The 288,358-nt window shown below is 45.5% G+C and overlaps 4 protein-coding genes, 1 long non-coding RNA gene and 1 pseudogene across 5 annotated transcripts; 1 reads left to right on the forward strand and 5 right to left on the reverse strand.

The window, feature by feature from the left end:
* Positions 1 to 5,703: 5,703 nt before the first annotated feature.
* Positions 5,704 to 24,480, reverse strand: LOC141073902 (uncharacterized). The gene is made up of 7 exons (XM_073561442.1): positions 24,419 to 24,480; positions 17,981 to 18,130; positions 17,672 to 17,851; positions 17,466 to 17,589; positions 17,285 to 17,382; positions 16,996 to 17,086; positions 5,704 to 7,426 (listed from the first exon to the last, which is right to left on the reverse strand). Exons 2-7 carry the CDS (start codon positions 18,056 to 18,058, stop codon positions 5,901 to 5,903), a joined length of 2,097 nt encoding a protein of 698 aa, XP_073417543.1. The 5' UTR covers positions 18,059 to 18,130; positions 24,419 to 24,480; the 3' UTR covers positions 5,704 to 5,900.
* A 14,645-nt stretch (positions 24,481 to 39,125) lies between these two features.
* Positions 39,126 to 92,434, reverse strand: LOC141073928 (uncharacterized). Its single transcript, XM_073561461.1, has 3 exons — positions 91,890 to 92,434; positions 87,314 to 88,653; positions 39,126 to 39,868 (listed from the first exon to the last, which is right to left on the reverse strand). Exons 2-3 carry the CDS (start codon positions 88,502 to 88,504, stop codon positions 39,179 to 39,181), a joined length of 1,881 nt encoding a protein of 626 aa, XP_073417562.1. The 5' UTR covers positions 88,505 to 88,653; positions 91,890 to 92,434; the 3' UTR covers positions 39,126 to 39,178.
* On the reverse strand, positions 45,569 to 61,148 carry LOC141073927 (uncharacterized). The gene is made up of 5 exons (XM_073561460.1): positions 60,955 to 61,148; positions 46,310 to 46,459; positions 46,001 to 46,180; positions 45,795 to 45,918; positions 45,569 to 45,711 (listed from the first exon to the last, which is right to left on the reverse strand). The coding sequence occupies exons 1-5, from the start codon at positions 61,003 to 61,005 to the stop codon at positions 45,569 to 45,571; spliced, it is 648 nt and encodes a 215-aa protein (XP_073417561.1). The 5' UTR covers positions 61,006 to 61,148.
* Positions 92,435 to 122,626: 30,192 nt separating the features above from the next.
* On the forward strand, positions 122,627 to 184,043 carry LOC141073903 (uncharacterized; annotated as a pseudogene).
* Positions 184,044 to 206,853: 22,810 nt separating this feature from the next.
* On the reverse strand, positions 206,854 to 275,780 carry LOC141073904 (uncharacterized). The gene is made up of 6 exons (XM_073561443.1): positions 275,559 to 275,780; positions 275,352 to 275,475; positions 275,171 to 275,268; positions 274,882 to 274,972; positions 262,520 to 263,787; positions 206,854 to 211,326 (listed from the first exon to the last, which is right to left on the reverse strand). Exons 1-6 carry the CDS (start codon positions 275,778 to 275,780, stop codon positions 210,289 to 210,291), a joined length of 2,841 nt encoding a protein of 946 aa, XP_073417544.1. The 3' UTR covers positions 206,854 to 210,288.
* On the reverse strand, positions 213,769 to 214,442 carry LOC141073929 (uncharacterized). The gene is made up of 3 exons (XR_012227098.1): positions 214,345 to 214,442; positions 214,198 to 214,258; positions 213,769 to 213,836 (listed from the first exon to the last, which is right to left on the reverse strand). It is a non-coding gene; the product is annotated as an uncharacterized lncRNA (long non-coding RNA).
* Positions 275,781 to 288,358: the final 12,578 nt, after the last annotated feature.

Raw genomic sequence — 288,358 nt, forward strand, 5'->3', positions numbered from 1 at the left:
AAAGTTAAAAAAAATTAAAAAAAATGTAAAAATAAATTAAAAAAATTCGCCAAATAAATTAGAAAAAAAAAAAAAAATATTCCCTCAATAAATCCATTTTTTGGAAATAAAAAAAAAACAATAAAAGTATACATATTAGGTATCGCCGCGTCCGTAATGACCCGCCCTATAAAACTGTCCCATTAGTTAACCCTTTTAGCGAACCCCTTAAAAAATAAAAATAAAAAACGAAGCAAAAAATAATGATTTATTATCATACCACCAAACAAAAAGTGTAATAACGCGCGATCAAAAAGACGCATATAAATATCCATGGTACCGCTGAAAACGTCATCTTGTCCCGCAAAAAACGAGCCACCACACAGCATCATCAGCGAAAAAATAAAAAAGTTATAGCTCGCAGAATAAAGCGATGCAAAAATAATTATTTTTTATATAAAATAGTTTTCATTGCATAAAACCGACAAAAACATAAAAAAACGACCTAAATGAGGTATCGCTGTAACCGTACTGACCCGAAGAATAAAACCGCTTTATCAATTTTACCGCACGCGGAACGGTGTAAACGCACCCCCCCAAAAGAAATTCATGAAACGCTGGTTTTTCTTCATTCTGCGTCCCAAAAATCGGAATAAAAAGCGATCAAAAATTTTCACGTGCCCGAAAATGGTACCAATAAAAACGTCAACTCGTCCCGCAAAAAATAAGACCTCACATGACTCAGTGGGTCAAAAGACGGAAAAATTATAGCTCTCAAAATGTGGTGATGCAAAAACTATTTTACAATAAAAAGCGTCTTTTAGCGTGTGACAGCCGCCAAACATAAAAACCGCCATAAATAGTAAATCAAACCCCCGTTATCACCCCCTTAGTTAGGGAAAAATAATAAGGGTAAGGCTGTGTGCACACGCTGCGGATTAGGTGCGGATTCATCCGCGCGGATTTTGTAAAATCCGCAGGTGAAACCGCAGGTCAAAAGACCTGCGGTTTTACCTGCGGATTGCTCTGCGGTTTTGTCCTGCGGTTTTTCATCTCCTCAATAGAGGAGATGGCAAACCGCAGGAGAATCCGCAGAAAGAATTGACATGTCAATTCTTTCTGCGGATTGAAAACCGCGGAAAATTCCGCACCGTCTGCACTGCGGTTTTTGATTCCCATTGATTCCCATTCCCAAAACCGCTGCGGAACCGCAGCAAAATCCGCGTGTGCACACAGCCTTAGGGTTAGGGCTAGGGTTAGGGCTAGGGTTAGGGCTAGGGCTAGGGTTAGGGCTAGGGTTAGGGCTAGGGTTAGGGCTAGGGTTAGGGCTAGGGTTAGGGTTAGGGCTAGGGTTAGGGCTTAGATTAGGGTTAGGGGTGTGTTGGGGTTAGGGTTGGAGTTATAATTGGGGGTTTCCACTGTTTGGGCACATCAGGGGCTCTCCAAATGCAACATGGCGTCTGATCTCAATTCCAGCCAATTCTGAGTTGAAAAAGTCAAATGGTGCTCCTTCCCTTCCAAGCTCTGCCATGCGCCCAAACAGTGTTTTACCCCCACATGTAGGGTATCAGCCTACTCAGGACAAATTGCAAAACAATTTTTGGGGTCCAATTTCTCCTGTTACCCTTAGGAAAATAAAAAATTGGGGGCAAAAATATCATTTTTGTGGAAAAAAATGATTTTTTTATTTTCACGTCCGAGTGTTATAAACTTCTGTGAAGCACTTGGGGGTTCAAAGTGCTCACCACACATCTAGATAAGTTCCGTGGGGGGTCTAGTGTCCAAAATGGGGTCACTTGTGGGGAGTTTCAATAGTTTAGGTATATCAGGGGATCTCCAAATGCACATGACACCCGCAGACCATTCCATCAAAGTCTACATTCCAAAACGTCACTGCTTCCCTTCCGAGCCCCGACGTGTGTCCATACAGTAGTTTTCTCCCACATATGGGGTGTCAGCGTACTCGGGCCAAATTGGACAACAACTTTTGGGGGGCCAATTTCTCCTGTTACCCTTGGGAAAATGAAAAAATTGGGGACTAATTGATCATGTTTCTGGAAAAAATACGATTTTTTTATTTTCATGCCCTGGCATTAAAAAACTTCAGTGAAGCCCTTGGGGGTTCAAAGTGCTCACCTCACATCTAGATAAGTTCCTTAGTGGGTCTAGTTTTCAAAATGGGGTCATTTGTGGGGGGTTTCCACTGTTTAGGTACATTAGGGGCTCTCCAAAGGCAACATGACACCCGCAGACCATTCCATCAAAGTCTGCATTCCAAAACGTCACTTCCCTTCCGAGCCCCGACGTGTGCCCATACAGTAGTTTTCTCCCACATATGGGGTATCAGCATACTCAGGACAAATTGGACAACAACTTTTGGGGTCCAATTTCTCCTGGTACCCTTGGGAAAATAAAAAAATGGTGACTAAAAGATCATGCTTGTGGAAAAAATACGAATTTTTTATTTTCACGCCCGGGCATTATAAACTTCTGTGAAGCACTGGGGGGTTCTGAGTGCTCACCACACATCTAGATAAGTTCCTTGGGGGGTCTAGTTTACAAAATGGTGTCATTTGTGGGGGGTTTCCACTGTTTAGGTACATTAGGGGCTCTCAAAAGGCAACATGACACCCGCAGACCATTCCATCAAAGTCTGCATTCCAAAACGTCACTACTTCCCTTCCGAGCCCCGACGTGTGCCCATACAGTAGTTTTCTCCCACATATGGGGTATCAGCATACTCAGGACAAATTGGACAACAACTTTTGGGGTCCAATTTCTCCTGGTACCCTTGGGAAAATAAAAAAATGGTGACTAAAAGATCATGTTTGTGGAAAAAATACGAATTATTTATTTTCACGCCCGGGCATTATAAACTTCTGTGAAGCACTGGGGGGGTCAAAGTGCTCACCACACATCTAGATAAGTTCCTTAGGGGGTCTAGTTTCCAAAATGGTGTCATTTGTGGGGGGTTTCCACTGTTTTGGTACATCAGGAGTTTTCCAAACGCGACATGGTGTCCGATCTCAATTCCAGCCAAAAACGTCAAATGGCGCTGCTTCCCTTCCGAGCTCTGCCATGCGCCCAAATAGTGGTTTACCCCCACATGTGGGGTATCAGCGTACTCAGGACAAATTGCACAATAACTTTTATGGTCCTATTACCCTTGGAAAAATAAGAATTGAGGGTGAAAAGATCATTTTTGTGGAAAAAATATGATTTTTTAATTGTATGGCTTTATGTTATAAACTTCTGTGAAGCCCATGGGGGTTCAAAGTTCTCACCACACATCTAGATAAGTTCCTTAGGGGGTCTAGTTTCCAAAATGGTGTCATTTGTGGGGGATTTCCACTGTTTTGGTACATCAGGGGTTTTCCAAACGCGACATGGTGTCCGATCTCAATTCCAGCCAAAAACGTCAAATGGCGCTGCTTCCCTTCCGAGCTCTGCCATGCGCCCAAATAGTGGTTTACCCCCACATGTGGGGTATCAGCGTACTCAGGACAAATTGCACAATAACTTTTAGGGTCCTGTTACCCTTGGGAAAATAAAAATTGGGGTGAAAAGATCATTTTTGTGGAAAAAATATGATTTTTTAATTGTACCGCTGCACGTTATAAACTTCTGTAAAGCCCTTGTGGGTTCAAAGTTCTCACCACATATCTAGATAAGTTCCTTGGGGGGTCTAGTTTCCAAAATGGGGTCACTTGTAGGGGGTTTCCACTGTTTAGGTACATCAGGGACTCTCCAAACGTGACATGGCGTCCGATCTGAATTCCAGCCAATTTTGCATTGAAAAAGTCAAACAGCGCTCCTTCCATTCTGAGCTCTGCCATGCGCCGAAACAGTCGTTCCCCCCCACAAATCAGGTATCAGCGTACTCAGGACAAATTGCACAATAACTTTTGCAGTCCAATTTCTCCTGTTACCCTTGGTAAAATAAAAAAAATTGAACCTGAAGTATTTTTTTTGTGAAAAAAAGTTAGATGTTCATTTCTTTTTAAATATTCAAAAAAATTCCTGTGACGCACCTAATGGGTTAATAAACTTCTTGAATGTGGTTTTGAGCACCTTAAGGGGTTCAGTTTTTAGAATGGTGTCACTTTTGGGTATTTTCTATCATATAGACCCCTCAAAGTGGCTTCAAATGTGATGTGGTCCTAAAAATAAAATGGTGTTGTAAAAATGAGAAATCGCTGGTCAACTTTTAACCCTTATAACTTCCTAACAAAAAAAAATTTTTTTCCAAAATTGTGCTGATGTAAAGTAAACATGTGGGAAATGTTACTTATCAAGTTTTTTGTGTGCCGTATCTCTGTGATTTAAGGGCATAAAAATTCAAAGTTGGAAAATTGCGAAATTTTCAAAATTTTTGCCAAATTTCCATTTTTTTCACAAATAAACGCAAGTTATTTGAATGAAATTTTACCACTAACATGAAGTAAAATATGTCACGAGAAAACAATGTCAGAATCACCGGGATCCATGGAAGCGTTCCAGAGTTATGACCTCATAAAGGTACAGTGGTCAGAATTGTAAAAATTGGCCCGGTCATGAACGTGCAAACCACCCTTGGGGGTGAAGGGGTTAAACTACTTGCATAGTTTTTCCCTCTCTGCTTTAGAAGTCAACAAACTGGCTCCATAACCCAATGCATAATTAACATATCGGCAAAGATCACTAGTGATCAAGGATAAGCGCACAAAAAAGTCAATATTCCAGGCTTACACAAGCAAAAGTGTTTTCTTGACCAACCAGAAATCAATATTTAAATTTAAAGCCAACATACAGATAACATTCTATTATTCTTTGTTTGCTAAAAAAATAGTCATCTGGTTAATTAAGATACAATGCTGTATGTCTTCACAATGCCAAAAGTAGAAAAAAAAATGTTTTTAAAAATATTTTAAAAAATATGAAATTTCAAATTACCCCCCCTTTTGCCAATTTCAAAATAAAGCAATAAAAAAAATCACACATACACACATTTGTTGTAGCCGCGTTCAGAATCGCCTGATCTATCACTATAAAAAAAGAATTAACCCGATCGCTAAATGGTGTAACGAGAAAAATGTCAAAATGCCAGGATTACTTTTTTTGGTTGCCGCAACATTGCATTAAAATGCAAAAAATGACGACCAAAAGATCGTATCTGCACCAAAATGGTATCCATTAATAACGTCAGCTCGGCACACAAAAAATAGACTTTCACCCAACCCGAGATCATGAAAAATGGAGACGCGACGGGTATCGGAAAATGGTGCAATTCTTTTATACTTTACCTAATAAAGAGGAGTTATTTTTACTGATACAGTGGGTATGGAAAGTATTCAGACCCCTTTAAATGTTTAAATTGTTTCATTGCAGCCATTTGGTAAATTCAAATTCATACTATCTATTCCTGACACTGGAGTGGATTATAAACTTCCGAAGTATATAGTTTGAGGTCTGGGATCTGCCAATATGTGGCTAGTGTTCTGACTGTTTCGAATAACATGATACATGATTTAAGTTTTTTTCGTTTAGTCTCGCTTGAATATAGGTCAATATTAAATAGTCTCTTGATGAGTCGTCTTTGGCGAGGACGATGAAACCCGTAGAAATGAGAGGCTTGGAGAGTGAGTGTGTAAACGTCACCTCACCCTATATACTGAGATGTGGAATATATGTTTTTTATATCAGTCACTTTCCGACGAATCTTCAGGGGGTGAATTATGGGTATAGTTTTAAATTTGGAATTAATAAGGTTGAGTTTTATTCTTTTGTCAGCAAACATTAGGAATGACAAGAGACAAACCATTTAAGAAGATTCAATTTTGGTTAAAACTATTCCAACATTATGAACATGAAAAAGTCGTCTTCCCATTGTGACGTCTCTGATGTTTTTTAACAGTTGATTTCCAAGTAAAATATTTCCCACATTAAGAAAATGAAAATGGCCTCTCCTCTGCGGAACTGCTCTGATGGCGATCAAGAAGCACTTTCTGGTTAAAATATTTCCCACATTCTGAAGAGGAAGAAGGCTTCTCCCCTGTGTGACTTCTCTGGTGCTTATCACAATCTGATTTATTGCTTAAACATTTTCCACATTCTGAACATGAAAAAGGTTTCTCCCTTGTGTGAGTTCTCTGGTGGGAAACAAAATTTGATTTCTGCGCAAAACATTTCCCACATTCTAAACATGAAAAAGGCTTCTCTCCTGTGTGGATTCTCTGGTGCTGAACACAATATGATTTATTATTAAAACATTTCCCACATTCTGAACAGGAAAAAGGCTTCTCCCCTGTGTGAGTTCTCTGGTGGGTAACAAAATTTGATTTCTGTGCAAAACATTTCCCACATTCTAAACATGAAAAAGGCTTCTCTCCTGTGTGGATTCTCTGGTGCTTAACAAAATCTGATTTCTTGTTAAAACATTTCCCACATTCTGAACAGGAAAAAGGCTTCTCCCCTGTGTGAGTTCGCTGGTGGATAACAAAACTTGATTTCTGCGCAAAAAATTTCCCACATTCTAAACAAGAAAAAGCCTTCTCTCCTGTGTGAGTTCTCTGGTGCTGAACACAATATGATTTATTATTAAAACATTTCCCACATTCTGAACAGGAAAAAGGCTTCTCCCCGGTGTGAGTTCTCTGGTGGGTAACAAGCTGTAATTTCTGTGCAAAACATTTCCCACATTCTGAACAGGAAAAAGGCTTCTCCCCTGTGTGAGTTCTCTGGTGGGTAACAAACTGTGATTTCTGTGCAAAATATTTCCCACATTCTAAACAGGAAAAGAGTTTCTCCCCTGTGTGAGTTCTTTGGTGGGTAACAAAATATGATTTATGTGCAAAACATCTCCCACATTCTGAACATGAAAAAGGTTTCTCCCCAGTGTGAGTTCTCTGGTGCATAACACAATCTGATTTATTCCTAAAACATTTCCCACATTCTGAACAGGAAAAAGGCTTCTCCCCTGTGTGAGCTCTCTGGTGTCTAACAAAATTTGATTTACGTTCAAAACATTTCCCACATTCTGAACAGGAAAAAGGCTTCTCCCCTGTGTGAGTTCTCTGGTGTCTAACAAAATATGATTTCTGTGCAAAATTTTTGCCACATTCTGAACATGAAAAAGGCTTCTCCCCTGTGTGAATTCTCAGGTGAGTAACAAAACGTGATTTCCATGTAAAATATTTCCCACATTCTGAACATGAAAATGACTTCTTTGCTTTAGGAGCAGTTTGTTTTTTAATGTCTCTTTTGTGACTTTGATTTTCTTTAGTAGTCGGTATTGAATCAGAAGATGTGACCTGTTTCATAGGATCAGATAACAGATCTTTGCTGTGAATGGATGATGATATATCTGGAGTAACAGCAATCAATTCAGTTGTATCTTGTAGGATCTCAAGATCATCAGATTTAAAAGTTGAAGATGTCAGCTGTCCCTCTGATCTCCTGGTACAGTCATCTGCTAAGATAAAAAACAATTATTATTTATTAATAAAATATCCTTGAGTTTTATAATTTTGAACATTTATACTTAGCTTGCCATTTTTATGGACAGTTTATGTAAAAGCTTTAATTATTTACCAAGACAATGACAGTTCACAGTCTAATAGAAAACCTTGTTGGATGAACCAGTAGTGTGTGGTGTTCAACTGTTTGTTTATTCCACCTCCCAAATATCAAATAAAAAAAAAAAAATCAATGTTATGTAGGTGAAAATAATACCAATTCTCATCTCACAAAAACAAGTCCCCACTCAGGTCCATCATCTGTCAATGGAAAAACAGAGGTTCCCACACTATTAGTGGCTCAAAGGCTGTTGAAAAGCAACAAGGTTTCTATAAACCAATCCAGCAAAATCCGCTCTCACTTCGGAGTCTTGCAGTGTGTGCAAACAACATTTAGTATCCCTGTATAGCAATACTATAGTGAGAAGAACCCACTTAATTTGCGGTGTCTCCTGGAGAACAATCTGGGCACTATGTGCTGGGTAAGAAAATGACAAATGTGTAATTTTCACTCTCCAACATCCACTGCGTGTTAATTTCTGATAAGTGGCTGTGGAGTCAAAATATTCACTCCTCCTAAGGATTATAACCCTCAGTGAATTAATTTATAAAATGGAATCACTTTATGGGGATTTCTACTATTCTGGTTTTCTGTCATTTAGTTACATTAGGGTTTCTGCATATGGTGTGTCCAATCTCATCTGGGATCTGTTCCTGCTGTCCAGCTGGAGTAATCTGCTCCCTACTTCAGCCAATTGGAAAGTACCACACCCTACTAAAGCGCAAAGCACATGGCCGGAATCCGCCAGATACAGCGCTGTTCTCCTCTGGTTCAGTCCTCTGTGCTCAGCTTGCGGCTTGTGTATTTGTTTCCTGCTGTGACCGTGGCCCGTTTACTGACTACTCTTGTGTCTTCTGATTCTGTATTCTGTCCTTCTGGTTCTGACCCAGCTACCTGACTATTCTTCTCGCCATCTAACACCACAGAATAGCAGGTGACACCATGGTCCAAGCCTTGGGGTCCCAGTGTATGTCCAGATTCCATGTAAGGGTGTTATAGGGCGGTGAGCAAGGCAATCCTTGGGATATGGAAAGCAGAGAAGATAGCGCCAAGCATGTTCATGGTGGACATCTTTTGAGCTGCCAGGTGACCATGAACAGTGCTCCCAATACATTGTGTCTGCAAACTATTCCAGCAAGATCTGCATTCAAATAGCTAAATGGCGCTCCTTCCCTTCTGAACACTGCCATGTGCCCAGACAGTAGTGTACAACCGTATGTAGGGTATAGTGCGAAGCTGGAAAATAATTTCTAAGATCCATTTGTTTTCTATTATCCTTTGTGAAGAATTCCAAATTTACCACCACATAAAGTGACACACGTCAGATATTAATAATGGGGCCTGATTAGGAACTACTGAGATGATCAAACTCCACAGTCTCCATCAGTAATAAATGAGTAACTAGTGGTGAAACCTCTCTGGTGTAATTAGAGTATGGGTCTCGGAGACTTCACAATCTATACTATCCTAAGCTCCAATAATATTTTCTGTCAGATGAGTTTCAAGAAGAAATATTAGGCATTTAAAGAGAACTGTGTATAAGGCCGGTTTCACACGTCCTGATATTTCCGGTACCGGAGATGTCCATGTGTGTAATACTTGTGGCACATGTGTGACAACCGTGTGCCACCCGTGTACAGCATCAGTACCACATGGATGGCCGGCAGGGAAGAAGCGGTACAGTAAGTGCTGTTCCCCGGTGGCGGGTGCTGAAGACGCTCTCATCATTCTCCTCTGCTCTGCCGGCGGGTAGAATGATGAGAGTTATATTAAAGTGAGAATGATGACAGCAGGTGGGGGCTTTTGGGACTATTACGCCCATCAACCTACACCTGCTGCTAAGTACAGTGACATCAGGAGTGGATGACTGGAGTATTCCTCACCCACCGCCTGCGCTATAACTAAATAAATGAATGAAAATACCGGCGTGGGTTCCCCTGTATTTTCTATAACCTGTCTGGCAAAACTCACAACTGGGGGCTGCAATCCTCAGCTGTCAACTTCAGCAAGGCTGGTTATCAAGAATAGAGGGGTCCCCACACTGTTTTTTTTAATTATTTAAATAAATTATTTAAAAAACGGTGTGGCGTTCCCCTCCATTTTTGACAACCAGCCTTGCTAAAGCTGACAACTGGGAGGCTGGTATTCTCAGGCTTGTAAGGGGCCATGGATATTGACCCCCCCAGCCTAAAAATAACAGCCCGCAGCTGCCCAGAAAAGGCATCTATTAGATGCGCCAATTCTGGCGCTTTGCCCGACTCTTCCCACTTAGGTGTTGGTGAGTATAACTGTGTTTGTTATTTTTGAAAAAGGAAAACTGTTTTGTTTTATTTCTAATAAAAGACTTTATTCTGGCTGTGTCTTTATTTACCATGTAACTTTGGGGTTCGTAATGGATAGACACCTTTCCATAACCAAGCCGTGGGCTTGATGTCACCTGACAACAAAAGGGTGACATCAACTCCACAAATATACAAATATGAACCCCACTTGCCACCGCTACAGGACAAGTGGGAAGACCCAGGAGAAGCGTCGGAATTGGCGCATCTAATAGACGTGTCTTTTCTGGGCAGCTGCAGGCAGGTTACTGTTGAATCTATATTTGTAGTTTTCAGTTAATGAGATTCTCGTGCATCAGGGTGGGGTTGTGGGAGTGGCTGTGGGTTGGGCTGTGGGCGGGGCTTTATGTGGTGCTCTGTGTACATATTCATCTGTATTGGCTTATGACACTAATTCCTTCAGTGACCTGCCCCCTATTTTACATAAAAAATTACATCCAGAAAAATGGCGCCTGCACAGTACCATCTATAAGTAAGAGATAGATGCTACTGGACAGGTGCCGCCAGTGTCATTTGTAAATTTTTATTTTCTAAGCCTCACAATAGCCACAATATTATAGGCATTGTCAAGAATAATATCAACATTATTATATGCATTATGTAATAATGGGGGCAGGTCAGTGAGGGGTCAGTAACCTGTCATAAGCCAATACAGATGCATATGTAATCAGCACACCTCATAAAGCCCCGCCCACAGCCCCACCCACAGCCCCACCCCAGAACACGAGAATTTCATTAACTGAAAACTACTAATACAGATTAAACAACAACCACAAGATGGATTTCATCACCAGGTATCATTGTAATCGGTATAACGGCGCTGACCTGACAGTGTCTGGAGGTTACTGAGCACAATCCTGCTGACAGGTTCCCTTTAAATTTAGATCTTAGACATTTGGAAGAGGCAATGGAGAGATTTTTTTCAAGACTATCAGGGAGTTACAGACTCACATTAGGCAGGAAGGCCAATCCCACCACAATCAAACTATCATACAGAATGAACAGGTTAAAAAAAGACGTAGAATAAAAAATTATGTTATATCCCCAACAGCAACGTATGTACGAGGGGAGAACACTAAACCGGAGCTGCCCTCATTTATGGTGGACCATTGGAGCCACTATGAGTCCTGACCGGAAGAGTAGAGAAAGTATTAGCGCCCCCATTTCAGGAGAGATTGTGCAGTAATCTGAATTCCTTAGGATGGAAAACATAATGGAATTCATGACGTTTAGTAAATCTATGACACCAGGGCTGGAGCCAACACATCTCCTGCAGGCGGGAATAAATGTATATTACAGCCCTCAGCCACGCACAGCTTAGAGATCCATCATAGCACAGGTGGAATGTTTGTCCTGTAGTTTATCACAATCCTCCTTGAAGTTAGTTGCTTTTAAAAGAAATTGAAATTTCAGGCTAAAGGGAAACTCTGTTATTGTACAGAAAATTCACACTTGCCATATTTTTTGGACCATAAGACGCACCTAGGTTTTAGAGGAGAAAATTAGGAAAAACAAATTGAAGCAAAAAATGTGGTCAATTCTGTACTTAATATCCCCTATCCTGGTATATATGGTCCCCTCATAACCATTCTGATACACATGGCCCCCTCATCCCTACCCTGGTATGCAAGGCCACCTCATCCCTATCCTGGCATGCATGGATCCCTCATCGCTATCCTGGTATGACTGGCCCCATCCCCATCCTGGTATGCATGTATCCCTCATCCCTATCCTGGTATGCATGGTCCTATCCCCATCCTGGTATGCAGGGCCCCCCATCTAATCCTAGTATGCATGCCACCTCATCTCTATCCTGGTATGCATGGCCCCATCATCCCTATCCTGGTATGCAGGGCCCCCATCTCATCCTGGTATGCAGGGCCCCCATCTTGTCCTAGTATACATGGTCCCATCCCTATCCTGGTATGCAGGGTCCCCTATCTCGTCCTGGTATGCATGGTCCCATCAGCCCTATCCTGGTATGCATGGCCCCATCCTTATCCTGGTATGCATGGTCCCATCAGCCCTATCCTGGTATGCATGGCCCTGTAGGAGGAAGGACCAGAACAATAAAGGCAACAGTGTCTGTGGGCCGTAACCATTGGGACTGCCACTAGGGTGGCAGGGGGATAGAGAACCTGACCGGGACAGACCTGTGACCTCTGCTGCAAAGGGCGGGTCTGATATAAAAAGGGGGGTGCACCGGAACCTGGGGTTTCTGGCGGAAAGACAGGAGGTGCAGCAGAGGAAAGTTTGCTCCCTCCCAGTGGTTAACACTACTGACGACAGACTGCGCTAGAGTGCGCACCCCCCAACATCCAGCAACAGCACCAGTGACCGCTTCCCGCTGCCGGACGCCGACCCTACGTGACCGCAGGCAGGAAGCGCTGACCGTACTGTGCAACGCTTGACAGCAGACAGTGTAGAGCTCACGGCTCCCGTCGGAGACTTTGACTTTACATCCGCGGCTGCGGCCTTGATACCAGAACCCTCCGCCTCATCCGCCGAAACAACAGCCACCGGTACCTGGACACACAGCAGCCCACCAAAAGGTCCCGGACTCTTCTTCACCGCTAAGAGAGAGTGCCTCCGGTTCATCCAGGACCGCTTCCTCAATGTGACGCGCCGTCTGCGGCGCCATCGTGGAATCTTTCAACCACCTCCCTTCGGACGACAGAGTCTGATAAGTTGAACCCTACCGTTTTTTCCTCTCCTGTCGTTAGCAATTCTTTTTTCGTTGTTACCATTGTTGACAGGTGAAGTCAAGCTGTCACTGCATAATACTGAACTTCCACATATTTGTCCGCACAATACTTCTGTGCATCTTGTATATATTAACTCCCTGCGTGGAGAAAGCGTTGTTATCTTTTTCTCTGGTTATAAAAAGACACCCGTTAACACTTGCTCTGCCCCCTGCTCGTCACAGCATCCAACACACCTGCTGGTAACCTACAGCCCCATCTCGTCCTGGTATGCAGGGTCCCATACTTATAAGTGGCCCCCACCCCCATTCCTATCCTGGTATGCATGGCCCTATCAGAAAACATTAAAAAAACAAACCATTACACTTACCTACCCGGTGCTCCCTTGCAGCCTCTTGCTACGGTGCCAGCAACTGCTTTATGCTTGTAAGCAGCGCTGGGAACAGTGCGTATTCATGAATATTCATTTCTCTTAAGTAGCGGCACATGTGACCACCGGTAGCAGCAGGAAGCTAGTTGCTGACACTGCGCGCTACTGAAGAGCAATGAATATACACTGCCCTTTGAGTGCACAGTCCTGGCAGCTGTGCTCTGCTTGTGAGCAGCGCATGATGTCTCTGCCAAGTGCTGCTTACAAGCATATAGCAGTTGCTATCATCGAAGCAGGACGCTGTGAGGAAGCGCGGGGTAGGTAAGTGTAATGGTTTGCATTTTTAATGTTTTCTAATGGGGCCATGTGTTATGATTAGGTAACTGAGCAGGATAGCTGGGGAATAGGCTAGGCAACCAGATAACCAGAAAGGTTGGTAACTAAGCAGATTGCAGACCCCTAAACTGACAACACAACTAGAATTAGCCATGGGATGTACCTACGATGCCTCGGCACAGTCAAAGAATTAACTAAGCCTAAAGCAAGAAAGGGGAAAGCTAAACTGCCCCAGAGTATTACCCCAAAGGAATAGATAGCCCCTGAACATATATTGCAGATGAGACAAGATGAGGCACAAAACACAGGTAGAAAATAGAGTAAGCAAATGATGGGGCCCAAACTGTCTAGATAGAACAGGACAGGAAAGATACTGTCTGCAATCATGCAAAAACCCTAAGAAAAATCCAACACGTATGATATGCAAAAATACTGAGGCCACACGACTTGTCCCCCACTAGATCAGAATTCTGGTGTGAACTGGAAGCAAAACAAAAGATACTGACATAGCAGGGGATTAGCAATACTGAACACACTGATATGAGCTGTGGCATATGGAACAGGGTCCTGTTATGAATGGGTCACCGAGGAGGAAAACTAAACAAGCTAAGTCACAGAAAGCCAGAGAGGTTGGTAACAATGCAGATTGCAGACCCCTGATCCTAACCACACAACTAGCAGCAGCCGTGGAGTGTTCCTACGATGAATCTAGATGCCTCGTCACAGCCGGAGGACTAAATAAGCCTAAAGCAAGAAAAGGGGAAAACTAACTGACCCAGAGCAGACCCCAAAGGAATAGACAGCCCCCATGTCATGGTCACGTGTCTCTGGGCACACAGCGGTTACCGCAAGGTGAACCCATAACACACGTGACCCTGGATACACCGCCTCCAGTGGGGCGCATTTAAATAATAAAACGTGCAGGTGGATACGCCGCCTCCACCTGGCGAATTTAGGTATTACACGTTATACAATAATCAAATAATAAAGGGGGAACCTGGGTAACTTTAACAATGGTGGGCCCTGCGATAGGGAATGGGGGACGTGGAGACCTCCTAAGCTCCCCTGAGCCAGTGTCCCTGCACTCCTTACGTTCCCTATACAGGCTCCGCACCTGTCGCCGTACGCGAACCTTAACCCCTTGCTCGCCCTCAACCTAAACCCTCACTAGGGAATAGGTCGGTGCGGAGACTAATCCCACCACTGCACTAATAACACACATGAGGAAAGAGACAATACAGGGGAAACACCACTTAGCTTTGCTCTGTTGCGTACGCTCCTAGCAACAAAGCCCACCACCTGTGTGCATCTTCTCCTCCACCTGGATCCATAACCATAACAGGATCCTTCACCTTAGTGCAGCCTTGGTGCAGAGTCCACCACCAGTTGCTGCTGCTTAGTAACAGAGTCCCAAAGATGAGTTCAGCTTCTGACACGAAGTCAAGCATGCTTGAGTCCAGCTCAGCAGCCAAGTCCCACATGGTGAGTGCCACTCTCCATAGTCGCCACTCCACCAGTCCATGCAGACACTTCCCGCTGACACCATCACTGCGACCCCACCACGCCATGCCAGCCCTTCGTCCAGACACCATAGCTGACACGCTTCCCCCCTGGCTAAGCTGCACAGGACTCCTCCTCAGCTCCATCCTTCCACCAGGCTCTCACCAACTCAGAATCCATGAATGAATATCACCAGCAGTGATTGCACACCCTGAGACTCATTTATAGAGCCCCACACCTGAACCATAATTATGTGCACATTAAACCCAAAGTGCAATACCACTAACCACCACCGGGGACAGTCAAGTCACTTGGCACTTGCCAAAGTAAAAAAAGTTCACCCTGTGCAATTTAAAACTGTCAGATCAAATTCAGATCATGACACCCCACACATGTATTGACAGTGAAACAAGATGAAAACACAAACACAGGCAGGAAAATAGGCTGAGCAAACGATGGGGCCCAAACTAACTAGAAAGGACAGGAAAGGAAAGACACTGTCTGCAATCTGCCCAAAAAACCCTACAAAAATAATGTCCAACACTTCTGATAACAAAATTAACCATGAAGTCACTAGACTTCTCCCACTATATCAGCACTCTGAAATATTCTGAGACAGAGCAAAAAAGAGGCCAATCTAATAAGGGACAAAAAGCAAATTGGCAAACACAGATAAATAAGAGTGGAAATTCAGCACAGCCCCAGCTGGGGCTGGCTGACCACACAAGAAACTGAATAGACCAACAAAATCAAGTGTGAACATTAGCAGAAACACTTAGCTTGAGATGACTGGAACAGAGCTGAAAACCAAGACCTGAAAAGCCAGAAGGAATCACCAGCACCAGAATAGGGCGTCGGCTGTCTTAAATCCAGTCTGAGATTCCAGAGATCCAATCGTTATCCTCATCATCAGGTGGCAGATCTCTACTAATTAAATCAACCTCACTATCTCCTGTTACCACCAGAGGGAGCCCGGAAGGAGAACTCACAACTGGTAGACCAGAAAATGAGTTCACAACAGGGTCCAGCACAGGTCCCCGCAGGGAACAAGGCTGAACTAACACCCGCAAAGCAGAAATCAGAGAAAGGCAAAAACTGGATCAAATGCAAAAAGATTCCAGCAAACAAATGACTTATCTGAACGATGCAGGACCAAGCAGGGGGCAGGCAGACTTCCAAATGCACAGGAAGAAGCCAAATCACCAGCAACAATTGAGGGAAGGTTGCTCACTTAAATCTTCCCAGTCTGTAACACCTGACCTCCAATCATCATCTTCAGGTGATTGACTTTTGTCAACCCGACCAGCTCCATTACCTGCAGCAACCACCAGAGGGAGCCCAAACTCAGAAGCCAGGTCACAAGTGTTCACAACAGCCATGCATACCAGGATGGGGATGGGGGTGTGGGCCAATTATAAGGATGGGGCCATGCATACGACCGGGTTTGGGGGGGGTAATCAGATCAAGACACTATTAGTAAAGAGAAATGAATATTCATTGTCCTCCAAGCCCATGGACGTGGAATGCAGTGAATATTAATTTCTCTTTAGCAGCGGGAACACGAGTTAGCCGCAGCCATCGGCTCCAGCCTCCTGTGACCATCTGCCGTTCAACCACCTTCCCACCACATCCAGAGCCGGTACATCAGACTATAAGACGCACCCCCCCATTTTCCTCAAGCGTCTTATAGTCCTAAAACTACGGTAGTTTTAACACAAATTGAAAAGTGGGGATAAAGTGAAATTAGTTATTGTACAAAAATTCACACTTGGCCTCACTGCACATCATAAAAGCAAAGTTTGACCAGAAAGACTGGACCTGATCATGAGACATTCAGCAGCACAGAAGGGAGAGAAAATTCATCCAATAAGATCTCAGGGATCTAGGAAGCCAACAGCATCATTACCCTCTGCTTTCTCTTTCAGGCCCAGCATAATATTTTTCTTCAAGTGATTTTCTAACCTTTCAGCGCATTCTGCATAGGCTGTCATTTGACTTCCAGGGGGTAGGTGGAATCTCCAGGTTGTAAGTTCTATAGAAAAGGGCTTTCAATGCCCAAAGTCATTTGAACAGTTTTGGGTGGAGGAAAATGTTGTGGTCTAGAGGCAAAATGGTGATCATGGTAATACGGCCGGACTACACCACCGATAAAGCAGCCACAGCCGGTGACTGAGAGGAATCTGTGACTTCTCTGCATTCAGTGGTTACTACTCACCTGGGTAGTCATATGTGGGAATCTCCTCTTTACACCACTCATCATCCCTCACATATGTCTCTGTAGTATTAATATGGGTCAGATCTTCACCCTGAAACAAATATTGTAAAAGTCACAGACAGATGGAGAAGTCCCATCTATGATCAGCTCTAATCCTGCCATCTCCACCGTTCTCATTACACAAGTATAAAACATATAATACTGGGGGATAAAACAAGACTGAGCACAAGACCTTCACAGCCGTCTACACATCATAGGGGAGATCTCCTGACACCTTCTCTCCATCTACCTGATGATCCTGAGGAGCACTGGGATCTTCTTGGTTACAGTCCTGTGGAAGAAGAGGACGGGGACATCTCTCTGGTGTTGTCCTCTTACTGGATAGATCTGGAGGAAACACATACAGGGACTGAATTCATTCTCTACATACAGATAATTATAGGCCGTGTGTATTTAGTCCTGTCTATTACCTGGAGATGTGAGGGGCTGGGGAACCTCCATTATGACGTTCTTGTACAGATCTCTGTGTCCTTCTAAATACTCCCACTCCTCCATGGAGAAATAGACAGCGACATCCTGACACCTTATAGGAACCTGACACATACAATGATACCGTCATCCCCCGATCCCTTCATAGTGTTACTGTATAATGTCCCAGCATTCCCAGCAGTGTCACCTCTCCAGTCAGCAGCTCAATCATCTTGTAGGTGAGTTCTAGGATCTTCTGGTCATTGATGTCCTCATGGATCAGGGGGTGAGGTGGAGGCCCCGTGATTGGGCTCAGGGGTCTTCCCCATCCCTCAGACACAGGGTCCTGACAGCGATCACTAGAGGTCTTCTTCACCACTGTGTAATCCTGGTTATGGAGAGACACATTAATAAATCTCACTACAGACATTTCCAGAGTCCTCACCTCTCCAGTTCTGTCCATCTGTTATTCCCATAGATAAGAATGATGTAATGTGACGTCATCAGAATCTCTCACCTCTCCAGTGAGACGGAAGAGGATCTCTAGGGTGAGGTGTAATATCCTCTCCGCCATCTTGTCTCTGTCCATATCCATCCTTGATGGGTAAAGCAGGAAAATTCTCTTTTGTAGAAGATCTTCACTGAGAGGATCCGATATTGTAGAGACCTGAATGAGAAGAAGATGATCCGATGTAACACCATAAGAATTCTGTGTAATAATACAATTACTGGAGATAATAAGGGAAACATATGAGGAGATTTATTATCTTACAGGGTTTAGTTTTCTCCCCTGACATCTACTAATAAAACCTATATATTTAGGCCACAGACAACAAGCAGTTTCCTCCTCGGAGTCGGCAGCTGAACACGTTCCTCATAGACTCATCTTCCATAACGCTAATTCTCGTCTCATTACCGACACTGGAATCGGCATTAGCAATACTGCAGGAGAGATTCATTACACGCGACATGAGAAATAACTCCTTCATGATGAGGACGACATCTTCATCTTCTACTGCGGCTCTAGAGACAGGTTTGGCCAGAGTCGGTCACTGCCTCCATCCCCACCGGCCGTCTATATGAAGGTTTCCCGTCTTCCCCGCACTGGAATCTTCTATCACGTTAGATCTCAGCTCTGAGTCACACACAGAAGTTTGAGGCTTTTAGAAAAGATTTTTTGTTTCCACAATCACAATGGACAGAAATGATCTGACCCCAAAGTCTCCATGTACAGTGATTTATGGGGATTATTTCTGGCCTTAGACTTTCCCATATTACAAGATGGATGTGAAGACTTTTCTGCCCAATGATGATATAACTATTCTAGGAGTGACGCCTTTATAACCAGATAATAGTATGTTTGCAGCTTGCAGAGCACAGCGGCTCCTTCTTCAGGCGGCTCCAACAATCCAGTCTCTCTCAGCACTGACAGCTTCTATGGCTGCTCTGGGGAGAAAACTGCCTTTTGTGGTAAAATGTAATTATTTTTTCCTCATCGCCCAATGGTGTAAAATTCTGGGAGAAAGATGAGTAATTGAGAGGTGGCGGGTGTAACATGGCGCCTCTTATTGGGGGCTCTAATAATGTGACATGGCCCCTAACACCATAAGAGCAGACTCTGCCCGGTCAGACGGCGCTCCTTCCCTCCTGAGGAGTGTCCGGCCCCTTATGGGGTATCGGCACTCAGGGGAAATTGTGGAACAAGTGGTTTCTGTTTTCTCCTCTTCTCCCGTGTGATAATTACAGACTTGGGGACGGAGCGACATTTTAGTGGGAACATTTCATTCCTCCGCTCAACGTTACATAATTCTGTCACCCCCTGAGGGTTAATAATCCTCCCTGCCCCCTAGAGGAGCCCCCAGAGGTGGAGGGGGTAACATGGGGCCACTTGTGGGGTCTCTGCTGTTCTGGTGTCAGAGCTCTTCACACGTCACACGGCGTCCGCCGTCTATCCCAGCCACAATGGCGCCCCTTCCCTCCCGAGCCTGTGGGGTATCGGCACTCAGGAGACACGGCGCACTGTGCGGCCTCAGCGCTCCTGTCACCTTTAGGACAATGATACATTTGGGGGAAAGTCACATTTCTGTGAGGAAAACAGGAAAATTGTCATTTCTTCCTTCCACATTGCTGAAATTCCTGTCACACTGTCCGAATTCAGATATTGTCCTGTCAGAAAGGAGAAGACAGGGAGCGAAAGGGTTAATAGGACTCACAGGAGGAACCAGCCCAGAAAGCAGAAGGTCCAGGAGTGTCCGCCACATATATGACTGCTCTGTGCACAGGACCTGTGATGAGGTCACAGGAGGGGAGGAGTCAGGGGTCACATGATCAGGGGCCTCAGTGTGTGCAGGACTCTGCTGTGCTGGTTGTCATGGTGCTGGATGAGGGGAAGTTTATGTGTGGGGTCAGGAGGGGTTTACAGGGTGGATGTAGCAGAGCCGTGTGTGTGCGAGGTGTACGGAGCGGAGCCTCGTGTGTACGAAGCGGAGCCGCGTGTGTACGAGGTGTACGGAGCGGAGCCGCGTGTGTACGAGGTGTACGGAGCGGAGCCGCGTGTGTACGAGGTGTACGGAGCGGAGCCGCGTGTGTACGAGGTGTACGGAGCGGAGCCTCGTGTGTACGAAGCGGAGCCGCGTGTGTACGAGGTGTACGGAGCGGAGCCGCGTGTGTACGAGGTGTACGGAGCGGAGCCGCGTGTGTACGAGGTGTACTGAGCGGAGCCGCGTGTGTACAAGGTGTACGGAGCGGAGCCGCGTGTGTACGAGGTGTACGGAGCGGAGCCGCGTGTGTACGAGGTGTACGGAGCAGAGCCGCGTGTGTACGAGGTGTACGGAGCGGAGCCGTGTGTGCGAGGTGTACGGAGCGGAGCCGCGTGTGTACGAGGTGTACGGAGCGGAGCCGCGTGTGTACGAGGTGTACGGAGCGGAGCCGCGTGTGTACGAGGTGTACGGAGCGGAGCCGCGTGTGTACGAGGTGTACGGAGCGGAGCCTCGTGTGTACGAGGTGTACGGAGCGGAGCCGCGTGTGTACGAGGTGTACGGAGCGGAGCCGCGTGTGTACGAGGTGTACGGAGCGGAGCCGCGTGTGTACGAGGTGTACGGAGCGGAGCCGCGTGTGTACGAGGTGTACGGAGCGGAGCCTCGTGTGTACGAAGCGGAGCCGCGTGTGTACGAGGTGTACGGAGCGGAGCCGCGTGTGTACGAGGTGTACGGAGCGGAGCCGCGTGTGTACGAGGTGTACGGAGCGGAGCCGCGTGTGTACGAGGTGTACGGAGCGGAGCCGCGTGTGTACGAGGTGTACGGAGCGGAGCCGCGTGTGTACGAGGTGTACGGAGCGGAGCCGCGTGTGTACGAGGTGTACGGAGCAGAGCCGCGTGTGTACGAGGTGTACGGAGCGGAGCCGTGTGTGCGAGGTGTACGGAGCGGAGCCGCGTGTGTACGAGGTGTACGGAGCGGAGCCGCGTGTGTACGAGGTGTACGGAGCGGAGCCGCGTGTGTACGAGGTGTACGGAGCGGAGCCGCGTGTGTACGAGGTGTACGGAGCGGAGCCGCGTGTGTACGAGGTGTACGGAGCGGAGCCGCGTGTGTACGAGGTGTACGGAGCGGAGCCGCGTGTGTACGAGGTGTACGGAGCGGAGCCGCGTGTGTACGAGGTGTACGGAGCGGAGCCGCGTGTGTACGAGGTGTACGGAGCGGAGCCGCGTGTGTACGAGGTGTACGGAGCGGAGCCGCGTGTGTACGAGGTGTACGGAGCGGAGCCGCGTGTGTACGAGGTGTACGGAGCGGAGCCGCGTGTGTACGAGGTGTACGGAGCGGAGCCGCGTGTGTACGAGGTGTACGGAGCGGAGCTGTGTGTGTAGGTAAGCCTGGCTGATGGTGCAGTGGGTCCATATCCACCAATGTTACACCAAGTAACTGTACACACCTCACAACTTTTGAAGCACAGATAGAGGCACAGAGCATGCGGCACGCATAGCAGCAAATTTTGGCCTCACCCTAATCCGCGGCCATTTACCACTGCTTTCTCCCCCAGCAGGAGGAGTTGTCAGAGGGGCGCTGGTAGTGAGGGAAATTCAGCAGACGCCTGAGACTGCAGGGCGTAGACCCAAATCCGGGACACACTAGCGTTTATGAGCGCAGCGACGGCCTGCGCACGGCCGCCGCTAAGCCCCGCCCCTGCCGTGCCCCCGCCGGTAGCTCCGCCCACCGGCGCTGCACGCGCCCTGCGTCCCCCATCTTTATCACAGGGGGCGCAGGCCGTGCGCAGTATGCGTTTGGCGGCGCGTGCGTCCTTTTGACGGTGCGCCAACCTGCGCCAAATGCAACCTGCTGCAGTTTGCTTGCGTCGGCGCACCGTCAAAAAGGCGCATGCGCCGCCAAACGCATACTGTGCACGGCCTGCACCCCCTGTGATAAAGATAGGGGACGCAGGGCGCATGCAGCGTCATGCGCCGGTGGGCGGAGCTACCGGCGGGCGTGTCAGGGGCGGGGCTTAGCGGCGGCCGTGCGCAAGCCGTCGCTGCGCTCATAAACGCTAGTGTGAAACTAGCCTAAGGCCGTGTTCACACATTGTAGAAATACGGTGTTTGTTTTCTGCAGGATCCGCACCATCTCCAATAACGATCTTCTCCCCCTTATTTGATGCGTTCTTGGTGCAGAGGTGAAGCCGCGTTTTTATTGCGCTTTTTAGAGGACAGAAAAGCTTTGATTCTGCACTTAATAAAGTTTCTGCAGTTTTTTTACCTGCGATTTTATTAGAGAGAAAAAAGCCCCAAATCGGCACAGATCAGCCGCGTGCCTTGGGCGCACAGCGGGCGCCTTTTATGGGAAAGTAGCTTTTATTAAGGATTTATTTACATAAATGGGGTAAAGAAAAAGGGGAGAGACAGATTATAAATACCCAGTAATACAGACAAGAACCAAACAACAGCAAAAAAGAGAAATGTAAAGTCATGAAAGAGAGAGGCAGAATAAAGGGGAGAAAGGGTTAAGGAGGAGACTGGGGAAGGAAAAATAGGGTTTGTTAACCCCTTAGAGACCTTGCCCTCTTTCGTTTTTGCGTTTCTGTTTTTCGCTCCCCTTCTTCCCACAGCCATAACTTTTTATGTTTCCGTCAGTATGGCCATGTGAGGGCTTGTTTTTTGCGGGACAAGTTGTGCTTTGGAACGACATCATTGGTTTTACCATATCGTGTACTCAAAAATGGGAAAAAATTCCAAGTGCGGTGAAATTGCAAAAAAAAGTGTAACGCAACAACTTTTTTTGGATTTTCTTTTTACCATTTTCACCAAATGGTAAGACTGCCCTGCCATTATGATTCTCCAGGTCATTACAAGGTCATAGACACCAAACATGTCTCAGTTCTTTTGTATTTAAGTGGTGAAAAAAAAATCCAAAATTTGTTGGGAAAAAACATTGCTCCATTTTCATGATCTCGTGTTGGGTGAGGGCTTATTATTGCCGAGCTGATGTTTTTATTGATCCCATTTTGGTGCAGATACGATCTTTTCATCATCCGTTATTGCATTTTAATTCAATGTCGTGGTGACCAAAAAACCTTAATTCTGGCATTTTGCCTTTTTTTCTCACTACACCGTCTAGTGATCGGGTTGTTCCTTTTTTTATTGATAGATCGGGCGATTCTGAACTCAGCAATACCAAATTTAAGTATGTTTGATTTTTCTATTTTGAATAGGGCGAAAGGGGGGGGGGGATTTGAACTTTTTAAAAACTTTTTTTACTTTTGGCCTGCTTCAATAGTTTCCATGGGAGACTAGAAGCGGCCATAACTCGGTCGGCACTGCTACATGCAGGCGATGATCAGATCTCCTGTATGTAGCAGAATACCTCACTTGAGTTGACGTGTGCTGGGAAAGATGCAAATTAAAATTACACACAAGGGGGCACCACTGACATATAAAAGGGGATCCAACCAGACCTATACAAGATTGATGCCAATTTACAAAGAAGAGAGAAGATATAGGCCACACACTGGGGATCACCCAACATAGGATTTAGCAAAAATTTTAACAATCTTTATTTAGACACACAAACCAAAACACCCAATCATTAAAAACATTAAAATTGGTCACACATGTGACATGAAAATCTAGGCTCAAAATAGAGCCAAACCCTCATGGCTCCACATTCAGTAACTCAATAGAGAACCAAGTGTGTATATAGACAGCAGACCACAATATAAAGGCTATGTACAAAGACTAGTTCATAAGAATGAATGAAGCACATACCATAAATACAAATGGTCACAAAGGAGTTAAACAGCATGTATTGTGCGTACAGATAAAGATGATTTAAACCTTGTAGCAGAGAATATAGATATATGAAATAACTCAATAGAGAACCAAGTGTGTATATAGACAGCAGACCACAATATAAAGGCTATGTACAAAGACTAGTTCATAAGAACGAATGAAGCACATACCATAAATACAAGTGGTCACAAAGGAGTTAAACAGCATGTATTGTGCGTACAGATAAAGATGATTTAAACCTTGTAGCAGAGAATATAGATATATGAAATAACTCAATAGAGAACCAAGTGTGTATATAGACAGCAGACCACAATATAAAGGCTATGTACAAAGACTAGTTCATAAGAATGAATGAAGCACACACCATAAATACAAATGGTCATAAAGGAGTTAAACAGCAGTAAGACAGCATGTATTGTGCATACAAATAATTGATTTGAACCATGTAGCAGAGAATATAATACGCCTGTAAAAAACGTGCTAACAAGCCCAAAAACACTATCCGGCTTTAGTAGCCCCCTAATACAATGATATTAGCAACATCCTAAGAGGTATGCATACTTCCCTAAGATAACTCAAATTGTCACGATTCATCAGGCATGCTGAAATTAGATAGCACAGGCTAACAATAGCCGCCTGCAAACAATACTGAGCTCAGCTTTAAATTAGTCATATAAAAATTACGAGTCAGAGGTGGCGTGGAGCCTGAGCGTCCTGAGCCCCGCCGCGTGTCGCCACCAGTTGTGGCTTCATCAGGGGTACTGACTGTTAGTTGTGTCTTTTATACATCAATTAGATTATTAATCGAGCGCAGCTGCGCTAACACCTACCAAAGAGGCTGTAGGACACATAGGCGGCCAATGATTGCATTGTATAACCCCTGTCCGGGCTGAATTCCATCCAGAGCGCAGGTGCCAGCGTACGTACCCCGAAAGTGACTGGCACGGTATAAGATCTAAGACTGTCTGACTGATTGCGCTTACGCAGGATAACCGCTATTCACAGCTCATTCCAGAGACTTAGAGATCTCTCTGCTGCGTCTGCATTTACAACACAGCTACACATCTAATGACCACAAAGAAAAAAAAAGGTGTCAATATACCGGTGTTGAAATAGTGGAACGATAAGGCCGGGGTCACATTGGCGAGGAATACGGCCGAGTGAGAGGCGCTAAAAGCACGCATTACACACGGACCAATAATTCTCTATGGGGTCCCTCGCACCAGCCGTATATTTCTCATCCATATTCTACGCTCCGTGCCACTCGCAGCATGCTGGGACTGTCAGCGTACTACGGCCGTAATACGCCAATGCAAGTCTATGGGTGCGCAAAAAATACGGATTACACACGGACCACACATGTGACTTGCGAGAAATACGCACCCAGTGTCTTGAAGAAAAGCCGGCAATTCAGTGCGCTATACAGTAAACTCACACTGACAGGTTTAATAAAGAAACGAAAGAATAGATATAAACACATAGAATACATTATATATATATATATATATACACACATGTCATTGTGACACATATACATACCGTATTTTCCGCTTTGTAAGACGCACTTTTTTCCCCAAAATTTTGGGGGAAAACAGGGGTGCGTCTTACAAAGCGGACATGCCTTACCTAGGCTGTGATCGGGGGCGTCCGGCGGTTGCTGGCCGCTGCTGCAGGTGTGTCCGGTGCCGCGTTGTGTGCCCGTTGATGCCCAGGGCTCTGCCAACATTGTGCGACAGGCCAGAGCCCCGGCATTTCCTCGGTTCCCTGTGTGCCGGTAAAAAGATGGCCGCCGGCGCGTGCGCAGATGGGATCTCGGGACCCAGTTCTAGAGAGATGAGATTTGAAATCTCATCTCTCGAGAGCTGGGTCCCGAGATCCCATCTGCGCACGCGCCAGTGGCCATTTTCCCTGGGTTCCCTGTGTGCGCGCGGTGGTGCCTGCAAAAAAATGGCCGCCGCGCGCGCGCAGATGGGATCTCGGGACCCAGTTCTCGAGAGATGAGATTTGAAATCTCATCTCTCGAGAGCTGGGTCCCGAGATCCCATCTGCGCACGCGCCAGTGGCCATTTTCCCTGGGTTCCCTGTGTGCGCGCGGTGGTGCCTGCAAAAAAATGGCCGCCGCGCGCGCGCAGATGGGATCTCGGGACCCAGCTCTCGAGAGATGAGATTTCAGATCTCATCTCTCGAGAACTGGGTCCCGAGATCCCATCTGCGCACGCGCCGGCGGCCATTTTTTTTTTTACCGGCACTTCAGCGCACGTATATAGGGAACCGAGGAAATGCTGGGGCTCTGGTCTGTCGAACAATGTCGGCAGAGCCCCGGGCATCGATGGGCACACAACGCTGCACCGGCCTCCAACCGCCGGACAAGTGGAGAAACCTGACACCAGCACAAGACTCTGAAGCAGCAACGGCACACATCGGAGCCCCCCTCATCTCTGTATGCGGCCTGCAGCATCACTCCACGCCTGCCTCCTCCAGCAGCGAGCCTGGGACCCCGCTACACCGCAGCCACCAACCCCGGTAAGCAATAAGATGCAAGGATTATAAGAGGCACCACCATTTTATTAAAAAATATTTTTTTCTTATTTTTCTCCTCAAAAATTGTGGTGCGTCTTATAATCCGGAGCGTCTTATAAAGCGAAAAATATGGTATATGCATTCTATGTGTCTATATTTATTCTTTGGTTTCTGTTAGAAACCCTGTCATAGGGCTCCATTATATGTCCATTTTGCAAGCCTGCGAGAAAATCTCGCCATACGGATGCCATACGGATTACATATGGATGCTGACATGCGCAAAATACGCAACCACACCTTGATTACGGATGACATACAGAGCACTATTTAGGGGCCATTCATCCGTATTACGCATGTAAAATACTGACCGTATTTTGCGTCGGTAGTGTGACCCCGGCCTAACACACAAAACCCAGATGTCATAAAAAGGTTAAACATTGCATAGCCAATGTCAATAAAATTGTACCGATGTTTTGGTCCAATGTGAACAGGCACCCATGAACCCAGATTTTATATATCTAATCCACAAGATTTCAAATTATACCGATATTTTGGTCCAATGTGAACAGGCACTGGTATACACAGATTTTATATATAGTCAAAAAATAAAAACCTAAGGACCCTATTACACCGATATTTTGGTCCGATGTAAACAGGCGCTAGTATACACAGGTTTTATATACCGTCAAAAGGTCAAAACCTATATTCCCTATTAAACCAGTATTCTGGACCAATGTGAACAGGCGCAGGTATACACAGGTGTTATATCTAATCAACGGTCAAAACCTATGGACCCTATTATATCGGTATTATGGACCAATGTGAACAGGCACTAATATGCACAGGTTTTGTATATAGTTGAAAGGTCAAAACCTATAGACCCTATTATACCAATATGAGCAAGCACTAGTATACATAGATTTTATATATAGTCAAAAGATTAGTCCCTGTTTCATCGGTACTTTGGTCCAATGTGAACAGACACTGGTATACACAGATTTTAATAGTCAGAAAGTCAAAACCTGGGAAAGATGCGGGCTCACCACTTGAGCCGACATCAAAGGGAGAGAAGTTACCTGCACCGTACTAGTCGTGAAGGGGTTAAGTAAAATGGGGAAAAGGGAAAAATTAAAGGGATAGAAAGAAAATGAAAAAGATTGGTCTGCACCGGATAGGCCGGGAAAGGGGTTACGGGACACATGTAATACCTTATATATAAAACATTTAAGAGGCAGGAGGGGAAGAGAAGGAATGGGAAAGACGAGGATAGAAAAGGGGAGAAAGGAAGAACAGCTGTAACCAGGCGGAGAGACGAGAATCTAGAGGAATCCTGACTGTTACACCATGGAGGATACTGACTGTTGGAGTCTGATAGCGCCGCAGTTCTCATGAAATCTGCGCTCTCTGTGGTCTGAAGACCCTGCCGACCTCCGGGGCTTTGATGCATTTTCCCTTTATAGGCTTCTTCTGAAAAAAACGTATTAAGAAAAAAAATGTATGAAGAGAAAACCTCCGTCACATTTATAAGCGCAGAATCAAAGCTTTTCTGTACTAATAAACAAGTGTTAAACGCGGCTTCATATCTGCCAAAAACATCAGATATGGGGGAAAATGCAAAAAAGAAGAAGCGCAGCAAACGCGCAATAATCAGGGAAGATTGTCACTACGTCATCTGGGTCAGACATTTACAGAAGAAAGAACGCAGCATTTACGCTACGTGTGAACACGTCCTCCGCATTACAACTTTATTACATTATTTTATGGGTTTTATAGAGAAAAATATCAATTACGCCATTTTGTTTCTCCTGTAATTTACCGATTCCTGTAAATAATCTGATCGCTGTGTTCTGCGGGTCATTACAGTTATATTGGCACAACTATGTCCGGGTTATTTACTGATTTGTGATGCTTCTTATTTTTAAAAAAACGCATTAAAAATGACATTTTTTTCATTATCAAGTGTTTTTCATTATTATTAGTAATTTTATAGGATGAAAAAAATCTCTTATTCTCCTCTAGAATACAGAAATATCCATTGTACACAGCAGTGTATTTCTATCTGAATACTCTGCCTGTAGTCAGAGCCTGGAATATGAATCAAGTGCACACAATCCTGCAGTCACTTCACCGGAGCTTATGGCTCAGCAGCTTACAGTGCCTGTCAGTAATGTTGAGGCTGTGGGTTCAGGATCTGGGAGTCTAACATTAAAAAATACATTTTTGTAATTGCTTATTATTTTAAATACTTTTATAAGAACAAAAATATATATTTTTCTTCCCCTCAGTATACAGGCACCATAAAAAGCATTCTTATACACAATGTATTGCTATGGATATGTATACTCTGCTTCTGAGTTCATTGCCGGCAATATAGCGGTCAATATGACCAAATTCTCCCATCTCCAGCATTGTGAGCTGTGGCTCACTGGTAAAGCAGCAGCCTGTGGAGACTGAGATGGAAGCTGATACTCCTGGGGAGACCAATCACTGAAGGGAGAGGAAGTGAATCTATAATCTAATGTATGCACTTAGCAGAGAGAAGTGGCCAATCCCTCCGAGCAGGAGGAGCTACAGGAGCAATGAAAATGTCAGAGAGAGGAATATAGAGGTTGGGAGAACAGCTGAGGTGTGACATGACAGTCCAGCTGAATCTGGGATGGTTGGGAGCTATGCAATTGAGATGCTGTTGTGTCATTACCCTATAAAGGCGGTCCATGCTCAGAAATTCTACTAAGATGAGTAGTCAAAATTCCTCCAGAAACTCACTGCCAGTTATTGCAAGCGCTTGATTGCAGTTGTTGCTGCTAAGAGTGGCCCAACCAGTTATAAGGTTTAGGGGCAATCACTTTTTCACACAGGGCCCTGGAGGTTTGGATTTCTTTTTCCCTATATAATAAAGATCTTCGTTAAAAAACTGCATTTTGTGTTATCTTTGGCTAATATTTACATTTGTTTGGTGATCTGATACATGTGTGACAAACATGACAAAGAATAGGAAATGTGTATGCATATGTCTATGTATACATATATACAGTGTGTGTGTATATATATATGGTGATGGTGAGGAGGCAGGGAGGAGTTTGTGTGGAAAATGGAGAAGGCGTGCTAAGTGCTGGCTCACAGGCCACTGCAACGCATAATGGAGCTTGTAGTATTAGAGCGCAGTACGCCGGGGGACAAGAAGTGATTGATAAACATTAGAGCTGCATCTGGCAGGCACCAAGTGATGCTATCTGCCTCATAAAGGTATATATTCCTATAAGAGTATGGATCCATTACTGGCACATAATAGTAAGACTAATGAATACAAAATGAAATTAGGGTAGTGAATAACTGTTTTAATATTTGGTACAGAAACCTTTGTTTGTAATTACAGAGGTCAGACGTTTCCTGTAGTTCTTGACCAAGTTTGCACACACTGCAGCAGGGATTTTGGCCCATACTTCCATACAGATCTTCTCCTAATCCTTCAGGTTTCAGGGCTGTCGCTGGGCAACATTGATTTTAAGCTCCCTCCAAAGATTTTCTGTTGGGTTCAGGATTTGAGACTGGCTAGGCCACTCCAGGACCTTGAAATGCTTCTTAGTTCCTCTTGTGTGTTTTGGGTGATTGCCATGCTGGAAGACCCAGCCACGACCCATTTTCAATGTTCCAACTGAGGGAAGGAGGTGTTTGGCTAAAATCTCTCGATCCTTGACCCATCCATCCTCCCTTAAATACGGTGAAGTCATCTTGTCTGTTTTGCAGAAAGACACCCCTAAAGTATGATGTTCCCCCCCCCACCGTGCTTCATGGTTGGAACGGTGTTCTTGGATTTGCACTCATCCTTCTTCTTCCTCCAAACATGGCGGGTGGTGATGATAGCAAAAAGTTCTATTTTGGTCTTATCTGACCAAGTGACATTCTCCCTTGCCTCCTCTGGATCATCCAGATGGCCATTGGCAAACTTCTAATGGGCCTTGACATATGCTGGTGTGAGTAGCAGGACCTTGCGTGCCCGGAAAGATTTTAATCCATGATGGCATAGTGTGCCTGTAGCTCTATTACTGGCACCCCTGCATGGTGGGATGCCAGCTTACTCACTGCCTCAGACCCTCGGCACAATCCTCAGCGTTCTCCTGCTTCCTGGCTGTGTGAGCGCCGCAGCTCCAAGCGATGCACCTAGTACACACATGCGCGCACTCCCCCATTCTTAAAGGGGCAGAACAAGTATATACTAAATACTCTTAGCTTTTTGCTCAGAGATGTTTAGTATAATTACTACACCTGGAAGATGGCTTCCAGCTAATTGCTGGGAGTCATCCTATATAAAAGACTCCCTCTCCCTTAGGGATTCACCATGCAACATGTAGAATCATTAGTCAGTAAGGTGTACTACTAGTGAGTTATGAGGTCCCCTGGTCCTGGTTTGGCTAGTGTCCTAAACCTGTATTCCTTGCCTCAGTGTGGCCAGTCCTGAATCCGTCATCCCCTGGTCCCAGAGCAGCCAGTGTCTGAAACTCATTCCAGTGTAGCAAGTCCTGTATCCATAGTCCCCTGGATCCAGAAAGGCCATGGCCTGAATCTCATTCCCGGAGCGGCCAGTGCTTGAAGCTTGTCCATGAGTGGCCAGTGCCTGAACATTGTCATCTGGTCTGTGTTCAGCCAAACCCTATTCCAGTATCATAGACCAGAGTGTCTTAACCTTGCCCTAATCAGTGTCAGTAACCGTTCTGTAGAGGTACCAGAACTTACTAGTCTGAAAAGAGACCTATCCCTATTCAGTGTCAGCGAACCTGACCCCTGGGGTCTGCAGCTGCAATATTGGGTTCTGCCCCGGAGGGGTACCTGGCTGCTACCTGCAGGTCAGTCTGTATCCACCAGTGAACACTAGGTAGCTATGCACACTTCCTGAGCAGGCCCGGTCCTGTGATCCCAGCTCTCGTCAGGTCATTGACCCAGTCTTACCATGTAGTTCTGGGCTTTCTGACCTTTCTCAGAATCTTCCTTACTCCACGACACGAGATCTTGCATGTAACCCCAGACCGAAGAAGACTGACAGTCAACTTGTGTTTCTTCCATTTTCCAATAATTTTGTCAACAATTGTTGCCTTTTCACCAAGCTGCTTGCCTATTGTGCTGCAGCCCACCCCAGCCTTGTGCAGGTCTGCAATTTTGTCCCTGGTGTCCTTAGACAGCTCTTTGGTCTTGGCCATGGTGGACAGATTGGCGTGTGACTGATTATCTGGAAAGGTGTCTTTTATGCAGATAACAAGTTCAAACTGGTTGCAATTAATACAGGTGAGAGCAGAGTAGAAGGGCTTTTTAAAGAAAAACTAACAGGGCTGTGAGAGTCTGAATTCTTGGTGGTTGGTCGGTGATCATATACTTATTTCATGCAATAACATGCAATTTCATTATTTTAAAATCATACAATGTGATTTTCTGTTTTTATTTTTAGATTTTCTGTCACCGTTGAAGTGTACCTGTGATAAATATTACAGACTTCTCCATTCTTTGTAGGACGGAAAACTTGCAAAATCGGCAGCGTATCAAATACTTATTTTCCGCACTGTGTCAGGATCTTGGCTGTACATGTCCTTAAAGATTCATTTTTTACATTCGCATCAAGACATTTTTCAACCAAACTGTGAAGTCGTGAGCGATGAGCACGGTGAGAGATTTCACCAAGATATTGCATCTATGGAAACAAGAGATCAAGGAAAATGGAATCCATCAATGCTTGTAGATAACGTTGGACCATTGTAGGAGATGACCCGGTGCAGGAGTACAAGAGACAAGAAAAAGAGCTGTCACTGAATGAGGGCCACAGCTTATAATGCAATTTCTGTGACTGTAATCCGTAATAGTGTTTAGATATGTCTTAGATATTGGAATTGCTGCTAAGCTTCCTCTAAGTATCAGACAATTGGCCTAACAAAATATCACGCATCTTTATATTTGCAAAAATAATGTTTCCGAGTCCTGAAACTTTTATGTATCAATAACATGTAGCGGTAAAAGGAAAACTTGTAGATATCGTAGAAACAAGGGACAAGTAAAATTGTCATTGTCAGACCTGAATTCAGAAGGGGAGAATCAGGAGGACATGGCTCGTTTCATAACTCAACCAGACAGCTTTTATTGTAACCAATGAATTTTTATTAAATGTTAAACAGCTACAAGTCCTACAGTCAGCGCAGAGACCATAGAGTCGGTGATAGGGGCATCACATATGACTTGGCTTCTAGAGAAAAGGAAAAACCAAGGAAAACTGAAGCACAAAAATAGGGATCATACGAACTAAGGGGGGGTAAGAGGGAAAGGTAGACATTGCTCCATGAAACTTTAAGCTGATTTTCATCATGCCGTAATTATTTAGTTTCCAATGCAGCGTAACACAATAAATAAGAGGGGTGGTATTGTGTTTAACCCCTTTCTGACATCAGACGTACTATTCCGTCCATGTGCCCTGGGCCAATTTGACCATTGACGGAATAGTATGTATCGGCGATCGGCCGCGCACACGGGTGGTGTGCGGCCGATCGCGGCCAGGTGTCAGCTGATTCTCACAGCTGACACCCAGCACTACGTGCCAGGAGCAGTCACAGACCGCTCCCGCCATTTTAACCCCCGAAATACTGCAATCGAACACGATCACAGCATTCCAGGAGCAGGCAGAGGACTGACAGTCACTCTGCCTTTGGATCGGAGACCCCACAACGTGACGCGAGGTCGCGATCACTGCCATGGTAACCTGATGTTGCCATGAACAGAGCTAAGAAACTTCCTGGTCATGCGCAGTGCAAGTCAGGCAGTCTCTCAGTGTCAGGGCACTGAGTGCAGCGCTGACAGCTTCTATAGCAGGGGTGGGGAACCTCAGGCCCCAGGGCCATTTACGGCCCTCGATGACCTTTTATCAGGCCCCCGAGCAGATTCTCAGGGACTGCATTCTTGGGCATGGAGTTGTATTTTGATTGCCAGAAGCTCATTAATTTCTTCTTGCTCTGTTAGCACACACACGCAGTGCTCACTACTGAACATTGAAGGGCATGCAATGAAAGATTAAGTCATGAAACCAGTGCCAGAGTCAGGATGTACTTTGTGGGCGGAGCTTGTACAGCCCCCGAAGGATGGTATAAATATCCAAATTGCCATAGGAAGAAAGAAGATTCCCCACCCCTGTTCTATAGCATGGGGATGCTGCTTCATCTGCCTGGCATAGAAGCGATCAGCCTGCAAAAAATGACTGTCCCATAGTGGGACAAAGTGTAAAAGATAGAATGAAATACAAAAACATGTAACTAATTGTAAAAATATAAGAAAAATAATAAAAAAGTCAATATTTATTCTAACATTAAATAAATATTTGAATTAAAAAAAATCTAAACAGTAAAAGTACACATATTAGGTATTGCCACGTTCATAACGACCCAACCTATAAAACTGTTCCACTAGGTAACCCCGTGTAAGGAGGCACCCTGGATACCTCCTGCGGGCACTAAGCGCAGAATCTGTTTGCAGAGCCTGCACTCCTAGCGCTGTTAACCCATTCCTGTATTCCTGCTTTATCCAGTCACATTAATCTAACTCCAACCAGATAGACTCGTGCTCCAGCCTATATATAATACCAGCAGCATAGACTTTGCTACCACCTAAGGATATCTATTACCCTATCTGTATCTTTTGCAGTTTTCTACCAAAAGAAACCTTTGTGATGAAGGTCCGTTGTTGGACCGAAAACGTTCATACGATATGAGTCTATGAAAAAGTCAAACGGCGCTCCTTCCCTTCCGAGCTCTACCATGCGCCCAAACAGTGGTTCCCCCCACATATCAGGTATCAGCGTACTCAGGACAAATTGCACAATAACTTTTGCAGTCCAAATTCTCCTGTTACCCTTGGGGAAAAAAATAATTGGATCTGAAGTAATGTTTTTATGAAAAAAAGTTAAATGTTCATTTTTTTTAAAACATTCCAAAAATTACTGTGAAGCACCAGAAGGTTTAATAAACTTCTGACATGTGGTTTTGAGCACCTTGAGGGGTGCAGTTTTCAAAATGGTATCACTTTTGGGTATTTTCTATCATATAGATCCCTCAAAGTGACTTCAAATTTGATGTGGTCCCTAAAAAAAAATGGTGTTGTAGAAATGAGAAATCGCTGGTCAACTTCTAACTCTTATAACTTCCTAACAAAAAAATTTTGGTTCCAAAATTGTGTTGATGTAAAGTAGACATGTGGGAAATGTTATTAAGTCTTTTGTGTAACATATCTGTGTGCTTAAAGGGCATGAAAATTCAAAATTGGAAAATTGCAAAATTTTCCACCAAATTTCCATTTTTTTCACAAATAAACGCAAGTCATGTCAAAGAAATTTTACCACTAACATGAAGTACAATATGTCATGAGCAAACAATGTCAGAATCACCGGGATCCATGGAAATGTTCCAGAGTTATTACCTCATAAAGGGACAGTGGTCAGAATTGTAAAAATTGGCCCGGGCATTAACGTGCAAACCACCCTTGGGGGTAAAGGGGTTAATGGCTCACTGAAAAGATGGTAACACATTGCAAGCTTTCCAGACTACTCAGGTCTCTTCAGGCATAGAATAATACAAAATCTGAAGAATCACATAGCACAGACATAATGCAATAGGTAAGACAAATGAAGTGAAGTAGAACTATCATTATGGGAGAGGGATAAACAGTGGTGGCCATAAATATTGGTACAGTTCATAGGAGTGTGAAAGTTTTATTGTCCCCTGATAGGGGTCTCGTTCTGTGTTGTGATGCCCCCACAAGGTCTGAGGAGAAAATTCCTTAATTGATATAAAAAGACATGAATCCATGCGACACATTCATTCCTGCATTGAGAGTGTCAAAGGCTGTCATGAGTTTATACTCCCAGATACTTCTGTTTCTCTGAGATTTGAAGTTACCTATTTAATACAAGTAATTTCATGTCCATGGTGCTGTGATCAGGGCTACAAAAATGTTTTGCCACAGGTAGATCTATTCTTTTTTCTCTTATTGTGTAGTTGTGAGAATTCATCCTTGTTCTAAGTTTTTGCCCTATCTCTCCCACATACAGACCCCCAGTTGGACAGTTGGTACAAATAATTAAGTCCACTCTTAAATATTTGTGGAGCTACATTTGCCTGCATTTTTATATCTACACATGGTTTACTATTTTCTTGTCTTAACTCTATACTATTTACCATTAGAAGCTGTGTATTTTTGTAATTATCTGTATGTATACATGATTGATTACCACTTCTGTCTCTGTAAAAACAATCCCCTTTAATCCCTTTCCGACATTGGGCATAAATGTACACCAACGTCGGACTCCCTTCCTTTGATGTGGGCTCCCTCGCTGAGCCCACATCTTTTCCGGCACATGTCAGCTGTCAACTACTCCACCTGTGGCACGTGCACAGAGATGGGGTAACAAGTGTAGGAAGATGACAGTCCATTGAGTCCATACAAGGTGCAAGGCCAGTTGATCCGAGGATCCCAACCTTGCTTCTCCAAACGTATCCATGGTTTAGCGATGGTCAATGGAGCAGATCTGCATTCTTCCAACCGAGGCTGAAAACCCCTAGGTTATTTCCTATAGAATGATAGATCCGTGTCCCTCGTAATGGAGTCATGATGTAAATGGCTGCGGCCCTGTCTCTGGTCCTTTTGGGATGTATGGATGTCTTGGCAGAATCTCTCTGGCTGTTTCTCTCTGTCTCTTTATACAGAGGCCTGTAACCTATTTGTACACTTAAGAAGTGTCCCTCATTCAGTATTTACATATAGGGTAAGAATGGAGATGAGAACAAGTAGCATTACTTGATTATTTAAACTATTTGCATAGTTTTTCCCTCTCTGCTTTAGAAGTCAACAAACTGACTCCATAACACAATGTATAATTAGCATATCAGCAAACATCACTAGTGATCAAGGATAAGCGCACAATAAAAGTCAATAGTACCGGCTTACACAAACAAGTCTGTTTTCTTGACCAACTAGAAATTAAACACTTAAATTTAAAGCCAACATACAGATAACATTCTATTATTCTTCGTTTGCTAAATAAAGTCGTCTGGTTAATTAAGGAACAATGCTGTATGTCTTCACAATGGCAAAAGTAAAAAAAAAAATGTTTTTAAAAATATTAAAAAAGTAAAAAAAAAATATGAAAGCTCAAATTCCCCCTTTTGCCCCATTTAAAATAAAACAATAAAAAATATACATATTTGGTATTGCTGCATTCAGAATCACCCGATCTATCAACATAAAAAAAGAATTAACCCGATCACTAAACGGCGTAATGAGAAAAAGCGTAAAAAAAGCCAGAATTAAGTTTTTTTTGGTCGCCACACTATTGCATTAAAATACAATAACAGGCGATCAGAAGATCGTATCTGCACCAAAATGGTATCATTAAAAACGTCAGCTCGGCCCACAAAAAATAATCCTTCACCCAACCCAAGATCAAGAAAAATGGAGATGCGACAGGTATCGGAAAATGGCGCAATTCTTTTACACTTTACCTAATAAAGAGGAGTTATTTTTACTGATAAATATTTGTTTTGGGTCACTTATTTTCTGTTGGTATTTGGTTTATTCTGTAAAACTTCCATATAATAATCTCACCTTGAATTTATCCTATAAAACTCCCATATAATATTCTCACCTTGAATTTATCTTATAAAACTCCCATATAATATTCTCTTGAATTTATCTTATAAAACTCCCATATAATATTCTCACCTTGAATTTATCCTATAAAACTCCCATATAATATTCTCACCTTGAATTTATTCTATAAAACTCCCATATAATATTCCATCCTTGAACGCACGCCACGTGCATCAAGTTTTCGTACAATTTCTGAATAATATATATAGGTTCTCCTCGTCTGAGTTATTTTTGAAGGTCAACAAAATACGATTTTCCTGTCATTCATTTCTCCACTCTAGGTATAATAATGACTTTTCGCTGTGTGGGATTTTTGATGGTTAACAAGGTTGCCATCTAGTTGGACAACCCCTTCTCATTCCTCATGTTTGATCCTGTTAAAATAAAAACTGTTATGAATGAGTCACCGTAGGAGGCAAAAACAGAAATGCTAGCCAAGTCCAGAAAACCAGAGAAGTTGGCAGCTATCGGATTGCAGACCCCTGAACCTATCAACACAACTAGCAGTAGCCGTGGGGGGTTCCTACGATGCCCTAGACCCCTCGATCACAGCCGGAGAACTATATAGCCTAAAGACAGAAAGGGAAATCTAAACTGCCCCAGAGCAGACCCCAAAGCAAAAGGCAGCCCCCAACATATAATGACGGTGAAGCAAGAAGAAAGAACACTAACACAGACAGAAAGATAGATTGAGCAAAGATGGGGCCCAAGCTAGCTTAGATAGGAAAGGACAGGAAGGCTGCTGTCTGCAATCCGTGAAAAACCCTATGAAAATAAGAGCCAACAAACTGAGTGAAAAAGACCCTGAAGACGCTAGGCTTCAAAAAGGCTATGTCAGTACTCAGGAATATTCTGAAGACTGAGCAACAGGCAAAAGGAGATTCAACTCACCCCAGCAGGGAATGGCAGAATCCAGAAAAGCAAGGCAAACAAAAACAAAACACAAATGCTAACAGGCAAAGCAGAAAACTTAGCTTTAGAGGAGCAGGAATCAGACTGGTCTCCTAGGAGTCCACTGAGAAATCACCCGCAGGGCAGAAGGGCGTCGGCAGCCTTATATCCAGTCCGTGACTCCACTCAGCCAGTCATCATCATTAGGCTCAGGTGCCTGATAATCAGGCTCATTACCTTCCTTTACCAGAATAGGGAGTTCACCAGACCTCAGTGACGAAGGGGAAAATGAACTCACAACAAAAAACACTTACAAAAACCTCCCATGCTGGCTCCGTTTCAGCGGTGTCGGCACTTGCGTTCTTGGCACTTTTGAGGGTTTTACGTCATGTGAGCCCTGTGCCCAATCAGCGCTGACTTCACTGTCCCCACCTTCAGACAAATCAAGCATCATGAGGCCGTCAGAGAGCAGCCGCAGCCCTGGCTTCCTGTTCATGTTCAATATGTCCGAAGGAAGGAGCAGTGAAGCTGCCGCTGATTGGGTGCAGGGCTCGAGTGATGTGAGAACCTCACATAAGCCCCGGGACAGTGAGTCTCAACACCGCTGAAGTGGAGCCGGCACGCCATCAGAGTATGAGTGTTTTTATTTTAATGAGGCCAGACATAAGGAATGAGTTCACTGAGAAAAAAAAAAATATATAGCGTATTTTTTGGACTATAAGACACACCTAGGTGTAGAGGAAATTAGGAAAAAAAATTGAAGCAAAAAATGTGGTCAATTCTGTACTTAATATCCCCTATCCTGGTATATATGGTCCCCTCATCCCTACCCTGGTATACATAGATCCCTCATCCTTATCCTAGTATGCAGGGTCCCATCCTATTGTGGCATGATTGGCCCCATTCCGCTCCTGGTATGCAGTGCCCCATCTCATCGTAGTATGCATGGCCCCCATCCTTATCCTGGTATGCAGGGCCCTCATCTCTTCCTAGTATATGCAGGGCACCATCACTATTCGGGTATGACTGGCCCCCCATTCCAGTCCTGGTATGCATAGCCCAATCATTTTAATTGGCCCCCATCCTGGTATCCATGGCCCCATCACAAAACATTAAGAAAAAAGCATTACACTTACCTACCCGGCACTCCCTTGCTGAATCCTGCTCTGATACCAGCAACTGCTTTATGCTTGTAAGCAGCACATGGCAGGGACATAATGCGTTGCTCACAAGCAGAGCACAGCTGCAGGAGTACTCGCCGTTAAAACTATTTCAACATTATGAACATAAAAAAGGCTTCTCTCCTATGTGACGTCTCTGATGTTTATTAACAGTTGATTTCCAAGTATAATATTTCCCACATTAAGAAAATGAAAAAGGCTTCTCCTCTGTGTGACTGCTCTGATGTCTAACAAGAAGCGCTTTCCGGTTAAAATATTTCCCACAATCTGAACAGAAAAAAGGCTTCTCCCCTGTGTGAGTTCTATGGTGATTAACCAAATCTGATTTCTGGTTAAAACATTTCCCACATTCTGAACAGGAAAAAGGCTTCTCCCCTGTGTGAGTTCTATGGTGAGTAACAAAATGTGATTTACGTGCAAAACATTTCCCACATTCTGAACAGGAAAAAGGCTTCTCCCCTGTGTGAGTTCTATGGTGAGTAACAAAATGTGATTTACGTGCAAAACATTTCCCACATTCTGAACAGGAAAAAGGCTTCTCCCCTGTGTGGCTTCTTTGATGGCGATCAAGACTTGTTTTCCATTTAAAACATTTCCCACATACTGAACATGAATATGGCTTCTCTGCTGTGTGAATTCTATGGTGTTCATTAAGATTCCCTTTCTGGTTAAAACATTTCCCACATTCTGAACATGGAAAAGGCTTCTCTCCTGTGTGAGTTCTTTGGTGTTCATTAAGATTCCCTTTGTGGTTAAAACATTTCCCACATTCTGAACAGGAAAAAGGTTTCTCCCCTGTGTGAGTTCTATGGTGCTTAACCAAATCTGATTTCCATGTAAAACATTTCCCACATTCTGAACATGAGAATAACTTCTTTGCCTTAGGAGTAGTTTGTTTTTTATTGCCTCTTTTGTGACTTTGATTTTTCTTAGTAGTCAGGAATGAATCAGAAGATGGGACCTGTTTCATAGGATCAGATGACAGATCTTTGCTGTGAATGGATGATGATATATCTGGAGTAATAGCAATCACTTCAGTTGTATCTTGTAGGATCTCAAGATCATCAGATTTAAAAGTTGAAGATGTCAGCTGTCCCTCTGATCTCCTGGTACAGTCATCTGCCAAGATAAAAAAAACAATTATTTTTAATAAAATATCCTTGAGTTTTTTATCTTTGAATGTTTCTACTTAAACCATCCATAAAAATGGCAAGCTATGTAAAAAACTTTAATTATTTACCAAGACAATGACAGTTCACAGTCTAATAGAAAACCTTGTTGGATGAACCAGTAGTGTGTGGTGTTCAACTGTTTGTTCATTCTGCTTCCCAAATATCAAATATAAAGAAACCAATCAATGTTATGTAGGCGAAAATAATACCAATTCTCATCTCACAAAAACAAGACCCCACTCAGGTCCATCATCTGTCAATGGAAAAACAGAGGTTCCCACACTATTAGTGGCTCAAAGGCTGTTGAAAAGCAACAAGGTTTCTATAAACCGATCCAGCAAAATCCGCTCTCACTTCGGAGTCTTGCAGTGTGCGCAAACAACATTTAGGATCCCTGTATTTAGCAATATTATAGTGAGAAGAACCCACTTAATTTGTGGTGTGTGTCTCCTGGAGCACAATCTGGGCACTATGTGCTGGGGAATAAAATGGCAAATGTGTAATTTTCACTCTCCAACATCCACTGTGTGTTAATTTCCAGAAAGTTGCTGTGGAGTCAAAATATTCACTCCTCCTACACACGTGGTCAATGTTGTTGTTACCCCTCGTTTAATGACAGAAAAACCCACAATGGTCACAGAAATAACTTGAATCTGACAAAAGCAATAATAAATCAAAAGTCTATGAAAATGAGCAAATGGAAGTCAGACATTGCTTTTCAACCAGGCTTCCACAGAATTTAAAAAAAAAAGTAAAACTCATGAAATAGGTCTGGACAGAAATTATGGAACTCTTAACTTAACCGCTTCGTGACCACCAATGATAGATAAACATCGGCACTAGCAGGGCTTTGTGCAGCGTGGACGTTTGTTTACTGTAGGCAGTTTTGTGCTCATCGGGACCCCACATACCTTATAACTAGGGGATTCCACCGCAAAATGCTTCCTGTGACCCCTGACCTCATTGAGACCTGATCGGTACAGGTCTTTATGACGTCAGCATCACACCAGCCAATGAATCAAATCACTAGGAGCGTTTGTTGCAGCAATCAACTTTCCCGGGTGATCTGCCCCATAAAAACGCTGTTTCTCCTCAGATCTCCTGTCAGTGAGAGACTAGAGGAGAAACAGAGTTACAAGAGCTGCTGCCAACAGCTGTGTCAGTTAGCGATTGTGCCATAAAGTAAAAAAATACAGATAAGGCAGGTTAGGGTTAGTGCTATAGTTAGGGTTAGTGTTGGGACTAAAGCTAATTTGGTCACGTCGTAGTTTTCAATTTCCGGTAAAAAAATAAAAATGAATAAAATGGCCGGTCAGTATTATAGTGCAGAGGAGGCTTATGCACTTTTATGCTCTGACAGTGAAGAAAGTGCAGTGTCAGATGGCGATGTGGATTTCGATGGCTTTAGTAGCAGTGACAGTGATAGCTCAGAAATGAGCAGTGATTCTGGTCCATCCTCACACACAAGGACCAGTACAACAAGAAGGACAAATAGCGCTTCTGGAGAAATGTCTCCAACTCAGGGAACAATGCCCAGTACTAGCGCTGTCCCTAGTGCTCGGGAATTGGCGCACACCAATGTCCAAGGGGCTTTGCCTCTTGCTGTAGCATTTCCCAGATGGGAGGCTTCGGATTCGGCTACTCCATTCATCCCTAATTTTAATGCCATTCCTGGTATAAATGTGGAGGTGGAAAATTTGGGACCAATTATTTTTTTTAATTTGTCTCTGACAGATAGCTTGCTAGAGCATATTGTCCTACAAATTCATATGTGTCCCAATTCATCAGCCAGAATCCACGATCCGATTATGCTAGGTCAAATTTATGGAACCAACTAATGTCCTAGAAATTAAAACATTTTTAGGACTTACATTCGCTATGGGGCTTGTTAAAAAAACGAGCATTCGGTCCTATTGGTCCAACCGCCCTGTTCAAGCCACCCCTGTTTCCTGCCGTTCTTCCTAGGACCCGTTATCAAATGCTTATGAGATTTTGGCATTTTAATGACAATAGTCAATGCCTGCCCAGAAATGCCCCAGAACATGACAGACTATTCAAAATCAGACCCATCATCGAAGACTTGACAGAAATGTTCTTAAAGCTCTACACCCCAACAGAAAACATTTCCATTGATGAGTCCCTTGTAAAATTCAAGGGAAGACTGCACCTCAAGCAATTTATTCCTTCTAAGAGGGCAAGGTTCGGAATAAAGCTCTATAAAATGTGCGAGAGTTCAACCGGATACACATCAGCTTTTCACATGTATGAGGGGAAAGATAGCCAAGTAAACCCGCCAGGACGCCCTACTTATCTGGGGACATCTGGAAAAATGGTTTGGGAGCTGATAACTCCAATTTTACAAAAAGGCTACAATCTGTATGTTGACAACTACTACACCAGCATACCTCTATTTAAAAGTCTGGTTGTACATAACATAGGGGCTTGTGGGACCATTCGCAAAAACCGTCTGGAGTTTCCACAATCAGTGGTCAGCAAAAAGTTCTGAAAGGGGCAGTCAGGGGCTTTACACAATGGAGAGCTGCTTGTCCTTAAGTATAAGGATAAAAAAGATATGTTTATCCTGCGCTCGATCCACACAGATGCCACAAGGGCCACTGCAGACCAACAGGGATCCACTACTCCAAAACCTGTGTCTGTCATTGACTACAACAAATATATGGGGTGTGGACCTTGCAGATCAGGTTCTACAGCCATACCAGGTATCAAGAGAATCATATATCTGGTATAACAAGTTAGTCATGTATTTGTTTCAGGTGGCCACATAGAATTCTTTTGTGTTATACAAAAAACCAGAAATGCAGATACTTTCCTTGATTATCAGGAAAAGGTCACTGAAAATCTTGTTTTTGACAATGTTGTCCCCACCAATCCTCTAGAATGTGAAGATGTGAGAAGACTCACTGAGCGACATTTTATTGCACTCATCCCAGTAACTGAAACAAGAAAGAACCCCCAGAGAAGATGTCGTGTATGTTCCTAGAGAGGAATGAGGCATGATCCCCGCTATTATTACCCACAATGCTCATCACTGCCAGCCTTATGCCTCCATGACGGCTTTACAATCTTCCACACAGAACCACGTTTTTGAACTGTTTTGACATTCAAGCATTTGGATTATTTAGTGACAGACACATTTGAGTAGAGCTGACTTAACAATTTCCGGGGGTAGGTGGGGGAGGTCTCCAGAGACACAAGCTGGGCACAATATATTGGGCACTACAATGACATTTTTGCAATTTTTGCTCTGAAACTTCCACTACGTGTTTCTGGAAATCATCCATGTAGTGAAAATGGTCACTATATCCCTAGATGAATTCCCAGAGGGGTGTCATTTCCAACATGGGGTCACTTCAGGAGGGAATTCATCTATGGGTGTAGTGACCATTTACCTATCTACTTCTTTTCAATGTAAAATCTGGGGTTAAAACAACATTTTAGTGGTAAAAATGTAATTATTTCTTCTTCACTGCCCAATGGTATAATTTCCTATGGAACAGCTGTGGTGTCAGTATGCTCACTGCACCACTAGAAGAATTCATTCAGGGAAGTATTTGGTAAAATGCAGTCACTTTTGGGGCTTATGCTGTTCTGGCACCTCAGGGGCTCTGACAATGTGACATGTCACCCACAAACAATTCCAGCAAAATCTGCTCTCCAATAGGGCGCTCCTTCCCTTCCAAGCTCTGCCATGCGCCCAAACAGTAGTATTCTCCCACATATGGGGTATCGGCGAGCTCAGGAGAAATTGCACTACAAACTTTATGGAGCAATTTCTCCTGTTACCCTTATGAAAATGCAAAATATGGAGCTAAAAAGATTTGTGAAAAATTGTATTTTTTTTTTATTTCCACGGCTCTACATTATAAACTTCTGTGAAGCACCTGTGGGTTCAAGGTGCTCAATACACATCTGGATAAGTTCCCTAAGGGGTCTAGATTCCAAAATGGTGTCACTTGTTGGTGGTTTACACTGTTTAGGCACATGAGGGTCTCTTGAAACGTGACATGGCAACCGCTAATTATTCCAGCATATTTTACATTCAAAAAATCAAATGGCGCTCCTTCCCTTCCGAGCCCTGCCGTGCACCCAAACAGTAGATTTCCCCCACATATGGGGTATCGGCATGCTCAGGAGAAATTGCAAAACAAAATGTATCGTCCATTTTCTCCTGTTACCCTTGTGAAACTAAAAAATAATTAGGTGTAAATGAAAATTTTTGTGAAAGAAAAGTAAATGTTTATTTTTTCCTTCCACATTCCATTCATTCCTGTGAAGCACCTGAAGGGTTAATAAACTTCTTGAATGTGGTTTTGAGCACCTTGAGGGGTGCACTCTTTAGAATGGTGTCACTTTTGGGTATTTTCTGTCATATTGACCCCCCAAACTCACTTCAAATGTGAGGTGGTCCCTAAAAAATGGTTTTGTAAATTTTGTTGTAAAAATCAGAAATCGCTGGTCAACCTTTAACCCTTATAACTTCCTAACCAAAAAAATTGCTATAGTTGATATAGAGGCTACTGTGCAGGCGCCGCCATCATCGGTGACATTGTGCTGGATGTAATTTTTTTCTAAGCCTCACAATAGTCACAATATTATAGGCATTATCACCAATAATATCAATGCTATTATATGCATTATGTAATAATGGGGGCAGGTCAGTGAGGGGTCAGCGACCTGTCATAAGCCAATACAGATGAATATGTAATCAGCGCACCACATAAAGCCCCGCCCACAGCCCCGCCCTAGAGCACGAGAATCTCATTGACTGAAAACTACAAATACAGATTACACAACAGTAAACCAGAGTTACCCTCATTTATGGTGGACCATTGGAGCTACTATGGATCCTGAGCAGAAGATTAGAGAAAACAATATTGCTCCCCATTTCAGGAGAGATTGTGCAGTAATCTGAATTCCTTAGGATCAGAAACAATGTAATTGGTTTTAAGTTCTATAGAAAAGGGCTTTCACTGCCCAACGTCATTTGAACAGTTTTGGGTGGAGGAGAATGTTGTGGTCTAGAGGCAAAATGGTGATCATGGTAATGCGGCCGGACTACACCACCGATAAAGCAGCCACAGCCGGTGACTGAGAGGAATCTGTGACTTCTCTGCATTCAGTGGTTACTACTCACCTGGGTAGTCATATGTGGGAATCTCCTCTTTACACCGCTCATCATCTCTCACATCTGTCTCTGTAGTATTAATATGGGTCAGATCTTCACCCTGAAACAAATATTGTAAAAGTCACAGACAGATGGAGAAGTCCCATCTATGATCAGCTCTAATCCTGCCATCTCCACCGTTCTCATTACACAAGTATAAAACAGATAATACTGGGGGATAAAACAAGACTGAGCACAAGACCTTCACAGCCGTCTACACATCATAGGGGAGATCTCCTGACACCTTCTCTCCATCTACCTGATGATCCTGAGGAGCACTGGGATCTTCTTGGTTACAGTCCTGTGGAGGAAGAGGACGGGGACATCTCTCTGGTGTTGTCCTCTTACTGGATAGATCTGGAGGAAACACATACAGGGACTGAATTCATTCTCTACATACAGATAATTATAGGCCGTGTGTATTTAGTCCTGTCTATTACCTGGAGATGTGAGGGGCTGGGGAACCTCCATTATGACGTTCTTGTACAGATCTCTGTGTCCTTCTAAATACTCCCACTCCTCCATAGAGAAATAGACAGCGACATCCTGACACCTTATAGGAACCTGACACATACAATGATACCGTCATCCCCCGATCCCTTCATAGTGTTACTGTATAATGTCCCAGCATTCCCAGCAGTGTCACCTCTCCAGTCAGCAGCTCAATCATCTTGTAGATGAGTTCTAGTATCTTCTGGTCATTGATGTCCTCATGGATCAGGGGGTGAGGTGGAGGCACCGTGATTGGGCTCAAGGGTCTTCCCCATCCCTCAGACACAGGGTCCTGACAGTGATCACTAGAGGTCTTCTTCACCACTGTGTAATCCTGGTTATGGAGAGACACATTAATAAATCTCACTTCAGACATTTCCAGAGTCCTCACCTCTCCAGTTCTGTCCATCTGTTATTCCCATAGATAAGAATGATGTAATGTGACGTCATCAGAATCTCTCACCTCTCCAGTGAGATGGAAGAGGATCTCTAGGGCGAGGTGTAACATCCTCTCCACCATCTTGTCTCTGTCTATATCCATCCTTGATGGGGAAATCAGGAAAATTCTCTTCTGTAGAAGATCTTCACTGAGAGGATCCGATATTGTAGAGACCTGAATGAGAAGATGATCCGATGTAACATCATAAGAATCCTGTGTAATAATACAATTACTGGAGATAATAAGGGAAACATATGAGGAGATTTATTATCTTACAGGGTTTAGTTTTCTCCCCTGACATCTACTAATAAAACCTATATATTTAGGCCACAGACAACAAGCAGCTTCCTCCTCGGAGTTGGCAGCTGAACACGTTCCTCATAGACTCATCTTCCATAACGCTAATTCTCGTCTCATTACCGACACTGGAATCGGCATTAGCAATACTGCAGGAGATATTCATTACACGCGACATGAGAAATAACTCCTTCATGATGAGGACGAAATCTTCATCTTCTACTGCGGCTCTAGAGACAGATTTGGCCAGAGTCGGTCACTGCCTCCATCCCCACCGGCCGTCTATATGAAGGTTTCCCGTCTTCCCCGCACTGGAATCTTCTCTCCCGTTAGATCTCAGCTCTGAGTCACACACAGAAGTTTGAGGCTTTTCTGGAAGAACAGGACAGGAGAGATCTGAGGCCGATGTCTCCATGTACAGGGTTTCCCCTCGGGATAAGAGGCTTTTCTATCCCTTTCCCCAATTAGAGGGGACACCTGTGGATATCGGGGTCTTTACCGGCTGCAGTCCTGGGGGGATTTACTACCGGACTCAAGTTAGTCTGCAGTTAGCTATTAGTTATTAGTTAGCTATTCGATTTTCATGTATGATGAATTATTCATAGAGTGGAAGGGTAAAATTTTGTTCAGGACTGTGAGATGTTTATTTTGACTACTTGTGGCCCTGGGTTATTCACGTAAATCACTTATTTATGTCGCACAACCTACTCAATCGTACATAAGTTCAATTTGAAAAGAGGTACCCTGGACCACTAGTACTCAAAATGACCAGCTCAATGTCCTGAATAATGTTTGCCAAAAAAATGATCAACTCTATGTGTAGTTCAGAAGTTATTCACGTAAATCGCTAATGTCGCGAATAAACAAACGTACTCAATCGTACATAAGTTCAATTTGAAAAGAGGTACCCTGGACCACTAGTACTCAAAATGACCAGCTCAATGTCCTGAATAATATTTGCCAAAAAACTGATCATCTCTATGTGTAGTTCGGAAGTTATTCACGTAAATCGCTTATGTCGCGAATAATCAAACGCACTCAATCTAACCAATTTTGCCCAAAAAATTCACAACTCTATGTGTAGTTGAAGAATTATACAAAATATGCTAACTCCACATGTGAAACATTTTATAGGTACCTCACTGTTTGCTATCACAACTTACTTGAAGTTTCCATAAGAGCATAACCCACTAATCTATGTTTAATTCAAGAGTTGTTGAACAGATGCTAAGTTTGTGTGTGAAATTACAAGTAATAAAGTTTTATGTCATCAAATTATTTATATGTAATTGTAACGTCATTATTAACCTTTTTTTTAACTTTACATAGTGGTTCTTGTGTAGACACGGAGGTCAGTGGGTGCTCTCGTCCGCTTGCCCAGCCGCCTTTACAAAGACAGCATGGACCATGACTCATCCCAACTGAACGCCCGACCTCCTTAACAGTGGGTGGCACACTACTCAGACAACACAGGGTGAGTGAATCACAATATTAGGACTTTCTTGGATCCCCAAACAATTAATGGCATATATCACACAACCAGCAAAACACAAAATGTAACAGCAAACAGTTTATCACCCTTCCACTGGCTCACCAGGGATTATAATATCCATTCCTCAGAGCTTCCAGGGCTACTTACTCCAAGCCAGCAGCACCCCGCTTTCGGTGTGCACCCACCGAGAAGGAATAATGCCAGATTTAGGAAACTGACTGACTACCGCAAATTCTGTAGTCAGGTGACTGGATTGTCCCAAGCTGGATACCATCCTTATGTAGTCTTTGATATCTCAGCCGAATCCTTGCATTCGATGCTGAAGTCCATGTAGTCTTATAATCCATGTGGGGTTATGGCCTGCCAATCAGATCCGCAGATCCAAAATTGGTACCATGCAACAAGAGAGACTTGGTCACTGGACAGTCCTCCTTCTATACCCCTGAGCTCTCAATTCAGACCCTTGAGGCTTCATGATTGGTGGAATAAGAGTGTGCTAGATTGGCTAGATTCCAAGCCACATACATAATATCCATAGTAGTAGAGTTGAGCGAAACGGGTCGAAAAATTTCAAAAGTCGCCGACTTTTGGTAAAGTCGGGTTTCATGAAACGAAACCCAACCCTAGGGTGAGGTCGGCCACGAGCTCGGCGACTTTAGCGCCACAGTCGCGTTTCAAAAGTTTGTTTTCCGCCCTTTTTCAGCCAATCAGGATCCACGGACACTGTGGGCAACGTGATGACATAGGCAGGGGTCACCACCATCTTTGAGAAGGGCATGCAAGTGATTGGCTTGCTTTGGGGGGCGTCACAGGGGGTATAAAAGGGAGTGCACGCCGACCGCCATGTTACTCATGCTGATCTCAGAATAGGGAGAGCTGCTGCTGCTGCTGATTCTGTAGGGAGAGTGTTAGGCAGGGAAGAAGACACCAAAAACTGCTTCTGCTGCTAGCGATTTTGCCTGTACAACACACCAGTCACTGTGTGTGCAGTGCAAGTGGAGGCTATATTGTGGTGTATCAGTGGTGTTGGTTGTTAGGCTGCCTTATAAGGCTTCCTGACATTCCTGCATTGCTGTTTACCCACTGCTCTGCAAACTGCTTTTTTAAAACCAATCCAAATTTTTTTTTCTTGTCCTGGTGAGGTACTGAGCGTGCATTTTTTCACACCATACAGCGGTGTACGCTCCTCACACAGTACCGTGTAAAGGCTGTCATCACGGCCACAGTGAAGCTATCTGTGTGTGACTCTGTAAGAATAAGTCGAGGACATGTTCCGTTCTTACAGACCTCAACCTTCTAGTTTTGTCTGGTTTTCAAACAGTTAAGTATATTTGCTGTTTGATCACATTCAAAACTATAAAGAGACAGCGTGTTTCAGTCCGTATACTTAAAAAACACGGAGCTTGACAATTTTACGGACACCGGACAGCGGTGTACGTGCACGCTCCTCTCAGTACCGTGTAACGGCTGTTATCACGGCCACAGTGAAGCTATCTGTGTGTGACTCTGTAAGAATAAGTCGAGGACATGTTCCATTCTTACAGACCTCCACCTTCTAGTTTTGTCTGGTTTTCAAACAGTTAAAGTATATTTGCTGTTTGATCACATTCAAAACTATAGAGAGACAGCGTGTGTCAGTCCGTATACTTAAAAAACACGGAGCTTGACAATTTTTCGGACACCGGACAGCGGTGTATGTGCACGCTCCTCTCTCAGTAAAGTGTAACGGCTGTTATCACGGCCACAGTGAAGCTGTGTGACTCTGTAAGAATAAGTCGAGGACATGTTCCGTTCTTACAGACCTACACTCTAGGGAGATTCCTATTCTGCCCAATTCAATATACACCTTGTAGTTTGTCATACACTAGCCAATTTCTGCCTGTGACATAGCGGTGTGATATTCACTGGGCCTCACACAATCCAACAGTGTCCACAAGTGTGTTCAGAAATTCTACATCTCCCCTGTCCTATAGTGACATTTTTCACACCTGCGACATTGAGCCTGTGACATAGCGGTGTGATATTCACTGGGCCTCACACAATCCAACAGTGTCCACAAGTGTGTTCAGAAATTCTACATCTCCCCTGTCCTATAGTGACATTTTTCACACCTGTGACATTGAGCCTGTGACATAGCAGTGTGATATTCAGTGGGCCTCACACAATCCAACAGTGTCCACAAGTGTGTTCAGAAATTCTACATCTTCCCTATCCTATATACACCTTGTACTATGTTTTACATTACTATATAGTTTGTGGGATTTTGTGTACATTTTTACCAAAAATGAGGAAGGCTGGTGGAAGAGGCCGTGGAATTGGGCGGGGGGTTGCCAGCTGGTAATGATGGTGTTGGTGGTTGATCTGATGGTAGTGGCAAAAGCAAAATAGGACGAATGCAGGAGGTGTTGAACCTGCGTCATCGTCTGGCTCCACAAGGCCTCGAAGGCTTAGTTTTCTAGGAGTTGGCAAACCGCTTTTAAAGCCAGAGCTTCAGGAAAAAGTTTTGGCTTACGTTGCTGACTCATCCTCCAGCTCTATCGCCTCCTCTTCTAAAGTTGTAAAAAATAAAAGCACTGAGTCGTCATTGGAGGCTCATGTTCATGAACCACACCTTTCCTTGTGTCCTTCACCCCAACCAAGATTGAAGGATGACGCAGGCCATACAACTGATTACTCCATGGAGCTGTTTTCACATACCATGCCTGGGTTATCAAGTGAAATGGTGAATTACCCAGGCCAAGATGAATCTGACATGGAGTGCACTGATGCACAGCCACTGATGGATGATTCTGCTGGTACATTCACTCAGAGCACTACATTGTCCTCGCAGTGTAATGAGCCAGATTCTGACCCTGATGAGACTCAGGTGCCCCTTCCCGCATACTATACCACCATACACGGTGACAAAGAGGAAGGTGCACATGACATTGAAGAGGAGGTGATGGATGACCCAGTTGTTGACCCAGATTGGCATGCATTGGGGGATGAGGGTGCTGCTTCCAATAGCTCAGATGAGCAGGAGGAGCATCCACAGCAGACATCGACATCGCAACAGCTATTATCTGGCAGGCCCGGAGCACTCCAAAGACAGGTTCCAAAAATCAAAAGAGTTGCTGGACAGCTTGTCCAGACGGTCAAAATAGCACAGCGTGCTAGGCCGCAAAATGTCTTCCAAAGTAGGAAGAGTGCAGTGTGGCACTTTTTTGAACAAAATCCTCATGATCAGGCCAAGGTTATCTGTAAGAAGTGCGCAAAGACCTTTAGCTGAGGGAAAAATCTGAAAAATTTGAATACCAGTTGCATGCTTAGACATTTAACCAGCATGCACTTGCAAGCGTGGACACAACACCAAACCTCAAGTACCACATGTGCAACTGATCACAAAGAAGGTAGTCAGCAACGCTACATTGTTTCCTCCACTGTAAGCCCACTGGTTAGCACAGCAGCAAATGTTGAGGTGTCGTTGCAAGGCCAAAGCAGTCAGGGAATCCCACTGTAATATCAATGAAAGACTGAATCTAGGCCATCAGAAACAACACCAACTCCATCACCATCATCAACCCTCTCTCAGTCCGCCCTGTCCACCGCTACTTCCACCATATGCAGCTCTCAAGTCCAGCTCACCCTCCCAGAGACTATGAGTAGGTCAAGAAAGTACTCAGTCTCTCATCCGCGTACACTGGGTTTGAACGCCCACATTGCCAAACTAATCTCGTTAGAGATGATGCCCTATCGGTTGGTGGAAAGCGCAGCTTTTCGCGAACTCATGGCCTATGCAGTACCACGCTATGACCTACCCAGTCGCCACTTCTTCTCTCGCAAAGCCATCCCAGCCCTCCACCATCATGTGAAAGACCGCATTGTCCATGCACTCAAGCAGTCAGTGAGTGGAAAGGTGCACCTCACAACAGATGCATGGTCCAGTCGGCATGGCCAGGGCCGTTACGTGTCCATCACTGCGCACTGGGTTAATGTGGTGGATGCAGGGTCCACAGGGGACAGCGGTGGTGGGACAGTGCTGCCTAGCCCACGGTATAGGAAACAGTTGGCTGTAGGCGTTCGACCCTCCTCCCCCTCCTCCTGAAGCGAAAGCTCATCCACAGAGCGCAGTCGTACGAGCACTCCATCTGCAGCTGCCACTGTTGCACACAAGGTGTCCCCCTATCGAGCAGCTAGTGGAAAGCGTCAGCAGGCTTTGTTGCAGATGATGTGTTTGGGCGACAGACACACTGCGGAGGTGCTGGCCGAGTACTTTCAGCGACAAACTGAGTCATGGCTGGGCAGTGTACATCTTGAGGCAGGCAAGGTAGTTAGTGATAACGGCCGTAATTTTTTGTGGCAGCCATAGCCCTTTCAAAACTCAGCCACATACCTTGCTTGGCTCACACCTTGAACCTGGTGGTGCAGTGCTTCCTCAACAATTATCCGGAGTTAACAGCCCTGCTCCAGAACGTACGAAGACTGTGCGCGCACATCCGCCGGTCGCCTGTACACTCCATTCGTATGCAAAAGCTGCAGCGATTGCTCCACCTTCCCAACCACCGCCTCATTATTGACATTGCAACAAGGTGGAACTCCACCCTGCACATGGTTGAGCGGCTGTGCGAACAGAGGCAGGCCATAATGCATTTGTGGGAGGATACACGGCCAGGCACTTTGAGAGCAGACATGGAGTTGACAGGTGTGCAGTGGTCGAAGCTGAAAGACCTCTGTAAAGTCCTTCAGTGTTTTGAGGAATGCACACGGCTGGTAAGCGCAGACGACGCCATCCTAAGAATGAGCATCCCACTTATGCGTCTGCTCATGCAAACTTTGACGCACCTTAAGGAGCAGGCGTCTGCAGCCAATGTTGACGAGGAGGAGGGAATCCTTGATGACATTCAGCCATTGTCTGCTCAGGGACCTCTCCTGGACCAGGTGGAGGAAGAAGAGGAGGAGAAGGGTGATGATTGGGATGATTACTTAGAGGAGGAGGATGCATCTCGTGGGGCAAGTGAAAATGTTGGCGTGGCAAGGTCTGGTACAGGGTTTGTGCGTAACTGGAGGGATGTGGATTTGCCAGAAAGTGCTCCTCCAACCAGCACTCGCAGTGCATCATTGACACCGGGAACATTGGCCCACATGTAAGATTATGCCTTGCAGATCCTAAAAAGGGACCCCCGCATTGCCAAAATGATGAGCGATGACGACTACTGGTTTGCCAGCATCCTGGATCCATGCTATAAAGGCAAATTACAAAACATCATGCCACACGAGAACCTTGACCTAATATTGGCTAATAAACAAGCAACTCTGGTAAACCGGTTGGTTGAGGCATTCCCAGCACACAGCAGCGGTGATGGTTCTCACACGAGCCGTACGGGCCGGGGGCAGCTTGGCAGAGGTGTTCGTGGTGCACACAGCAGAAGTGGCGTTGGAGACAGGGGTTTCATGACAATGTTGTGGACTGATTTTTCAAGTACCGCTCACACAACTGGTAATACTGCATCGATGGAAAGTGACAGGAGACAGCAGTTGTCAACTATGGTTACAAACTACTTTTCCTCCCATATCGATGTTCTCCCGCACAGGTCATTCCCCTTTGACTATTGGGCCGCTAAACTGGACACCTGGCCTGAATTGGCACAATATGCCTTACAGGAGCTCGCTTGCCCAGCTGCAAGTGTGCTATCGGAAAGAGTCTTCAGTGCAGCTGGATCAATCCTGACAGAAAAGAGGACCCGTCTGTCAACCCAAAATGTGGATGATCTAACCTTCATTAAAATGAACCATGCATGGGTTTCCAAGGATTTTGTCCCACCTTCCCTTGATGACACATAGGTTGCCAGAAAAATGGCTTGCTTTGGTCCTCCTCCTATTCCGCAAACTTGACCTATTTCGCCTTTTGCAGCAGCTGAATGTCCCACATCAACATATGCCACTTTGTAAACCGCCCTAACTGGGCTGCCCCCTCCCCCATGGCCGGGATCACCACCTAGCGCACGAAACCGTGCAAGTGCCGTTGCCCTGGACAGTGGGTAGGCCGACTCTTGGGAGCGGGCACTGGCACAGGGTCCCTCATAGTGCAATCAAGTGTCTCTGACGGTGGTGGTGCACACCCGCCGTCAGACACACCGCCGTACTATGAGGGGCCCAGTGCCAGTACCGACGCCCACGAGTGTGCCCCCCTTGCTTGGGCAGGGCCCCAGCATTTGCAATGTTTACCTCTCCCTGCTCCTCCGCTGTGTAGTCTGGGCTGTCAAATCCTTCACTGGGAGTGCCACTACAAATTGACTGAACTGAAAGATGATGGTTAAGATGTAGCTATGCCCTGTCCTGCTGGCCGGGCTCTAGCTCCAGATGATCAATGGCTTCCATTTCTTATGGATGTCGACTGACAATGACATGCAGTGGTGGTTTATCATCAGCTTTCACAGTTTTCCTACTCACAAACGTGTGACATTCCGGCGCACATTTTATAATGTGGCCTCTCATGCCAATCAAATAGAATTGCCTACGACCTGTGGCTTCTGTCTTTTGCACTCCAAAGTTACGTGACAGATCATGATAGCCAGTGAGCACCATGTTTACATTGCTCCCTGTGATAAAAATTTGATTGAGATGAGTAACAGTGATGGAATCAAAGGAAGTGCGATACAGCAAGACTTTATTCACAAAAAAATGTTTTCACTGTCTCAACACACAAATTAATTGAGGGTCAGCATCGCCTATGAGAATTGTGACGGAAGTTTTTCCCGTGAATAGTAATTCCTAGATTTCTGCAATCACTAGTCTTTATGTCAGTAATTGTATGCATCTCATTTCCTATTGCGGAGAGGCTGGACTGTATTACTGAGACTGAAATATATCTGAAGATTTAAAAATAACATCCAAAATATATAGTTGTATACGCCTCAAATGCATTTCCTTTTTTCCACTTTTTAGATTGCTGTGTAATCCATACTGAGAACACAGAGATTTTACATGTTTAAACTATGCTATATATACCTGCTATCCAGTGATAAAGTATCCTTTCTCAACTTTGTACAATCTGGTCAAATCCATACTGGGCCTGAGAACATCTGAGTCTGCCTCCTGATCTATAGACATATATTTTTAATGTGTAAACTAGGCTACATATATACATGTTATCCAGTGAAACCGTACCCTTTATCAACTTTCTACAATGTTGTTGAATCCATACTGGGCCTGAGAACGGCTGCCGAGCTGTTAAGCAAGCTACAGCACCTGTGGTTTGGACACGTAATTTTTTCAGGAATGACGGTTAGGCCTAACTCCGGAATTGCGGTTGACCTGAACTTACTGGGAAATCATCGTTCGTTCGCGGGGAATAATCTGAATCCCAGATCCCCATCACTAACGGAGTTCAGCAGGTTATCTGCACCTGTAAGCGACAAAAGCTGGTCCTTTCAGTGTAGCGTGCATGCAGCCCTGGACATGTACGGGAATGCTAGACCTGTTATTGCTCGATCTCACATGCCAGAGCCTCGCTTATCGCTCTAGTAAGCTTGACGCGTACTGCGGGGGCATGCCGGAGTCTCGGTTGTTAACGGAATAAAGCTGAGAAATCGCTAGCACAACTACAAACACACATACCACACCACACACAGAATCGACAAAGCTTTCAAAGTGTGCATCTTTTCTTTAGGTGGCATGGTTGTGGTTTCCCGGGTGGAGTCCAATTAAGCCACAGGCTCTACTCCTGGTGGTGCCCTTTTGGACATTCCTTTAAGGTTCAGCTTTGCAATCATACTGCCCCCTGAAACCATAAACTTTGCCTTCATGGACGCTGTTTGGAGGTTCGTGGGAATACCGCCGCCCGATCAGCAGTCGGCATATGGGTCGCCCTCCCAGGGCTGTGGGATACTCGGTACCGGGCCGGTGTCAGTGGGATGTGTCAAAGCAGCGGTGACCCGGACGGTGGCCCTGGGCGCCCATGTATATGGCGTGGTATAATGGTAAGGAGTTTATATAGATAGTTTGATGCCACCTGTGTTCGGCAACATAGATGTTAGGCCGACGCTGCATGCAGATCCTCTGGGACCGATGGTGTTGTGCAGCAAAGATGGTGAAGCTCCCCACAGGTGGAGCTGGAGTCCCAGGGAAGTGTAGATGTAGTGATGGGGGAAAGGCACAGGCGGTGTAGGTGCTGGTGCCCAGATGTAGTGGTGCTGGAATAACTGTAGGACACCAGAGCGTGCAGTTCCAAAGCTTTACTCACAGTCTGCAGGTTACACAGATGCCTGCCTCCGTGCTGTGTCCTCCGGGTCAGGACCTCAGCCAACCTCCGGGACCAAAATGGAAAGCTCCCTTCCAACACTCCGCCAACATGTACCTTCCTGAACGTCTCCTTTCTAGCGCTTGTAGGGGAAGCACTCACAGGACCGTGGTTCACTGAAGCGCCTCCTGTCTAACAGATGTTCCTCAGACTTTACTTGTATGGCAGACAGCTGTAGCCTTTTGCTTCTGGCTCCCACACGTCGATGCTGGGGCCTCCGAGCCTTAGTTGGCTACAGAGCATTTATAACTGCTACTTCCCCCGGTTTCTGCTGCAGGAACGTCAGTGTCCCTACAAACTCGGAGACCGGAATCGGGACCATGCGCTCCAGCTAGGAGTGATCCTTAACTCTGCTCATCCTCCAGCTCCCCTTCTCACGTCCACACACTTCCCCTTCCCTGCACAGAGTGCCCTAACTTACCTCCTCCCGACCACAGAGAGCAGCTCCTCAGCAGTCAGGTTCAGAGGTCTCCCTGCTTGCCTGGAGTGGGAAATGTGTTGTGTGTTGGTTTCACTGCTAGAGAGATCCTTAGTTGCTCCCAAGCTTGACAACACACTCCCTAGGAGGAAGGTAATGCCACAGTGGCGACCGTACTCTTGGGGACGCCACAAGTGCACTGAGGCCCAGCCACTGCTGGATGACGCTGCTGGTACATTGACCCAGACCACTACATTCCCCTCGCACTCTACACTGCCAGAATCTGACCCAGAGGAAACTCAGGTTCCCCTTCCCACATACTATACCACCTTACACGGTGACAAAGAGGAAGGTGCAGATGAAAGTGCAGGTTCCTTGAGCAGGTGGGGGCGGCATACTCATGGGCGATGGCACTGGCACAGGGCACCACATAGTACGCAAAAGTGTCTCTGCCGGTGGGAGGGCCTAAACAGCCAAGTGCAGTGAGATGGAAGATGGGGACGACAAGGAGTTCAGAGTAGTGCAGGGATTCCCTAGCAAGGAGACTTATGTAATTGTTTTCAATGTTGGGACAGCAATTTTTGGGGAGCACTATACTCTGGTGAATGATATATGGGGCCCACCATACACTGGAGCATTCCAAAGGTGGACATCAGACACTGGAGCAGCATTTACAGGGCCCGTTATACACTAGAGCAGTAGAAATGGGGCCCATTATATATGGAGCATTATTTGGGCCCATAAGACAGTGGAGCTTCATCCATTGGGACCAACATATACTATAGCATTATGTGGAGCTCATCATATACGGTTTGAAACATTATATGGGATCAATGATTCCATATGGAGAAATATATGGGCCTCATTACTCTGTATAGCGCACTAAGCGCTGGCCATAATACTGTATGGAGTTATATACTGTCCGTTTTTGGAGGTATTGGAGAATTTAAAATGGATATCAGTCATGAGATGTAAGAAGTGAAGTATTTTTCATTGTACTATACCGCTATTTCTCTGCCGTATCGGAGCATCATGAGTTGTGGTATGTGTTAAAGGGGAAAACCTGGAGCCAGCCCTCCCCCCCCACAACTGTAGCCAAATAACCCCCATTTTTCAGTGCGTAACTAGTATTATGAAGTAAATTAAGGTTGACAAGCTTCAGTAACAAGAATTTATGCTTTTGGCATTCAAATGGGCACTGTTGGTGTGTTTCCTGTCCTCCTCTCACTGCCGACTTTAATTCCCCATTGACTTACATTGGGTTTTGTGTTTCGGTCGGACCCCCAACTTTTCCCTATAGTCGGCCGATTTTGCTCGACCCGACTTTTGAAAAAGTCGGGTTTCATGAAACGAAGCTCGACCCTAAAAAACCAAAAGTCGCTCAACTCTACATAGTAGTAATGGTGTCTAACAGAGATGAGGAAGAGTCAGCTAATCTAATTTGCATAGAATGGAGCAATACAATGAAAGGTTAGCATAATTGATTTGTCTGAGTCTGTGACCTTCCCTGGCAAAGGTAATTACGTGAGTCAACAGTAACTGTAAACCTAGACTCCTTAAGGTACTGTCACACTTAGCGATGTACCAGCGATCCCGACCAGCGATATGACGCAGTCAGGATCGCTGGTACATCGCTAAGTGGTCGCTAGTGAGCTGCCACACAGGCAGATCTCACTAGCGACATCGCTGGGGACGGGGGTCGCTACTTACCTGTCACACCAGGCGATCCTGCGTCCTCCCGCCCGGCTCCACGCGTCACTCGTCTTCACAGCAGGAAGCGCCGCAGGAAGCTGACGACGAGAAACAGTCCTGAACGTTCTCGCGCGATCAGCGATAACCAGCGGGGGAGCCGGTCGTAGGTAAGTATCACACACAGAGATATCGCTAGCAATACTGCGATTTACGTGAATAACTTCTGAACTACACATAGAGTTGATCATTTTTTTGGCAAACATTATTCAGGACATTGAGCTGGTCATTTTGAGTACTAGTGGTCCAGGGTACCTCTTTTCAAATTGATCTTATGTACGATTGAGTGCGTTTGATTATTCACGACATTAGCGATTTACGTGAATAACTTCTGAACTACACATAGAGTTGATCATTTTTTTGCCAAACATTATTCAGGACATTGAGCTGGTCATTTTGAGTACTAGTGGTCCAGGGTACCTCTTTTCAAATTGAACTTATGTACGATTGAGTGCGTTTGATTATTCACGACATTAGCGATTTACGTGAATAACTTCTGAACTACACATAGAGTTGATCATTTTTTGCCAAACATTATTCAGGACATTGAGCTGGTCATTTTGAGTACTAGTGGTCCAGGGTACCTCTTTTCAAATTGAACTTATGTACGATTGAGTGCGTTTGATTATTCGCGACATTAGCGATTTACGTGAATAACTTCTGAACTACACATAGAGTTGATCATTTTTTTGGCAAACATTATTCAGGACATTGAGCAGGTCATTTTGAGTACTAGTGGTCCAGGGTACCTCTTTTCAAATTGAACTTATGTGCGATTGAGTGCGTTTGATTATTCACGACTAGTGTTGAGCTTTCCGATACCGCAAGTATCGGGTATCGGCCGATATTTGCCGTATCGGAAATCCGATACCGAGTACCGATACTTTTTTCGTATCGGATACCGGAATCGGAATTCCAAAATGCAATGAGCCAAAAGTGGCTCTGATTGGCTGCCAAAATGACGTCATCATGATGCGCTGTCTGTGCGCATCATGATGCGCCGTCAGTTCGGGCCTTCGGGGGGGCTGTGCCGACTGTCCGGGGGTCTGTGCAGGCCTGCCGGTGGTCTGTGCAGGCTCCGGGGGTCTGTGCCGGCCTGCCGGGGGAGCTGTGCCGGCCTGCCGGTGGTCTGTGCAGGCTCTGGGGGTCTGTGCCGGCCTGCCGGTGGGCTGTGCAGGCTCCGGGGGTCTGTGCCGGCCTGCCGGGGAGCTGTGCCGGCCTGCCGATGGTCTGTGCAGGCTCCGGTGGTCTGTGCCGGCCTGCCGGGGAGCTGTGCAGGCTCCGGTGGTCTGTGCAGGCTCCGGGGGTCTGTGCAGGCATCGTCCGATGGGACTACAAGTCCCATCGGGCGATGCCTGCTACCATGACAGTGATTGACACATTAGCCAATGATGGGACAGTAGTAGTCCCATCATCCGGCTAATGTGTTGAATGTAAAAAAAAAAAAAAAAAATTTACATGCTACATACATGCTACATACATACTACATGCAACATGCATACTACATACATGCTACATACTACATGCATGCTACATACTACATATATACTACATGCATGCAACATACAACATATATACTACATGCATACTACATGCATGCAACATATATACTACATGCATGCAACATGCATACTACATATATACTGCATATATACTACATGCATGCAACATACATATATACTACATACAATACATACATATAGACATACAGTACATATAACGGAGAGTACATACTCTCCGTCACTTGTCACTTTGATCCCCGAAGCCATTGTCCCCTTGAGGAATAAATATCAAAATAAAAAAACACCAATATACTTACCCCGATCCGCAGAAGTCCACGAGGGTCCCACGTCCATCTTGCGTGGAGAACAGCAGCATCAGCTGATGCTACCGTTCTCTACCAGCTCCAGGAATACAATGACGGAAGGTAGGTATCCTTCCGCACTGTATTCCTCCACCACTGTAAAAAAAAGACCACCGGAGCCTGCACAGACCACCGGCAGGCCTGCACAGACCACCGGAGCCTGCACAGACCCCCCCGGCAGGCCTGCACAGCCCCCCGAAAGGCCCGTACAGACCCCAGAGAGGCTGTACAAGGCAAAAATAGGGTTTTTCTTATTCCGATACCGGAAGTCCCATAGACTTGAATGGGACTTCCGGTATCGGAATCGGCGATACCCGATATTTTTTTTAGATCGGCCGATACCATCCGATATGATACTTTTAAGTATCGGACGGTATCGCTCAACACTATTCACGACATTAGCGATTTACGTGAATAACTTCTGAACTACACATAGAGTTGATCATTTTTTTGGCAAACATTATTCAGGTCATTGAGCTGGTCATTTTGAGTACATGAATAATTCATCATACTTCATCATACATGAAAATCGAATAGCTAACTAATAACTAATAGCTAACTGCAGACTAACTTGATTCCGGTGATTTACTCGGTAACGTGGACGTTGGACAAACGTCACCATCAATTCCCATCAGAGTGAAGGAACATCGCTCCTCTATTCAGCTCTATGGATCCAGGATGAAATCCACTGCGGCCCCTGCAAGAAAAGAGCGAAGTCTGGTGAGACCCCCGAGGCCGGAGATTTCTACAGCTGCTCTGTGCACACAGGACCTGTGATGAGGTCACAGGAGGGGAGGAGTCAGGGGTCACATGATCAGGGGCCTCAGTGTGTGCAGGACTCTGCTGTGCTGGTTGTCATGGTGCTGGATGAGGGGAAGTTTACAGGGTTCACAGAGCGGAGTCGCATTTGTGCCGACCCATCTGTGTACTCTGTATACACCCGTATACCCCAGCTTTGGTCGCAGACCTCTCTGTATATGCTGTATACACCTGTATACCCCCAGCTTCGGTCGCAGACCCCTGTGTACACTGTATACACCCGTATACCCCAGCTTTGGTCACAGACCCCTCTGTGTATGCTGTATACACCCGTATACCCCCAGCTTCGGTCACAGACCCCGCATCTCTCACACTGTAGAACTGACGCCGGACACACACGGTAAAACTGCGGTCGTCGGTCTCTCATCTCTCGCACTTATACTGATAACATAAGATGGAGTCAGACGAACCCTCCTACAAAACGTGAGAACAAAATCATTACTACAGGACTGTGTGAGAAAGGGATTTATTCTACAAGAAACGCTGGGGCCACAAATGAGAGAATCCGGGCCCCGTGGCTGGATACTCCGGGCCCCCAGCGTGTTAGGACCAGACGGGGTCTTTGTCCCTGGAGCTTCTCTACTCGGGATAATGAGACTCTGATCTTGGTCATCCGTATGGATAATGGAATTACTTAAATTACACACAAGGGGGCACCACTGACATATAAAAGGGGATCCAACCAGACCTATACAAGATTGATGCCAATGTACAAAGAAGAGAGAAGATATAGGCCACACACTGGGGATCACCCAACAAAGGATTTAGCAAAAAATATAGCAATCTCTATTTAGACACACAAACCAAGACACCCAATCGTTAAAAACATTAAAATTGGTCACACATGTGACATGAAAATCTAGGCTCAAAATAGAGCCAGACCCTCATGGCTCCACATTCAGTAACTCAATAGAGAACCAAATGTGTATATAGACAGCAGGCCACAATATAAAGGCTATGCATAGAGACTAGTTCACAAGAACGAATGAATGCACATACCATAAATACAAATGGTCACAAAGGAGTTAAACAGCACTAAGACAGCATGTATTGTCCATACAGATAAAGATGATTTGAACCAGGTAGCAGAGAATATAATACGCCTGTAAAAAACGTGCTAACAAGCCCAAAAACACTATCCGGCTTGAGTAGCCCCCTAATACAATGATATTGTAGGACACATAGGCGGCCAATGATTGCATTGTATAACCCCTGTCAGGGCTGAATTCCATCCAGAGCGCAGGTGCCAGCGTACGTACCCCGAAAGTGACTGGCACGGTATAAGATCTAAGACTGTCTGACTGATTGCGCTTACGCAGGATAACCGCTATTCACAGCTCATTCCAGAGACTTAGGCCTTTTTCACACATCAGGTTTTCGCCGTCAGGCGCGATCCGGCGCTTTTGACAAAAACCGGATCCGGCGAAATGCAATACCGGATCCGGTTTCCCCCCCATTGACTTGCATTAGAGCTGGATCGAGCCGGATGGCCATGCGTTTCATCCGATTTTCGCCGGATCCGGCAATGTGACGCGATCCGGCGTCTGGAAAAAACGGCTACTGTAACGTTTTTTGTCTCCGGTGAAAAAGCCGGACACGCCGGATCCGGCGTGTCCGGCTTTTTCATACAATGAAAGCCTAGTGGCGCCGCAATGCGCCTGATCCGGCGACAGCCGGATCCGGTGGCCGGATCCGATTTTTTTGGTCTGAGCATGCTCAGTAGCTCTGCCCACAAGACATATATAAAAGCAAGACAGTGGGACCCACAGCCACACCCAACATGCCACCCAAGACAGCAACCAGGCGCAGGAGAAGGCAGCAGACATCTGCAGCACCATCAGCACCACCCCAAATGGAGCAGCATGCTGAACAACGGGAGGGGAGTCCAGCAGCAGATGAGAGACGGTAATTATCAAATCCCCCATTCCTCCAAACTAGGGCTATGGAATATCAAGATATTCATTGGCCCTTTGTTTCTCTTTATTCAACAGCCGCCCAAGAGATGCAGCAGCAGCAATGGCAGCAGCAGGAACACCACCCACAGGCATGGAGTGTGGGCACCAGGAAGACAGCACATCATCTTCTGGGAGCCCTCCCTCGCATCGTCAGCGTTTGACGGTAAGTTTTTATTTCCAAAATCCATCATCTCTGTAATATATGTCTATTCATTGCCTTTTATTTCAAAACAGGAATCACAAGATGAAGAGGAGCTCCCAGAAGAAGAAGGAAGGGGTGGACAGACACCTGGAGTGGGCTCACAATTGGTAAGTTTTTTGCACCAAACGCAGAAACACAACATCACACTACACACAACACATAGAAAACAATGTTCTGCAGACCACACACAGCAAACAAATGCCTACATCCAAAGACATAACATTTTTTGTTTTCTTCTCTAGTCTTCCCAATCTGGTGCTCGGCCAAGAGGTCCTCGCAGTGCCTCCCAGGGTCGTCGGCGACAGCAACGCGGCGGTCACCAGCGTGTAAGTATAAATATTTTTGCTTTGTTTTTTTTGCACTTTTTATTTAATTTCTTTTGTGGAGGCTAATTATGTTATTTTTGTCTTTTTCTTTAACAGCCTTCACAGCGTGCTCCCGACTCTGACGGTGAGGATGGAGGGATTGATGTGGACCACCTCATCGATCTCGTCAGAGAAAGGGAGCCGCTCTGGAATATGGCTGACCGCCGCCACGCTGACCTGATCGTTACCCGACGACTCTGGGAGGAAATCTGTTCGCTCCTTGTTGACCGCTGGGAGGACCTTGAAGCTCGGGCCCAGATTAAAGAGCGTAAGTATATACAGTACCGGTTGCTTGATGTAAACCAGTGTTTCCCGAACTCCAGTCCTCGTGGTCCCCACGGATCATGTGTTCAGGATTTCTATTTACTTTGGAAATCCTGAAAACATGACCCCTGGGGACCATGAGGACTGGAGTTTGGGAAACACTGATGTTGTATACTAACCACTTTGTCCTTTCTCGTTTCAGGGGAGAGAATTGTGAAGCGGTGGCGGTCTGTGAGGGATCGTTTCTAGAAGGAGTTCAATAAAGAGATGCGGGCCCCGAGTGGATCTGGAGGACGCAGGAGCAAGTACAAGTACGCACAAGCCCTGTCGTTCCTCCGGGAAACAATGCTCACCAGAAGGTAAATATTACACACCACATGTGAAAAAAAATGTTAGATGTAACTTTTTTTTTTCAGCCAGGGCCATACCATGTCAGTATTTTAATTGTTTTTTTTTCTCTTTATTCCACAGCACGGTGAGCAGCACTCGGGAGCCTGCACGATTGGACCCTTCTGAGGCGATCCCTGAGGAGACCGGCACCGAGGGACACTTCGACCGCCCCGGTACATCTGCACCTTCCCAGCCTTCCCACACATTCGACCCATCTGTCCCATCCACCAGCACAGGAGCATCGTGGCCGCCTACATTACATGAAGCTGCTGGTGAGGAGATCGCTTTCCCTTTACCCCACCCTTCTGCCCCTGCCACCTCTAGTACACCTGCGGGTACTGGGCCGGCAGCGGCAGAGGGGTCAGGAAAAGACTTATGCGCCAGAGTTCTTGCATCTGAATGCATCTTTCCAGAACTGTCTAAAAGTCTTGTCAGAGCAAATCTCCGCAGGCTATCAGCAGATCAACTCCAGCATTCTGGAGGTGAAGACACTTCTGCAAACCATGCATTCAGAAGCAAGATCTTCGCCAAACCACACCTGTTTCAGGTCTGTTGTGGAGCGCATGGAAACGCTATCTCCTACCCAGCAGATGCATGTAATGCATTCATGCCACAGTGCTCTCCAGCAGGTTACCTCCCAACCTCCACCTCCCACCACTGTAGTTCCTCCACCTGCACCCCCTCCAGCCACTTTCCATCCTCCCCCTCCTATTACATCTGCACCCCCTCCAGCCACTTTCCATCCTCCCCCTCCTATTACATCTGCACCCCCTCCAGCCACTTTCCATCCTCCCCCTCCTATTACATACCAGCAACCTCCCCAGTACCAGCAACCTCCCCAGTACCAGCAACCTCTCCAGTACCAGACATCTCCCCACTTCCAGCAACCTTCCCCGTACCAAACTCCTTCCCCATACAACTTTCCATCAACATCATCTGCTCCTACAGTCCCTGCCCAACCCTCCACTCCACCGCCCACCACCTCTTCTGCCTCCCACATGTCCACCCATTCTGTAGCTTTTTCCACACCATCACCTCTAACTGTTCCTTCCCCACCACGATCCCAATCCTCTCTCCACACTCCCATTGTCGAAGTGTCCCGCAGCCCCTCCAGCAGTATTTCCACCCCACACTACACCGATTTATGATGTGTTTTGTAATAAAAATGCCCATTGGGTTGGTTTCAAACCTTTATTAAAAAAGTTTTTTTAACTTTAAAAACAGTTTACAAAAAAAAATATTTTAAATAAAAGTTAAATTATCGTTTACACTGGTTGTCTGTCATTTCTTTCTGCGGCGAAATATGTTTAAAAAAAAGGTTAAATACAGGGTATTTAAAAGGTAAAAAGGTATTCAAAACCAGGTATATAACTGTGGGTAAATGTTAGCTTTTTGCCACAGTTGTGTTCCTGGTTGTGTTTGAAGCAAAGTATTTCACCTGAAAAGTTGTGTTTATTGTTGGTGATTTCCTAACAATGTACACAACTTTTGTTAAAAGGTGAAATACTTTGCATAAAACACAACCAGGTACACACCTGTGGCCTAAAGGTAAAAATAGAGACCATGACAAGATAGCCAACTTTGGTTGGCAAAGGTATATACTGTTGGTCCTGAAGGTACACAAGTTTTAGGGCACAAATCTTTCACACTCTGTCATCCTGCCAGTGTACTCTGCCTTGAGGTGACATAAAGTATAGTGCAAAATTGTCCCTGAAACCGTCACAGAACTTCTAGTGGTAATGTCATGGTAATCTTGCAAGGTGGTTTCTTCAGAGGTGTCCTCAATGGAAATGGGTTCCTTGCAGATAACAAAATTGTGGAGTACCACGCAAGCTTTGATCACCTCGTCATCAGTTTCTGTCTTGAGGTTGATCGCAGTCAATAGGACCCGCCATTTGGCTGTCAGAATACCAAAGGTACATTCAACCATTCTTCTTGCTCTTGTGAGGCAGTAATTAAAAATGCGTTTTGGTCTTGTCAATCCTCTGCTAAAGTACGGTTTCAAAAGGTGTTCTGACAGCTGGAAGGCTTCATCCCCTACACAGACAAAGGGCATAGGTGGACCAGATGTTTGCGGCAGCGGTCTAGGTGGTGGGAACTGGAAGGTGTTTCCATACAGTTTACGCCCCATGGCAGACAGTTTGAAAACTCGAGAGTCATTGGAGCGGCCATAGGCCCCAATATCAACAGCAATAAATTTGTATTCCGCGTCAGCGATGGCCATGAGGACAATTGAAAAATATTTCTTGTAATTGAAATATTCCGATCCCGATCCGGCTGGCTTTACAATGCGGATATGTTTCCCGTCCACAGCGCCCAAGCAGTTGGGAAACTGACATATCTGTTGAAACTTTTCTGAAATTTCAATCCACCTCTCTGTTGTGGGCTCTGGTAAAAACTCTTCAGCTAAGGAGTCCCACAGTGCACGGCAGGTGTACTTCACTATTCCAGATATGGTGGAAATCCCGAGTCTGTACTGGAAATGCAGTGACGAAAGGGATTCTCCAGTTGCAAGAAATCTGTGGGGAATTAAAAAACAATCAATTAGTTTTAAATCACGGCATTACATACCAAAACTCAGCTATAACACTTGGAGATACAAACTACCACCAACAAGATTGCAGTGAAAGTGTGCTCTGATGCGAGCATATCCAATAAATGTGGCTTACCATCAGATGCTCTGCGGGTGAAACAGAGAAGCGGCATTAGGTGTCCGCTTTTCTTATGAGGTGTGCAATGCGCTCCACCAAGTAATCAAAATTCTCCATTTTCATCCGAACATATCCAAAAAATTTATCCGGGTTTCGTCGAAGGTCCATGCAGAGTGTAGAATAGACCCCACGCGTCATTCTCTTGGCTGTGATGGGGTGGATCCACAAACGTCGTCTACGATGCCTGATGTGCTGCTGTCTCGCTCTCTCCTTCTCCAGAACAATCACCCTCAAACGATTCGCCTCCGCTGTAAAATCCGCCAAATTCTTCAAAATATTTCCAATGACAACATCCATCTTCGCCAGTAACTTGCTCTTCTCTCCAACCTGCACTTTCTCCTCTACAACCTGTCAAAGAAGGGCTATAGGAACACACTATATATAGTTTTCCAGTAGCCAATCCCGTTCGGAAGGCCACAAGGGGTGTTTTTAAAAACCGGATCCGGCGTAATCCGTCGAAAAATGGATAGAAAAACGGATGAACCGGATGAGACGGATCCGGTTTTGTCTGTCAAGAACAAGACGGATCCGGCAGAAAACCGGATCCATCACATCTGGTTTTACAAAACATTTGCCGGATCCGGCGTTCCGGCACGACGCCGGATCACGCCTGACGCCGAAAACCTGATGTGTGAAAGTAGCCTAATCCACAATTAACTAAATCAAGAAATAATTACTAAAGAAATATAGAAATATATGTTGTGTAGATAATATTTCATTATGTATCTTAATATTCTAATAATTAAGCTGACCTGCATATTTCTTATAAAGACAAAGTTTTTTCTCTAACATACATAGTCTTGAGGCCTCTTTCATACATCAAACGTATCACATTACCCCTTAGCAGCTGCTCATACATGCATCTGTCATCTGTCACTCAGACTGTGTCACATATAAGTTCAAACCAAATTATTCCACATACAAAGGTGTGAATACATGAATACAAACCCTAAAATAATTGTCCTAATTATCAATACGCATTGTAAACTATTAAATTTAGTATCTTAATATTTCTTTGAATGTTCCCCAAATACACATAACATAAATATATGTTGTATTAGCTATACTTGAAACTTTAGGCCTAGAAAAAAAAATTCCTTTGACTAGTAAAGGCTGGCATCAAAACCAAAAATTCTTCTCACTAAGGAACAGGGACATGGTATACCTATTATTAGAACAAGGTTCAGATTTCACATGCTGTGGTTGTCATGTCATGCCATGCAGTAAAGACATACACACAGAACACATTTAAGATGCAGTTATTTTCTTTTAAGTGTTAAATATATAAAATCATGCAATTATTGCAACTTCCTATGTAAATAAAGGCATAAATCCTTGTAAGAGAATTTTTTCCGATTAAGTCCTGCTTTGAAATGAAAATTCTAAGGAAAAATAAAAGATAAGGTTAATATCATATTCATACAGTAATTATAAATATTATTACTGGAGTAAATTTTAATTTTCACTAAAAAATACAGTTCTACAATCTCTACTTCTACAAACACTCTATATATACTGTATGAATATGTATCTCTACAAAACTATAGAACTACAGAATTATACTCTATATAATAATTACATATAACTGACTAATACATTGTATAACACTTTTACACAACATATAATTACATTTTTAGCCAATTCCTAAACCCAATCTTATTTCTCTGTAAAAAATGTCCTGAAAAGTTCTTGCCATTTTGAAGCTGACGGATTCTCTGAGCAGAGTGTTCAGTTTAAAGCCAATGATCTCCCTCACCACCTGCTTCTGTCCATCAGATAACGCCATCTTTTTTACAGAAAGAAGGTCAGAACTCATTATTCCATAAGGCTTAAAGCAAATATGTGATTTTCTTCGTTCTTCATAGATTTGATTTCGGGGATAACTCAATTTAGAACACTTTGATACAGGCTTCTGATAAGATTTTACTCTGCCTGTCTTTACAAAATTAGCATGATTTATCCTCCTTTCATTATTTTCACATTTCCTAGCAAAATCAAGGGATTGCGCCCATTCAAATAAAGAATCTTTTTGTGACGCAATAACACGAGATGCAGGATTTAGGAAACCAAATTTGTTTACAAAACTCTTTATCAGGGTGTCATGATCTCAGTGCGGGTTTGACTCGCACACATGGGGTTAATGTCTGGAACCAGTGCTGATGACTGGCATTTCTGGGGTTAAAGGTTGTGTTCCCAGTGCAGTCTTACCTGGACACCTGGGGCTTTTGATTGTGGCCTCTCCCTGGTTCTGGGAGAGGCTTCTTATAGCCTCAGGAAGCTCCTATCCCCGTCAGTTATACTTTCGCCCTTGGCATAGTGTGGTGACCCCTGAGTGTGTTAGTGCTGTGTTCTTGTTTATCTGATACTCTGTGTATGACTCGGTCTGTTCTCTGGATACTGCTTGTTGGATTCTGCTTGGTACCTTCCATGTCTGTTTGGTTTTGACCTCTGCTTGGCCCCGACTCTCCGTTCTGTGTCATCCCTTTTACTTTACTGTTATCTCTGTGTATGACCCGGTTTGTCTGACTTTGAGAATTCCTGTACTAGTGTTCTGCCTATCTCTGACAGCAGGACGCTAAGCCCTGCCCCCTTGTGGTCCTTCACTGCTCACTGCCTTTAGCTTCTCCAGGTCCTGTTTGCTTGAACTATCCGGCCGTGTCTGACCCCGGGCCCCTTTGCAGTGTGGGTGAGTCCTTGCTCAGCGGTGGCTGCACGCCGACCTTAACAGGACCGTGATATTATAACTGACCGTTAAGTTTTTGGGGTTTTTTTTTTTCTCTGCTGAGAAATATGGATCCCATACAATCTCTGGCTGAACAAATGAAAAATCTGAGTCAGATGTTTCAGGGTTTATCTCTGGAGCAGCAAGCTCTTGCTCGTTCTCAGCAGCAGGTTTCTGAGACTGTGCGAGGGGCTTTATCTGCTGGGTCTCTGGGGGCTGGGGCGAGTGATGTTGTTTTGGTGTCCCCAGAGCCACCTGTTAAACTGCCTGATTTCTTTTCTGGGAACAAAAAGGAGTTCAGGGTCTTCATGGAGCGTTGCAAACTCTTCTTTAGTTTGAGGCCACGTTCCTCTATGGACGAAAGTCAGAAGGTTGGGGTCATGTCTTTATTAAGAGGGTCCCCACAAGCTTGGGCTTTCTCCCTTCCTCCCACTGTCCCTGAGAGAGTGTCTGTGAATGCGTTTTTTGAGGCCCTTGGGCACATATATGATGAGCCGGACCGAGTGCGATTGGCAGAGGACATGGTGATGAGTGCCTGTCAGGGGAAACACTCGGCTGAGTTGTTTTGTACAGAATTCCACCGCTGGGCCGCAGAGGTCTCTTGGGACGATGACGCACTCCGAGGACTCTTTCGTGGAGGCTTGTCCGAGTGGTTACAGGATGCCTTGGCATTACATCCCCCACCTAACTCACTCGAGGACACCATGACCCAGGCCATCCGGATGGACCGCAGGCTGTGGGCCAGGGGGGTGATGCAGGCGGAGACTTCATTGTTCCCTAGTGCAAAAGAGACTGTTTCTGTGCCTTGGACATAGGGGCTTTCTCCCTGAAGGAAAAGGAGAGACAACGCCTGAAAGAAAAGCAGTTATGCTTCTACTGTGGTAAAACGGGACATTGGAAAAGGGAGTGTCCTGATTGCCCATCCTCAACCCGATTGACGGGAAACGACTAGTTCTGGGTAGTCAGCGGGGAGACTACTCAGACCCTCAGGTACCCTTTTTCTCGTTTTCTAAGGTGTTGCTTCATGTGGAACTGTAAGTGGACGGTTGTTTTTTTCCCTCTACAGCTTTCGTGGACTGCGGATCATCCATCAATCTTATTGACTCCCAATTGGTCACACGCTGTAAGATAGGGACAGTTAGACTTAAGGTTCCGATCAAAGTGGTGGCCATTGAATCCTCCCCCCTCAAAAGGAGCCAAAGATAATGGAATCATTACAAAAGAATTGGTATTGGCCCTACAATATGACAAACCAACTTATACAGTCTCTACTTTTTACCAAAAATGTATAAAAACGAGATAGCACCACTTGGAAGACCAATTATTTCTGGTAGCGGTAATAATTTGGAGACCACAAGTAAATTCATTGATGCCAAACTACAGCCTCTACTTGAATGTTATTATCTTTTATTTGTGATACTGGTGACCCATTCAAAAAAAATTGATGAACTTAATATTGAAGCAAATACAAGGAGAAAAAGTATTTTGGCGCACCGCATTATATAAATGAAAATATGTATGATATAGGGATGCAACCAAGTTGTCATCTAAGACTGTAACTAAAGAAGCAAAAAAAGGCACTACCAGAATAATGCACAACACAACTATATATGAAAAATATAAATCACAACAATTTTATTGGCACACAATTACAATTAAAACACTTAAAAACCATAGAGCTGTGTCCACAGAGACAAATTAATTCAATAATGACTCCCATATGTGGCGCCCCTGAGGCTTCAGTCGCCACAGAGGTACTGCACCTTCTCCTAAGGTGTAGTGCCCCACCATCCAGGTAGGGTGGGAACTCCCTTTCACATTCCATCACCTGCACCTCACACACAGGATAGTTCAGCAGGGAATCATCCATGCTTTATGCTGGAAAGGTCATGGGATGCCTTTTGTGGTCCCTGACTTCGTAACACATGAGGTGCTGGGGAGGCAGGTGGAGTTAGATATAAAAGAGAGGGAAGGTGTAGGACTTCAGGGCAGTCTGACAGAGGGTGAGGGAGAAAGGAAGTCACTCAGACAGGAGTGAGGATCCCTGGAAGAGGGATGGAGGAAGGAGTGCTGCAGCTGCCTCAGTGACCTGAGCCAGATGGCATGGGAAAGGAACAGAAGGAAGGAGACGTAGACTGGAGACTACAGATTCCATAAGAGAGATAGAACAGATCGGAACGAAGGAGAATAGAAGGACGGTGGGAAGCAGGTTGAGAAAGAGAGAGAACCCTTCCAGTCCAGAGCGCAAAGGCCGGGGCCCAGTCCCCGAGGTTGATTGGATCTTTATGTCCGGCAACAGACACCGGAGGAATAGTGAGCCACTAATGCCTTACTCCCATCATAGACTTGGGTCACAACAGCAACTGAATAGTGAGCCGGGACGCAGAGAGGAGTCCCCGAAGCAGGCTACAGCTGTCTGTCATACAAGTAAAGACTAGGAACACCTAGAGAGAGGCATTCCAGGGTAACTAAGTACTGGAGTGCTTCGCACCTAAAGGCGCATTGGAGGAGTCGTTCAGTAAGGTACATATTGGTGGAGTGTGGAGGGGAGAATCCTATCCTGCCAGGAGGTTGGCTGGGGCCCTGACCTGAAGAACACAGTGCGGAGGCAGGCATTTGTGTGAACTGCAAACAGTGAGTAAAGCTTTGGAACCGCATACTCTGGTGTCCTCCAGTTATTCCAGCACCGCTATACCTGGGTACCAGCATCTATACCATTCTGTGCTCACACCCTCAGTCCCAGTGGATCTGCATGCAGCGTTGGCTCAACATCTCACTTGCCAAACACCACGGGTGGCGTCACAAACTATCCAAATAAACTATTACACCATTAACATCACCCCCATTGATATTGGGTGCCCAGGGCCACGGACTGGGTCACCGCTGCTGTGACACACATTCCCCCTGACACCGGCCCGGTACCGAGTACCCCACTGCCCTAGGTGTGAGGGGCGACCCACATACATGAGAGAAGGCAATAAATGACCCTAAAATAACCCCTCCCCTAGTGGCTCATGAGGCTAAAGCAAAGCCTACAAATGTAAGCTGTCCAATAGGACCTGGAAAGCTTGATAGAATAATAATCCCAAAGGGAGAATAATCCCAAGGGGAGAGCAAAGAAAAATATAAACTGTCTCACCAGTCTAATAACCGGTGAACAATATGAACCCAGAAGGAAAGCTCAAACAATGAAGACACCTTCCAAAGAAAGCCCCAGTGTCAGCATATTACCAGGAGAGAGTCATGAACCCACTGATCCCAAGGGCCAGAGTTCTGAGTGGACCGCAGATGTAACCCCATGCGTATCACCCCCTCAAGTGAGGCCTCGTCAGGGGAAGTGAGACACATTATGGCCAATCGACCTTAAATACAATGAATAATAATTAATAACCCACCGGTGTGTGGCACGCCAGCAGCCCAGGGCCAGGATACCACGAGATGTACCGTGCATGGCTGCTGTAATCACAGTGGGCGTAGCAGGAAACCCATGTCATGTGGGGCGTAAAGACGTCATTGTGCATAAAAAAATTAGAATGAACTGCGCATGACCATTCTGTAAAGCAGAGACGATGAAGCGTAGGACGCTCCTGCATCAACACAGGAAGCACGGAGTCAGTGCGCCTGCGCAGAGTAGATCGCCAGGCGTCACAGCACCTGCATAAGATGACAGGAAAAAGAGGCCCCCTTATACCCAGAATAAACTGTGCATGACCACCCAAGCTACAACAAAGGGGTGAGGGAATCAGGCCGGCATTAAAATAAAAAAAAAAATGCAGGACGTCAAAGCGCCTGCATGTGACGAACCGCAGGCCTCAATACGCCTGCGTGAAGTGGGACGTAGGCAGATCTCCCCAACGGGAAGAAGGGCAGAAAGCTGCAGCTGGGTAGACAGAAAACTGGTCTGGCATAAATTACAGGGGCATAACCCGGCGTTTAACACATTAGATAGCAGATGGCCACCGCAGTGACCAAACTTATATAATATGAAAGACGCTAAAGGCTTAAAGCCATCCACCATGCATAAGCATACATGCACATATAACCCCCGGGGGAGGGAAGGCAACCATACCATACATACACAAATGAAACAGGCATGGAATAAGAAAGACACAAAATTGTGGAATCACAGGCAGATATGAATTTATAAATGCTTCAAGTAAATTTTATTATCATATGATTAGCACGTTACTATAAACATCAAAATATTAGTATAAATATAAATATTCAGTTAGGAATATAAATAATGAGCGTAGAATAGAAAGCCCTAAAAGGCACGTTTAAAAATCCGCGCATGAATAACAGAAAATGGCCCTAAATAAGCCATTCAAACTGACCCACAATGGAATACCAACCCCTGTGCAAAATATCCCAAGGCATCCACATAAAGAAATAAATGCATGTATGCGTCCCCATGAGACAATGAGGACCCCTAAGCCCCATGAGCCAATCTACATCCCCTGTCCCACCATGGAATAAACCATACAAAAAACCAAGACCCCACATGTATAATGTATGCCAACGAGGGCCTGGGAACCATAGACAGGAACAATAGCTGATGACATTATAAAATAAAAAAGGCATCGCCAATGATATCCCATCATCAATACCAGAAAGGGCAGAAGCTCCCAAGCGAGATTCCTCCAATATATTGATCAGAATGTCCAAAACTAATTAGCAGGCAAAAAACGGAATAAAGAACAAGTCCCAGATGAGGTGACCCAAATGCACCAGATCCAACCTAACCCAGGAATCTGGTGAAGAGTAACTCCTCGTTCAAACTTGTGGGAGAAACAGAACCAAGGTTAAATATCCATCTCGATTCGACTTGGAGCAAAAGCTTCCTAGGACAGCCAGCTCTGTTGTGAATTTGCTTTCTGGCCTCCCTCTGGTTATTACTGAAGGTAGTGGAGCTGGTCAGATTGACAGAGGGGTTGCGAGTTCTCTTTCTGGGCTCCCTCTGGTGGTTACTGGAGGTAATGGAGCTGATCTGATTAACAGAGGCTTGCCACCTGATAATGAGGATGACGATTGGAGATCTGGGGTTTCAGATTGGGATTTAAGACAGCCGACTCCCTCTATCCCTGATGGTGATTTTCTTCTTACCTCTGTCACGTGGACCCGTCCTGTGTTACATGACCCGCAGGCTGGTAACTAAAACAACAAGACACGGTACGTGTAACTGTCCTGTGTGACACGACCCGCAGGCCGGTAACTAAAACAACAAGACACGGGGGAAGGGAAGACAGTTACAACGGTGGGCCCTGCAATAGGGAACGGGGACGTGGAGACCTCCTGCACTCTCCTGAGTCAGTGTACCTCACACTCCTAACGTTCCCTAGGCCGGTTCCGCACCGGGCGCCAATCAGGATACCTGTCACCCTAGCACACCCTACACCTATCCCTTGCTAGGGAGCTGGGTGGTGCAGGTACTGGCCCCACCGCTGTACTAATACACACCAGGGAAAAATACAAACAGGGAAACACCACTTAGCTTTGCTCTGTTGCTATTGCTCCCAGTCCACCACCAGAATGCAGCTTTCCTCAAGAATAGCTGCTACTTCTCCAAGCTTTGTCAGAGCTGCAAGGAACACCTCTCTGTAATTCCTTCCTTCACCAGACTTTAACCCAGAGCTCTCCTGAGCTGCTCTCTGTAGTTCCTTCCTTCACCAGTCTTGCTTGGAAATGAGCAATATCACCAACACCTGCTCATAGACCATGTGACCCTATATAGGAAAAGGGAATGGTCAAATGATCAGGGGCAAAAAGCTGCTATAACCCCACTGACCACCGGGGGCAAAAGGTAAAGCAAAGAAAACATCAAGTGCAATGACCCTAACGGCCACCAGGGGCAAAACTAGAACTGAAACCACACAGCTTAAGGGAAAAAAAAGGTTACTAGTGCTTTTTATCTGTCATGATCCAGCATGGATCATGACAGTACCCTCCCCTTAATGAGGGGCCTCTGGACCCTCAAGACCGCTCCTCATCAGGGAACCACCTACAGAGGGGACGCCCAGATCCAGAGTTCACCCCTGCAACTACCTGCATGTCAGGTTGATGATAAATGAGCACCGCTGGTATTGGCAATGTATGTTCTGGAGGCACCACACATCTCCGAAGCGCTGACCTGGGAAACGAGTTGTGTATGTGTATGTTTAGTATGAACTGGTAAGACTCCGCAACACACTTCCACTAGATGTTTTTTGGTGGCCACCCATACATGCTCGTTCACACACAGGTCCGGACCTGAACGTTTATTGCCACACATTCGTTTGTCACAATTCGGTGAACTCTTTCTGGGATTGACAACAGAGGCATCCCACTCTGTCACTGCACTCACACCCCTGCACTTCACCAAGGGGTACACCACCCTCCAACCCTTTCCACCACGAGGTCTGCACCTCCCAGGGTTGCCTATTGGCGAGGGTTGAGACTTGCCCCTACTCTCCTGCAGCACATCTGCTGCTCTCACTGGAGAGGAAGGGGTCGGTTGAAGAAAGACGGCAGAGACAGTAGTTCCTAGGCAGCAGCCCTCACACGACTGCCCCCAGCTGACTACTTCCCTCACCCACCAATCTATTACCGGGTTGTGTTTTTTCAGCCAAGGGAGGCCTAAAATGATAGGTACCGGCATTCCCTCCAAGACGTAGCATGACAAGGACTCCTCATGATTTTCCTATAAGTATATGGATATTTTCTAAGACTTGGGTCAAGCTCCCCTGGCTCAGTGGAACAGAGTTTATGGCCTGGATGCTTATAGGTTGGGCTAGCGTCCTACACCTCAGGCCATGAGTCTGGACAAAGCGAGCATCTACCAGACTGACTCCTGCTCCGCTGTCCACAAGCACCGGTATCACCTCCGGTACCCCGCCAGCCAACACCTCTGCTGACATAGTACCTTGGGAGGGCAAAATGGAGGAAATATACACTCCCTGGTTTCCTCCCTCCAAGCGACCAGGGGAATGCGGCTTCTGAGATGGAATAGATAATTTGGCACGCATTGGGCAAATCAACAGGACATGACCAGTCTGCCCACAGTAAAAACATGCCGACATCACTCCCCGAACCGTAGGCAGCTGCGTACACAAACTAGCTCCTCCTACTTGCATAGGTTCGTCTGGAGACTTGGCACGGACTGGGCAGGCTCTCATGAAATGGCCCAGCTTCCCACAGGAAAAGCATACCCCCCCACCACAACGAGCCGCAGACACCCCCTTTTTTGTACCAACAACACCGGGCTGTCTGGGTTCCTCCGTCCGCACTGGTGGGTCCTCCTCCCTAGCGAGGACATCAGGGGGCACATTTTGTGTATGTCTCTCCCTAAGGCGTCTATCCACCCAGATGGTAAGGGACATGGCGGCCTCCAGCGACCTGGGGGCGGCGTACTGCACCAGAGTATCCTGCAACTTTGGAGACAGACCCTGCACAAATTGACTCCTAAGTGCAGGGTCATTCAACTGAGTGTTAGTGGCCCACCTCCTAAACTCTGAACAGTACTCTTCAGCAACCCAGGCTCCCTGTTTATACCTACGGAGTCGGGATTCCGCCAGGGTGACGCCATCAGGATCCCCATACACTAGCGCCAAAGCCGCAAAAACCTCGTCCACGGACTCTAATGATGGTGAATCGTCTGGCAGGGAAAAGGCCCAGGATTGGGGATCCCCCTTAAGAAGGGACATAATGATTCCCACCCGTTGCTCCTCACTCCCTGATGAATGACGGCGCAGCCTGAAGTATAGTTTACAGGCTTGCTGAAATACCAAGAATTGATCTCTCCCTCTAGAAAACCTGTCAGGGAGGGGTATCTTGGGTTCTGGCTGAGCCTGTTCCTGAACCAAGCCCCCAAAGCCCACCAACAGCCGCAGCTGCCACACCAACCCTCCGCGCAGCCCCCTAATCTCATCAGTAAGGATCATCAGCATTTGGGCAAAGGGCTGCATTGGGTCCATGGCTCAGCAGAACAAAAAAGTTAGGGTTGGTGATATTGCTCATTTCCAACCAAGACTGGTGAAGGAACTACAGAGAGCAGCTCAGGAGAGCTCTGGGTTAAAGTCTGGTGAAGGAAGGAATTACAGAGAGGTGTTCCTTGCAGCTCTGACAAAGCTTGGAGAAGTAGCAGCTATTCTTGAGGAAAGCTGCATTCTGGTGGTGGACTCTGTTGCTGGGAACAATAGCAACAGAGCAAAGCTAAGTGGTGTTTCCCTGTTTGTATTTTTCCCTGGTGTGTATTGGTACAGCGGTGGGGCCAGTGCCTGCACCACCCAGCTCCCTAGCAAGGGATAGGTGTAGGGTGTGCTAGGGAGACAGGAATTATGATCGGCGCCTGGTGCGGAACCGGCCTAGGGAACGTTAGGAGTGTGAGGGACACTGACTCAGGGGAGTGCAGGAGGTCTCCACGTCCCCGCTCCCTATTGCAGGGCCCACCATTGTAACTGTCTTCCCTTCCCCCGTGTCTTGTTGTTTTAGTTACCGGCCTGCAGGTTGTGTCACACAGGACAGTTACACGTGCCGTGTCTTGTTGTTTTAGTTACCGGCCTGCGGGTGGTGTCACATAGGACGGGTCCACGTGACAGCCTCCTGAGGTCTGATGTTTCTAGCTCTATCCCTGCATGTTCAGCTAAGTGAGAAACTGGGTCTGAGCAGAAAAAGTAAATTAATGTGCATGCAAAATGTAATTGCATATGAACACATGACCTTTACACAGAGAAAACCAAAAGCAAAACACAAAACAAATATCCTGGAATAAAAAAGTAAAAAAATATATTGCAAAAATTGCATGAAGGTAGTAATAATAGTAATAATAAGGGTATTTAGTTAACATAATTTTGATCAAAATAATGTAGAAGCCATCCCGCCATGTCACGGCAACCCTTGTGGGACAGTCCTAACTCTTGTATTTAAAACCTTTCCACTTGTCAAGTGACGTAAATGTGAACAAGGACAGAGGGACTGAACCACCAGTAATAGTATAGGCCAGACAGGATGGATTTTCCAACTCAGAAACAGGGCGGTCACACCCTTATATGCACAGAATGCACAATGAAACAAATGAGAAACTGGGTCTGAGCAGAAAAAGTAAATTAATGTGCATGCAAAATGTAATTGCATATGAACACATGACCTTTACACAGAGAAAACCAAAAGCAAAACACAAAACAAATATCCTGGAATAAAAAAGTAAAAAAATATATTGCAAAAATTGCATGAAGGTAGTAATAATAGTAATAATAAGGGTATTTAGTTAACATAATTTTGATCAAAATAATGTAGAAGCCATCCCGCCACGTCACGGCAACCCTTGTGGGACAGTCCTAACTCTTGTATTTAAAACCTTTCCACTTGTCAAGTGACGTAAATGTGAACAAGGACAGAGGGACTGAACCACCAGTAATAGTATAGGCCAGACAGGATGGATTTTCCAACTCAGAAACAGGGCGGTCACACCCTTATATGCACAGAATGCACAATGAAACAAATGAGAAACTGGGTCTGAGCAGAAAAAGTAAGCTAAGTGTTCATTTGCTATTCTGTTTGCATTTGATCTGGTTTTGTCTATCTCAGTTTTGTGCAGGTCAGCCAGCTCCGGCTGGGGCTGTGCTGAATCACCGTCCAAATGTTACTGCTTGTGCCAGTTTGTTTTTGTCCCTTATTAGATTGGCCTCTTTTTGCTCTGCTTTGAGAATATACCAGAGTGCTGATATAGTCGGCAAAGTCGTGTGACTTCAGTGTTTTTGCATCAGACGTGTTGGACTTTTTGTAGGGTTTTTTGCGTGATTGCAGACAGCGTCTTTCTTTTCCTGTCCTGTCTAGTCAGTGTGGGCCCCATCATTTGCTCAGTCTATTTTCCTGCCTGCGCTTGTGTTTTCATCTTGTCTCACTGACAATATATGTTTGGGGGCTATCTATTCCTTTGGGGTCAGCTCTGGGGCAGCTTAGATTTCACCTTTCTTGCTTTAGGCTTAGTTATCTCTCCGGCTGTGCCGAGGCATCTAGGATCATCGTAGGTACGCTGCACGGCTACTGCTAGTTGTGTAGATGGGATCAGGGGTCTACAATCTGCTTAGTTACCAACCTCTCTGGTTTTCTGTAGCTTAGCTTGGGCCTGCTCTCCTCCTCGGTGACCCAATCATATCACACCTCTATTGGATCTGAAAACTCTCTCCAGTCCAATAACTTGTATGTTATTAGTTTGGCCAGAATGGTGGGCCAAAAAGTGGCCTTTGCTCAAATCACTAGAAGCCAGATTGATACAGGAAAGATGTATATCTTAGCCATTAAAAGGTATCAACCACTGAGGACTCTCAATTCTGAATATTTTTCTTAGAAGCCAGATTGATAGTTGAAAAATGTTTTTGCACCCTACATCGCAACTCTTGAGATGTCTGGCCAACATAAAGATGTTGACAGGGGCAAATTAAAACGTATATCACACAAGCAGTTTGACAGTTAATGTATGATTTAAGCTTGTGTCTTGTACCATCAACCAGATTAGTGAAAAAATCCCTGGTGGAACTCATATGGGGACAGCTTCTGCACTTTTTGGTATTGATGAAGGGATATCATTGGCGATGCCTTTTCTATATTGTCATCAGCTATTGTTCCTGTCTATGGTTCACAGGCCCTTGTTGGCTTACATTATACACGTGGGGTCTTGGTTTTTTGTATGGTTTATTCCATGGCGGGACAGGTGATGTAGATTGGCTCATGGGGCTTAGGGGTCCTCATTGGCTCATGGGGACGCATACATGCATTTATTTCTTCATATGGATTCCTTGGGATAGACCAGGGTCATGGACAGATAACCAGAGAGGTAAGATACCAGGCTCAAAATTATGAGGTCCAGAATAAATGTTTGAATAATTTCTTATGTACTGATGTGTATTTTTGTAGCTATTTAAATGTATGAATATTTTTAACCATGTTAATTTTATGTATATTTTATTCTAATTGTTTAAATGAAAATAATTCTAAGCTCAAACTTCCCTGCGTGAGGAGCTCAATATATATCTGACTTGGTTTTAATTAGGTAGAAATATATCGATTGTAACCAGAACCTGGGAAATTTTGGGATATTACAGACCCGCTTTTTAGTTTGACATATGTTAAATCTACTGATCTCAAGGAACAACTGCCGATAATAATATATGCTATTCACCATAAATACTGGACGTGAAGCACCATGTATCTTATCAATGGTATCTAGTGGAGCAGAAGCTATCCTCCAGGAACAACAGACCAATATAGTATATGTCATGTCCGCCATGTCTGTTTTGCCTCATGACCCCTGGAGCGGTGTGCACGCGCATCTCATGTCTGCTATCCTATATGTTCTCTAGAGCAGTGTGCACACTCACCTCATGTCTGTTGAGCTGCGGGATGCCTGCATTTCTGCTCTGCCTTCTGTGATCGTCTCGTCATGTCTAGAACCCCTGATCATGTGTCCTTCCTATGTTCCAGCAGAGGCTGGATCTGCAATCATCTCTGCATGTCTGGAATTCTGATCATGTGACCTGCCTAGGTTTCAGCGCTGGTTCTGCAATCATTCCTGCTTGTCTGGAATCCTGATCATGTGACTGCTCCCTGTGATCCTGGAGGACCTGAACTGGAAGTACTTCCCTGGTCCTGACTCGGAAGTGGAGGTGCTATGCCCTATATCAGACCGCTCCTTCCTATGCTCAGGGCCTGAGTATTGTGTTGCTTCCCTGCATGGCTGCTTGGTCTGCTGGGTCGCTCCCTCTATTCTGTGCCCGTGCACTCTGCCCTGTCGTGCATCTCTGCACACGCTCCGTGCTCGTACTCTGCCTCTTGTCTCGTGCCATGTCTTGTGTTGTCTCTCGTGCCATGTTTGTCCTTGCTTTGCTTTGCTTTGTAGTACTTCCGCTGTTCTCTGTCTTAGTCTGTTTTGCTATGTCTCGCCTTAGCTATTCTTTGACTTGTAGTCCTTCCTCTGTTCTCTGCCTTGCCTGTTTCGCTATGTCTGGCCTTTGCTATTCTGAGCCTTGTAGTACTTCTCATGTTTCTTCTTTCTGCCTGGTTTTCCGTACTCTGTCCTATGGTGCTCTCTTGGGCTTCGGCCTACGCTCCGCTCGCTCTGTCCTGGCTCTGTCTGTGCCTATGTTCCGCTCCGTGTTCCGTACCTTGTCTTGCCTTGTTTCTTGCCTTGTCCTTGTTTTGAACCCCGGCGTGGGTTCCCCTTGGCTGTCTCCTGTGCCGTGCTAAGTGCCTCGTGTTTGAGTACAGCCGTGTGCACTGGCCAGTGAGGCGTGCCTCCTGCGTGGCTCCTTGCACGTGTCCTGCCCTGAACTCTGGCGTGGCTCCTAGCACGCACCCTGCCTTGAACCCTAACCCTGGCGTGCCCTCTGCATGCGCAGGACTCTGCCTTGAACCCTGACCTTGGAGTGACTCTACACACGCACTCTGTCTTGTACCTTGTGCTTTGGCGTGTCTCTACACACGCACTGTCTTGTACCTTGTGCTTTGGCGTGTCTCTACACACGCACCCTGTCTCGTTTTGTGAACCCTGGCGTGTCCCCTACACACGCACCTTGCTTTGCACCTCACTTTGAACCCTGGCGTGTCCCCTACACACGCACCTTGCCTTGAACCCTGGTGTGTCCCCTACACATGCACCTTGCCTTGGACCTTGGCGTGTTCCCTAACATGCACCATGCCTGGATATCTGTCGTGCCTCCTTGCCTGAACCCTGGTTTGCCTGCCGGATGCCCGGAACCTGCCGATGGCTGCCAGAGATCATAAGCTGGATGACTGCGGCCTGATGTCCGGAGCAGTTCTCCGCAGCCTGATGCCTTGATCATGTCGATCGTTGCCAGCGGTCCGGAGTCCAATGCCATTGTGCCTTTACCTGTACCTAGGCGTGCCACCTGGCACGTACTATGCTATAGACCTTGGCGTGCCCACGCGCGCACCTTGCACGTTTTGCTTGTTTTCACATTTGCACTGAATGTGATCCTGAACATCTTAATGAAGATACCTTGCACTTACCTCTTGTCTTGTCTTGTTTCCTGCTTGTCCCTGGTCGTCAGACACTCCCATAGTGTCCCCCTGAGCCGTCCGTCTGGTCCCAGCAGTCGTGGTGGCTCACCCCCTTGGTCTTGCCCCTGACACTCCCTGTGTGGTGGATTCTCATAAGGTAAGCTCGCCCTCGGTGGGTGGGTACCATGACCCAGAGGGTCCACTCAAAAAATGGGCTCAGCAGAAACTGAGTCCGTCACAGTATATAATTAATCTGCAGATAGTTTATCACTATAGTCGGATGGTAGATATACAGTATATATCTAGATGGCAAAAGATGGCTAGGGGGAAAGGGTGAGTATGGAAGATGGGGAATTGTGGCCAGGGAGAGAGCACAGTAGGTGCTCATCCGTACTGATTCTACTGGCAAGAATCTTCTTATTGGAGAGAAAGAAGGGGGAACTAAAATATATTTGATCATATATATTATATTTATAACTAATTTATAACTCACTTGCTGATTGTCTCTCTTAGGCCAGACACATCCACACAATCACAGGGAGTGAGTGTGTGAAGACAAAATAGTATTGTGACCCGGTCACTGCTTCACATAGAGTCTTCATTGCTAGTGCATAAATCAAGAAGCAGGAGAACGTGGCAAACCCCACAATGTCCACATACCAAAGAGGCATACACAGACAAGACAGGTCTATAAAGATGATTACATTACCCAGAGGCGCTCTTTTAAGCACGTTTCGCTTGTAATGCTTCCTCAGAAACCCCATTTTGTTGTGAATGAAATTTATTGGTTATTTTAAATGTTTGTGGAAATACAAAAACTGAAAAGTGGGGCATGCAATATTATTCGGCCCCTATAACTTAATACTTTGCTGCGCCACCTTTTGCTGTGATTACAGCTGCAAGTCGCTTGGGGTATGTCTCTATCAGTTTTGTACATCGAGAGACTGAAATTCTTGCCCATTCTTCCTTGGCAAACAGCTCGAGCTCAATGAGGTTGGATGGAGATCGTTTGTGAACAGCAAGCAGTTTTCAGCTCTTTCCACAGATTCTCGATTGGATTCACGTCTGGACTTTGACTTGACCATTCTAACACCTGTCTGGATATGTTTATTTGTGAACCATTCCATTGTATATTTTGCTTTATGTTTGCAATCATTGTCTTGTTGGAAGACAAATCTCCGTCCCAGTCTCAGATCTTTTGGAGACTCCAACAGGTTTTCTTCAAGAATGGTCCTGTAGTTAGGCTCCATCCATGTTCCCATCAATTTTAACCAGCTTCCCTGTCCCTGCTAAAGAAAAGCAGGCCAAAACCATGATGCTGCCACCACCATGTTTGACAGTGGGGATGGTGTGTTCAGGGTGATGAGCTGTGTTGCCTTTACACCAAACATATCGTTTGGCATTGTTGCCAAAAAGTTCGATTTTGGTTTCATCTGACCAGAGCACCTTCTTCCACATGTTTGGTGTGTCTCCCAGGTGGCTTGTTGCAAACTTTAAATGACACTTTTTATGGATATCTTTGAGAAATGGCTTTCTTCTTGCCACTCTTCCATAAAGGCCAGATTTGTGCAGTGTACGACTGATTGTTGTCCTATGGACAGACTGTCCCACCTCAGCTGTAGATCTCTGCAGTTCATCCAGAGTGATCATGGGCCTCTTGGCTGCATCTGTGATCAGTCTTCTCCTTGTTTGAGATGAAAGTTTAGAGGGACCGCTGGGTCTTGGTAGATTTGCAGTGGTATGATACTCCTTCCATTTCAATATGTGCTCCTTGGGATGTTTAAAGTTTTGGAAATCATTTTGTATCCAAATCCAGCTGTAAACTTCTCCACAACAGTATCACAGACCTGCCTGTTGTGTTCCATGGTCTTCATGATGCTCTCTGTGCTTCAAACAGAATCGTGAGACTATCACAGAGCAGGTGCATTTATACGGAGACTTGATTACACACAGGTGGATTATATTTATCATCATTAGTCTTTTAGGACAACATTGGATCATTCAGAGATCCACAATGAACTTCTGAAGTGAGTTTGCTGCACTGAAAGTAAAGGGGCCAAATAATTTTGCACGTCCCACTTTACAGTTTTTGAATTTCCACAAAAATTTAAAATAACCAATAAATTTCGGTCAACTTCACAATTGTGTCCCACTTGTTGTTGATTCTCCACCAAAAATTTACATTTGGTATCTTTATGTTTGAAGCATGATATGTGGGAAAAGGTTGAAAAGTTCCAGGGAGCTGAATACTTTCGCGAGACACTGTAATTGTTATACTTCTTCCATATGGTCTTTCCACTTACAATTATATATATGTAAAGGATTTATCTAAACTATACTTTGGGACAGATTTAGATACGTTTTATATACATACCTGATGATTTTTCTATGCATAATCTCTTCTTTTTACATTTTTTTATGTGTTTTGTTGAAATAAATATTTATTTCATACTGACATTCTGTTTATGGGAGTAACGCTTGTAGGCTATGTTGTTGATTTCTACTTCTGAATATATGGAGGACCTCATTTGGGCTTTTTATATATATATATATATATATATACACTCACTGGCCACTTTATTAGGTACACCTGTCCAACTGTGTGTTTAGACTTAATTTCTAATCTGCCAATCACATGGCGGCAACTCAGTGCATTTAGGCATGTAGACATGGTCAAGACAATCTCCTGCAGTTCAAACCGAGCATCAGTATGGGGAAGAAAGGTGATTTGAGTGCCTTTGAACGTGGCATGATTGTTGGTGCCAGAAGGGCTGGTCTGAGTATTTCAGAAACTGCTGATCTACTGGGATTTTCACGCACAACCATCTCTAGGGTTTACAGAGAATGGTCCGAAAAAGAAAAAAAATCCAGTGAGCGGCAGTTCTGTGGCCGGAAATGCCTTGTTGATGCCAGAGGTCAGAGGAGAATGGGCAGACTGGTTCGAGCTGATAGAAAGGCAACAGTGACTCAAATTGCCAGCCGTTACAACCAAGGTAGGCAGAAGAGCATCTCTGAACGCACAGTGCGTCGAACTTTGAGGCAGATGGGCTACAGCAGCAGAAGACCACACCGGGTACCACTCCTCTCAGCTAAGAACAGGAAACTGAGGCTACAATTTGCACAAGCTCATCGAAATTGGACAGTAGAAGATTGGAAAAACGTTGCCTGGTCTGATGAGTCTCGATTTCTGCTGCGACATTCGGATGGTAGGGTCAGAATTTGGCGTAAACAACATGAAAGCATGGATCCATCCTGCCTTGTATCAACGGTTCAGGCTGGTGGTGGTGGTGTCATGGTGTGGGGAATTTTTTCTTGGCACTCTTTGGGCCCCTTGGTACCAATTGAGCATCGTTGCAATGCCACAGCCTACCTGAGTATTGTTGCTGACCATGTCCATCCCTTTATGACCACAATGTACCCAACATCTGATGGCTACTTTCAGCAGGATAATGCGCCATGTCATAAAGCTTGAATCATCTCAGATTGGTTTCTTGAACATGACAATGAGTTCACTGTACTCAAATGGCCTCCTCAGTCACCAGATCTCAATCCAATAGAGCATCTTTGGGATGTGGTGGAACGGGAGATTCGCATCAGGGATGTGCAGCCGACAAATCTGCGCCAACTGTGTGATGCCATCATGTCAATATGGTCCAAAATCTCTGAGGAATGCTTCCAGCACCTTGTTGAATCTCTGCCACGAAGAATTGAGGCAGTTCTGAAGGCAAAAGGGGGTCCAACCCGTTACTAGCATGGTGTACCTAATAAAGTGGCCAGTGAGTGTGTATATATATATATATATATATATATATATATATATATATGGTTAGACAAACAAACTACATAGAGCGGCAAAAGGTGTATACATGATAACCTCATACTGCAGGGAAGACATGTATTCTAGAATACTAAAGAAAGTGATAACACAAAATGACAATATTTTGGAGTATTTCACCAAACTCCGTTACAATCAACAAATCCCCATGTCCCTTTTATCTAATGTCCTTACTCACATAACTCTTCACATATTGACTACTGTATTGTCCTCATCACAGACACTACTTACTACAGTATGACACCATTATTTACTCTCACAATGCCCTGCAGCTACTCCTATTAACTTTTGTGTATGCCAACCATACCTGCTAATGGCTCTGATGTCATTTTATGTCTCCATTCTGGCTAGAGCTCCCATAAGGTCATCTCATTAGCTGCAAAGTTAGTTAGCGAATGTTTTTCCAAGATGGCAGCTCAGCCCGACATGGCTGTTCAATATATTTAGTACTGATCATTCTCGCACAATGAGTGTTTTTATTGTAACATGGCCAAACATGAGGAATAACAAGGGGTTGTCCTAGTAGTGGTCAAAACCTTTAAGAAGATACAATTTTGAGTTAAAATATTTCCAACATTTTGAACATGAAAAAAGCTTCTCCCCGTATGACTTCCCTGATATTTTTTAGGAGTTGATTTCGGTAGAAAACATTTCCCACATTAAGAATATGATACAGGATTCTCCCCTGTGTGAGTTTTTTGGTGACTAAGAAGAGATGATTTCTTCACAAAACATTTCCCACATTCTGAACAGGAAAAAGGCTTCTCCCCTGTGTGAGTTCTTTGGTGCTTAAACAAATATGATTTACAGTTAAAACATTTCCCACATTCTGAGCAGGAAAAAGGCTTCTCCCCTGTGTGAGTTCTATGGTGATGAACTAAACCTGATTTCTGATTAAAACATTTCCCACATTCAGAACAGGCAAAAGGCTTCTCCTCTGTATGAGTTCTATGGTGAGTAACCAAATCTGATTTCTGATTAAAACATTTCCCACATTCTGAACAGGGAAAAGGCTTCTCCCCTGTGTGAGTTCTCTGGTGACTAACAAGATGACATTTCTGGTTAAAACATTTCCCACATTCTGAACATGAAAAACGTTTCTCCCCTGTGTGAGTTCTTTGGTGCTTAACACAATCTGATTTATTGCTAAAACATTTCCCACATTCTGAACAGGAAAAAGGCTTCTCCCCCGTGTGAGTTCTCTGGTGATTAACACAATCTGATTTATTGCTAAAACATTTCCCACATTCTGAACAGGAAAATGGCTTCTCCCCTGTGTGAGTTCTCTGGTGATTAACACAATCTGATTTACTGCTAAAACATTTCCCACATTCTGAACAGGAAAAAGGCTTCTCCCCTGTGTGAGTTCTGTGGTGCCTAACCAAATCTGATTTCTGCCTAAAACATTTCCCACATTCTGAACATGAATATGGCTTCATTCCTGTATGAATTCTCTTATGTGTAACAAGATATGAATTCTGAGAAAAGCATTTCCCACATTCTGAACAGGAAAAAGGTTTCTCCCCTGTGTGAGTTCTCTGGTGCTTAACACAATTTGATTTCTGGCTAAAACCTTTCCCACATTCTGAACATGAATATGGCTTCTCTGCTGTGTGAATTCTCTCATGTGTAACAAGATGTGAATTCTGAGTAAAACATTTCCTACATTCTGAACAGGAAAATCTATTCTCTGTTATGTGAATTTTTTCATGTTTAAGAAAAGTCTTTTCAAGATAACTATTTCCATATTCTGAATATGAAAATGGCTCCTTTCCTTTAGAATCAATTAATTTTTCAATGCTTATATCGTGACTTTGATTTTCCTTAGTAGTTGGTAATGAGCCTAAAGATGGGACCTGTTTCATAGGATCAGATGACAGATCTTGGCTATGAAGGGATGATGGTATATCTGGAGTAATGGCATTAACTTCAATTGGATCCTGTGAGATCTCAAGATAATCACATTTAAAAATAGAAGATGTCAGCGTTCCCTCTGACCTCCTGGTGCAGTCATCTGCTAAAAATAAAACCAATTAATAATTTTGAATAAAATATCCTCAAATTTTATACTTTTGGACATTTCTACTTAAGGCCTCTTTCACACTTCCGTTTTTTACAATCAGTCACAATCCGCCAGGTTTTTAAAAAAAACGGATCCTCAATTTTTTTTTGAGGATCCGTTTTTTTCCCATTGACTTGCATTAATGGCGGATTGTGACGGATTGCTATCCGTTTCATCCGTCTTTTGTGAGGATCCGCCAAAAGTTGCTGTCCGTCACCATCCTCAAAGATTTCAAAACGGAGCTTGTAACGTTTTTTTCTCTGGCGGATCCTCCAGACACTCATTTAACCCGAAATTCTTTCTGGGTGCCGGACAAAATAAAAAAAAAAAAATTCTCTCTCTCTCTCTCTCTCCCCCCCCCCCCGGCCAGCGATTCCTTTAAATTTCTTCATTTTCAGGATCCGTCTGAAAACGGATCCTGTGCCATCCGTTCACATCAGTTGAGAACGGATCCGCTTGTCCGCCTTTTTGGCAGATTATAACTGATGCAAAAAACTGAAGTGTGAAAGAGGCCTAAGTTGTCCATAAAAGATACAAGCTTTTTAAAAATATTAAATTATTCACCAAGACAATGACAGTTCACAGTCTAATGGAAAGCCTCATAGCATGAACCAGTGCATCATGGTGTTCAATGGTTTGTTCATTCTGCCTCCCAAACATGGAATAAAAAGCCACCAAACAATGTTATATAGGCGAAAATTATACCAATAAAACTTCTACTCATCTCACGGAAACACAAGACACCACTAAGGTCCATCATCAGACAGAGGAAAACCAAAAGGTTTCCACAATATTTGTGGCTCAAAAGCTCTTGAAAAGCAACATGGCTTCCATAAACCGATCCAGCAATATCCGCTCTCCCAAAGTCAAATATCCACTCTCTTCTGAGCCTTGTAGTGCGCCCAAACCATATTTAGCATCCATATATGTGGCATTACTATAGTGAGAAGAATCCACTTAATTTACGGTGTGTGTCTCCTGGAGCACAATCTGGGCATTATGTGTTGGGTAATAAAATGGCAAATTGCAATTTTCATGTTGCAACATCCAGTGCGAGCTAATTTCCGTAAAGTGTCACTACTCCCATAGAATAATTCACTGAGGGTTATATTTTCCATAATGGAGTCACTTTATGGGGATTTCTACTGCTTTAGTTTCCTGTAATTGTGTTATATTAGGGCATCTGCAGATGGTGTGTCCCCTCTCCACTGGAATCTGCTCCTGCGATGTTTGATTCCATCACCAAGCAGCGCCTTATTTATTGTGCAGGCGTTGCTGGTAATAGAAGAGACGTCAAAACCAGAAGCTCTGGGTGGCGCTGGCTCTGTCCAGCCGCTATGATTAGGGTGCCTGAGACCAGTAGTTTCACCCAGCCTGGCAGTATGGGTTTGTGTGCTGTCCAGCAATCTGGTAGCAATCTGCTACCTGCTTAAGCCAATTAGAAAGCACCAAACCCTACTAAAGCTTGAAGCCTATTCCCGGAATCTGCCAGATACAGCCTTGTTCTCCTCTGGTTCAGTCCTCTGTGCTCAGCTGGTGTATTTGTTTCCTGGTGTAATCCCAGCCCGCTTACTGACTACACTTATGTCTTCTGAATTTGTACATTCTCTGCCCTCCTGGTTATGGCCAGCTACCTGACTATTCTTCTTGCCATCTCACTCCACAGAGTAGCAGGTAACACCATGGCCCAAGCCTAGGGGTCTCTGTAAGTCCAGATCCATGAAGAGGGGTTAAAGGATGATGAGCAAGGCAATCACTGGGATCTGGAAAATAGAGTAGATAGAGCCAAGCCTTCTCGTGGTGGCCATCTTTTCATCTGACAGGTGATCACTAACAGTGCTCCCAATACATCGTGTCTGCAAACTATTCCATCAAGATCTGTGTACGAATAGCTAAATGGTGCTCCTTCCTTTCTTAACCCTACCATGTGCCCAGAAAGTAGTGTACAACCATATATAGGGGATTGTTGGATTCAAGAGACATTGGGAAATAATTTGAAAGGTCCATTTGTTTCCTATTATCCTGGTGAAAACTCTCTGGGTAATTAGAGTATGGGGCTCGGTGGCTCTTGGCAATCTAAACTATCGTAAGGGCCAATATTTTCTGTCAGATGAGTTTCAAGAAGAAAGATTAGATATTCATAGAGAACTTTTTATAATAGTGCAGAGCTGAGGTGTCTTAAATTTAGATCTCAGGCATTTGGCAGAGGTAATGGAGACCTTATTTTAAAGGCTACCAGGTAGTTGCAGACTCACGTAAGTGAGGCAGGCCGATCCCACCATCATCAGACTACCATACAAAATGAATCTGTACAAAAAGAACTAGAATAAAAAAAATGTTACCGTATTTTTGGATTATAAAATGCACCCCAAATGTTGAGGAGAAAAATAGGAAAAAATTTGTTTTTATTAAAATTGTGGTGCTTCTTATAATCCATGCGTCTTATTGCTGTGGTGAAGCGGGGTCCCAGGGTAGTTGCTGGAGGAAGCAGGGGTGGGGTGATGCTGCAGACCACAGGGTGGGATGGGGGGGTGTCCGATGTGCAGTGCACCGCTGCGAGTGTTTTGTGCTGCTGGGGTGCCTGGCACTGTTGCCCGGGGCTTCCGCTGCTGCCCACAATGGCCGCCTCCGCTGCTGCTGCCCGGGGTGTCCGCCGACATTTCTTGAAAGGCCGGACCCCCCGCATGTCCTTGGTTTCCTCCTGTGTGGAGGACTGTGAACATGGCTGCCGGGGGGCGGCGCATGCACAGATGGAGATCTCGGTATCAAGATCTTGGGATATGAGATTTCAGCCCTGAAATTAGATCTCAGGATTCTAGGAAGCCAACAGCATCATTACTCTCCACTTTCTCTTACAGGCCCAGCATACGATTTTTCTTCAAGTGATTTTCTATCTTGTCAGCACATTCTACGTACGCTGTCATTTGGCTTTATAGTTTACAGATCTGGGCAGGAAACAACATCTCCTAATCCCAGGGGGTAGGTGGATCCTCCAGGTTGTAAGTTCTATAGAAAAGGGCTTTCAATGCCCAAAGTCATTTGAACAGTTTTGGGTGGAGGAGAATGTTGTGGTCTAGAGGCAAATGGTGATCATGGTAATACGGCCGGACTACACCACCGATAAAGCAGCCACAGCCGGTGACTGAGAGGAATCTGTGACTTCTCTGCATTCAGTGGTTACTACTCACCTGGGTAGTCATATGTGGGAATCTCCTCTTTACACCACTCATCACCCCTCACATATGTCTCTGTAGTATTAATATGGGTCAGAACTTCACCCTGAAACAAATATTGTAAAAGTCACAGACAGATGGAGAGTTACATCTATGAACAGTTCTAATCCTGCCATCTCCACCGTTCTCATTACACAAGTTGTTGGGATAGGTTTGGTGCAATAACTCCATTCCTGTCTATTAGTGTTTAACTGCTAAATTTGTATGCTGTTTATACTGTAGAGTTTAAAAAAATCTCCCAGAGGCTCACACAGGAATAGCATGTGACTGTACTTCATGTTTTCCTGCTGAGTCTGAGTATGAGAGAAGCAGCCTGTTGTAGATGCTGCACAGATAGAGATACACAAATGATTTATCCCTTTTCTATTAAGCTTATCATATATTGTTCCTGAATAAACAAGTTCTGTTGTCACATGCTTGGAGAGAATCGTGAGTAATCCGCCAACAGGTTATGGGCCCAGAGTGACATAGAACCCCAGAGTAACACAGCAACTATAGCCCAAAGCAAAAGCAGCACAGAGCAATAGAGAAGATGTCCACTAGCAGCAATCCTGTCAATTTGTCAGTGCCAAGCCTCACTAATCAGAACTACCAGTCCTGGAAATTCAAGGGGAAGATGCTGCTCATAAGAGAAGGTACGTGGAAGTGCACTCTGGATCAAGTGCCTCATCCATTACCAGATGATTGGCTAGAGAAGGATCAGAAAGCACAAAGCTCAGTGTAGATGATAATCAGATTGTGCATATATGCAAGTGTGCAACTGCAAGAGAGATGTGGGATGAGTTACAGAAAGTGCATGAAAGATCAAATCTCAGCAATAAGCTTTATCTCAAGATAAAGCTGTATCAATCTAAGCTAAGTGATAAAAAATGGCAAGAAAAAAACGATCTTCAGTCCATATAATGTAGAAATATTAATTTTTATTAGTATCACAGGTTAAAAAACAATTAAAAATCAATGTCAGATACATTCCCCATGAAATCAGTATACTTATATAAGGGCGCAAATGTCCAATTCCACATAAAAAATAAAAGTGATATGGATGAATACAAAAATGAATTTAAAAAATGAATAAAAAAGTGCCCCCTGACGAAGACAGCGTGCCGAAACGCGCATTGGGGAGGGCGTTTGTTCAGGAGACCAGGAGTCCTTATCTTGTAAGTTTCTTTTTTGACATCTATTATACCTATATAATTTTTCTGTATTTACGTACTCCATGGTCACACATTATAGTATGTGGTTCCCCCTATACCCGGTGGTGTCTTTTGCACATTTCACTTTAGATTTGGTTTCACTCAATGTTTATCTAAATACACACACCGTTTTTTATAATACTTCACCAACACTTGTTGCTCACATAATTTGTAGACTTTACGGTACACCTTTTTATATGCACTTTTTTATATTCTTTACACTTTTTTATTCATTTTTGTATTCAACCATATCACTTTTATTTTTATATGTGCAATTGGACATTTGCGCCCTTATATAAGTATACTGATATCATGGAGAATGTATCTGACATTGATTTTTAATTGTTTTTTAACCTGTGATACTAATAAAAATTAATATTTCTACATTATATGAACTGAATATCATTTTTTTTCCTTGTTTTTTTTTTGTAGTTTGTTTTCCAATTGTCCAGTAGTTTACAAGTGTCCATTTTTTCGGTGAGCACTTTACAATTGACACATATAATATCATAGTGCACTGATATTGGGTCACTTTTTCCTCTGTTTGTATTTGTATAAGCTAAGTGATGGACAGAATATGCAGGACTATATAAGAAACATCCAAGAGATTGTGGATCATCTCAGGGGTTTTGGAGAAGAAATGCTGCTGCATTTCTATTAAGTGGTCTTCCAGAGAGTTATGACACACTCGTGACTGCACTAGATGCACGGCCAGATGATGAGCTGACACTAGAGTATGTTAAAGGCAAACTTGTGGATGAATTCAAGAGAAAGACACAGCATGTAAGCAGCAGTAATGAATCCAGAGCAGAAACAACATTAAAGACACAGGATTTCCCTAACTATAAGAGCAATCTAAGAGAAACTCGTGACTGTTTTGTCTGTAAAAAGCCCGGACACCTTAAAGTGATCTGCTACCTTGGATCAAATCCTTATAAAACAGAGAGGAAATGGTTGAGGAGGTAAAAGCGGCTGGGACCCTAGGAGGTAGCGATCATGCTATTTTAGAATTTTGAATAACTAGAGGAGGAAAGACCTGTGAAGACTCAGACGTCAAGGTTAGATTTAAGAAAGGCAGATTTTGAGGGATTCAGAGAGAGAATTGGAGGGATCCAATGGCTGGATATCCTTAAGGACAAAAATGTCCAGGAAGGATGGGAAATCTTGAAAAATGAAATTCTCAAAGCACAATTGTTGACAATTCCGAAAAGAGTGAAGAATAGGAAGCATTTAGGGAAACCAGGATTGTGGAACACAGAACTTAAGCACATGCTAAAAAGGAAGAAACAAATGTTTATAAAATGGAAAGAGGGAGGCATATCTAAAGAAGAATATAATGCTGTCTGCAGAACTTGCAGGGCACAAATCAGATTATTGACGCTGACAATGAATTGATGCTTGCAAGAGACATCAAAAGCAATAATAAAGGATTTTGGGGATATGTCAAAAGTAAAAGAAAAGTCAAAGATGCTGTAGGATTTTTACAGGATGAAAATGATGAAATCGTAAAACAGGATGTTGAGAAGGCCGAACTTTTAAATTCCTACTTTGCATCTATTTTCTCTCAGAATGGAAATGTCATATCAACTGATCTTCACTGTCCTATTAAGGGAATAGAAGAATCCAGGATATCTATAAACAGAAAGATAGTGAGGAAACACTTAGCTAACCTAAATGTATTCAAGTCTCCAGGTCCAGATGAATTTCACCCGAGAGTACTAAAGGAGATAGTAGAAGAAATTTTTGAACCCCTCTCCATAATCTTTGAAAATTCTTGGAGAACAGGAGAAGTCCCAGAAGACTGGAGAAGAGCAAATGTTGTTCCTATCTTCAAAAAGGGGAAGAAGGTGGGCGCAGGCAACTATAGGCCGGTGAGTCTGACTTCTATACCAGGAAAGAGCTTTGAACAAATCATTAAACAACATGTATGTAAGTACCTGGATAAGAATGAAGTGATTAAACAGAGTCAGCATGGGTTTGTAACTAATAAGTCATGTCAGACTAACTTAATTTCCTTCTATGACAGAATCACTGATTGGGTGGATCAGGGAAATGCTGTATAGTATATCTTGACTTCAGCAAAGCATTTGACAAAGTATCTCACACAATCCTTATTGAAAAAATGGCTAAGAATGGAATGGACAAGGCAACTGTTAGGAGGATTCATAAGACCTCATCTGGAATATTGTGTCCAGTTTTGGGCACCACATTTTAAAAAAGACATCAACAAATTGGAGCAAGTTCAGAAAAGAGCGAACAGAATGGTGACCGGTCTGCAAACCCTGTCTTATGAGGAAAGATTGCAGGATTTGGGAATGTTTAGCTTGCAGAAGAGAAGACTGAGAGGAGACTTAATAGCCGTCTACAAATATCTAAAGGGCTGTCACATTGTAGAAGGGTCATCTTTGTTCTCATTTGCAAAAGGAAAGACTAGAAGCAATGGGATGAAACTGAATGGTAGGAGACACAGATTAGATATTAGAAAAATCTTTTTGACAGTTAGAGTGATCAATGAGTGGAACAGGCCGCCATGAGAGATGGTGAGTTCTCCTTCAATAGAAGTCTTCAAAACAGAGGCTGGACAGACATCTGTCTGGGATGATTTAGTGAATCCTGCTTTAAGCAGGGGGTTGGACCAGATGGCCCAGGAGGTCCCTTCCAACTCTATGATTCTATGAAGTAGACTGCAGAATTTGGAAAGCAAGAATGAGTTAGCTTAAAAGGCAGAACAGTGATCAAAGGGTTAAAACAGCTGTAAAGGAAGATTCTGCATGTCCTGAAGCTGCATTTAATGTCAGAACAAGCCCTTCTGCAAAGTGTATACGGTGTATAAATTCTTGTGCAAGCAGCAATATGACAAATAATAAGGATTTCTTCACTGACCTTAATGAAAGCAAGTCAGAAAAGGTCATCTTAGCTAATGGTCACTATGACTTCAGAAGGAGTAGGATACTGCTACCTCCACTGTCCATATTCCTCAGCACAAAGCAGAAAGATCCCAATAAAGGTAAAATGCTGCTGCAGTGCAGTAGCATGCAATCTCCACCAGTGGGTGCTGGTGAGGGAAAAAAGGTTGCAATCACAGCCTAGCTCCACAGTGCAGCAGCACAGGTGCCACTAGGTGGTGAAAGAGTGGTTAGACAAGCCGGATCGTTAATGGACAGGAAACGCAGTACCAGAGGAAATAGCATTACATGTGGTCAGATACAAGCCAGAGAAGACGGAGATGGTCGGGAGCAGAGATGCCAGAGACATGAGACAGTCAAACAGGTTAAAGATCAAGCTGGGTCAGTTACCAAGGGGTCACAGCACAGGGAACAAACACTAAGATGAGCGAGTTAACAGGAGTGGGCAGACACGGGAACTCAGTAAACAGGCAGGGGACAAATCAGGATGTAACGGGGTCAGCCGCTCAAGCCAGGGGCAGGAACTATAACTGATGCTGCATGCAGGCAGCAGCAGACTGAAATAGCCAAACAGATCCCAAAACAAGGCAGAGAAAGTTAATCCTCGCATGACCAGGCCGAGGAGTGAATAACAAGAAACAAACCCCGACCTGAATCATGGCAAAAGCATGTTCTCTATGTTCCCAGCCTTGAAAGCAATCTTCTGTCAGTAAAGAAGCTCATGCAAAAGGGGAATGTAGTTACTTTTAGAGATAACAGCTGCATCATCTAAAAGAAGGGTCACACTCTTGCAGTAGGAAAAATCCAACATGAACTTTATCAGCTAAAATGCAAAGAATGAATGTACAGTACTAGACAAGATCTGCATAAGAACTGTATCCATGTACGGCACAGACGTCTTTTTGGCACAGAAACCCAGAAGCAGTAAGGAAGCTAGCAAATCTTGCAAATGGTATTGAAATCAACCAGTGTAGTCAAATGATGAAGTGCACTAGCTGTCTTACAGGGAAAATGTCCAGAAAATCCTTTCCTAAAATAAGCACCACTAGATCTGCACAGCCTCTAGATCTGATACATACAGATGTATGTGGTCCAATGAGTGTTCAAACTCCTCGCAAGATGAGATATTTTCTCACATTTATTGATGACTACTCCAGATATACAGTCGCCTACCTGCTTCTCAGTAAGGATGAAGTTCCACAGAAACTTGAAGAATATCTTGCTGTAGTGTTTAACAAATTTGGAAGAATGCCAAAAACCGTGCGTGCCGAAAATGGAACCGAATATACAAGTGGTAAGGTGCAAACCATTTTGAAAAAGGATGGAATCGTGTTCCAGACAACCATTCCATACAACTCAGAACATAAAGGCATTGCATTGAGAAAGAACCGTACTCTCTGTGAAAGTGGAAGAAGTATGTTGTTTGATGCGAATCTACCTACAACGTATTGGGTAGAAGTCATCATGACAGCTTGTCATCTTCAAAACAGAGTGCCAGGTAAAGCCACAAATAAAACTCCATATGAGCTATGGAACTGCGAGAAGCCTAACCTGAAGCACCTCAGGATATTTGGAAGCAAAACATTTGTGTATGTTTCCAAAGAAAAACGTTCCAAGTGGGAATCACACGCAAAGCAAGGAGTCCTGGTGGGCTATAGCGAAACTCAAAAGGGATACAGAATCCTACACCCAGAGACCAACACAGCAACAATCAGCAGAGATGTAGTGATTGATGAAAACTCTGTAAAGCTCAAATTCCATGAAGTTACACCCGATATTCAACCTGAGAAGCAAGAACAAGAATCTCAGTCACCAAACCCAGATGCCGAAAAGATAAGCTCTGAAGCCACCAAGGAAGACACAGAAAAACCAAGTCAAGCTCCAGTCAGGAGATCAGAAAGGCCAAACAAAGGTATCCCAGCTAGATGACTTTCTTATATGATCAGAACACTTCCTGAACCAGAGCTAAAGTCATGGCAACAGATGTAAAAACTGCCTGTCCACGAGAAGCAGAAGTGGATAAATGCTGCTAATGAAGAGATGGAGTCCCTTCACCAACTCCAGACATGGGAGCTTACTGAGCTACCACAAGGAAAAAGAGCTATCGGATGTAAGTGGGTCTTCAAAAACAAATATGACTGTAATATGAAGGTAACGTTCACTGGTTTAAGGCAAGATTGGTCGCAAAAGTATGGTGAAGATCATGATGCTACATTTTCTCCAGTTGTGAAGCAAACCATATTCAGAACTTTAATGTCCGTAGCTGCAGTTCAACAGATGACAGTGAGACATTTTGACATCAAAACAGCCTTCCTACATGGTGATATTGATAAATCCACCTGAGGAAGGCAGCGATCCGCTGCCGAAACGCATAGTGGTCTAATAAAAGGCTGTTTACTATCTACTTATTGCAGTGTGCTCTATTGCCATAGTGCTAATCAAATTGACCACATAACATTTTTTCAAAAAAAAAAAAAAAATACATGGTGACATTGAAGAAGAGTTGTACATGAGCCAACCCAAGGGGTTTATTAAAAAGGGTGAAGAATTCCTTGCCTGAGGAGGTGGTGATGGTGAACTCAGTCGAGGGGTTCAAGAGAGGCCTGGATGTCTTCCTGGAGAGTAACAATATTGTATCTTACAGTTATTAGGTTCTTTACGTAGATCTGGGGATTTATTCTGATGGAATATAGGCTGAACTGGATGGACACATGGCTTTTTTCGGCCTAACTATGTTATTATGTTTAAGAGCACCTTGTTTGAAAAATGCAAAAATCTCTCTATGGACTTAAGCCGTCGGCAAGAGCTTGGAACTCGAATATGAACAAAGTCTTGATGGATGAAGGATTTAAAAGATCTCAAGCTGATCCATGTTTGCATACGAAAAATGTAGCGAAGGAGTGGATGTATCTTCTCCTATATGTAGACGATGTAATCATGTCTCATCAAGATGAAAAAGAAATTGCAAAGCTAGGTGAAATTCTCAACCAGCACTTTGAGACTAAGGACCTTGGAAAACTGACATATTTGGGAATCCAAATCCATAGAGAGGAAGATGGGAGTTTTCTTCTCAACCAAAGCTCTAAAATTTCCACAATCCTAAACCAGTTTGGAACGTCAGAAGCCAAAGGGTGAGAGTTACAGACAAGCAGTGGGGGAGCTTCTGTACATAGCAACCACTACTCGTCTGGATATCACAGCCACAGTCAGAATTCTGTAGACGTGTAAGCAAGCCACGCCAAAGAGAGTGGAATGCAATTAAGAGAATTCTTCAACATCTTAAAGAAACTCAAAGGTTAAATGTTAAGATATTTGCGTCAGGAGATCTCACACTCAGAGGTTATGTAGATGCAGATTGGGCTGGAGATTCAAGTGATCGAAAGTCAACAAGTGGTTACTGGTTCAAGTTAGGAGAAAATTCAATTTCTTAGTTGGAAGTCCAGCAGAAAACATGTGTCATTCGCATTATCTTCAACAGAAGCAGAATATATATCTGCTGCTTATGCTTATGTAATTTGGTTGAACCAATTTTAGAAGATTTCGGCAAGCTATTAGCTCAACCAACAGTTATCTTGCCAGCAGTAAGAAGATTATTGCAAGGACTAAGCACATCGATGTAAAACATCACCACTTACGTGACTTAGTAGAACGTGGTGTACTCCAGTTTGTTTATTGCGAGTCTGACAAGATGATAGCTGATGGCATGACAAAGCCATTATCAAGAGCCAAGTTTGTGGACTTCAGAACCGCAATGTGACTAACAGGGTTAAGTAGTTGTTGAGTTTGGTTGTATGAGTGTTTAGTTGCTAGTTTTGTATGCTGTTTATAAAGTTGAAAAAAACCTCCCAGAGGCTCTTACACAGGGAGAGCATGTGACAGTATTTCCTGTTTTCCTGCTGTGTCTGTGTATGAATAAAGCAGCCTTCTGTAGATGCTGCACAGATAGAGACACACAAATGATTTATTCCTGATCTATTAAGCTTATCATATATTGTTCCTGAAAAAACAAGTTCTGTTATCACACGCTTGGAGAGAATCGTGAGTAATCTCCACTGCCAACACAAGTTCTGTGATGTATTAAGAGAAGTATAGAGTCTACATCACGTCAAATAATTATTCTCTTCTACTCCTTCTTGGTCAGATCTCTTCTGGAACACTGTGTCCAGTTCTGGGCACCTCATTTACAAAAAAACATTGACAAGCGAGTGCAAGATCAGAGAAGAGCTAACAGGATGGTGAGATAAAACAAGACTGGACACAAGACCTTCACAGCCGTCTACACATCATAGGGGAGATCTCCTGACACCTTCTCTCCATCTACCTGATGATCCTGAGGAGCACTGGGATCTTCTTGGTTACAGTCCTGTGGAAGAAGAGGACGGGGACATCGCTCTGGTGTTGTCCTCTTACTGGATAGATCTGGAGGAAACACATACAGGGACTGAATTCATTCTCTACATACAGATAATTATAGGCCGTGTGTATTTAGTCCTGTCTATTACCTGGTGATGTGAGGGGCTGGGGAACCTCCATTATGACGTTCTTGTACAGATCTCTGTGTCCTTCTAAATACTCCCACTCCTCCATGGAGAAATAGACAGCGACATCCTGGCACCTTATAGGAACCTGACACATACAATGATACCGTCATCCCCCCGATCCCTTCATAGTGTTACTGTATAATGTCCCAGCATTCCCAGCAGTGTCACCTCTCCAGTCAGCAGCTCAATCATCTTGTAGATGAGTTCTAGGATCTTCTGGTCATTGATGTCCTCATGGATCAGGGGGTGAGGTGGAGGCCCCGTGATTGGGCTCAGGGGTCTTCCCCATCCCTCAGACACAGGGTCCTGACAGCGATCACTAGAGGTCTTCTTCACCACTGTGTAATCCTGGTTATGGAGAGACACATTAATAAATCTCACTCCAGACATTTCCAGAGTCCTCACCTCTCCAGTTCTGTCCATCTGTTATTCCCATAGATAAGAATGATGTAATGTGACGTCATCAGAATCTCTCACCTCTCCAGTGAGACGGAAGAGGATCTCTAGGGTGAGGTGTAACATCCTCTCCGCCATCTTGTCTCTGTCCATATCCATCCTTGATGGGTAAATCAGGAAAATTCTCTTCTGTAGAAGATCTTCACTGAGAGGATCCGATATTGTAGAGACCTGAATGAGAAGAAGATGATCCGATGTAACACCATAAGAATCCTGTGTAATAATACAATTACTGGAGATAATAAGGGAAACATATGAGGAGATTTATTATCTTACAGGGTTTAGTTTTCTTCCCTGACATCTACTAATAAAACCTATATATTTAGGCCCCAGACAACAAGCAGTTTCCTCCTCGGAGTCGGCAGCTGAACACGTTCCTCATAGACTCATCTTCCATAACGCTAAGGCTGTGTTCAAACACAGCGTTTTTTTAGCGGTTTTTACTGCGGTTTTCACTATAAAACCGCTATAAAACCACTAAAAATAAGCTTCCCAGTCATTTCTATGCATTTTGCACTTTTTACCGCGAAAAAACCGCATCGCGGTAAAAAACACAGCATGCTAATTTTGCAGATTTTTCCGCGGTTTTGGCTTCTTCCATGCGGTTTGAAACCGCTGCGGAAAAAAACGCATCAAAAATGCATCAAAACCGCGCAAAAACCGCCGCGGAAAAATTGGTGCGGTTTCTGGGAAGGGATTCAGGTTTTTAAGCAGAAATTTTCTGCAACGTGTGCACTTAGCCTCATTCTCGTCTCATTACCGACACTGGAATCGGCATTAGCAATACTGCAGGAGATATTCATTACACGCGACATGAGAAATAACTATCGTATTTTCCGGTGTATAAGATGACTTTTTAACCTCTGAAAATCTTCTAAAAAGTCGGGGGTCATCTTATACGCGGGGTGTCGCCTTATACACCGGGTGCATATGGTGGGGGAGTGGTCCCGATGAAGAAGGGAGGGTGTAAGTGGTGTTACCATCCCTCTTTTACCTCACTGGTGGCAGCAGTGCGGCGGCTCCTCCTTCAGCAGTGTGGCGGCTCTGTGCTGGGGGTCGACGCAGCTCCTCTTTGTCCAGCGTGGGGTCGTGGCTGGGGGGCGGCAGCGGCGGCTCTCTGTCCAGCGTTGGGGCTCCTCCGGCATTTCCCCAAAGCCCGGAGGCCCAAGGCAGCGCCATTGCTGCGATGTGGTGGCCTGGGGAAAATGGCCGCCGGAGCCCACGTATGCTCAGATTCAGATCTCGTCCCGAGATCTCGGGAGACGAGATCTGAATCAGCATGCACAGGCTCCGGTGGCCATTTTTCCGGAGGCCACCGTATTGCAGCAATGGAGCTGCCTGGGCCTCCGGGCTTTGGGGAAATGCCGGAGGAGTCCCGACGCTGGACAGAGAGCCGCCGCTGCCGCCCCCCAGCACAGCGACCCCGCACTGGACAAAGAGGAGCCGCCACTGCTGCTGACCCCCAGCACAGAGCCACCACACTGCAGATGGAGGAGCCGCCAATCCCCAGCACAGAGACCGCAGATAGCACCGCTGCCACCAATGAGGTAAAAGGGGATGATAACTCCCCTTACACCCTCCCTTCGTCATCGGGACCACTCCCCCGCCATATGCAGATTGCTCCAGACCCATCATATAACATGACACACTGCATATAAGAAGACCCCCCGACTTTTAAGAAGATTTTCTATTTTAAGTGTGCAGAGATACTGCATCTTGTGAGTACGTGAGACCAGAGCCTGCAGTGACAGGAGAGGTGCGCTCTGACCCCCGTGCAGAGACAGTGACCCCTGTGCTCATCCCCGGTACCTGCGGTGTCAGTGCAGATCCCCTGACTCCTGTTGAGAGACTTATAGAGACACAGAGCACCGTACCTGCGGAGAGACTGCTAGTTTTGAAGCATAGACTCAAAGCAGGGGGTCCCGGAATGCCTTTTGTTCCCCCTGCCCTTCTTCATTAACCCCCAAGACCCCTGTTGTGTGTCCTTAGAGACTGCAGAGCCTACAGCGACTAGAGAGACAACAACTGCCGCTGCTGACGGTGCCGATGCGGGAGAAGACGACCCTACAAGCCAGTACTCAGCAGACTGATAAGTTCCAAGAACACCCGTTTCTAACGGTTACTCTTTTTGACTGTTTGATATACTGCTTTAAAACCAGTTTAACCCCCCAGTGCTTTCTCCCTGCGAGGATTATCATATCCCTGTAAATAAAATCCTTTAACTTTTGATTTGTCTCGGTTCCGTCGTGACATACCAGCAACTGGAAGTTTATTACATTACTACGATAGTATAAACCTGGGGCTGGAGGGCACCACTGCAAGGGATCACCTGTACATGCTAATAACAATATGCAAAAAGAGGAAAGAGCATGTACACAACAGGGATTACCAAATTGTAATGAAGTGTAAAATTCACCTTTATTGAAACACTATAAAACACACTGAAAGCATTAAAAACATTAAAAAATGCACCAAGGCAATGAGAGAAATACAAAAAACCCCAAAAGGGTTAGAAAGAACCCCTGCTTAAACCCACACTGGAACCATCTGTAGGTGATAAATATACAAGTACACCACTTTAGTCAGGAAACCATGCCAATAATGGTGTAATACAGTCCTGTCAAGTCACACTAAAATTATATGAGTACCATACTATATAAGCTGCAGGGCTGCAAAAAAACACACCAAAATGGCATGCTGCTACATACAAGATATAAAGTATAGATCAAAGATGCAAAAAGAACAGACTGCCCGATACAACCTGAGCCCTAGAGAGTGGAGACATACGCCTGAACAGAGTAACACATCCAGGGAGGGCTGAATATAAGCAGGGTAGTGTGGGAGGCAGGGGCCAAAAGATGCCCGACGCGTTACCCCAGGAGACCTGGCTTCATCAGGGGCAATGCAAAGTGTGTGAGAGAGCGTCTTATAAATACCTTAACATGGTGCTATTTGCCAGAGAGCAGCTGGAGAACATCATCATGATAATGTCCAAGTGCCGAGGCCGGCGTGTGACGCAAGCGGAAGTCCCTCAGGGCCTCCATCTGCGCAGGCTCAGCCCAAAGTCAGTAATGAGGGCACCGCCGGGAGATTCAAAGATGGCCACCGAGAAAATCAACAGAGCATGCGTTGAACCGCGCATGCGCTCATGCAGCTAATCAGAAGGAACACGTAAGGAGTTCGCTCATGCGCCGTACACGCGATCCCGAACTTCGAGCATGCCCGCTCAGGATAGTGTCCAGTTCATTAGGCCTTAGCACAGACCAACACACAGGAGATCCGCACATTTCCAGCGCCAGACACTGATTGAGAGACTCATCCTCCATTTTATCTGCCAAACTACACCCCTGGGAATGGGACATGTAAGCAGTCATTCCCACCCATCACTGGAATGGCCTAATAACTCTCTCAGCACTATATGTGCTGGAGCATTCTTCCGAGCTCATATCACCGCAGCTAAGAGCCGCAATGACACATCTCCCCTCAAGGACTCGTCCGGCGCCCATCTTACACCCCCATACACAGTAGACTAAAGTTCCATGAAAGCACTGATTTCGGGGGTATTGGCCGACCATATAATATATTTGGGGGCCTCCCGACAGATGATGTCAGGGCAGAGAAGGATCTGACATCCTGAATTTCAGAGGATAATCCGTCTGTTCTTCCTGTAGATAATCCTCCTCTAGAGGAGTCTGGAGGCGACTCTCTCATACAGACCACAGGAAAGCTGGAATATTTGTGTGTATGGGGGAGTCGGGAGAGATCGCCGTCTGCCAAATGACCGTTCAGCCAACTCTGATCTCATGTGTATGGGGCCGTTAGTATTACACTGACAGGCAGTGATGATACACGGCACTACAGTAGTACAGGGCATCACCGGAGCCATCAGAGGCTTGTATGTTGTGTGATCGCACTGATCAGAGGGGTTTAAAAAAGGTTTAAAGTGGAAAAAATATCAGTTTCAGCAACAAGAAATATCCATCACTATATGGAAAACATATATATATTTATAATGTACATACAGTGGGTTTGGAAAGTATTCACACCCCTTTACATTTTTCACTCTTTGTTTCATTGCAGCCATTTGGTAAATTCAAAAAAGTTCATTTTTTCTCTTCAGTGTACACTCTGCACCCCATCTTGACTGAAAAAACAGAAATGTAGAAATTTTTGCAAGAAAAACTGAAATATCACATGGTCATAAGTATTCAGACCCTTTGCTCAGACACTCATATTTAAGTAACATGCTGTCCATTTTCTTGTGATCCTCCTTGAGATGGTTCTACTCCTTCATTGGAGTCCAGCTGTGTGTAATTAAACTGATAAGACTTGATTTGTAAAGCCGCACACCTGTCTATATAAGACCTAACAGCGCATGTCAGACCAAATGAGAATCATGAGGTCAAAGGAACTGGCCAAGGAGCTCAGACAAAATTGTGGCAAGGCACAGATCTGGCCAAGGTTACAAAATAATTTCTGCAGTACTCAAGGTTCCTGAGAGCACAGTGACCTCCATAATCCTTAAATGGAAGAAGTTTGGGACCACCAGAAGTCTTCCTAGACCTGGCCGTCCATCCAAACTGAGCAATCATGGGAAGAGAGTCTTGGTGAGAGAGATAAAGAACCCCAAGATCACTGTGGCTGAGCTCCACAGATGCAGTAGGGAGATGGGAGAAAGTTCCACAAATCAACTAGCAATGAAGCCCTCCACCAGTCAAACCTTTATTTCAGAGCGGCCCGACGGAAGCCTCTCCTCAGTGCAAAATACAGAAACTTGGCACACACTCGTGAATTCTGATGCAGAAAGGTGATTTTTAATACAGTACATACATACAGACGTTTCAGTCTATGACCTTCATCAATGTACTGTGGGTTGGAACATAAAAAGTAAAATAAATATAAAGGTGACATAAAGAAAGTATATACAAGGTATCTGGGTAGATAAACCAGAATATATCATAATCATATGCAGAGACATCCAGCACATTAAAGCACATGTGTACATAGTTTATATAATGTGTAGTCAGAAGAAACAATGGTGGAGACCAAGATCTGCAAATAAAGAGAGACACATACCAAAGGCTGTACTGTGAGCTCAGGAAGACTGGGCATGAAGAGAAAAAATCCTAAGGGGAAAAGGTATTGTTGTAGTCTCAAAGAAAAACACGTGGTAAGAGTGTGCATTGAAGTTCCTGGATAACATACCGGTGGGTGAGGAGGCACAGGAGGCCGTCTCTCTACAGAAGGGAACATAATAATGAGCAGCTAAGTAACCATAATGGTAAATGTGAAAAGAGTGTCCATGAGGTCTTACCGTGATTTAGTTGTGGCAGGTGGACGCGGTATCCGCCGCGAATCAATAGCGCAATATCAGTGGGGAGCGTCAGGGTTTATATCCCTGAGAGAACATGGAGGCTGGGTGGAAGTGTGCAACCGGAAGTGAGCCGGCGTGCGCTCCACTCACATCATTATGCGTTCCAGGCACTGGGTGATGATGGAAAGGGGGCGTGAGCAGGGAACGTCTGCCTGTATGAGCTGCTGAACACTGAAGAATAGGACGGAATGTGGGGAGGTGCAGAGTAGTGCCTTGGTTACCATAGTAACCGCCGGGGCGCCGCTGCAGGAAGTGCCAGAGAAGACGGCAGAGGAAATTCAGTGTTCTGGTGACGGTGATTTCAAGAACATTCACAATTGTTGGTTCTGTAATAGAGATAAAAGCAGATTAGAATGTGGTAAGCAGGCTTAATGTGAACAGGTACAAGGTATACTATGTCTCAAAGTACAATAAAGAAAATGCTGGACAGACTCTGTCTCATTCATCAACCTTAATGCCATGTGCTGGCTCACGCATAAAGATATAGCTAAATCATGATTGAAGAAATGATTGTACATCATAATCCTTATTTAACCCCTTGGGTGCCAAGGTATTCAGCTCGTGGATCCAATAGGCCTCTCTTCTTTTTAACATATTAATCCGGTTACCGCCCCTGCGTGACGGATGGATTTGTTCTACAACTTGAAACTTAAGTTGTGCGATGGTATGGCCGGCAGTGATAAAATGATGGGGGACCGGGAGGAGCATATTTTTACACCTTATGGTGGATTTATGTTTAGCTATCCGATCCCTTATATGTTGTGTAGTTTCCCCCACATAGAGTAAGCCACATGGACATTTGATGATATATATCACAAAAGAGCTATCATAGGTATAATACTCTCTAATGTCATACTTTTTGCCTGTGTGGGGGTGATAAAAGCTGTTTCTTTTCTGAATATTGTTGCACTGCGTGCATTGTAAGCAAGGGAAGGTACCAAATTTGGGATTTTTAAGAAAGCGTTGTTGTATAGAGGGACGGGGTGAGCCTATATCTGCTTTAATTAGGATATCTCGTACATTGCGGGGTCTCCTAAAACAAGGGAGGAATGGTTCTCTGAAGACCCTTACATTGGGGTGGGCTGTCGTGAGGAGATGCCAGTGGCGTCTGATACTTGAATGTATCCGATAGACTAGAGGATGATAATCATGTACAAATGCAATACGGTTAGTTGCCTTGGGTTTGGGAGGGGAGAGGAGATCTAAATTATTCAATATATTTGGTGGATAACCCCTCTCTAAAAATTTTGTGCGCATCTCATTCATGCGTGCTTCTTGAACCTCTGTGTTTGAGACTATCCTCTGAACCCTTTTAAGTTGAGATTTAGGAATTGCATTCTTCATTTTGGTCGGATGGAAGCTCTCATAATGGAGCAAGCTATTCCGATCCGTTGGTTTCCTATAGAGATCGGTGGAGAGGTGACCCAAGTTGTCTTTTATGACTAACGTGTCCAAGAAGTTAATCTGATTGGTATGATGTGTCATCGTAAAACTGAGGCCTTGCCAGGATGTTTGTAACATGGAAAAAAAAGGAATGTAGTGTATCAAGTGGCCCACCCCAGATACAGAAAATATCGTCAATGTATCTCTTCCACACTATAGAATAAGTGCGGAAGAGATCATCACAATATATGACACAATCCTCCAAGTGGGCTACGTAGCAATTTGCATACGGATGTGCAGTATTTGAGCCCATAGCGGTCCCCTTGGTCTGTAGATAGTACGTATCCTCAAATAGGAAAAAATTCTTTGTTAACACTATGGACAGTAGTTCACAAAAAAGGTTGATTTGTTCTGGATGAAATTTAGACAATTCAAGTAGCCTCCGCACCGACTGGATACCCTCCATATGAGGAATGGATGTATACAGGTCTTTGACGTCGAATGTGACTAGGATGGCCTCCTGTGGAACAGATCCTAAATTATGAATAATATCTAGAAAGGTCCCTGTGTCCAATAAGAAGGACGGTGTTAATTTTATAAGGGGTGTTAGAATTTTTTCTAGATATTTAGAAATTGGGGAGAAGTGCAAGACATATGAAAGCACGCTTAGAGTTTGCTGAGAAACACATGAATAACTCCCAGACTATGAGAAATAAGATAGAACTTTTTGGTGATAATTCTAAGCAGTATATGCAGAGAAAACCAGGCACTGATCATTAGGCAGCATCATGCTATGGGGGTGTTTTTCAGCTGCAGGGACAGGACAACTGGTTGCCATTGAAGGAAACATGAATGCAGCCAAGTACAGAGATATACTGGATGAAAACCTCTTTCAGAGTGCTCTGGACCTCAGACATGGCTGAAGGTTCACCTTCCAACAAGACAATGACCCTACGCAGCTAAAATAACAAAGGAGTGGCTTCAGAACAACTCTGTGACCATTCATGACTGGTCCAGCCAGAGCCCTGACCTAAACTCAATTGATCATCTCTGGAGAGACCTGAAAATGGCTGTCCATCAATGTTCACCATCCAACCTGACGGAACTGGAGAGGACCTGCAAGGAAGAATGGCAGAGGATCCCAAAATCCAGGTGTGAAAAACTTGTGAAAAACTTGTTGCATCATTCCTAAGAAGACTAATGGCTGTACTAACTCAAAAGGTGCTTCTACTCAATACTGGGCAAAGAGTCTGAATACTTATGACTAGTGTTGAGCTTTCCGATACCGCAAGTATCGGGTATCGGCCGATATTCACTGTATCGGAATTCCGATACTGACTTCCGATACTTTTTTCATATTGAATACCGGAATCGGAAGTTCCCATAATGCTATCTGCCCGCTCGCTTTGATTCAGCCAATAGGAATCCTCAGAAGTGTGGGCACATCCTGTTAGGCATGTAGGCATGTTAACTATTGGCATGGCTGTGATTGGCTGCTGAAATGATGTCATGATGCACTGTAAAAGCCACCGCCATTTCTGGTCACTCTGCTGTGAATTCAGTTAGGGACAGGCTGCTGTAGAAGACTGTGAGGGACAGTTAGAAATAGCGATTCTACTAAACATATTGTGCTTTACCCAGGCTACATAAACCACCACTGTAGCTTTCTTTTCCCTAGCAGCAGTGTTCACAGCTCTCTGCAAGGGCTGTGTGAGTGCAGCTCACGCTGTGGAGTGGGTCCTTCAGCCACGTCTGGTTGTAGGACGCACAGCGTGCATCACTGCTGCCTCATACATATTTTTCTTTTTGAGCTGCTTATTTTTCTTAAATTCTATCTAGTGTGCTTCCATCCGTATCCATATACGTTGGTTGCAAACACTAGTAGTAGACAGCGGAGCCTTTCTGCAGCCTGTCAGTCCTAGTGCCCACTTAGCTGCACTGTTCTAGGCTGTCTGAGAGGTCTCTGACTGTGTGTGAGTGCAGCTCATGCTGAGTAGTGTGTCCTGCAGCTACGTCTGGTTGTAGGCCGCTCAGCGTGCGTCACTGCCTCACACATATTTTTCTTTAATTGCAGCTCATTTTTTCTTCTCCTATTAGTGTGCATCCATCCATATCCATCTACATTGGTTGGTTGCAAACACTATATAGGAGTAGATAGAGGAGCCTTTTTTCTGGCTTGTGCCCTTCAGCTGCAGCCAGATTAGTATTACCCAATTTTTTTGGAGCCTCATCTTTTGCATTGTAGGTTACCTGCCTGCATTGTAATAGCTCCAGAAAGTTGGTGATACTCTCACTTTCAAATCTTTGGTCACATCCTTTGAGTTTTTTTTCCCCAAAAAAAAAACAACAAAGTTCACCAAACACTACATTTGAAAGTTGTGTAGGCCACATTAGCTCCCATTAAAGTGTAGTGGACACACACACTTCATAAAATTAGTGTTTCTTATAACGTAAAACAGCTGTTCAGGAATAAGCACACTAAGGGCCCCTTTGTACTTTTCTGCTTATCTTTCTCAGTCTAGCAAGATGAAGAAGGCAGGGAGCAAGGCACGTGGCCGTGGGCATGGAGTTTCAGCAGGGAGAGGATGTGGGGATTCTGCAGGGAGAGAATGTGGGGATTCTGTGCCTGCTGTTGGCACCAGTGAGTCAGCATCCCACAGTTTTAGCAGGCAACAGTCCTTTATGCGCAGCTTTGTAGGACCTCACCGTACCCCACTGCTGAGGGAGGAAGAAATTGAAGCCGTTGTCGGATGGATGGCAGCTAACGCATCAACTTCAATTACTTCCACATCCTCTCAGGGCCAGAGCACCGAAGAGCAACCACCTGTCTCTTCACCACCTGCCAAAGTGCCCAGGCAGTCAGAGAGCCCTGGACAGGAGCCATCACAGTCTCTACTTCTGTTCTCAGAATCTGTTGGTTTGGAAAGAGGGGGCCAGCCAAGCAGCATTCCAGAATGTGAAGAGGGAGTATGCAGTGATGCGCAACTTCTTTGTCCCTCTGAATCTGAAGAGGCGGGTGGGCCAGTGCCTATGGGCAACACACCTCAGTACGCATCAGATGATGACGAGACACAGGTGCCACTTTCTGTTGCGTACGGTGCTGGCGAGACAACCCAGGAGAAGCAGGTGTTTGAAGAGGGGAGTGTAGATGATGAGGTCCTTGACCCATCATGGCGTGAGGAACAGGAAGGTGGTGGGAGCAGCTCTGAGGAAGAGATTCCCCTAACGGCCAAAACCGTTGTGAGTTCATTTTCCCCTTCACCATTGAGGTCTGATGAACTCCCTCTTCTGCTGAAGGAAGGTAGTGAAGCTGATTACCAAGCACCTGAGCAGGATGATGATGACTGGAATTGCTGACTGGATATAAGGCAGTCGACGCCCTTCTGCCTTGCTGGTGATCTTCCTGAGGGATTCTAGGAGACCAGTTTGATTCCTGTTCCTCAAAAGCTAAGTTTTCTGCTCTGCTTTTTGCATTTGTGTTTTGGTTTTGTTTTGCCTTGTTTTTCTGGATTTCTACCATTCCCTGCTGGGGTGGGCTGAATTCCTTTTTGCTCTGTCTTCAGAAAATACCTGAGTACTGATATAGTCTTTTTGAAGCCTAGCGTCTTCAGGGCTTTTTTCCCTATCAGTCTGTTGGCTCTTGTTTTGATAGGGTTTTGGTGGATTGCAGACAGCAGCTTTTCTATCCTGTCCTATTTAGTTAGCTTGGGCCCCATCATTTGCTCAGCCTATCTTTCTATCTGTGTGAGTGCCTTTTCATCTTGCTTCACCGTCATTATATGTTGGGGGCTGCCTATTGCTTTGGGGTCTGCTCTGGGGCAGTTTAGATTTCCCTTTCTGTCTTTAGGCTATTTAGTTCTCCGGCTGTGATCGAGGGGTCTAGGGCACCGTAGGAACCCCCCATGGCTACTGCTAGTTTTTGTTGATAGGTTCAGGGGTCTGCAATCCGATAGCTGCCAACTTCTCTGGTTTTCTGGACTTAGCTAGTATTTCTGTTTTTGCCTCCTACGGTGACTCATTCATAACAGAGGGGGCAGACTTGGTTGCCTGTAGCCTCCACTTCGGCACCTGTTAGGAGCATTCCACTTTCAAAAGGCAAAACGGGCGCTCCCAAGACTTGCAGTGCGTGGTCCTTTTTTGACACAGTTGCAGATGACATTTGCTTTGTCAAATGCAAGCTGTGTCATCAGAGAGTCAAAAGAGGGAAAAATGTCAGCAACTTCAATACCACTAATATGTGGAAACATGTGCGGACCAAGCACAAGGTGGAGTTCCACAGACACACTGAAGACGTAGGCCAATGTACAGCACCACCTACCACCTCTTCAGCTCATGTTGGGGCCTCTTCCTCCAGCTCACACACAGCTGGTTCGGCTTCCTCACAGGATCACCAAGGAAGAACCTCTGGCACTGTTGTCCGGAGACCCTGTGACATTCCACCCACAGCACCACGTTCCAAGTCATCCTCACACTCCCAGGCCACTCGACAGCCATCGGTAGCACAGGCATGGGAGAAAAGGCGGCCATACTCGGCAAACCATCCCCGAGCACAGGCTCTGAATGCTGGCATTGCCAAACTACTGGCACTTGAAATGCTCTCATTCAGGCTGGTGGAGACTGACACCTTCCGGGACTTCTTGGCATTGGCAGTCCCACAATACACCATGCCCAGCAGCTTTTATTTCAGCAGGAGAGCCGTCCCTGCCCTGCAGAAACATGTGGAGGCAAACATAAAACATGCGCTACTAAACGCCGTCAGTAGCAAGGTCCACCTGACCACTGATGCGTGGACCAGTAACCATGGACAGGAACGATACCTTTCCCTCACTGCCCATTGGGTCAATGTTGTGGAGCCGGGTACAGATCTGGAGAGTGGCGCTGTACGTGTTCTGCCAACTCCACGGATTGCAGGAATCCAGTCTGTACACATTGACTCCTCCTCCTATTCAAGTTCCTCTGAAACAGCGCAGCTGGAGCCTGTTATGACCGATATGAGCACAGCCATGGCCAAACGTCAACAGGTCGTACTGAAATTAATTTCTTTGGGGAATCGAAGCCACACAGCGCAGGAGCTCTGGAATGCCATCAAGCAGGACAGCGACGTGTGGTTTGTGCCAGCGAATCTCCAGCCAGGCTTGGTAGTGTGTGACAATGGCCGAAATCTGGTGGCAGCTCTTGGCCTAGGCAACCTCACTCACATCCCATGTCTGGCACATGTGCTCAACTTGGTCGTGCAGAGCTTTCTGAGGGACTATCCGGATCTTGATGCACTGCTGCACAAGGTCCGCATAGAGTGCGCTCACTTGCGTCATTCCAGCACGGCAAGATCGTGCCTTGCTGCTCTGCAGCACCGATTACGCCTTCCGAACATCGCATCATATGTGACCTACCCACCAGGTGGAATTCTACGCTACATATGTTGGAGCGGTTGTGTGAGCAGCAGGCAGCAGTCATGGAGTACCAGCTGCATCAGGCGCAAACAAGTCGCAATGTGCGCCGGTCACACTTCAGCACCACTGAGTGGGCCTCTATGAAGGACATCTGCCTCGTTTTGCATGCCTTCGATGATTCCACACGGATGGCGAGTGCAGATGATGCACTAGTCAGCATGACTGTCCCCCTTATCTGCCTGCTTCAAAACACTGCAAGCACTAAGGGATGAGGTTTTGGAAGAGGTGGAGGATGAGGAGTCCCAAATGCCATCTGCTTCTGGACAGTCTGCGCTACGTGGTTCCTCACAAAGGCCTAGGCAGGGGACACTTTGTGAGGAGGATGAGGAGGAGTCGATGGAGGAGGAAGACATCTCTCCAGAGGAGGGAGGTACACAATGCTCTAGTCAGTATGTACAGCGAGGGTGGGGTGATTCAGAGCAGGCAGAGATCACGCCTCAAGCAGGGGACAGCGGTTCTTTGGCAGTTGGGAGTCTGCAGCACATGGTTGACTTCATGCTGCAGTGCCTGAGAAACGACCGCCGCATCGCCCACATTCTCTACACGGCTGATTATTGGGTGTACATCCTCCTAGATCCTCGCTATCGGGACAACTTGCAAACCCTCATTCCAACGTTGAACCGGGAGCGTAAACTGCGGGAGTACCAAGACACACTGTTGCAGTCCATCATGTTTTCCATTCCACCAGACAGTAGTGGTGCTAGTGCTTTACAAAGCACCTCCGTGCGTCGAGCCAGTGGAGGAAACTCGGCACAAAGAGGGAGCAGAGGCAGCGCCTCAGCACAAGGCAAGACCACTATGGCCCAAATGTGGCAAAGTTTTGTGTGTCCTCCACAACTGTCTACACCATCACTGACGGCTCCAGTCAGCAGGAGGCCACGTTTCCGTCAGATGGTGACAGACTACATGTCTTACCCTGTGAGTGTACTCACAGACGGCTCTTCCCCCTTCAAGTTTTGGGTCTCTAAGCTGGATACATGGTCAGAGCTTAGCCAGTATGCATTGGAGGTGCTGGCTTGCCCTGCTGCCAGTGTATTATCGGAACGCGTCTTTAGTGACGCAGGTGGTGTACTAACAGACCGTCGCACGCGACTTTCTTCCAATAACGTCGACCGGCTTACTTTTCTGAAAATGAACAAGGCCTGGATCTCCCCAGAATTTGCCAGTCCTCTTCCTGACTAAATAATTTGTTGGCAACTGTATCCAGGTCTCCTGTTGTGTTCATGTTTCTACCACCTGAACTATAATCCCTGGGCTTCAACACAGCCAGTTGTAGCTCAGGTGTGTCATCTGCACAGAGAAAAACACTAGCTCCTGTGTTAGTGGGGTTCAGTAACGCCAGCTGCTCCCCTGCTGTGTGGACGGCAAAGTCTCCTGCTCCATCCACATTCAAACTACTACTGATTTTTAACCCTGCTCCACTTAGGCCTCTGGCTCCACTGTCTCTAGTATTTCCCCTGGCCTCCAACCCCGCCAGTGACAGTTCTTAAGTGGCGTCTGCACAATCCACACTTGTTCCAGTGTTACTTGGCCTCGGTCACGTCAGTTGATCCCCTGATGTGTGTCCGGCAAGGTCTCCTGCTCTGTCCACATTCCCATTACTAGTAGTGTGAATGAGGACAGAGCAGGAGACCTTGCCGGACACACATCAGGGGATCAACTGACGGAACTGAGCCAAGTAACACAGGAACAAGTGTGGATTGTGCTAACGCCACTTCAGAGCTGTCACTGGCGGGGTTGGAGGCCAGGGGAAAAACTAGAGACAGTGGAGCCAGAGGCCTATGTGGAGCACGGTTACAATCAGTAGTAGTCTACAACCTCTATAAAACGTGCTGCAAGTTGGCCTCAGCCTGCTCCATGCCTCATCCTGGGCTCCAACAACGCCAGTTGGTGTTCAGAAGTGCTGTCTTCACAGAGAAACACACACTAGCTCCTGTGTCAGTGGGGTTCAGTAATGTCAGCTGTTCCCCTGCTGTGTAGATGGCAAAGTCTCCTGCTGCCTCCACATGCCAACCCCATCAGGCCTCAGCCTGCTCCATGCCTCATCCTGGGCTCCAACAACGTCAGTTGGTGTTCAGAAGTGCCGTCTTCACAGAGAAACACACACTAGCTCCTGTGTTAGTGGGGTTCAGTAATGCCAGCTGTTCCCCTGCTATGTAGATGGCAAAGTCTCCTGCTGCCTCCACATGCCAACACCATCAGGCCTCAGCCGGCTCCATGCCTCTTCCTGGGCTTCAACAACGCCAGTTGGTGTTCAGAAGTGTCGTCTTCACAGAGAAACACACACTAGCTCCTGTGTTAGTGGGGTTCAGTAATGCCAGCTGTTCCCCTGCTGTGCAGATGGCAAAGTCTCCTGCTGCCTCCAACATCACACAACATCATCTTTTCTACTTGCTCCAAGTAGGCCTCAGCCTGCTCGGAGCATTGATCCTGGGCTTCAACACAGCCAGTTGTAGCTTGGAAGTGCCGTCCGCACAGATAGAAACACTCGCTCCTGTGTCTGTGGGGTTCAGTAACGCCAGCTGTTCCCCTGCTGTACGGATGGCAAAGTCTCCTGCTGCCTCCAACATCACACTACTACTGACTTTTAACCGTGTTCCACTTAGGCCTCTGGCTGCACTGTCTCTAGTATTTCCCCTGTCCTCCAACCCCGCCAGTCGCTGCTCTGATGTGCCGTCTGCACAATCCACACTTATTCCTGTGTTACTGGGGCTCAGTCACGTCAGTTGATCCCCTGATGTGTGTCCGGCAATGTCTCCTGCTGTGTCCCCATTCCCATTAATAGTAGTGTGAATGAGGACAGAGCAGGAGACCTTGCCGGAAACACATCAGAGGATCAACTGACGGGACTGAGCCAAAGTAACACAGGAACAAGTGTGGATTGTGCTGATGCCACTTCAGAGCTGTCACTGGCGGGGTTGGAGGCCAGGGGAAATACTAGAGACAGTGGAGCCAGAGGCTAAGTGGAGCACGGTTACAATCAGTAGTAGCCTACAACCTCTATAAAACGTGCTGCAAGTTAACTTCAGCCTGCTGCACGCCTCATCCTGGGCTCCAACAACGCCAGTTGGTGTTCAGAACTGTCGTCTTCACAGAGAAACACACACTAGCTCCTGTGTTAGTGGGGTTCAGTAATGCCAGCTGTTCCCCTGCTGTGTAGATGGCAAAGTCTCCTGCTGCCTCCACATGCCAACCCTATCAGGCCTCAGCCTGCTCCATGCCTCATCCTGGTCTCCAACAACGCCAGTTGGTGTTCAGAAGTGCCATCTTCACAGAGAAACACACACACACACACTCCTGTGTTAGTGGGGTTCAGTAAAGCCAGCTGTTCCCCTGCTGTGTAGATAGCAAAGTCTCCTGCTGCCTCCACATGCCAACCTTATCAGGCCTCAGCCTGCTCCATGCCTCATCCTGGGCTCCAACAACGCCAGTTGGTGTTCAGAAGTGCCGTCTTCACAGAGAAACACACACTAGCTCCTGTGTTAGTGGGGTTCAGTAATGCCAGCTGTTCCCCTGCTGTGTAGATGGCAAAGTCTCCTGCTGCCTCCACATGCCAACCCTATCAGGCCTCAGCCTGCTCCATGCCTCATCCTGGGCTCCAACAACGTCAGTTGGTGTTCAGAAGTGCCATCTTCACAGAGAAACACACACTAGCTCCTGTGTTAGTGGGGTTCAGTAATGCCAGCTGTTCCCCTGCTGTGTAGATAGCAAAGTCTCCTGCTGCCTCCACACGCCAACCCTATCAGGCCTCAGCCTGCTCCATGCCTCATCCTGGGCTCCAACAACGCCAGTTGGTGTTCAGAAGTGCCGTCTTCACAGAGAAACACACACTAGCTCCTGTGTTAGTGGGGTTCAGTAATGCCAGCTGTTCCCCTGCTGTGTAGATGGCAAAGTCTCCTGCTGCCTCCAACATCACACAACATCATCTTTTCTACTTGCTCCAAGTAGGCCTCAGCCTGCTCGGAGCATTGATCCTGGGCTTCAACACAGCCAGTTGTAGCTTGGAAATGCAGTCCGCACAGATAGAAACACTCGCTCCTGTGTCTGTGGGGTTCAGTAACACCAGCTGTTCCCCTGCTGTGCGGATGGCAAAGTCTCCTGCTGCCTCCAACATCACACTACTACTAACTTTTAATGTCTCCTGCTCTGTCCCCATTCCCATTAATAGTAGTGGGAATGTGGACAGAGCAGGAGACCTTGCCGGACACACATCAGGGGATCAACTGACGTGACTGATCCCCAGTAACTCAGGAACAAGTGTGGATTGTGCAGACAACACTGCAGAGCAGCAACTGGTATGGTTGGAGGCCAGGGGAAATACTAGAGACAGTAGAGCCAGAGGCCAAAGTGGAGCACGGTTACAATCAATAGTTGTGTACAACCAATATAAAACTCGCTCCAAGTTGGCCTCAGCCTGCTGCATGATTGACCCCTGGGCTTCAACATCGCATGTTGCTGCTCAGAAGTGTCTTTGGCATGGGTACTCACTCCTGCCCAGCCTGGTTCCAGCACGCCAGCTGTTTCCGGGTAGTGTCAACGTCACTTTGCCACCAATACGTTGTCCTGTCGTGTTGCGGTTTGGTTAGCCGAGTCTATGGTGCCTGCAGATTCGGTGCTTCCTATGTGGGCTGCGGGTTCTGGTACTAAAGGCTGGTTCCGTAGTGCCAATAGGACAAGAACCCCCTGTAGGACTGTGGGATTCGGAAACTGCGTCCTGCTCGCGGCCTTGCAATTTTTTGGATTCTGCTACCCATCTGAATTCCAGCACTGTCAGCTGGTTCTCGGCAGTGTCTTTGGCACGGGTACTCCCTCCTGCCCATCCGGGTTCCCGCACCGTCAGCTGGTTCTCGGCAGAGCCTTTGGCCGAGGTGCCTCCTTCTCGGTATCTGAGTTCCAGCACCGTCTGCTGGTTCTTGGTAGTGCTTTAAAGCACAGGTACCTCCTGTGTAGTAACCGTGTTCCAGCACCGTCAGCTGGACCATGGTTGTGCTATTGGCTCTTGTTCCTTCTGCTGCCCCTCCGGGTTCCAGCACCGTCAGCTGGTCCTCGCTAGTTCCATTTGCTATTGTTCCTTCTGCTACCCATCCGGGTTCCAGTACCGTCAACTGGTTCTCGGCAGTTCCTCAGCCTTCTTGTACCTTCTGCTACTTTTCCAAGTTCAAGCTTGTGGAAATGGTTTTTGATTCTCACTCTGGATATCCCTGACAGTGACTGTGAAGACGACGACCCTGAAGACCACACAGAAGAATACCTAAAAGATGACTATGAAGAAGATGACCAAGAGGACAAAGAACATGAAGACAACCACCAAGATGCAGAACAACAAGAGACAGAAGACCAAGAAGCATAAAAAACAAAAGCAGAAGAACCTTGAGCATAAGACTAAAAATCTGAGCAAATGATATTATCTAATTTATAAGCAGAGGAAGACTAAGCAGTGTATGGGGGTGAGTCCATTCCTCCTCGTGGTGCCCCTGGAAAAGGCCTGCTGCTACAGACCAAACTGAACGCGGACAAATCCTGTTGTAAATCTTTTGTGACAGGCAGAACGTAAGGTGTAATCTTCAAACTTTTATAGATAACAACTACAGGAATGCCTGACACAAATCAGAATATGATGAAGAAGAAGAATAGGAAGAAGATGAAGAAGTTGAATATGAAGCAGAATAATAGTTGAATGAGAAGAATATGAAGAATGTAAAAAAAAAAAAAGAAGAAGAAGGTGAAGAAGAAGTTGATAATAATAATAATAAATTTTATTTCTATAGCGCCGACATATTCCGCAGCACTTTACATTTCAGAGGGGATTTGTACAGACAATAGACATTACAGCATAACAATAATCACATACAGTAGATTATAACAAAATACCAAGAGGAATGAGGGCCCTGCTCGCAAGCTTACAGTCTATGAGGGAAAAAGGGAGACACGAAAGGTGGGTGGTAACAGTTGCCCTGATTGTATGGACCAGCCATAATGTTAAGTGTGTAACAGTACAGACACAGAGGGCTGATGGATGCATAAAGCATGTGGGAACATGATGCGGGGAACCTGGTTATGGTAAAACTTTTGGCTGTGCCACACAGGGATAGATTAGGTTAATGTATTGAGGCGATAGGCCAGTCTGAATAAATGCGTTTTCAGGGCACGCTTAAAATTGTGGGGATTGGGGACTAATCGTATTGACCTGGGAAGTGCATTCCAAAGAATTGGCGCGGCACGTGTAAAGTCTTGGAGACGGGAGTGGGAGGTTCTGACTATTGAGGGTGCTAACCTGAGGTCATCAGCAGAACGGAGGGCGCGGGTAGGGTGGTATACTGAAACAAGGGAGGAGATGTAAGGTGGTGCTGAGCTATGGAGGGCTTTGTGGGTGAGGGCAATAAGTTTGTACTGAATTCTGGAGTGGATGGATAGCCAGTGTAATGACTGGCACAAGGTAGAGGCATCGGTGTAACGATTGGTGAGGAATATGATCCTGGCTGCAGCATTCAAGACAGATTGGAGAGGGGAGAGTTTGGTAAGAGGGAGACCGATTAGAAGAGAGTTACAATAGTCGAGACGAGAGTGAATAAGAGAAACAGTAAGAGTTTTTGCAGAGTCAAAAGTAAGAAAAGGTCAGATTCTAGAAATGTTTTTGAGGTGCAGATGACAAGAGCGAGCCAGTGATCGAATGTGGGGGGCAAAGGAAAGCTCGGAATCAAGTATGACCCCAAGACAGCGGGCCTGTTGCTGGGGAGCAATAGTGGAACCACACACAGAAATGGCAATGTCGGGTATAGGTACATTAGAAGAGGGAGGAAACAAAAGTTGTTGTAAATCAAGATGACTATGACTTGGTCTTCTGATCAACAAAAGTTGATGAAAAAGATACTGGCTGCTGCTGAAGATGATGAAGGAGAAAGTGTGAGAGAAGTAAAAAAAGGTGAAGAGCATGGAAGTAGTGATACATATCTAACAAAATATAAAAGAGGTTAACATAGTCAATATCTTTGTAACTCCGAACGTCTTTAAAAAAAAAAATTTAATTCCTGCTATTCCATTTGATTGGGCTAAACCTCTATGGCTTTAATGTCTCCTCCACCTCCCACAATACATTCTACATTATTATTAGTTGTTTTTCTTCATGTAGAATTAACCAACAGGGAAAGAAAGGGTTTTTTTTAATTCCGATATTTCAGTTCCATTGACTTGAATGGGACTTCCGGGATCGGAATCGGCGATACCCGATACTTTTTTTAGATCGGCCGATCCATTCCGATCCGATATTTTTCAGTATCGGGTGGTATCGCTCAACACTACTTATGACCATGTGATATTTTACTTTTTCCTTTTTAATAAATTTGTTTTTTTTCAGTTAATATGGGGTGCAGAGTGCACATTAATGAGGAAAAAAATGAGCTTTTTTAAATTTACCAAATGGCTGCAATGAAAAATTCAAAGGGCTCTGAATACTTTCTATACCCATCTATACCCACTAATATATATATATATATATATACATATATATATGGAAAAAAATAGGCAGCACTCAAATTAAATGTGAAAAAGTGGATACTTTACTGATCCTCAGATGGCAACGTTTCATATATATATATATATATATATATATAAAAGGAAAAAAAATAGGCAGCACTCAAATTAAATGTGAAAAAAGTGGATATTTTACTGATCCTCAGATGGCAACGTTCTTGACAAAGACGGGTCACCGTTGAAATGTTGCCATCTGAGGATCAGTAAAGTATCCACTTTTTCACACTTAATTTGAGTGCTGCCTATTTTTTTTCCTTTTGTCATTTTGGCTGTTTGGACACTGCTGTATAGGTTTTGCACCTGCTGTATTATTTTGGTAGTGCTGCCCTTTTTTCTTGATATATATATATATATACACACACACACACACAGGGGTTGGAAAAAATAATGGAAACACCTATCGTTTTGGCCTCATAATCTTCGAACATGTTATAAACATGCAAACCGTGACATATGGTAACGTTTTGCAGTTGATTATTTGTGTTATGTGATATGTGTATGTAAATTAACTGTTTGTTTTGCAGAATTGTAAGAACATTGATGAGAACCTGATACTAATGGCAGACCTCTCGGATTTTCAAAGAGGCCAAATTGTTGGTGCTCGTATGGCAGGCGCTAGTGTAACGAAGTGCCCGAATGATTGGCGTGTCAAGAGGTACTGTCTCCAAAGTAATGACTGCATTTGAAAGAGAAGGAAAAACGTCAGCAGCAAAGCACAGGTCCGGCCAAAAATTGAAGTAGACTGAGAGAGACCGTTAGACTCTAAAGCGAATTGTGAGAGAGGATCGCAAGACAACGGCTCCGAAAATTACTGCTGAGCTCCATGAACACCTACAGAACCCAGATTCCACGAAAACTGTTCGTCGGGAGCTGCACAAATCTGGATTCCACGGAAGAGCTGCAATTAGAAAACCGCTGCTCTCAATGACAAATGTTACCAAGCGTTTAGAGTGGTGTAGAAACCTCCAAAATTGGTCCCTCGAGCAGTGGAAACGTGATATTCTCAGACGAATCATCGTCTACCCCATTTCCGACCTCCGGCCGAGTGTACCTTTGGAGACAGCCGAATGAAGCATTCCATCCAGACTGCCTTCTCCCAACCGTAAAACATGGCGGAGGTTCTGTGATGATCTGGGGTGCTATTTCATGGAGATCCGCTGGGCCAATGATATCCCTTCATGGAAGAATTAACAGCCGTGATTATTTAGGCATTTTGGGCGACCAAGTGCATCCTATGGTTCAAGCACTGTTCCCGGAGGGGAACGCCATCTTTCAGGATGATAGTGCACCAATTCATACAGCTAGAATCGTTAAAGCATGGGACGATGAAACATTGTAATGAAGTTGAGCATCTCATCTGGCCCCCACAATCCCCAGACCTCAACATTATTGAGCATTTATAGGCGATTTTAGAGATTCAAGTTAGACGTCGATTTCCGCCGCCATCGTCGCTCAAAGAACCAGAGTGTGTTTTAACTGAAGAATGGGCTACAATTCCTTTGGAAACAATTCACACCTTGTATGAATCCATACCTCGGAGAATTGAGGCTGTAATCGCCGCAAAAGGTGGACCTACACCATATTAAACTAACTTTTTTTGGAGGTTTCCATTATTTTGTCCAACCCCTGTATATACACACAGGGTCAGACTGGCCTGGCGGGGTATCGGGGGAATCCCCAGTGGGCCCTTGGCTGTGGGAAGGAGGAGGAGAAGTAGAAAAAAATAAAAAAAGTCTGGTTTTCAGGGGCGCAGGCCCTTTAAAGGCGCAGGCAGAGTATGTGCAGGGGTGCGCGCATGTAGCAGTCATTAACTGAAAAACTGCGGCATACGTCCCGATCAAAAATGGCCGGCCTGTGCTATGTCGGCGGCCATTTTATTATATGCACTCCGGGACCTGCAGAGGAGGACTGCGCTGCACGATGTTGGAAGCGCAGGAAGGTAAGAGGATTTTTTTTGTCTTCTCTCTCTCTGTACATGAAGCCAGGACACGGGGCCAGGATGGATATACATGGGGTGCCAGGATGGATACACATGGCGGGCCAGGATGGATACACATAGGGTGCCAGGATGGCTACACATGGGGGTCATGATGGCTACACATGGGGGTCATGATGGCTACACATGGGGGGCCAGGATGGATACACATGGGGAAGCCAGGATGGATACACATGGGGAAGCCAGGATGGATACACATGAGGGGGGGCAGGATACACAGATACACATGGGGGCCATGATGGATACACATGGGGGGAGTCTGGATGGATACACATGGGGGGGCAGAATGGATACACATGGGGGACCAGGATGAATACACTAGGGGGACCAGGATGGATACATATGGGGGGGCCAGTATGGATACACATTAAGGGACTAGGATGGATACACATAGGGGAGTCAGGATGGATACACATAGGGGAGTCAGGATGGATACACATAGGGGAGTCAGGATGGATACACATGGGGAGAGTCTGGATGGATACACATGGGGGACCAGGATGAATACACTAGGGGGACCAGGATGGATACATATGGGGGGGCCAGTATGGATACACATTAAGGGACTAGGATGGATACACATGGGGGGCCAGGATGGATACACATGGGGGGCCAGGATGGATACACATGGGGGGGCCAGGATGGATACACATGGGGGGGCCAGGATGGATACACATAGGGGAGTCAGGATGGATACACATAGGGGAGTCAGGATGGATACACATAGGGGAGTCAGGATGGATAAACATAGGAGAGTCAGGATGGATACACATAGGGGAGTCAGGATGGATACACATAGGGGAGTCAGGATGGATACACATAGGGGAGTCAGGATGGCTACACATAGGGGAGTCAGGATGGATACACATAGGGAAGTCAGGATGGATACACATAGGGGAGTCAGGATGGATACACATGGGGGGCCAAGATGGATACACATAGGGGGAAAGGATGGATACACATGGGGGCCAGGATGGATATACATGGGGGGCCAGGATGGAGACACATGGGGGGCCAGGATGGATACACATAGGGGGAAAGGATGGATACATATGGAGGGCCAGGATAGAGACACATGGGGGGCCAGGACAGATACATATGCAGGTCCAGGATAGACACACATGGGGGATAGGATGGATATATATGGGGAAGGGCCAGGATGGATATATATGGGGGGGCCTGATTGCATATACAGGGAGCAGGACAAGAGACCATGAAGCATATATATATATGGGGGGCCAGGATGGAAATATGGGGGAGCCAGGGCAAGGGACCAGGAAAGATATGTGGGGGTCCAGGAAAGATATATGGAGGTCAGGATTAGAGACATATGAGGGCCAGTATGTATAGCTGGGGGTGTGGGATGGATATCTGGGGCCAGGCTGGACAAGGGACATAGGGGACCAGACTGGGGCATATTACAAAAAAAGGGGGCCAGGCTGGTGTGATGATGGTGTGATTGATGCCACCAATATGTGACGAACAATAAGAAAGAAAAAATGCCAGCTTACCCGGTTGGTTCAAAAGATAAGCTGCTATACTGTATAGTCTCTCAGCAACGGATAAATGACAGGAGCTCTTGCCAACAATAAATGCGAAAAGGAGATGAATCCAGCGAGCCAAGTTTGAAGTACTTAAAAAATCTTGTTCTTTATTTCAAACGTAGATTAAAAATATTTATCCATAGCAGCATATTATAGATGTAGGCAGAGATGGGAAAAATTACTGCTGTAAAGCGCACGGCAAGACGCGTTTCGGCTAAACCTTTATCATTGCCATAATACACATTGCTATTTTTCTGGGCTATAAGAAGGATAAGATCCTTGGATAGGTGGTGCTATAGTTGATTAAGCGTTAATAGATCACACTTGTGAGCATCCACCTATAAGATTAACTATTTAAAAACAAGTGTTAACCCTAACAAAAGCTAATACGCTAGCAGTAATTTTTCCATATATTTTACAAATATTTTACAATACATGATATAACAGAACATATATACAGAGATTTTATTCTCATGTTGTCCTCCACAATATTTCTATAATATAATTTTTGCTCAAAAAAGTATATTTACAAACTTAGGACAGAGTGGGTTGTAATTATTAACATAAGAATCATAATTTTAGGATTTTTAATAAATTCTAATTAGATCTTGTCTATTGTTTAAGCCAATTGGCATCCTAGTTTCCAAAGTAAAAATCCAAGCAGATTCTCTGTTAAGTAGTTTACGTCTTCTATCGCCCCCTCTGGTAGACCGTGTTACTAACTCTATTGCTTTAAACCTGAAGCTATCAAAATTACCAGAATGATATTGTGAAAAATGTCTGGAGACCGCTGATTGATTGAAGCTGGAGGGGTTAATGGCATCAGAAATGTGTCTTCTAATTCTTTTCCTCAGTTTTCCCGTTGTACAACCTATATACTGTTTACAACATGATGTACTACACTAGATTATGGCCCGATGCTATCGCATCGGGAGGATTCGATAGCATCACACCTCTTGCCATGTTAACCCTCAACACACACACACTCCTCAACACACACTCCTCTCACCTTTCACCATCTCCACTCACGTCCACTCACTCCTTCACTCCACATACGACCCCTTCTCTCACTCCGTCTCTCATACTCACGCCGTCATCGCCGCTGCTCCACGATCCCCGACATCTTCTTCCGCCGGCGCCATCCTGGATCCAGACGTCCTTCCACGCCGGCGACATGTTCTTGCGGCGACGCCATCTTGAGTATCGTGAAATCCCGCGATACTCAAGATGGCGTCGCCGGAAAAACATGTCGCCGGCGTGGACAACGTCGAGATCCAAAATGGCATCGGCGAAATCTCGCGAGTTTTTGCTGACGCCATTTTGGATCCCGACGTCGTCCTCGCCGGCGACATGTTCTTGCGGCAACGCCATCTTGAGTATCGCGGGATTTCGCCGATCCAAAATGGCATCGCCGCAAGAACATGTCGCCGGCGTGGATGCCGTCGGGATCCAAAATGGCATCGGCGAAATCTCGCGAGATTTCGCCGACGCCATTTTGGATCCCGACGGCATCCACGCTGGCGACATGCTCTTGCGGCGATGCCATCTTGAGTATCGCGGGATTTCACGATACTCAAGATGGCGTCGCCGCAAGAACATGTCGCCGGCGTGGAGGACGTCTGGATCCAGGATGGCGCCGGCGGAAGAAGATGTCGGGGATCGTGGAGCAGCGATGATGACGGTGTGAGTATGAGAGACGGAGTGAGAGAAGGGGTCGTATGTGGAGTGAAAGAGTGAGTGGACGTGAGTGGAGATGGTGAAAGGTGAGAGGAGTGTGTGTTGAGGAGTGTGTGTGTTGAGGAGTGGTGTGTTGAGGGTTAACATGGGAAGAGGTGTGCGGTGACGTCACCGGTTACAACTGGACGGAAGTTGTTACAACCGGAAGCTGCTTAGCGCATTTATTATTATACATAGGTGGAATTACAGTTCAGAAAGCTGTTAATAGGATATTCTTTGTTACTATGGAATGAGGAAAGTTTGTTGATTTTATGTGCATATTGACAACAAGTACATCTCTTATTTCCACATTTATAAACCCCTTTAATTTCAGCCAGGTGTCCCTGGTCTCCAGCGAGGAATTCAGATACAGACTGGGCGATAGTTTATCCTGCAGAGTAGGAGCTTTTTTTGCTACATAAGTGATTTGGTTTTCTGCAATAATTTGTTTTAGTTTTGGATCCTGGCTTAACACTGGAACATATTTCTTTATAATAGAGACTAAGTTGTTATACTGAAGACTATATGGAGTAGAGAAAAAAATTTTGGACTTAATAATAAATAAAAAAACAACAAAAAAACCACAATTTCCAAATAATAAAAAAATGTTTTTCTCTACTCCATATAGTCTTCAGTATAGCAACATAGTCTCTATTATAAAGAAATACATTCCAGTGTTAAGCCAGGATCTAAAACTAAAACAAATTATTGCAGAAAGGGTTAACACTTGTTTTTAAATAGTTAATCTTATAGGTGGATGCTCACAAGTGTGATCTATTAACGCTTAATCAACTATAGCACCACCTTCTTAGGATCTTTTCCTTCTTATAGCCCAGAAAAATAGCAATGTGTATTATGGCAATGATAAAGGTTTAGCCGAAACGCGTCTTGCCGTGCGCTTTACAGCAGTAATTTTTCCTATTTCTGCCTATATCTATAATATGCTGCTATGGATAAATATTTTCAATCTATGTTTGAAATAAAGAAAAAGATTTTTTAAGTACTTCAAACTTGGCTCGCTGGATTCATCTCCTTTTCGCAATTATTGTTGGCAAGAGCTCCTGTCATTTATCCGCTGCGGCGAGCCTATACAGTACAGCAGCTTATCTTTTGAACCAACCGGGTAAGCTGGCATTTTTTCTTTTTTATTGTTCCATGAGAGTTTTTTTTGCCGTGCCTACCCTTATTAGGCAGAAGATCTTAATGATTGAACTTTAACATGAATACAGAACAGATAATTTTGGATGTGGATGATTATGCCAATAGACTAGACAGATCTGCACAGATCTTTAGAGCCAGTAATGCGAACAGGGTGCAACTTCCTGATGAACTGTCCACCATTATTAAAAATCTGGAACATAAAATGAGCAAGAAAATAAAAACTTGGTGGAATCATAACTCTCTAAATGTATATCTTGAAAAGGAGATGATTCCCCGCGGACTAAGATTACGGAAAAAAGCTACAGCTCATTTCAGTGAGGAATTCCAGAGAAAATGGGAGAACATTCTCAGCACATGTTCCTTGAAGCTTATTCAACTGATTATCCAGCTTCCATACAGACAGATATCAAAGCTCTTAAAAATGATCTGGCTAAATTTTCACAACATGTGGACTTTCAAAAATTGCAAGACAGAATGAAATCAAACTTGGTTAAATTGGAAAATTCTATTACAGATATTAAGAAAAGAAAGTTTGAAAGAGATCTGAAAGACTACAAAGAAAATAAAGTCTATAATTGGCAATCCTATCCACGCCCTACACTAAAGAAAAATCTGTATACACAGAATAGAAACAAAGTGACTTTCTCAGATGGGAATAAAAGTTCAGATTCCGCTTCATACAATTCTACAGAGGACACTCTGGATTCTTCATCTTTATTCACTTCTATTGAAGATAATGACGGCGTATACAACCCTGGAATACAACAAAGGACTTTTTATTCTAGATAGGTTTCAAAAAACGGAGGAAAAGAGGCGGGCGGAAACACCATAGTGCCAGCAAGAAGAAATCCGCAAAGGAACAAAAATCGGAGGTATTAGAGGTTCTTATATGGAACCTCTCTAGTTATATACTAACGGAAGATCAAATTTCCTTATTATCTAGAGGACTAGGCTGCTGTCCGATGTATAACTTTGATTTATATAAAACCTTGTTAGATGTTAACAAATTGGCACGCAATTTTACCATTAAATGTCATTTTTCTGATGATAATGTTACAAAGTTATATGATGATATTCCTATTATAGATGAAGATATCATGTTGTCCTATGAAGAACAAAAAACACTTTTGTCTGCAAAAAAACTACAATGCGAAAGCACAGATAGCTATATAGATCTGAACTCAACCTTTCATACAAAAAATCCTCAATTTTATCCCCTGAAGTCACATCCACCAGTCCTCGATTCCTTCCAGGAGCTGGTGGAAAGTGAACTTATAGAGCTGGATAAGGAAATTAGAAATAATCCTATAAATAGAAATAATTTATCTACAAAAGAAAGAATGGCTTTAAAGGATTTAATACGTAATAAAGATCTGTTAGTACGTGAGGCTGACAAAGGGGGAGGAGTAGTTATTCTTGATGCAGGATTGTATGAAAGGTTGAATTTATTAGACCTCGAGAACTCTAAAGCTTATCAAGAAATATTCTATGATCCTACTATTGAATTTAATGGGGAGCTCAAAGCACTGCTAGAGGAGGGCTTATTCCATGGGGCTCTAACACAGGTTATGTGACTATTTACATGTCACCTGTCCAATTGTTCCTATTTACCATTTTTACTTTAGAAACTAGGATGCCAATTGGCTTAAACAATAGAGAAGATCTAATTAGAATTTATTAAAAATCCTAAAATTATGATTCTTATGTTAATAATTACAACCTGCTTTGTTCTAAGTTTATAAATATACTTTTTTGAGCAAAAATTATATTATAGAAATATTGTGGAGGACAACAGGAGAATAAAATCTCTGTAAATATATTCTGTTATATCATGTATTGTAAAATATTTGTAAAATATATGGAAAAATTACTGCTAGCGTATTAGCTTTTGTTAGGGTTAACACTTGTTTTTAAATAGTTAACCTTATAGGTTGATGCCCACAAGTGTGATCTATTAACGCTTAATCAACTATAGCACCACCTTCTTAGGATCTTTTCCTTCTTATATCCCAGAAAAATAGCAATGTGTATTATGGCAATGATAAAGGTTTAGCCGAAACGCGTCTTGCCGTGCGCTTTACAGCAGTAATTTTTCCTATTTCTGCCTATATCTATAATATGCTGCTATGGAGAAATATTTTTAATCTATGTTTGAAATAAAGAAGATTTTTTAAGTACTTCAAACTTGGCTCGCTGGATTTATCTCCTTTTCGCATCTTTAAAGATAACCCCTTTGGTTACTAATTTGTTTTTATTCTTTTTTTAATGCCAATAGCATGTTATCCACATATAAGAGCATCTGGCTCCTTCTGGTGACTCACACTGAGCTAGGTTAGCCGATTTTACCTGGAAACAATAGTAGGTGATTCACAGTACCCTTGTGGGATTCCGGTGACTGTATACCTGCTCCCCTTATATGTGAGTACAAACCAAACCTGGATATCTGGATGTACCAGGATGCTGAAGACATTACTGACATCACTGTAAAGACCTTATGTTCCGGCCTCCAGTCATTCAGCAGAGTATGGGGGTCCGGCACTGTGGGGGCTCTTGTTATCACCGCCTCGCTTACAGATGGGGGCGCCCTCCCTACTGGAAACAAGGCTGTGTTAGAAGGTGAGCTGGACAGGGTATAATCACCCCTTTTATCAATCCCACATCTGCAGGTCATGAGGACCACAAAGATCCTGGGTATGTGGTCAATTCTTCCTCTAATTCTAGGAAAGGATCAGCATTTCTCACTCATTCCCCTGCCTCGCTGCAGATGGACACTGGGTTTAGAAATGGTGTTCCACTTTAGTACTTGTGAATATACCTGCAGTCTGGCATTGTAAAATGAGCCATCACCCAAATCCTCCCATCGTTACTTTCCTTACACTCCAACAAAATCACCAAGGAATTTCCATGATCTAATTTACATCTGGAGAGGGAAACATGTGGCACGGGGCCTCTAAAAAGCAAAAACAACAATTTAATTTGTTCTGACAGTTTACAACTGGCGACACAGTTCCCTTATGATCCCAGTATAGAGTGTCCAAGAACACTCCACAGGCAGAGACACAGCGTCGGACTGGAGCACCTCGGGCCCACCAGAGAAAATCATTCTTGGGGCCCACTATGTAGCTACATAGAAATAAATACAAAACCACCAATTGTGTGGTAAAACACGCTAATATCGGGGCATAATATAAGGTAGTACACGTCTTAATTATGTAGCAGGGGTTGGGGTAGAATCATAGAGGGGTAGCCCTAGAATATAATGTAGCCTCCCTCATAAAATATAATGCAACCCCCTCATAAGGTATAACACAGTCCCCACCATAGAATATAACGTAGCACCCTCATAGGGCATAATGCAGCCCCCCATATAGTATAATACAGCACCAACACAGAATATAATGCAGCCTCCCCATAGAGAATACTGTAGCCCCCTAAAAGGGCATAATGCTGCCCCCTCATATAGTATGATGTAGCCCCCCAGAATATAATGTAGTCCCCTGAGAGAATAATGCCGCCCCACCACAGAATATAATGCAGCCCCCCATAGAGTATACTGTAGCCCCCTCATATAGTATGATGTAGCCCCCCAGAATATAATGTCCCCTGAGGATAATGCAATCCCCATCAGAATATAATGCAGCCCCCCATAGAGTATAATGCAGCCCCTCTCCACCCCCATCATTGTCCTCATCACCACCTCCATCATTTCCTTCTCCCCCACCATCCCTATCATTCTCCCCCACCACTGCTCATTCCATCACCTCAATCATTGCCTCCTCCCCACCATCATTGTCCATTTTATCACCTCCATCATTGCCTCCCCCACCACCATCATTGTCCATCACCTCCATGATTGCCTCCCCCACCGCCATCATTGCCCATCACCTTCATTATTGCCTCTCCCCACCACCATCATTGTCCATCACCTCCATTATTGCCTCCCCACCTCAATCATTGCATCCCCACCTCCATCATTGCCCATCACCTCCGTCATTGCCTCCCCACCAATCATTGTCCATCACCTCCATCATTGTCTCCCCCCACCATTATTGCCCATCACCTCCATCATTGCCTCCCCCACCACCATCATTGCCCATTACCTCCATCATTGTCCATCACCTCCATCATTACCCATCACCTCCATCATTGCCCATCACCTCCATCATTGCCTCCCCCACCGCCATCATTGTCCATCACCTCCATTATTACCTCCCCCACCACCATCATTAACCATCACCTCCATTATTGCCTCCCCCACCAATATCATTGCCCATCACCTCCATCATTGTCTCCCCCACTGCCATCATTGCCTCCCCCACCAATATCATTGCCCATCACCTCCATCATTGTCTCCCCCACTGCCATCATTGCCCATTACCTCCATCATTGCCCATCACCTCCATCATTACCCATCACCTCCATCATTACCCTTCACCTCCATCATTGGCCATTGCCTCCTCACCGCCATCATTGTCCATCACCTCCATTATTGCTTCCCCATCAATACCATTGGCCATCACCTCCATCATTGTCTCCCCCACTGCCATCATTGCCCATTACCTCCATCATTGTCCATCACCTCCATAATTGCCCATCACCTCCATTATTGCCTCCCCCCACCACCACCATTTCCCATCACCTCCATTATTGCCTCCCCCAACAATATCATTGCCCATCACCTCCAGCATTGTCTCCCCCACTGCCATCATTGCCTCCCCCCACCAATATCACTGTCCATCACCTCCATCATTGCTTCCCCCACCAATATCATTGCCCAACACCTCCATAATTGTCTCCCCCACTGCCATCATTGCCCATCACCTCCATCATTGTCTCCCCCACTGCCATCATTGACCATCACCTCCATCATTGCTTCCCCCACCAATATCATTGCCCATCACCTCCATCATTGCCTCCCACCACCCCTCACACACACACACACATACACACAGCACCGGTCCGCATCACTCACTCACATAGCAACTCATCACACACACACACACAGAACCGCATCACTCTCACACACACAGCACCACATACACACACACAGGCACACATCACAACTCACCTCCCCGCAGCAGCACATCCCGGAAGCCTCTTTCTCTCTGGCAGCTTTCCCTCTGATACAGAACACTGGATGATGATGTCATCCCGCTGGGCTGTCACAGACAGGAAACGCCCAGAAAGCAGGAAGCCGGGAAGTGCTGCGGCTGCGGGGAGGTGTGATGTGCTGTGTGCCTGTGTGTGTGTGTGGTGCTGTGTGTGAGAGTGATACGGTGCTGTGTGTGTGGTGCTGTGTGTGAGAGTGATACGGTGCAGTGTATGTGGTGCTGTGTGTGAGAGTGATACGGTGCTGTGTGTGTGGTGCTGTGTGTGAGAGTGATACGTGCAGTGTGTGTGGTGCTGTGTGTGAGAGTGATACGGTGCAGTGTGTGTGGTGCTGTGTGTGAGAGTGATACGGTGCAGTGTGTGTGGTGCTGTGTGTGAGAGTGATACGGTGATGTGTGTGTGTGGTGTTGTGTGTGAGAGTGATACGGTGCAGTGTGTGTGGTGCTGTGTGTGAGAGTGATACGGTGCAGTGTGTGTGGTGCTGTGTGTGAGAGTGATACGGTGCAGTGTGTGTGGTGCTGTGTGTGAGAGTGATACGGTGCTGTGTGTGTGGTGCTGTGTGTGAGAGTGATACGGTGCAGTGTATGTGGTGCTGTGTGTGAGAGTGATACGGTGCAGTGTGTGTGGTGCTGTGTGTGAGAGTGATACGGTGCAGTGTGTGTGGTGCTGTGTGTGAGAGTGATACGGTGCTGTGTGTGTGGTGCTGTGTGTGTGAGTGATACGGTGCTGTGTGTGTGGTGCTGTGTGTGAGAGTGATACGGTGCTGTGTGTGTGGTGCTGTGTGTGAGAGTGATACGGTGATGTGTGTGTGGTGCTGTGTGTGAGAGTGATACGGTGCAGTGTGTGTGGTGCTGTGTGTGAGAGTGATACGGTGCAGTGTGTGTGGTGCTGTGTGTGAGAGTGATACGGTGCAGTGTGTGTGGTGCTGTGTGTGAGAGTGATACGGTGCTGTGTGTGTGGTGCTGTGTGTGAGAGTGATACGGTGCTGTGTGTGTGGTGCTGTGTGTGAGAGTGATACGGTGCAGTGTGTGTGGTGCTGTGTGTGAGAGTGATACGGTGCAGTGTGTGTGGTGCTGTGTGTGAGAGTGATACGGTGCAGTGTGTGTGGTGCTGTGTGTGAGAGTGATACGGTGCTGTGTGTGTGGTGCGGTGCTGGGGATGGGCTGCCCACTATTAAAGAGGAATGGTATTCACGCCTCTCCACACCCATAGGGGCATGGAGAAGCGTGAATATTCATTTCGTTTTAGCAGTGGGGACAGGAACTTGTCTCCTGCTGCTGCTAGCTGGCACAGGGTGGGCCCCCTTGACTCAGGGGCCCTATACCCACTGACTTGGGGGCCCTCGAGCAGTGGGGGCCCTTGGAGCAGTGGGGCCCTAGGCACTTGCTGGCCAGTAAGCCAGCAGGTGTTAGTGCCTGGGCCCACCAGAGAATCCTCCGGTTCTCCGGTGGGCCAGTCCGAGCCTGCGTAGACAATGGTCCTCTGTGGCTTACCACTTGCTCCTTTTACCACTATGCAGGCAGCAGACAGTCCAATAGTCGGTATCTCTTCTGGATGGACTAAGGTTCTAGTGCTGCTGCTGAATCAACAAGAGAAGTGACCTCATGGCTTCCCACAAGGACGGTTACTTCTGGAAATACAGTGTTTTATAAATGTATTTCTAATTTAGCCAAATTAAATATTTCCTCTCATTACACATTTCTTGTACCAAATTTTCACATTTTATCAAAGTAGTTTACCATCAAATACAACCCATCGGTCAGGGGACACACTCAGCTCTTCTAGTGGCCCCTTCTTATCTCAAAACCACAACCACATTCCACAACAATCCTCAGGCTCACAGCTTATCTCCCACCTCAGGACTGTTTGCTCTGGGTGGTGCCGTCTCCTAGTTTTTCAAGATTAAAAAGACATTGTCAGGGATATAGAATGTTTACTCTCTATTTGTTATAATATGTAAGAGTTAGGCCTATAAGTTACCAATAAGGACACATTGCACATCTGATCTGAAGACTGTTCTCTCTGGGTACCTGATGAGAAAGGACCATATCCGGTCTCATTCCAGGGATACCTTCTTGGTACAATCTTAATAACTTTCCAGCCATCAGATGAAATGGTCAATAACAATTCTGCCTTAAGGGCCTGTCACACTAAGCGATATCGCTAGCAATATCGCTATAACGTCACTGGTTTTTATGACGTTATAGCAATATTGCTAGCGATATCGCTGTCTGATACTTACCTACAACCCGCTCCCCCGCTGGTTATCGCTGATCGCGCGAGAACGTCCTGGACCGTTTCTCGTCGTCAGCTTCCTGCTGGGCTTCCTGCTGGCGCCGACGAGCAACGCGTGGACGCGGGCGAGAGGACATCAGGATCGCCTCGTCTGACAGGTAAGTAACGACCCCCGACCCCTGCGATGTTGCTGGTGAGATCTGCCTGTGTGGCAGCTCACTAGCGACCACTTAGCGATGCACCAGCGATCCCGACCAGCGATATGACGCGGTCAGGATCGCTGGTGCATCGCTAAGTGTGACAGTACCTTTACAATGAGGACAAGACCTTAAAATATAGCTATGGGACAAAGTCCCATAAGGATGTTACATGAAATTCTTAAATACAAAAGACAAACAAGATGAGGACTATACACAATATAAACCCTGGAGCACAATGGATTTCTACCCACTTGTATGAAATCTCACAAATATCAGTGAAATTCATAAGTCAACAAGAAGATAATAAACCAGTAGCAACAATACAATTACTGCTACTAATATCCAGGATCTAAATAATCCTCACTGATTACACTATGTCCTAGGTATTCACCAGCTTGTATCTATATCGTGCCACCTCCGTCCGATGAAGGCCTGTAAGGGGCGAGTGTGACAACACAGTGTAATAATAACAAAGTGCCCCAAGGACTATGGCTACTGATATCACAAAGATACATATGCTCACAAGGACTTCTGACTAGTGCAAAGGCCCTTTACATTTAGCGATGTACCAGCGATCTGACCAGCGATCCGACCAGGTCAGGATCGCTAGTGCATCGCTAAATGATCGCTAGTGAACAGGCAGACCTCACCAGCGATGCAGCAGCGACGCAGCGGATGATACTTACCTTTCACACACAGCGATCCTGACGTCCTCCCGCCCACCTCCACGCGTCGCTCGTCGGCACCAGCAGGAAGCCCCAGCAGGAAGCTGACAACGAGAAATGGAGCCAGACATTCTCGCGCGATCAGCGATGGACAGCGGGGGAGCCGGTCGGAGGTAAGTATCATACATAGCAATATCGCTAGCGATATCACTATAATGTCACAAAATCGGTGACGTAGCGATATCGCTATAACGTCACAAAATCGGTGATGTTATAGCGATATCGCTAGCGATATCGCTATGTGTAAAACCCCCTTTACAGTACAAACACACAACAATTTTCACAGTTAGGGACTGGACATACACACATACACAGAGACATATAAGACAAGAGAGTAAAGTTCCCTCATACTCTTACAACCTGAACTGCTGAGATAAAGTCCAATGACACCGCCTCTTTATATCCAGAGACGTTCCCGTTCTTAATATCAGGTATTCAGAGCACCACCGGCGCAGACTCTCCTCAGTGAAACGAGGAGGGTTCAGTCACTCTGTGTTATTAAAAGAAAAACATATAACAATACAACATAGAATATTCTCTATGGGGATCAGGTGGCGTGTACCTAGGTGATTTATACCACTATAATAACCTATGATTTGTCTCCAGTCCACAGGTGACTGTTAACCATGCCTACTGGACTCCCCTATACAGTCAGGATTTTATATTCCAATCCTTATACATTCACTCAAGATAACATTCAAGGAGTCTCATGTGTAACATAAAACATATATTTATGGCGTTTTAGTTCTATATAATTTTAAAAGACAGACAAAACAGCACACTTACCAGGAAACAACATTCAACAAAGTACAGAAGACAAAACAGAATACTGGCAAAATTCATCTTATACTGGGTTCTATTTTAGGTTAATCCAGCGGATTCCTTAATCCGACGAGAATCTCCCTCGATTCTCCCATCTAGATCAATTTAACGTGCACACACAGTTGCCTTCTCACACTGGCTTTGTACCCATTCTACAGAATTTTTTACAAGAACAAACCCCATTCCTATGGAGCTTCGCAACTTACAGGAGTTATTATAACTCCAATTGCATGTAAACAACTTCCAACTTACAGGAGCCTCTCACAAACCCCAATTGGAAAAGTCCACAATCACAGTCCCCATTCAATTCCTAGAATAACATTCATACTGGATTAACAAGGTTACCGAATATAATGAAAACTAGTAAATGTTCTTACCTGTATTCAGATACAGACGATTCCCAGAGATCCTTAGACTATACGAAATCCGTCACTTTCCCTCAGACCGGGATAACTGATAATGCCCCTGTTGACGCCTACTGTCAAGGCGGAGGACTTACTCCCCCGTGCACGGTTTACAGTACTCACCGGTGAGGGAAAGGTGTTGGATTTCTCGGCCAACGCACTAAATGTCAGTGGTTTTAGTCTTCCAATTAGAAATCGTCCAGACCTGAATAAGTAAGATCCTTTATTTGTCATGCCGGCATGGAGAAAGATTGACAACCACACCAGCTGTGGGCAGTCATCTGTCTGACTCCATACAGATTCTTAGAGTTTAAATAAGAAAAGAATAGGGTGTTCAAAATACTACATTTTCAAATATAGTGCATACATTGGAATATGCTTAGCTGTAAACAATTCTTATCTACGTTACCAGAGAAGTAAAGGTATGACATTTTATTTTTGTACGTTAGATAAGGATAGCAACCTAAGCATTACAGCCAAGTATTACATCAGCTGAAAAGAGTGTCTAGGCATAATAATGGCATATATGCAATCATGTATATACTGTACAGTATATATATATACTCACACACATACACGTATGCATATATATATACAGTGGGGCAAAAAAGTATTTAGTCAGTCAGCAATAGTGCAAGTTCCACCACTTAAAAAGATGAGAGGCGTCTGTAATTTACATCATAGGTAGACCTCAACTATGGGAGACAAACTGAGAAAAAAAAATCCAGAAAATCACATTGTCTGTTTTTTTTTCATTTTATTTGCATATTATGGTGGAAAATAAGTATTTGGTCAGAAACAAAATTTCATCTCAATACTTTGTGATATATCCTTTGTTGGCAATGACAGAGGTCAAACGTTTTCTGTAAGTCTTCACAAGGTTGCCACACACTGTTGTTGGTATGTTGGCCCATTCCTCCATGCAGATCTCCTCTAGAGCAGTGATGTTTTTGGCTTTTCGCTTGGCAACACGGACTTTCAACTCCCTCCAAAGGTTTTCTATAGGGTTGAGATCTGGAGACTGGCTAGGCCACTCCAGGACCTTGAAATGCTTCTTACGAAGCCACTCCTTCGTTGCCCTGGCGGTGTGCTTTGGATCATTGTCATGTTGAAAGACCCAGCCACGTTTCTTATTCAATGCCCTTGCTGATGGAAGGAGGTTTGCACTCAAAATCTCACGATACATGGCCCCATTCATTCTTTCATGTACCCGGATCAGTCGTCCTGGCCCCTTTGCAGAGAAACAGCCCCAAAGCATGATGTTTCCACCACCATGCTTTACAGTAGGTATGGTGTTTGATGGATGCAACTCAGTATTCTTTTTCCTCCAAACACGACAAGTTGTGTTTCTACCAAACAGTTCCAGTTTGGTTTCATCAGACCATAGGACATTCTCCCAAAACTCCTCTGGATCATCCAAATGCTCTCTAGCAAACTTCAGACAGGCCCGGACATGTACAGGCTTAAGCAGTGGGACACGTCTGGCACTGCAGGATCTGAGTCCATGGTGGCGTAGTGTGTTACTTATGGTAGGCCTTGTTACATTGGTCCCAGCTCTCTGCAGTTCATTCACTAGGTCCCCCCGCGTGGTTCTGGTATTTTTGCTCACCGTTCTTGTGATCATTCTGACCCCACGGGGTGGGATTTTGCGTGGAGCACCAGATCGAGGGAGATTATCAGTGGTCTTGTATGTCTTCCATTTTCTAATTATTGCTCCCACAGTTGATTTCTTCACTCCAAGCTGGTTGGCTATTGCAGATTCAGTCTTCCCAGCCTGGTGCAGGGCTACAATTTTGTTTCTGGTGTCCTTTGACAGCTCTTTGGTCTTCACCATAGTGGAGTTTGGAGTCAGACTGTTTGAGGGTGTGCACAGGTGTCTTTTTATACTGATAACAAGTTTAAACAGGTGCCATTACTACAGGTAATGAGTGGAGGAAAGAGGAGACTCTTAAAGAAGAAGTTACAGGTCTGTGAGAGCCAGAAATCTTGATTGCTTGTTTCTGACCAAATACTTATTTTCCACCATAATATGCAAATAAAATGAAAAAAAAAAACAGACAATGTGATTTTCTTGATTTTTTTTTCTCAGTTTGTCTCCCATAGTTGAGGTCTACCTATGATGTAAATTACAGACGCCTCTCATCTTTTTAAGTGGTGGAACTTGCACTATTGCTGACTGACTAAATACTTTTTTGCCCCACTGTATATATATACATGCACATAAAAGAAAGGACTTTATTACTATTATTATAACATTAGTAGTTTGGGGAACATGTAGGACTTGTTTTTAATCACTTTTTATTCTGCTGTTTGTGAGGTAGGATTTAGAAAATGACGGCAATTCTGCTAATGTTTTCTATTATGTGACTGTACGGCCCCTTCACACGACCTGTCATGGTTTTCACAGATGCCACGTGTCCCCTATTTGACATACGGTGCTGCTCTTATGTCCGTGTTTTCCCAGCAGCACATGTGGGTATACAGGTGTATATGGGTCGCCCCATCCCAGGGCTGTGGGGTACTCGGTACCGGTGTCAGCGGGATGTGTCACAGCGGCGGTGACCCGGTCTGTGGCCCTGGGCGCCCAAATCAATGGTGGTGTGTTGTTAATGAAGTGGAATAGTTCGTGACGCCACCTGTGGTGTTTGGCAAGCAAGATGTTAAAGCCAACGCTGCATGCAGATCCTCTGGGGCTGATGGTGTGTTGCAGCATAGATGGTGTAGCTCCCCACAGGTGAAGATGTAACCCCAGGGCAGTGTATAGGCGCAGGCGGTGTGAGGAATGTTGGTACCAAGATGTAGCAGTGCTGAAGGTGTTGGCGCACAAAGGAATGGAAGACACCAGGGCTTGTAGTTCCAAAGCTTTACTCACAGTTCGTGGTACACACTGGCGCCTGCCTCTGTGCCGTGTCCTCCGGGGTAGAGACTCAATCAACCTCCCGGGCAAGTCAGGATTCTCCTCTCCAACACCCCGCCAACTTGTACCTCTCCTGAATGACTCCTCTATTGTGCCTTTTAGTGTGAAGAGCTCCAGTACCGTGGTACTCTGAAGTTCCTCCTGTCAGATGTTCCTAACAGCTCTCCTCGTACGGCAGACAGCTGTAGCCTCTCTCGGGGACTCCCTTTATCCTGAGTCCTGGCTCTCTATCCGTGTTGCTTTTGTGCCCCAAGTCTTGGATGGGAGTAGTGCATTTACAGCCAACTACTCTACCGGTGTCTTCTGCAGAAACATAAGTGTCCATACAACCTCGGGGACCGGGCCCCGGCCTTGCGCTGAGAACCTATAGGCAGGGTTCCTCTTCCAACCCACAACTCCTCTCTGTTCTCCTACTCCTTCGTTCCGTGCTGTTCCTTCTCTCTCTTATGGAAGCTTAGGTTGCAGTTCTATGTCTTCTCCTTCTGTTCCCTTCCCGTGTCAGCTGGCTCAGATCACTGAGGCAGCTGCAGAACTCCTTCCTCTCTCTCTCTCGGACCCATCCTCAGTCTCTCCTGACTGACTGTCCTTCTCCCGCCTGACCTCCCGTCAGACTGACCTGTCATTCTAAACCTTCCCAACCATCTCGTGTTACAAAGCAAGGACCCACGAAAGGTGCTCTGCTATACTCTAAGCGTGGAGCTGCAATCTGGTCCATTGCTGAACTATCCTGTGTGTGGGTTCAGGTGTTGGAGCGTGGAAAGGAGTTCCCAACTTACCTAGGTGGTGGGGCACTACACCTTAGGAGAAGATGCAGTACATCTGTGGCGACCGAGCCCCAGGGGCGCCACATATACAGTGTACACAGAGGGGTCTGCGACTGAAGCTGTGGGTATATGGGTGTATACCGCGTACATGGGAGTCTGTGACGGAAGCTGAGGGAATACAGGTGTATACAGCGTTCACAGAGGGGTCTGTGACTGAAGATAGGGGAATACAGAGTACACAGAGTGGTCCCCTCCGTACACACACGGCTCCGCTCCGTACACCTCGTACACACACGGCTCCGCTCCGTACACCTCGTACACACACGGCTCCGCTCCATACACCTCATACACACACGGCTCCGCTCCGTACACCTCGTACACACACGGCTCCGCTCCGTACACCTCGTACACACACGGCTCTGCTCCGTACACCTCGTACACACACGGCTCCGCTCCATTCACCTCGTACACACACGGCTCCGCTCCGTACACCTCGTACACACACGGCTCCGCTCCGTACACCTCGTACACACACGGCTCCGCTCCGTACACCTCGTACACACACGGCTCCGCTCCGTACACCTCGTACACACACGACTCCGCTCCATTCACCTCGTACACACACGGCTCCGCTCCGTACACCTCGTACACACACGGCTCCGCTCCGTACACCTCGTACACACACGGCTCCGCTCCGTACACCTCGTACACACACGACTCCGCTCCATTCACCTCGTACACACACGGCTCCGCTCCGTACACCTCGTACACACACGGCTCCGCTCCGTACACCTCGTACACACATGGCTCCGCTCCGTACACCTCGTACACACGCGGCTCCGCTCCGTACACCTCGTACACACACGGCTCCGCTCCGTACACCTCGTACACACGCGGCTCTGCTACATCCACCCTGTAAACCCCTCCTGACCCCACACATAAACTTCCCCTCATCCAGCACCATGACAACCAGCACAGCAGAGTCCTGCCCACACTGAGGCCCCTGATCATGTGACCCCTGACTCCGCCTCTCCTGTGACCTCATCACAGGTCCTGTGCGCACAGAGCAGCTGTAGAAATCTCCGGCCTCGGGGGTCTCACCAGACTTCGCTCTTTTCTTGCAGGGGCCGCAGTGGATTTCATCCTGGATCCATAGAGCTGAATAGAGGAGCGATGTTCCTTCACTCTGATGGGAATTGATGGTGACGTTTGTCCAACGTCCACGTTACCGAGTAAATCCCCCCCAGGACTGCAGCCGGTAAAGACCCCGATATCCACAGGTGTCCCCTCTAATTGGGGGAAAGGGATAGAAAAGCCTCTTATCCCGAGGGGAATCCCTGTACATGGAGACATCGGCCTCAGATCTCTCCTGTCCTGTTCTTCCAGAAAAGCCTCAAACTTCTGTGTGTGACTCAGAGCTGAGATCTAACATGAGAGAAGATTCCAGTGCGGGGAAGACGGGAAACCTTCATATAGACGGCCGGTGGGGATGGAGGCAGTGACCGACTCTGGCCACATCTGTCTCTAGAGCCGCAGTAGAAGATGAAGATGTCGTCCTCATCATGAAGGAGTTATTTCTCATGTCGCGTGTAATGAATATCTCCTGCAGTATTGCTAATGCCGATTCCAGTGTCGGTAAATGAGACGAGAATTAGCGTTATGGAAGATGAGTCTATGAGGAACGTGTTCAGCTGCCGACTCCGAGGAGGAAACTGCTTGTTGTCTGTGGTCTAAATATATAGGTTTTATTAGTAGATGTCAGGGGAGAAAACTAAACCCTGTAAGATAATAAATCTCCTCATATGTTTCCCTTATTATCTCCAGTAAGTGTATTATTACACAGGATTCTTATGATGTTACATCGGATCATCTTCTTCTCATTCAGGTCTCTACAATATCGGATCCTCTCAGTGAAGATCTTCTACAGAAGAGAATTTTCCTGATTTACCCATCAAGGATGGATATGGACAGAGACAAGATGGCAGGGAGGATATTACACCTCACCCTAGAGATCCTCTTCCGTCTCACTGGAGAGGTGAGAGATTCTGATGACGTCACATAACATCATTCTTATCTATGGGAATAACAGATGGACAGAACTGGAGAGGTGAGGACTCTGGAAATGTCTGTAGTGAGATTTATTAATGTGTCTCTCCATAACCAGGATTACACAGTGGTGAAGAAGACCTCTAGTGACCGCTGTCAGGACCCTGTGTCTGAGGGATGTGGAAGACCCCTGAGCCCAATCACGGGGCCTCCACCTCACCCCCTGATCCATGAGGACATCAATGACCAGAAGATCCTAGAACTCACCTACAAGATGATTGAGCTGCTGACTGGAGAGGTGACACTGCTGGGAATGCTGGGACAATATACAGTAACACTATGAAGGGATCGGGGGATGACGGTATCATTGTATGTGTCAGGTTCCTATAAGGTGTCAGGATGTTGCTGTCTATTTCTCCATGGAGGAGTGGGAGTATTTAGAAGGACACAGAGATCTGTACAGGAACATCATAATGGAGGTTCCCCAGCCCCTCACATCTCCAGGTAATAGACAGGACTAAATACACACGGCCTATAATTATCTGTATGTAGAGAATGAGTTCAGTCCCTGTATGTGTTTCCTCCAGATCTATCCAGTAAGACGACAACACCAGAGAGATGTCCCCGTCCTCTTCTTCCACAGGACTGGAAACAAGAAGATCCCAGTGCTCCTCAGGATCATCAGGTAGATGGAGAGAAGGTGTCAGGAGATCTCCCCTATGATGTGTAGACGGCTGTGAAGGTCTTGTGCTCAGTCTTGTTTTATCCACCAGTATTATATGTTTTATACTTGTGTAATGAGAACGGTGGAGATGGCAGGATTAGAGCTGATCATAGATGGGACTTCTCCATCTGTCGGTGACTTTTACAATATTTGTTTCAGGGTGAAGATCTGACCCATATTAATACTACAGAGACATATGTGAGGGGTGATGAGCGGTGTAAAGAGGAGATTCCCACATATGACTACCCAGGTGAGTAGTAACCACTGAATGCAGAGAAGTCACAGATTCCTCTCAGTCACCGGCTGTGGCTGCTTTATCGGTGGTGTAGTCCGGCCGTATTACCATGATCACCATTTTCCCTCTAGACCACAACATTCTCCTCCACCCAAAACTGTTCAAATGACTTTGGGCATTGAAAGCCCTTTTCTATAGAACTTACAACCAATTACATTGTTTTCGATCCTAAGGAATTCAGATTACTGCACAATCTCTCCTGAAATGGGGAGCAATATTATTTTCTCTAATCTTCTGGTCAGGATTCATAGTAGCTCCAATGGTCCACCATAAATGAGGGCAACTCTGGTTTACTGTTGTCTAATCTGTATTTGTAGTTTTCAGTTAATGAGATTCTCGTGCTCTGGGGCGGGGCTGTGGGTGGGGCTGTGGGCGGGGCTTTATGTGGTGCTCTGATTACATATTCATCTGTATTGGCTTATGACAGGTCGCTGACCCCTCACTGACCTGCCCCCCATTATTACATGATGCATATAGAGTTGAGCGACTTTTGGTTTTTTAGGGTCGCGTTTCGTTTCGTGAAACCCGACTTTTCCAAAAGTCGGGTCGAGCAAGATCGTCCGATTATAGGGAAAAGTCGGGGTCGTCCCGAAGCAAGAAACCCAATGTAAGTCAATGGGGAATAAAAGTCGGCAGTGAGAGGAGGACAGGAAACACACCTACAGTGCCCATTTGAATGCCAAAAGCATCAATTCTTCTTACTTAAGCTTGTCAACCTTAATTAACTTCATAATACAAGTTACGCACTGAAAAATGGGGGTTATTTGGCTAAAGTTGTGGGGGGGGGAGGGCTGGCTGCAGGTTTTCATGTGCCCTGGGCGAAAGAGCGCCCCTTTAACACATACCACAACTCATCATGCTCCGATACGGCAGAGAAATAGCGGTATAGTACAATGAAAAATACTTCACTTTTTACATCTCATGACGAGGCCCATCTATTTCTCCATACAGAATCATTGGTCCCATATAATGTTTGAAGCAGTATATGATGAGCTCCACATAATGCTACAGTATATGTTGGTCCCCATGGATGAAGCTCCACTGTCTTATGGGCCCAAATAATGCTCCAAACATAATGGGCCCCATTTCTAATGCTCTAGTGTATAATGGGCCCTGTAAATGCTGCTCCAGTGTCTGATGTCCACCTTTGGAATGTTCCAGTGTATGGTGGGCCCCATCTATCATTCTCCAGAGTAACGTGCTCCCCAAAAATTGCTGTCCCGAACATTGAAAACAATCAAATAAGTCTCCTCGCTAGGGAATCCCTGTACTAGTCTGGACTCCTCGTCGTCCCCATCTTCCATCTCACTGCACAGTATTTCAACCTTGCAAGTGCTGTGATCCTGAGCAAGCAGGGGGGGCCCACTCGTTGGTGACGGCACTGGCACAGGGCCCCTGATAGTACGGTGGTGTGTCTGATGGCGGGTGGGCCGAACCTGCACTTTCATCTGCAGCTTCCTCTTTGTCACCGTGTAAGATGGAACTGTATATGGGAAGGGTAACCTGAGTTCATCAGGGTCAGATTCAGGCCGTGTAGCGTGCGAGGGGAATGTAGTGGTCTGGGTCAATGTACCAGCAGATTCATCGAGCAGTGGCTGGGCATCAGTGCACTTGTGTCGCCCCCAGGAGTACGGTCGCCACAGTGGCATTACCTTCCTCCTAGGGAGTGTGATGTCATGCTTGGGAGCAACGAAGGATCTCTCTAGCAGGTTAACTGATTGGGCGGCGTTATTACCACGAGTCATGACCCTCCAAACAGCGTTCATGAAGGCAAAGTGTTTGTTTTACGTGGGCAGTATGGTTGCAAAGCTGAACCTTAAAGGAATGTCCAGAAGGGCACCACCAGGAGTAGAGCCTACGGTTAAATTCGACTCCACCTGGGAAACCTCAACCATGCCAGCTACAGAACAGATGCACACATTGCAAGCTTAATTCCGTTAACGAACGAGACTCCGTCATGCCCCGCGGTCCGAGTCCGGCTTACTAGAGGGACACGTGAGGCTCTGGAACATGAGATTGGCCAATAACTGGTGTGTCATGCCCTTACATGTCCATGGCTGCATGTGCGCTACACTGAAAAGGCGAGCGTTTGTCGCTTACAGGTGCAGATAACCCGCTGAACAACGTTAGTGATGGGGATCACTGATTACAATTATTACCCGCGAACAATGATTTCCCAGTAAGTGCAGGTCAACTGCAGTTCCGGAATTAGGCCTAACCGTCATTCCTGAAAACATGAAAAACTTACGTGTGCAAACCACAGGTGCTGTAGCTTGCTTAACAGCTCGCCAGCCGTTCTCACACCCAGTATGGATTACACGTGATTGCACAAAGGTTAGAAAGGGTACCGTATCCCCAGATAACATGTATGGATAGCATACACATTCAAAATATATGTCTCAGGAGGCAGGCTCAGACGGTGTTAGGCCCAGTATGGATTGCACGTGATTGCACAAAGGTTAGAAAGGGTACCGTATCCCCGGATAACATGTATGGATAGCGTACACATTCAAAATATATGTCTCAGGAGGCAGGCTCAGACGGTGTTAGGCCCAGTATGGATTGCACGTGATTGCACAAAGGTTAGAAAGGGTACCGTATCCCCGGATAACATGTAGGGATAGCGTACACATTCAAAATATATGTCTCAGGAGGCAGGCTCAGACGGTGTTAGGCCCAGTATGGATTGCACGTGATTGCACAAAGGTTAGAAAGGGTACCGTATCCCCGGATAACATGTATGGATAGCGTACACATTCAAAATATATGTCTCAGGAGGCAGGCTCAGACGGTGTTAGGCCCAGTATGGATTGCACGTGATTGCACAAAGGTTAGAAAGGGTACCGTATCCCCGGATAACATGTATGGATAGCGTACACATTCAAAATATATGTCTCAGGAGGCAGGCTCAGACGGTGTTAGGCCCAGTATGGATTGCACGTGATTGCACAAAGGTTAGAAAGGGTACCGTATCCCGGATAACATGTATGGATAGCGTACACATTCAAAATATATGTCTCAGGAGGCAGGCTCAGACGGTGTTAGGCCCTGTATGGATTGCACGTGATTGCACAAAGGTTAGAAAGGGTACCGTATCCCCGGATAACATGTATGGATAGCATACACATTCAAAATATATGTCTCAGGAGGCAGGCTCAGACGGTGTTAGGCCCAGTATGGATTGCACGTGATTGCATAAAGGTTAGAAAGGGTACCGTATCCCCGGATAACATGTATGGATAGCGTACACATTCAAAATATATGTCTCAGGAGGCAGGCTCAGACGGTGTCAGGCCCAGTATGGATTTGACGGGATTGCACAAAGGTTAGAAAGGGTACCGTATCCCCGGATAACATGTATGGATAGCATACACATTCAAAATATATGTCTCAGGAGGCAGGCTCAGACGGTGTCAGGCACGGTATGGATTTGACGGCCCAGATTACACAGCGGAGGAGCAGGGAGAGGTAAAGATTGCAAATGCTGGGGCCCTGCCCAAGCAAGGGGGGCCCACTCGTGGGCGTCGGTACTGGCACTGGGCCCCTCATAGTACAGCGGTGTGTCTGACGGCGGGTGTGCACTACCACCGTCAGAGACACTTGATTGCACTATGAGGGACCCTGTGCCAGTGCCCGCGCCCAAGAGTCGGCCTACCCACCTGTCCAGGGCAACGGCACTCGCACGGTGTCGTGCGCTAGGTGGTGACCCCGGACATGGGGGGGAGGCAGCACAGTTAGGGAGTTTTAGAAAGTGGCATATGTTGATGTTGGACATTCAGCTGATGCAAAAGGCGAAATAGGTCAAGTCCCAGGAAGAGGTGGACCAAAGCAAGCCATTTTTCTGTCACCCTATGTGTCATCAGGGGAAGGTGGGACAAAATCCTTGGAAACCCATGCATGGTTAATTTTAATGAAGGTTAGATCATCCACATTTTGGGTTGACAGACGGGTCCTTTTTTCTGTCAGGATTGATCCAGCTGCACTGAAGACTCTTTCCGATAGCACACTTGCAGCTGGGCAAGCGAGCTCCTGTAAGGCATATTGTGCCAATTCAGGCCAGGTGTCCAGTTTAGCGGCCCAATAGTCAAAGGGGAATGACCTGTGTGGGAGAACATCGATATGGGAGGAAAAGTAGTTTGTAACCATGGTTGACAACTGCTGTCTCCTGTCACTTTCCATCGATGCAGTATTACCAGTTGTGTGAGCGGTATTTGAAAAATCAGTCCATAACATTGTCATGAAACCCCTGTCTCCAACGCCACTTCTGCTGTGTGCACCACGAACACCTCTGCCAAGCTGCCCCCGGCCCGTAAGGCTCGTGTGAGAACCATCACCGCTGCTGTGTGCTGGGAATGCCTCAAGCAACCGATTTACCAGAGTTGCTTGTTTATTAGCCAATATTAGGTCAAGGTTCTCCTGTGGCATGATGTTTTGTAATTTGCCTTTATAGCGTGGATCCAGGATGCTGGCCAACCTGTAGTCGTCATCGTTCATCATTTTGCAATGCGGGGGTCCCTTTTTAGGATCCGCAAGGCATAATCTGACATGTGGGCCAATGTTCCCGGTGTCAATGATGCACTGCGAGTGCTGGTTGGAAGAGCACTTTCTGGCAAATCCACATCCCTCCAGTCACGCACAAACCCTGTACCAGACCTTGCCACGCCAACATTTTCACTTGCCCCACGAGATGCATCCTCCTCCCCTAAGTAATCATCCCCATCATCATCCTCCTCCTCCTCTTCTTCCTCCACCTCGTCCAGGAGAGGTCCCTGAGCAGACAATGGCTGAATGTCATCAAGGATTCCCTCCTCCTCTTCCTCCTCATCAACATTGGCTGCAGACGCCTGCTCCTTAAGGTGCGTCAAAGTTTGCATGAGCAGACGCATAAGTGGGATGCTCATGCTTAGGATGGCGTCGTCTGCGCTTACCAGCCGTGTGCATTCCTCAAAACACTGAAGGACTTTACAGAGGTCTTTCAGCTTCGACCACTGCACACCTGTCAACTCCATGTCTGCTCTCAAAGTGCCTGGCCGTGTATCCTCCCACAAATGCATTATGGCCTGCCTCTGCTCGCACAGCCGCTCCACCATGTGCAGGGTGGAGTTCCACCTTATTGCAATGTCGATAATGAGGTGGTGGTTGGGAAGGTGGAGCAATCGCTGCAGCTTCTGCATACGAACGGAGTGTACAGGCGACCGGCGGATGTGTGCGCACAGTCTTCGCACCTTCTGGAGCAGGGCTGTTAACTCCGGATAATTTTTGAGGAAGCACTGCACCACCAGATTCAAGGTGTGAGCCAAGCAAGGTATGTGGCTGAGTTTTGAAAGGGCTATGACTGCCACAAAATTACGGCCATTATCACTAACTACCTTGCCTGCCTCAAGATGTACACTGCCCAGCCATGACTCAGTTTGTCGCTTCAAGTACTCGGCCAGCACCTCGGCGGTATGTCTGTCGCCCAAACACATCATCTGCAACACAGCCTGCTGACGCTTTCCACTAGCTGCTCGATAGGGGGACACATCGTGTGCAACAGTGGCAGCTGCAGATGGAGTGCTCGTATGACTGCGCTCTGTGGACGAGCTTTCGCTTCTGGAGGAGGAGGAGGAGGGTGGAACGCCTACAGCCAACTGTTTCCTATACCGTGGGCTAGGCAGCACTGTCCCACCACCGCTGTCCCCTGTGGACCCTGCATCCACCACATTAACCCAGTGCGCAGTGATGGACACGTAACAGCCCTGGCCATGCCGACTGGACCATGCATCAGTTGTGAGGTGCACCTTTCCGCTCACTGACTGCTTGAGTGCATGGACAATGCGGTCTTTCACATGATGGTGGAGGGCTGGGATGGCTTTGCGAGAGAAGAAGTGGCGACTGGGTAGGTCATAGCGTGGTACTGCATAGGCCATGAGTTCGCGGAAAGCTGTCCTTTCCACCAACCGAAAGGGCATCATCTCAAACGAGATTAGTTTGGCAATGTGGGCGTTCAAACCCAGTGTACGCGGATGAGAGACTGAGTACTTTCTTGACCTACTCATAGTGTCTGGGAGGGTGAGCTGGACTTGAGAGCTGCATATGGTGGAAGTAGCGGTGGACAGGGCGGACTGAGAGAGGGTTGATGATGGTGATGGAGTTGGTGTTCTTTCTGATGGCCTAGAATCAGTCTTTCGTTGATATAACAGTGGGATTCCCTAACTGCTGTGGCCTTACAACGACACCTCAACATTTGCTGCTGTGCTAACCGGTGGGCTTACAGTGGGGGAAACAATGTAGCGTTGATGACTACCTTCGTTGTGATCAGTTGCACATGTGGCACTTGAGGTTTGGTGTTGTGTCCACGCTTGCAAGTGCATGCTGGTTAAATGTCTAAGCATGCAACTGGTATTCAAATTTTTCAGATTTTTCCCTCGGCTAAAGGTCTTGGCGCACTTCTTACAGATAACCTTGGCCTGATCATGAGGATTTTGTTCAAAAAAGTGCCACACTGCACTCTTCCTACTTTGGCAGACATTTTGCGGCCTAGCACGCTGTGATCTTTTGACCCTCTGGACAAGCTGTCCAGCAACTCTTTTGATGTTTGGAACCTGTCTTTGGAGTGCTCCGGGCCTGCCAGATAACAGCTGTTGCGATGTCGATGTCTGCTGTGGATGCTCCTCATCTGAGCTATTGGAAGCAGCACCCTCTTCCCCCAATGGATGCCAATCTGGGTCAACAACTGGGTCATCCATCACCTCCTCTTCTATGTCATGTGCACCTTCCTCTGTGTCACCGTGTATGGTGGTATAGTGTGCGGGAAGGGGCACCTGAGTCTCATCAGGGTCAGAATCTGGCTCTGTACACTGCGAGGACAATGTAGTGCTCTGAGTGAATGTACCAGCAGAATCATCCATCAGCGGCTGTGCATCAGTGCACTCCATGTCAGATTCATCTTGGCCTGGGTAATTCACCATTTCACTTGATAATCCAGGCATGGTATGTGAAAACAGCTCCATGGAGTAATCAGTAGTATGGCCTGCGTCATCCTTCAATCTTGGTTGGGGTGAAGGACACAAGGAAAGGTGTGGTTCATGAACATGAGCCTCCAATGACGACTCAGTGCTTTTACTTTTTACAACTGAAGAAGAGGAGGCGATAGAGCTGGAGGCTGAGTCAGCAATGTAAGACAAAACTTTTTCCTGATGCTCTGGCTTTAAAAGCGGTTTGCCAACTCCTAGAAAACTAAGCGTTCGAGGCCTTATGTAGCCAGACAATGACGCAGGCTCAACACCTCCTGCATTCGGTCCTATTTTGCTCTTGCCACTACCATCAGATCCACCACCAACACCATCATTACCAGCTGCCAACCCCCGCCCAATTCCACGGCCTCTTCCACCAGCCTTCCTCATTTTTGGTAGAAATGTAGACAAAATCCAACAAACTATATAGCATGTAAAACAAGGTATAAGGTGTCTATAGGACAGGGGAGATTTTGAATTTCTGCACACACTTTTGGACACTGGACACTTTTGGATTGTGTGAGGCCCAATGAATATCTGAGCGCTATGTGACAGGCTCGATGGCACAGCTGTGACCTAAGTGACTAGAGGATAAGTGAGATTTTGAATCTCTGCACACACTTTTGGACACTGGACACTTTTGGATTGTGTGAGGCCCAATGAATATCTGAGCGCTATGTGACAGGCTCGATGGCACAGCTGTGACCTAAGTGACTAGAGGATAAGTGAGATTTTGAATCTCTGCACACACTTTTGGACACTGGACACTTTTGGATTGTGTGAGGCCCAATGAATATCTGAGCGCTATGTGACAGGCTCGATGGCACAGCTGTGACCTAAGTGACTAGAGGATAAGTGAGATTTTGAATCTCTGCACACACTTTTGGACACTGGACACTTTTGGATTGTGTGAGGCCCAATGAATATCTGAGCGCTATGTGACAGGCTCGATGGCACAGCTGTGACCTAAGTGACTAGAGGATAAGTGAGATTTTGAATCTCTGCACACACTTTTGGACACTGGACACTTTTGGATTGTATGAGGCCCAATGAATATCTGAGCGCTATGTGACAGGCTCGATGGCACAGCTGTGACCTAAGTGACTAGAGGATAAGTGAGATTTTGAATCTCTGCACACACTTTTGGACACTGGACACTTTTGGATTGTGTGAGGCCCAATGAATATCTGAGCGCTATGTGACAGGCTCGATGGCACAGCTGTGACCCAAGTGACTAGAGGATAAGTGAGATTTTGAATCTCTGCACACACTTTTGGACACTGGACACTTTTGGATTGTGTGAGGCCCAATGAATATCTGAGCGCTATGTGACAGGCTCGATGGCACAGCTGTGACCTAAGTGACTAGAGGATAAGTGAGATTTTGAATCTCTGCACACACTTTTGGACACTGGACACTTTTGGATTGTGTGAGGCCCAATGAATATCTGAGCGCTATGTGACAGGCTCGATGGCACAGCTGTGACCTAAGTGACTAGAGGATAAGTGAGATTTTGAATCTCTGCACACACTTTTGGACACTGGACACTTTTGGATTGTGTGAGGCCCACTGATATCTGAGCGCTATGTGACAGGCTCGATGGCACAGCTGTGACCTAAGTGACTAGAGGATAAGGGAGATTGGATTGCTTTTAAAAAAGCAGTTTGTGGAGCAGTGGGTAAACAGCAATGCCAGCCTGTCAGGAAGCCTTAAAAGGCAGCCCAACAACCAAAACCACTGATACACCACAATATAGCCTCCCCTTGCACTGCACACACAGTGACTGGTGTGTTGTGCAGGCCAAATTGCTATCAGCAGCAGAAGCAGTTTTTTTTTCTTCTCAGCAGGACAAAAAAAAAAAATTGGGATTGCTTTTAAAAAAGCAGTTTGAGGCCCAATGAATATCTGAGTGCTATGTGACAGGCTCGATGGCACAGCTGTGACCAAAGTGACTAGAGGATAAGGGAGATTGGATTGCTTTTAAAAAAGCAGTTTGCGGAGCAGTGGGTAAACAGCAATGCCAGCCTGTCAGGAAGCCTTAGAAGGCAGCCTAACAACCAACACCACTGATACACCACTATATAGCCTCCCCTTGCACTGCACACACAGTGACTGGTGTGTTGTGCAGGCCAAATCGCTAGCAGCAGAAGCAGTTTTTTTGTCTTCTTCCCTGCCTAACGCTCTCCCTACAGAATCAGCAGCAACCTCTCCCTATACTGAGATCGGCAGAAGTAAGATGGCGGTCGGCGTGCACGCCCTTTTATACCCCCTGTAACACCCACCAAAGCAAGCCAATCACTTGCATGCCCTTCTGAAAGATGGTGGTGACCCGTGCCTATGTCATCACGTTGCCCACAGTGTCCGTGGATCCTGATTGGCTGAAAAAGAGCGCAAAACAAACTTTTGAAACGCGACTTTGGCGCGTAAGTCGCCGACCTTGTGGCCGACCTCATCCTAGGGTCGGGTTTCGTTTCATGAAACCCGACTTTGCTAAAAGTCGGCGACTTTTGAATTTTTTCGACCCGTTTCGCTCAACTCTAGATGCATATAATAGCATTGATGTTATTGGTGATAATGCCTATAATATTGTGGCTATTGTGAGGCTTAGAAAGAAATTACATCCAGCACAATGTCACCGGCGATGGCGGCGCCTGCGCAGTAGCATCTATATCAACTATATCAAATTTTTTTGTTAGGAAGTTATAAGGGTTAAAAGTTAAACAGCGATTTCTCATTTTTACAACAAAATTTACAAAACCATTTTTTTAGGGACCACCTCACATTTGAAATGAGTTTGGGGGGTCAATATGACAGAAAATACCCAAAAGTGACACCATTCTAAAAACTGCACCCCTCATGCTACTCAAAACTACATTCAAGAAGTTACTTAACCCTTCAGGTGCTTCACTGAAATGAATGGAATGTGGAAGGAAAAAATAAACATTTACTTTAATTTTCTTTCACAAAAATTTTCCTTTAGACCTATTTTTTTTTTAGTTTCGCCAGGGTAACAGGAGAAAATGGACTATACATTTTGTTGTGCAATTTCTCCTGAGCATGCCGATACCCCATATGTGAGGGAAATCTACTGTTTGGGTGCACGGCAGGGCTCGGAAGGGAAGGCGCTCCATTTGATTTTTTGAATGTAAAATATACTGTAATAATTAGCGGTTGCCATGTCGTGTTTGGAGAGCCCCTGATATGCCTAAACAGTGGAAACCACCAACAAGTGACACCATTTTAGAAACTAGACCTCTTAGGGAACTTATCCAGATGTGTATTGAGCACCTTCAACCCACAGGTGCTTCACAGAAGTTTATAACATGGCGCCATGCAAATAAAAAAAAAATACGATTTTTCACAAATCTTTTTAGCTCCATATTTTGCATTTTCATAAGGGTAACGGGAGAAATTGCTCCATACAATTTGTTGTGCAATTTCTCCTGAGCTCGCCGATACCCCACATGTGGGAGAATACTACTGTTTCGGCGCATGGCAGGGCTTGGAAGGGAAGGAGCGCTGTATTGGAGAGCAGATTTTGCTGGAAGTGTTTGTGGGTGACATGTCACATTGTCAGAGCCCCTGAGGTGCCAGAACAGCAAAATCCCCCAAAAGTGACTGCATTTTACCAAATACTTCCCTGAATGAGTTCTTCTAGTGGTGCAGTGAGCATACTGACACCACTGCTGTTCCATAGAAAATTATACCATTGGGCAGTGAAGAAAAAATAATTACTGTATTTTTTGGACTATAAGACGCACCCCAAATTTTCAAAAGGAAAATAGGGGAGAAAAATGTGCAAAATGGGGGTCCATCTTACATCCGAATTCAGCTTACCGGGGGGGTGGAATCAGCACAGGTGCAAGAGTGGTCACAGACGTTGTTCGGTGGTCCAGGCTGGTGCGGTGGCTTCCGGAAGCTCCCATTCCAGGCTGGTGTGGCAGCGGTGCTCTGTGCTTGGGTGGAAGTGCTCTGCGTTGGGTCAGCAGCGCTCCACCTGTGGCGGCGGCAGCGCTCTGTGCTGGGGCAGCGGCACCCTGTGCTGCGTGGGGGGCTTTGCCGCCATTTTGTCAAAGCCTTAAGCCCCTGCAGCTCCATTGCTGTGATGCGATGGCCTCCGGGAGAATGGCAGGTGGGGGCGGCACATGCTCAGATTTAGATCTCGGCAACGAGATCTCGGGGCGAGATCTGAATCTGAGCATGCGCCGTTCCCAGCGGCCATTTTTCTGGAGACCACCGCATCGTAGCAATGAAACTGCAGGGGTCTCTGGACTTTGACAAAATTCCAGTGGAGCCCTCCACGCAGCACAGAGCGCCGCCGCCACAGCATTTGTAAGTAAATTCCTACTATAAGACGCATCCCTATTTCCCCACTAAATTTTTTGGCAAAAAGTGCGTCTTATAGTCTGAAAAATATGGTACATTTTTATCACTAAAATGTTGTTTTAACCCCAGATATTACATTGGAAATTAGGTAGATAGGTAAATGGTCACTAAACCCAGAGATGAATTCACAGAGGGGGGTCATTTCTAATTCCCAGAGGGGTGTCATTTCTAAAATGGGGTCACTTCAGGGGGGATTCTGCTGTTGTGGCACTTTGGAGAGCCGCTAAGTGCTAGAACAACAGAATCCCCCCCTGAAGTGACCCCATTTTGGAAATGACACCCCTCTGGGAATTCATCTATGAATATAGTGAACATTTTCTCTACATGGATGATTTCCAGAAACTCGTAGTGGAAGTTTTAGAGCAAAAATTGAAAAAATGTCATTGTAGTGCCCAATATATTGTGCCCAGCTTGTGTCTCTGGAGACCCCCCCACCTACCACCGGAAATTGTTAAGTCAGCTCTACTCAAATGTGTCTGTCACTAAATAAACCAAATGCTTGAATGTCAAAACAGTTCAAAGACGGGGTTCTGTGTGGAAGATTGTAAAGCCATCATGGAGGCATAAGGCTGGCAATGATGGGCATTGTGGGTAATAATAGCGGGTATCATGCCTCATTCCTCTCTAGGAACATACACGACATCTTCTCTGGGGGTTCTTTCTTGTTTCAGTTACTGGGATGAGTGCAATAAAATGTCACTCAGTGAGTCTTCTGACGTCTTCAGATTATAAAGGATTGGCGGGGACAAAATTCTCAAAAACAAGATTTTCAGTGACCTTTTCCTGATAATCAAGGAAAATATCTGCATTTCCGGCTTTTTTGTATAACACAAAAGAATTATATGTGGCCACCTGAAACAAATACATGACTAACTTTTTATACCAGATATATGATTTTCTTGATTCCTGGTATGGCTGTAGAACCTGATCTGCAAGGTCCACACCCCCATATATTTGTTGTAGTCAATGACAGACACAGGTTTTGGAGTAGTGGATCCCTGTTGGTCTGCAGTGGCCCTTGTGGAATCTGTGTGGATCGAGCTCAGGATAAAAATATCTTTATCCTTATACTTAAGGGCAAGCAGCTCTCCATTGTGTAAAGCCCCTGACTGCCCCTTTCGGAACTTTTTGCTGACCAATGATTGTGGAAACACCTGACGGTTTTTGCGAATAGTCCCACAAGCCCCTATGTTATGTTCAACCAGACTTTTAAATAGGGGTATGCTGGTGTAGAAGTTGTCAACATACAGATTGTAGCCTTTTTGTAAAAATGGCGTTATCAGCTCCCAAATGATTTTTCCCTATGTCCCCAGATAAGTAGGGCCTCCTGGTGGGTTTAGTTGGCTATCTTTCTCCTCATAAATGCGAAAAGCTGATGTGTATCCGGTTGGACTCTCGCACATTTTATAGAGCCTTATTCCAAAAATTGCCCTCTTAGAAGGAATAAATTGCTTGAGGTGCAGTCTTCCTTTTCCTTTTCTGTGATGATGGGTCTGATTTTGAATAGTCTGTCATGTTCAGGGACATTTCTGGGCAGGCATTGACTATTGTCGTTAAAATGACAAAATCTCATGAGCATTTCATAATGGGTCCTACGAAGAACAGCAGAAAACATAGGGGTGGCTTGAACAGGGCAGTTGGACCAATAGGACCGAATGGTTATTTTTTTTAACAAGTTCCATATTGAATGTAAGTCCTAAAAATGTTTTCCTTTCTAGGACATTAGTTGGTTCCATAAATTTGACCTAGCATAATAGGATCGTGGATTCTGGCTGATGAATTGGGACACATATAAATTTGTAGGACAATATGCTCTAGCAAGCTATCTGTCAGAAACAAATTAAAAAAATAATCGTTCCAAAATTTTCCACCTCCACATTTATACCAGGAATGGCATTAAAATTAGGGATGAATGGAGTAGCCGAATCCGAAGCCTCCCATCTGGGAAATGCTACATCAAGAGGCAAAGCCCCTTGGACATTGGTGTGCGCCAATTCACGAGCACTAGGGACAGCGCTAGTACTGGGCTTTGTTCCCTGAGTTGGAGACATTTCTCCAGAAGCGCTATTTGTCCTTCTTGTTGTACTGGTCCTTGTGTGTGAGGATGGACCAGAATCACTGCTCATTTCTGAGCTATCACTGTCGCTGCTACTAAAACCCTCGAAATCCACATCGCCATCTGACACTGCACTTTCTTCACTGTCAGAACATAAAAGTGCATAAGCCTCCTCTGCACTATAATACTGACGGGCCATTTTATTCGTTTATAGTTTTTTTTTCTCCGGAAATAGAAAACTCTCACGTAACATGACTGACGTGACCAAATTATTGGGGAGACAATTGAGAAAAGCCTAATTCTTTAGCCTACCCCTAACTGTAGAATAAACCCTAACTTTAGCCTAACAGTAACCCTAACTTTTGCCTAACAGTAACCCTAACTTTAGCCTAACAGTAACCCTAACTTTTGCCTATCAGTAACCCCAACTTTTGCCTAACAGTAACCCAACTTTTGCCTAACAGTAACCCAACTTTTGCCTAACAGTAACCCAACTTTTGCCTAATAGTAACCTTAACTTTCGCCTGACAGGAACCCTTTAGCCCCCGTCTCACATAGCGAGATCGATTTTGTGATGCATCAGCGATCTCACCTGCGTTCTCGCTACTTGTGACACATAGCGGCGATTGGGCCCCTGCTGCGGTGTTGCTGATCATGCTCGAATGTCCTGGGCCATTTTTTGATCGCTGGTGTCCCGCGGGCCAGCATGCATCGCTGTGTTTGACAGGGACAATGAGGAATGACCTCAGTACTACAGGTCTGAGAGACCGGATCCCAACGACTGTCGTATCATTCTATATCGCTGCTGCGTCGCTGTGAGATCTGACTTTGACATCTCACCAGCGACCATGTAGCGATGCACCAGCGATTCCTATTAGGTCATATCATTGTCGGGATCGCTGGTGCATCGCCAAGCGTGACAGTACTCTTACTTTAGCCCCAACACTAACCCTAACTATAGCATTAACTCTAACCTGCCTTGACTAAGGGTGCTGAGACTCTAGAAATGCGTTGAGAATGCAAGCATCTGTATTTTCTATGCAGGCATTTTAACTTCCTCTTTGTAACGTCTGATGTGAATAAAGAAATCTGTTTTCACAACATCGTGGAGCTGGAGAACTTCTTCCAATTATTTTTGCCTATGTAACATTGATTGGTTTCTTTATATTTGATATTTGGGAGGCAGAATGAACAAACAGTTGAACACCACACACTACTGGCTCATCCAACAAGGTTTTCTATTAGACTGTGAACTGTCATTGTCTTGGTAAATAATTAAAGTTTTTTACATAGTTTGCCATTTTTATGGACAGTTTAAGTAGAAATGTTCAAAAATATAAAACTCAAGGATATTTTATTAAAAAAATTGTTTTTTTATCCTAGAAGATGACTGTACCAAGCGATCAGAGGGACAGCTGACATCTTCAATTTTTAAATCTAATGATCTTGAGATCCTACAAGATACAACTGAAGTGAATGCTATTACTCCAGATATATCATCACCTATTCACAGTAAAGATCTGTCATCTGATCCTATGAAACAAGTCACATCTTCTGATTCTTTACCGATTACTAAGGAAATTCAAAGTCACAAAAGAGACATTAAAAAACAAACTGCTCCTAAAGCAAAGAAGCCATTTTCATGTTCAGAATGTGGGAAATGTTTTAACACGAAATCACAATTGGTTAATCACCATAGGACTCACACAGGGGAGAAGCCTTTTTCCTGTTCAGAATGTGGGAAATGTTTTAGCCGGAAAGAGCATCTTATTAATCACCAGAGAACTCACACAGGGGAGAAGCCGTTTTCCTGTTCAGAATGTGGGAAATGTTTTAAACAGAAAGAGCATCTTATTAATCACCAGAGAACTCACACAGGGGAGAAGCTTTTTTCATGTTCAGAATGTGGGAAATGTTTTACTCAGAAACCAAATCTTGTTACACATCAGAGAATTCACACAGCAGAGAAGCCATATTCATGTTCAGAATGTGGGAAATATTTTAAATGGAAAGTAAGTCTTGATCGCCATCAGAGAACTCACACAGGGGAGAAGCCTTTTTCCTGTTCAGAATGTGGGAAATGTTTTACTCATAATTCAAATCTTGTTAGACATCAGAGAATTCACACAGCAGAGAAGCCATATTCATGTTCAGAATGTGGGAAATGTTTTAAATGGAAAGTAAGTCTTGATCGCCATCAGAGAACTCACACAGGGGAGAAGCCTTTTTCATTTTCTTAATGTGGGAAATGTTTTACTCAGAAACCAAATCTCATTACACATCAAAGAATTCACACAGCAGAGAAGCCATATTCATGTTCAGAATGTGAGAAATATTTTAAATGGAAAGTAAGTCTTGATAGCCATCAGAGAACTCACACAGGGGAGAAGCCTTTTTCCTGTTCATAATGTGGGAAATGTTTTAGCCGGAAAGAGCATCTTATTAATCACCAGAGAACTCACACAGGGGAGAAACCTTTTTCCTGCTCAGAATGTAGGAAATGTTTTAACCAGAAAGAGCATCTTATTAATCACCAGAGAACTCACACAGGAGAGAAGCTTTTTTCATGTTCAGAATGTGGGAAATGTTTTACTCAGAAACCAAATCTTGTTACACATCAGAGAATTCACACAGCAGAGAAGCCATATTCATGTTCAGAATGTCGGAAATATTTTAAATGGAAAGTAAGTCTTGAAAGCCATCAGAGAACTCACACAGGGGAGAAGCCTTTTTCCTGTTCAGAATGTGGGAAATGTTTTACTCATAATTCAAATCTTGTTAGACATCAGAGAATTCACACAGCAGAGAAGCCATATTCATGTTCAGAATGTGGGAAATGTTTTAAATGGAAAGTAAGTCTTGATCGCCATCAGAGAACTCACACAGGGGAGAAGCCTTTTTCATTTTCTTAATGTGGGAAATGTTTTACTTGGAAATCAACTGTTAATAAACATCAGAGATGTCACATAGGGGAGAAGCCTTTTTTATGTTCAGAATGTTGGAAACGTTTTAACCAAAATTAGATCTTCTTAAAGGGGTTGTCTCTTGTCATTCCTCATGTTTGCTGACAAAAGGATAAAACTAAACTTTATTAACTCAAAATGTAAAACTATACCCATAAATTTACCCCCTGAAGGTTAGTCAGAAGATGACTAATAGAAAAAACATGTACCCCACGTTTCAGTAGATAGGGTGATAGGGTATACACACTCACTCTCCAAGCCTCTCATTTCTGTGAGTTTTGTCATCCTCACCAAAGGCGACTCATCAGCAGACTACATTTAATATTTATCTATATTCAAGCCAGACTAGATGGAAAAAAACTAAAATCATGTATCATGTTATCCGAAACAGTCAGAAAACTAGCCCCATATTGGCAGATCCCAGACCTCAAACTATATACTGTGTAAGTTTATAACCCACTCCAGTGTCAGGAATAGATATTATGTGAAAATACAGTATAATTCTTGTGTTTTTCTCCTATAGGGACTGCCCTAGTTTGGTAATGTAACTGCTGTTAATTAGTAGTGCAAACAAATTGTCCTAGACTAAACTCAGTCTTCAGACGGCCCAATATGTACCACTCAGGGAAAACTTACCTGCTCCAAAGATCATTAGCAGCTTCTAACTAATGGCCATGCTGCGGTCTGTCAGGGAATGAGTGCAATATCGGTATAAAGACTAGGGATATGTGCAATCATAATGTCTGGGAGATGTGTGCCATTATTTAGTATGAATAAGGTAAGTGTTCCCTGAGCGGTATATACGGTATTTTCACATACTATCTATTCCTGACACTGGAGGGGCTTATAAACTTACACAGTATATAGTTTGAGGTCTGGGATCTGCCAATATCTGGCTAGTTTTCTGACTGTTTCGGATAACATGATACATGATTTTAGGGTTTTCTTCATCTAGTCCCGCTTGAATATAGTTCAATATTAAATAATCTCCTGATGAATGAATGATGAATCCAATGAATATTCATTTCTCTTAAGTAGCAGCACATGTGACTGCCGGCAGCAGCAGGAAGCCGGGGGCTGATACTGCACTCTACTGAAGAGCAATGAATACTCACCGTGATCTTTGAGGAACAGTCCTGGCGAGTACTCTGGCAAATATAATATTTTTTTTGTTTTCTGATGGGGCCATGCATACCAGGATGGGGGTGGGGGCAATAGGGATGGGGCCATACATAACAGGATCGGGATGGGGGCCAATCGTACCAGAATAGAGATGGGGCCCTGCGTACCAGGGTGAAATGGAGGCCCTGCATACTAGTATAGGGATGAAGGCGATCATTCCTGTCAGGATAGGGATGAGGGATCCATGCATACCAGGATAGGGGATGAGGGATCCATGCATACCAGGATAGGGATGAGGGATCCATGCATACCAGGGTAGGGGATGAGGGATCCATGCATACCAGGATAGGGGATGAGGGATCCATGCATACCAGGATAGGGATGAGGGATCCATGCATACCAGGATAGGGGATGAGGGATCCATGCATACCAGGATAGGGATGAGGGATCCATGCATACCAGGGTAGGGGATGAGGGATCCATGCATACCAGGATAGGGGATGAGGGATCCATGCATACCAGGATAGGGATGAGGGATCCATGTATACCAGGGTAGGGATGAAGGGGCCATGTGTATCAGGATAGGGATGAGGGGGCCATATATACCAGGATAGGGGATATTAAGTACAGAATTGACCACATTTTTTACTTCAATTTTTTTCCTAATTTCCTCCTCTAAACCTAGGTGTGTGTTTATAGTCCAAAAAATACGGTATATATCTTAAATAATAGAGTGACACACTGGCGCTAGTCTACTTGGCCCAGAATAAAAAATTGGGCGTTCCCAGATGCTGCTGGTGATTGACAGGTTCTGTGCTAATACCTGCTAAAAAGAGACAAGCTTAAAATAGTAATTACAGCGCGCTATACTGGGAAAGACAAGGGTTAACATTAGACTACTCACTTGATAATGTATAGAAAAAACAAGATGTCCTGGAGGCTGGTTGCCTGGTCTTGGAAATATGGATAGCTGGCACAAAAAGTGAGATGAATAAATGAATGAATAAATAAATAAAGCCTATTTTTTTTTTTTTTGGTTTTGTTTTAGAAAATAAGCTACTTACTTGTTAGTGTATAGAAAAAACGCAATGTCCTTAAGGCTGATCGCTTTGTCTTGAAAATGTAAGTAGCTGCCAATAAAGTGAATGAATAAATAAAGAAGTAGAGTACGCTTATCTTACAAAAAAGGGGGGGCAAACCCTTAAGGGTTAAAAGAGATTCTGCTAGACTTACTTATTAATGAATCCGACCATAATGCATCCAACCTTGGAACTGTTACTGGGATATTGGCTGGCACATGTCCCCTAATCCTGGTTTAAATATAATTACTAATAAAAAAAAAAGATTTGAATATCAGAAAAAAAGCCAAAAGGTACCAAGGAATAATGATAGATGGTTGGGGTGGAGGCTGAGGCTAACCTTGCCGAATGCTTGTGGCTGAATATCCTTAGATAAATCAAGAGCACCTGGTACTAGACTGTTCTATGCAGAGGCAGACCTGTGACATGGGTGAGGGTTAGAGGAGGCTTGTGCTGGCTGGTATAGTGCAGGGAGGGTGGCACTTACTTGGAAGCTGGTGGTCGGTGGTGCAGTCAAGCGTGCTAGGTGGGGTGGGTGATGACCGCTGCTGCGGGGCAGTGAAGCAGTGCGGATCGCCGCTACCTTGCGTGCTCCGGCCGTGAGCGACGCTGAGGAGGTCGGCGTGTGGTGGGGGCAGGGTGTAGCGTGACGTCACACTGGGAAAGGACGGTGGCTGGCTAATGGCACAAAACCAACGCGTTTCGAGAGAACGTCTCTCTTCATCAGGGTTGTGCCTGTCATTGCATAGAGCGTCCTTATAAAGTATCCTGAAGCCCTGCAGAGTAATCACCTGACCCACAGCTGCCTGATAAGAAAGCCTCATTAGGAGGAGAGATTGTGGATTCAGTGAGAATCAAAGGGAGGAGGGGAGGACGGCAGTGTCTGCATCTAACCCTAAAGCAAGTAGAGGTTGCATGAGACTGAATCCAAATGGATGGACATCGAGAATATGTGTATATAAAAGGGAATGAATGATGAGATTAAGAAAGACATAAATAAAATATGCATGTGGTGTAACCTTTATTTATTAACATAATTAAAATAGATTAAAAAATGAGAATGCAAATATATATAAAAAATATATATATCAAGAATAATACTAAAAATAGGAAAAAATATAAAAATTAAAATAAAAAGTATGTGCATATTTCAAAAAGCCCCATTTTATCGGGCCCTGTTTTTCATTTATGGGCTGATCAAAAGGTCCGACATTCATATGAAATCATGTCCATACTTCTGATGTAGCTTCACTTTTAAGCCCTTTTGTTTGGGGCTTAGAACTTGTACCACAAAGTGAGGAAAAAACTAGAACGCATAGAGCTCAATTTCGTGATTCAAACCTGCTGGGGCTAGTGTCCAGGGTAAAAATCCATCTGGATTCCACTCGGGACATTGCTTTGAGATAGTCGCCCCTTCTATGATTTGGCTTAACTAATTGTATGCCCATATAGGAGACACCTCTGCGTGATCGATTGTGCATGTCTGCAAAGTGGCGGGACAATGGATGTCCCTTATATCCCTTTCTAATGTTGTTAAGGTGCTCCTTGATCCTCACTTGCAGAGGTCTCTTAGTTCTGCCTACATACAATATGGAATCCAGATGGATTTTTACCCTGGACACTCTAGCCCCAGCAGGTTTGAATCACGAAATTGATTGTGTTATGGAGCCAGTTTGTTGACTGCTAAAGCAAAAAAGGAAAAACTATACAAATAGTTTAAATCAGGGGTCTCAAACATGCGGCCGCGGTGCACCACATGTCTCACTCCCGAGGCAAGGGGAAGGCATGCATTCAGGAGCGGCAATGGCATTGGCTGTTCTGTGTGCACACACTGCACAGGACCTGTGATGAGGTCACAGGAGGGGGAGGAGTCAGGGGTCACATGATCAGGGGCCTCAGTGTGTGCAGGATGGACACTGCTGTCTGTGTGGTGGTTGTCATGGTGCTGGATGAAGGTAAGTTTATGCGTGGGTTCAGGAGGAGTTTACAGGATGGATGGAGCAGAGCCGTGTGTGATTGAGGTGTACGGAGCGGAGCGGTGTGTGTACGAGGTGTACGGAGCGGAGCGGTGTGTGTACGAGGTGTACGGAGCGGAGCGGTGTGTGTACGAGGTGTACGGAGCGGAGCCGTGTGTGTACGAGGTGTACGGAGCGGAGCCGTGTGTGTACGAGGTGTACGGAGCGGAGCCACGTGTGTACGAGGTGTACGGAGCGGAGCCACGTGTGTACGAGGTGTACGGAGCGGAGCCGTGTGTGTACGACGTGTAAGGAGCGGGGCCGTGTGTGTACGAGGTGTACGGAGTGGAGCCGTGTGTGTACGAGGTGTACGGAGTGGAGCCGTGTGTGTACGAGGTGTACGGAGCGGAGCCGTGTGTGTACGAGGTGTACGGAGCGGAGCCGCGTGTGTACGAGGTGTACGGAGCGGAGCCACGTGTGTACGAGGTGTACGGAGCGGAGCCGCGTGTGTACGAGGTGTACGGAGCGGAGCCGCGTGTGTACGAGGTGTACGGAGCGGAGCCGTGTGTGCACGATGTGTATGGAGTGGAGTCGTGTGTGTACGAGGTGTACGGAGCAGAGCCGTGGATGTATGAGGTGTACGGAGCGGAGCCGCGTGTGTACGAGGTGTACGGAGCGGAGCCCTGTGTGTACGAGGAGTACGGAGCGGAGCCGTGTGTGTACGAGGTGTACGGAGCGGAGCCGCTTGTGTACGAGGTGTACGGAGCGGAGCCGTGTGTGTACGAGGTGTACGGAGCGGAGCCCTGTGTGTACGAGGTGTATGGAGCGGAACCCTGTGTGTATGAGGTGTACGGAGCGGAGCCCTGTGTGTACGAGGTGTACGGAGCGGAGCCGTGTGTGTACAAGGTGTACGGAGCGGAGCCCTGTGTGTACAAGGTGTACGAAGCGGAGCTGTGCGTGTACAGGGTGTATTAAGTTTGAAAGGAATGCGGCCCCCCAGCTCAAATTTTTTTTATGTGCGGCCCATTTACTCTGCCGAGTTTGAGATCCCTGGTTTAAATAATCAAGTAATGCTATAATAATCTCATCTCCATTCTTACCCTTCATGTAAATACTGAATGAGGGACACTTGTTAAGTCTAAAAATAGGTTACATGCCTCTGTATAAAGAGACTGAGAGAAAGAAACAGAGAGATTCTGCCAAGGAATCCATGCATCTCAAAAGGACAAGAGACAGGACAGCAGCCATTTTACATCATGACTCCATTATGAGAAACACGGATCGATTATTCTATAGGAAATAACCTAGGGGTTTTCAGCCTCGGTTGGAAGAATACAGATCTGCTCCATTGACCATCGCTGAACCATGGATACGTTTGGAGAAACCAGGTTGTGATCCTCAGATCAATTGGTCTTTTACCTTGTATGGACTGTCATCTCCCTACGCTTGTCGTTACCTCCTCTCTGTGTGTGCCACAGCTGGGTAGTGACCCTGGAAGATCTGAAGTCACAGCTGCTATTATCCCAGCAGATCAGCGAAAGGGTGAGACTCTGTAATGTGCCCCATCTTGGGTCCTGTGCTGGGACTGTTCTATGTGTTATCTGCCTGTTCTGTGGTACAATAAAGCATTGCCCACACTGTGTTACCCTCACCCTGTGTTGTCTGAGTAGCGTTTTGCCCATGTTAAAAGTGGAGCAAGGTTCGGTGGGACGATCCCTGGTCCATGTGGTTTTGGCTAGTGGGCGGTGCTCATAGCATTCCGGCAGTGACAATCATAGAGGTCTACTGGAGACCTCTGGTTATCATGCCAACCCATCGGTGACCCATGATCATGTGACGGGGTCACCGATGGGCGGGATTTCCGGCACGCTTGCTGGAAGTGCGTATTGAATGCCGCTGTCAGAGGCTGTTCGGGGAAAATGGCAGATGTTCAAAACAGCTGACATGTGCCGGAAAAGATGTGAGCTCACCGCCGGAGCCCACATCAAAGGGAGGAAGTACATTTACACCCGAGGTCAGAAAGGGTTAAAGGGGATAATTTTTACAGAGACAGAAGTGGTAATTAATCATGTATACATACAAATAATTACAGAAATACACAGCTCCTAATGGTAAATAGTATAGAGTTACCACAAGAAAATATAATTTGTGTAAACCATGTATAGATATAAAAATTCAGGCAAATGTCAGATGTTGTAGCGCCATCTAGTGGCCATGTGCAAAAGTGCCACCATACAGTAACATGTATCCTAAGAGAGCGTCACTATCAAGGTGGAGATGAGATAAGTGCACCGTATTTATTGAGTGTAAGATAAATCCTTACATAGATATATGTAACCGGATTGTAGATCTATCACTGGATATCAGTGTATAAGGGGAATAGATCCTGTGCACTTATAGATGAATAGCTTATATAATGAGAGGACACAGAGCAAAGGGTATAAATAGTGAGAGAATAAAGAGCTGACAGCGCATTACATCCCTGGAGTACAGAGAGGAGATATAAAGTGCAGCCAGTGCTATATGGGATATCCCAGGAATACAGCACAGCCCATATAGTGTAAAGGAGGAACCATCCTAACAAGAGATGGGGATTACAGATCCTACAGACGACATGCCGGGAGTGTACAGAGAAAGATGGCAGAGTCACCACTATTCCCTCTTACTGGCGTTTCGCCCCGTCAGCTTCCTCAGAGGGTACGGATAAGTGTTTCCAACACACCAAGGTCCTGCACTAATCCAGGCAAGGGGAGTAACTCTGGGGTAAAGTGGGGGTGATTCTAAAGGAATTGGGGCTGTTCCCCGGTCACATCTTCCCCAGTGAAGCAGGAGGTTCAGGATGAAAACCTGTTGGTAAGACCAAGATGAATAATGCTGCATAGAGCCATCTGGTAGCGACCAATCAGGTGAAGTGATAGTGAGGGGGTCCGAAAACAAAACAATGCAGGTGAAAAGAGCCAAATGTGACCCCACCAAGTGACCAGTGAGAGTGCAACTGTGCAACGGGTAAGAAAAGAGAATAAACAGTGATATGGTAAAGATATAAAGAGAAAAGCAGCTTAATAACAGTGATGGATAATAAAATCTATGGGAAGTGTTTGTGGTGAAGTGTATACACTCCTAGAAATGTTTCCTCTACAATATAGAGATATAAATGATCAGTATTAGGACGTGTAACAAAGAGGAATCTGTTATTATATAGAGAGAATGTAACGAGCAATAAATGACGGGAATAATCGGGAATGAAATTGTTATTAATACTATAATGAGATCCCAGCACCTGACACTTCCCGGGATATATGGGCTTATATTAGAATCCCAATTACCAACTGGAAAGATAAAACAAAGGGAAAAGGGCGGAACAAAAAACAAGCCCCAAACACCTCATAACCCACAATGTAAGGGCAGAAAAATACCGGAAATATAAGTTTCTCTTCACACTGCAATATTAGTCACATGTGATCTGTGTCTCTCCCAGAAGAGAAGTCATCACAGCGTCATTCCCCGTAATAACCGTATAGAGGAGGAAATGATGGCGGAGAGAGCGTCCATTGTTAGAATAGTGGGGAGACACAGATGGGATCCAATGCTCCTGACTGTCCGGATGTCTAGAGGATCGTCACCATCGGAGAGTAAAGTGCAGATCGGCGATCTTGTGACCGTTGTATTATGGGGAAATAAGAAACAAATAAGACACATTGAGATCAGAGAAAACTGTTCTATGTAATAAAGAGTGCAGAGAACGAATTCCACCAAACCCCCTATAGGAAAGGGGAGAAGCTGAGAACTTCATCTACACCATTGGGATGTCAGGGGTTTAATCGCCGGATCCATTTAGTCTCTAATTATGACCAGATCTTTTCCCAGTCGCCCCCTATTGGTAACCAGGACCCTATCGGTGCCAGAGACACGGAGTAAGCTGGAATCACAGGTATGTGTTTTATAGTCAACTCCTCTAAATCAGAAGCCATGAACATAACGCTGACCTGACACAACTAATTTCTAACTTTCCCTGTAAGCGGCAGAAAGACGCAATTAACCCCTTCATGCTGCGGCCCATTTTCGTTTTTTTGTTTCTATTTTTCCCTTCCCTTCTTCCCAGAGCCATAACTCTTTATCTCTCTGTCCACATAGACATGAGGGCTTGATGTTTGCGGGGCGAGTTGTACTTTTCAATGACTCCCTTAATTTTACCACATAGTGTACTCAAAAACGAGGAAAAAATTCCAAGTGCGGTGAAATTGTGAAAAAACAATTCTAACATTGTTTATTGTGAATTGTTTTTGTACATTTTGTGGTATAATTGACCATGTAATATGATTCTCCTCATCACTATGATTACGGCAACACCAAACATGTCCAGTTTTTATTATTCTTTTAGTGGAGAAAAAAAATCTGAGGTTTGCAAAGAAACATTTTTGGAGCAGTTTCTCCATTTCCCGAGCCCCGTAACATTGTTACTTTCCTCCGGTGGAGCTGTATGATGGATTATTTTCTGCAGGACGAGATAACGTTTTTATTAGTACAATTGTGATCGCTCGTTACAGCATTTTTTGTGGAATTGTGCCATCCATAAATACGTAATTTTGTCATTCTCACTTTTTTCTATTTCCGGTGTTTACTGATCGGGTTAATTGTTTTTATGTTTTTTACAGAGGGGTAAAAGACACACAGGCAGTGCTGTACAAAAACAACAGATAATGTAACAAAAAAGAACAGCGAGCACCGAAGGAGATAAAAACTGCCAAGATCCTGTTATTAGAGAAGCCGATAAAGGCAATAATGTAGTGTTAGTAGCAATGGACAATATAGTAAGGAGCAGAAAGACAGCGATCAGAGAGCAGCACAGAGAAAAACAAGCGCTGATCCCACAAATAACGAGAAGGAACAACTAAGATCTTCTCTGAGATTTCACATAGAGAAGGGACGATTGTCTAAGGAATACCAGAGAAACTCTTCCCTGAATTTCCACACAAGCCGCATTGGTATTATATTCCTAAAGTCCACAAAGACGCAGCGCCCCCATCAGGTCGCCCGATAGTGTGCGGGGTCGGATCAGTAACAGAATCTTTATCTACATTTATAGACCGGTGTGTGAGACCATTACTGAGAATAGCACCTGCTCACATCAAGGACACCGGAGATTTATAGAGAACTGTGTCCGGTATAGATTGGCAGGAGGGTTATAGATTGGCTTTGATCGACGTCGGGAGCTTGTACGCACGAATTCCACAAATCACAGGACTGGAAGCAATAAAAAATCTATGGAAAAAACTGCTGAAACAGATGACTATATCATCCTGGAAAGCCTGAATGTTATATTGTCCCATAAGGCCTTCTCTTTTGGGAGCAGCTGGTCCACCCAGATGACGGGGACAGCGATGGGGGCGCCGGATGCTGCAGTTTCACTAATTTGTTCTTGCCAGACTTTGAAAATAAATATATTTATAGTGTAAACCCACCTGACACCTCCGTGTGGACCACCGGTACGTGTATGATGTGTTTCTGGTGTGGGCTGGTACAGAAAGGGGTTAATGATTTCATTAAATATATGAACGTGGAGAATAAGGTTAATATGAGATTTATTCACAATTTGCACAGAATAACTTAGATTTCTTAGGTGTGAATATTATCTGCCATGGTCTCTATGAATTCACCCTTATTTCTACTGGTGAAATTTTCCTGATCAAAGCTCCCATGTCATGTTCCACCAGTTATGTTACATACGTGATTATATGCTCATACCAGAAATTATATGTGGGAAGGACGACCCAACCCCTCCACAAAAGGCTGAACTCACACCGTTCCAATACTCCATAGAGTTTTCTCCAACATGGGCTTTCACGTCACTGCACCATCAAACACAAGAAAGATTCCACACAACTGAAAATATTCCCCACAGAGGAGATTCCCCCACAGGGTCAGAATCGCATTGGACAACTACATCGGGAAGAAATCTTCTGGATTTATAAACTAAACCCCCTTACTCCAAACGGCCTCAGTGAGATTACAGATGTTACAGAGGCTCCTGCTGCACCAGCCTGGGATAAGTCAGATCATCGCCGGATCACCGAACACCTCCTGTGACCCGGCTCCACCAGCGCTGCCGATCCACGCCCCCGGGTTTACTGAATTCAGACTGTGGGACAGACCCCCATTTGACGCATGAACTTATTCCCTATTTTCCTTCTGAAAATTTGGGGTGCGTCTTATGGTCCAGTGCGGCTTATAGTCCAAACCAATGAAGGGACTGCTGGGACCGTAACGGGGTCCATCTGAACCCCCAATGCAGAAGCCAAATGTCCTGAGAACTGGACCTGCTGGACCACAAATTGTCATTTCTCCAGGATTCCAAATACATAGTTGTCACATAGAAACTGGAGAACATGTCTGACATGCTCAGCATGCTCCTCCAGAGGACGCAAGTAACTCACTATATCATCCAGGAAAATTACCACAAATCTACCAATCAGTGAGAAAAATATAATTACTGACATTGTCACAGACTGCCGGAGCATTGGTTACCCCGAATGGCGGCATCAGGTTGGGTTTTCTTACAATGAATATTGGATTTATGTTGGGGCCCCCTGTCCCTGACAGCCGGTGTCGTTTCCCCTACAGAGGCTAATCCACAAGGGCACTGAGGAGCGAGACTCGGGCGAGTTTCTCCCAAATGTGACCCCGGCCTCAGCCGGACTCTGGAAGGGGGAAATAACCGAGATTTGGGCATTTTAGCTCCTGGTGTGGAGTCGATAGCACAATCATATGCCGCCATATAGTAGACGGCCGGTAACTGATGAGAATTCCCTCATGTGTGGGGTCTATTTCCCTCCAGAGAAATCACACGTTACACTCCACACATAACACTGTGCAGAGAAGGCGGCGCGGGGTAATTGTGCCAGTAGTGAGGGGAAATAATGGCGGGAATGTCACTGACTGAGGAGAAGGCTCCATGGAGCGTCTTCACTCCGGAGATCATGTGACCCCTGACTCCTCCCCTCCTGTGACCTCATCACAGGTCCTGTGCACAGAGCAGCCAGATATGTGGAGTGCGGCTCTGCAGATTAGTGATGGGCAGTCTGGCTCTTCTGGCTCCTTTCCCCACTTTTCTCCCTCCTGTCCCTTCACTATAAAGCCTGGGCCTCATTATACAGCTGTACAGGGGTCTAGTGAAGGCTTTTTAGCCCTTTCCTCAGACTGTAGCTCCTGGGAACAGGCCCTCACTCCTGTCCCTTCACTATAAAGCTTGGGCCTCATTATACGGCTGTACAGGGGTCTAGTGAAGGCTCTTTAGCCCTTTCGTCAGATTAGCTCCTGGGAACAGGCCCTCACTCCTGTCCCTTCACTATAAAGCCTGGGCCTCATTATACAGCTGTACAGGGGTCTAGTGAAGGCTTTTTAGCCCTTTCCTCAGACTAGCTCCTGGGAACAGGCCCTCACTCCTGTCCCTTCACTATAAAGCCTGGGCCTCATTATACAGCTGTACAGGGGTCTAGTGAAGGCTTTTTAGCCCTTTCCTCAGACCGTAGCTCCTGGGAACAGGCCCTCACTCCTGTCCCTTCACTATAAAGCCTGGGCCTCATTATACAGCTGTACAGGGGTCTAGTGAAGGCTTTTTAGCCCTTTCCTCAGACCGTAGCTCCTGGGCACAGGCCCTCACTCCTGTCCCTTCACTATAAAGCTTGGGCCTCATTATACAGCTGTACAGGGGTCTAGTGAAGGCTCTTTAGCCCTTTCGTCAGATTAGCTCCTGGGAACAGGCCCTCACTCCTGTCCCTTCACTATAAAGCCTGGGCCTCATTATACAGCTGTACAGGGGTCTAGTGAAGACTTTTTAGCCCTTTCCTCAGACTAGCTCCTGGGAACAGGCCCTCACTCCTGTCCCTTCACTATAAAGCCTGGGCCTCATTATACAGCTGTACAGGGGTCTAGTGAAGGCTTTTTAGCCCTTTCCTCAGACCGTAGCTCCTGGGAACAGGCCCTCACTCCTGTCCCTTCACTATAAAGCCTGGGCCTCATTATACAGCTGTACAGGGGTCTAGTGAAGGCTTTTTAGCCCTTTCCTCAGACTGTAGCTCCTGGGAACAGGCCCTCACTCCTGTCCCTTCACTATAAAGCCTGGGCCTCATTATACAGCTGTACAGGGGTCTAGTGAAGGCTTTTTAGCCCTTTCCTCAGACTGTAGCTCCTGGACACAGGCCCTCACTCCTGTCCCTTCACTATAAAGCCTGGTCTTCATTATACAGCTGTACAGGGGTCTAGTGAAGGCTTTTTAGTCCTTTCCTCAGACTGTAGCTCCTGGGCACAGGCCCTCACTCCTGTCCCTTCACTATAAAGCCTGGGCCTCATTATACAGCTGTACAGGGGTCTAGTGAAGTCTTTTTAGCCCTTTCCTCAGACTGTAGCTCCTGGGAACAGGCCCTCACTCCTGTCCCTTCTCTTTAAAGCCTGGGCCTCATTATACAGCTGTACAGGGGTCTAGTGAAGGCTTTTTAGCCCTTTCCTCAGACAATAGCTCTTGGGAAAAGGCCCTCACTCCTGTCCCTTCACTACAAAGCCTGGGCCTCATTATACAGCTGTACAGGGGTCTAGTGAAGGCTTTTTAGCTCTTTCCTCAGACTGTAGCTCCTGGGAACAGGCCCTCACTCCTGTCCCTTCACTATAAAGCCTGGGCCTCATTATACAGCTGTACAGGGGTCTAGTGAAGGCTTTTTAGCTCTTTCCTCAGACTGTAGCTCCTGGGAACAGGCCCTCACTCCTGTCCCTTCACTATAAAGCCTGGGCCTCATTATACAGCTGTACAGGGGTCTAGTGAAGGCTTTTTAGCTCTTTCCTCAGACTGTAGCTCCTGGGAACAGGCCCTCACTCCTATCCCTTCACTATAAAGCCTGGGCCTCATTATACAGCTGTACAGGGGTATAGTGAAGGCTTTTTAGCCCTTTCCAGAGACTGTAGCCCCTGGGCACAGGCCCTCACTCCTGTCCCTTCACTATAAAGCCTGGTCTTCATTATACAGCTGTACAGGGGTCTAGTGAAGGCTTTTTAGTCCTTTCCTCAGACTGTAGCTCCTGGGCACAGGCCCTCACTCCTGTCCCTTCACTATAAAGCCTGGGCCTCATTATACAGCTGTACAGGGGTCTAGTGAAGGCTTTATAGCCCTTTCCTCAGACTGTAGCTCCTGGGCACAGGCCCTCACTCCTGTCCCTTCACTATAAAGCCTGGGCCTCATTATACAGCTGTACAGGGGTCTAGTGAAGGCTTTTTAGCCCTTTCCTCAGACTGTAGTTCCTGGGCACAGGCCCTCACTTCTGTCCCTTCACTATAACGCCTGGGCCTCATTATACAGCTGTACAGGGGTCTAGTGAAGGCTTTTTAGCCCTTTCCTCAGACTGTAGCTCCTGGGAACAGGCCCCCCTCCTGTCCCTTCTCTATAAAGCCTGGGCCTCATTATACAGCTGTACAGGGGTCTAGTGAAGGCTTTTTAGCCCTTTCCTCAGACTGTAGCTCCTGGGCACAGGCCCTCACTCCTGTACCTTCACTATAAAGCCTGGGCCTCATTATACAGCTGTACAGGGGTCTAGTGAAGGCTTTTTAGCCCTTTCCTCAGTCTGTAGCTCCTGGGAACAGGCCCTCACTCCTGTCCCTTCACTATAAAGCCTGGGCCTCATTATACAGCTGTACAGGGGTATAGTGAAGGCTTTTTAGCCCTTTCCAGAGACTGTAGCCCCTGGGCACAGGCCCTCACTCCTGTCCCTTCACTATAAAGCCTGGTCTTTATTATACAGCTGTACAGGGGTATAGTGAAGGCTTTTTAGCCCTTTCCAGAGACTGTAGCCCCTGGGCACAGGCCCTCACTCCTGTCCCTTCACTATAAAGCCTGGTCTTCATTATACAGCTGTACAGGGGTCTAGTGAAGGCTTTTTAGCCCTTTCCTCAGACTGTAGCTCCTGGGAACAGGCCCTCACTCCTGTCCCTTCACTATAAAGCCTGGGCCTCATTATACAGCTGTACTGGTGTCTAGTGAAGGCTTTTTAGCTCTTTCCTCAGACTGTAGCTCCTGGGAACAGGCCCTCACTCCTGTCCCTTCACTATAAAACCTGGGCCTCATTATACAGCTGTACAGGGGTCTAGTGAAGGCTTTTTAGCTCTTTCCTCAGACTGTAGCTCCTGGAAACAGGCCCTCACTCCTGTCCCTTCACTATAAAGCCTGGGCCTCATTATACAGCTGTACAGGGGTCTAGCGAAGGCTTTTTAGCTCTTTCCTCAGACTGTAGCTCCTGGGAACAGGCCCTCACTCCTGTCCCTTCACTATAAAGCCTGGGCCTCATTATACAGCTGTACAGGGGTCTAGTGAAGGCTTTTTAGCCCTTTCCTCAGACTGTAGCTCCTGGGAACAGGACCTCACTCCTGTCTCTTCACTATAAAGCCTGGGCCTCATTATACAGCTGTACTGGGGTCTAGTGAAGGCTTTTTAGCTATTTCCTCAGACTGTAGCTCCTAGTCACCATGTGATCTCACCATAACCCTAACAAGCTAATTAAGGTGTGAAATCTTGGTCAAAATTATCTCAGTACACAAATCTCCCCGGGTGCCCAAAGTTTTGCATCGCCCTTTTTCCTTTTTGCAATTATGAAATTGTAAAAAAGTCTCTATATATATGTTTTATTATTATTTTTGCCTAAAATACAAAGGCCATGTGCCATCTTAGAGGTTCGGCCTTTTAGAGATCATTTCATCTTCATCTTACTACTGCTCACAATAACAGTCATTTTGACCAGGGGCGCCCACACTTTTACATGCAGCTGTCAATGCTTCATCCCGCTGGTGCTCAGTATTTAATAGGGTCTTACTATTAAACTTAATGAAAAGTTCGGTGAATGTCTTTGAGCTGTTATTACTAGAGATGAGCGAATATCGTCGGAGAAGTTGTTATTGGCTAATATCACTTACCGAATAGCTGCATCGGGACCTCGGATCCCTGGAGCGCTCCCGATAATCAGCTGCATGTGTCGCCCTCCATGCAGGTGCTGTGACTATCACACAGCGCGACACACGCAGCTGATTATCGGGAGCGCTCCAGCACACTGAGTCCTGCACACACTGAGGCCCCGATCATGTGACCCCTGACTCCTCCCCTCCTGTGACCTCATCACAGGTCCTGTGCACAGAGCAGTCATATATGTGGCGGACACTCCTGGATCTTCTGCTTTCTGGGCCGGTTCCTCCTGTGAGTCCTATTAACCCTTTCGCTCCCTGTATTCTCCTTTCTGACCAGGACAATATCTGAATTCGGACAGTGTAACAGGGATTTCAGCAATGTGGAAGGAAAAAATGACAATTTTACTTTATTTCCTCACAAAAATGTGACTTTAGCCCAAAAATTGGCCGCGTAACAAATCCTTATTCCCCCACTGTAGTTTGTAGACTCCATATACAGATCCCTTAAGTGTGAAAAGAGCTGAATTCCCCACTTAAGTTATTGCATTTTGGAAATTGCCCCCACTGGGAATTTATCTCCAGGTAAAGGCGCAATTGTGTCTCCATGGGGGTTGTGCTCACAGCCCAACATCGTGTGACCCTCCAAAGAAATGCCACCCCGCACCATTACTGACCACTGCCAAACCGGTCATGCTGAAGGATGTTGCAGGCAGCAGATCGCTCTCCACGGCGTCTCCAGACTCTGTCACTGCTGTCACATGTGCTCAGTGTGAACCTGCTTCCATCTGTGAAGAGCACATGGCGCCAGCGGCGAATTTGCCAATCCTGGTGTTCTGTGGCATCCTGTACGGTGTTGGGCTGTGAGCACAACCCCCATCTGAGGACGTCGGGCCCTCAGACCATCCTCATGGAGTCAGTTTCTAACCATTTGTGCAGACACAGAACATTTGTGGCCTGCTGAAGATCATTTTGCAGGGCTCTGGCAGTGCTCCTCCTGTTCCTCCTTGCTTAAAGGTGGAAGTAGTGGTCCTACTGCTGGGTTGTTGCCCTCCTACGGCCCCCTCCACATCTGCTGGTGTACTGGCCTGTCTCCTGGTAGCGACTCCAGCCTCTGGACACTACGCTGAAAGACACAGCAAACCTTCTTGCCACAGCTTGCATTGATGTGCCATCCTGGATGAGCTGCACTACCTGAGCCACTTGTGTGTGTTGTAGAGGCCGTCTCATGCTACCACGAGTGTGAAAGCACAACCAACATTCAAAAGTGACCAAAACATCAGTCAGAAGCATTGGTACTGAGATGTGGTATATGGTCCCCACCTGCAGAACCACTCCTTTATTGAGGGTGTCTTGATAATTGCCAATAATTTCCATCTGTTGTCTATTCCATTTGCACAGCAGCATGTGAAATTGATTGTCAATCAGTGTTGCTTCCTAAGTGCACAGCTTGATTTCACAGAAGTTTGATTTACTTGGAGTTATATTCTGTTGTTTAAGTGTTCCCCTTATTTTTTTGAGCAGTGTATATAGAAAAAACAAATGGATTATCTTCTGAAATTCAGGATGCCGGATCCTTCTCTGCCCTGACATCATCTGTCGGGAGGCCCCCAAATACATTATATGGTCGGCCAAACCCCCCGAAATCAGTGCTTTCATGGAACGTTAGTCTAATATGTATGGGGGCGTTATAAGGTAACTTATTGGACGCTGCCTCTGGCCCGGCCTAATAGACCTTCATACATTGCAGCCCAGACCCCATTATTAGGCATGTAGGTATCAAAGTAACTAGGCCGCCCCATACTATTGAGTACTTGGAGGCGGGGGGCATTCAGCCGGACTCTTCTTAGATGCCATGTTTGCTTTTCACAGCAGCAAGTGGTTAAACTGTCAGGGATTTGTTGAAGCCTCATCTGTGCCATCCCTGCGGTGTACATCTATGTTCTGGGGACCAGAAGAGTTAATTTGCAAAAAAAATGTTTCACTTGTTGAAATATAATAAAATGTGTCTTCTACTTTTTTCTTATTTTTTTCTTACAAGAATTGTTGGAGCCAATTTTCTTTAGAAACATTTTAATATCGGCTTTTCCTGGAGTTTTTCTTGTAATATAGGAAAGCCTAAGGCCAGAAATAAACCCCATAAATCACTGTACATGGAGACTTTGGGATCAGATCATTTCTGTCCGTTGTGTTTGTGGAAACTAAAAATATTTTCTAAAAGCCTCAAACTTCTGTGTGTGACTCAGAGCTGAGATCTAACGTGATGGAAGATTCCAGTGCGGGGAAGACGGGAAACCTTCATATAGACGGCCGGTGGGGATGGAGTCAGTGGCCGACTCTGGCCAAATCTGTTTCCAGAGCCGTAGTAGGAGATGAAGATGTCGTCCTCATCATGAAGGAGTTATTTCTCATGTCGCGTGTAATGAATATCTCCTGCAGTATTGCTAATGCCGATTCCAGTGTCGGTAATGAGACGAGAATTAGCGTTATGGAAGATGAGTCTATGAGGAATGTGTTCAGCTGCCGACTCCGAGGAGGAAACTGCTTGTTGTCTGTGGCCTAAATATATAGGTTTTATTAGTAGATGTCAGGGAAGAAAACTAAACCCTGTAAGATAATAAATCTCCTCATATGTTTCCCTTATTATCTCCAGTAATTGTATTATTACACAGGATTCTTATGATGTTACATCGGATCATCTTCTTCTCATTCAGGTCTCTACAATATCGGATCCTCTCAGGGAAGATCTTCTACAAAAGAGAATTTTCCTGATTTACCCATCAAGGACGGATATGGACAGAGACAAGATGGCGGAGAGGATGTTACACCTCACCCTAGAGATCCTCTTCCGTCTCACTGGAGAGGTGAGAGATTCTGATGACGTCACATTACATCATTCTTATCTATGGGAATAACAGATGGACAGAACTGGAGAGGTGAGGACTCTGGGAATGTCTGTAGTGAGATTTATTAATGTGTCTCTCCATAACCAGGATTACACAGTGGTGAAGAAGACCTCTAGTGATCGCTGTCAGGACCCTGTGTCTGAGGGATGGGGAAGACCCGTGAGCCCAATCACAGGGCCTCCACCTCACCCCCTGATCCATGAGGACATCAATGACCCCAAGATCCTAGAACTCACCTACAAGATGATTGAGCTGCTGACTGGAGAGGTGACACTGCTGGGAATGCTGGGACATTATACAGTAACACTATGAAGGGATCGGGGGGATGACAGTATCATTGTATGTGTCAGGTTCCTATAAGGTGTCAGGATGTCGCTGTCTATTTCTCCATGGAGGAGTGGGAGTATTTAGAAGGACACAGAGATCTCTACAAGGACGTCATAATGGAGGTTCCCCAGCCCCTCACATCACCAGGTAATAGACAGGACTAAATACACACGGCCTATAATTATCTGTATGTAGAGAATGAATTCAGTCCCTGTATGTGTTTCCTCCAGATCTATCCAGTAAGAGGACAACACCAGAGAGATGTCCCCGTCCTATTCTTCCACAGGACTGCAACCAAGAAGATCCCAGTGCTCCTCAGGATCATCAGGTAGATGGAGAGAAGGTGTCAGGAGATCTCCCCTGTGATGTGTAGACGGCTGTGAAGGTCTTGTGCTCAGTCTTGTTTTATCCACCAGTATTATATGTTTTATACTTGTGTAATGAGAAGGGTGGAGATGGCAGGAATAGAGCTGATCATAGATGGGACTTCTCCATCTGTCTGTGACTTTTACAATATTTGTTTCAGGGTGAAGATCTGACCCATATTAATACTACGAAGACATATGTGAGAGATGATGAGTGGTGTAAAGAGGAGATTCCCACATATGACTACCCAGGTGAGTAGTAACCACTGACTGCAGAGAAGTCACAGATTCCTCTCAGTCACCGGCTGTGGCTGCTTTATCGGTGGTGTAGTCCGGCCGTATTACCATGATCACCATTTTGCCTCTAGACCACAATATTCTCCTCCACCCAAAACTGTTTAAATGACTTTTGTCATTGAAAGTCCTTTTCTGTAGAACTTACAACCTGGAGGATCCACCTACCCCCTGGTATTAGTGTGAGGGTGATCCCTTAAAGCAAGATCTATATTATTGCTTGTACCTGACTTGAGTGCGCGCTTAAAGAGTCACACTGAACACAGAGTTAGATGTCTACTCCTTTCTCAGCAAAGGCTTGCACACAACTGAAGTTTATTCTCAAGACAAAGAGACAGGAAATGTGTCACACAATCTTCTGAGTAGCCAGTGTCAGTCTATGATAGGTCCATTTCAGCTTCACTTCCATATATGGTATCCAGTATCTCAGCTTCTGCATTCCAAGGATTCCTTCCAGGGTGTTGTCTGAAGACACAGACACCATCTTGGTACACCATATCTGAACTGACTTATATAAGGTTTAATAATTGATTTCATTAGCCATTCTCTCCTTCACATTAGGAGACGCTGACCGTTACCTGCCCAGATCTGTAACTATAAAGCCAAATGACAGCGTACGTAGAATGTGCTGACAAGATAGAAAATCAATTAAAGAAAAATATGTGCTTTATGTGGTACTCTGATTACATATTCATCTGTATTACATGCAGCAAAATGTCACCGGTGATGGCGGCGCCTGCGCAGTAGTATCTATAAGTAAGAGATAGAGGCTACTGCGCAGGCGCCGCTGGTGTCATTTTGCTGGATGTAATTTTTTTCTAAGCCTCACAATAGCGACAATATTATAGGCATTATCACCAACAATATCAGTGTTATTATATGCATTATGTAATAATGGGGGCAGGTCAGTGAGGGGTCAGCGACCTGTCATAAGCTAATAAAGATGAATATGTAATCAGAGCACCACATAAAGCCCCACCCACAGCCCCGCCCACAGCCCCACCCTTAGCCCCACCCCCGAGCAGGAAATATCATTAACTGAAAACTTCAAATACAGATTAAATAACAACCACAAGACGGATTTCATCACCAGGTATCATTGTAATCAGTATAACGGCGCTGACCTGACAGTGTCTGTAGGTTACTGAGCACAATCCTGCTGACAGGTTCCCTTTAAGAGATCTCAGCTCTGCACTATTATTCACAGTTCTCTATAAATGTGTAATATTTCTTCATGAATCTCATCTGACAGAAAATATTGGACCTTACGATAGTTTAGATTGTGACGTCACTGAGCCCCATATTCTAATTACCCCAGAGAGGTTTCACCACTAGCTGCTCATTTATTACTGATGGAGACTGTGGAGTTTGATCATTTCAGTAGATGTTATTGTCTATAGTCACAGTGTTTGATTACAGTAGTGTCCAAAATCCTCTGATTTAACCTCTTCCTGCAGCCAGATTTGTGTTCTTAATCAGGCCCCATTATTAATATCTGACGTGTGTCACTTTATGTGGTGATAAATTATTCACAAAGGATAATAGGAAACAGATGGATCTTACAAATTATTTTCCAGCTTCGCACTATACCCTACATACGGTTGTACACTACTGTCTGGGCACATAGCAGTGTTCAGAAGGGAAGGAGCGCCATTTAGCTATTTGAATGCAGATCTAGCTGGAATAGTTTGCAGACACAATGTATTGGGAGCACTGTTCATGGTCACCTGGCAGCTCAAAAGATGTCCACCATGAACATGCTTGGCTCTACTCTGCTTTCCATATCCCAAGGATTGCCTTGCTCATCATCCTATAACACCCTTACATGGAATATGGACTTACACTGGGACCCCTAAGCTTGGACCATGGTGTTACCTGCTATTCTGTGGTGTTAGATGGCAAGAAGAATAGTCAGGTAGCTGGGTCAGAACCAGAAGGACAGAATACAGAATCAGAAGACACAAGAGTAGTCAGTACACGGGCCACGGTCACAGCAGGAAACAAATACACAAGCCACAAGCTGAGCACAGAGGACTGAACCAGAGGAGAACAGCGCTGTATCTGGCAGATTCCGGCCATGTGCTTTGCGCTTTAGTAGGGTGTGGTACTTTCCAATTGGCTGAAGTAGGGAGCAGATTACTCCAGCTGGACAGCAGGAACAGATCCCAGATGAGATTGGTCACACCATATGCAGAAGCCCTAATATAACTAAATGACTGAAAACCAGAATAGTCGAAATCCCCATAAAGTGATTCCATGTTATTAATTAATTCACTGATGGTTGTAAACTATACACACGTGGTCAAAATTGTTGGTACCCCTCGTTTAATGACAGAAAAACCCACAATGGTCACAGAAATAACTTGAATCTGACAAAAGTAATAATAAATAAAAAATCTATGAAAATGAACAAATGAAAGTCAGACATTGCTTTTCAATCAAGCTTCCACAGAATGTGTAAATCGCAGTGTGTCCACTAATTAGCATCACAGGTGTCTACAATCCTGGAATCAGTGAGTGGCCTGTATAGAGCCTACAGATACTCACTGTGCTGTGTGGTGACATGGTGTGTATCACACTCAACATGGCCCAGAGGAAGCGAAGGAAAGAGTTGTCTCAGGAGATTAGAAAATTATAGACAAACATGTTACAGGTAAAAGTTATAAGACCATCTCCAAGCAGCTTCATATTCTTGTGGCTAAAGTTGCACATGTTATTCAGAAATTTAATATCCATAGGACTGTAGCCAACCTCCCTGGACGTGGCCGCAGGAGGAAAATTGATGACAAATCAAAGTGACAGATAATATGAATGGTAATATAGCCCAGAATAACTTGTAAACAGATTAAAGGTGAACTTGAAGCTAAAGGAACATCAGTGTCAGATCCCACCATCTGTCGTATGAGCCAAAATCGACTTCATGGGAGGCGACCAAGGAGGACACCATTGTTGAAAAAAAATCATAAAAAAACAGACTGGAATTTGCCAACCTACATGTTGACAAGCTACAAAGCTTCTGGGAGAATGTCCTATGGACAGATGAGACAAAAATGGAACTTTCTGGCAAGACACATCAGCTCTATGTTCTCAGATAGAAAAATGAGGCATATCACAAAAAGAACACTGTCCCTACTGTGAAACATGGAGGAGACACTGTTCTGTGGCTGCTTTGCTGCATCTGGCACAGGGTGTCTAGAATCTGCAGGGTACAATGAAATCTCAAGACTATCAAGGGATTCTAGAGAGAAATGTGCTGCCCAGTGTCAGAAAGCATGGTCTCAGTCGCAGGTCATGGGTCTTGCAACAGGATAATGACACACAATACACAGCTAAAAACACGCAAGAATGGCTAAGAGGAAAACATTGGACTATTCTGAAGTGGCCTTCTATGAGCCCTGACCTAAATCCTAATGAGCATCTTTGGAAAGAGCTGGAACATGCCGTCTGGAAAAGGCAACCTTCACACACGAGACAACTGGAGCAGTTGCTCTTGAAGAGTGGGCCAAAATACCTGTCGAGAGGTGCAGAAGTCTCATTGACAGTTACAGGAATCATTTAATTTCAGCAATTGCCTCAAAAGGTTGTGCAGCAAATATTTTACTTAAGGGAACCATCATTTCTGTCCAGGCCTATTTCATGAGTTTTATTTTTTAAAAATTCTGTGGAAGCATGGCTGAAAAGCAATGTCTGACTTTCAGTTGTTCATTTTGATAGATTTTTTTTAATTATTTTTACTTTTGTCAGATTAAAGTTATTTCTGTGACCATTGTGGGTTTTTCTGTCATTAAACGAGGGGTACCAACAACTCTAACTACGTGTGTAGGAGGAGTGAATAATTTGACTCCACAGCAACTTTCTGGAAATTAACACGCAGTGGATGTTGGAGTGAAAATTACACATTTGCCATTTTATTACCCAGCACATAGTGCCCAGATTGTGCTCCAGGAGACACCGCAAATTAAGTGGGTTCTTCTCACTATAATATTGCTAAATACAGGGATCCTAAATGTTGTTTGCGCACACTGCAAGACTCCGAAGTGAGAGCGGATTTTGCTGGATTGGTTTATGGAAACCTTGTCGCTTTTCAACAGCCTTTGAGCCACTAATAGTGTGGGAACCTCTGTTTTTCCAATGACAGATGATGGACCTGAGTGGGGACTTGTTTTTTGTGAGATGAGAATTGGTATTATTTTCGCCTACATAACATTGATTGGTTTCTTTATATTCGTTATTTGGGAGGCAGAATGAACAAACAGTTGAACACCGCACACTACTGGCTCATCCAACAAGGTTTTCTATTAGACTGTGAACTGTCATTGTCTTGGTAAATAATTAAAGTTTTTTACATAGCTTGCCACTTTTATGGACAGTTTAAGTAGAAATGTTCAAAAATATAAAACTAAAGGATATTTTATTAATAAATAATAATTGTTTTCTATCTTAGCAGATGACTGTACCAGGAGATCAGAGGGACAGCTGACATTTTCAATTTTTAAATCTGATGATCTTGAGATCCTACAAGATACAACTGAAGTGATTGCTGTTACTCCAGATATATCATCATCCATTCACAGCAAAGATCTGTCATCTGATCCTATGAAACAGGTCCCATCTTCTGATTCATTACTGACTAATAAGGGAAATCAATGTCACAAAAGGGGCATTAAAAAACAAACTGCTACTAAAGCAAAGAAGTCATTCTCATGTTCAGAATGTGGGAAATGTTTTACATGGAAATCACGTTTTGTTACACACAGAAGAACTCACACAGGGGAGAAGCCTTTTTCCTGTTCAGAATGTGGGAAATGTTTTAACCAGAAATCAGATTTGGTTAGGCACCAGAGAACTCACACAGGGGAGAAGCCTTTTTCCTGTTCAGAATGTGGGAAATGTTTTAACCAGAAATCAGATTTGGTTAATCACCAGAGAACTCACACAGGGGAGAAGCCTTTTTCCTGTTCAGAATGTGGGAAATGTTTTATACAGAAATTATGTTTTGTTACTCACCAGAGAACTCACACAGGGGAGAAGCCTTTTTCCTGTTCAGAATGTGGGAAATGTTTTAACCGGAAATCAAATTTGGTTAATCACCATAGAACTCACACAGGGGAGAAGCCTTTCTCCTGTTCAGAATGTGGGAAATGTTTTAACCGGAAATTAGATTTGGTTAATCACCATAGAACTCACACAGGGGAGAAGCCTTTTTCCTGTTCAGAATGAGGGAAATGTTTTGCACAGAAATCACAATTTGTTACCCACAAGAGAACTCACACAGGGGAGAAGCCTTTTTCATGTTCAGAATGTGGGAAATGTTTTTGCACTAAATCAGATTGTGTTAGGCACCAGAGAACTCACACAAGGTGAGAAGCCTTTTTCATGTTCACAATGTGAAACAATTTTTAACCAGAAAGGGAGTCTTGTTCCACACCAAATAACTCACACAGGGGAGAAACTTCTTTAATGGTAAAAGGAAAATAAATCTTGATCACATCAGAGAAGCCATTTTTCCTGTTCATAATGTTTTAACCAGAAATGGAATCTTACTAATAATAATCTTTCTTTTTATTTAGCACTAACATATTCTGCAGCCCTCTACAGTTTGCACACATTATCATAGCTGTCCCCAATGGGGTTCACAATGTAAATTCCCTATCAGTATGTCTTAGGAATGTGGGAGGAAACCCATGGAAACACGGGGAGAACATCCAAATTCCTTGCAGATGTTCTCCTTGGTGGGAGTTGAACCCAGGACTACAGCACTGCAAGGCAGCAGTGCTAACCACTGAGCCACCTCACCAGAGAACTTACACAGGGGAGAAGCTTTTTTCCTGTTCAGAATGTGGGAAATATTTTAACCGGAAAACACATCTTGTTAAACATCAGACCAGTCACACAGGGGAGAAGCCTTTTTCATTTTCTTAACCCCTTTACCCCCAAGGGTGGTTTGCACATTCATGACCGGGCCACTTTTTACAATTCTGACCACTGTCCCATTATAAGGTAATAACTCTGAAACGCTTCCATGGATCCTGGTGATTATGACATTGTTTTCTCGTGACATATTGTACTTCATGTTAGTGGTAAAATTTCATTCAAATAACTTGCGTTTATTTGTGAAAAAAACGGAAATTTGGTGAAAATTTCGCAATTTTCCAACTTTGAATTTTTATGCCCTTAAATCACAGAGATATGGCAAACAAAAAACTTAATAAGTAACATTTCCCACATATTTACTTTACATCAGCACAATTTTGGAACCAAAATTTTTTTTGTTAGAAAGTTATAAGGGTTAAAATTTAACCAGCGATTTCTCATTTTTGCAACACCATTTTATTTTTACGGACCACATCACATTTGAAGTCACTTTGAGGGGTCTATATGATAGAAAATCCCCAAAAGTGACACTATTCTAAAAACTTCACCCCTCAAGGTGCTCAAAACCACATTCAAGAAGTTTATTAACCCTTCAGGTGCTTCACAGGAATTTTTTGAATGTTTAAAAAAAATGAACATTTAACTTTTTTTCACAAAAAAAATTTCTTCAGGTTCAATTTTTTTTTTATTTTACCAAGGGTAACAGGAGAAATTAGACTGCAAAAGTTATTGCGCAATTTGTCCTGAGTACGCTGATACCTGATATGTGGGGGGAACCACTGTTTCGGCGCATGGCAGAGCTCAGAAGGGAAGGAGCGCCGTTTGACTTTTTCAATGCAAAATTGACTGGAATTCAGATCAGACGCCATGTCACGTTTGGAGAGACCCTGATGTACCTAAACAGTGGAAACCCCCACAAGTGACCCCATTTTGGAAACTAGACCCCCCAAGGAACTTATCTAGATATGTGGTGAGAACTTTGAATTCACAAGGGCTTCACAGAAGTTTATAACGTACAGCCGTACAATTAAAAAATCATTTTTTCCACAAAATGATCTTTTCACCCCCAATTTTTATTTTCACAAGGGTAACAGGACCCTAAAAGTTATTGTGCAATTTGTCCTGAGTACACTGATACCCCATATGTGGATGTAAATGACTATTTGGGCGCATGGCAGAGCTCGGAAGGGAAGCACCGCCATTTTACTTTTTTGGCTGGAATTGAGATCGGACACCGTGTCACGTTTGGAAAGCCCCTGATGTACCAAAACAGTGGAAACCCCCCACAAATGACACCATTTTGGAAACTAGACCCCCCAAGGAACTTATCTGGATGTGTGGTGAGAACTTTGAACCCCCAAGGGCTTCACAGAAGTTTATAACATATAGCCGTACAATTAAAAAAATCATATTTTTTCCACAAAAATGATCTTTTCATCCTCAATTTTTATTTTGTTCAAAGGTAACAGGACCCGAAAAGTTATTGTGCAATTTGTCCTGAGTACGCTGATACCCCATATGTGGGGGTAAACCACTATTTGGGCGCATGGCAGAGCTCGGAAGGGAAGCAGTGCCATTTGACTTTTTTGGCTGGAATTGGGATTGGACGCCATGCCACGTTTGGAAAGCCCCTGATGTGCCTAAACAGTGGAAACCTCCCATAAATGACACCATTTAGGAAACTAGATCCCCTAAGGAACTTATCTAAATGTGTGGTGAGCACTTTGAACCCCCCAGTGCTTCACAGAAGCCTATAACGCCCAGGCATGAAAATAATAAATCATATTTTTTCCACAAACATGATCTTTTAGTCCCCAATTTTTTTATTTTCCCAAGGGTAACAGGAGAGATTGGACCCCAAAAGTTGTTGTCCAATTTGTCCTGAGTACCCTGATACCCCATATGTGGGAGAAAACTACTGTATGGACACACGTCGGGGCTCGGAAGGGAAGTAGTGACGTTTTGGAATGCAGACTTTGATAGAATGGTTTGCGGGTGTCATGTTGCGTTTGGAGAGCCTCTGATGTGCCTAAACTGTTGAAACTCCCCACAAGTGACCCCATTTTGGAAACTTGTGACCCCCCCACGGAACTTATCTAGATGTGTGGTGAGCACTTTGAACCCCCAAGGGCTTCACAGAAGTTTATAACGCCCGGGCGTGAAAATAAAAAAAATCATTTTTTTCCACAAAAATGATATTTTTGCCCCTAATTTTTTATTTTCCTAACGGTAACAGGAGAAATTGGACCCCAAAAGTTGTTTTGCAATTTGTCCTGAGTAGGCTGATACCCTACATGTGGGGGTAAAACACTGTTTGGGCGCATGGCAGAACTTGAAAGGGAAGGAGCACCATTTGACTTTTTTAACTCAGAATTGGCAGGAATTGAGATCAGAGGCCATGTTGCATTTGGAGAGCACCTGATGTGCCCAAACAGTGGAAACCCCCAATTCTAACTCCAACCCTAACGCCAACACACCCCTAACCCTAATCTCAGCCCTAACCCTAGCCCTAACCCTAACCCTAGCCCTAACCCTAACCCTGGCCCTAACCCTAGCCCTAACCCTAATGGGAAAATGGAAATAAATACATTTTCTTTTAATTTTATTATTTTTCCCTAACTAAGGGGGTGATAACGGGGGGGTTTGATTTACTATTTATGGCGGTATTTATTTTTGGCGGCTGTCGCATGCTAAAAGACGCTTTTTATTGTAAAAATAGTTTTTGCATCACCACATATTGAAAGCTATAATTTTTCCGTATTTTGACCCACCGAGTCATGTGAGGTCTTATTTTTTGCTGGAAGAGTTGACGTTTTTATTTTCGGGAATGTGACATTTTTTGATCGCTTTTTATTCCGATTTTTGGGACGCAGAATGAACAAAAACCAGCATTTCATGAATATCTTTTGGGGGGGTGCATTTACACCGTTCCGCGTGCGGTAAAATTGATAAAGCAGGTTTATTCTTCGGGTCAGTACGGTTACAGCGATACCTCATTTAGGTCGTTTTTTTATGTTTTGTCGGTTTTATGCAATGAAAACTATTTTATATAAAAAATAATTATTTTTGTATCGCCTTATTCTGCAAGCTATAACTTTTTTATTTTTTCGCGGATGACGCTGTATGGCAGCTCGTTTTTTGCGGGACAAGATGACGTTTTCAGCAGTACCATGGCTATTTATATGCGTCTTTTTGATCGCGCGTTATTGCACTTTTTGTTTGGCGGTATGATAATAAATCATTGTTTTGCTTTGTTTTTTATTTTTTAAGGGGTTCACTAAAGGGGTTAACTAATGGGATAGTTTTATAGGGCAGGTCGTTACGGACGCGGCGATACCTAATATGTGTACTTTTATTGTTTTGTTTTGTTTTTATTTAAAAAAAATGGATTTATTGGGGGAATTTTTTTTTTTTTTTCTAATTTGGCGATTTTTTAAAATTATTTTAACTTTTTTTTTTAACTTTATTACATAGTCCCAGGTGGGACATCACTGTCCTGTGACAGATCGCTGATCTGTCACATCACAGATCACTGTGACAGATCAGCAATCTGTCACAGGCAGTTCTGCAGACTTCCTCATGCCTGCGCTTTGCAGGCAGTGAGGAAGTCAGCTCCCTACAGGTCCCCGAAGGCCCCCGTCGCCATCTTGGATTCGGGGGCCTGTAGGGAAAGAGCCCCCCGCAGCAGCGCTGCACATTGCGCTGCCGTGGGGGGCTCAGGGAAGCACGGAGGGAGCCCCCTCCCTGCCGATGCTTCCCTTTAACCCCCGGTACACCGCGATCATGTTTGATCGCGGTGTGCAAGGGGTTAACGTGTCGGGGGCGGTCCGTGACCGCCCCTGACACATAGTGCCGGGTGTCAGCTGTGATAATCAGCTGACACCCAGCCACGATCAGCGGCGCTCACCACGTGGGCGCCGCTGATCGCGGCAGACGTACTATCCCGTCCATGGGCATAGGGGCCCGGTCCCATGGACGGGATAGTACGTCTGATGTCAGGAGGGGTTAATACCAGCTATCCCAGGGTGTGATCTGATTTTTTCAGCTAAGGATTCGATTATTAATGCAAATATTAGGGGAGAGAGTGGGCACCCCTGCCTCGTTCCAATAGTGATATCAAATATATCTGACATATTTTCAGAAATGAGAACTGAGGCTGACAGGTTAGAGTATAGAGGGGTGATTGCTCGGAGTATATTACCAGCAAACCCAAATCTGGATAACACTTCAAATAAGAACCCCTAATGCACCCGATCAAACGCCTTTTGGCATCGAAAGAGAGAAGCATCGAGAGGGTTTGCCTCCCTCTGGCTACATGTATGATAACAATCATCCTCCTCGTACCATCCAGGGTCTGTCTAGACTTAACAAGTCCCACTTGTCTTTATGCACTATGGAAGGGATTATTTTTGAGATCCTATTAGCTAGGAAATTGGTGTAAATTTTAAGGTCTGTGTTCAACAATGAAATTGGCCTAAAATTGATGGTTCGATCAGGGTTTTTTCCTGGTTTGGGGATGGGTATAATTGTTGCCTGAATCATTTATTTTGGAATTATCCCGGTTTGCATAAAATTTTGGAAAATTGATGTCATGTGAGGGGTTAGTATATCTTGTAATATTTTGAAGTACTCGCTCGTTAGACCGTCGGGCCGGGAGACTTATTATTTTTCATTCCTCTAATTGCTGTATTTCTGTTTGGGATATTGGTTGATTCAACATGTGTAATTAGTCTTCCGGTATTTTAGGAAGCTTTACGCTCTCTAAGAACTGATTTATTAGTTGGGGGTGGGGGTTGTGGTATTGCGGTATTTTCCTGCAGATTATAGAGGGAGGAATAGTATTGTGAGAAGGTGTTCGCAATTTCCTTAGGGTTATATATTATATTTTTTGGTCGCCCTGTATGTGGGACAATCTTTGGTCATTTTGGCTGTGATTTTGTTGGCTAAAATTTTGCCCGTTTGTTTCCCTGCCAGTAATATTTGGCTTTACTTTTCCGTAGATTGTGCTCGTATTTGTGTTGGAGCAGTTGGTATAGTTCATTCCTTAGTTTCTGTAATGTTTGGAGGATTGTTTGTGTGGCTACGTTTGTGTGCCTCTTCTAGTGCGCTATGTTGTGATTAATTTCCTCTATTTGGCGTGGTGTCGCTTTTTTATTCTGGGACGATATTTTACCCCGGATGTCGGCCTTGTGGTCGCACCATACTGTAGATACGGACACATCAGGTGTGTTATTATTTGTGAAATATTCTGATAATGCTTCCTGCAATTGGGGCCTGATTTTATGGGATGTGATTCGGTAGTTATTCACTCTCCATGGGGAATATGTCGGATAGTTGTATCCCTCTATAATTTGACCAGAGACCGGGGCGTGGTTCGACCAGGTTATGTTCCCTATCGTGGCCTTTTGGATGTCTTGTAATAACCATTTATCTGTGACCATTAGGTCAATTCTGGAGTCACCTCTATTGGAGTGTGAGTAGAAGGTGTAATCCCGCTCGGAGGCATGTAGAACCCGCCAGACATCATAGAGTTCTTCTGCTAGAAGAGTCTGAGAGAGTTATCGGGTGTTTTCTTTCTTTTGATGGGGTACCGATTTATCAATTTTAGGACATCGGGTGATGCTGAAACAGCACAGAAAGAGGACTTAAAAATCCACCAATATAGAAAACAGCAAAAGAGCAAAAAGGCTTACCTGTCCAGGCCTCCAGACAAATGCACTATCAGGATGCAGTGGACCCACATAATTAAGATGGCAACACAGGTGCAAGAATACAGATGAAACAACCGCTCACAGCCTACCAATACATGGAGGGGCGGTTGCCTGGTATGTTAATGCACAATAAAAAACTTGTATGTGGCACTGTTCACACTATGGCCTTTTTGCTCTTTTGCTGTTTTCTGATATCGGGTGATGGTAAAGTCCCCGCAGACTAACAAGGCGCCTTTTTTAACCTTTGCTACTACCGCCTGGGTGGTCTTTAAGAAATGAGATCTGCTTTGAGTTAGGGGCATAACTAGAGACAATAGTGTAGGTCTTGTTATTTATGGTGCAGACTAGGATGACGTATCTGCCCTCGTCGTCCACTACGCTGGTAATTAGCTGGAAGGTGACGGTGTTCTTTATCGCGATTACTGCTCCTCTTTTTTTGTTAGTTGCATGGGAATGAAAGACATTGGGGGTTTGTCTTTATGTAAAGTCTTATCTAAAGTCCACTTTGAGGGAGGATATTAGCGAAGGGAATGAGGATGTTGGGTCCATATGGGTCGAAATACATGGAGGGAAAAATAGTAACAAAATTCTCTTTGGGGTCTGTTACAAACCCCAAATATAACAGAAATCATGGAAAGTTTACTACTAAAGCAGATAGATGAAGCTGCAACCCATAATGAGGTCCTTGTTATGGGGGACTTTACCCGGATATTAACTGAGAAACAGAGACCTGCGAAACCCATAAAGGCGACAGGTTTCTGCTAATAGCCAAGAAAAATTATCTCTCACAATTGGTGCAGAATCCGACCAGAGGAGCCGCACTTTACACCTAATACTATCTAACAGACCTGATAGAATAACAAATCTGCAGGTTGTTGGGCATCTAGGAAATAGCGACCACAATATTGTACAGTGTCACTTGTGTTTCGCTAGGGGGACATGTCAGGGAGTCACAAAAACACTGAGCTTTAGGAAGGCAAAGTCTGACCAGCTTAGAGATGCCCTTAATCTGGTGACTGGGACAATGTCCTCAGAAATAAGAATACAGAAAATAAGTGGGAAATGTTTGAGAACATCCTTAATAGGCGCTGTAAGCGGTTTATACCTTGTGGGAATAAAAGGACAAGAAACAGGAAAAACCCAATGTGGCTAAACAAAGAAGTAAGAGGGACAATTACCAGTAAAAAGAAAGCATTTACACTACTAAAGCAGGATGGCACCGCTGAGGATCTAAAAACTATAAGGAGAAAAATACTTTATCTAAAAAACTAAAGTTGCCAAAAACGAAACAGAGAAGCGCATTGCTAAGGAGAGTAGCACTAATCCCAAGCTGTTCTTCAACTATATCAATAGTAAAAGAATCAAAAGTGACAGTGTAGGCCCATTAAAAAATTGTGAGGAAAGTATGGTTGTAGATGATGAGGAAAAAGCTAATATATTAAACACCTTCTTCTCCACGGTATTCACGGTGGAAAATGAAATGCTAGGTGAAATGCCGAGAGACAAAGAAAACCCGATATTAAGGGTCACCAATCTAACCCAAAAAGAGGTGCAAAACCGGCTAAATAAGATTGCAAAAGATAAATCTCCGGGTCCGGATGGCATACACCCACGAGTACTAAGAGAACTAAGTAATGTAATAGACAAACCATTATTTCTTATATTTAGAGACAATATAGCGACGGGGTCTGTTCCACAGAACTGGCACATAGCAAATGTTGTACCAATATTCAAAAAAGGCTCTAAAAGTGACCCTGAAAATTATGAAGATAGGTTGAGCAAATGATGGGGCCCAAGCTAACTACATAGGACAGGATAGGAAAGCTGCTGTCTGCCATCCGCAAAAACCCTATCAAAATGAGCCAACCGACTGATAGGAAAAACAGGCCCTGAAGTCGCTAGGCTTCAAAAGACTATATCAGCACTCAGGTATATTCTGAAGACAGAGCAAAAGATCAACAGATCAGATACAAAAATGGAATTCAGCTCACCCCCGGCCGGGGATGGCAGAACTCCCAAGAAACAAGGCAAAACAAAAACAAAACTGAAGAGTACAAAGCAGAGCAGAAAAACTTAGCTTTGAGACGCAGGAATCAGACTGGTCTCCAAGAATCCAGCAGGAAAATCACCAGCCAGGAAGAAGGGCGTCGGCAGCCTTATATCCAGTCCTAAATTCCAGCCACCCAGTTATCATTTAGCTGCCCAGGTGTTTGGTAATCAGTCTCACTACCTTCCTTCACCAGAGGAGGGAGTTCATCAGACCTCAATGGTGAAGGGAAAAATGAACTCACAACAGTACCTCCCCCTTGAGGAGGGGTCACCGAACCCTCATCCATGTCACCAGGGCGATCCGGGTGAGCCCGATGAAAGGCACGCACCAATCTTTCGGCATGAATATCAGAGGCAGAGACCCAGGAATTATCCTCCTGACCATAACCCTTCCACTTAACCAAATACTGGAGTCTTTGTCTAGCCAGACGGGAATCCAGTATCTTCTCTACCTCATATTCCATGTTACCTTCAACCAATATAGGGTCAGGAGGTGCCACCACAGGAACTACTGGTTCAACAAACCTCTTCAACAAGGACTTATGAAACACATTATGAATTTTAAATGTGACAGGAAGAGCCAACCGAAAAGAGACTGGATTAATAATCTCCAAAATCTTGTAAGGTCCAATAAATCTAGGCTTAAACTTAGGAGAAGCCACCTTCATAGCGATATTTTTTGATGACAACCAAACCATATCACCCACCTTAAACAGGAGACCAACGGTCCTACGCCAGTTGGAAAACCGCTGGGCCTTTTCCTGGGAGAGAGACAACTTATCCACTACTTGGTCCCAGATCAGGTGCATTCTCTCCACCACAGTGTCAACACCTGGGCAGGCAGAAAGCTCCACCTGCCCTGAAGAAAATCGAGGGTGAAAACCAAAGTTACAAAAAAAAGGTGACATCAAAGTGGCAGAACTAGCTCTATTATTTAAAGCAAATTCGGCCAAGGGCAAAAATGAAACCCAATCATCCTGATCGGCAGAAATAAAACATCTCAAATACGACTCCAAAGTCTGGCTTGTTCTCTCCGTCTGCCCATTGGTCTGAGGGTGAAATGCAGAGGAGAAGGACAACTGAATTCCCAGCTTAGAACAGAAAGTCCTCCAAAATCTAGACACAAACTGAACTCCTCTGTCAGATACAATGTTCTCAGGAATCCCGTGCAAGCAAACCACCTGTTGCAAAAACAAGGGCACCAACTCAGAGGAAGATGGCAACTTAGGGAGTGGTACAAGATGGACCATCTTAGAGAATCTATCACAAATCACCCAAATAACAGTCATTCTCTGAGAGACAGGCATATCAGAGATAAAATCCATTGAAATATGGGTCCATGGCCTCCTGGGCACCGGCAAAGGCATCAACAAGCCACTAGACCGAGAACAAGGTTTAGACCGGGAGCAAGTCCCACAGGACTGCACAGAATTCCTGACATCATGAGACAAGGCGGGCCACCAAAAAGACCGACTCACCAGATCTCTAGTACCAAAAATACCTGGATGACCAGCCAATGCAGAGCAATGAACTTCAGACATCACTCTCTTCCTCCACTGGTCAGGAACATACAACTTTCCACTGGGACAATGCTTAGGTTTGTCCTCCTGAAACTCTTCCAGAGCACGTCTCAAATCGGGCGAGATGGCAGAAAGAACTACCCCCTCGCCTAAGATGGTAGCAATGGTAGCAGGCTTAGTCACAACAGGAGAATCAGCAAGGAAACTCCTAGAGAGGGCGTCTGCCTTGACATTCTTAGTGCCCGGAAGAAAAGAGACCACAAAATCAAAACGTGTGAAAAACAAGGCCCACCTAGCCTGTCTAGGATTCAAGCGCTTGGCCGACTCCAGGTAAATCAAATTCTTGTAGTCAGTAAGGACCACGACTTGGTGTTTGGCTCCCTCCAACCAATGTCTCCACTCCTCAAATGCCCATTTCATGGCCAACAGTTCCCGATTCCCCACATCATAGTTACGTTCGGATGGGGAGAACTTTCGGGAAAAGAAAGCACAAGGATTCATTTTAGATGTCACAGGATCTTTTTGGGACAACACCGCTCCTGCACCAATCTCAGAAGCGTCCACCTCCACCTGAAACGGGAGTGAGTCATCAGGTTGCCGCAAAACCGGAGCAGAAGTGAATCTTCGCTTCAGCTCCTGAAAGGAAGAAACAGTCTCCGGAGACCAATTCAGCACATCAGCACCCTTCCTAGTCAAATCCGTCAATGGCTTGGCAATACCAGAAAAAATAGCTATAAATTTCCGATAAAAATTAGCAAAACTCAAAAACTTCTGGAGGGCCTTCAAAGAAGTGGGCTGAACCCAATCATAAATGGCCTGTACCTTTGCCGGGTCCATTTCAATAGTTGACGGAGACAAAATAAATCCCAAAAATGAAACCCTCTGTACCCCAAAAAGGCATTTCGATCCCTTGACATACAGGGAATTCTCCCTCAAAATCCGGAACACAGTCCGAACATGTTCCACATGAGAGTCCCAATTCTTGGAGAAGATCAAAATATCATCCAGATAGATAATCAAAAATTTATCCACAAAGTCTCGGAATATATTGTTCATGAAGCACTGGAAGACAGAAGGGGCATTAGTGAGCCCAAAAGGCATCACCAGGTACTCAAAATGTCCCTCCGGAGCATTAAACGCCGTCTTCCATTCATCCCCATGCTTAATGCGAATAAGATTATACGCCCCCTGAGGTCAAGCTTGGTAAACCAGCAAGCACCTTTAACTCTGGAGAATAGATCAGAAATCAGGGGTAACGGATACTGATATTTAACAGCAATTTTGTTGAGGGCACGATAGTCAATACAAGGCCTTAATGAACCATCCTTTTTAGCCACGAAAAAAAACCAGCACCTAAGGGTGAAGAGGATGGTCTAATATGACCCTTCTCCAATGCCTCCTTAATATAGGATCGCATAGCCTCGTGCTCGGGTACAGATAAATTGAAAAGCCGACCCTTGGGGAATTTGCACCCCGGGTTCAGCTCAATTGCACAGTCATAACTCCTATGAGGAGGCAAAGACGCAGACTCATTCTCACTAAATACATCATAAAAGTCAGCCAAATAGTCAGGAACATCATGCGACTGGGGAGAGGTGGAGAAAACAGGAGCATCACTAAGGGCACACCGACAACCCCAACTCACCCCAGAGAAAGATTTCCAATCCAGAACTGGATTATGGATTTGCAACCAGGGAAACCCCAGAACAATGGTATCATGCAAATTATGCAACACCAAAAATATGCAATTTTCTTGATGGTCTGGGGCAACCCGCATTACCACCTGGGTCCAAAGCTGAGGTTTATTCTTCGCCAAAGGAGTAGCATCAATACCCCTCAAAGGGATAGGCGTCCGCAGAGGTGTCACAGGAAATCCACAGCATTTAGCAAAATCCAAGTCCATCAGGTTCAGAGCTGCTCCTGAATCCACAAAAGCCTTGGCGGAAAATGTGGACAGGGAGCAGATCAGAGTAATTGCCATAAGAAACTTAGGTTGAACACCACCCACAGAAAACGTGTGTGCACAACGTTTCTCTCGTTTAGGGCAGACAGAAATAATATGCGAGGTATCTCCACAAAAAAAACACAGCTTATTACGCCTTCTGAACTCCTGACGTTGCACCCTAGATAAAACTCTATCACATTGCATAGGTTCAGACATTTCTTCAACAGGTGGCAACATCTCTCGTGTAGTTTTGCGTTCACGTAAACGCAGATCCACCTGAATGGCTAATGACATAGAATCGTCAAGACCAGAGGGAACAGGAAATCCCACCATAGTATCTTTTACAGTTTCTGACAAACCCTTCCGAAAGAGGGCTGCCAAGGCACCATCATTCCAGGTAGTAAGGACCGCCCACTTTCGGAATTTTTGACAGTACAACTCTGCCGAATCCCGACCCTGGCTTAATGCCAACAGGGTCTTTTCAGCCTGATCAATAGCATTAGGTTCATCATACAACAACCCCAAGGCTTGAAAAAATGCGTTCACATTATTCAGAATAGGATCATCAGGTTTCAAAGAAAACGCCCAATCCTGGGGATCGCCGCGCAGCAAAGAGATGACAATTTTAACCTGCTGCGTGGAGTTCCCCGACGAGTTAGGCTTCAAGGCAAAAAATAATTTACAATTATTCTTGAAATTCAAGAATTTAGACCAATCCCCAAAAACACATCAGGAGTAGGAATCTTTGGTTCAGCAGCATGTGAATGAGCAAGATAGGCGGAAATTCCCCGCACTTCAGCAGCGAGCTGCTCCACACGATCAGACAATTGCTTCATCTCCATTGAGAGAAAAATTCCCCAAAAAAAAAAGTCCAGAAAAACCAGAGAGGTTGGCAGCTATCAGATTGCAGACCTCTGAACCTATCCACAACAACTAGCAGTAGCCGTAGGGGGTTCCTACGGTGCCCTAGACCCCTCGATCACAGCCGGAGAGCTACATAGCCTAAAGACAGAAAGAGGGAAAAACTAAACTGCCCCAGAGCAGACCCCAAAGCAATAGGCAGCCCCCAACATATAATGACGGTGAAGCAAGATGAAAACACCAACACAGATAGAAAGATAGGCTGAGCAAATGATGGGGCCCAAGCTAACTACACAGGACAGGATAGGAAAGCTGCTGTCTGCCATCCGCAAAATGAGCCAACCGACTGATAGGAAAAACAGGCCCTGAAGTCGCTAGGCTTCAAAAGACTATATCAGCACTCAGGTATATTCTGAAGACAGAGCAAAAGATCAACAGATCAGAGACAAAAATGGAATTCAGCTCACCCCCGGCCGGGGATGGCAGAACTCCCAAAAAACAAGGCAAAACAAAAACAAAACTGAAGCGTGCAAAGCAGAGCAGAAAAACTTAGCTTTGAGATGCAGGAATCAGACTGGTCTCCAAGAATCCAGCAGGAAAATCACCAGCCAGGAAGAAGGGTGTCGGCAGCCTTATATCCAGTCCTCAATTCCAGCCACCCAGTCATCATCTAGCTGCCCAGGTGTTTGGTAATCAGCCTCACTACCTTCCTTCACCAGAGGAGGGAGTTCATCAGACCTCAATGGTGAAGGGAAAAATGAACTCACAACAGTGGTGTGCTTTGGTAATACTCTTGGGATCTCTGCTAGAATATTAAAAATATCCCATTGCGGGGTAAGAGGGAACTCAAAACCACTCAATTGTTGTAACTCAGAATGAATATCACGCCATAACTTTTGAATTTTGGGGCAACCCCACATATGATGGTAGATGTCAGTATTATGTAAACCACATTTAACACATTGATAAGAATTTGTAGGAGACATTCTGGATTGGACGTACTGGGTAATATAAGCTCTATGTAGTAATAATATGGCCATATTGGTATAACTATTATATGGAATAACTTTCCTTTGTGTCTCAGTAGCTTCTAATATATATATAGTAACTTCCAACCCCTCCATATCCTTTATCCATCTCGCCGGACCCGAGGTTTTAGCATCCCAAGACCATTCCTTCCGCAGAGTGCCAATAATTTTGTTTCCGTGTTCCCTGTAGGAATCCCATGAAAATCCGGCATATTTTGAAGAGTTATCAACAAGGGATCTAATGCTAAATTAAACAATAATGGAGACAATGGGCATCCCTGCCTCGTGCCCCTCCAAATGGCAAAGGGCACCGACAGGGTGTTGTTTATAAAAAGCCTAGATGTGGGGTCCCTATATAACAATTTAATAGCATTGCAGAACCATGACCCAAACCCTCTGAGCTCCAACAACTTATGTAAATAATTCCAGGAGACCCTGTCAAAGGCCTTATATGCATCAAGACCCACCACTATGTTCCTTTTGCCCTTATTGACTCTACAACTAGATATAGTACCTATTGCTGTTCTTATATTAAAGGTTATCGATTTCCCATGTACAAACTCCATCTAATGTGGTGAAATTAACTTGGGAATAATCTGCTGAACCCTGGATGCCAATATTTTTGTCAAGAGTTTAAAATCTGCATTGAGCAGTGAGATTGGGCGGTATCCCTCCACTTGCAGTGGATCCTTCCCAGGCTTAGGAAGCATATTGATGCAAGCCTCATTAAATCTATCTGGAATATAACCCTTTTCTATGATTCCATTAAATAACTCACCTAGGTATGGACCTACCCATGGGCCTAAGATCTTATAATATTCTCTACTAAACCCATCTGGACCCAGTGCCTTAGAAATCTTAAGAGTAGAGATGGCCGACAGAACTTCCGTAATGGTAATGGGTAAATTAAGGAGGTTTCTCTGATCCTCCGTAATACTAGGAGCCACCCCATCCCCAAAGAAACATGATGCCTCCAAAATCTCCTCTTCCCCTCCTGCATACAAAGATAAAAAAAAATCTAGATTCCTCTATTTGTTCATTGTCCGCTGTGACCGTGCCACTTTGATTACAAATTCTGGCAATCCTAGTTGCTTGTCTAAAAGGTTTAGCGAGAGAGGCCAGTAACCTTCCCGGCCTGTTCCCCCATTTAAAGTATTTGTGTTTTTGATAATCTAGACTGTACAGCGCTCTCTCGTGCTCAATATTTTCAGCAGTCTCTTTAGCCTCTATGAATTTTTGTTTATTTGTGGGGGTATTAGAACATTTTAAATTTTTATAAGCCTGGGTTAATTCTTCCTGAGCTGCCAACATGGCCTCTAATAATTTTTTCCATTTATTCCCGACATAAGAGATGACTTGTCCCCTTAAAACTGCCTTAGAGGCGGCCCAAAATAAATGAGGATCAGCACAGTGCTCCCTATTGTCTTCTTTGTATGTGTTCCACGACATCTGCAAATAAGCCTTAAACTCATCAGACGAGTATAGTTAAGAGGGAAACCTCCACCTCTTTTCCTTGCATGCCAGATTTACCAATCTAGATTTGAAAACCACCGGGGCGTGATCAGATATCTGAACATCCAAGATATCTGTCGATAGAACAAGGGACACCATCAATAATCCCAATAACCAATAGTCTAATCTTGCATGTGTATTATGAACATGAGTGCAGTGCGAGAAATCTTTATCAGTGGGATGCTGCCACCTCCAAATATACGTCAACCCCAAATGATCCATCAGCCTCTGGATGAGACCTTCATGTATTGTTTTATTTTAAAATTTGTTTGTTAAGCACCAGGATACAAAGAATGTACAACATACACAATGACTAATGATAACAGGCATTATATAAAGCACACGTCTCCGTCCATAATAAAATGTAATACAAAGAAATTGCACATTCTTATAGATAAACAAGGTAACATGTATATTTCCTTCTAGCATATGTAAAGGACAATGCTTTATGTATTTTCCCACATGTGTATCAATCCAATTTCACAAACCTTGTCATATCATGCAACCGTAGGAATTAACTAAAACTCCTAAACTACAACTACCACTACATCAACTAATATCTACTATTTCCGCAGCCTGGTTTCCTATATCATATTGTGTCGCCTGTGATGTCTCAGTCTTGCAACGTGAGGTGAGAGGAATTCCACCTCTCCCAGATCTTTTCAAATTTACCCGGGTATCCCCTGTTTTGTATAACGAGCGCTCATATGGGACAATTGAGTTCACCAGCTCGATCCAAAACCTAAGGGAAGGACATGAGCCCCCCATCCACCGCAGTGCCAACACCTTTCATGCCATAAACAGTGTCTCGCGCAGGAAGACCCCAGTATAGCGATCCCAAATCTCCTCCTCCCACACCCCAAACAAGCAGACCAATGGCTCTAGAGGGACAGGGGCTTGCACCAGGGATGTCAGTAGTGTAGTCACCTCTTTCCAGTAATGTAGGATAGTGGGACATTGCCATACCATATGGATAAAATCAGCATCTGGCGAGTGACATTGCAAACATTCTGATGATTGAAGCCGACCCATCCTAAAAAGTCGCAACGGCGTTAAATATGATTGATTAATTATATACAGTTGTATCATTCTGTTGTTAACAGATGGTGATACTCCAATCGGAGATTTCAGAATCTCCTCCAACTCCTCTCCTTGCACTTCAGGAATGAGTCGTTCCCACGTCATCTTTAAAGAGCTTATGGCCGAATCTGCCCCTACTGACAGCATATATGTGTACAAGGAGGATATGAGACCCTGGGGACCCTGTGACTTAAGAATTCCTATTAGAGGTAACGATGAAATAGTACGGTCCACACCCCCATCCCTCATGTGTGACTGAAGAGCAGATCTCAGCTGCAGATAGCGAAAACATTGAGACCTCGGAATATCATGTGTATCCTGCAATTGTTCAAAAGACTTTAAGGTCCCCTGGTCATACAAGTCTCCCACTGAAGAGACGCCACACTGGGTCCAAAAAATGGCGGATGGGTGATTCAGTAGCCCTGGAAAATAGTTATTACTCCACAGGGGCATTTCAGCTATAACATCTTTAAACCCTATTACATTCTTGATTTGTCTCCATATCAATCGAGCCAGCCGGAGCAGGGGTAATAGACGTGGGGCATTAGTTTTTTCCAACTCAAGGAAACCTAATAGGCAATCCGCTTATGCAGCGTGAAGCAGGTGGCTTTCAGAGTTAGAGAGGCAACTACCCAGCATCCAGTTATTTAAAGCTTTAGCCTGCCCAGCTACGTAGTATAGGAAAAAATCTGGTAACGCCGCCCCACCTCCCCTCTTTGGTCTTTGTAGAGTTGACAATTTAAGTTTGGGCCTAGTTTTCCCCCAAACAAAGGACGTGACTAGAGAATTAAGAGTAACAAAAAAGGACTTGGGCACGGCTACCGCACTGTGCTGAAGGGAGTAGCTAAATTTAGGGAGTAATATCATTTTAGTCAGGTTAATGCGTCCAGCCACAGATAATGGGAGCCTACTCCAAGACGCAAACTTAGCTTTAACTAGTTCCAACAACGGGTGGAACCTTCATGTATTGTAGCTCCATGGTTGTGTAATCCTGATCTATCTATAGACATATCATGTGCTTCATTAAAGTCCCCCCCAATTATCAAATTGGTTGTGTCCCAACCCGCCAACTTAGAGAGTAACTGAGTCTGAAACTGCGAGTCTGGACCATTAGGTGCATAAATATTTACTAAATTATAGCAAACACCTTCTTTTTGCATCAGCGGTCATCTTAGGTGGGGAGGTAGTATTCTGGTCCCTAGTCGAGGATCTATTGGATTTTCCAGATTTGGCTATGAATTTTTCCATAGTGAAAAAGAGACCTGATGAGCTTGTGTAGGTTTGGCAGTGGCGTCGCTATTGAATATCTGCCTCACATGTAACTGCCCCGGTTACCTTGCAGTCCGGTGATGCTGCGGTGAGCACTCCAGCGTGTGCCCCATGTATTGGAATCCACGTTTCGCGTGGATGTCAGCGCCGCCTGCGCCTAGGACCTCTGGGATTCCCGGAGAGCTGGTCCCGCTATCAGGGGAACCTTGCCCGGGCCTTATCCCTGCTGCCCGCTCAGTGCTGCGGTGTGATGGCAGCGGATTCAATCTGCCGTCACGGAGCTCTATTAAAATGCGGCCATCTTCAAGCTCTGCCTCCCGAAGGCCCCGAGAGTCAAGTTTTACTTAACAGACACCTGCCCTTTAAATGTCCGGGCGATCAGTAAGGGTTATATAAAGAATTATGTGACGAGATTTCAGCAAAATTATATATCGAGAGTTCAGTAAAAGTAACGAGAATTACATGAAAGTTATGCAACTAGAGATGGGTTTTGGTTAATATCTCGAGGGGATTATGTTTGATGCTGTATTTCTCTTAAGGCCAATGTGCGATTATTCAGATAGCACAGCGTTTGTTGTCTTACTGTCTCAGCGAGGACAGCTCGAGTACAGGACTGCCGTGCACTTCAATCCTTCTGTTACAGCTGCTGCAGCTCCGTGCCTTTAGTGTTTGGAGAGCGGGTGGCAATGTGTTCCTTTGTATCTCAGCCTTGCCTGCTGATCTGTTGTCAGTGTCTTCACCCTGTTGCCCCCCAGCTCCCTGAGCTCTTCCCCTGTGTTTCTCTGCACGCGGTGAGTCTTGTGATTTATAAGTGTCCCTTTATGTTCTTTTTAACTTTAAAAGATAGCATTGGTAAATTTATAAGCAACAAAAATCCGAAGGCAGAAATTATTGCCATATTATTAGAAAATCTAATAATAAATTTTTATGGAGCACCAAAAATCTTTATAGTTTTTTAAATAAAGATAATACCTTCCATAAAAACTCGTATATGGTAAAGTGGGAATCAGAACTAAATATTCTATTAACCACGAACAATGGGAAAACGCTATCAGAAACTCATATTCGTCCAATATTTCTATGATCCTTCACGAGGCTTCCTATAAAACCCTCGTTAGATGGCGTTACACCCCTTCTCACCTAGCTCATATTGACCAAAAGAACTCACCCTTATGTTGGAGAAATCGCGGACTACATGGTAATCTTCTAAAGTTAAAAGCCTGTGGAACAGGTATCGATATATATGGACTCCCTTCTCAAGAGGCATTACCCGTTAACTCCAAAGGCCGCTCTTCTCTCTATTGACCTTGAAGAGTTCGACCCTTCAATAAGGTTTGTTATAATACATATTTTCCTGGTGGTTAGGAATTCCCGGGCATTGTACTGGAAAAGAGTGGATGTGCCAAAGTTTTCAGACATTTTGGAGAAAATCTCTTCGCACTACTCTTTGGAACTACGCTTCGCTATTATTAATGATAACTTAAAGAAACACGCAAAGAAATGGGACAAATGGAAATCAATTCCTGTTACGGCTTAAACCAAAGATATACTTTATTGTCCAAATAATAAACATCTGCGCTACGGTACGGCTGATGGAATACTCCAACAGATCTGGTCAACATATAACCTTTTTTTTTTTTTATACTGATCATTAAGTGCCAACAGTCTTTTCATGATATAAACTTATGTTAGATAAAGCTTATACAGTTTACATCTGCATAAATTTCATATGCAAAGCTATGGAAATGTATATTTGGAGTTTTCTAGCTTTTATTGTCACCCCATTTCCCTTCCCTTTCCTCCCCCTCTCCTTATTGTACCCCCTCCCCCTTTTCCTAAAACCTTACATTTCTCTCCTCACTCCTCCCCTTATTAAAACTTCCAAATCAATAAAAACAGTTAAATACATATAAAAAATAAAAGAAAAATTTCCCACATTCTGAACATGAAAAAGGCTTCTCCCCTGTGTGAGTTCTCTAGTGGCCATCCAGATGCGCTTTCCGGTTAAAACATTTCCCACATTCTGAACATGAAAAAGGCTTCTATCCTGTGTGGGTTCTCTGCTGCATAACAAAATCTGGTTTTTGGCTAAAACATTTCCCGCATTCTAAACAGGAAAAATGGCTTCTCCCCTGTGTGAGTTCTCTGGTGCTTAACAAAATTTAATTTCTGTGTAAAACATTTCCCACATTCTGTGGGTGCACGCATTCCCTCAGCAAAGCATTCCAGCAGCTAAACATCTAGAAGAAGCAATTAATCCATGGTAGGGAATTAACATCCATCTTCTCTCTTCACACAGGTACAACCTCTGCTTGCTGTTCTCCGCTGTTTATCATCCTGCAACATTTCTTTAAATGGTACAACCTCTGCTTGCTGTCCTCTGCTGTTTATCATCCTGCAACATTTCTTTTAATGGTACAACCTCTGCTTGCTGTCCTCTGCTGTTTATCATCCTGCAACATTTCTTTTAATGGTATAGAACATAGAACTCTGCTATCAACTACTGCCAAGTTATCCTGTAACAACTTTAATGGCATATAACATAGAACTTTGCTTGCTGAATTATTTCTATAATTCATCTGTTACATTGTACTCAATACTCACTGCTGTACATCCATGGCTGGGGTCATTGTAGATATTATCTTGGGAAAGGTGTTATAGCATAGAGATGGTGCCAGGACAAGTGTTTTTATCATCTATCCACCCCCTGGTGTTGAAACAGCTGCTAAATTATCCCAAATGAGCTCCCACAATCCCTCTCTCCTGACCCTGTAGTGTGGCCTATAAATTTAGAAGCATTCTAAGGTGTGCACGCAGTGTGGGGTGCACGCATCTCCTCAGCAAAGCATCCCAGCAGCTAAGCCTCTAGATGAAGCAGTTAATCCATGGCAGTTAGTCAGGGCAGGAGCCAGGTAACTCACACTTTGCTCTCCCTTTTAGCCATGTGCTTTATTTCTATCCCCCTGTGTTCCCTTGCCATCCACATTCATTGCCCCATCCCCCTCCATCAAGACTCATACACATCAGCCCCTATATACTTCCCTCTCCCATGTACACAGGGGTGGATTAAGGGTAGCCAGGGCCCGGGGCAGTTCAGACTCTGTGGGCCCCCCTCGTCACGTGACGGGGGTCACGAATCGTAGAGCCACACTCTACATAGAGAATAATGGGGCCTCCAGCACCGACCTCCACCCGCAGAGCCGCACTCCACATAGAGAATAATGGAGCCTCCAGCACCGGCCTCCACCCACAGAGCCGCACTCCACATAGAGAATAATGGGGCCTCCAGCACCGACCTCCACCCGCAGAGCCGCACTCCACATAGAGAATAATGGAGCCTCCAGCACCGACCTCCACCTGCAGAGCCCCACTCCACATAGAGAATAATGGAGCCTCCAGCACCGACCTCCACCTGCAGAGCCCCACTCCACATAGAGAATAATGGAGCCTCCAGCACCGACCTCCACCCGCAGAGCCACACTCCACATAGAGAATAATGGAGCCTCCAGCACCGACCTCCACCCGCAGAGCCGCACTCCACATAGAGAATAATGGAGCCTCTAGCACCGACCTCCACCCGCAGAGCCGCACTCCACATAGAGAATAATGGAGCCTCCAGCACCGACCTCCACCCACAGAGCCGCACTCCACATAGAGAATGGAGCCTCCAGCACCGACCTCCACCCGCAGAGCCGCACTCCACATAGAGAATAATGGAGCCTCCAGCACCGACCTCCACCCGCAGAGCCGCACTCCACATAGAGAATAATGGAGCCTCCAGCACCGACCTCCACCCGCAGAGCCGCACTCCACATAGAGAATAATGGGGCCTCCAGCACTGACCTCCACCCGCAGAGCCGCACTCCATATAGAGAATAATGGAGCCTCCAGCACCGACCTCCACCCGCAGAGCCACACTCCACATAGAGAATAATGGAGCCTCCGGCACTGACCTCCACCCGCAGAGCCGCACTCCACATAGAGAATAATGGAGCCTCCAGCACCGACCTCCACCCGCAGAGCCGCACTCCACATAGAGAATAATGGAGCCTCCAGCACCGACCTCCACCCGCAGAGCCACACTCCACATAGAGAATAATGGGGCCTCCAGCACCGACCTCCACCCGCAGAGCCGCACTCCACATAGAGAATAATGGGGCCTCCAGCACCGACCTCCACCCGCACTCCACATAGAGAATAATGGGGCCTCCAGCACCGACCTCCACCCGCAGAGCCGCACTCCACATAGAGAATAATGGGGCCTCCAGCACCGACCTCCACCCGCAGAGCCGCACTCCACATAGAGAATAATGGGGCCTCCAGCACCGACCTCCACCCGCACTCCACATAGAGAATAATGGGGCCTCCAGCACCGACCTCCACCCGCAGAGCCACACTCCACATAGAGAATAATGGAGCCTCCAGCACTGACCTCCACCCGCAGAGCCGCACTCCACATAGAGAATAATGGAGCCTCCAGCACCGACCTCCACCCGCAGAGCCACACTCCACATAGAGAATAATGGGGCCTCCAGCACCGACCTCCACCCGCAGAGCCGCACTCCACATAGAGAATAATGGGGCCTCCAGCACCGACCTCCACCCGCACTCCACATAGAGAATAATGGGGCCTCCAGCACCGACCTCCACCCGCAGAGCCGCACTCCACATAGAGAATAATGGGGCCTCCAGCACCGACCTCCACCCGCAGAGCCGCACTCCACATAGAGAATAATGGGGCCTCCAGCACCGACCTCCACCCGCACTCCACATAGAGAATAATGGGGCCTCCAGCACCGACCTCCACCCGCAGAGCCACACTCCACATAGAGAATAATGGAGCCTCCAGCACTGACCTCCACCCGCAGAGCCGCACTCCACATAGAGAATAATGGAGCCTCCAGCACTGACCTCCACCCGCAGAGCCGCACTCCACATAGAGAATAATGGAGCCTCCAGCACCGACCTCCACCCGCAGAGCCGCACTCCACATAGAGAATAATGGAGCCTCCAGCACCGACCTCCACCCGCAGAGCCGCACTCCACATAGAGAATAATGGAGCCTCCAGCACCGACCTCCACCCGCAGAGCCGCACTCCACATAGAGAATAATGGAGCCTCCAGCACCGACCTCCACCCGCAGAGCCGCACTCCACATAGAGAATAATGGAGCCTCCAGCACCGACCTCCACCCGCAGAGCCGCACTCCACATACATGGCTGCTCTCAGTGCTCTGTGCTGTGCGCACAGGACCTGTGATGAGGTCACAGGAGGGGAGGAGTCAGGGATCACATGATCGGGGGTCCTGACACCTTACCTCCTGTGATCTCATCACAAGCCTTTGCACGCTACCAGCAGCATCAGCGTTCACGCTACTTGTAGATGCTGCTGGTAGCAGAGCACATAATGCCGCCCCCACGGTCACTCACTTTTAGGTGGGGAGAAGATGGAGTGCCATTGCAGCAGCCAGCAGGAATGTGGTGGGGGCCCCCTTAGAAGCTCTTGTGGTGGGGGCCCCGGGGCTGAAGCCCCGCCTGCCCTGCCTATAATCCGGCCCTGCGCGGTGGCGGATTATAATGGGGTAATTTACTGGCCTGGGCTGTGGGCCCCTTAACCCCACTGGGCCCGGGGCAACTGCCCAAATTGACCTCATTATAATCCGCCACTGCATGTACAGCTCCCATGCAATTCTCAACTTCCTGAAAAACCTCAGCCCATCTTGCCTAAACACATCGCACAAAAAAACTTCTGACAATTCCAATAACTACTTGCTCTTTATCTTCCTACTCCTACTGATTTTAGGGGACATCTTCTCCAACCCTGGTCCACCATCCCTTATGGAGGAAAACTCTCCCACCAGAAGACTTCATCCACTTCAAATTTATGTTAAGAACCTATAGCTCTGACCTTCACCTCGCCAATCAGCCCTACTTCACCACCCTGATCTCCTCACTATCCGACAACCCCAAGAAACTTTTTGACCCCTTTCACTCCCTCCTCAGGCCGAAAGCACAAGCCCTTATCACAGACATTTGTGCTGATGACCTGGCCTCCCACTTTACAGAGAAAATAGATAATACATCAGGAAATCCGCTCCCAGACACCAGGTGCTGTGAGTCTCATCCCTCCCTGCATTTCCCCTGGCTCACTCTCCACATTTGATCCCATCACAGAAGAAGTCGTCTCCAGGCTCCTCTCTTCTTGTGCAACTACGTGAACTACTGACCCCATTCCCTCACATCTACTCCAGTCTCTCTCTCTAGACGTCACAAGCCACCCAACTACAATCTTTAATCTCTCCCTCTCCTCGGACATTTTCCCCTCCTCTTTCAAACACACTATCATTATTCCATTATTAAAGAAACCCGCTCTCGACCCATCCTCCACAAACAACTACAGACCAGTCTCCAATCTCCCCTTCATCTCTAAACTCTTGAAGCGCATGGTCTACTCCCACCTAACCTGTTACCTCTCCATTCACTCCCTTCTAGACCCTTCACAGTCCGGCTTCTGCCCCCTACATTCGATAGAAACTGCACTCATTAAAGTGACCAATGACCTTCTGATGGCAAAATGTAACGGTGACCACTCTCTGCTCATTTTTCTTTACCTTTCTGCAACTTTCGACACTGTTGACCACCATCTCCTACTCTCTAGACTCCAGTCACAAGGCATTAATGACACTGCTCTCTCCTGGTTCTCTTCCTATCTCTCTGACCGCTCCTTCAGTGTTTTGTTCGCTGGCTCCACTTTATCTCCTCTTCCTCTCACTGTTGGGGTACCTCAGGGCTCAGTACTTGGCCCCCTTTGCTTCTCTCTCTACACGGCCCCAATTGGATAGACTATAAGCAGATTTGGGTTTCAGTACCATCTTTATGCTGATGACACACAACTATACATGTCATCCCCTGACCTTACCCCCGCTGTACTACAGAACGCCAGTGACTGTCTGTCCACAGTCTCCAACATCATGTCCGCTCTCTATCTGAAACTCAACCTTTCCAAAACTGAACTCTTCCGCTCCCACTGTCTACTAAACTCCTTAAATCTGACATTTCCCTCTCCGTGGGTGGCACTATAATTATACCCCAGCAGCAGGCGTGCTGTCTGGGTGTTATGTTTGACACCAATCTCTCCGTCACCTCCCATATACAATCTCTTGCCCGCTCTTGCCGCTTACACCTAAAGAGCATCTCTAGAATCCGCACTTTTCTCAACATGGAAACAATAGAAACCCTCACTGTCGCCCTGATACACTCCCGCCTGGTCTACTGTAATGCTCTATTAATTGGCCTCCCCCTCACTTGACTTTCCCCTCTCCAATCCATCCTTAATGCAGAAGCCAGGGTTGTCCATCTGGCTAATAGGTACTCGGACGCGTCCGCTCTTCGCCAGTCGTTATACTGGCTGCCCATTCATTATAGGATCCAATTCAAAATACTTGTTCTCACCCACAAAGCTCTCCACAGTGCGGCACCCCCTTACATCTCCTGCTTCATTTCTGTCTATCGGCCTAGCCGATCGCTGTGCTCTTTAAATGACTTTTGACTAACCTCTGCACTAATCCGTACCTCCCACTCCCAACTCCAAGATTTCTCCCTTGTTGCGCCAATCCTCTAGAATGCTCTACCACAAGAAATTTGGACCAGCCACAACTTGCCCAGTTTTAGGCATTCCCTCAAAACACATTTGTTCAGAGCAGCCTATCACATTCCCTAATCAAAAACCATTTTATTTGTAAGTGTGCGTATGTAGCCAATTCACTATCTCTATCTAACCGCCACTCCCTCAAGATGACTGGACTATCATTGTAAATATACACCTGTACTTTGTATCTCCCTCACCTCATTGTACAGGGTGGGCCATTTATATGGATACACCTAAATAAAATGGGAATGGTTGGTGATATCAGCTTCCTGTTTGTGGCACATTAGTATATGGGAGGTGGAAAACTTTTCAAGATGGGTGGTGACCATGGTGGCCATTTTGGATCCAACTTTATTTTTTTCAATGGGAAGAGGGTCATGTGACACATCAATCTTATTGAGAATTTCACAAGAAAAACAATAGTGTTCTTGGTTTTAACATAACTTTATTCTTTCATGAGTTATTTTCAAGTTTCTCTTTGTTTACAGCCATTGACATGTTGCAAAGGTTAACACGTGAGGAGCTGATAGAAATTGTGTTGATGTCTGTTGAACGCCTTACCGGGGTCACTGCAGCAGATTTCAATGCAAGACACCATAAGCAAGAAAACTGTCACCATTCCTGTTTTATTTAGGTGTATCCATATAAATGGCCCACCCAAAAAAGTTTGCCTCATCACTGAACATAATGTTCTGTGTAAACTGAGGGTCCTGTTCCAATTTTTGCTTTGCCCATTCTGCAAATTCAGTGAGCCGCTCTGGGTCACCAATCATTCCCATTTTATTTAGGTGTATCCATATAAATGGCCCACCCTGTAGATTGTAAGCTCTCATGAGCAGGGTCGTTTTATTTTGCTTTAATTATTGTATTATTGTTAACGTTGTTACGACTGTTGTGTTTGAAACTGTTAAACTGTCAACGCTGTGGAATATGTTGGCGCTATATAAATAACGATTATTATTATTATTATGAACAGGAAAATGGCTACTCCCTTGTGTGAGTTCTCTGGTGCCTAACAACATTTGATTTATGTGTAAACCATTTCCCACATTCTGAACAGGAAAAAGGCTTCTCCCCTGTGTGAGTTCTATGGTGATTAACCAAATCTGAATTCTGGATAAAACACTTCCCACATTCTGAACAGGAAAACGGCTTCTCCCCTGTGTGAGTTCTATGGTGATTAACCAAATCTGAATTCTGGTTAAAACACTTCCCACATTCTGAACAGGAAAAAGGCTTCTCCCCTATGTGGGTTCGCTGGTGAATAACTAGACTTGATTTCTGGTGAAAACACATCCCACATTCTGAACAGCAAAAAGGCTTCTCCCGTGTGTGACTTCTCTGGTGATTAACAAAATCTGATTTCTGTATAAAACATTTCCCACATTCAGAACAGGAAAAAGGCTTCTCCCCTGTGTGAATTCTCTGGTGCTTAATCAAAGATGATCTCTGGTTAAAATACTTTCCACATTCTGAACAGGAAAAAGGCTTCTCCCCTGTGTGAGTTCTCTGGTGTCTAACAAGATTAGGTTTATGTTTAAAATATTTCCCACATTCTGAACAGGAAAAATGTTTCTCCTCTGTGTGAGTTCTCTCATGCCTAACAAGTTCTGAATTCCAGTTAAAGCATTTCCCACACTTGGAGCAAGAAAATCTCTTCTCCGTTGTGTGATTTTGTTGATGTTTAAGAAACGACTTTTTGAGGGGAAAACTATTTCTATATTCTGAATGTGAAAATGACTTCTTTGCTTTAGGAGCAGTTTGTTTTTTAATGCCTCTTTTGTGACTTTGATTTTCCTTAGTAGTCAGTAATGAATCAGAAGATGGGACCTGTTTCATAGGATCAGATGACAGATCTTTACTGTAAAGGGATGCTGGTATATCTGGAGCAATGGCAATGACTTCAGTTGCATCCTGTGGGATTTTGCGATCATCTGATTTAAAAATTGAAGATATCAGCTGTCCTGATCTCCTGGTAGAGTCATCTGCTAAGAAAAAAACAATTATTTTGAATATAATATCCTAGAATTTTATATTTTTGAAAATGGCTACTTAAACTGTCTGTAAAAATGGCAAGTTATGTAAAATTATTGAATGACTGTCTAAGTCAATGACAGTTCACAGTCTAATACAAAAAGTTAGAGGATGAACCAGTAGTGTGTGGTGTTCAACTGTTTGTTCATTCTGCCTCCCAAATATAACAAATAAAAAGCAACCCATCAATGATATGTAGGCGAAAATACCACCAATAACAACTCCTACTCATCTCACATAAAACAAGTTCCCACTCAGGTCCATCATCTGTCATTGAAAAAACAGATGTCCACATTACTAATGGCTCAAAGACTCTTGAAAAGCAACATGGCTTCCATAAACAAAGCCAGCAAAATGCACTCTTTCCAAGTCAAATCTCCCCCTCGCTTCTGAGCTTTGCAGTGTACCTAAACCACATTTACCATCCCTGTATTTGGCATCACTGCAATGAGAAGGACCCACTTAGTTTTCTATGTGCGTGTCTAGTGGAGCACAATCCGGGCATTATGTGCTGGGCAATAATATGGCATATTTCTAATCTTCACTCTCCAACATCCACTGTGTGCTAATTTCCGCAAAGTCCCTGTGAAGTCAAAATAGTCACTACTCTTATCGATTACTTGACCGAGGGTTATAATTTCCAAAATGTAGTCACTTTATGAGGATTTCTACTGCTCTGGATTTCTGACATTTTGTCATATTGAGACTTCCGCAAACGGTATGTCCCATTTTCTCCAGGATCTGCTCCTGTGACGTCTGCTTCTGTCACCAGGTCCCATCTTATTCATTCTGCAGGCTGCACCGGTGATGGAGGCGACATTAGAAACAGAAGCTGTAGGCGGCACAGGCACTGTTCAGCCACTAAGATTAGGGTGCCTGGGACCAGTAGTACCGGCCAGTCTGGCAGTATGTGTGGGTGCTGTCCAGGTGAAGTTATCTGCTCCCTGCTTCAGCCAATTGGAAAGCACCGCACCGTACTAAAGCTTGAAGCATATTACCGAAGGCTGTCAGATACAGCCTTGGCCTGCTCCGGTTCAGTCCTCGGGGGTCAGCTCCCGGATTGTGCATTTGCTTCCTGTTATGAACCCGCTCTGTTTACGGACTACTCTTGCATCTTATAACTTTTTATTTTCTCTCCTCTCCTGGTCCTGACTCGACTATCTATTCTTCTTGCTATTTCACACCACAAAACAGCAGGTAACACCATCGCCCAAGCCTAGGGGTCTTTGTGTAAGTCCAGATCCATGTAGAAGGGTTAAAGGGTGATGAGCAAGACAATCCCTTGGATCTGGAAAATGGAGTAGATAGCGCCAAGCCTCTTCATGGTGGACATCTTTTGAGCTGCCAATTGACCACGTACAATGCCCCCAATAAATTTTGTCGGCAAACTATTCCAGCAAAATTTGCCTTCATACAGCTAAATGGCGCTCTTTCCCTTTTTAACCCTGCCATGTGCCCAGACAGTAGTGTACAACCGTATATAGGGTTTTGTCGCATTCAAGAGAAGTTGGAAAATAACTTGTAATGTCAATTTGTTTCCTATTATCCTTTGTGAAGAATTTCACCGTTATCACCATATAAATTGATACATGTCAGATTTGAAAATTGGGGTCTGATTAGGAAGACAAAACTGGCTGCGAGAAGTGGTTAAATCAGCATTTTGGGCACTAACTACTGTAGTCGAAAACTGAAGATTGATCATTTCAGTAGATGTATTATTGCCTAACTCCACAGTCTCCATCAGTAATAAATGAGCAGCTAGTGGTGAAACCTCTCTGGGGTAATTAGAGTATGGGGCTCGGTGACGTCACAATCTAAACTATCGTAAGCTCCAATATTTTCTGTCAGATGAGTTTCAAGAAGAAATATTACACATTTATAGAGAACTGTGTATAATAGTGCAGAGCTGAGATGTCTTGAATTTAGATCTCGGGCATTTGGAAGAGGTAATGGAGAGCTTATGTTAAAGACTATGAGGGAGTTACAGACTCACATAAGTGAGACAGGCCGATCCCTCCACAAATCATACAAAGCGAAGAACTGTAACCCAATCAGCAAAGAATAAAAAAAAAATTGCATCCCCAACAACAGTAAACCAGAGTTGCCCTCATTTATGGTGGACCATTGGAGCTACTATGGATCCTGACCAGAAGATTACAGAAAATAATATTGCTCCCCATTTCAGGAGAGATTGTGCAGTAATCTGAATTCCTTAGGATCAAAAATAATGTAATTTATGACGTGGAGTGACTCCATGACACCAGGGCTGGAGCCATGCCAAGACATTTCCTACAGGTGAAAGTCAACGGGTAGACAGTCGCACTCAAAATTGAGTGTCACTTGCATCAGAGTCATTAAAGGAATTATTATGATTTTTATTAATTTTTTTTTCAATAAATCAAGAAAAGTGAAAAAACACCGCAAACAGAGATCAGATTCCAAACATGAGTACTACACGGTTACGTTTCGACCTATACCTAGGTCTTTCTCAAACCATACTGCAAGATAAACATGCAAAGAAAAATTATTTACCACACTAAACAAAGTGATCAAGATAATGTACAAAAGGCTAGAGACATAGTGGACATAAATATATACAAAATTAATAAAATTTAAAAAGGGTGTATGCTGAAAAACCCTATAGATACAAAATATATAAACATCTATATGTGCACACATAGGACTACACATGGATCTGCGCAATAACAGGAATGCAGTGTAAGACAAGAAGATGGTCATAGGAGATATTGCAGACTATTGGCAAACAAATATACAGTACTAATCATAATGTGCTTGGATAAATGGAAAACGAAGCTGGGTGGTGGAGAAAGGAAAGTATAGCAAACATGAGATACTAACCTCAATAGGAGTGTCAAGGTATATGGAAAGAGGACAATTTTTCAGAGTCCCAAAGTAAGGGCTGTGGGGAAAAAAAAAAAAAGGAGAGATCATAAGAAAAAAGGAACAGAGGGTAAGCAAGGCGCCAGGGGGTGCTGCTGTACTGACCTGTGGCAAGAGAGCGGCAGGGATCTGCAGTGTTGTGGGTGGAGGCAAGAATGCCTCGGTTTATATATGTTGAGAGTCACTATGAGGCTGGGAGGAGGCCGCTCTCTTGCCACAGGTCAGTACAGCAGCACCCCCTGGCGCCTTGCTTACCCTCTGTTCCTTTTTTCTTATGATCTCTCCTTTTTTTTTTTCCCCACAGCCCTTACTTTGGGACTCTGAAAAATTGTCCTCTTTCCATATACCTTGACACTCCTATTGAGGTTAGTATCTCATGTTTGCTATACTTTCCTTTCTCCACCACCCAGCTTCGTTTTCCATTTATCCAAGCACATTATGATTAGTACTGTATATTTGTTTGCCAATAGTCTGCAATATCTCCTATGACCATCTTCTTGTCTTACACTGCATTCCTGTTATTGCGCAGATCCATGTGTAGTCCTATGTGTGCACATATAGATGTTTATATATTTTGTATCTATAGGGTTTTTCAGCATACACCCTTTTTAAATTTTATTAATTTTGTATATATTTATGTCCACTATGTCTCTAGCCTTTTGTACATTATCTTGATCACTTTGTTTAGTGTGGTAAATAATTTTTCTTTGCATTTTTATCTTGCAGTATGGTTTGAGAAAGACCTAGGTATAGGTCGAAACGTAACCGTGTAATACTCATGTTTGGAATCTGATCTCTGTTTGCGGTGTTTTTTCACTTTTCTTGATTTATTGAAAAAAAATTAATAAAAATCATAATAATTCCTTTAATGACTCTGATGCAAGTGACATTCAATTTTGAGTGCGACTGTCTACCCGTTGACTTTTACCTGTGGTATATCCACGTTCAGTCAGCACCTCCTCCTACAGCACGAGTGCGCGTCTTTATTTTTTCTATTGAACACATCTCCTGCAGGCGGGAATAAATGTATATTACAGGGACGTAAATTTGATGAATGCACTGGCATTACCACTGCGTGACAGGGTCAAGAATCTGCATACAGCACCTGCCTGCTCTATGGCTTAACGTGTAGAAATGCAGTAAATATATACAGCAGATATGCCCTACATACACAGATGACCCTGATCTATGAATTACTGAACGTCTACATGTATGGCTGGGTAGAGCAGGCTGGGGCACACGTACACTTAAGGAGGTGATCATGATTATGAAGCCGTACTGTGTCCTGGATTTGCACTATGTTCCTGCCACCTGCTTGAAAAGGAAAAAGCTGCCGCCCTATGTCTGTGTGATGTCACTACACTGCCGGCTCTTCTACTGCAAAAAAGAAGGGATCCCTGATGAAGGACACCGAAGCCTCAGAAACGCATTGGATAATATCACTCTTTTCTGCAATAGAAGAGAGCCGGCAGTGTAGTGACATCACGCAGACATAGGGCGGCAGCTCTTTCCTTTTCAAGCAGGTGTTAGGATCAGCGCAGCCGGCCTGAACGCTGCTGACTCTGCATCATCCTACACAGTATATATCCAAGACACAGTATGGCTTCATTATCGATTTAATCATCTCCTTAAGTGTATGGGTGCCCCTGACTACTCTGCCCAGCCATACACATAGACGTTTAGTAATGCATATATCAGTGTCATTTAGTGTATTTAGCACATATCTATAGTATTTCTTAACCCCTTCCTGACATATGACGTACTATCCCATCCAGGTAACCCGGACCCGTATGACCGATTGGGATAGTACACCATTGTGATCAGCTGCGCCCACGGGGCGATTATCACAGATGTCAACCGGCACTAAGTGCCAGGAGCGGTCACAGACCGCTCCCAGCACAATAACCCCCATCACACTGCGATCAAATATGATCGCAGATTTTCCCGGAGCATAAGGGAGAATCGTGCAGGGAGCGGGCTCCCTGTGCGCTTCCCTGAGACCCTCAGAACAAAGCAATGTGCTCGTGTTGTTCTGAGGGCCTCCTCACTTCAGGCCCCTGGATCCAAGATGGCCACGGGGGCGTTCTGGGTCCTGAAGGGAGGTGGCTTCTCAGTGCCTGCTGAGAGCAGGCGCTGAGAAGCCACCTGCACTGCCTGTCAGATCGCTGATGACACAGTGCATTGCAAAATGTCAGATCAGCGATCTGACACTGTATAGTGATGTCCCCCCCTGGGACAACGTAATAAAGAAAAAAAAACGCGTAAAAATAATTTTTAGAAAATTCCTAAATAAATTTAAAAAAAATTTCCTAATAATTTCTTTTTTTTGTAAATAACAAAAAACAAAAGTACCGTATTTTCCGCTTTGTAAGACGCACTTTTTTCCCCCAAAATTGAGGGGAAAAAGGGGGTGCGTCTTACAAAGAGGATATACATTTGCGCTGCCACTGAGGGTACTTGCCGCGGCACTCTGTGCCCTGATGCTGCCGCTGCGCTGTCCGCCACCGCCGCGCTCCTGTCCCCCGGTGGTTTCTTCCGCCCCGCCGCCGCCGCCGCGCTCTGTCCCGTTCAGCGTGGGGGGGTCTCTGTCGCTCCATGCCTGCTTTCTTCCTGGAAAATGGCCGCCGCGCATGCGCAGACGGACATCTCGGCACTGAAATCTCGGGAGATGCAGTAAATCTCGGCACTGAAATCTCGGGAGATGAGATTTCAGCGCTGAAATCTCATCTCTATATGTGCACACATAGGACTACACATGGATCTGCGCATGCGCGGCGGCCATTTTCCAGGAAGAAAGCAGGCATGGAGCGACAGAGACCCCCCCACGCTGAACGGGACAGAGAGCGGCGGCGGCGGTGGGGCGGAAGAAACCACCGGGGGACAGGAGCGCGGCGGTGGCGGACAGCGCAGCGGCAGCATCAGGGCACAGAGTGCCGCGGCAAGTACCCTCAGAACGGGACAGAGCGCGGCGATGGCGGCAAACACCGGGGGGACAGAGCGCGGTGGTGGCGGTAAGAACCGGGGGAGAGCGCGGCGGTGGTGGCAAGCAGGCACCGGGGGACAGCGTGGCGGTGGTGGCAAGCACTGGGGGACAGAGTGCGGCGGTGGTGGCAAGCAGGCACCGGGGGACAGAGCGTGGCGGTGGTGGCAAGCATCAGGGGACAGAGGGCGGCGGCAGTAACAGACACCGGCAGCGGCACGCTGCACATCAAAACACCCCCTCATCCCAGCAGCAATGTTCCACTCCGGCCTCCTCCATCACCACCCCTGGAAAGCAATAAGACGCATGGATTATAAGATGCACCACCATTTTATTAAAAATAAAGTTTTTTTCCTATTTTTCTCCTCAAAATTTGGGGTGCGTCTTATAATCCGGAGCGTCTTATAAAGCGAAAAATACGGTACATATATTTAGTATTGCCGCGTCCGTAACGACCCGCCCTATAAAACTGTCCCACTAGTTAACCCCTTTAGTGAACCCCTTCAAAAAAAGGCAAAAAACAATGCTTTATCATCATACCACCGAACAAAAAGTGCAATAACGCGCAATCAAAAAGACGGATATAAATAAAAATGGTACCGCTGAAAAGTCATCTTGTTCCGCAAAAAATGACCCGCCATACAGCATCATCAGCGAAAAAAAGTAAAAAGTTATAGCTCGCAGATGCAGAAACAATTATTTATATAAAATTGTTTTTATTGTATAAAAGCGCCAAAACATAACAAAAAATAAATCAGGTATTGCTGCAATCGTACTGATCCGAAGAATAAAACCGCTTTATCAATTTTACCACACACGGAACGGTATAAACGCCCCCCCAAAAGAAATTAATGAAATGCTGGTTTTTGTTCATTCTGCTTCCCAAAAATTGGAATAAAAAGCGATCAAAAAATGTCACGTGCCTGTAAATGGTACCAATAAAAATGTCAACTCGTCCCGCAAAAAATAAGACATCACATGACTTAGTGGGTCAAAATACGGAAAAGTTATAGCTCTCAAAATGTGGTGATGCAAAATCTATTTTTACAATAAAAAGCATTTTTTAGCGTGTGACAGCTGCCAAACATAAAAACCACCATAAATAGTAAATCAAACCCCCCGTTATCACCCCCTTAGTTAGGGAAAAATAATAAAATAAAAAAATGTATTTATTTCCATTTTCCCATTAGGGTTAGGGGTGTGTTGGGGTTAGTGTTGTAGGTAGAATTGGGTGTTTCCACTGTTTGGGCACATCAGGTGCTCTCCAAACGTGACATGGTGTCTGATCTCAATTCCAGCCAATTCTGCGTTGAAAAAGTCAAACGGTGCTCCTTCCCTTACAAGCTCTGCCATGTGCCCAAACAGTGACTACCCCCACATATAGGGTATCAGCCTACTCAGGACAAATTGCACAACAACTTTTGGGGTCCAATTTCTCCTGTTACCCTTGCAAAAATAAAATATTGGGGGTGAAAAATCATTTTTGTGGAAAAAAAATATGATTTATTTATTTTTATGGCTCTACGTTATGAAATTTTGTGTAGCACTTGTGGGTTCAAAGTGCTCACCACACATCTAGATAAGTTCCTTGGGGGGTCTAGTTTCCAAAATGGGGTCACTTGTGGGGGGTTCCACTGTTTAGGCACATCAGGGGCTCTCCAAACGGGACATGACAACCGCAGACCATTCCATCAAAGTCTGCAGTAAAAAATGTCACTACTTCCCTTCCGAGCCATGACGTGTGCCCATACAATTGTTTTCTACCACATATGGGGTACCAGCGTACTCAGGACAAATTGGACAACTTTTGGGGTCCAATTTCTCCTCTTACCCTTGGAAAAATAAAATAATTGGGGACTAAAAGATCATGTTTGTTGAAAAAATATGATTTTTTTATTTTCACGCCAGGGCGTTATAAGCTTCTGTGAAGCACTTGGGGGTTCAAAATGCTCACTAAACATCTAGATAAGTTCCTTGGGGGGTCTAGTTTCCAAAATGGGGTCACTTGTGGGGGGTTTCCACTGTTCAGGCACATCAGGGGCTCTCCAAATGCAACATGGCGTATGATTTCAATTCCAGCCAATTTCGCGTTGAAAAAGTCAAACGGCGCTCCTTCCCTTCTGAGCTCTGCCATGCACCCACACAGTGGTTTACCCCCACATATGGGGTATCTGCGTACTCAGGACAAATTACACAATAACTATTGTGGTCCTGTTTCCCTTAGGAAGATAAATATTGGGGTGAAAAGATCATTTTTGTGGAAAAAATATGATTTTATAATTTTACGGCTGTACGTTATACACTTCTGTGAAGCGCTTGGGGGTTCAAAGATCTCACCACGCATCTAGATAAGTCCCTTGGGGGTCTAGTTTCCAAAATGGGGTCACTTATGGGGGGTTTCCACTGTTTGGGCACATCAGGGGCTCTCCAAACGCAACATGGCGTCTGATCTCAATTCCAGCCAATTTTGCTCTGAAAAAGTTAAGCGGCGCTCCTTCCCTTCTGAGCGCTGCCATGCGCCGAAACAATGGTTCCACCCAACATATCAGGTAACAGCCTACTCAAGACAAATTGCACAATAACTTTTATGGTCCAATTTCTCCTTGTTACCCTTGTTAAAATAAAAAAAATGGACCTGAAGTAATTTTATTGTGAAAAAAAGTTAAATGTTCATTTTTTAAAGATTCAAAAAATTCCTGTGAAGCACCTGAAGGGTTAATAAACTTCTTGAATGTGGTTTTGAGCACCTTCATGGGTGCAGTTTTTAGAATGGTGTCACTTTTGGGTATTTTCTATCATATAGACCCCTCAAAGTGACTTCAAATGTGATGTGGCCCCTGAAAAAAAATGGTGTTGTAATAATGAGAAATCGCTGATCAACTTTTAACCCTTATAACTTCCTAACAAAAAAAAATATTGGTTCCAAAATTGTGCTGATGTAAAGTAAACATGTGGGAAATGTTACTTCTTAAGTATTTTGTGTGACATATCTGTGATTTAAGGGCGCGAAAATTCAAAGTTGGAAAATTGTGAAATTTTCTAAATTTTCGTCAAATTTCCATTTTTCACAAATAAACGCAAGTTATATGAATTAAATTTTACCACTAACATGAAGTACAATATGTCATGAGAAAACAATGTCAGAATCACCAGGATCCATGGAAGCGTTTCAGAGTTACCTCCTCATAAAGGGACAGTGGTCAGAATTGTAAAATTATCCCTGTCACTAACTGCAAATAACCCTTGGGGGTAAAGGGGTTAAAGAGGTTGTCCAGTACTAGGACAAGCATTTCTTAAACTAAATGTTCGTCCCCGATAAAATGATAAAGCTTATACTCACCTGCCCATCTGGCTCCCTTCCAGCGATGTTGGCACTCGCTGCATTGAGACTGCGATGCGGTGGAATGACAAGTGATGCCCAGCGCCCAATCAGCGCAGGTGTCACTGTACACTTAATGTTGGCGATCATATAAGTGAAGTTTAGCCAGAAAGACTGGACCTGGTCTTGTAGGGACCATGAGACATTCAGCAGTACAGAAGGGAGAGAAGATTCATCCGATAAGATCTCAGGGTTCTAGGAAGCGAACAGCATCATTACCCTCCGCTTTCTCTTACAGGCCCAGCATAAGATTTTTCTTCAACTGATTTTCTAACTTGTCAGCACATTCTATGTACACTGTCAATTGGCTTTATAGTTACAGATCTGGGCAGGTAACGGTCAGCGTCTCCTCAACCCAGGTGGTAGATGGATCCTCCAGGTTGTAAGTTCTATAGAAAAGGGCTTTCAATGCCCAAAGTCATTTCAACAGTTTTGGGTGGAGGAGAATGTTGTGGTCTAGAGGCAAAATGATGATCATGGCAATACGGCCGGACTACACCACCGATAAAGCAGCCACAGCCGGTGACTGAGAGGAATCTGTGACTTCTCTGCATTCAGTGGTTACTACTCACCTGGGCAGTCATATGTGGGAATCTCCTCTTTACACCGCTCATCACCCCTCACATATGTCTCTGTAGTATTAATATGGGTCAGATCTTCACCCTGAAACAAATATTGTAAAAGTCACAGACAGATGGAGAAGTCCCGTCTATGATCAGCTCTAATCCTGCCATCTCCACCGTTCTCATTACACAAGTATAAAACATATAATACTGGTGGATAAAACAAGACTGAGCACAAGACCTTCACAGCCGTCTACACATCATAGGGGAGATCTCCTGACACCTTCTCTCCATCTACCTGATGATCCTGAGGAGCACTGGGATCTTCTTGGTTACAGTCCTGTGGAAGAAGAGGACGGGGACATCTCTCTGGTGTTGTCCTCTTACTGGATAGATCTGGAGGAAATACATACAGGGACTGAATTCATTCTCTACATACAGATAATTATAGGCCGTGTGTATTTAGCCCTGTCTATTACCTGGTGATGTGAGGGGCTGGGGAACCTCCATTATGACGTTCTTGTACAGATCCCTGTGTCCTTCTAAATACTCCCATTCCTCCATGGAGAAATAGACGGCGACATCCTGACACCTTATAGGAACCTGACACATACAATGATACCGTCATCCCCCCAATCCCTTCATAGTGTTACTGTATAATGTCCCAGCATTCCCAGCAGTGTCACCTCTCCAGTCAGCAGCTCAATCATCTTGTAGATGAGTTCTAGGATCTTCTGGTCATTGATGTCCTCATGGATCAGGGGGTGAGGTGGAGGCCCCATGTTTGGGCTCAGGGGTCTCCCACATCCCTCAGACACAGGGTCCTGACAGCGATCACTAGAGGTCTTCTTCACCACTGTGTAATCCTGGTTTTGGAGAGACACATAAATAAATCTCACTACAGACATTCCCAGAGTCCTCACCTCTCCAGTTCTGTCCATCCGTTATTCCCATAGATAAGAATGATGTAATGTGACGTCATCAGAATCTCTCACCTCTCCAGTGAGACGGAAGAGGATCTCTAGGGTGAGGTGTAGTATCCTCTCCGCCATCTTGTCTCTGTCCATATCCATCCTTGATGGGTAAATCAGGAAAATTCTCTTTTGTGGATGATCTTCACTGAGAGGATCCGATATTGTAGAGACCTGAATGAGAAGAAGATGAGTCGATGTTTCCAGGATTCTTCTTGTGGGAATTGGCTGTGATATCCCCTGTGCAATATATTTCTAGCATTAAAGCGCTCAGTAATGGGGGGGAATCTCCACATACCTCCACCTGCAGAGCCGCACTCCACATATATGGCTGCTCTGTGCACAGGACCTGTGATGAGGCCACAGGAGGGGAGGAGTCAGGGGTCACATGATCTCCGGAGTGAAGAGGCTCCATGGAGACTTCTCAGTCAGTGACATTCCCGCCATTATTCGCCCCTCACTACTGGCACAATTACCCCGCGCCGCCTTTTCTACTCAGTGTTATGTGTGGAATGTAACGTGTGATTTCTCTGGAGACAAATAGACCCCACACAGGAGGGAATTCTCACCGGTTACTGGCCGTCTACTATATGGCGGCATATGATTGTGCTGTCGACTCCACACCAGGAGCTAAAATGCCCAAATCTCATTTATTTCCTCCCTTCCAGAGTCCGGCTGAGGCTCATATACGGCCATGCTCCTCTCCAGTCACCGTGGGGGGTTTGGTAGAAGGATGGAGGGTTGGGCCTGTGAGTCACGGTTCCACATCCCTATCCTTTACCCCTTATACCCGACCTGTTTATCCAATTATCTGGAGCTAAATGGTTTTACAAACTTAACGTGAGAGGGGAATATAACCTTATAAGTGTACGTCAGGGGGACGAATGGAAGACCACATTCAATATACCTGAGGGGCAGATATAAAACCTGATGCTGCCATTCGGGGTAACCAATGTTCCGGCAGTCTGTGACAATGTCAGTAATTATATTTTTCTCACTGATTGGTAGATTTGTGGTAATTTTCCTGGATGATATAGTGAGTTACTCCCGTCCTCTGGAGGAGCATGCTGAGCATGTCAGACAGGTTCTCCAGGTTCTACGTGACAACTATTTATTTGGTACCCTGGAGAAATTACAATTTATGGTCCAGCAGGTCCAGTTCTCAGGACATGTGGCTTCTGCATTGGGGTCTCAGATGGACCCCGTTACGGTCCCAGCAGTCCCTTCATTGGTTTTATCCAAGTGACCTGAAAGTGTTAAAGAGATTTCTTTTAGTCGTGATACTGAGGAACAAACAAGCGAAAAATAGGGTCTTACCTGATAACCAGATATAATGAGAGTAGGGGAGTATTACACTCACCTGATGGAGCGGCACCTTTACACCATGCTCAATGCATAAACCAGCTGCTGCAGGACAAGGGGCCAAAGACCGAGCAGAAGAGCTGATCCGGGTATAATGTATCTGTACCTGCGCTGCTGATGGAGATGATCGAAGATGGAGATTTTCCTTAAAAACATTTATTCAAATAGGTTTTCAAAGTCAACGCATTTCACAGTCACGCAGGACGTCTTCCTCAGGACGAAACCTGATAGCGGATAAACATGTCAAGCTTGGAACGTTTTATATACAGTCTTTTTGAAAAAAAAAAAAACACTCCAACAAAGCACGATATGTCAAAGTTCATGAGAAAGTTTGTCACACAAAGATAAATTATGGTTCATGAAAAAACAAAAAAGGTCACGTAAAAGAATGAATAAACATGAATGTGAAATGAATGAATAAGTTCTGCCCGTAAATAAATCATTTATTAATGGTGTTATTTAGTTGTGTCAGTAGTTTCCTATATGAGATGTGAGCTGGTGTTCTGTAAGTTTCTGAAGTCACAGGTATAGTGGTGTAAAGCTGTGCACCACTAGTGAGCTTGATGGATCAGCATCGGACTGAAAACATAGGATTATTGGAAAAGAAACCATTGAACTAGAAGACAAATACGTAACCCAATGGTTAATCCATATATATATAAAAACAAATGTATGTATGTGTGTGTGTGTATGTGTGTGTATCAAGCCCTGCCCCTCATTATCATGTCACTAGCTGAAGAGCCCGGCGTTGCCCAGGCATAGTAACTAACTGTGGTTAGTTATAACAAATTGTAATGATTATCCTCCATCCCATAATCCAGTGCCCATATACCCATCATACATATCCTCCATCCCATAGTCCAGTGCCCATATACCCATCATACATATCCTCCATCCCATAGTCCAGTGCCCATATACCCACCATACATATCCGCCATCCCATAGTCCAGTGCCCATATATCCATCATACATATCCTCCATCCCATAGTCCTGTGCCCATATACCCATCGTATATATCCTCCATCCAATAGTCCCGTGCCCATATATCCATCATACATATCCTCCATCCCATAGTCCTGTGCCCATATACCCATCATACATATCTTCCATCCCAAAGTCCTGTGCCCATATACCCATCATATATACAGTATCCTCCATCCAATAGTCCAGTGCCCATATACCCATCATACATATCCTCCATCCCTTAGTCCAGTGCCCATATACCCATCACGCATCCTCCATCCCATAGTCCAGTGCCCATATACCCATCATACATATCCTCCATCCCTTAGTCCAGTGCCCATATACCCATCATACATATCCTCCATCCCATAGTCCAGTTCCCATATACCCGTCATAGAATCATAGAATCATAGAATCGTAGAGTTGGAAGGGACCTCCTGGGCCATCTGGTCCAACCCCCTGCTCAAAGCAGGATTTGCTAAATCATCCCAGTCAGATGTCTGTCCAGCCTCTGTTTGAAGACTTCCATTGAAGGAGAACTCACCACTTCTCGTGGCAGCCTGTTCCACTCATTGATCACTCTAACTGTCAAAAAGTTTTTTCTAATATCTAATCTGTGTCTCCTCCCATTCAGTTTCATCCCATTGCTTCTAGTCTTTCCTTGTGCAAATGAGAATAAAGTTGATCCTTCTACAATGTGACAGCCCTTGAGATATTTGTAGACAGCTATTAAGTCTCCTCTCAGTCTTCTCTTTTGCAAACTAAACATTCCCAAATCCTGCAACCTTTCCTCATAAGACAGGGTTTGCAGACCGGTCACCATTCTGGTCGCTCTTTTCTGAACTTGCTCCAGTTTGTTGATGTCTTTTTTAAAATGTGGTGCCCAAAACTGGACACAATATTCATACACATCCTCCATCCCATAGTCCCGTGCCCATATACCCATCATACATATCCTCCATCCCATAGTCCCGTGCCCATATACCCGTCATACATATCCTCCATCCCATAGTCCCGTGCCCATATACCCATCATACATATCCTCCATCCCATAGTCCAGTTCCCATATACCCGTCATACATATCCTCCATCCTATAGTCCCGTGCCCATATACCCATCATACATCCTCCATCCTATAGTCCCGTGCCCATATACCCATCATACATATCCTCCATCCCATAGTCCAGTGCCCATATACCCATCATACATATCCTCCATCCCATAGTCCAGTGCCCATATACCCATCATACATATCCTCCATCCCATAGTCCAGTGCCCATATACCCATCATACATATCCTCCATCCCATAGTCCAGTTCCCATATACCCGTCATACATATCCTCCATCCTATAGTCCCGTGCCCATATACACATCATACATCCTCCATCCTATAGTCCCGTGCCCATATACCCATCATACATATCCTCCATCCCATAGTCCAGTGCCCATATACCCATCATACATATCCTCCATCCCATAGTCCAGTGCCCATATACCCGTCATACATATCCTCCATCCCATAGTCCAGTGCCCATATACCCATCATACATATCCTCCATCCCATAGTCCAGTGCCCATATACCCGTCATACATATCCTCCATCCCATAGTCCAGTGCCCATATACCCGTCATACATATCCTCCATCCCATAGTCCAGTGCCCATATACCCATCATACATATCCTCCATCCCATAGTCCAGTGCCCATATACCCGTCATACATATCCTCCATCCCATAGTCCAGTGCCCATATACCCATTATATCCTCTATCCCATAGTCCAGTGCCCATATACCCATCATACATATCCTCCATCTGTCATGCTCGCCATGTCTGTTATGTCTGCCATGTCTGTTTTACCTCATGACCCTAGAGCAGTGTGCACACTCACCTTATGTCTGCTGAGCTGCAAAATGCCTGCGTTTCTGCTTTGCCTTCTGTGATCTTCTCGTCATGTCTAGAATCCCTGATCATGTCTTTCCTAGGATCCTGCACTGTCTGGTTCTGCAATCATCTCGTCTTGTCTGAAGCCTTGATCATGTGACGTTTCATAAGATCCTGCACTGTCTGGTCCTGCAATCATCTCGTCATGTCTGAAACTCTGATCATGTGACCTTTCCTAGGATCCTGCACTGTCTGGTTCTGCAATCATCTCGTCATGTCTGAAACCTTCATCATGTGACGTTTCCTAGGATCCTGCACTGTCTGGTTCTGCAATCACCTCGTCATGTCTGAAACCTTGATCATGTGACTGCACTCTGTGATCCTGGAGCATCTGAACTAGGAAGTTCTCCCCTGGTCCTGACCCGGAAGAGGAGGTGCTATGCCCTCTATTAGACCGCCCCTTCCTATGCTCAGGGCCTGAGTATTGTGTGGTGTCCCTGCATGGCTGCATGGTCTGTGGGGCGCTCCCTCTATTCTGTGCCCTTGCACTCTGCTCTGTGGTGCATCTCTGCACACGCTCTGTGCTCGTACTCCATCTCTTGTTCCGTGCTTTGTCTTATGTTTGTCCGTTGTGCCATGTTTGTCCTTGTCCTGCTTGGACTTGTAGTCCTTCTGTTATTCTCTGCCTTGCCTGTTTTCGCTGTGCCTTGTTCCGTACCTTGCCTTGTTCTGCCTTGTTCCTCCCTATGGTCTCAGTCTTTGCTTGCTCTGCCTCGCTCTCTCCTATGGTGCTCTGTAGTGCTCCCTGGCACACGCACCATTCCTCCTCTCTTTCCGTTTGTGCTCTTTTCCATGTCTAGTCCCAAGGCTCTGCCTTCGCCCGGCTCTGGGCTTTGGCCTATGCTCCGCTGCTAGACTCTTTCCTATTATGCTCTCTTGCACGTTTCTAGGCTAGTCCCAAGGTTCTCCCTTGGCCCGGCTCTGGGCTTCTGCCTACGCTCCGCTGCTAGCTCTGTTCTTGTTCTGTGTTTCTGCCTATGCTTACTTTCCTGGTTCTGTACTCTGCTTAAGCCCTGCCTTTTTTCTCGTCTTGTCTTCCCTTGCTCTGTTTCTTTGTATGCTCTTTGCATGCGCCTGCCCTAGCCGTGCCCGCCTGCTTGTGCCTCAGCCGTGCTCGTCGGTCAGTGACAGCTGTGTCGCCTGCCATGCCTCAGTCGGGTTCGCTGGAGTCTTGCCTGTCTGTCAGTGCCGCAGCCCGATCAGCTAGCCAGTGCCCCAGCCGTGCCCTCTGTGCTCCCTTGCACTTCACGCTGTTTCCGCACTGTGCTCTCTAAAGCACGCGCAGGCCATCGCCTGCCCATGGCATACCTCCCCGTGCTTTTGTAAAAGTACGCGCAGGCTTTGCCATGTTCCCTGTCGTGCCCTCTTGTACGCACAGGCCCTAACCCTGTCCTGGAACCCTGACCTTGGCGTGTCTCTACACACGCACTCTGTCTTGAGCCTTGTGCCTTGGCGTGTCTCCAAGCACGCACCCTGCCTTGAACCCTGGCGTGTCTCCAAGCACGCACCCTGCCTTGAACCCTGGCGTGTCTCCAAGCACGCACCCTGCCTTGAACCCTGGCGTGTCTCCAAGCACGCACCCTGCCTTGAACCCTGGCCTGTCTCCAAGCACGCACCCTGCCTTGAACCCTGGCCTGTCTCCAAGCACGCACCCTGCCTTGAACCCTGGCGTGTCTCCAAGCACGCACCCTGCTTTGAACCCTGGCGTGTCTCCAAGCACGCACCCTGCCTTGAACCCTGGCGTGTCTCCAAGCACGCACCCTGCCTTGAACCCTGGCGTGTCTCCAAGCACGCACCCTGCCTTGAACCCTGGCGTGTCTCCAAGCACGCACCCTGCCTTGAACCCTGGCGTGTCTCCAAGCACGCACCCTGCCTTGAACCCTGGCGTGGCTCCAAGCATGCACCCTGCCTTGAACCTTGGCTTTCCTGCCGGATTCCCGTAACCTGCCGACCGTTGCCAGAGGTCCGGAACCAGATGACTGCGGCCTGATGTCCGGAGCTGATGTCCGCAGCCCAATGCCTGGACCCTGTCGGTCGTTGCCAGTAGTCCGGAGTCCAATGCCATCGCACCCCGTCTTGGATCCTGGCATGTCCTAGCATGCATCCCTTCTAGGAACTCTTGTGTGATCCCTATCACGTATCCTGTCCTGGACCCTGGTATGTTTTCGTGCACGTGTTATGCCTGGAACATTTGGCGTCCCCTTGCACGCATCCTGCCGTGTTTCACTGTTTGTGCCCTGCACCTGATTCCCTGTTATGCCTTGCACCTGAATAAAGTGTGAATCCACGTTTGAGGAAGAAACTGTGTGACTTTGCTTTATCTTTGGTATCCTGTCCGTCCTGTTGTCAGACACTCAATAGTGTCTCCTTGAGCCGGCCGTCTGGTCCCAGCAGTCGTGGTGGCTCACCCCCTTGGTCTTGCCCCTGACACTCCCTGTACAGGGGGTGGGTTCTCACTAGGTCAGCTCGCCCTAGGTGGGTGGGTGCCACGGCCCAGAGGGTCCACTCTAAAAAGGAAGATGGGCTCAGCAGAAGCCGAGTCCGTAACAGAATACTCAGGCCATGGACTCCGCTGGTACCTCGGCCACCCGTCTGATGAAGAATCTGCCCTGTCTCCTGAACTCGCTTGATAATGGCGGTACCCCGGCCACTCTTCTGATGCAAATCAGACCCGGCCCTTGACCTCTGAACTTGTTTGGAAATGATGGCAGCCAGAGTAAGAAGACTTGCTTGTCTACCCGCAGTCCTCCCCACTGGATCCCTGTGTCTCGTCCGCGGATCCTGTGTCTTGACCGGTGCAGGTGTCCGTTTCAGATGTCGGATCAACGTTGTTGGAGTGGTTTGTACTAACTCTGGATTCTGCCGAAGAATTTTTTTTTCTTCTTTCCAGCCCCGGTAAGAGAGGGCTTAAGGAGGGGGGTACTGTCATGCTTGCCATGTCTGTTATGTCCGCCATGTCTATTTTACCTCATGACCCTAGAGCAGTGTGCACACTCACCTTATGTCTGCTGAGCTGCAAGATGCCTGTGTTTTTGCTTTGCCTTCTGTGATCATCTCGTCATGTCTGAAGCCTTGATCATGTGACGTTTCCTAAGATCCTGCACTGTCTGGTCCTGCAATCATCTCGTCATGTCTGAAACCTTGATCATGTGACGTTTCCTAGGATCCTGCACTGTCTGGTTCTGCAATCACCTCGTCATGTCTGAAACCTTGATCATGTGACGTTTCCTAAGATCCTGCACTGTCTGGTTCTGTGATCATCTCGTCATGTCTGAAACCCTGATCATGTGACCGCACTCTGTGATCCTGGAGCATCTGAACTAGGAAGTTCTCCCCTGGTCCTGACCCGGAAGAGGAGGTGCTATGCCCTCTATAAGACCGCCCCTTCCTATGCTCAGGGCCTGAGTATTGTGTGGTGTCCCTGCATGGCTGCTTGGTCTGTGGGGTGCTGCCTCTATTCTGTGCCCTTGCACTCTTCTCTGTCGTGCGTCTCTGCACACGCTCTGTGCTCGTACTCCATCTCTTGTTCCGTGCTTTGTCTTATGTTTGTCCGTTGTGCCATGTTTGTCCATGTCCTGCTTGGACTTGTAGTCCTTCTGTTATTCTCTGCCTTGCCTGTTTTCGCTATGCCTTGTTTCATACCTTGCCTTGTTCCTCCCTATGGTCTCAGTCTTTGCTTGCTCTGCCTCGCTCTCTCCTATGGTGCTCTGTAGTGCTCCCTGGCACACGCACCATTCCTCCTCTCTTTCCGTTTGTGCTCTTTTCCATGTCTAGTCCCAAGGCTCTGCCTTGGCCCGGCTCTGGGTTTCAGCCTACTCTCCGCTGCTAGACTCTTTCCTATTATGCTCTCTTGCACGTTTCTAGGCTAGTCCCAAGGTTCTCCCTTGGCCCGGCTCTGGGCTTCTGCCTACGCTCCGCTGCTAGCTCTGTTCTTGCTCTGTTCTTGTTCTGTTCTTGTTCTGTGTTTCTGCCTATGCTTACTTTCCTGGTTCTGTGCTCTGCTTAAGCCCTGCCTTTTTTCTCTTCTTGTCTTCCCTTGCTCTGTTTCTTCGTATGCTCTTTGCATGCGCCTGCCCTAGCCGTGCCCGCCTGCTTGTTCCTCAGCCGTGCTCGTCGGTCAGTGACAGCTGTGTCACCTGCCATGCCTCAGCCGGGTTCGCTGGAGTCTTGCCCGTCTGTCAGTGCCGCAGCCGTGCCCTTTGTGCTCCCTTGCACTTCACGCTGTTTCCGCACTGTGCTCTGCGTGCTCTCTAAAGCACGCGCAGGCCCTCGCCTATCCATGGCATACCTCCCCGTGCTTTTGTAAAAGTACGCGCAGGCTTTGCCATGTTCCCTGTCGTGCCCTCTTGTACGCACAGGCCCTAACCCTGTCCTGGAACCCTGACCTTGGCGTGTCTCTACACACGCACTCTGTCTTGAGCCTCGTGCCTTGGCGTGTCTCTACACACTGCCTTGTACCCTGGCGTGTCTCCAAGCACGCACCCTGCCTTGAACCCTGGCGTGTCTCCAAGCACGCACCCTGCCTTGAACCCTGGCGTGTCTCCAAGCATGCACCCTGCCTTGAACCCTGGCGTGTCTCCAAGCACGCACCCTGCCTTGAACCCTGGCGTGTCTCCAAGCACGCACCCTGCCTTGAATCCTGTCGTGGCTCCAAGCACGCACCCTGCCTTGAACCTTGGCTTGCCTGCCGGATTCCCGTAACCTGTCGACCATTGCCAGAGGTCCGGAACCAGATGACTGCGAGCTGATGTCTGCAGCCCGATGCCTGGACCCTGTCGGTCGTTGCCAGTAGTCCGGAGTCCGATGCCATCGCACCCCGTCTTGGATCCTGGCGTGTCCTAGCATGCATCCCTTCTAGGAACTCTTGTGTGATCCCTATCACGTATCCTGTCCTGGACCCTGGTATGTTTTCGTGCACGTGTTATGCCTGGAACATTTGGCGTCCCCTTGCACGCATCCTGCCATGTTTCACTGTTTGTGCCCTGCACCTGATTCCCTGTTATGCCTTGCACCTGAATAAAGTGTGAATCCACGTTTGAGGAAGAAACTGTGGAAAAAGACATATTCAGAAAGCCTGATTCTCCATAAGAAAGATAGTTTTGAACGGAAGGAGAGGACTAAGGATTAGGGTTAGAAGAGAAACCTTCCCCAAGTTCTGAGCGCAAGGCCGGGGTCCGGTCCCCGAGGTTGTATGGATACTAATGGTCCTGCAGCAGACACCGGAGGAATAGAAGTAGTGACCACTTTATTCCCACACAAGACTTGGGGGCACAACAGCATCGTGAGTGAGCTGGGACTTAGTAGCCAGGAGTCCCTGAAGCAGGCTACAGCTGTCTGCCGTACAAGTAGAGTTCATAGGAACATCTGAAAGGAGGAACTCCAGTGTAACTCAGTACTGTGAGTACTTCACCTAGGCCCTAAGAGGGGGACGTTCAGAAAAGGCACATGTTGGCGGAGTGTTGGAACGGAGTGCTTCACCTATCTTGGAGGTTGACTGAGCCCCTGACCCGGAGGACACGTCATGGATGCGGGTACCTGTATGCCCAACAGACTGTGAGTAAAGCTTTGGAACTACATTCCCTGGTGTCCTCCAGTTATTCCTGCGCCAACATGTTCAGCACTGCTACATCTCTGTGCCTGGCACTGCACCATCTATATCTCTCCCCTATCGCTTGACTATCTCTTCATCTACACTGCCCTGGGACTAGAGCCCTACCTGTGGAGGGCCACAACATCATTGCTGCACCACACCATCTGTCCCAGAGGATCTGCTTGCAGCGTCGGCTTAACACCTCCCTTGCCGAACACCACAGGTGGCGTCACGAATCATTCACTCATAAACTTTAATCATCATTACTAGCACACTTAACATTCCCCTTTTACAATGGATGCCCAGGGCCACGGCTGCCGTGACAACTCCCATTGAGATTGATGGACCCGGTACCGAGAACCCCCACCGGCCCTGGCAAGTGTTCCATTTTTGGCGTCACGAACAGAATGACGAAGCCCGGTGCCACCGGGTTCTGTGTGCCGAAGATTTATTGGACTTAAACATTGCTGAGAATGTGCAGAATAACCAAATTGATAGACTGTAAAATGGACTCTCAAAATAGCTGCCGGGGCGGTGAAGAAGGGCGTGACAACATAGGTGGACCTAAGAAAAGAGCGCAAACTGTCCTGGGCCTCCCCTGCCTAAACTTCTATGCTACAGCAACATGGCCCACCCCCAGAGGGGTTCGTATACTGGCTTTGTATGGAGTAGGAAGGAGGAGCGAGATCCTGTGGCGGGAAAGGAGCCCGGGAAGGAGAGAGAACGCCAGAACGCCATGATGGAAGAAAGACAGAGGCCAGGAAAAAACAGTGGGGAGAAACCACTCTCCCCCAGACAGCACCTGCGGAGCATACGGCTGCTGAGATACCCTTTACAGCGCCCGCCACTACCTCCAAGCCGGTACTGTCACTGGATGCGACCTGTCTGGAGAAGGTACATGAGAGTCCTGGAGCAGACAGTGGGACCGGGGCTGAGTCCCAGCCTGGACCTGACGTGGCAGCGCAGGCTCCTACCGGCGTGCCCCAATCCTGTACCAGCTCGGACCCAGCTGCCGCCAGCTCACCAGGCAGCCTCGGAGGTTGCAGCTGCCACTGTTCGCCAACCTGTACCTACACCGGAGCCAGAATATCACTGGGAGGCGCCAAGTATGATCACCGCTCCTGCCATGATCCTGGTGCTAGGAACTGTGCCTGTGGACAGAAATAGTCCTATGCTTGTTCCGAACCCAAGTGGCAACATTCAAGTTGCACCATGCCAGCAACGACAGGTAGCAGTACCGCTAGTTATTGTAGAAGTTGAAGTGCACCAGTCACTGGTATCGCCTGCAACCCCTGCAGAACCTCAGGCAACAGTTTCAGCGGTTACATCAGCTGCCACTCCATCTACACAGGCAACCACTAACCTCACTCCTTGGGAGAAGGAATACATGCAATTTGTGAACAACCAGCAGGAACAGGAAAATCAGAAGTTCTCCCCTGGAAGCAGCCCAAGAAACCAGCTTCCACCATCCCAGGAGGAGACCCACATTAAAGAACAGTCCCCAGATAAATAACTGTTACCCAGGAGGGTATTAGCACCATTGTGCCTGTTTGTTTTGTTCATCATGTTTTCTTCCAGTTTTCTTCAGTTTGCCTAGTTGCGTTGGCAGCATTTATTATGAAAAATTGAACTGCAGTGATCATGAACTTGGAATGCATCACAAACTTTCTTGTATATAGTTGCGCCTTTTTAGGTGGCTTCTTTTTTTACCTGATGCAAAGTTCCAAATCCCCTGCCGCCACCACTGGAAGGAGCTCACTGTATAGTATTGATGCCGTGAGCTCCTAAGCTCCCTCTAGTGGTGACTGCAGATAGACAGAATGCCATTTTGGAACCATCCGTTCTCCTGGCTTGTACAGGGTGGGCCATTGATATGGATACACCTAAATAAAATGGGAATGGTTGGTGATATCAACTTCCTTTCTGGGGCACATTAGTATATGGGAAGGGGGAAACTTTTCAAGATGGGTGTTGACCATGGCGGCAATTTTGAAGTCGGTCATTTTGGATCCAACTTTATTTTTTCCAATGGGAAGAGGGTCATGTGACACATCAAACTTATTGAGAATTTCACAAGAAAAACAATGGTGTGCTTGGTTTTAATGTAACTTTATTCTTTCATGAGTTATTTACAAGTTTATGACCACTTATTTGGTCCATCCTTCATTTATGGCTAAAGGTTGCCATATACCTTTATTCCTACTGACCTCCCTTACACATATATACGTAGTTTGGCCACTGGTGGACTAACTTTTCTAAGAGCAAATAGATCAGGTGTTAAGACACAACATGCCCGATCCTTCTTTCTCCGTACACTATCTATTTGAGGATGTCAGTGGGCCTCAGGTCAGGACCGTAAAAAAAAAAAAAAGATGGTTTTGGCCGATTTTGCTCTAATGTGCATGGGGGTTGATGCATTAATTGTAATGAGGTCAAGGGCCTCGCCCTGTAAATAGTAACATTAAGGCCGGGGTAACACTAACCGACGCAAAATACGGTCAGTAGTTTACAGGCGTAATACGGATGAATGACCCCTAAATAGTGCTCCGTATGTCATCCGTAATCAAGGTGTGGTCGCGTATTTTGCGCATGTCAGCATCCGTATGTAATCCGTATGGCATCCGTATGGTGAGATTTTCTCGCCGCCTTGCAAAATGGACATATAATGGAGCCCTATGACAGGGTTTATAACATAAACCAAAGAATAGATATATACACATAGAATGTATGTATATATATATATATGTATTCTATGTGTCTATATCTATTCTTTGGTTTCTTTATTAAACCTGTCAGTGTCAGTTTACTGTATCGCGCACTGAATTGCCGGCTTTGCTAAAAGACACCGGGTGCGTATTTCTCACAAGTCACATGTGTGGTCCGTGTGTAATCCGTATTTTTTGCGCGCCCATAGACTTGCATTGGCGTATTACAGGCGTAGTACGCTGACAATCGCAGCATGCTGCGAGTGGCACGGAGCGTAGAATACGGATGAGAAATATACGGCTGGTGCGAGGAACCCCATAGAGAATCATTGGTCCGTGTGTAATGCGTGCTTTTAGCGCCTCTCACTCGGCCGTATTCCTCGCCAGTGTGACCCCCGCCTAATGTGTATTATCTGTATGTATGTATGTTGTGTGTGTGTGTTTGCGTCCACACAACAATAGTTAGATAGGTGTTATATTAGAATATTAGAAAAGGGCCACTAGATGGGGGCACTGAGCTCAACTAGTGAGAAGACTGCTTAGGGGTTAACTTAGAGGAGTGGCTAGACAGGAGGAAAGGAGATAGATTTCCCTCCAAGAGTTAGTTGAGCTGGGGGTAGCGAACAGGACAGGAGGAGAGTGAAGAACAGCAGATTGCCTACAGCATTACCTGGCACGTTGTGGTGTTGGAGGCCTTGCAGTCAGGGACTGGGGACTGTAAGGCTAGCGAGACAGAAGAAGGAGTCTCGTCGGTCAAGTCAGCTAGCAAGGAAGAGCTGAAGTGACAACCCAAGCCAGTCTATTGAGTCCAGCCCATGTCTGGAGAATTGCAAGCCAGGGAGGTCTGTGGGAGTAGCAGCTGGAGTACGGGAGCTTTGTGGAGAGTTTAGTGAGCTGTGAATCTAGGACACGAACAGGAGCAACAGTGCCTTTAGGGTGTGAGCTGTAACAGAAAAGTCGGGTACCTTTGTGGGCTGAAGTCGGGCTCTGGAAGAAGGGAAGAGTTCCGTGTTCATCGTGCTCCATGTGACGTGTCAGCTTGCCTGTGTGGTGCTTATGTGTGAAGTGAAGGAAGAAGTGACGTACTGCTGTAGATGAAGATGTATTGCTGTTACCGAGTAAAGAGTCCTGTAGCCATAGTGGATATGCTGTGCCCTGAAGAGAATAAAGCTGAGTTGTTAAAGTTGCTTCCAGCCTCTGTCTGCAGTCAATCGGGTCCCCAAAGTGAACAGCATATGGGTGATGTAACAGCCTCCAGCACAGTAAGTACTGGAGCGGCCGCAGAAGCTATCCCCCGGCGGCCATGGTATTACATAAGCATCATACCTATTAACATATCCCACTGTCAAAAATCAAAACCATCTTACCAAAGCTCCTCACCCATAAATATGATCCAGATCTTCTACTAGAATAATGCACAGAAGGGGCCATGTATGCCGCACCAACCTTGTGAGTTGTACGAGAACTCAGACATTTAGATACATACGTCTTCAGAGAACTCACAGAAATGCTGAATGTTTCTCCATAACTGAGTACTAGACTAATTACAGAAGACCTCCACCAGGTCAAAGGTGGACAGTTTTTGCTCCTATTTTACTTCCGCTGCTCCCTTGAATATGCAGGGTTTTTTATTTTTATTTTTTTAATTCGCCAAAATGGTTCCAGAGATTTTGGTGTTTTTATTCAGTGCAAAATATGGTCTTTATCAAATGGGTATGGCTCACAGGGTAACATTCCATAGCAGCCTAAAGACACGTCCCTAGAGAATCCTGTGAGACACGCACCCTTGGGAAAGATACAAAAATTAGCAGTAAATGAAAAGGCCCCTCCATTTGGAACCGTATGGCAGATTTAAGCAAAACCAAAAAAATGGACCATTCAATAAAATAAGAGCAAAACTGTCTGCTTTTGATCCGGTGAAGGGTCCTTTTTAGTAATGTGAATGAATATGTATGGTGAGTAGAGTTGAGCGAAACGGGTCGAAAAAATTCAAAAGTCGCCGACTTTTGGCAAAGTCGGGTTTCATGAAACGAAACCCGACCCTACGATGAGGTCGGCCACGAGGTCGGCGACTTACACGCCAAAGTCGCGTTTCAAAAGTTTGTTTTGCGCTCTTTTTCAGCCAATCAGGATCCACGGACACTGTGGGCAACGTGATGACATAGGCACGGGTCACCACCATCTTTCAGAAGGGCATGCAAGTGATTGGCTTGCTTTGGTGGGCGTCACAGGGGGTATAAAAGGGCGTGCACGCCGACCGCCATCTTACTTCTGCCGATCTTAGTATAGGGAGAGGATGCTGCTGATTCTGTAGGGAGAGCGTTAGGCAGGGAAGAAGACAAAAAAACTGCTTCTGCTGCTAGCGATTTGGCCTGCACAACACACAAGTCACTGTGTGTGCAGTGCAAGGGGAGGCTATATTGTGGTGTATCAGTGGTGTTGGTTGTTGGGCTGCCTTTTAAGGCTTCCTGACACGCTGGCATTGCTGTTTACCCACTGCTCCGCAAACTGCTTTTTTAAAAGCAATCCAATCTCCCTTATCCTCTCGTCACTTTGGTCACAGGCAGCTGTGCCATCGAGCGTGTCACATAGCGCTCAGATATCAGTGGGCCGCACACAATCCACAAGTGTCCACTGTCCACAAGTGTACGCAGAGATTCAAAATCTCCATTATCCTCTCGTCACTTTGGTCACAGGCAGCTGTGCCATCGAGCGTGTCACATAGCGCTCAGATATCAGTGGGCCGCACACAATCCACAAGTGTCCACTGTCCAAAAGTGTACGCAGAGATTCAAAATCTCCATTATCCTCTCGTCACTTTGGTCACAGGCAGCTGTGCCATCGAGCGTGTCACATAGCGCTCAGATATCAGTGGGCCGCACACAATCCACAAGTGTCCACTGTCCACAAGTGTACGCAGAGATTCAAAATCTCCATTATCCTCTCGTCACTTTGGTCACAGGCAGCTGTGCCATCGAGCGTGTCACATAGTGCTCAGATATCAGTGGGCCGCACACAATCCACAAGTGTCCAGTGTCCACAAGTGTACGCAGAGATTCAAAATCTCCATTATCCTCTCGTCACTTTGGTCACAGGCAGCTGTGCCATCGAGCGTGTCACATAGCGCTCAGATATCAGTGGGCCGCACACAATCCACAAGTGTCCACTGTCCACAAGTGTACGCAGAGATTCAAAATCTCCATTATCCTCTCGTCACTTTGGTCACAGGCAGCTGTGCCATCGAGCGTGTCACATAGCGCTCAGATATCAGTGGGCCGCACACAATCCACAAGTGTCCAGTGTCCAAAAGTGTACGCAGAGATTCAAAATCTCCATTATCCTCTCGTCACTTTGGTCACAGGCAGCTGTGCCATCGAGCGTGTCACATAGCGCTCAGATATCAGTGGGCCGCACACAATCCACAAGTGTCCAGTGTCCAAAAGTGTACGCAGAGATTCAAAATCTCCATTATCCTCTCGTCACTTTGGTCACAGGCAGCTGTGCCACCGAGCGTGTCACATAGCGCTCAGATATCAGTGGGCCGCACACAATCCACAAGTGTCCACTGTCCACAAGTGTACGCAGAGATTCAAAATCTCCATTATCCTCTCGTCACTTTGGTCACAGGCAGCTGTGCCATCGAGCGTGTCACATAGCGCTCAGATATCAGTGGGCCGCACACAATCCACAAGTGTCCACTGTCCACAAGTGTACGCAGAGATTCAAAATCTCCATTATCCTCTCGTCACTTTGGTCACAGGCAGCTGTGCCATCGAGCGTGTCACATAGTGCTCAGATATCAGTGGGCCGCACACAATCCACAAGTGTCCAGTGTCCACAAGTGTACGCAGAGATTCAAAATCTCCATTATCCTCTCGTCACTTTGGTCACAGGCAGCTGTGCCATCGAGCGTGTCACATAGCGCTCAGATATCAGTGGGCCGCACACAATCCACAAGTGTCCACTGTCCACAAGTGTACGCAGAGATTCAAAATCTCCATTATCCTCTCGTCACTTTGGTCACAGGCAGCTGTGCCATCGAGCGTGTCACATAGCGCTCAGATATCAGTGGGCCGCACACAATCCACAAGTGTCCAGTGTCCAAAAGTGTACGCAGAGATTCAAAATCTCCATTATCCTCTCGTCACTTTGGTCACAGGCAGCTGTGCCATCGAGCGTGTCACATAGCGCTCAGATATCAGTGGGCCGCACACAATCCACAAGTGTCCAGTGTCCAAAAGTGTACGCAGAGATTCAAAATCTCCATTATCCTCTCGTCACTTTGGTCACAGGCAGCTGTGCCACCGAGCGTGTCACATAGCGCTCAGATATCAGTGGGCCGCACACAATCCACAAGTGTCCACTGTCCACAAGTGTACGCAGAGATTCAAAATCTCCATTATCCTCTCGTCACTTTGGTCACAGGCAGCTGTGCCATCGAGCGTGTCACATAGCGCTCAGATATCAGTGGGCCGCACACAATCCACAAGTGTCCACTGTCCACAAGTGTACGCAGAGATTCAAAATCTCCATTATCCTCTCGTCACTTTGGTCACAGGCAGCTGTGCCATCGAGCGTGTCACATAGCGCTCAGATATCAGTGGGCCGCACACAATCCACAAGTGTCCACTGTCCACAAGTGTACGCAGAGATTCAAAATCTCCATTATCCTCTCGTCACTTTGGTCACAGGCAGCTGTGCCATCGAGCGTGTCACATAGCGCTCAGATATCAGTGGGCCGCACACAATCCACAAGTGTCCACTGTCCAAAAGTGTACGCAGAGATTCAAAATCTCCATTATCCTCTCGTCAATTTGGTCACAGGCAGCTGTGCCATCGAGCGTGTCACATAGCGCTCAGATATCAGTGGGCCGCACACAATCCACAAGTGTCCAGTGTCCAAAAGTGTACGCAGAGATTCAAAATCTCCATTATCCTCTCGTCACTTTGGTCACAGGCAGCTGTGCCATCGAGCGTGTCACATAGCGCTCAGATATCAGTGGGCCGCACACAATCCACAAGTGTCCAGTGTCCACAAGTGTACGCAGAGATTCAAAATCTCCATTATCCTCTCGTCACTTTGGTCACAGGCAGCTGTGCCATCGAGCGTGTCACATAGCGCTCAGATATCAGTGGGCCGCACACAATCCACAAGTGTCCACTGTCCACAAGTGTACGCAGAGATTCAAAATCTCCATTATCCTCTCGTCACTTTGGTCATAGGCAGCTGTGCCATCGAGCGTGTCACATAGCGCTCAGATATCAGTGGGCCGCACACAATCCACAAGTGTCCACTGTCCAAAAGTGTACGCAGAGATTCAAAATCTCCATTATCCTCTCGTCACTTTGGTCACAGGCAGCTGTGCCATCGAGCGTGTCACATAGCGCTCAGATATCAGTGGGCCGCACACAATCCACAAGTGTCCACTGTCCACAAGTGTGTGCAGAAATTGTAAAACTCCCCTGTCCTATAGACACCTTGTACCTTGTTTTACATTACTATATAGTTTGTTGGATTTTGTCTACATTTCTACCAAAAATGAGGAAGGCTGGTGGAAGAGGCCGTGGAATTAGGCGGGGGTTGGCAGCTGGTAATGATGGTGTTGGTGGTGGATCTGATGGTAGTGGCAAGAGCAAAATAGGACCGAATGCAGGAGGTGCTGACCCTGCGTCATCGTCTGGCTACATAAGGACTCGAACGCTTAGTTTTCTAGGAGTTGGCAAACCGCTTTTAAAGGCAGAGCATCAGGAAAAAGTTTTGTCTTACATTGCTGACTCAGCCTCCAGCTCTATCGCCTCCTCTTCTTCAGTTGTAAAAAGTAAAAGCACTGAGTCGTCATTGGAGGCTCATGTTCATGAACCACACCTTTCCTTGTGTCCTTCACCCCAACCAAGATTGAAGGATGACGCAGGCCATACTACTGATTACTCCATGGAGCTGTTTTCACATACCATGCCTGGATTATCAAGTCAAATGGTGAATTACCCAGGCCAAGATGAATCTGACATGGAGTGCACTGATGCACAGCCGCTGATGGATGATTCTGCTGGTACATTCACTCAGAGCACTACATTGTCCTCGCAGTGTACAGAGCCAGATTTTGACCCTGATGAGACTCAGGTGCCCCTTCCCGCACACTATACCACCATACACGGTGACACAGAGAAAGGTGCACATGACATAGAAGAGGAGGTGATGGATGACCCAGTTGTTGACCCAGATTGGCATCCATTGGGGGAAGAGGGTGCTGCTTCCAATAGCTCAGATGAGGAGCATCCACAGCAGACATCGACATCGCAACAGCTGTTATCTGGCAGGCCCGGAGCACTCCAAAGACAGGTTCCAAACATCAAAAGAGTTGCTGGACAGCTTGTCCAGAGGGTCAAAAGATCACAGCGTGCTAGGCCGCAAAATGTCTGCCAAAGTAGGAAGAGTGCAGTGTGGCACTTTTTTGAACAAAATCCTCATGATCAGGCCAAGGTTATCTGTAAGAAGTGCGCAAAGACCTTTAGCCGAGGGAAAAATCTGAAAAATTTGAATACCAGTTGCATGCTTAGACATTTAACCAGCATGCACTTGCAAGCGTGGACACAACACCAAACCTCAAGTGCCACATGTGCAACTGATCACAACGAAGGTAGTCAGCAACGCTACATTGTTTCCCCCACTGTAAGCCCACCGGTTAGCACAGCAGCAAATGTTGAGGTGTCGTTGCAAGGCCACAGCAGTCAGGGAATCCCACTGTTATATCAACGAAAGACTGATTCTAGGCCATCAGAAAGAACACCAACTCCATCACCATCATCAACCCTCTCTCAGTCCGCCCTGTCCACCGCTACTTCCACCATATGCAGCTCTCAAGTCCAGCTCACCCTCCCAGACACTATGAGTAGGTCAAGAAAGTACTCAGTCTCTCATCCGCGTACACTGGGTTTGAACGCCCACATTGCCAAACTAATCTCGTTTGAGATGATGCCCTTTCGGTTGGTGGAAAGCACAGCTTTCCGCGAACTCATGGCCTATGCAGTACCACGCTATGACCTACCCAGTCGCCACTTCTCTCGCAAAGCCATCCCAGCCCTCCACCATCATGTGAAAGACCGCATTGTCCATGCACTCAAACAGTCAGTGAGCGGAAAGGTGCACCTCACAACTGATGCATGGTCCAGTCGGCATGGCCAGGGCCGTTACGTGTCCATCACTGCGCACTGGGTTAATGTGGTGGATGCAGGGTCCACAGGGGACAGCGGTGGTGGGACAGTGCTGCCTAGCCCACGGTATAGGAAACAGTTGGCTGTAGGCGTTCGACCCTCCTCCTCCTCCAGAAGCGACAGCTCGTCCACAGAGCGCAGTCGTACGAGCACTCCATCTGCAGCTGCCACTGTTGCACACGATGTGTCCCCCTATCGAGCAGCTAGTGGAAAGCGTCAGCAGGCTGTGTTGCAGATGATGTGTTTGGGCGACAGACACACCGCCGAGGTGCTGGCCGAGTACTTGAAGCGACAAACTGAGTCATGGCTGGGCAGTGTACATCTTGAGGCAGGCAAGGTAGTTAGTGATAACGGCCGTAATTTTGTGGCAGCCATAGCCCTTTCAAAACTCAGCCACATACCTTGCTTGGCTCACACCTTGAACCTGGTGGTGCAGTGCTTCCTCAAAAATTATCCGGAGTTAACAGCCCTGCTCCAGAAGGTGCGAAGACTGTGCGCGTACATCCGCCGGTCGTCTGTACACTCCGTTCGTATGCAGAAGCTGCAGCGATTGCGCCACCTTCCCAACCACCGCCTCATTATCGACATTGCAACAAGGTGGAACTCCACCCTGCACACGGTGGAGCGGCTGTGCGAGCAGAGGCAGGCCATAATGCATTTGTGGGAGGATACACGGCCAGGCACTTTGAGAGCAGACAAGGAGAGCTTTAAACTAGAACAACATGGGAAGGGAAGCAAAAGACCAGAAAAAGCCATACACCTGACAAATGCTATTGAGAACTCTGCTATTAGAAGTGGAAAGGAAGAACAAAGACGAAAGAATCTAATTAATAAAAATATTGGAGAAAGAGAAACCAATCACAAACTAAAATGTTTCTATACTAATGCACAAAGCATGGGCAACAAACAAGGAGAATTGGAACTACTAACACAGGAACAGAAATATGATGTAATTGGAATCACTGAAACTTGGTGGGACAATACACATGATTGGAATACAAGACTAGAAGGATACAACTTATTTGCAAGAAACAGACTTGATAAACGAGGAGGGGGTGTCGCATTGTATGTTCGAAACGCGTATATCTGCACAGAGATTGAAGCTTCAGAGACTGGGAGTTCTGTGGAAACTGTTTGGGTAAGAATACAAGGACAGAACAATGGAAAGGACACCATTGTAGGCATTTACTACAGGCCGCCTGTGCAAGCCGAAGATATAGATGAACTCTTTATGCATCAGATGGCCAAGTTCTCCAAAAAATATGACATAGTTGTCATGGGAGATTTCAACTATCCAGACATTTGTTGGGAATCTCACTCAGGCAAAACTAACAGGTCAAGGAAATTCTTATCCTCTCTTGCTGACAACTTTATCTTCCAAAAGGTAAGGGAGAAAACAAGGGGAACTGCTACCTTGGATCTAATCCTTATAAACAGGGAGGAAATGGTTGAGGAGGTAAAAGTGGCTGGGACCCTAGGAGGTAGCGACCATGCTATTTTAGAATTTTGGATTACTAGAGGTGGAAGACCTGTGAAGACTCAGACGTCAAGGTTAGATTTCAGAAAGGCAGATTTTAAGGGATTCAGAAAGAGAATTGGAGGGATCCAATGGCTGGATATCCTTAAAGACAAAAATGTCCAGGAAGGATGGGAAATCTTGAAAAATGAAATTCTCAAAGCACAGTTGTTAACAATTCCGAAAAGAGGGAAGAATAGGAAGCATTTAAGGAAACCAGGATGGATGAACACAGAACTTAAGCACATACTAAAAAGGAAGAAAAAAATGTTTATAAAATGGAAAGAGGGAGGCATATCTAAAGAAGAATATAATGCTGTCTGCAGAACCTGCAGGGCACAAATCAGATTAGCTAAAGCTGAAAATGAACTGAGGCTTGCAAGAGATGTCAAAAGCAATAATAAAGGATTTTGGGGATATGTCAAAAGTAAAAGAAAAGTCAAAGATGCTATAGGATTTTTACAGGATGAAAATGATGAAATGGTAAGACAGGATGTTGAGAAGGCTGAACTTTTAAATTCCTATTTTGCATCTGTTTTCTCTCAGAAAGGAAATGCAACATCAACTGTTATTCACTGTCCCATTAAGGGAATAGAAGAATCCAGGATATCTATAAACAGAAAGATAGTGAGGAAACACTTAGCTAACCTAAATGAATTCAAGTCTCCAGGTCCAGATGAATTACACCCCAGAGTACTGAAGGAGATAGCAGAAGAAATTTTTGAACCCCTCTCCATAATCTTTGAAAATTCTTGGAGAACAGGAGAAGTGCCAGAAGACTGGAGAAGAGCAAATGTTGTTCCTATCTTCAAAAAGGGGAAGAAGGTGGACCCAGGCAACTATAGGCCGGTGAGTCTGACTTCTATACCAGGAAAGATCTTTGAACAAATTATTAAACAACATGTATGTCAATACCTGGATAAGAATGAAGTGATTAAACAGAGTCAGCATGGGTTTCTAACTAATAAGTCATGTCAGACTAACTTAATTTCCTTCTATGACGGTATCACTGATTGGGTGGATCAAGGAAATGCTGTAGATATAGTATATCTTGACTTCAGCAAAGCATTTGACAAAGTCTCTCATACAATCCTTATTGAAAAAATGACTAAGTATGGAATGGACAAGGCAACTGTTAGGTGGATTCATAACTGGCTTAGTGATCGGACCCAAAGAGTGGTCGTAAATGGCTGCACATCCAGTTGGAAGAATGTCTCAAGTGGGGTACCACAGGGCTCTGTCCTGGGCCCTGTATTGTTCAACATCTTTATCAACGATTTAGATGAAGGAATTGAGGGTAAACTGATTAAATTTGCTGATGACACAAAGCTAGGAGGGATAGCTAATACTAGAGAAGAGAGAGAGAGGATTCAAAAAGATTTAAATAAACTGGAGAAGTGGGCAGCAACTAACAGAATGGTTTTTAACAGGGAGAAATGCAAAGTACTACATCTGGGCAATAAAAATGAAAAAAGCATATATAGAATGGGAGGAATAGGGCTAAGTGACAGCACATGTGAAAAAGACTTGGGTATACTAATAGATCACAGACTGAATATGAGTCAACAGTGTGATGCAGCAGCAAAAAAGGCAAATGCAATTCTAGGATGTATTAACAGAAGCATACAGTCTAGATCACGTGAAGTCATTATTTCCCTCTACTCCTCTTTGGTCAGACCTCATCTGGAATATTGTGTCCAGTTTTGGGCACCACATTTTAAAAAAGACATCAACAAACTGGAGCAAGTTCAGAAAAGAGCGACCAGAATGGTGACCGGTCTGCAAACCCTGTCTTATGAGGAAAGGTTGCAGGATTTGGGAATGTTTAGTTTGCAAAAGAGAAGACTGAGAGGAGACTTAATAGCTGTCTACAAATATCTAAAGTGCTGTCACATTGTAGAAGGATCAACTTTATTCTCATTTGCACAAGGAAAGACTAGAAGCAATGGGATGAAACTGAATGGGAAGAGACACAGATTAGATATTAGAAAAAACTTTTTGACAGTTAGAGTGATAAATGAGTGGAACAGGCTGCCACGAGAAGTGGTGAGTTCTCCTTCAATGGAAGTCTTCAAACAGAGGCTGGACAGACATCTGACTGGGATGATTTAGCGAATCCTGCTTTGAGCAGGGGGTTGGACCAGATGGCCCAGGAGGTCCCTTCCAACTCTACGATTCTATGATTCTATGATTCTATGACAGGCGTGCAGTGGTAGAAGCTGAAAGACCTTTGTAAAGTCCTTCAGTGTTTTGAGGAATGCACACGGCTGGTAAGCGCAGACGACGCCATCCTAAGCATGAGCATCCCACTTATGCGTCTGCTCATGCAAACTTTGACGCACCTTAAGGAGCAGGCGTCTGCAGCCAATGTTGATGAGGAGGAAGAGGAGGAGGGAATCCTTGATGACATTCAGCCATTGTCTGCTCAGGGACCTCTCCTGGACGAGGTGGAGGAAGAAGAGGAGGAGGAAGAGGAGGATGATGGGGATGATTACTTAGGGGAGGAGGATGCATCTCGTGGGGCAAGTGAAAATGTTGGCGTGGCAAGGTCTGGTACAGGGTTTGTGCGTGACTGGAGGGATGTGGATTTGCCAGAAAGTGCTCCTCCACCCAGCACTCGCAGTGCATCATTGACACCGGGAACATTGGCCCACATGTCAGATTATGCCTTGCGGATCCTAAAAAGGGACCCCCGCATTGCCAAAATGATGAACGATGACGACTACTGGTTGGCCAGCATCCTGGATCCACGCTATAAAGGCAAATTACAAAACATCATGCCACAGGAGAACCTTGACCTAATATTGGCTAATAAACAAGCAACTCTGGTAAATCGGTTGCTTGAGGCATTCCCAGCACACAGCAGCGGTGATGGTTCTCACACGAGCCGTACGGGCCGGGGGCAGCTTGGCAGAGGTGTTCGTGGTGCACACAGCAGAAGTGGCGTTGGAGACAGGGGTTTCATGACAATGTTGTTGACTGATTTTTCAAATACCGCTCACACAACTGGTAATACTGCATCGATGGAAAGTGACAGGAGACAGCAGTTGTCAACTATGGTTACAAACTACTTTTCCTCCCATATCGATGTTCTCCCACACAGGTCATTCCCCTTTGACTATTGGGCCGCTAAACTGGACACCTGGCCTGAATTGGCCCAATATGCCTTACAGGAGCTCGCTTGCCCAGCTGCAAGTGTGCTATCGGAAAGAGTCTTCAGTGCAGCTGGATCAATCCTGACAGAAAAAAGGACCCGTCTGTCAACCCAAAATGTGGATGATCTAACCTTCAATAAAATGAACCACGCATGGGTTTCCAAGGATTTTGTCCCACCTTCCCCTGATGACACATAGGGTGACAGAAAAATGGCTTGCTTTGGTCCACCTCTTCCTGGTACTTCACCTATTTCGCCTTTTGCATCAGTTGAATGTCCAACATCAACATATGCCACTTTCTAAAACTCCCTAACTGTGCTGCCTCCCCCCCCATGGCCGGGGTCACCACCTAGCGCACGACACCGTGCGAGTGCCGTTGCCCTGGACAGGTGGGTAGGCCGACTCTTGGGCGCGGGCACTGGCACAGGGTCCCTCATAGTGCAATCAAGTGTCTCTGACGGTGGTGGTGCACACCCGCCGTCAGACACACCGCTGTACTATGAGGGGCCCAGTGCCAGTACCGACGCCCACTAGTGGGCCCCCCTTGCTTGGCCAGGGCCCCAGCATTTGCAATCTTTACCTCTCCCTGCTCCTCCACTGTGTAATCTGGGCCGTCAAATCCATACTGTGCCTGACACCGTCTGAGCCTGCCTCCTGAGACATATATTTTGAATGTGTACGCTATCCATACATGTTATCCGGGGATACGGTACCCTTTCTAACCTTTGTGCAATGACGTGCAATCCATACTGGGCCTAACACCGTCTGAGCCTGCCTCATGCTGTATAGACATATATTTTGAATGTGTACGCTATCCATACATGTTATCCGGGGATACGGTACCCCTTCTAACCTTTGATGGGGTTTAATGAGTGGGGGGTTAATGAGTGGGGATGGGGGTTAATGTTTGGGGTTAATGAGTGGAGATGGGGGTTAATGTGGGGATGGGGTTTAATGAGTGGGGGGTTAATGAGTGGGGATGGGGGTTAATGAGTGGGGATGGGGGTTAATAAGTGGAGATGGGGGTTAATAAGTGGAGATGGGGGTTAATGAGTGGGGATGGGGTAAATGAGTTGAGGGGTTAATGAGTGGAGATGGGGGTTAATGTGTGGGGGTTAATGAGTGGAGATGGGGGTTAATGTGTGGGGGGTTAATGAGTGGGGATGTGGTTAATGTGTGGGGGGTTAATGAGTGGGGATGGGGGTTTATGTGTGGAGCGTTAATGAGTGGGGATGGGGGTTATTGTGTGGGGGGTTAATGAGTGGGGATGAGGGTTAATATGTGAGGGGGGTTAATGAGTGGGGATGGGGGTTAATGTGTGGGGGGTTAATGAGTGGGGATGGGGGTTAATGTGTGGGGGGTTAATGAGTGGGGATGGGGGTTAATGTGTGGGGGGGTTAATGAGTGGGGATGGGGGTTAATGTGTGGGGGTACATAATGAGTGGGGGTACATAATGAGTGGGGGCTACATAATGAGTGTGTGTGGGGATTTGGGTGTTGGGACGGGGGTTATTGAGTGGGGATGGGGAATACTTAATGTGGGGGGATTTGGAGTGGGGATGGGATTTAATGTGTGTGGGGTGATTTGAGGACACAAAATGAAGAGTATTTATGAGGAATACTGTAGAGAATGGGGTGCTCACTGCCAATTTAGGTGCTCAGAGTTAAAAGACATATATTGTACAGTAGAAAAACTTCGGCACACAAAATTTATGAAATATAATGCTCAAGTTTATAAGACTAAAGCAATTCTGATAAAGTTATTTCAATACATATATGCTGATACAAAGAAAGTACCTCAGATTACCACAGTATTGCTTATCTCGGTGGTGGTAATCTGAGGTACTTTCTTTGTATCAGCATACAGTATATGTATTGAAATAACTTTATCAGAATTGCTTTAGTCTTATAAAGTTGAGCATTATATTTCATAAATTTTGTGTGCCGAGGCATGTATGAGGAAACAGTATTGGGGGATGGGTGCAGACAGTAAGGGGTGCGAACGGGTGAATGTATGTGGACACAGTATGGGGAGTGATGGGAAAAATGTATGTGGGCACAGTATGGGGAGTGAGGGTGATGGGATGTGTGCAGACACAGTATGGGGAGTCAGGGGTATGTGTGAGCAGACAGTATAGAGAGTGAGGGGGTAAATATATGAGGAGACAGTATGGTGAACAGGAGGATGATAGAGGAGACAGTATGAGGAGGGAGGGGAATAGTGTGAGGCGACAGTATATTGCAGATATTTGTATTTAGGGGCATTATAATGACACTTCAATCTTTAAGGCATCGCGTGGAGAATTGGTGCAGAAGAACGGAGAAGATGGAAGTCTACAGAGACAGCTGTGGATGAGAAAACTCATCATGGGGTCTGGACAAGAAGAAGAAAAGAAGGAGAACGACTCCAGAGACGCCGTCATCTATAAGGTACCTGGATGTATATATTATCTGTGATACTGACTTATTCTCATGTTTTTATTTGTTAGGAGCATTACAGGGGTTGTCCAGGTTTGTGCTGAGTCTGCAGTCATTCTATGTGACTGCAGACTTCTGAATTCTCACAGTGCTCACTGAACACTGTCAGGATTCTCTCGTGCCGGTAATTTACATACATACGGTCACATGCTGACTAGACATGTGTGGCCTCACTCAATGAAAATGAACAGAGCGGGGCCAGGCACGTCTAGTCGGAATGTGGCCAGAAGTATATAACTCGCATACTTGTGCTGACATGACTGTATATCGGCAAGGGAGGATCATAAAAGTGTGCAGTGCATTCGTTGTGAGAATTCAGAAGCTGAAATGTCAGGATTCAGCTCTGCAGGTTCCAGTAGTCATCACATGGACACTTCACTCATATGCGATTTTCATAGTTATGGTCCTGTGACAACGAGCTTCTCTTCCTGCTTTCAGTTTTTTACTGAACATTGAGAGCATTAGGGAGAGCGGCTTGTGGGTACTTGCAAGTCGCATATGTACTGGGGGGGGCGCCGAACCAAATTCTTGCCCCGGGTGCCAGAAAGCCTAGATACGCCTCTGTTACTGGAGCTTAAACATGACATAATTTATATATTGCTGTTCACACTTAAGTGTTTTTTTTAAATAGGAAGCCAAAGCATTTGAAGCCTCAGAAAATAGCCATTACCACCAAAAAGACAAAGCCGGTGGGATCACTGCCAAAATGAAATAAAACAAAAGTTGCATTCTCCTCTGACATCAATACAAATGAGTCGACTTCACAAACTTGGAGGACGCAGGTGACTGCCTGTCCTCTACACGGCACATTATGCAGCTTCTCTGTCTGCCTCATAGACATGTATGAATTACCGTCACTGACAGCTGTCAGTAGGATCTGTGCCTTCTGATACCAAGAATATGGCTCCAAGAACCAACCATTTTCTCCATTTTTTATCATTGCATGTCAAGATCCACAATTTTTTCATCTTTCTTTCAACATAGCTTTATGAGAACTTGTGTTTTTTTATTATACTTTTTGGCAGTCACCATTCATTTTGGCATCTAAGGGGTTACATGATCCTAGACCAATTTGGACTCCGATCATTGTTAATGCTCAATGCTGCAAGCATCAGCCTGAGCATCTGTACAGTGCAGGACACAGCGCTGTAGTCTTCTTCTGAAGCATCGTCCTGTAACACTGGTGCACTCATTAGAAGAACCCATAAGGTTTCTACAGCAGTAATTAAGGGTCTAATGATCCTGAACTACAGAAAGTCTGGTTGTAGTACATTTCTGCTGATTGCCCCTAAAACAGCTTACCATCTGTAGACAGACACATCCCTTGGTGGGCTAATCTAATGTCTTCTGCTCTGCATTCTGGGAGAGATTATGTCACAGGATAAAGACTAAACTAGGACATATATAAAACTTACCAGAAGGAGCTCGCTTTTGACACAAGACAAGCAAATCTGAGCTACGGAGAGGAGAGTATATATAAGATATGCACATGACAAAATAATGTCCTTACAAAGTGACTTACAAGAGGGAATTTGTCATGAGATAAACTTTCCCCAGTCCCGCATGCTCAATGCCTCGGGGTGATCCTCGACTCTGCCCTCTCTTTCAAGCCACATATCCAAGTCCTTGCCTCCTCCTACTGACACAAACTCAAAAATATTTCCCGGATCCATACAATCCTTGACTATGAAGCCACAAAACCACTAGCGCATGCCCTTACCATCTCCCGCCTCGACTACTGCTACCTCCTACTCTCTGGCCTCCCCTCTAGCACCAATCTAATCCATCCTACACTCTTCTGCCCAACTAATCCACCTATCTCCCTGTTATTCTTTAGCCTCTCCTCTATGCCAAGCCTTTCACTGGTTTCCTATAGACCAGAGGCTCCAGTTCAAAACCCTAACTATGACATACAAAGCCATCCACAACCTGTCTCCTCTATACATCTGTGACATGGTCTCCCGGTACTTACCCACACACAACCTTCGATCCTCTCAAGATCTCCTTCTCTACTCCCCTCTTATCTCTTCTACGCACAACCGCATACAAGACTTCTCCCGTGCTTCCCCCATACTCTGGAACTTTCTACCTCAACACATCAGACTTTCCCCTACGACGGAAACCTTCAAAAAGAACCTGAAGACCCACCTCTTCCGACAAGCCTGCAACCTGCGGTGATCCTCAGTCTACTGAACCGCCACACGACCAGCTCTACTCTCTCCTACTGTACCCTCACCCGTGTCCTGTAGATGGGGAGCCCTCGCGGGCAGGGTCCTCTCTCCTTCTGTACTTGTGTGCACCTTGTTTTGCTCATGTTTATTATACTTGTCCATATTTGCCCATTTCACATGTAAAGTGCCATGGAATAAATGGCGCTATAAAATGTATAATAATAATAATAATAATATTAATGAGATGAATTGAAGCTTGAAGTCAGTTGCTTTTCGGGCTGCATTATTGTACTTTGCACCAAATTTTCAGTGCTGCACGAAACGGTACAAACTTTGTGATTTTTTTTTATGCGCGAAAACTGAAACAAAAGCCTCAATAAATTTCCAATGTTTCCTGTAAATTCTAGCTACGTGTAACTATAAAACTGCTCTTCAATGTGAAACTGCATTGGAGTTCAGGTTTAGGGCTGTGTTATCATCACGTTTGATGTATACGCATTGGTATACTTTCTTTTAACTTGTACAGAAAAGCAATGGAGACGCATAACAACTAGACTTTTATTTTTCTACAATAGAAGTCTAGTATGCTGTAAAGTTTCTATTGGTCGAGAATGGTAATTTCTACCTTCGCTAACAACTGGATGGCGCATTAGAGACAATGCAGAAGATCCACCTGACCTCGCAGCAAACTACCGTCCATCTATAAACAGTCTTTAGCTTCACATTTTCCACAGGATTGGTCATTGTGATTGGTGGGAGTCGGACAGATTGGATCCCCATAGATCCAGAGAACAGGACGATGAAACAGTTGTGGCCTCCATCACTCAATTTTTTGCCTGGATGGCCGTCACATGCGTACAGCTCTACTTGATTCTCTCTAGCAATCCTATAGACAATACAAGAAGCGGTGGAACGCATGTGCCGCCACCGCTCCATTCTGATGGCTCATTGCAGAACCCTGCTTTTAGTAGTTGGACCCCCACCGATCACAAAGTAATCATTCATAGACAAAAGTGTCTAAATGATAGCAGTATGCCACCCGCTTCAAGCTAACAGCGGCAAACCATGCAGCCATGATGGGAGCCGTGAGTGTGTGGGGGGCGTGGTGTCAAGCAACATTGCCCTCCCTGTGCTGGTGGCTACATTTCACCAGTATCTGCTTCCGAGGCCAATACAGTGGAATTCAATGGTAGAACTGTATTCAGTCTGTAGATCTGAGTGTCAGCCAGAAGGCACAATGATGAGACTAGATCGAGCCTGCACAGACGGGTGAAGGGCACTGGAGGAATTGGGCTGCGTGAGAACATTTTTAAACAATTTTGTCAGTCAATTCTTTTGGAATGGAGCGAGCATGCTGAGTAGGAGCAATCATACTGTGTGTGCTGTGGATGGAATTGTGGGGGTCACCATACTGTGTACATAGTTATGGGACTAGAACTCTAGTGCCACCTATTGGAGGTAGCAATCCTAAAAGGCAATGTTGACCCTTTAACGAGCCTAGTTACATGACTTAGGATAAAAGCCAAGCCAGAATCTCCATTTGCAGACACTGTGCTTCGGGGTACATGCTTAGCATGTCATTCTCCGCAAGGAGAAATGATACTTCTTGGATATCGGTCAGATGCCTCTCTCACAGCCAAACCAGATCTTCTCCCACTTTGCACTGATGAGGGGCAGTACCCTGAAACACAGTGTCTGCAAATGGAGATTCTGGCTTGGCTTTTATCCTAAGTCATGTAACTAGGCTCGTTAAAGGGTCAACATTGACTTTTAGGATTGCTACCTCCAATAGGTGGCACTAGAGTTCTAGTCCTCTTCCTCTCTGAAGAGACAATTTGCATAATTAGCATATTTCCCAGAGGAGCATTGCGGCTTTAAGTCTCCTCACCTCGACATGCTTAGCATGTCATTCTCCGCAAGGAGAAATGATACTTCTTGGACATAGTTATGAGGACATCATGCTATGTGTGGGGGCCTCAATTTTGTGTGAGGGGACTGTATGGGTAATCAAACTATGTAGGGAACTGTGGGGGAAATCATACTTTATATTGGAGGCAGCTGGGACCATCATACGGTGTGTGAGACTTTGGGGGCCATCACATTGTGTATGGGGTACTGTGGGGCCATCATACTGTTTTGTGGGGCTGTGGAGGCATCATACTGTGTGGGGGGATGTAGAAGATTCTTACAGTGTAGGGGCCTCATAATGTATGTGGGGGAAGACTGTTGGCATCATACGGTGTTGGGGGCACTGTGGGGACAACATACTGCATTGGAGGGGGCTGTTGCAGTATCATAATGAATGGGGTGTGCAATGGTCACATCATACTATGTTAGTGGTTGTGGGGGCATGATACTATGCTGTATACACGATTGCAGCATCATACTCTGCTAATGGTTCTGGGGGCATCATAATATGGTGTGGACACGGTTGCTGCCTCATACTACGCTAATGGTTGTGGGGGCATGATACTATGTTGTGGACACGGTTGCAGCATCATACTGCATTAGTGGTTGTGGGGGCATGATACTATGTTGTGGACACGGTTGCTGCATCGTACTGCGCTAATGGTTCTGGGGGCATCATAATATGGTGTGGACACGGTTGCTGCATCATACTGTGCTAATGGTTGTGGGGGCATGATACTATGTTGTGGACATTGTTGCAGCATCATACTGTGCTAATGGTTGTGGGGGCATGATACTATGTTGTGGACACGGTTGCTGCATCATACTGTGTTAGTGGTTGTGGGAGCATGATACTATGTTGTGGACATTGTTGCAGCATCATACTGTGCTAATGGTTGTGGGGCATGATACTATGTTGTGGACATTGTTGCTGCATCATACTGTGCTAATGGTTGTGGGGGCATGATACTATGTTATGGACATTGTTGCAGCATCATACTGTGTTAGTGGTTGTGGGGGCATGATACTATGTTGTGGACATGGTTGCTGCATCATACTGTGCTAATGGTTGTGTGGGCATGATACTATGCTGTGGACACAGTTGCTGCATCATACTGTGCTAATGGTTGTGGGAGCATGATACTATGTTATGGACATTGTTGCTGCATCATACTGTGCTAATGGTTGTGGGGGCATGATACTCTGTTGTGGACATTGTTGCTGCATCATACTGTGTTAGTGGGGGCATGATACTATGTTGTGGACACGGTTGCAGCATCATACTGCATTAGTGGTTGTGGGAGCATGATACTATGTTGTGGACACGGTTGCTGCATCATACTGCGCTAATGGTTCTGGGGGCATCATAACATGGTGTGGACACGGTTGCAGCATCATACTGCGCTAATGGTTGTGGGGGCATGATACTATGTTGTGGACAATGTTGCTGCATCATACTGTGTTAGTGGTTGTGGGGGCATGATACTATGTTGTGGACATTGTTGCTGCATCATACTGTGTTAGTGGGGGCATGATACGATGTTGTGGACACGGTTGCAGCATCATACTGCATTAGTGGTTGTGGGAGCATGATACTATGTTGTGGACACGGTTGCTGCATCATACTGCGCTAATGGTTGAGGGGGCATGATACTATGTTGTGGACACAGTTGCTGCCTCATACTGCATTAGTGGTTGTGGGAGCATGATACTATGTTGTGGACACGGTTGCTGCATCATACTGCGCTAATGGTTGAGGGGGCATGATACTATGTTGTGGACACGGTTGCTGCATCATACTGCGCTAATGGTTGTGGGGGCATGATACTATGTTGTGGACACAGTTGCTGCCTCATACTGCATTAGTGGTTGTGGGAGCATGATACTATGTTGTGGACACGGTTGCTGCATCATACTGCGCTAATGGTTGAGGGGGCATGATACTATGTTGTGGACACGGTTGCAGCATCATACTGCATTAGTGGTTGTGGGGGCATGACACTATGTTGTGGACACAGTTGCTGCCTCATACTGTGTTAGTGGTTGTGGGGGCATGATACTATGTTGTGGACACGGTTGCAGCATCATACTGCGTTAGTGGTTGTGGGGGCATGATACTATGTTGTGGACACGGTTGCAGCATCATACTGTGTTAGTGGTTGTGGGGGCATGATACTATGTTGTGGACACGGTTGCAGCATTATACTGTGTTAGTGGTTGTGGGGACATGATACTATGGTGTGGACACGGTTGCTGCATCATACCGTGCTAGGGACACTGTAGAGTCATCCTACTGTGCACGTGTTGGGTATTGTATGGGCACATTGTGTGAGGAGTATATGCCACACACAACCTCCATATGCCAGCTCCCCCCTGTATATGCCATGCACAGCCTCCATATGCCAGATCACCCCTGTATATGCCATGCACAAACTCCATATGCCAGCTCACCCCTGTATATGCCACACACAACCTCCATATGCCAGATCACCCCTTTACATGCCATGCACAAACTCCATATGCCAGCTCACCCCTGTATATGCCACGCACAACCTTCATATGCCAGCTCCCCCCTGTATATGCCACACAACCACCATATCCCAGCTCACCCCTGTATATGCCACACACAACCACCATATCCCAGCTCACCCCTGTATATGCCACGCACAACCTCCATATGCCAGATCACCCCTGTATATGCCATGCACAAACTCCATAAGCCAACTCCCCCCTGTATATGCCACGCACAACCTCCATATGCCAGATCACCCCTGTATATGCCATGCACAAACTCCATAAGCCAACTCCCCCCTGTATATGCCACACACATCCACCATATCCCAGCTCCCCCCTGTATATGCCACACACAACCACCATATCCCAGCTCACCCCTGTATATGCCACGCACAACCTCCATACGCCAGCTCACCCCTGTATATGCCACAGACAACCTCCATATGCCAGCTCCCCCTGTATATGCCACACACAACCTCCATATGCCAGCTCACCCTGTACATGCCACGCACAACCTCCATATGCCTGCTCACCCCTGTATATGCCACACACAACCTCCATACGCCAGCTCACCCCTGTATATGCCACAGACAACCTCCATATGCCAGCTCACCCCTGTATATGCCACACACAACCTCCATATGCCAGCTCACCCCTGTATATGCCACACACAACCTCCATATGCCAGCTCACCCCTGTATATGCCACACACAACCTCCATATGCCAGCTCCCCCTGTATATGCCACACACAACCTCCATATGCCTGCTCACCCCTGTATATGCCACACACAACCTCCATACGCCAGCTCACCCCTGTATATGCCACACACAACCTCCATATGCCAGCTCCCCCTGTATATGCCACAGACAACCTCCATATGCCAGCTCACCCCTGTATATGCCACACACAACCTCCATATGCCAGCTCCCCCTGTATATGCCACACACAACCTCCATATGCCAGCTCACCCTGTACATGCCACGCACAACCTCCATATGCCTGCTCACCCCTGTATATGCCACACACAACCTCCATATGCCAGCTCACCCCTGTATATGCCACGCACAACCTCCATATGCTACTTCCCCCCTGTATATGCCACACACAACCTCCATATGCCAGATCACCCTGTATATGCCACGCACAACCTCCATATGCCAGATCACCCTGTATATGCCATGCACAACCTCCATATGCCAGCTCCCCCTGTATATGCCACGCACAACCTCCATATGCTACTTCCCCCCTGACATATACCATCAACCACCTCTCATATTTTTGCCTCTGTACAAAAAGCAGTTTTCCTGGCCCTTCACCTCTGCAGCCCTGATAGTTACCAATGGATGATGTCACCACCCCACTCCCTTCCTTGCTGCAACACACCTGGTATACAGCAGGTCATCTTGTCTCCAGCAGCTTGTCGGGTCTTCAGTAGGCAGCAGCTCGTCGGGTCTACAGCAGGCAGCAGCTCGTGGGGTCTACAGCAGGCAGCAGCTCGTCGGGTCTACAGCAGGCAGCAGCTCGTCGGGTCTACAGCAGGCAGCAGCTCGTCGGGTCTACAGCAGGCAGCAGCTCGTCGGGTCTACAGCAGGCAGCAGCTCGTCGGGTCTACAGCAGGCAGCAGCTCGTCGGGTCTACAGCAGGCAGCAGCTCGTCGGGTCTACAGCAGGCAGCAGCTCGTCGGGTCTACAGCAGGCAGCAGCTCGTCAGGATTCCAGGAGCTCCTCCGGTATCCTGTCCTGATCTCCTGCAGCTCCTCCGGTAAGTGCAACGTGACCATCCAAGACCTATTATGCTGGCAGTGAACAGTACAGCATCCGGCATAATAGGGCTTGTGATAGAGTGTAAATGGAGCTTAGCGGATAGCGCTGGTCTCTAATAAAATGGCGTCTGGCCCCACATACAGCTGTGAATTGAGCAGCCCACAGAGGCGTACCCAGGTCACAGCTGATGCGGCTGCAATGTTAGAGATAGGGTCGGTGTCCGACTGATGTCTGCTATGCCCAGGGACTGCCGTATTTGAGGATGGAAAGTGTCGTTCAGCAGCCATTACAGACCTGCAAGGTAAAATGGCAGCGCCCAGTGGCTGCACTAAAAGAGTAAAAAATAAACATAACAGAGTCAAGCTTAGATGAAATCATATTCTTAGATCATTTTCATTTTTACAATAAATTATCAAAAATCACGGCACCTTCCCTTTCATCTCATTTCCACCTTGATAGTGACGCTCTCTTAGGATACATGTTACTCTATGATGGCACTTTTGCACATGGCCACTAGATGGCGCTACATTTGACATTTGCCTGAATTTTTATCTCTATACATGATTTACACAAATTATATTTTCTTGTGGTAACTCTATACTATTTACCATTAGAAGCTGTGTATTTCTGTAATTATCTGTATGTATACATGATTGATTACCACTTCTGTCTCTGTAAAAACAATCCCCTTTAACCCTTTCTGACATCGGGTGTAAATGTATGCGGATGTCGGGCTCCCTCCCTTTGATGTCTGCTCCAGCGCTGAGTCCACATCTTTTCTGGCACATGCCAGCAAGCGCGCCGGAAATCCCGCCCTTCAGTGACCCCGTCACGATTGTGGATCACTGATGGGTTAGCATGACAACCAGAGGTCTCCAGCAGAAGTCTATTTCTATGAGCGCTGCCCGCTAGCCGAAAATGCATGGACCAGGGATCATCCTGCCAAACTCCCGCTCTCCTTTTAACATGGGGAAAATGCTACTCAGGCAACACAGGGTGAGGGTAACACAGTGTGGGCAATGCTTTACTGAGCCACAAAACAGGCAGATAACACATAGAACAGTCCCAGCACAGTACCCAAGATGGGGCACATTACAGAGTCTCACCCTTCCACTGACCTGCCGGGATAATAGCAGCTGTGACTTCAGATCTTCCAGAGTCACTACCGCACCTATGGCATGCACATAGAGGAGGTAATGATAAGCGTAAGAAGACGACAGTCCATACAAGACCAGTTGATCCGAGAATCACAACCTGACTTCTCCAAACGTATCTATGGTTCAGCGATGGTCAATGCAGCAGATCTGTATTCTTCCAACCGAGGCTGAAAACCCCTAGGTTGTTTCCTGTAGAATCATAGATCTGTGTCCCTCGTAATGGTGCCATGATCTAAAAAGGCTGCTGTCCTGTCTCTGGTCCTTTTGAGATGTATAGATGTCTTGGCAGAATCTCTCTGGCTGTCTCTCTCTCTGTCTCTTTATACAGAGGCATGTAACCTATTTTTAGACTTAACAAGTGTCCCTCATTCAGTATTTACATAAAGGGTAAGAATGGAGATGAGATTATTATAGCATTACTTAGTTTTTCCCTCTCTGCTTTAGAAGTCATCAAACTGGCTCCATAATGCAATGTATAATTAGCGTATCAGCAATCATCACTAGTGATCAAGGATAAGCGCACAATAAAGTCAATATTACCGGCTTACACAAACAAAAGTCTGTTTTCTTGACCAACCAGAAATCAACACTTAATTTAAAGCCAACATACAGATAACATTCTATTATTCTTCGTTTGATAAAAATAGTCATCTGGTTAATTAAGATACAATGCTGTATATCTTCACAATGCCAAAAGTAAAAAATGTTTTTAAAAATAATAAAAAAATATAAAAGTTCAAATTACCCCCATTTCGCCCCATTCAAAATAAAACAATTAAAAAAAACATGCACATATTTGGTATCAACACGTTCAGAATTTCTTGATCTATCAATATAAAAAAAAAATTAACCTGATTGCTAAACGGCGTAATGAGAAAAAAAAGTCAAAACGCCACAAAGAGGTATTCTTGGTCTTTCTACAGTTGCATTGCCGGTGGAGTTAAAACGACCTGAAAACGCCTGGTGGTGTGAGTACGAGTTATACAATTATCTAAGAAGCTGATAGTAAGAACCCTTGGGATTCACAGCCAGCAGGAAGAGTCAGAATACTGCCGCTGATTGGGTGCAGGGCTCGTGTGATGTAACAACCTCACATAAGCCCCGGGACAGTGAGTCTCGACATCACTGAAGTGGAGCCGGCATACCAGCGGAGTATGAGTGTTTTTATTTTAATGAGGCCAAACATGAGGACTGAGCTCACTGAGAAAAAAAGATATATATACCGTATTTTTGGGACTATAGGACGCACCTAGGTTTTAGAGGAGGAAATTAGGAAAAAAATTGAAGCAAAAAATGTTAATTCTGTACTTAATATCCCGTATCCTGGTATGCATGGCCCCCTCATCCCTACCCTGGTATGCATGGCCCCCTCATCCCTACCCTGGTATGCATGGCCCCCTCATCCCTACCCAGGTATGCATGGATCCCTCATCCCTATCCTGGCTGGAATTATCACTCTCATCCTATACTAGTATGCATGGCCCCATCCCTATCCTGGTATACAGGGCCCTCATCTCGTCCTGGTACGCAGGGCCCCCATCCCTATTCTGGTATGATTGGCACCCATCTCGGTTCTGGCATGCATGGCCTAATCCTTATAATTGGCCACCACCCCCATCCTGGTATGCATGGCCCCATCAGAAAACATTAAAAACAACAAAATATTACACTTACCTATCCTGCGCTCCCTCACAGCGTCTGCTCCAGTGCCAGCAACTGCTTTATGCTTGTAAGCATCACATGGCAGGGACGTCATGCAATGCTCACAAGCAGAGCACAGCTGCCAGAGTACTCACCGGGACGGTTCATTGCAGAGAGCAGTAAGTATTCATTGCTCTTCAGTAGCACGCAGTGTCAGCCAGTGGAGTATGTGTGTTTTTATTTTATTGAGGCCAAACATGAGGAATGAGCTCACTGAGAAAAAAAAAATATATATACTGTATTTTGTGGACTATAGGATGCACCTAGGTTTTAGAGGAGGAAATTAGGTAAAAAATGTAGTAAATTCTTTACTTAATATCCCCTATCCTGGTATATACGGTCCCCTCTTCCCTACCCTGGTATACATGCCCCCTCATCCCTATCCTGGCATGCATGGATCCCTCATCCCTATCCTGGTATGCATGGATCCCTCATCCCTATCCTGGCATGCATGGCCCCTTCATCCCTACCCTGGTATGCATGACCCCCTCTTCCCTATCCTGGTATGCATGGCCCCCTCATCTCTATCCTGGTATGCATTGCCCCCTCATCCCTACCCTGGTATGCATGACCCCCTCTTCCCTATCCTGGTATGCATGGCCCCCTCATCTCTACCCTGTTATGCATGGACCCCTCATCCCTACCCTGGTATGCATGGCCCCCTCATCTCTACCCTGGTATGCATGACCCCCTCTTCCCTATCCTGGTATACATGACCCCCTCATCCCTATCCTGGTATGCATGGCCCCCTCATCCCTACCCTGGTATGCATGACTCCTCATTCCCATCCTATTATGCATGCCTCCTCATCCCTATCCTGGCAGTAATTATCGCCCTCATCCCTATACTATTATGCATGGCCCCATCCCTATCCTGATATGCAGGGCCCCATCCCTATTATGGTATGATTGGCCCCCATTGTGGTCCTGGTATGTATGGCCCAATCCTTATAATTGGCCACCACCCCCATCCGGGTATGCATGGCCCCATCAGAAGACATTAAAAAAAACCCATTACACTTACCTATCCTTGCGCTCCCTCACAGCGTCTGCTCCAATGCCAGCAACTGCTTTATGCCTGTAAGCAGCACATGGCAGGGACGTCATGCGTTGTTCTCAAGCAGAGCGCAGCTGCCGGAGTACTCACCGGGACTGTGCGCACAGAGAGTAGTGAGCATTCATTGCTCTTCAGTAGCGCGCAGTGTCAGCCACCGGCTTCCTGCTGGCATGAATATTCACTGGATTCATTCATTCATCAGGAGACTATTTAATATTGAACTATATTCAAGCGGGACTAGACGAAGAAAACCCTAAAATCATGTATCATGTTAACCGAAACAGTCAGAAAACTAGCCCCATATTGGGCGACCTCAGACTATATACTGTGTAAGTTTATAAGCCCCTCCAGTGTCAGGAATAGATAGTATGTGAAAATACAGTATATACCGCTCAGGGAACACTTACCTGTCAGAGATAATTTCCATATTCATACTAAATAATGGCACAGATCTCCCAGACATTATGATTGCACATATCCCTAGTCTCTATAACGATATTGCACTCATTCCCTGACAGACTGCAGCATGGCCATTAGTTAGAAGCTGCTAATGATCTTTGGAGCAGGTAAGTTTTCCCTGAGTGGTACATATTGGGCCGTCTGAAGACTGAGTTTAGTCTAGGACAATTTGTCTGCACTACTAATTATCAGCAGTTACATTACCAAACTAGGGCAGTCCCTATAGGAGAAAACACAAGAATTATACTGTATTGTCACATACTATCTATTCCTGACACTGGAGGGGCTTATAAACTTACACAGTATATAGTTTCAGGGGTTCTTTGTCTAGTCTCGCTTGAATATAGGTCAATATTAAAGAGTCTCCTGATGAGTCGCCTTTGGAGAGAACGATGAAACCCTCAGAGATGAGAGGCTTGGAGAGTGAGTGTGTATACGTCACCTCACCCTATACACTGAACTGTGGGGTACATATTTTTTCTCTTAGTCACCTACTGATTAACTTTCAGGGGGTGAATTATGGGTGTAGTTTTACATTTGGAATTAATAAAGTTTAGTTTTATCCTTTTGTCAGCAAACATGAGGAATGACAAGAGACAACCCATTTAAGAAGATTCAGTTTTGGTTAAAACTATTCCAACATTATGAATATAAAAAAGTCTTCTCCCCTATGTGACGTCTCTGATGTTTATTAACAACTGATTTCCAAGTAAAATATTTCCCACATTAAGAAAATGAAAATGGCTCCTTCTTTATGTGACTGCTCTGATGTCTAACAAGAAGCGCTTTCCGGTTAAAATATTTCCCACATTCTGAACATGAAAAAGGCTTCTCCCCTGTGTGGGTTCTCTGGTGCTTAACCAAATGTGATTTCTGGTTAAAACATTTCCCACATTCTGAACATGAAAAAGGCTTCTCCCCTGTGTGAATTCTCTGGTGTGTAACAAGAAGCACTTTCCGGCTAAAACATTTCCCACATACTGAACATAAAAAAGGCTTCTCCCCTGTGTGAATTCTTTGATGTTGCTCAAGATCCCTCTTATAGTTAAAACATTTCCCACATTCTGAACATGAAAAAGGCTTTTCCCCTGTGTGAGTTCTCTGGTGTGTAACAAGAAGCACTTTCCGGGTAAAACATTTCCCACATACTGAACATAAAAAAGGCTTCTCCCCTGTGTGAATTCTTTGATGTTGCTCAAGATCCCTCTTATAGTTAAAACATTTCCCACATTCTGAACATGAAAAAGGCTTCTCCCCTGTGTGAATTCTCTGGTGTGTAACAAGAAGCACTTTCCGGCTAAAACATTTCCCACATACTGAACATAAAAAAGGCTTCTCCCCTGTGTGAATTCTTTGATGTTGCTCAAGATCCCTCTTATAGTTAAAACATTTCCCACATTCTGAACATGAAAAAGGCTTTTCCCCTGTGTGGGTTCTCTGATGGTTCACAAAATATGATTTATGTGTAAAACATTTCCCACATTCTGAACAGTAAAAAGGCTTCTCCCCTGTGTGAGTTCTTTGGTGCCTAACAAAATGTGATTTCCATGTAAAACATTTCCCACATTCTGAACATGAAAAAGGCTTGTCTCCTGTGTGAGCTCTCTGATGGTTCACAAAATATGATTTATGTGTAAAACATTTCCCACATTCTGAACAGTAAAAAGGCTTCTCCCCTGTGTGAGTTCTCTGGTGCCTAACAAAATGTGATTTCCATGTAAAACATTTCCCACATTCTGAACATGAATATGACTTCTTTGCTTTAGGACCAGTTTGTTTTTTAATGCCTCTTTTGTGACTTTGATTTTCCTTAGTAGTCAGTAATGAATCAGAAGATGGGACCTGTTTCATAGGATCAGATAAGAGATCTTTCCTGTGAATGGATGATGGTATATCTGGAGTAACAGCAATCACTTCAGTTGTATCTTGTAGGATCTCAAGATCATCAGATTTGAAAATTGAAGATGTCAGCTGTCCCTCTGATCTCCTGGTACAGTCATCTGCTAAGATAAAAAACAATTATTATTTTCTAATAAAATATCCTTGAGTTTTATATTTTTGAACATTTCTACTTAGCTTGCCATTTTTACAGACAGTTTATGTAAAAAACTTTAATTATTTACCAAGACAATGACAGTTCACAGTCTAATAGAAAACCTTGTTGGATGAGCCAGTAGTGTGCGGTGTTCAACTGTTGGTTCATTCTGCCTCCCAAATGTCGAATAAAAAGAATCCAATCAATGTTATGTAGGCGAAAATAATACCAATTCTCATCTCACAAAAAACAAGTCCCCACTCAGGTCCATCATCTGTCAATGGAGAAACAGAGGTTTCCGCACTATTAGTGGCTCAAAGGCTGTTGAAAACCAACAAGGTTTCTATAACCCAATCCGGCAAAATCCGCTCTCACTTCGGAGTCTTGCAGTGTGCGCAAACAACATTTAGGATCCCTGTATTTAGCAATATTATAGTGAGAAGAATCCACTTAATTTGCGGTGTCTCCTGGAGCACAATCTGGGCACTATGTGCTGGGTAATAAAATGGCAAATGTGTAATTTTCACTCTCCAACATCCACTAAGTGTTAATTTCCGGGAAGTGGCTGTGGAGTCAAAATATTCACTCCTCCTACACACGTGGTCTAAATTGCTGGTACCCCTCATTTAGTTACAGAAAAACCCACAATGGTCACAGAAATAACTTTAATCTTACAAAAGTAATAATAAATCAAAAATCTATGAAAATGAACAAATGAAAGTCAGACATTGCTTTCCAGCCATGCTTCCACAGAATGAAAAAAATTAAACTCATGAAATAGGCCTGGACAGAAATGATGGTACCCTTAACTTAACCGCTTCATGACTGCCAACGGTAGATAAACGTCAGCACTAGCAGGGCTTTGTGCAGAGCCGACATTTGCCTATGGTCGGAGGTTTCATAGAATCATAGAATCGTAGAGTTGGAAGTGACCTCCTGGGCCATCTGGTCCAACCCCCTGCTCAAAGCAGGATTCGCTAAATCATTCCAGACAGATGTCTGTCCAACCTCTGTTTAAAGACTTCTATTGAAGGAGAACTCATAGAATCATAGAATCATAGAATCGTAGAGTTGGAAGGGACCTCCTGGGCCATCTGGTCCAACCCCCTGCTCAAAGCAGGATTCGCTAAATCATCCCAGTCAGATGTCTGTCCAGCCTCTGTTTGAAGACTTCCATTGAAGGAGAACTCACAACTTCTCGTGGCAGCCTGTTCCACTCATTGATCACTCTAACTGTCAAAAAGTTTTTTCTAATATCTAATCTGTGTCTCCTCCCATTCAGTTTCATCCCATTGCTTCTAGTCTTTCCTTGTGCAAATGAGAATAAAGTTGATCCTTCTACAATGTGACAGCCCTTTAGATATTTGTAGACAGCTATTAAGTCTCCTCTCAGTCTTCTCTTTTGCAAACTAAACATTCCCAAATCCTGCAACCTTTCCTCATAAGACAGGGTTTGCAGACCGGTCACCATTCTGGTCGCTCTTTTCTGAACTTGCTCCAGTTTGTTGATGTCTTTTTTAAAATGTGGTGCCCAAAACTGGACACAATATTCCAGATGAGGTCTGACCAAAGAGGAGTAGAGGGAAATAATGACTTCACGTGATCTAGACTGTATGCTTCTGTTAATACATCCTAGAATTGCATTTGCCTTTTTTGCTGCTGCATCACACTGTTGACTCATATTCAGTCTGTGATCTATTAGTATACCCAAGTCTTTTTCACATGTGCTGTCACTTAGCCATATTCCTCCCATTCTATATATGCTTTTTTCATTTTTATTGCCCAGATGTAGTACTTTGCATTTCTCCCTGTTAAAAACCATTCTGTTAGTTGCTGCCCACTTCTCCAGTTTATTTAAATCTTTTTGAATCCTCTCTCTCTCTTCTCTAGTATTAGCTATCCCTCCTAGCTTTGTGTCATCAGCAAATTTAATCAGTTTACCCTCAATTCCTTCATCTAAATCGTTGATAAAGATGTTGAACAATACAGGGCCCAGGACAGAGCCCTGTGGTACCCCACTTGAGACATTCTTCCAACTGGATGTGCAGCCATTTACGACCACTCTTTGGGTCCGATCACTAAGCCAGTTATGAATCCACCTAACAGTTGCCTTGTCCATTCCATACTTAGTCATTTTTTCAATAAGGATTGTATGAGAGACTTTGTCAAATGCTTTGCTGAAGTCAAGATATACTATATCTACAGCATTTCCTTGATCCACCCAATCAGTGATACCATCATAGAAGGAAATTAAGTTAGTCTGACATGACTTATTAGTTACAAACCCATGCTGACTCTGTTTAATCACTTCATTCTTATCCAGGTATTGACATACATGTTGTTTAATAATTTGTTCAAAGATCTTTCCTGGTATAGAAGTCAGACTCACCGGCCTATAGTTGCCTGGGTTCACCTTCTTCCCCTTTTTGAAGATAGGAACAACATTTGCTCTTCTCCAGTCTTCTGGCACTTCTCCTGTTCTCCAAGAATTTTCAAAGATTATGGAGAGGGGTTCAAAAATTTCTTCTGCTATCTCCTTCAGTACTCTGGGGTGTAATTCATCTGGACCTGGAGACTTGAATTCATTTAGGTTAGCTAAGTGTTTCCTCACTATCTTTCTGTTTATAGATATCCTGGATTCTTCTATTCCCTTAATAGGACAGTGAATAACAGTTGGTGTTACATTTCCTTTCTGAGAGAAAACAGATGCAAAATAGGAATTTAAAAGTTCAGCCTTCTCAACATCCTGTCTTACCATTTCATCATTTTCATCCTGTAAAAATCCTATAGCATCTTTGACTTTTCTTTTACTTTTGACATATCCCTAAAATCCTTTATTATTGCTTTTGACATCTCTTGCAAGCCTCAATTCATTGTCAGCTTTAAATAATCTGATTTGTGCCCTGCAGGTTCTGCAGACAGCATTATATTCTTCTTTAGATATGCCTCCCTCTTTCCATTTTATAAACATTTTTTTCTTCCTTTTTAGCATGTGCTTAAGTTCTGTGTTCATCCATCCTGGTTTCCTTAAATGCTTCCTATTTTTCCCTCTTTTCGGAATTGTTAACAACTGTGCTTTGAGAATTTCATTTTTCAAGATTTCCCATCCTTCCTGGACATTTTTGTCTTTAAGGATATCCAGCCATTGGATCCCTCCAATTATCTTTCTGAATCCCTTAAAATCTGCCTTTCTGAAATCTAACCTTGACGTCTGAGTCTTCACAGGTCTTCCTCCTCTAGTTATCCAAAATTCTAAAATAGCATGGTCGCTACCTCCTAGGGTTCCAGCCACTTTTACCTCCTCAACCATTTCCTCCCTGTTTATAAGGATTAGATCCACCACCTCTCGTGGCAGCTTGTTCCACTCATTGATCACTCTGTCAAAAAGTTTTTTCTAATATCTAATCTGTGTCTCCTCCCATTCAGTTTCATCCCATTGCTTTTAGTCTTTCCTTGTGCAAATGAGAATAAAGTTGATCCTTCTACAATGTGACAGCCCTTGAGATATTTGTAGAGTTATTAAGTCTCCTCTCAGTCTTCTCTTTTGCAAGCTAAACATTCCCAAATCCTGCAACCTTTCCTCATAAGACAGGGTTTGCAGACCGGTCACCATTCTGGTCGCTCTTTTCTGAACTTGCTCCAGTTTGTTGATGTCTTTTTTAAAATGTGGTGCCCAAAACTGGACACAATATTCCAGATGAGGTCTGACCAAAGAGGAGTAGAGGGAAATAATGACTTCACGTGATCTAGACTGTATGCTTCTGTTAATACATCCTAGAATTGCATTTGCCTTTTTTTCTGCTGCATCACACTGTTGACTCATATTCAGTCTGTGATCTATTAGTATACCCAAGACTTTTTCACATGAGCTGTTGCTTAGCCCTATTCCTCCCATTCTGTATATGCTTTTTTTATTTTTATTGCCCAGATGTAGTACTTTGCATTTTTCCCTGTTAAAAACCATTCTGTTAGTTGCTGCCCACTGCTCCAATTTATTTATATTTTTTTGAATCCTCTCTCTCTCTTCTCTAGTATTAGCTATCCCTCCTAGCTTTGTGTCATCAGCAAATTTAATCAGTTTACCCTCAATTCCTTCATCTAAATCGTTGATAAAGATGCTGAACAATACAGGGCCCAGGACAGAGCCCTGTGGTACCCCACTTGAGACATTCTTCCAACTGGATGTGCAGTCATTTAGGACCACTCTTTGGGTCCGATCACTAAGCCAGTTATGAATCCACCTAACAGTTGCCTATCGTGCTGATCGGGAACCCCACGCACCTTATAGCCAGGGCTGGCATTAGGGGCAGGCAGACCAGGCATCTGCCTAGGGCCCCCGTTCCCCCAGGGGCCCCCAGCTAGCAGCACATCACACAGATGCAATGGGGCCTGTGAGGCAGGGGAGCCCGCCAGCTGCCAGCACTGACCCCCCTCCACCACCACACTGAACTATACCGGCATCTGTTGGTACAGTTCTAAGCAATGCTGGAGGAGAGAGTGTTAGCTGATGCTCCCTCTCCCATCATTCCCCGCTCTGCCTCTGACACTGCGGGTGCGCGATGATGTCATCACGCACTCACTGTGTGCCAGGCAGTGCATCGGCAGCTGCTGAGACAAGAGCCAGGAGCAGCGCAGGCATGAGAGGTGAGGATAGTGTTTTTTTTACTATAACAGTGACTACTGGACTTTGGGGCCATTCTCAGGGGGGGGGAAGATGTGGGCTGTGCTATATACTATGCGGGCTGTGTTACATACTGTGCGTGCTGTGTTACATACTATGCGGGCTGTGCTATATACTATGCTGGCTGTGCTATATACTATGGGGGCTTTGCTATATACTATGCAGGCTGTTCTATATATTATGAGGGCTGTGCTATATGGGCAGTGCTATATACTATGCGGGCTGTGCTATATACTATGCGGGCTGTGCTATATACTATGAGGCCTATGCTATACACTATGTGGGCTGGGTTATATATGTGGGCTGGGTTATATATGTGGGCTGGGTTATATATTATTGGGGGTATATTATATTCTATGGGGGGAGGCTGTGTTATATACTATGGGCGGTATATTTTAATCTATGGGGAAGCTGTGTTATATACTATGGGGGGCTACATTATATACTATATGGAGGAGGGCTGTTTTATATTCTATGGGGGGCTACATTATATTCTATTGGGGTTGTATTAGATTTTATGAGGGAGGATGGCATCATACTCTTTGAAGGACCTACATTATATTCTATGGGGAGGTGGGCTGTATTATATTCTATTTGGGGCTACATTATATTCTATGGGGTGCTGTATTATATTTATATTCTATGAGGGGTGATTGCATTTTTTTTCTATGGGGGGTTACATTATACTCTGTGGGGTGGCTGCATTATGCTCTATGGGGTAGCTGCATTATACTATATGTGGGCTGCATTACACTGTATCAAGGACTATGGGGAATACATTATGCTATATGAAGAACTATGGGGTGCATTATACTATGGAAGTGAATTGTACTACATAGATGACTATGGTGGTGTATTATACTATATGGGGCACTATGAGGACTGAGGAGGACTGAGCAGTGTATTATACTATATGGAGGACTAGGAGGAGTGTATTATACTATATGGAGGACTATGAGGAGTGTATTATACTATATGGAGGACTATGAGGAGTGTATTATACTATATGGAGGACTATGGGGAGTGTATTATACTATATGGAGGACTATGGGGAGTGTATTATACTATATGGAGGACTATGGGGAGTGTATTATACTATATGGAGGACTATGGGGAGTGTATTATACTATATGGAGGACTATGGGGAGTGTATTATACTATATGGAGGACTGTGAGGAGTGTATTATACTATATGGAGGACTATGAGGAGTGTATTATACTATATGGAGGACTATGGGGAGTGTATTATACTATATGGAGGACTATGGGGAGTGTATTATACTATATGGAGGACTATGGGGAGTGTATTATACTATATGGAGGACTATGGGGTGTGCATTTTACAATATGGAAGACTGTGGTGCACATTATAATATATGGTGGACTATGGGGTGTATTATACTAAACAAGCAAAATGCTGCATATTCATCGAGTGATTGGATTGTTTAAGCCGGAACAAAAACCATTGTTCTCAGCAGCAAATCGCCGGTGTAAACTGTAGATGTGCGGCTTGATGCCATACATGATACTGTCTGGGGACAGATTGATCTAATAGTGATTGTTCTGTCCCCATCATTCTTTCTCAGATGGTGGAAAGAGGCTGGGAAACAAGTGTGGAACGATTTCTATATTGACGATCACACTCATTTAGCGTCCTGAACTCAGCGAATGTAACTACAACCAAAATGCTTCTCTGTGATGTGCCATCTGTCAGCATTTGGGCCCCATTTTACACTTTGCCTAGGGCCCCACTTTGCCTAAAACTGGCCCTGCTTATAAAGAGGGGATTCTGGCGCACAACGCTTCCTGTGACCCCTGACCTCATCGAGACCTGATTGGTTCAGGTCCTGATGATGTCAGCGTCACACCAGCCAATGAGACAAATCATTGGAGAGTTTGTTGTAGCAGTGAACTTTCCCGGGTGATCTACCCCATAAAAACCGCTGCTTCTCCTCAGATCTCCTGTCAGTGAGAGATTAGAGGAGAACCAGTGTTACAAGTGCTGCTGGGAACAGCTGTGTCAGTCAGCGATTGTGCTATAAAGTAACAATACAGATAAGGCAGGTTAGGGTTAGTGCTATAGTTAGGGTCAGTGTTGGGGCTAAAGAATTAGGCTTTTCTCAATTGCTTCCCCAATAATTTGGTCACGTCAATCACGTCGTAGTTTTCTATTTCCGGTAAAAAAATAAAAATGAATAAAATGGCCCGTCAGTATTATAGTGCAGAGGAGGCTCAGGCTGGTTTCACACTTGCATTTTTTTGCGTTGCTTTTTAGCCCAAAAAAAAACGCATGCGTTTTTTCCCCTATACTTTAACATGGGTGTGCATACATATGCGCACGCGTTTTTTTGCAGTGTGCGCTCGGGCGCACAAAATGCATCCTGTTATATTTTTTTGTGCGTCCGACTTGCCCCCAAAAAACGCATACGCACGCAATGTGCTTTTTTACAGCAAAACATCTATTAAAGTCTATGGGTGCGTATACGTGCTCATTGCAATGCGCACCTATGCGCAAAAAAACTCATGCGTTTTTTTTCTATAAAATGCACCAAAACCTGCAAAAAACGCACTCAAACTCATGATGCATTTTTTCATGCGTTTGTGTGCGCAAAAAACGCGCAGCAAAAAAACGCAAGTGTGAAAGTAGCCTTATGCACTTTTATGTTCTGACAGCGAAGAAAGTGCAGGGTCAGATGGAGATGTGGATTTCGAGGGCTTTAGTATTTTTATCCTGAGCTTGATCCCCACAGATGCCACAAGGGCCACTGCAGACCAACAGGGATCCACTACTCCAAAACCTGTGTCTGTCATTGACTACAACAAATATATGGGGTGTGGACCTTGCAGATCAGGTTCTACAGCCATACCAGGTATCAAGAAAATCATATATCTGGTATAAAAAGTTAGTCATGTATTTGTTTCAGGTGGCCACATATAATTCTTTTGTATTATACAAAAAAGCCGGAAATGCAGATACTTTCCTTCATTATCAGGAAAAGGTCACTGAAAATCTTGTTTTTGATAATTTTGTCCCCGCCAATCCTGTAGAATCTGAAGATATGAGAAGACTCACTGAGCGACATTTTATTGCACTCATCCCAGTAACTGAAACAAGAAAGAACCCCAGAGAAGATGTCGTGTATGTTCCTAGAGAGGAATGAGGCATGATCCCCGCTATTATTACCCACAATGCCCATCACTGCCAGCCTTATGCCTCCATGACGGCTTTACAATCTTCCACACAGAACCACGTTTTTGAACTGTTTTGACATTCAAGCATTTGGTTTATTTAGTGACAGACACATTTGAGTAGAGCTGACTTACCAATTTCCGGGGGTAGGTGGGGGGAGGTCTCCAGAGACACAAGCTGGGCACAATATATTGGGCACTACAATGACATTTTTGCAATTTTTGCTCTGAAATTTCCACTACGAGTTTCTGGAAATCATCCATGTAGTGAAAGTGGTCACTATAATAATAATCTTTATTTTTATATAGTGCTAACATATTCCGCACATACAGTTTGCACACATTATCATCACTGTCCCCGATGGGGCTCACAATCTAAATTCCCTATCAGTATGTCTTTAGAATGTGGGAGGAAACCGGAGACCAGGAGGAAACCCACGCAAACACGGGGAGAACATACAAACTCCTTGCAGATGTTGTCCTTGGTGAGCCACCGTGCCACCCCCTGTCCATAGATGAATTCCCAGAGGGGTGTCATTTCCAAAACGGGGTCACTTTAGGGGGGATTCTGTTGTTCTGGCACTTAGCGGCTCTCCAAAGTACCATAACAGCAGAATCCCCCCTGAAGTGACCCCATTTGGGAAATGACCCCCCTCTGTGAATTCATCTATGGGTGTAGTGACCCTTTACCTATCTACCTATTTTCCAATGTAAAATCTGGGGTAAAACAACATTTTAGTGGTAAAAATGTAATTATTTCTTCTTCACTGCCCAATGGTATAATTTTCTATGGAACAGCTGTGGGGTCAGTATGCTCACTGCACCACGAGAAGAATTCATTCCGGGAAGTATTTGGTAAAATGCAGTCACTTTTGGGGCTTATGCTGTTCTGGCACCTCAAGGGCTCTGACAATGTGACATGTCACCCACAAACACTTCCAGCAAAATCTGCCTCCAATATTGCTCTCATTCCCTTCGGAGCTCTGCCATGCACCCAAACAGTGGTTTACCCCCACATATGTGGTGTCAGCATACTCAGGCTGAATTTCACAACAACTTTTGGGATCCAATTTCTCCTGATACACTTTGAAAAAAAAATGGAGGGCAAAAAGATCATTTTTTGTGGAAAAAATATGATTTTTTATTTTCATGGCTCTACGTAATTAACTTCTGTGAAGAACTTGGTTGTTCAAAGTGCCCACCACACATTTCCTTGGGGGGGGTTAGATTTCAAAATGGGGTCACTTGTTGGGGGATTTCCACTGTTTAGACTCGTGGCTATTTTGAGATTTAGAAAAAAATGAAATCCAGCAAAATGTCACCGGCGATGGCGGCTCCTGCACAGTAGCATCTATAAGTAAGAGATAGAGGCTACTGCACAGGGGCCGCTGGTGTCATTTTGCTGAATGTGATTTTTTTTCTAAGCCTCACAATAGCCACAATATTATAGGCATTATCAACAATAATATCAATGCTATTATATGCATTATGTAATAATGGGGGCAGGTCAGTGAGGGATCAGCGACCAGTCATAGGCCGATACAGAGGAATATGTAATCAGAGCACCACATAAAGCCCCGTCCACAGCCCCACCCACAGCCCCGCCCCAGAGCACGAGAATCTCATTAACTGAAAACTACAAATACAGATTACACAACAGTAAACCAGAGTTGCCCTCATTTATGGTGGACCATTGGAGCTACTATGGATCCTGAGCAGAAGATTAGAGATAATAATATTGCTCCCCATTTCAGGAGAGATTGTGCAGTAATCTGAATTCCTTAGGATCAGAAACAATGTAATTCATGACATGGAGTGAATCCATGACACCAGGGCTGGAGCCAACACATCTCCTGCAGGCGGGAATAAATGTATATTACAGCCATCAGCCACACACAGCTTAGAGATCTATCATGGCACAGGTGGAATGTTTGTCCTGGAGATTATCACAATCCTCCTTGAAGTTAGTTGGTTTTAATACAAATTGAAAAGTCAGGATAAAGGGAAACTCTGCTGTTATTGGACAGAAATGGTGTCTTTCCCTCATCCTTCAAACATGCCTCAATCACACCCATCCTCAAAAAGCCCCCCCTTGACCCATCCTCTGTGTCTAACTATCGCCCAACATCTCTCCTCCCTTACGCCTCAAAACTACTGGAACAGCATGTATATCTTGAACTGTCTTCCCACCTCTCCTCCTTTTCCCTCTTTGACCGGTTACAATCTGGCTTCCGACCGCATCACTCAACTGAAACTGCCCTAACTAAAGTCACTTACGACTTACTAACTGCCAAGAGCAAGCGACACTACTCTGTCCTCTGCCTTCGACACCATGGACCAGTCCCTTCTGCTACAGATTCTCTCATTTCTTGGCATCACAGACTTGGCCCTATCCTGGATCATGTGGCATTTTGGTGCGCGCGGCGCACCCTTAAAAGGACGCATGCGCCAGCAAACGCATACCTGCGCACGGCCTGCGTACCCAATGCTAAAGATAGGGTACGCAGGTCACATGCAGCGTCTTGCGCCCATAGGTGGAGCGGCTGGGAGGAGGTACTGCCTGGGTTGGAGCTTAGCGGCGGCCGTGCGCAGACCGACGCAGGTCAGTGAAACGCTAGTGTGAAACTAGCCTAAGTCAGTTCTATACCAAGATGGCGTCCGTGTCTTCAGGCAACACCCTGGAAGGAATCCTTGGAATGCAGAAGCTGAGATACTGGATACCATATATGGAAGTGAAGCTGAAATGGACCTATCATAGACTGACACTGGCTACTCAGAAGATTGTGTGACACCCATTTGCTGTTTCTTTGTCTTGAGAATAAACTTCAGTTGTGTGCAAGCCTTTACTGAGAAAGGAGTAGACATCTAACTCTGTGTTCGCTGTGACTCTTGAAGCGCGCACTCGGCCTATATTGGGTCAGGTACAAACAATCATATAGATCTTGCTTTAAGGGATCACCCTCACACTAATCCCAGGGGGTAGGTGGATCCTCCAGGTTGTAAGTTCTATAGAAAAGGGCTTTCAATGCCCAAAGTCATTTGAACAGTTTTGGGTGGAGGAGAATGTTGTGATCTAGAGGCAAAATGGTGATCATGGTAATACGGCCGGACTACACCACCGATAAAGCAGCCACAGCCGGTGACTGAGAGGAATCTGTGACTTCTCTGCATTCAGTGGTTACTACTCACCTGGGTAGTCATATGTGGGAATCTCCTCTTTACACCACTCATCATCTCTCACATATGTCTCTGTAGTATTAATATGGGTCAGATCTTCACCCTGAAACAAATATTGTAAAAGTCACAGACAGATGGAGAAGTCCCATCTATGATCAGCTCTAATCCTGCCATCTCCACCGCTCTCATTACACAAGTATAAAACATATAATACTGGTGGATAAAACAAGACTGAGCACAAGACCTTCACAGCCGTCTACACATCATAGGGGAGATCTCCTGACACCTTCTCTCCATCTACCTGAAGATCCTGGGGAGCACTGGGATCTTCTTGGTTACAGTCCTGTAGAAGAAGAGGATGGGGACATCTCTCTGGTGTTGTCCTCTTACTGGATAGATCTGGAGGAAACACATACAGGGACTGAATTCATTCTCTACATACAGATAATTATAGGCCGTGTGTATTTAGTCCTGTCTATTACCTGGTGATGTGAGGGGCTGGGGAACCTCCATTATGACGTTCTTGTACAGCTCTCTGTGTCCTTCTACATACTCCCACTCCTCCATGGAGAAATAGACAGCGACATCCTGACACCTTATAGGAACCTGACACATACAATGATACCGTCATCCCCCCGATCCCTTCATAGCGTTACTGTATAATGTCCCAGCATTCCCAGCAGTGTCACCTCTCCAGTCAGCAGCTCAATCATCTTGTAGATGAGTTCTAGGATCTTCTGGTCATTGATGTCCTCATGGGTCAGGGGGTGAGGTGGAGGCCCCGTGATTGGGCTCAGGGGTCTTCCCCATCCCTCAGACACAGGGTCCTGACAGCGATCACTAGAGGTCTTCTTCACCACTGTGTAATCCTGGTTATGGAGCGACACATTAATAAATCTCACTCCAGACATTTCCAGAGTCCTCACCTCTCCAGTTCTGTCCATCTGTTATTCCCATAGATAAGAATGATGTAATGTGACGTCATCAGAATCTCTCACCTCTCCAGTGAGACGGAAGAGGATCTCTAGGGTGAGGTGTAATATCCTCTCCGCCATCTTGTCTCTGTCCATATCCATCCTTGATGGGTAAATCAGGAAATTTCTCTTCTGTAGAAGATCTTCACTGAGAGGATCCGATATTGTAGAGACCTGAATGAGAAGAAGATGATCCGATGTAACATCATAAGAATCCTGTGTAATAATACAATTACTGGAGATAATAAGGGAAACATAGGAGGAGATTTATTATTCTACAGGGTTTAGTTTTCTCCCCTGACATCTACTAATAAAACCTATATATTTAGGCCACAGACAACAAGCAGTTTCCTCCTCGGAGACGGCAGCTGAACACGTTCCTCATAGACTCATCTTCCATAACGCTAATTCTCGTCTCATTACCGACACTGGAATCGGCATTAGCAATACTGCAGGAGAGATTCATTACACGCGACATGGGAAATAACTCCTTCATGATGAGGACGACATCTTCATCTCCTACTACGGCTCTAGAGACAGATTTGGCCAGAGTCGGTCACTGCCTCCATCCCCACCGGCCGTCTATATGAAGGTTTCCCGTCTTCCCCGCACTGGAATCTTCCATCTATATGTAATATATGGGTACAACCCCAAGAACACAGTCCCAACTGCGAGGCCTAGTGGGGGAAACATCATACTTTGGGGGGGCTTTTCTGTAAAGGGGACAGGACAACTGCAACGTATTGAAGAAAGGATGGATGGGGTCATGTACCGGGAGATTTTGGCCAACAACCTCCTTCTCTCAGTAACAGCATTGAAGATGGGTGGAGGCTGGGTCTTCGAACAGAACAACGACCCGAAACACAGAGACAGGGAAACTAAGGAAAGAATAACACAGGGGGCGAAAGGGTTAATAGGACTCACAGGAGGAACCAGCCCAGAAAGCAGAAGGTCCAGGAGTGTCCGCCACATATATGACTGCTCTGTGCACACAGGACCTGTGATGAGGTCACAGGAGGGGAGGAGTCAGGGGGTCACATGATCAGGGGCCTCAGTGTGTGCAGGACTCTGCTGTGCTGGTTGTCATGGTGCCGGATGAGGGGAAGTTTCTGTGTGGGGTCAGGAGGGGTTTACAGGGTGTATGGAGAGGAGCCGCGTGTGTACGAGGTGTACGGAGCGGAGCTGTGTGTGTACGAGGTGTACGGAGCGGAGCCGCGTGTGTATGAGGTGTACGGAGCGGAGTCGCGTGTGTACGAGGTGTACGGAGCGGAGCCGCATGTGTACGAGGTGTACGGAGCGGAGCCGCGTGTGTACGAGGTGTACGGAGCGGAGCCGCGTGTGTACGAGGTGTACGGAGCGGAGCCGCGTGTGTACGAGGTGTACGGAGCTGAGCTGTGTGTGTACGGAGCGGAGCCGCGTGTGTACGAGGTGTACGGCGCGGAGCCGTGTGTGTACGAGGTGTACGGAGCGGAGCCGCGTGTGTACGAGGTGTACGGAGCGGAGCCGCGTGTGTGTACGGAGCGGAGCCGTGTGTGTACGAGGTGTACGACACGGAGCCGTGTGTGTACGAGGTGTACGGAGCGGAGCCGCGTGTGTACGAGGTGTACGGAGTGGAGCCATGTGTGTACGAGGTGTACGGAGCAGAGCCATCTGTGTACGAGGTGTACGGAGCGGAGCCGCGTGTGTACGAGGTGTACGGAGTGGAGCCGCGTGTGTACGAGGTGAACGGAGCGGAGCCGTATGTGTACGAGATGAACGGAGCGGAGCTCTGTGTGTACGAGGTGTACGGAGCGGAGCTCTGTGTGTGCGAGGTATACGGAGCGGAGCTCTGTGTGTGCGAGGTGTATGGAGCGGAGCTCTGTGTGTGCGAGGTGTATGGAGCGGAGCCGCGTGTGCGCGTGGTGTACGGAGCGGAGCCGCGTGTGCGCGAGGTGTACGGAGTGGTGGAGCCGCTTGTGCGCGAGGTGTACGGAGTTGTGGAGCCGTGTGTGTACGAGATGTACCGAGCAGCGCTGTGTGTGTACGAGGTGTACGGAGCGGAGCTGCGTTTGTGTGGACCCCTCTGTGTACTCCCAGCTTTGGTCGCAGACCCCTCTGTGTATGCTGTATACACCTGTATACCCCCAGCTTCGGTCACAGACCCCTCTGTGTATGCTGTATACACCCGTATAACCCCAGCTTCGGTCACAGACCCCTCTGTGTATGCTGTATACACCCATATACCCCCAGCTTCGGTCACAGACCCCACATATCTCACCCTGTAGAACTGACGCCGGACACACACGGTAAAACTGCGGTCGTCGGTCTCTCATCTCTCGCACTTATACTGATAACATAAGATGGAGTCAGACGAACCCTCCTACAAAACGTGAGAACAAAGTCATTACTACAGGACTGTGTGAGAAAGGGATTTATTCTACGAGAAACGCTGGGGCCACAAATGAGAGTAACATAATGTCGTTCATCTTCTGTTTCACCATAGATATTGGCAGGGAGGGCGACTTCCACTTTGCCGCAATGTGGATTTTAGTGGCCATACATAAGTAGTTTACTAGCTTCTGAAAGCTTTCTGGAAGCCGGGAAGGCCTGGTTCCCAGTAAAAGGGTAGAAGATTCCAGAACAACCGGTCCACCATACATCTGTGCTATCAGACACTTCACCTTCTCCCAAAGCTCAGAAACCACCGTACAAGACCATCAAATATGTCTCATGTCACCAGATATTCCACAGCCCCAAAACAGTCTCCCGAGATTTTAGGAAAAATGCTGTGAATTTTTTCCTGTACATAATAGACTCTGTGCAATAGTTTTAAGAAGGTCTCCACAAGGGAAGTCTGGTGACTACCTTCTGATAGGGTGTCACAGCTACGATACCATTCATCAATTGACTGTTCAAACCCCAAATCCTCCTCCCATTGTAACATATACTTCAATTTTTTATCATTTTGTGGAGAATTTATAGCATAGTAGATCAATGAGATCGTTCCCCTGCCCAAAGGGTCATTTAGACATTTATTTTCAAAACTGGTTGCCCTGAGAGTAGTACCGCTCGGGAGGATCTGCTTTGCAAAGTGGAAGATCTGGTTCAGTCGCATTACCTCCCTAACTGGAGGTTCAAATTTTTGAACAAATTCCTGTCTGTCAAGTAAGATATTAAATGGGGAACACAAATGTTTAAGTATATGAATACCTTTCAGCTTCCACCAAGAAAACATTTGTGTCTCAAGGCCTGGCGGGAACATGGGGTTTTGTAATATAGCTGTCAGGGGAGAAGGGCTTGATTGTAAGTTATATTTAAACTTTCCTCCAAAGAAGCAACGAGTGGACTGTAAAAGGAGCCACATTCATTAACCCCCGTGGAAGTCGGTCTGTGGTCCACATTAGGCCTGATAAAGAGAATGGTTTGGAGAGAAATGATTCCAGAATAACCCATCTCGGACTATTGGGATATGAACACGCACTTATTAATGGAGCAATCTGTGCCGACTTGTAATAAAGTGTAAAATTAGGGAGGGATAAACCCCCTTCTTTTCTGTGACGGAACATAAGTTTTTGCACAATTCTGGGTTGTTTTCCTAGCCAAAGAAACTTAGACATCACAGAGTGTAAATGAGTGAACGTTCTGGCTGGTACCATAATTGGGAGGGACCTAAATAGATATAAGAAGCGAGGCAGTGACACCATTTTTAGTGCATGTGTTCTGCCGAGCCAGGATAACTTTGAGGAAGCCCATCTATCCAGGTCCCTCTGGAAGTTTTGGATCAGTGGAGAGTAATTCCACCTAAACAGAGGTGACCTCTTGGCTGTTAAGTTGATACCCAGATATGTTAGATAATGTTCTTTGTGTATAAACCCAAAATGGGAGGCTATATTAGTTTGCTCTTAGGAAAATTTACAAATAATGCTTCGGATTTATCAATGTTAATCTTTAACCCTGAGATCTTCTCAAATTCGTGAAGGAGGGAAAACAAGTGAGGGAGTGTAGTGTGGGGACGTATTAATGTTAGCAGGAGATCATCCGCAAAGAGGCTGACTTTATATTGGTCTCCCATATTCTCAGGGCCCAGGATATTCTGATCTCTCCTTATTGCTTCCACAATGGGTTCCATTACAAGTGCAAAAAGATCCGGAGATAGAGGACAGCCCTGCCTGGTACCCTCTGAATATTAATTGGAGGGTGATGTGGTGACGGGAGTTTTACATAAGCGATAGGGCTATCATATAACAATTGGAGGCACTTTATAAGTTTAGGGGAGAATCCGACTTCCGATAGAACCGTAAAGAGATATGTCCAGGACACCGAATCGAAAGCCCTCTCAGTATCTAATGCAAGCAGGAGAAGTCGCTTTCGCTGTAGGTTAGTTGTATGAATAATATTTAACGCTCTCCTAATATTATCTGGGGCCTGTCGCGCTGGTATAAAACCAACCTGATCCCGATGGATGAGGTGAGGGAGGATTTTATTGGTCCTGTTAGTCACAATGGATGTAAAGATTTTGAAGTCAATGTATAAGAGGGATATAGGTCTATAATTTGTGGTGAGATGATCTCTCTTAGGATTAGGGATTACGGTTACATGCGCCACGTAGAACTCAGGGGGCAGCTGTGAGCCATTTAGTAGTGAATTACAGAGGTTTTTATATGTGGTGTCAGCACATCGCTGCATTTTTTATCATATATTGCTGTAAGACCATCCGGCCCCGGGGCCTTTCCTCTTTTTAGTTTTTGATTGATGAAACTATTTCCTCCTCAGAGATGTGAAAATGGAGTTGTTGTGCCGCGGACTCAGTCAGGTTAGGTAGATGTAGTGTGTGAAGGAATGACTCCAGTAGTGAGGGGGGTGATTGTGGGGCGAATACAAACTCTGGGGTATTCATTATAAGTGCTATACATGACATCGGGGTGGGCTGAGAGCTGACCCTTAGGGTCTTTTATAGAGGAGATTATATGCAGTGACTCTCTCATTCTGAGCTTACGAGCGGCATCTTATTAGGCTTATTGGCATGGTGATAAAACGCGGCTTTACTCCAAGTTAGCGCCTCTCCGTTCTGGTGGTGAGAATGGCGTCTAATTGTCATTTCATATCTTGTATTTGTGTAGATAAGTATAGGGGTGAAGAGCGCTGATTGGCCAATTCTCACTCCTGCAGTTTCTCCTCCAGTCTGGGCTGTAATTCAGACCTTTCTTCTTCCTGTCGGCCGATAACTTATCACAGAACCGGGAATAGATTTTCTGTGCGCGAGTCACATTGCTCCAAGTGAGGCCTCCTCCGCTGTGTGAGTTTAGGGGAAATTTGTTATATCTTCTCTTATAGCGGTTACATTAGAGATTTGGGCATTTTAGCTCCTGGTGTGGAGTCGATAGCACAATCATATGCCGCCATATAGTAGACGGCCGGTAACCGGTGAGAATTCCCTCCTGTGTGGGGTCTATTTCCCTCCAGAGAAATCACACGTTACATTCCACACATAACACTGTGTAGAGAAGGCGGCGCGGGGTAATTGTGCCAGTAGTGAGGGGCGAATAATGGCGGGAATGTCACTGAGGAGAAGGCTCCATGGAGGTCTGCACTCCGGAGATCATGTGACCCCTGACTCCTCCCCTCCTGTGACCTCATCACAGGTCCTGTGCACAGAGCAGCCATATATGTGGAGTGCGGCTCTGCAGGTTAGTGATGGGCAGTCCGGCTCTTCTGGCTCCTTTCCCCACTTTTCTCCCTCCTGTCCCTTCCCTATAAAGCCTGGGCCTCATTATACAGCTGTACAGGGGTCTAGTGAAGGCTTTTTAGCCCTTTCCTCAGACTGTAGCTCCTGGGCACAGGCCCTCACTCCTGTCCCTTCACTATAAAGCCTGGCCTCATTATACAGCTGTACAGGGGTCTAGTGAAGGCTTTTTAGCCCTTTCCTCAGACTGTAGCTCCTGGGATCAGGCCCTCACTCCTGTCCCTTCACTATAAAGCCTGGGCCTCATTATACAGCTGTACAGGGGTCTAGTGAAGGCTTTTTAGCCCTTTCCTCAGACTGTAGCTCCTGGGCACAGGCCCTCACTCCTGTCCCTTCACTATAAAGCCTGGGCCTCATTATACAGCTGTACAGGGGTCTAGTGAAGGCATTTTAGCCCTTTCCTCAGTCTGTAGCTCCTGGGCACAGGCCCTCACTCCTGTCCCTTCACTATAAAGCCTGGGACTCATTATACAGCTGTACAGGGGTCTAGTGAAGGCTTTTTAGCCCTTTCCTCAGACTGTAGCTCCTGGGCACAGGCCCTCACTCCTGTCTCTTCACTATAAAGCCTGGGCCTCATTATACAGCTGTACAGGGGTCTAGTGAAGGCTTTTTAGCCCTTTCCTCAGACTGTAGCTCCTGGGCACAGGCCCTCACTCTTGTCCCTTCACTATAAAGCTTGGCCCTCATTATACAGCTGCACAGGGGTCTAGTGAAGGCTTTTTAGCCCTTTCCTCAGACTGTAGCTCCTGGGCACAGGCCCTCTCTCTTGTCCCTTCACTATAAAGCTTGGCCCTCATTATACAGCTGTACAGGGGTCTAGTGAAGGCTTTTTAGCCCTTTCCTCAGACTGTAGCTCCTGGGCACAGGCCCTCACTCTTGTCCCTTCACTATAAAGCTTGGCCCTCATTATACAGCTGCACAGGGGTCTAGTGAAGGCTTTTTAGCCCTTTCCTCAGACTGTAGCTCCTGGGAACAGGCCCTCACTCCTGTCCCTTCACTATAAAGCCTGGGCCTCATTATACAGCTGTACAGGGGTCTAGTGAAGGCTTTTTAGCCCTTTCCTCAGACTGTAGCTCCTGGGAACAGGCCCTCACTCCTGTCCCTTCACTATAAAGCCTGGGCCTCATTATACAGCTGTACAGGGGTCTAGTGAAGGCTTTTTAGCCCTTTCCTCAGACTGTAGCTCCTGGGCACAGGCCCTCACTCCTGTCCCTTCACTATAAAGCCTGGGCCTCATTATACAGCTGTACAGGGGTCTAGTGAAGGCATTTTAGCCCTTTCCTCAGTCTGTAGCTCCTGGGCACAGGCCCTCACTCCTGTCCCTTCACTATAAAGCCTGGGACTCATTATACAGCTGTACAGGGGTCTAGTGAAGGCTTTTTAGCCCTTTCCTCAGACTGTAGCTCCTGGGCACAGGCCCTCACTCCTGTCTCTTCACTATAAAGCCTGGGCCTCATTATACAGCTGTACAGGGGTCTAGTGAAGGCTTTTTAGCCCTTTCCTCAGACTGTAGCTCCTGGGCACAGGCCCTCACTCCTGTCCCTTCACTATAAAGCCTGGCCTCATTATACAGCTGTACAGGGGTCTAGTGAAGGCTTTTTAGCCCTTTCCTCAGACTGTAGCTCCTGGGATCAGGCCCTCACTCTTGTCCCTTCACTATAAAGCTTGGCCCTCATTATACAGCTGTACAGGGGTCTAGTGAAGGCTTTTTAGCCCTTTCCTCAGACTGTAGCTCCTGGGCACAGGCCCTCACTCCTGTCCCTTCACTATAAAGCCTGGGACTCATTATACAGCTGTACAGGGGTCTAGTGAAGGCTTTTTAGCCCTTTCCTCAGACTGTAGCTCCTGGGCACAGGCCCTCACTCCTGTCTCTTCACTATAAAGCCTGGGCCTCATTATACAGCTGTACAGGGGTCTAGTGAAGGCTTTTTAGCCCTTTCCTCAGACTGTAGCTCCTGGGCACAGGCCCTCACTCCTGTCCCTTCACTATAAAGCCTGGCCTCATTATACAGCTGTACAGGGGTCTAGTGAAGGCTTTTTAGCCCTTTCCTCAGACTGTAGCTCCTGGGATCAGGCCCTCACTCTTGTCCCTTCACTATAAAGCTTGGCCCTCATTATACAGCTGCACAGGGGTCTAGTGAAGGCTTTTTAGCCCTTTCCTCAGACTGTAGCTCCTGGGAACAGGCCCTCACTCCTGTCCCTTCACTATAAAGCCTGGACCTCATTATACAGCTGTACAGGGGTCTAGTGAAGGCTTTTTAGCCCTTTCCTCAGACTGTAGCTCCTGGTCACCATGTGATCTCACCATAACCCTAACAAGCTAATTAAGATGTAAAATCTTGATCAAAATTATCTCAGTACACAAATCTCCCAGGGTGCCCAAAGTTTTGCATCGCCCCTTTTTCCTTTTTGCAATTATGAAATTGTAAAATAGTCTATATATAAATATTTTATTATTTTTGCCTAAAATACAAAGGCCATGTGTCATCTTAGAGGTTCGGCCTTTTAGAGATCATTTCATCTTCATCTTACTACTGCTCACAATAACGGTCATTTTGACCCGGGGCGCCCACACTTTTACATGCCGCTGTCAATGCTTCATCCCACTGGTGCTCAATATTTAATAGGGTCTCGCTATTAAACTTAATGAAAAGTTCGGTGAATTTCTTTGAGCTGTTATTACTAGAGATGAGCGAATATCGTCGGAGAAGTTGTTATTGGCTAATATCACTTACCGAATAGCTGCATCGGGACCCCGGATCCCTGGAGCGCTCCCGATAATCAGCTGCGTGTGTCGCCCTCCATGCAGGTGCTGTGACTATCACACAGCGCGACACATGCAGCTGATTATCGGGAGCTCTCCAGCACACTGAGTCCTGCACACACTGAGGCCCCTGATCATGTGACCCCTGACTCCTTCCCTCCTGTGACCTCATCACAGGTCCTGTGTGCACAGAGCAGTCATATATGTGGGGGACACTCCTGGATCTTCTGCTTTCTGGGCCGGTTCCTCCTGTGAGTCCTATTAACCCTTTTGCACCCTGTATTCTCCTTTCTGACAGGACAATATCTGAATTCGGACAGTGTGACAGGAATATACAGTAAGCAATGTGGAAGGAAAAAATGACAATTTTACTTTATTTCCTCACAAAAATGTGGCTTTAGCCCCAAAATTGGCAGCGTAACAAATCCTTATTTCCCCCACTGTAGTTTGTAGACTCCATATACAGATCCCTTAAGTGTGAAAAGAGCTGAATTCCCCACTTAAGTTATTGCATTTTGGAAATTGCCCCCACTGGGAATTTATCTCCAGGTAAAGGCACAATTGTGTCTCCATGGGGGTTGTGCTCACAGCCCAACATCGTGCGGCCTCCAAAGAAATGCCACCCCGCACCATTACTGACCACTGCCAAACCGGTCATGCTGAAGGATGTTGCAGGCAGCAGATCGCTCTCCACGGCGTCTCCAGACTCTGTCACGGCTGTCACATGTGCTCAGTGTGAACCTGCTTCCATCTGTGAAGAGCACAGGGCGCCTGTGGTGAATTTGCCAATCCTGGTGTTCTGTGGCAAATGCCAAGCGTCCTGTACGGTGTTGGGCTGTGAGCACAACCCCCATCTGTGGACGTCAGGCCCTCAGACCATCCTAATGGAGTCAGTTTCTAACCGTTTGTGCAGACACATGCACATTTGTGGCCTGCTGGAGATCATTTTGCAGGGCTCTGGCAGTGCTCCTCCTGTTCCTCCTTGCACAAAGGTGGAGGTAGCGGTCCTGCTGCTGGGTTGATGCCTTCATACGACCCCCTCCACATCTCCTAGTGTACTGGCCTGTCTCCTGGTAGCGCCTCCAGCCTCTGGACACTACGCTGACAGACACAGCAAACCTTCTTGCCACAGCTCGCATTGATGTGCCATCCTGGATGAGCTGCACTACCTGAGCCACTTGTGTGGGTTGTAGAGTCCGTCTCATGTTACCACGAGTATGAAAGCACAGTCAACATTCAAAAGTGACCAAAACATCAGCCAGAAAGCATTGGTACTGAGATGTGGTCTGTGGTCCCCATCTGCAAAACCACTCCTTTATTGAGGGTGCCTTGATAAAGCTGCCACGAAACGCGCGTCGGGGTCCTCCTGCCCGCACCCTGAGGTAAAATGCACTGATCATATTGTCTTATTTTATACTTACCTTCTGCTTGGAAATGCTTCTTAGGGTTTTTTTGCTGCCTTACTTTGCACAGGCACACACTGGCTATATGATCCCCTAATTGTATATTCTCATTCATGCAAATCTGCATACTTTTGGATTGCTTATTTTGTCACATTTTTAAAGACACTCATATGCTGATTATACAATGCTTCAATCCTTTTTATATTTTTGCACATTTGCAGTTTTTTGACTTATAAAAAATTTGTTTTGAGATGCACTGGAATTTATTGAAATAAGTCACAAGTCCCATGTATAAACACTTGTTTATTTTGCAACCATTCAAGCATTTTTTGCATATGTAAATTTTGGATGTTTTTGTGCGGTTTTCCTCTTGATGTGGTGATTTTTTGTAGTGCCCGCACTTTTAATACCCGTATTGTCAGTTTTACATAAAACTTTTTTAACTATATTTCAATAAAGATTGCTATATTTTAGACATGGCTTCCTGTTGCTTTTTGGATGATCGAGTATAATAAAGTAGTTATGGACGTGATGTAACTAACATTGTGCAGTGACTCTGCTTTCCATATAGTGATGGATATTTCTTGTTGCTGAAACTGTGATTTTTTTTCACTTTAAACCTTTTTTAAACCCCTCTGATCAGTGCGATCATACAACATACAAGCCTCTGATGGCTCCGGTGATGCCCTGTACTACTGTAGTGCCGTGTATCATCACTGCCTGTCAGTGTAATACTAACGGCCCCACACACATGAGATCAGAGTTGGCTGAACGGTCATTTGGCAGACGGCGATCTCTCCCGACTCCCCCATACACACAAATATTCCAGCTTTCCTGTGGTCTGTATGACAGAGTCGCCTCCAGACTCCTCTAGAGGAGGATTATCTACAGGAAGAACAAACAGATTATCCTCTGAAATTCAGGATGTCAGATCCTTCTCTGCCCTGACATCATCTGCCGGGAGGCCCCCAAATACATTATATGGTCGGCCAAACCCCCCGAAATCAGTGCTTTCATGGAACTTTAGTGTAATGTGTATGGGGGCGTTATAAGGTAACTTATTGGACGCTGCCTCTGGCCCGGCCTAATAGACCTTCATACATTGCAGCCCAGACCCCATTAGTAGGCATGTAAGTATCGGAGTAACTAGGCCGCCCCATACTATCGAGTACTTGGAGGCGGAGGGCATTCAGCCAAACTCTGTCACACCTTCTTAGATGCCATGTTTGCTTTTCACAGCAGCAAGTGGTTAAACTGTCAGGGTTTTTGTTGAAGCCTCATCTGTGCCGTCCCTGCGGTGTACATCTATGTTCTGGGGCACAAAAAGATTCATTTCTTTTTAATAAATGTTCAACATGTTAAAAATTATAAAATGTGTCTTCTGCTTTTTGTATATTTTCTTTCTTCTTGCAAGAATTGTTGGAGCCAATTTTCTTTAGAAACATTTTAAGATCGGCTTTTTCTGGAGTTTTTCTTGTAATATAGGAAAGCCTAAGGCCAGAAATAAACCCCATAAATCACTGTACATGGAGACTTTGGGATCAGATCATTTCTGTCCGTTGTGTTTGTGGAAACTAAAAATCTTTTCTAAAAGCTTCAAACTTCTGTGTGTGACTCAGAGCTGAGATCTAACGTGAGAGAAGATTCCAGTGCGGGGAAGACGGGAAACCTTCATATAGACGGCCGGTGGGGATGGAGGCAGTGACCGACTCTGGCCAAATCTGTCTCTAGAGCCTCAGTAGAAGATGAAGATGTCGTCCTCATCATGAAGGAGTTATTTCTCATGTCGCGTGTAATGAATATCTCCTGCAGTATTGCTAATGCCGATTCCAGTGTCGGTAATGAGACGAGAATTAGCGTTATGGAAGATGAGTCTATGAGGAACGTGTTCAGCTGCCGACTCCGAGGAGGAAGCTGCTTGTTGTCTGTGGCCTAAATATATAGGTTTTATTAGTAGATGTCAGGGAAGAAAACTAAACCCTGTAAGATAATAAATCTCCTCATATGTTTCCCTTATTATCTCCAGTAATTGTATTATTACACCGGATTCTTATGATGTTACATCGGATCATCTTCTTCTCATTCAGGTCTCTACAATATCGGATCCTCTCAGTGAAGATCTACTACAGAAGTGAATTTTCCTGATTTACCCATCAAGGATGGATATGGACAGAGACAAGATGGCGGAGAGGATGTTACACCTCACCCTAGAGATCCTCTTCCGTCTCACTGGAGAGGTGAGAGATTCTGATGACATCACATTACATCATTCTTATCTATGGGAATAACAGATGGACAGAACTGGAGAGGTGATGACTCTGGAAATGTCTGTAGTGAGATTTATTAATGTGTCTCTCCATAACCAGGATTACACAGTGGTGAAGAAGACCTCTAGTGATCGCTGTCAGGACCCTGTGTCTGAGGGATGGGGAAGACCCCTGAGCCCAATCAAGGGGCCTCCACCTCACCCCCTGATCCATGAGGACATCAATGAGCACAAGATCCTAGAACTCATCTACAAGATGATTGAGCTGCTGACTGGAGAGGTGACACTGCTGGGACATTATACAGTAACACTATGAAGGGATCGGGGGATGACGGTATCATTGTATGTGTCAGGTTCCTA

Source organism: Dendrobates tinctorius, unplaced genomic scaffold (genome assembly GCF_039654945.1).
Source record: "Dendrobates tinctorius isolate UK_male_01 unplaced genomic scaffold, ASM3965494v1 ptg000320l, whole genome shotgun sequence".
Lineage (NCBI taxonomy): Eukaryota > Metazoa > Chordata > Amphibia > Anura > Dendrobatidae > Dendrobates > Dendrobates tinctorius.

Bases quoted from the DNA above. Each gene is read 5' to 3' on its own strand.
- LOC141073902 (XM_073561442.1), bottom strand. From the start codon at position 18,058: ATGGATATGGACAGAGACAAGATGGCGGAGAGGATATTACACCTCACC. The intron at 17,852-17,980 runs GTGAGAGATTCT...CTCCATAACCAG, and splicing joins TCTTCCGTCTCACTGGAGAG to GATTACACAGTGGTGAAGAA. The intron at 17,087-17,284 runs GTAGATGGAGAG...TATTTGTTTCAG, and splicing joins GTGCTCCTCAGGATCATCAG to GGTGAAGATCTGACCCATAT.
- LOC141073927 (XM_073561460.1), bottom strand. From the start codon at position 61,005: ATGGTGACGTTTGTCCAACGTCCACGTTACCGAGTAAATCACCGGAAT. The intron at 45,919-46,000 runs GTGACACTGCTG...TGTATGTGTCAG, and splicing joins TTGAGCTGCTGACTGGAGAG to GTTCCTATAAGGTGTCAGGA. The intron at 45,712-45,794 runs GTAATAGACAGG...TGTTTCCTCCAG, and splicing joins CCAGCCCCTCACATCTCCAG to ATCTATCCAGTAAGAGGACA.
- LOC141073928 (XM_073561461.1), bottom strand. From the start codon at position 88,504: ATGAAACAGGTCCCATCTTTAGGCTCATTACCAACTACTAAGGAAAAT. The intron at 39,869-87,313 runs GTATCATATTCT...AAGGCAAAGAAG, and splicing joins CTCACACAGGGGAGAATCCT to TTATTCTCATGTTCAGAATG.
- LOC141073904 (XM_073561443.1), bottom strand. From the start codon at position 275,780: ATGTCTGGAGTGAGATTTATTAATGTGTCGCTCCATAACCAGGATTAC. The intron at 275,476-275,558 runs GTGACACTGCTG...TGTATGTGTCAG, and splicing joins TTGAGCTGCTGACTGGAGAG to GTTCCTATAAGGTGTCAGGA. The intron at 274,973-275,170 runs GTAGATGGAGAG...TATTTGTTTCAG, and splicing joins GTGCTCCCCAGGATCTTCAG to GGTGAAGATCTGACCCATAT.